Genomic DNA, 233180 nt, shown 5'->3' with positions numbered 1-233180 from the left:
ACTTCCTCACCAACACCCATCCTTTCCAAGCCACATCCCCAAAAGTATCCTGAAACACCTTAACCTAGAAAGCCTACAGAAATACTTAAAGGAAACCACACACAGAGACCTCTCATGCCCTAAGGCAGCAAAGTAAGGAACTAATCGAAAGGTGGCAAAGCCTTCTTGATATCTATTCGGGCCTTTGCTAGTAATATAAAAAAACCTGAGGTCTGTCCAAGAGTCCACATAATCTCTTATCATGCCCAGCAGCTGCTGCAGCAGAACTGTTTCAGGATATGGCATCCACTTAGTGATACCTCCTTTGGCCACTCACTCTCTCAGTCTGCAACAGTTTGGAAAATACTGTGTATGGAAATTATGTGAGCTCACCCATGGGATGGAGAGATATTTAAGGGGTAGAATGGCGATTTAGAAGTTGATTGTCTAAAGGCAAATCCAGAATAAAATTATTAAAGTAATGTATTGAACCTAGTCTCTTGCTGGAGACTTACTTGTGAATGAGTAATTTGTAACTTGTTTCACTGGACTTTAGTATAGCATTGAACATATGCTCAGGGGGTTTCTTCTTCTGAGAAATGGCAGTAACAAGGTTCACAATTTGCCTTGCTGAATCAGGCCAGGCAAGGTGGATCCTTTCAGTACAAATTCTTTGAAGTACAGAGGAGAAAATAAAGTCCCGCCATAATCTTCTGGCTGGAATTAGGATGCATTGCAGCCCTTCCTGATTCCCCAAGGTGCACTCAGGTCCTCAGAGAGGGAGAAAAAGGGACTGAGATGAGGAGAGTCTTGGTTCTGCTGTGCCTTTGATGGGAGGAAAGAGGCTCCTTACTTAAGCTGCTAAATTTACATGAAGACTACAGCTGATTTTAAAGAGATGTGGTGCAGGGCCCTACAGGGCTGGCCAGCTGAGCAAGGGTTAGTTTGTTTCTGTGCCACTAAAGGAGATACTGCATTGTTGCTCCATTAAACCAAGTGTTCCCCATTCTAGATGGACTTCTGTCCAGATGGACAGTGGTGCCTGTGCTATAGCCTTGAAAGCAGGGCAATGTCTAAGTAGCACAAACCAGTCCTATGATTTTTTTTTTTTTTTTTGCGTTCTCAAATGCAAAAAAACAGAAACAAAAACTATATATTTTTTATTCTCCTTTGCTCAATGCCAAACATCAAGGAATCAGACCACTTTAGGTCATTGGGAAAACAATCAGCAAACATTAAACACTCTCAGAATTAGTCTCCCCATAGCCTTTTCTCTTTCAATATGGGTGCAATGCCTCATAGGTCTGTTTGTCCCAATACTTGGGGGCAAAAGGTTATTCAAAGGAAGGTCTCCCTGCTGTAAGCTCTCAGTACTCACGAATTCACCAAGCATCAAGTAAACTCCTCTCTGCTCCGAGCTCCTTTAGATTAAGGATGACTTCGCATGATGAGTAGGAGATGTTTTATTTTTATCTTATTTTTGTATCGTGTCAATCCTGAATGCAAATTCACACTCCCAAACATATCTGAGGAGAAGCCAGAGGAAAAAAAAACATTATCTACATTATTCTACTGGTGATACACAGGACAGAAGCATCAAATGATGATTGACTGGAATGTGCCAGTAATAAAACGTCTAGAAATATACATCAGATGGGTAGCCACTAAAAGAAGTGGCATAAAGGGTGATACCTCTTTCACATTCATTCTGGATTCATATTATCATCAGTTTTATTCTGGTGATCATGCCTACAGTGGCATGCAATACCCTGAAAGTCATTGGGAGCACCAAATTCAATTAGAGAGACATTTTACAGCAGATTACATTTTTGTAGGCTGGAGTATTGTAAATTTTTATTCTACCATAAAACATTTTAAAATTAAGTAAACAGGGCTCAAGAGTCTCAAAGAGAGTTGTCTGCTGCATGTATTTAATTATGCAATGGTATAGCACATATTGAAATAACGGAAACAAAAGGCAAGGAAGCCTGCCTGCAACAATTACATGTAATATATAAGGGGATTAATACGGTTCAATTATTATGTCATTGACTTTGTACAAATTCATGGAAAACTGCCACAGTAAGTAGTGATTACTGCTAGTACAGTGCAACATTAAACAGTGGTCAAGGAAAAGAATTTTTTGACATGGAAGTAGTCTGCATAATGCAGGCCTTCACTGACAGGGTTTCATTCAGCAGCCTGTTCTTCATTATATGAAATAGGACGATATAATGAAATATAACAGAATTGGCTAACAATTTGTTAGTAGGTGCACAAGGACCAATAAATAAACAAATAAATAAAATAATAACAATAATAAAGACAAATTAATAGCAGAGCAGGTCAAATAATACATCGCCTTCTTAGTGCCATTAGTGGTTTGTCAGGCTGAACTGGTGGTCGTTTGCATTCTCATCAGATTGTAGATTAATGCATTTAAAGGAGATAGAGGAATATTGAATTAAATCCTAATTGGTGGGCTGCAATGCACCTGCTAAGTTTGCCCACGTGGATAAAAGAATGTTTTTCATATCATACTTCCCAGGCTGAGACCACAAGGAGACTATGCTAACAGACCCAAGATGAACTCATAGCAGGAAGGACAAAAATGTCATGCAGGGACTGACCGTCACTGAAAAATTGTCAAATCTGCAAAAAAGTGGTCCTGCCTTCAGTTCGGACCTAATGAAAGAGAGTGCTTGCTCCTGGCATCATGGTCACTGCAAATTTGGGCTGATGAGGCCCCATGAGGCCCAACTGTGCAAGTGTAAGTCTGTGATGAAGTCAAGGACCCTAGAAGAAGAAGGGTGTAAGGCCTCCTCACTACACCATGGCAATCTGTTGGAGCTGCATGAAAGAGACACTTCCATTTCCCAATGGATGTTTTGAACTTTTTATGCCTGCATCTGAGACGTGGGGCCCACAGCAGAGCCCATCTTAGTGCATATGTTTAAGCAGAAGCATGGAAAGGATCGAGCACAGAGGACTTGCTAGCAATGCCTCTTTGGAAGGCACTGTGGCATTTCCTGGAAGTCCAGGGTGAGCCACAGGCTGGGTGTAAGGATGCATCTGTTGCTCAGGCTGAGGCAGAAACTTCCACCCAGCAACAAGCAAGCCTTTTGCATCCTGAGAATATCACCTACCTTATCTGCAAGGCATGGCTTTTTCACATTCAACTTCCTTGTCTGCCTAGCAGTTTTTGTTGTTAGAGGATGGGCTCCAGGGCTGGCACATCTACAGTCAAATTGAAGTTCATGCTCCCACAGTACAGACACTCCCTTGATGCTGCTTCTTCCTGGAAATAATAATTTCACTTAACACGGTATAATTGCACATTATAAAATCACAGCTGGGCATCTAGTAGAGTAATGTGAGAACAATTTGCTAGTAACATGAGACTAATTCTTCCAGCTATCTCTTGTGTTAATGGCTGTAGGTCACAGTGGTATGGGTACTCAGTTACGGCTCCTTCAAAGGCCAGCATTATCCAACGAGAGCACTTGGGTTGATCAGGGCTTCCCGGAACAAGCTTTGCAAAGAGAGTCTCTTTTACAAGCAGTTCCCCTTGCTTGCCTTTGTAATATGGTGCCTGGAAGTGCTTTGAAGAGAGCAGAGAGGATGCAATTTCTCTCTTTCAAGGCTTTTTGACATTTCAGTTGTTCATTCGTTCATTTCTTTGTTACTGAGAACACATTTTTCATGTGGTACTGAAGGGCCTATCAAGTGGGGCACCAACAGGTAGACAATATTTTATAAACACGAAGCATCTGGGTGCAAGCTTTGTAAAGATCAACACTGGTCTGAAAATGATTACTGTACTTTGTAGTTACGAAAGGGAGGGAAAGGGAAGGGAAGGGAAGGGAAGGGAAGGGAAGGGAAGGCAAGGCAAGGCAAGGCAAGGCAAGGCAAGGCAAGGCAAGGCAAGGCAAGGCAAGGCAAGGCAAGGCAGGGAAAGGGAGGGAAAGGCAAGGAAAAGAAGCTGGTTAAAGAATATCTGATTTGCAGTTATCAAGATGCAAATGCCAATTTCAACCAGAGAGTTCCAAGTTTTAATTACAAGTCTTCTCCAGATCACTATTAAATCACAAAGTAGAAACCCTTTGATTGTAATAGGGATGGGATTAGATTTTTAACTCACTTTTGCAGCATTGTGTACTCACTTGTAGGGCCTCACTGCATTCTGCAAGTTAGGAGCCAGATTTTCCACAAACTGACATCATCATAATTTTTCAGTGCTCTTGCTGTTGTTCAATGCAGGCAGTCTGCTCTGCAATACCTACAGCAGTAACAGAACAAATTTCCTGAAAGATCAAACCTCCTCTGGTAAGCCTCCTCCTGTGCTATATGGTCCTAAGATCACAAATCTTAATTTAGCCCTCCAGAGTGCCTTTTCCCTGAGATGCATATGTGTGTACATATTTGTATAAGAATGTCTTTCTCTAGGAAGGTACAGCTTTCCAGCCAAGCACGGCTGAAATCAGAGAGGAAGAAGAATCTAATGTGTATGGCCCAAATCTGTCTGCTTAAGAGTGATGGAGGGCAGCAAGAGAAATCATTGAGGCAATATTTCTCTTTCCCCAGGCTTTTTGCACCAGGATGGCTCAATCAGGTGTGCTCTTACAATGCAGTATCATTTCCAAGAATCCAAGCAATAAAACGAGGGGAAATGGCCTCAAGTTGCACCAGGGAAGGTTCAGGTTGGATATTGGGAGAAATTTCTTTACTGAAAGGGCTGCACAGCACTGGAAAAGGCTGCCCAGGGAAGTGGCTATCCCAAGAGATATTAAAGAAATGTGTAGATTTTGAACTTTAAACAAACAACTAAAATAACATGTAAAGCAGCAGTAGCTTTCTTCAAGTTCCTTCCGTAGACTCCCTTTGTTTCATGGAGTAGTATGAACAGCAGGCCTCATAACTTTAGGACATTGCCTGGAAACCGCTTAGGCTTAACCTATAAATCAGTGATGATGTTCTCAATTCCTGTTTCATTCTCTAGAACACATGAACATGAGCTGGCTCTGGTGTGCCATGGTCACAAAATATAAGTAGAGGTAGTTACTACAAAAGATTTTTTCCAAACCCGCTCTGAATTTGTGTTATTTTCCAGCAAGAAACATAATTCAATTCCAGGAAAGAAACACATTGAAAGGCATAATAAAGTGCAAGAATGACAGCATTGGTATCTGATACAGACTGAAACAAATTTGAGGTTAACAAACGAAAGAATTAATGGAAATGGAATATGACTACGTTGGTTCTCCTATGTGCTTTATTTCCCTAGGGCTGAATTTGCATTCAAACTATGTTAGATATCTCCCTGAAAAGATTATAGCGTGGAGGACAAATAACTAATTTAATAGAAAATGAATCACACTGTGAGGTATGTCTTTAAAGATCTAGTTCTGACAAATCTGCTACAATCAGCTTTCTACTTAATTCTTAATATACAGTAGGAAGTTCATACTGGAATCAGGTATCTGACTTGATTTTACTGCACTCAGAAAACATAAAACAATTTACTGCAGACTCTTCTGAAATAAAAATCAACAGTAGAAGAAAATAAAGCTTACCATTTTAGCAATGAAATGAAGAAATAGCATGTATTTATTTCATCATGGGAATTAAATGCATGTGTGATATAGCTTGTAATCGTAGCTCATGGGCTATATGTCTGCTTTGGGAAAAATCATAAATGACCAGAAAGCTATACGCAAAAGCTGCAGCCTTGTTTTAGCAGTCAGGCAATCCCAACTAATGACAATTTTGACTCAGATTTTGGTTTTTATTTCCATTGTGTTGGTGTATGCATTTTAAAATAAACAAACATGATTTTTACTTTAAGAAAATTAATTGAAAATGCAGACCCTATCAGCTCTTGCTGCATTGTGCAACCATATAAATGTAACAATGAAATATGTACAAAAATGGCATTCAGGGTTGGGGAACAGGATGCTGCCTCAGGATTAATACAAGAGGACACTTGAGAAGGAATATATACCGCTGTAACTCTTCCAGAATAAGCAGGCTCCTTTCCCTTGCAAGATACCCCTTGACTAGCTATGAACATATAAAGACCCAAATCCACAAAACCGCATTTTCTAAGGCAGATCAGCCCTCTGATCCTGGATTACAAAGTACTATACTGTACTGTGCTGGCCCAGCCAAGGGCCTCACACGCTGTGTTTGGGTATCAGGTTGGCTTGGCCAGGACTTCTCTGCCACCAAGCATGCTGCGTCAAGAGTCTGCGGCTGCAGAAACTCGTACTCATTCACTGCAGCTGGTTCGTCTCATGCTCCCTTGCTGGGCAGCAAAGGCAGAAAAACACGTAGCACCAGCTCTTCTGACCTTTTAGTCTTCTTTCAGTGTCTTCTTTATCACTGCAAGCTGGTCTTTAGCAAGTGAAAGGAGAGCAAATCCATGTCCCACTGTACCTCTTGAGGACTCCTCCTTGATCAGTTTTCAGCAGAGCCCATTGTCACGGGGTAAACAGAGGGGATCAGCATCGCTCCGTCACAGCGCTGCAATGTGGGGGGACTTGCACAATACAAGTGGTAAACGATTTAATTTGTGGGGATTTTTTCTTCTCTTTTTGAGTTTTGAATTATCAGCATCTCTCACAGCTGAAGACACCAGCTACATCTATTACTACTCAGTATAGAGGTAGAGGTTTGTTTGTTTTCTTCCTGCAGAGAAAACACCACTTAACATCAGAACCTGCATAAACTGCATGAAAAATCCTACTTCCTTTGAACACATATCTGAGATAATATGATACGGTTGTCCAGAAATATGGATTCTGAAAATGCCAGAAATGCAGAAATTTGATGACAAAAAAAAAAAAGGAACATGTCTCTTTCACATTCTGTAGCACATTACACAAGCATTTCTTCAGACACATAGAATTCCACAAAAAAATCTCAACAAGAAATTCATTTGTGAGGATTTTGGCAGACAGGACAAGGCAAGTTTAGAAACCTTAGACAAAGCTCACCACCTAGGACAAGTGGATCACACTGTGTGCAGTGTGTCTGTGGGCAAATTGGCCTTCCTAATGCCAATGCACTGCCCTGAAAGTGTAATTGGGATGTGAGTGATGCAGTAAGCCTTGCACTGTTGCTGTGTGCAGGGACCAATTTCACTCATTGTACACAATTTGATCATAAGAGCATGGGGAAGGACTATTTTGTGCCTTAATAAGAATCTTCCAGTATATCTGATACAGTAAAATGTGCTTTTCTTTTTAATGGAAGGCAGTTCAAAGAAATGGCTTAGCAAACAGACAAGCCAGCTTGCTTGAAAAAAGGCATTCATTGTTCTTGAGGCAGCAAGAGATCACAGGCAAGCAAAACTGCAGTGACTTTCTGCACCCTCTCACTGATCTCTCAAACATAGTAGAGACCCTGAGACTTAAAAATAAATTCCCCTAGAAAAGGGTTTTGCTCTGTTTTTTTCACCTTAGAAGTCACAGCTGAACTAAAGGCTCTGGAACATGTCTCAATGTGCTAATTGAATTTAAACGTACTAAGAGAAGGGTACAGTGTCATGGAGAAATCTTCACTCCTGGACTTTCATCAGTGGATTTTTTTGTTTGTTTATTTTCCACGTTCCAGTACTCAGGATGTTGCCAAGTCTTGTTCCCTTTTTATAGGATCTGGCAATATGATACATTATATTCGTAAGCAGGCTCTTTGGCTATTACTGTATTTAATTCACTCACAAAACAGTGGAGAAAAAAAATAAATAAAAATGCTGGCTCAACTAGAGTCGAGAAATGAATTTTCTGACATCTTAGCAAATGCAGAAATTCAGGGCATGGGAAGGTGGAGAGGGTATGGGAAAGAAAATCTTTTGTGGACAGGAGCAGCAGTTACCAGAGCCCAGAACACCCCACTGCAATATATGGCTGGTATGGGGAAAATCTCCTCAGTTCAGGTGGTTTAAATCAGAGCAAGATCAAATGGCTTATTGATTTATTAACAGCACATAAATAACTGGCAATCTGTGACCTGTGCATTTAGGATCAATACCAGCAATAGGGGAGATCCATCACAATGCTAGACACTCACAAAATGGTAACAGACACTTACGAGCATCTCGCATCCTTCTGTGTGTATTCCCAAGAGCCTGCTCCCTGGGGCGCCCAGCCCTGCACACACTTTGGGCTGCTTCATTACTCATTTCTATTGGGCTCCTCTTTTTTTCTAAAGCCCCCCTGTAATTCCCAGGCTACTGTTAAATGTAGCTGATGGTTGTCTTCCTCAGCTACTCCATCAGTGTGGGGCAAAGACCCTCTAGGTCAGTTTTGGGGTATTTAAGTGAGGCGGTTTCTGCTCACTCTTTCATCCATTCAGCTGTGGTTATCCAGACCATCTGACCAAGAGGAGGGGTTGTGAAGACTGCCAGCATTCACCCCTTGGCCACTGGCTGCACTACATAAGTTTCAGCATCTTCATAATCAGTGTACACTCATTTTGTATGTATGATTGTTTTGTTGCTGTAACCCTTTTATACAGCATAACAGCTACCACAACCTATACCTGAGGGTTTAATGGTACTTGCAAAATTGCCATTAAGTCTAAACCCCATTCCATACCCCAGCCAAAATAAAATTGGGTGATCTTTTCTGTCCAATTTGAACAGTTCTCTCTCCTCGGTGGTTCATCTCTACTAAAACAGCATTTATCTGGGTGGCTTTTGTAACACTGCCCTCAAAAACTTTCTGTAAGATTGAGCATCTTAGCAGCAGCTGCTATCCAGAACATACGAGCAAGAGGAGAGACCACGTAGGCACCCTTATGTAACTGGTTTCACAAGACAAACGACTATATGATGAGGTGTTTTTTTGGCTTGAATTTCTGTGAATTCAACTGCTTTGACATGAAATGCTTTCAAATGCTCGTGAAACCTTGGCACCATTGAAGAGAAGATTGCTAGGAGGGTAGTTTGTGCATGGGGTTAAGAAATGCGGAGGGTACTGTCACAACAACGTGGACTTTGCAGCGTTCAGTGGTGTTTCCACTCAGACTTGAGATATTCAGCCCTCTGCACATACAAAAGTAAGATCCACAGCATTCATGTACATTCTGACATCAGGCCTCTCTTGTAAAGTCCTTGGAGACTCCTTGGCACTGTTCAGCTCCTCTTGGGAATGGGGCGCCTGTATTTGTAATGGAGCCCATTGCCAGGGTTGTGTTTCACTGGCCTCTTTTGTGGAGGCCTCACGTCAAAGCCTTGGAATAAACCTAATGAGAATTGCCCTCGCCTTTCCTCAGCCCAGCAGGATGGCTTCCTCTTTGCATGCTAGGAGGAGAAATAGCATCATCTGCAGTTAAAGCTGGATGAGGCAGGAGATAGAGGAGAGAGCCCAGGAGACAGAGGCATGGAGCCAGGCTGCCTGGGGAGGCCGCGCCATCCAAAGTACCTCCCGTGCAGCTCACAGGCACACAGGTGTTTCAGAAAGATGAAATGACAAAATTTAGGGAGAAGCACACCACCATTTAGCACTCAGAAAATAGTTTCAACTACACAGTCAAGTTTAGCTCGGCAACCAGAGGCACCTCAGGTTTCCATTTATGTCTGTCACAGGCTCCCTGAAACAAGCAAAACCCATTTACGACTAGACTCATAACTATCTCGGAGGCCAGATCATATGACTTTGTGTACTTGTTCCAGAATGCATTTTCTGTACATCAGAATGAGTAATAATCCTGACAGAGACAATTTATGCTTTAAATATATAACCTGATATAAATGCAGCTACAAACATGTTTATCATTTACACAAAAATAGGAGTTAAATAGGAGCTGTAATATAAAAAGAAATGAGTGCATGACACAAGTAATTACTTTTACAATTAGATTTTGAGTTTTCTAATATGTGCTATCACTTAACGATAGTGCAATTTTAAAATTACTTCAGTGAGAAGGGAAATGTATGCAGTTTATATATTAAAATTTTTTATCACTAGTCATTTCATTTTGTTAGTCAAAACATCTCATCTAGCTACACTGAGCATTGTATTTTAGTTAAAGCATTTAGACTGTGCTGAAATTTATTTTAAAACCCCTCCCAATATTCAGTGTTTACTTTTCAAAATATCTGTTGTCTTTCTAAGATTTCACGTCATGTTTATTGAACCAAATTGCACGCTTTTTTTTTTTTTAAGGATTTAGATGACTTAATACTTTTATAAATTTCATGTTTCAGTTTGAGAAAAATGAAGTATCTTACTACAAATGTTAGTGTAACCAAATAGTGGCTGTCAATACATTCACATTATAAAAAAAAGATTTTTTTTTTTTTCGGCCCTAATTCTCTCAAAGTTGCTTTTCTCTTAAAGTCAGTTTTCATATTAGACCTGTACCAAAATTATTGAATATAGCAGAAAAGCTGAGATTGGACACTTTTTCCTCACCTCATCTATGATACCCTATCAATCATGCAACAAAGCCAATGTAGTTGCATTCCTGCCCACCTGGAAGTGCTTATAGCATTATGAGTTAAATACTTTCAAAAGCTCCTGTAAAATGACATTTAGTGATTGCTTTTTCTGACTCTTTACAAAGTGTCATGCACTGATTGGCTTTCTCTTTTTTTTTTAAGGTAACAAAATGAAGTATTTGCCTGTAACCATCTCCTCTTTACCAGTATATCCAGATGCATCTCAGATCAAATGTTTAAAGGCCTAGTCTGAGTTACAGTAGCAATGACTAAAGTAATTTTGGCTCAACTGCATCCTTTCTAAAATATCAAATGTAATAATAGCATCTAAGCATATGTTGGCATTAAAATGAAATGAAAAGATAAAACAAAGCTTTCTCAGCAAAAGCTTTAACTAGACCTATAAAAGGAGTATCCTGACTTGGGCCCTAGACTGCTCATCACATTTTCTTAGATAACAGGATACGTAGTCTGGGTCACTGCGTTAATGTCGAATGATCTTTGGGCAGGGGTGACTAATGACTACATCTCAGCAAGGAAACACATCCTCATCTCAGCTGTATTTCTGTTATACATTGTTGTTGTTGTGCTAATGATTCCTTCCTCTTTGTTCTTTTTTTTTTTTTCAATTATTTTTATTTTTAGCAAACTTGATTCAGATAGAAGATATCTGATAGGCAATAGGAACCAGAGCACTCCATATTTATCTTTGCTCTCACTAATCCTTATTAAAGGATTATTTTTCTCCTACAGACTATCCAGAGGGACTGAGTGATCTTTGGAATTTGGGCTTTACCTTTAGTAAAAGGAAAAAATGCATGTAGGATCTTGCTTCTGCTCACATTAACATTTATAGATGCACTAATTCTCTTCACCTGAGTACAATTAAGAGCTTACGTATGCATTTGTAGAGTTGGGACCAAAATAATTATAGTTTACACAGGAGTGTAAGAGGAAAGTATTTCATTACCACAATTAATCCTTTAGAGCATTAGGAAATGGCCAATTTCTCAGTTAGAATAGACCAGATTACGTGTTACTAATCATAGGTAAATTTTATGTAATAGGAATAGAAAATATTTAATATCATAGGAATATATAATATTTAGCAGCTCCATAATTCATGGTTGTTTTTATCTCACTAATGTTTATTGCAAATGAAAGAGAGGGAATGAGAAAGTCTTTCCTTTCTTTGAGACACTTGGGTAACAATTTTACATTAGGTGGCACTAATTCCCTATTAACTGATATTAACGTAATATGCAAGAACACTGCAGTTTCACAGAGCTAATGTATAACTTTAGTGCTGTTACACTTGGCAAAGCATACAGTGCAGTAGTAACCGCAGGCCTGCCTGTACCTTATACAGGTTATAATAACCTTCAGATGTTCTTCAGCACCAAGTCAGATATCTCTGTTAACTGCCATAGTAAGGGATTGGTGCTAAATCGGATAAATTGCTATTCTTCAATGGGATAGATATTAGAGAACATTTGCTAAGGGTACCAAGTAGTTGTATTTGGTTACAAAGTCACTTTTTATTACACATCAGAAGACTTTTCTGTCAATGAAAAGATGTAAAACAATGTGCTCTACTTTAGAGAGTGATGTGGCACACACAAACGGCAATTCAGATCTAATTTCTCAGCATGGTTTATTACTGAGTTCACCGTTTCAGGGTCTGATTCCCTTTTTCATTGCATCACATGCCCTGCCAAGCCTAGGAACAGATCTTGGTGAACCATAGGTAGCTGTCTGATTTCACATAAGTCACATTGGGGTGGGAGGAAGGAAGAGGGAAATATTTCAAAGAAGTGGAATAAGCCATGGCTATCGATCCACAGCAACCCTATGTGGGCAGGGGCTGTACTGCATTGCTGAATGCTCGTGGGACCAGCTCCTGCACGGTGAACTGGCAAAGTGGTGTGATACCATGGCATGTTGCAGGCAGGCTTACAGAGAAAAGCCCAGCATGGGCTTAGTAGTGAGGACTCGGCAGAAAACCAGTGAGCCTGCTCACATGAAATGGAGCACAAACATTCTGGGTAGGTACTTCTATAGAGTAACTACAGTTTGTTGTCTGAGCTGGAGTTAAAAGCACCCCATTTCCATCAACTGATCCACATAATTAAAGAACCCCAGTTACACAGAATAGCGCTGGTGCTATAGAATTTAAATATACAGATACACCTGTATATGCATATGTGCATTACTGCTTCTCTGCGGGGCTTAGCACGCAGGAACGCCAGGAGAGTGAGCTTTCTCAATGCATTACCTAAGCATGTCGTCTGCCAAAAGTTCAGGGAAGTCAGACGGGCTAACCATTTTACAATTACATTTTCCATTAGCTGTATTGTACAATTCATCGCCTTATGGCTCCTAACTCGGCAGCGTTTTGTTACAGTGCATGGTGTTTGCTATTGATAACTGTCAGGTTAATTGCTCGGGAGAGTCAGAAGTCCTACTTGCCAGCACTAACGCGGGGAAATAATTGACATGGTGGTGGGGGGCACTTTTCAAAGGAAAGCCTTTTAATGGATTCATGAATCAGAAGTGAGAAATCTCGAGAAGGAGCAGCAAATGAACAATTGATAGAAATCAGAGAAAATGGCTTTTCTAGAAGGTAGAAGCACGTTTTGGAGAATGTGCAAAATTAATTAGAAGATAGGGGGAGAATTATCAGGGAAATAATGTGTGGAACACTCTTTTTAGCAAATTCCATGCCAATGTAGTCCTAAAGAAAAACACCCATAAAAAATAAAAATAAAATAAAATAAAAATAAAAAATTATTTCCACATTTTAAAATATCTGTCATTAATTTAACGTCAAACGAACCAGAAGAGGATTTGGCTACTGATTTTACTAAGCAACAAGCATCCCCAGCCAAGCCTCACTCCCTGCTGGAGGTGGCAGTAGGACCCGTTCCCCCAGTCCACCCACCCCAGTGTGTTACTGCCCAGCCAACATTCGCGGGTCGCTGGGGCCCATCTTTGCACCCACCAAAACTCCCCTTCCAGACCTACCACCCTGCAAACAGCCTGGGGAACCGGCTGGCAGGGAGCCAGCAGGCAGCACAGCAGAGATGCACGCAGGGCTTCCAAAAATCCAAATCAGCATTTGTCTGCAGTGTTTTTTGTTTGTTTCCCTGTTTATTTTTATTAATTTATTTATTTATTTTAAGAGGGTCAGCATTTTGGAAGGGTTGACCCCATTGCTTTCCACAGGATCAATCTTATTTCATGATTTCATAAGTTTCTCATCAATCACCTATGCTGTTTTAAATGATTTTTATTTTGCTGACAGGTAGGCATTCGACGAGCGATTAATACAGTGTATTATAAACTGTACTGGAGGGAATCACATTTACAGAGTTATAACATTTGTATATTTACAGCAATTTCCATCTCAAATATCTCCCAGCCAGAGAGAATTACCAAGTCTTATTTCCAAGAGTGGATCTTCCCCATGCTATATCTACTCCAATATTTGGATCTTCAGATAACTTCAAAAACAAACAAACAAAACCAACAAGAAACCAAGTGGTATCTGCTCGAGCAGCACTCACCTCAGAGGCAAGCTGCTCCTTGGAGGGAGGCAACCAGGGATGGCACTCGGTAGCCAGGGCATAGGCACCATCCCATGGGTGCTGCCAATGTGCCCGTCACCACTGCAAAGCTGTTGTGAACTTATGTTAATGCCTGGTTATCCCAACAGGATATTCTTTGTGCAAAACTAATGGGAGTGAGAACAAGATCCAAGACGAAAGACAGTTTATTTTATTTTATTTTATTTTATTTTATTTTATTTTATTTTATTTTATTTTATTTTATTTTATTTTATTTTATTTTATTATTTTATTTTATTTTATTTTATTTTATTTTATTTTATTTTATTATTTTATTATTTTATTTTATTTTATTTTATTTATTTTTTAATTTCTTGTTCTCTTCTTTAATATCATTAATAATATTAATTTCATAGTTATAATAGATCGTTGTAAATCCTTAGTTCAATAAAAGGGTATCCTGTTTCCACCATTGGTATTTTTTAGTGAATGGTTTATTTCCATGGAAGCAGATTATATAGCTAGTCTAAGGAAAGGAAAATGTAGAGAACATTGGAAGGAGGCTGGGAGAAGACCCGTTATTCACAGCTCCATGCAAATTGAAGATAAACATAAACCAGAAGTCTAGATCTGGATTTTAGGATCTCTTTAAATTCCAGAGCTTTCAAGTATACCTACAAATCTCTAGATAAACCATCCTAAACTGTCCCCAAAGTGTTCCAGAACATGATTTGAAATTTTGCAGCTTAAGACTGCCTTTGCTATGAATGCTTTGAGAACCACCTTCAACCGGCACTGAAGTGTTTTGCACAAACCTGTGGCAGGCCTCTATGCACAAGCACCCTGCCCTTCCCAATATAGGAGCTGCGAGAGCTCCCTGTGCTTTTTTTTAAATCAGGTTTCCCACTGCTGGGTATCCAGTAAAACCAGAATGTGAATTTTGTAACCCACTACAAAGTCAAGGAGATTGTCTTCTGCCCTTGTTTTCGATGGCTGCAAGTGATTTTTGAAAGCAACAGCAGTTTTGTGCACCACATTCAACAAAATGAAGTGAGAGTGGAGCTCCATCCCTGCTCTCTGTGGGCATAAAAGGATCCATGAGATGCATGAGAGGGCAGCAGGATAGGCAGATGAATGAGGAACACTGGAGGGTGCACGAAGAGCCTCTGAAATTAAATTGAAGTTTGACCAATGGCTTGAAGTGAAGACAGATATATTGCACATTAGTAACAGTATGCACATGGTGAAACTCCTGGGACAGTCTACCAAGAGTCCTCATGTCAAGACTGGACACTTGTCTAAAAGATAAAACTTTGACAAACACCAAGCAGGTTTTCATCAAACCAAGTATTTCTCCTTACAGAAGACTGAAATATTACAGGTCACGAAAGATGAGAATTAAGACAAATGCTTTCTTCACAAAACTTGTGATTTGTGAGTATATATATGTGAAGACCCAAAGATCCAAAGCCTTTATTATTATTATTATTATTATTATTATTATTATTATTATTATTATTATTATTATTATTATTTCTGATGGCATAGTAGTTTGGAGATTAGAACATTTTATTATGGAGGATCACCTAACATGCATGAGAAACTGTACTGTAACCAGTGAAAATATCCAGAATAACTGCACATCACCGTTGGGAATTAATGTATGTTGCATTTCAATATGTGAACCGTCCTGTGACACAGGAACCAGAATGGTAATAAATCTTTTTTTCTCTCTCGTGCCATACCTCCCCTAATACCCATTTCCATCAAGAGCTAGAGGAAATATCTTCAGCCCCATTTGTCTGGTTTAGATTTTCGCATAAAAGCTATTTTGGGGTCTTCTGTGAGGTTTCTTACAGAGAAAAACAAAAAATGATGGGGCTGGAAACAGTCCTTTAAGATGTTTTTTAAAAGCCTGTTAGATGGCTATCCCATCCAGACCTGCAGTTATCATGGCAGTATCAGAGCAGTGAGCCAAAAAATGAAAGGGTATGTTCCACACACTGGTAAAGGGATGGCAAGATTTGTGCTGCCCCAAAGATATGGATCCTCAGGTTCTTGGCTGATCCATGCAGATAGGACCAGACTGCAGCAAGAGTGCAAGAAATGCAGCTGAACTATGGGGTGCTCGGTACTGCTGAGCCAGACAAATGTCTCAGCAAACGAAGTATTACCAGAATCACTGTTCTGGGCACACCACTTTAAAAAGTGCTGGGTTCAGTTTCTGTAACTTCCTGTGATATTTAATCCACAAAAAAAAAAAAAAAAGAGGAACCAGGATTCAATGGAGCCTCTCTGTAGCAGCAACCTTAATAAATGCTCAGAGTAAAGCCTACAGTGTTAAAAAATGTTCTCAAATCAAGGGAAAAGCAACAATATTCTAGAGGTAACAATATTCTATTTACTTGGACTTCATTTTTACTGGAAAGCAGAAAAGCACACCATCATAATGATTAAGACACTAGCCCTCACCTCCCAAAACTCTCTGAGATACCTAATTCCCTGCTAGTGCACCTTTCTCTCACCATTTCAGCAGCATAAAAGGGCAGAGAAGTAGATGATAATGTACTAGCAGAATGACATTAAGGAAAATTAGGTTTTGTATAGTGGAAAAAGCAAGAATTAAACATGGCCAGTGACCAGTCATTTTGCACAAATGGCGGGTGTGATATTTGCAGTATGCTCTTTCAGAGAGGAGCAAAATCCCTTATACAGAAACATTCAGCATTGTTGTGTCCACACTTCTTTATTACTGTCTGCACGAACAAGTGTTGTAGGTTGGCTTGTTACACATTTATACCCTAAATCAGAAATTCTCAGGTTGCTGCTTACTAACGCTTGTACTGCCAAGCCTCCAAAGTGCTGGAAGAGCTGTCCTCAGCACATGAATGTTGGCCATGGTGGAATGACACTGAAAAATAACAGAGGAAGGAAGAGATGGAGTATGACTGTAGTCTCACATTCAGTCACTAATGGCAGCCATTAACAGCACTGCCGTGGATATAAAGTGCATTCAAAGAATTAATGTTTTACATATCCCCAGGAGTAAGTGGCTGCTAACGGTGCAAGGCAGCTGGAAAATCAGACTCCCTTCTACTTCTGAGCAGTTTCCCTACTCCGAGATAGAGCTGCTTAGACTCTGAACAGCAGCAAGGCCAACGGAAGTGTCCTGCTTCCTAGCCCATCTCACGGTCTCTATAAAGTTTTTGCAAACAGTGAGATATTGTCAGGAGCAGGGCTAGATAACTAGTGATGTTAAGAGGCTATGGATACTCCCATTCCAACTCTTTTACTGCTTAATTCTGCCAGCTGAGGGGAGAATAGGGCAAAGAAGGAAGTATTGCAAACATTAAATATAACATTAAACTTTAATCATTTCATTGGACCTAAATACACAGATACATAAGGACTCACATCAGACCCAAGTTTTGTGCTGTGTCTCTGTTGAAAGAAAGTTTGGATGTGAATGCTATTCCAGATATGGAAATGTATTTTATAGTCCAAGCTCCATTTAGTATCCAAACTCCATTTAGATTCTCAGCAGTGGTCACCTCACAGCAGCATCTGAGGTATCCATACAAGCAAACTTGAACAGACAGAAGTCCAAAAGCTTGGGTAAAAAGCTAGCAATGCTTGGGTAAAAAGCAGAGAAGCAACACACTCCCATGGTATATGTGTTAAAAATCTAAGTGGACAAAATAACTCATTCTCTAACTTCTCCTGCTGTGGACTTTTCCAGTGGGAAACAGCAGCCTTCAATATTGATTCACTGTTTGTGTTTGTGTTTGTGTTTGTGTTGACTGGAACATCGTTGAGAAGTACAACTTCACCTTATTACTGTTACCGTAAATGCAAGAACCCCCACCTTTTGCCTGAGTTAGTAGCACTGAATCAATATTCCTAAGGTACAGATCTCAGCAATAGGCTTGGTTACAACATTTTTTTATTATTTCTTCTTTTTAACCTTTCCAAGAGATGGAAATTACATCAGTGTAACATCCTGCATGAGTATGCCTTGCATCAAATCTTTCTGTTCTCTACCTTCATTAAATGTGCAAAGGTTTTTTGGGCTGTTTGAAATTTTTGTCCATGTTTCTGCTTGGTGCTGGTGACCTAAGTTACCGGTTCAACTTATTTTTTGGAGTAATAGCGAAGAAATGGCTGAGAGCTATGCCAGCTAAAAGCTGCGTTGCATCCCAGAACAAAATCTTTAGGGCTTGCAAACTCTCTTATCCCAGTGGTTTCCTGCCCTCCACACACTAGCTTTGCTGGTGACATGGAAAATCTCCAAACTGAAGGATGTTCTCCAAGTCTCTGGGTCTTCTGTGCTAAGGGCAATGCCCCCATAAATGATGCGCCTTTTATGTATTTGCAAATGCATAAAAAATGCAGGCATATTTATCTTAAAGTAGTGGTGAAGGACAAATGTAAGGATGTGTCATGAAGTACTGTTGTATCTGCAAGGAGAGAGATGATAGTCATCAGTTCCTAGAGCATCTAGGAGGGCTTTACAAATGTTATCCAGGGCAGAATTATCATGGTTCATATACAACTGTATCTGAGTGGACACATGTATGAGAGCAAGAAGTATTGAACACCATTTCAGGAAATCATGTGTATTAACAGAAAAGGGGCAAAAAAAGCTGTACAGTAATTAAAACTACAAAGGGAATGTAGGCAGAGAAAATTTAATTACTCAATCTGAAATGTGAGCAGGGCATCACTGCTTAATAGGCCTTTTTGGTGAGACATGCTGAGGGATATTTAAGTGTCAGGAGCCATGATCTCATTGGCACGTCATCCTCTGGCAGCCCAGAAGCCACAGGCAGAACAGTGGGGGCAAGATGCAGCACTGATTTGGGCCATGGAGGGGTGGGGAATGGCAGCATGGGCCCATAAACCATCCAAAACTACCATGTCCTACAAATGAGAGGGGTTTCTCTCACCGGCTCTCCTATCAAGCTGCTAACAAGGTAAAGCCTGATTTAGCTTGAAAATTGTGATGAGATCATAACTTGAGGAGATGTGACAGTAAGTATTATTTTAGACTACTTCACATAGCTTTGAGTCCTTGTTCAGCCTGTGCACATCATTGCCAGCACAACTCTGTTGCTGAAACAATGAAATAGCGTCCCTTTATAAGGTTTGCTTTTTTTACTTCATTACACCTTTGTGCCAGTTCCTGAGCTTTGGATATATATATATATATATATATATATATATATATATATATACACACTTAAGTAGAAGTGTAAGAAACCTTTAAACCACACAACAGACAAACAGCCTTGAAATATTTCCCCCAAACTCCTCAGTGAAACTGATAAGCACTCCCCCCTTCCACTTTTCTTCTCTCTGCTGAGCTGCTACCATTAAGATTTAATACGCCAGTAGGAATGCCACATAGGAAATTTCTCAATTTTGAAGGGAGGTAGAACAGCTAGATTTGTTCCCTCCAAATAAGCAGATGAAAAATGGAAGTTCAAATGAAATGGAAATCTGTTGGCTCCTTCTCATCAGGACTGCTGAGATGCTGTGCTCTCTTCCAGCGCCCTGAGCACCCACTTGTGGGAAGAGCAGGGATAAAAGCTGGTTTCCCTTCAGGACATGAGGGCCTTGGCTGGGTAATAGCTGCTAACATTCCTGCAGCTGAGCATCTCAAAAAGGGGCCGCTTTGAAAGAAAAAAGCACCTCCCCAAGGCTGAACCTGAAATAGGAGCACTATATCCTCCTGATATAGATGCACAATTTCCTGAAGCAGGGAGAGCCTGAAAAAAAAAAAAAAAAGCCGTAAAGCCCAAAACACACACACAAAGCCTCAGCTCATTTTCCATGAAGGACATGGGAACTTTCTTAGTGATATCATCAGGGAAGACTGCTAAGAAATGAGGTTAGGCTGACAGCCTGGTAAGGAGGGCTGGGGCAGCGTGAAAGACAAGAATCCTGAGGAAGGAAGGGTCTGCTCTGGAGTCCCAGGCAATGGACAGCATCTGCTTTAAAACAGTCCCCAGCCTCGATAAAATACAGCAATATCTTAAGCACAAACTCTTTACACTTGAAGCCATTATCTAGAACTTAAATGTTGACTTTTGTGTGCCTGAATTTCATCTCAAAGAAAGCACAGGTGGGCTTTCCCGGGAAAACACTGGCCAGACCCAGCATCACCTTCATGGCTCAGACATTTGCAGAAGAACACACGCTGAAGCAGAGGGAAGCAGCTGCGTGGGCTGGCAAATGGAAGGAAAAAGCAGAATAAAAAAGGCTTCATGACCGCAGAGCCAAATATAAGCAGGTCCTCTGCCCTGGTGGGGAGAGGGCTCGCCCCCCGTCCATCACCAAGGAGCGAGCAGCTTCGGGGCCAGTCACAGGGACTGGGGGGCCACGGGAGCCCTCTGCCTCCCACAACAACCTGGCTTCCCAGCCAGATGAAGGCTCCCAGGTGTTGCCAGGGAAATGTCATCTCTGGCATATGTACACGGGACAGTTTTGTGCGGTAAGCACAAACTTTTCTGACTTTTTCCCCAGAATGAGCTGAATGAATGTTTTCATGCAGATTTTCCGTCAGTCTGTGAGGTCAGCATGCCAGCTGCTAGCTGCCAGCGAAAGGCTGTCACTGTAGCTCTGCTGCTGACTTCGCAAATATATATTGTACACAGACCACATTTTTTCTCACTTCTATACAAGACCCCGTGAACAAAACAATTAATGAGGAAATAAGCTCAGAAGTATAACCCTTTCATATTCTTTACTTAAAACATAAATGGCATGTGTTGTTCCACCAGGCTTAAAGTTAGGAGTCTTTTATTCAGTATACCCAGTAATATCGATACCATGAGAAACACCTTTCATTTTCTCCCTATGTTATAGTTCACATACGTCTACAATCCAGTGGTAGATTATTGCTGGAGGAAATGGAGTGAGAAATGCCCTCTCGGTTCCTTTGATGTTATAAAACACATTTGGGAAGGAGCCTAAGGAAAAAAAAAAAAATATATATATTTCCTTCTGCAAAAATATTTGTTTGTTGGAAAATCTGTCAGGAAGATAGTGTATGCTAAGAAAATATTTACTTAATTGTTTATTCCAATAAAAAGTCTTGGTATGAAAAAATGCTAATTTGAAATTTGTTGTATGACCATTTTAGAAACTTAGGCACATTATTTGTGGCATTTGTTCATGAATGTAATGTAATAAGCTAGTAGCATATTAGGAAAAGAAAAATGCAAACATTTCTGAGATGTTTTTTTCTTGTCACTTTAAACTACTTTTGCTTTTCCATAAAGTATATTAAAAACAAAATCACAAGCTGGATTGCTTGAGGGAATGGGCTGTGAAAATAGATTGGAAAAACTCAGGTAGGTTATAACTTCGGTTTTTGCATATATGCCCAACATATGCTGGTGTTAAAAATGAGAGGATACGGATAACTGAAGAGAATTCTGCAGGCAAACAGAGCTAAGTGCCGAAAATCCAGGGTAAAACTGAAAAGTTTTAAATCCCAATCTTCACAAAGTTTAAATTCACTACTCTTGGGAATGTACCATTCAGTCTTCCATCTCCACTCCTTTTGTTTGGAATAAACCAAAGTGCTTTAATTAACGTGCGGCACTGTTTGCTGTTTTAGATTAAGAGATTTTAGGCAACCTTTAGGCAACCTTTAGTTCACCCTCCTCCTCAGCTCTGTGTGATATTGCTATTTGTCTGCATGGTGGAATTATCTAAACCCCAGCTGTGCACAAACTGCAGTCTTTTTGGATAAAACTAACCCAGAAGATACACGCCAATAGCATACATAATGCACTCCAACTGAAAATGGGCACTCAGGACATGCACATGCAACCAGAAGAGAGCCTGAAATGTGGCATCCTTGGTACCATTTTGCTCTACAAATGCATTCCTCTTGGTCCAGGCTTCTAGACAATGTAGCCATTGTACCCATTTTGGAAATATTCACCACAAACTGTAAGAATTGGTATCTGAGGGAAGCAAAATTCACAAAGAATTATTTCTGTAAAAAGAGAAATTTATTGCAAGTTTACTGGATAATCACCACCAATGTTGCAGCTGCTTCCAGACCATGGGACAAAAGTTATTCTGAAGGCAGAAGCAAGTACCACAGTCAGGGATACGTTGAGCTGTATCTACAAATGACCGGAGGACTGCAGTATAGGGAGTCAGCACCACATTGCCTCTGAACTAGGTTAACTCAGACGGCCGTAGTGGTGTGGATGTAGCATCACAAAATTGGGGGCAAATCTGCCAGAGATCCTGGGTATGCAGGGTAGCCAGACTGACACTTATGATATTGCCTCTTCACTTTTCTGTGTTTTTTCAGGTTAGTTAGTAACTGCTAACAGGGTATAATCTTACCAATTAAGTACTTTGCTGGCACCCCCAGATACGAGAGGACAGCAAAGACAGTTAAAAAAAAAGGCATGAGGACAGTACTGCCAGTAAAGAGAGGTATTAGGGGGATGATACAGAGGTTGTCTTCATCATGTTTTAACCTTTGCCATAAGAACATGTCAATTAGACCAATTTGCATACAAAAACTGCAAATTCAGTTTTACTTGCAAAGTCAACTAATTTTAAGTCTTCTAACTGACAGCCTTGGGACCAGCGCTCACCTGGCTTGCCAGCGATCTTTTATGCCTATACAAAGAGTGGAAAGGACTGCCTAAAGCAACAGCTGCTGTGATGCTGCTTCACCAAATAATGTGAACATTTTCTTGCCCAGTGTATCTGCAAGTGTGAAAGAGTTCCCTGCACCATATAGTCTAATGAGGAAGCACCAGGTTTTACATCAGTGGGCTGGAAAATATTTGCTGTGAAAACAGTCACCCTATTTTCCCCTTGCCTTGCAACTGAAGTGTACGTCTGTACACAGCCATTCAGGGCACAGCTGCAAAGAACGTTTTCCTGGTGCAGCTCTCCCTCCTTGGCACAGATTCTCTCTTTGCCTTGAATGGAAGAATAGGAGTGGGTAGGATATATTGCCCTCCCACTCATGGGTATAATCCAAGGGTATGGTCCAAAACCCATTCCCACTTAACAGTCAACTGCTGTTTGAGAACCAAAGCAGAATACACTGTTGAAGACTAAACTAGTTGGAAAGTGTTTAAATACAGTATACACTCTCATGAGCAGATAGGCTGTATGCCCCATGCCTCCCGCTCTGTGGGCCTCCTCCTGACTGCCCTCTGAACTGAGCATCATGGGAAATAAAGATTTTAGCCTTGGTCCTAGGAATTATGCCAATGAGCATAATGCAGAAATATGCAGTTCTGCTGATTTTCAAAAGTTTCCCATCACTACAGCATGAGTCCCATCATGGAGGCACAAAGTAGACTCACAGCCCTGCTACCAGAGGCAGACTCAGACCTAGAGGGGAAATGTGTTTGAAAAGTTTTTTTTTTTTTTTTTTTTTTGTTGTTGTTTGTTTGTTTTTTTACAGGAAAGCTAACTAAGCTGGAGCTGAAGTTGCAACTGCAATGACAGTAATGAACATTCATGATTCAACTGGCAAGAAATTCCAGTTGTAGTTTTAATAGCGTTTGAATGAGTGCTCTTTTTTCTCGAAGAAAAACGTATCTCTACCAGCCTCCTGTTTTTCCACTGATCTCTGACAGCAGAAAAACATTGCCCTGCCAAGTCACTTCCCTGGAATGAGATCTTTTATGTAACTAGGGTGACACTGTTGTGAAGTTAAAGAAAAAATGTAAATATAAAAACCACTGAGTGACCTGAATTTTTAATGAGCATTAAAAATTGTAAAAATACTAGTAGCAAACTGCTAACATATCTGCAGACAATGTCTTCCTCTGAAGTCAGTGGGAGTTTTGCATGCCTTGACTTCTTTCTGAGATGCTATGATTTCTTTACATTTAAAAGAAATTTCATATTCATATCATTTTAATAAAAAAGTTTCATTCCAAAAGCAATTTTATTTGCTACCATATTGAACTGTAATCAAAGATTTATGATCCTATTAAAAGATAATGTTGAGTTAATCCTTAATAATAAAACACTTCATAAAAGTTCAGTGTTACACACAAAGCTGTGAGCAGTTGACACATTCTGCAAAATATTTACTGTATTTTCTAAGTGTCAGCAAAGACTGCACTGTTACAACTCTCCGTCAAATCATAATCTATACAACTGTGGAAGCAACTGGCCAAACTCAAAAACTGTTTATGTTATGACCTATCTACCTATACTGATGTCTAAGAGACAAGTTTTTCCATCTTGATTTAGCAGGATTAGTATACAGATAATCCCACTTTATTTCCTACAGCTTAGTTTGGATGATAGTGGTAGAACTGGGGGCTAGATTCAGCCTGCAGCACAGCATCAGTAATTACCCCATTCTGACCAGTTATTTGTGGAATGAGTCATTATTCAAAGTAAACATGAGATAACCTCAATTCTTCTATGATACATAAACTAGGAAAAAAGTACCAGCTTGCAAAAATAAGATGTTGTGGTGGTTTTACTCAGCTGCACAGCTGAGCTTTGCCACAACCGCTCTCTTACTAGGGAGAGCAGTTTCCCTCTTACAGAGGGAAAGGGGGAAAGGGGGAGATAATATGATGAAAGGGGCTCAAGGGCTGAGATAAGGACAGGGAGATCACCCACCACTTATTGTCACAGGCAAAACAGACCCAGCATAGGGAGATTAATGAAATTTATTACCTATTACTAACAACCTAAAGCAGGCAGAAATTTAAAGCAAACTAAAAACACCTTTCCCCCCATCCACCATCTTCTACATCCTTCCCCCAAGTGGCGCAGGGGAATGGGGAATGGGGGCAGTGGTCAGTCCCTGACACTTCGTCTCCGCCACTCCCTTACGGTCACTCCCTGCCCCTGCTCCATGGGGTCCCTCCCACGGGATGCCGTCCTTCCCGAACTGAGCCTGCGGGGGCTGCCCACAGGCAGCAGCTCTTCCGGAACTGCTCCCACACGGCTCCGTACCACGGGGTCCATCCCCCAGGAGCAAACTGCTCCAGCACGGGTCCCCCACGGGCGGCAGCTCCCCCCCAGACCCCTGCTCCTGCGTGGGCTCCTCTCCACGGGCTGCAGCTCCGGCCCGGGGCCTGCTCCTGCGGGGGCTCTCCATGGGCCGCAGCCTCCTCCAGGCCACATCCACCTGCTCCACCGGGGGCTCCTCCACGGGCTGCAGCGTGGAGATCTGCTCCGTGTGGGACCCGTGGGCTGCAGGGGGACAGCCTGCTCCACCAGGGGCCTCTCCACAGGCCGCAGGGGAACTGCTGCTCCATGCCTGGAGCACCTCCTGCCCTCCTGCTGCACTGACCTTGGGGGCTGCAGGGCTGGTTCTCACTCCTAGCTGCTGTTGCGTAGCAGGTTTCTTTCCCCTTTCTTAAATCTGCTCGTACAGAGATACAAACGATATCGCTTATTGGCTTGGTCTGGCTAGCAGTGGGTCCCTCTGGAGCTGGCTAAATCTGGCCTTTATCTAACATGTGGCAGCTGCTGGGCTCTGCTCACAGAGGCCAGCCCTGCAGCCCCCCGCTACCAAAACCTTGCCACATAAACCCAATACAGATGTGTAAGTTTAAATAAGAGAATCAAGTCTATCACAAACTTTAACCCTGAACAGCAATATTAAGTTGGTTGTTCTTCTGTTATCATATTGTACACAGTTGAAATTGTGAGATATTCTGTGATTTAAGACAAATGAAATATATGATTGATTTTTTTTGAATGATCTTTCTACATATATATATATTATTTTTTTCTTAAGAAAAAACAAAATAGTTCTATGCTATGAATTCAAATATGCTTCATAAAGGAATTCAAAGTGTTTTTTCTTTTTCATTTTATTTTCTTTTCCCTCAGTTGGTGTAATGTTGGTTCATAACATCTTTAAAAGCTTGTCTTGAAATTCAGCGAAAATTTTGTGATCCAGGTAGGAGCCAAAATGTTTCACGTAAATAGTTGATACAAATACTGCAAATGATTTTCAGCTGTAACCAGTTATGCAAACCTGTTGTGACCGTTATTCCACCAACAATAAGCGCTGTCATTATGCCCTTAAGATACATAAAAGGAACTAGTCAGTGCATTTTGTTCAGCTCCAGAAAAATTGTCAATGAAAAACAGTGCTAAGTTGTCAAACTGGAAAAAAAGTTGTTGAACTTACGTAACAAGTTTGTTGAACATTTACTGCACTTTAAGACACATCATACAATTCATAAACCACTTCTGTTCCCTTTCATTTTTGCTTTAATAGCAGAATTCAGTGTGACTTTTCTGTCTGCACTACTCCCAGTTGCTGGTTTTAGGCAGATATGGAGAGCTTGTGCCGCTACCAATGACAGCCAAAACATTCACGAGTTGATGAGCCTTTGCACTGTTTTTCTCCCCTCTTTGCACAGCTGAAAAGCTAAAACCATCCCTGTATCCCTCCCTTTAGGATTTTGAGCTCCAAGTTTCAGGATTAGACAATGGCAAAAGAACTGCTGCGACCATGCCATCATCAGCACTTCCCTGCATGGGGCAGTGATGTTACAAGCAATATCAGAAGACTTTTCCAAGAAAATTTGTAGGGGGTTGTGTTACACGATTTGGATCATGCCCTCAGTTTCCACTGTATTTTATCCACACATGCACAGGCATAGCAAAATGTGCTACTTGTTTCATTTTCCCCTGAGACTCAGTCTGCAGCAGCATCAGCAATTTTGCCCTAAGGTAAGAGAAAGGAGTGATTACTCTGTTGCTGTGTTTTATCTCACACAGTAGGACATAGGGTCTGAGTGTCAGGTGAAAATGAATGGACATTGCTGGTGGTATACCATAAATGCAATATAAATAAGGCCTTGCCTACATATTCAAATGTGCTTTTTTTTTTTTTTTTCCCCCAACTTATATTTATTATTTGTTATCCCTTTGGAGCAACTGTGAAGTTAAAATGGTGTCTTAACAGCTGTTCAGAAGAAGCCACTTGAATAGTGAAGAATGTCACTGACAATCTCAACATATTATTTCCTTTACCCCATGGAATATGACTTCGAGAGAGATGAAACGCTACTTTGAAGCAGGAAAAGCTGCAGCAGTTGCTGTTTGTGTGAGGATTGTGCTCTGCTACCTGCTGTACCCAGCTGAAGCATTCCTGCAACAATGGAGCTCCCCCCCCATAGTCCTTCAACAGCAAGCAGAGATTCATGAAATAGGTGGTACAAGAAGTGAACAAGCACAGGCTTTGTGCAGATAAATCAACGTATAATTCAGTGTTGCAACAAGTATATGTCTTAAGGAAAAAATTGCAAATATTTTTATCTCTCTAGTTTTCTCAGTAACTGGATTTGTTTTCTTATCTGAAGCAATCTTTCAGCCATTTAACTTTTTCTTCCTCCTTAGCTTTGGAAAGCAGCATGTTTCTCCAGAGTTGTTCAAGCATTACTTTGATGATATTCTCAAGAACCACTTGGATAGGCAAACAAGTCCTTTCTAGCATTTTAGCTGAAGATATTGGTTCAGAGCAAAGTCCTTGCAGGACAGTTGGCAGTTTAATGAGTGTTAGACCTCCAAAAGCCTCTTAGAAGTGTCCTTCCCTCTGAAAATTTGATTGATTTATCAACTGGGTAAAAATTATCTCAGAATTCAGGTATATACTTGCATGGATGAAACAGCATCTAAAATACGACATCTTACTTACAACACTATACATAAGATTTGCATTTATAGCTATGTAAGAACTGATGTGGTGATTGACTAAATCTAGAACCGTGTCTTCAACAATGGCTTGTAACATGTCTTCAGAGGGAGATGCAAGAAATACTATCCATCTCAAACATTTTTTTTTCATTTTTATTTTCATTTTAATTATCAAATCAATTCTACAGGTATGTGACCAGAGCTTCACTCTTTATTACAAGATCTACCATAACATTAGAATATGATACACAACATATACTGAATATCAGACTATCCAATCAACTGCTTTTGTAGGAATATTTCAAAATCCTACTCAGTATTCTCTTTTATGTAATTTTCAAACCTAATACTTGCCACATTTTCCATACCCCATAAATTTTACAACATTGCTGGGTGTCACTTCCTGTACAGAAATTATTTGCCATGATGAAATGTTGACGATTCCTGTTTAGATCACTTTTTAACACAAAGTCTTGGTATTAAAATCTCATTAACCTTGACATGAATAGAATGTCTCAAAACTCTAGGCTTTCAAAAATTACACCTCTGCAAAATGAAAAAAACACCAGGTCACTCCTTTGCTACTAAAAAGCAAAATATGGTCTATACATACACTTATTGTAAACCCTAGCTGTGGATGCACTTTTATTTCAGTGTGCCTGCAGCAAGAGAGTCAGAAAAAAATCCACAATTGAAATATTAGTTTCCTAAACTAATTAAATAAAGTGGCTTTATAAATCACCCAGAACTACTGAACAAGTGATGTTTGAAATGCTCTCTTGAAATGTTTCAAGTCCTTAGAAGAGCTCATGCTCTTTAATAAGTGAGAGATTACCTACTGTAAGTAGAAACCACAGTTTTGCTTGTTCTGGTTGAGGGTAGAAAACGGCTGGCTCTACTTTCTCATTAGCAGGTAATTCAGTTATTCAGGTAAAAGATTCAGCAAAGGTTAAATGTTTAACCCCCAAATTAAAGTAATTTTTCTGAAAAAGTCTGTTTCTTTAAGAAGTTTCAATTTCTGCTTTTTCTTCCTTTATTTTTATTTATTTATTTATTTATTTAATTCTCTCTGTATTCTCAGCACCTAAAACACTTCAAGGCAAAACAAAAGGAAGAAACAGTGATACCTTCTGTTTTGATGGCTCAATTTGAATGGAAATTCCTTATGTCTATAATGAGATTATCAAAAATATTAGTAAAATCATAATAAATACAAAAATAAAGTAAACTACAGTAACTCTAATAGTAGATCTATTCATAATTATAAGCTTATGAATAGCATAGATAGTATTAGCTTATGGTCCTAGCTCTCTCCTGATATTGGATGTTACTTAATGCATGTTACTGGACTGTTAATGGACCTGGATTATGCACAAGCATTTAATAGAGAGACGATGTTGTCTGCCCTACAGAAATTGCAGTGCACAGATCTGTAAAAGGACAAGCAGCAGCTACAGACAAGAGAACAAAAGGTAACAAGACAGGATTCGGCAGCACAATGTACAATAGTCAATAGCCTGCCAGCTTGTTGATAGACAGGACCTGATAAGAGTTTGCTTTCCATGTTTGTTTGAGAAAAGGGGGGGGGGGGGGGAACCTTGTTTAATTCCAGCTGTGTTAACAGCTGCCCTACTGAAGCTGGTAATTTAACTCTACCATTTTCTAAAAGTACCTGTGTACCAGTATACTACATTATAAATCAAATAGCAGCATTTTCCAGAAAATATAGTCTTAGGCCCTTAATTTCCCAATATGTACTTACTTGAGTATTTCTGTGTACATGAATAGTTACAAACACTGGGATTACTCAGCTGAATAAAAATTCAGATACATATATATGTATGTATGTACATATCTGCAATTTAGCATCTTTGGTTGGATCAATTGCACTGAAATGAAATGATCAATCCTCTATTCTATCAGTAATTACAATCTTCTAGTTTATCAGACTTTTTTTTTGCATGCTTATAAATTGTGACCTTTTCTTATCCTTTAGCACCTTCAGAACAGGTGCAGATAGAAAAAAAAAATCACCTAAGTTTTATAGAGGCAGAGTTCATTTAAATAAAACTCAGTCAAGTCTTTTAAATCTTTCTGAAACAGGTGGTTAATTTATTAACACAGAGCACTAGGAACCTATGTTCAGATCTAAAAAGCTTGTCTGTCCGCGTATGTATGTAATAGGAAAAACCCTTATCTTCTAAATGTTGCCTGCCAGTTTTTTAAAGACAACTCTGAGTGGCAGATGGTTAGAATCATATTTATTTTGAACAGAAATAATTTTCCCTACCTATACAACATAATATTCTCAGGTTATGAGTAGGAAGCTTCTATTTGAATTAAGCAGTTTAAAGCTACGGGGAAAATACTGAAATGAAAGAATATGTAGGGGTTGTTTATTTGTTTTTAATTTGCAAAGTAGAGCAAGGTCTAACATAAATCTGATTTAGTACACTGCATACACTGACAAGCTTCACAGACCTGGTCAGAGACATCAAACTCACTCAAAGCATAAAGATTCTCAATCCCTCAGGCAGCTTAAAAATCTTATTATTGATCGTTTTTAGGAAAAACAAGTCAAGAAGCCTGCACTGACTTCTATCTAAAATGAATAATCATTTTACAACTAGTCCTGAAACAACAGATTTTAAAGTTGATTCAAAATGACATGTTATCATGTTTAATGTCCCTCTTCATTCTATTGATAAGGTGATAAATACATCACTGCTTCAGGATATTCTGAAAAGTCCTGGCCTAAACTCCAAAACAGCAGCAAGAGGGAAAGTCAGTGTGGAATGTTTCTTTTCCCATTGTGCTGGGGATAACTTCACTATCTTCTTGCCTAGTAAGTAAATCAAGGATCAGAGGCCAGGAAGCACCCCAAACACCTCTCCAAAACCTTGTGACACAAAAGTGTCATTCACATCGTCTGAGTCACGAGGGTATCATCAGTAAATAGTGGCTCATCTGCAGCTAGTGCTTCCAGCAGCACTGACAGAATGCCAGTGTCCTAAAATAAGAAAAGGTTTTGAATGCTCGGCTCAACATGCTGTAGAAATTTCTGATTTTCAGAAAATGCCAGGCAGAGGGTCCCTGTGAACCAAGCCCCTAATGCTCACACCCCAGAACAGTGGTGTCAGAAAGCCCCTGGGGAGTTGAGGCAGAGAGCCAAAGCCTAAATGAATTCGTTATGCCTAAGTAGATGATCCTTTTGTCCCACAGATGCTGGTTCCCTCAAGAACACCCCTTCTGGATGCATGAAATGTGCAGGGTAGCCTTTTATCTATTTTGACATTTCCACACAGCTCCACAAATAATCTTCTATCTGCACAGGATGAGTAGCAGAACAATTGGTGTGCTGTCAGCCAGGGTCAGATATTCACTGAGATAGATCCATTTGGATTCCTCCATCATTGCACAGAAATGTTTTCCCCCAGAAAGTCAAGAACCAATGCATTGCTCTCGGCTTTAGTTTCCCAATTATAGTATAAATTAAAATATGGTTATTAATATTTAATTAAAAGCAACCGTGCATCCGAAAGACAGGAAAAAAAAAAAAGTAAAAAGAAACCAAACAGAATTAGATAGGATGCAAGGTAGAATTTATAACGTACAAATAAGAAGTAAAATGAATTTCCCATAAGGAATTAGAAGTTTGAAAATAAGGTCTATAATTCTGGTTCAATAATGTTAAATGAAAATTATTATACTTGATGAAATTGACCATCATGTCAACCAGTTATTCCTAGATAATTATACTTTCTTCAGCAAGCCTCTTTCCCATTTTACCTTTAAGCTTTCAAACCTCCTGGCAGAGTTGAGCCATGCAGCTAAATTTATGTCCAGCTTGTGAGCTCCACGTAGGTGCCACCATGCTGCTGAGGTTACAGCACCTTGTCTGGGAGCCAGCAAGACCTGACTCACTCTTGCAGGTTTACTTCAGAAGGGGTTAAGCTGGAGGTGAAGAAAGCCTTCAGGGTTTTAGCTGTAAACTAAACACAGTGCATAACACTGTGCAATGTTAAAAACTGTATTTTCAAGGTGAACAGCCCCCCTTCATCATAACACAGGAAGGTGGAAGAAGTGTGTTGACCTGCATTGGCCAGGTTTGGAGAGAAAAAGGAAAGTTCAGTGCTAATTCCCACCATGCCTGGGAACAACAGAGGTCAGCACCGTCCTTTGGTGGCCATACAGTACGCATGGCTGCTAGCTTGCCTCTCTGATGTAGTATCGTTTCTAAATAAAATACATTCCCCACAGACTACTTCAGTATTTTATGCAAAAGCAAACTACATATAAAATAATAATGAATACAAAACGCCCTAAATATCTCAACAACCTCTAGTTGTTTTATTTTAATAAATATATTATGACTCTAAACCTTCCTGATTTTATTTATATTTAATGCAATTCTTCACTTCATTTTCATCAGACTTTATAATAGAACACAATTTTCATAAGACACAGAGACAGTTTGCCAACATAGAGGGGAAAACACAATAATAATAATAACAACAATAAAAATCTTTGTTTTCTGGAGCTTAAAGCCATTCAACTGAACTGAGCTAATCAGATTTACCTGTGCTTTAAATGTTCAGTGCTAGAAGACAAACTGTTTCTTACGACAGAGGTACTGGGCAAAATTAAAAGGCTGAGAGAATGAAGTGAGATACCCGAGAGGTGTTGCGGGGACAGCCCTGAGACAACATGAAAGTCTTTGAAGTGGGAGGGTGGGCAGTCTGGAGGAGTCCCAGCCTGGCAGAATCATCTCAAAGTTATCTCCCCTTTTCCTTCTCCCCCAGGCATGGGGCTCTGTATCCGTCTGTTTCTCTATTTCGTAGAGCTTGCTGCAGATGTTTCTTTTATACTTTTCTTTCTCCTTTTACCCATCCCAGCGGTCTCAGATCTTTGACAGTTTGTCTTTTGTACATATAACACTTGTGCCTGGTTTCCAGTTTCATACTTCAGAACAGCACAGCACCAGCTTGTACATTCAAAATATAGTGGCAGCCAGCAACTGTAATCAAATGAATATTTTTACTAGCAGTGTGGATTTGAAGAGAATACATTACAATTCAGCTCTAGAACATGTTTACTCTTTTTGAACTTAAGAATTGCTATGAGTTGAATCTATGAAACTGTTAAAAGCCCATTTAAAGAAAACATTGGCAAGGGGCCCAAGCCAAAGCCCAGGGATGTCAATGAGAGACATTTGCCTGGCTTCAGTGCACTGCATGGCTGGCTTTAGAGAAACAGAGGTTTTCTAGCTATATGAAAGCAATTCTGGGACAGTCGTTTGGTTTTCAATAAAATCAGTCTTGCAAGACTGGTAACTTAGCTCAAAGAAAGCTACCAGGTGAGTGTATGACCACCCACAGGTTGCTAGACAAAATAGAGGCCACATGGCAGGCTAATAATGAGCAAAACATAAAGCACACATCACAATTCATTAAAGACTCATTACTTAGGAAGGAAAAAACGAAAAAAAGAAAAGAAAAACAAACAGTAAAAAGACAATGTGTTAAAATAGTTTTTAGGGTATATTTTAAATATGACAACTATAGAAGATGCTTATATGGAAATATTGGAAAAAATATGCATTTTTAAACTTTGTTGAATTTGTGCAGCCACGAATTAAGAGACGAATGACAAAACAGGTCTGTCTTTATTGTTCCTCAGTTATTCCTGGTGACTTGCATGGTGCAAACTGATATGGGAAGTATTATAAATAAATTGGGGCTACTGGGTGTGTCTTTAAGGCTATTACATACTAATTCTTGCAAAGGTTGATGAATCTTGGTGGCTCACCCTATCAGCATAGCTATACTTCTGTTTGCTTTTTACAGTGGCACTAAATTAGAACACTCAGATATTATATTAATATTCTGGTTAAAAAAGGAGAAGTTTGTGGCAAACCTGGATGGAAAATCTTAACATCCTGAAGGCTTGTGACTCACTTATGCTGCAGATAACAGCACTTTTAACAAGCAGATTGTTAAGACAGCTGTGAAGAAATCACCTGGTGTGGATCAGTTGTGTCAATTGATTAATATGCTCATGAACTTTATAGACTTTGGTGGATAGTTTGATCTGCAGATTAGACTCATGTGCTCAGGGAGGTGAAATTACTTAACTTTGTTATACAAGTTAAGTTACAGGTTTCAGTCCATTCAGCCACTGCACTACACTGCACTCACTGCACTACACTGCACAGCTTTGTAGTAAGGCCTGTCTATGAATATCTGGTCACAAGTAATAATGGTACTAAATGTTATCACCTGTTTCTACTCATGTGAAAAGAACAAATGTAAAAGTTACTGTATTTCTGGTACTCTTTGCAATAGAGTTTACATTGCACATGCAGAAACAAAAAGAAAAAAAAAAAACAACCACCCCCCCAAAAACACGCCCCCCCCAAAAACCAAAACAAAACAAAACAAAAACACACACACACAGACACAAAAAAACAACACACAACACAACTACACAACAGACCTTTGCTGGTTATATTACAAGCTGAGGTATTTTTTATTTTTTCTCATTGCCTTCTGGTGAGAAGACTGTGATTAGAATGAAAAAGAACAACCCCAGTGCTTGTCCAAAAAGGCTGTGTTGCCTCAATGTTAGTTTTTCTGACATCTACTCAATGTTTCAAACTTATCAGACATGAAGGTGAAAGCCTTTTCATTACAGCACCTTATGAGCTTAGCAGGCAAATTTATTCTGCACCATCATACCTGACAAGTATTTGTCGACATATTTTTTTTGTTGTTGTTCCTGAGATAACAACATCCCAAAGGGACATTACTGTGAAACCTACAAATATTAGGACTGCTTAGTAATTAACGTTAGTATTACTTCACTTGTATGGTATACTTCACTGCGAAGGTATTTCATACGTTTTGGGCATGTATTTTCAAAGTGCCTTTCTAGGTTTTTCATCCATGGACTTTGGCAAGTGTTTTGCAGCCGGAATCCTACCTACAGCTCTTTTCACATGTGCACAGAAATGTCTGTTGGTTTGGGCTATAGGACCCTACAGTGGCACCAAAATTAAATTCTCACCCCTCAGGGGTGACCAGAATCATGGCTTGAAGAAAAAGCAGGCTGATAAATAGGCATTGAGAAAATACTTCATGGAAGGTATTTACAGAGGATGGGTTCTGTTTCATTTTCAAATGTTAAAATTACCCAGAATTTCCCACAATATTTCCTGTACCAACTTCCATGGGAGGATGTGCAGGGACAACACCACCCCCGTTGGCAGGTGGCACCATCTGCACCTTGGGGACCTCCGGAGGGGCTACGTGACAGTAGTGAGTGACAGTGGCTATCTTAAATGTTTTCCCTGAAGCACCCCAGGGTGGCTGTGGGGCCTGGCCATGCCCTGCAGTGGGGCTGTTGGAGCTGCCTGGAACCGGCTGTGTCCAGCATGGGGCAGCCCCGGCCTCGCCTCACGCAGCGGCTCTGCAGGTCGTGCTGCCAACACCTCTACACCTGCACCCTGTAAGCTCTGCATCTGGGGAAGAAACCCACAGCACCACTAGAGGCTGGAAAATGGCTGTACAGAAGAGGGGCTGGGGGTTCAGGTGGACACCAAGTTGACCATGAGCCAGCGAAGGCACCCTCAAGGCAAAGACGACCAACAGCCTCCTGGGCTGCACTGGGAGAAGTGATGGCAGCAGGCTGAGGGAGTTCATCCTTCTCTTCTGCTCCACGCTGCCTGCTGGCTCCAGTGCTCCCCAGTGCAGGAAAGACATGGGCATACTGGAGTGAGTCATGGTCCACCAACATAATAAAGGGACTGAAGCATCAGTCATACAGGGAAAGGCTGAGATAGCTGGGACTGTCCAGCCTGAAAAGGAGAAGGCTCAGGGCGGTCTCACACAGACAAACACCTGAGAGGGAGGAATGAGAAAGTCAGAGTCAGACCCTCCTCAGCAATGGCTAGTGAACAGACAAAAGGCAAGGGGCACAAACTGAAATACAGCAAATTCCATTTAAACAAAAACAAAAACAAAAACAAAACAAAACAACAACATCAAACAAAAACAAACAAAAAGAAACTTTCTTTACTGTGAGGATGGTCAAACACTGCCACAGGCTGCCCATAGAGACTGCGGAGTCTACATCCTTACAGCTATTCAAAGCCTTCTGGATATGGTCCTGGACAAGCAGTTCTAGGTGGCCCTACCTGAGCAGGGGTTTGGACCAGATGACCTCCAGAAGTCCCTCCTTGCTTCAACCATTCTGTGTTTCTGTAGTACAGAATGTCTCTAGAAGTCCTATTTTAGATTTTTTTTTCCTCAAGCATCCACAGAGAGTCTTTAAATGGTTTCTAGGTCATCATGCTTTTTCCTGCTAAATGAATGCAAGTCACCCATGCAGCAAAAGAGAAATGGGAAAGCTTTCCAGACCAGCAGTGAAGCTCCTATACAAAATCTGGCTGCATAACAACAGGCCAGGACAGAGATTCAGTAAAGCTAAAAATCACTCATAGTCACAACAATGCTGGTGTATGAACTGCCTGTGAGTGAAGTTATTCTGGAAACTTGAAGGTGATCATTATCACAAAAGGAAGGATGCTCACTTTGCCAGCTGGGTAAGTGAGGCAAAACTCCCTAATCATTTTGGAAACGAAGCCCACTGAGCTAATGAAGGGAATCAGAAAAGCCATTTAGTACCATACCAAGGGGTTAGGTTTCACAAGCCCAAGGGATGCTTTTGAGCCCTCTGTTTCTGTTACACATGAAAACATATAAACGAATATATAACAAAGTTGTAGAGCCACATGATGATTTGATAATGTCTTTTTAATGGTCTTTGCCGTCTGTATAAAATCAAATCTTCACAAGGCTTCAAGCAATCTATCACTTTCATGTAAACCAGTCTGCCACAGAAATGCTAGCACTTCTCTTTTAATTTGTATGTTTTTTTACCTCTCTGTCTAACATAGTCCTTCCTCAAAGACAGTCAGAAATGTAATAGGAAGAGCGAAAAAGGACTTGTGCCTTATAACTTCTATTAGCTGAGAAAGTTGTTTTACTCTTGGCTTTAATGTTCCTGAGTATCGCAGCCACCCCGCACTTGCTATGCTGATTTTTTTGCACCATGCTACAAACTGTATGCACATTACTTACATACGCAGTATTAATTTCCTCATCCCCAACATTTAGTCACCTCAGGGGAAAGAAAGTGGCAGCTGTGTTACACTGCACATAATGAAACTGCACATGCAGATTACAACAGAGATTCCAGTTTCAATATAAAGAGATTTCAATTTGCTTCTTTAGCACCTCTTGATGAGCTATAAGAACAACAGAAGACCTCTTCTCCTTCCCCTTGGCTGATTGCCCAAGAAATTTTGCTCACTCACAGCCCTGAAGACAGCTCTTGATTGTGTTTTGATGTTTTTGCCGACCTATTATTGTATTGACTGTATGGCAGCCAAAACATACATTTGTGTTCTCATTTTTCCCCTGCACTCCTTCCACTCAATCAAACAGGCACACACACTTCCACCGAACAGGAGAATGCTTTTAAGCCATGGTGGTGCTCCTGGGAACTGTGTCATAAGAAATCTCTGTTCTCTTTAAAAAAAAAAAAAAAAAAAAACAAGATTAAGTGACTGCTAAGACTTGCCATTTTTTTCCTTTTGCTTTGTTTTGCTTTTCCTCTCCCCACCCTCACAATATAACACCCATATTCACTTTGGCTTGGAAATGACTATTGTCAAAAATATTTCCTGTGTGGCAGCTCCTTCCATTCTATGAAATATTTAGTGGGAATGGTGTCTTCTGTGATGCGAAGTACTGGATTTTTAATTTGGAGTAGATTGCCAGGGATGATTTTTTTATAAGGTGCAACTGTCCATGTAAATTACCATCGGGTGACATTTCTTGCTGCAGACACGGAAGACCCAAATATGTCTCCAAAGCATTTCTCGACCTGTGGGGGGCATAAAAAATTAGACCTAGGCTTACTCTAGGTCCCTTACATAGCATTATAATACCCTAGGTCCTAATACAATCCCACACTCCCTTACATTTTTAGCACCACAAGGTTTCAGTTATGAAACTGGAGATCCTGAAAGCTGCTGTACATCAGCAGAATTACTTCCACTTTGTAAAGACAACTTCATTGTTTTGCCCTTACTTTAGCCAGTTTCCCTCTCCATATTTAGAATCATGTGCAGTATACCTCTGGCTAGATGAAAAATCCTCTCAGTGCTTGACTTTTTTTTTTTTCTTTTCTTTTCTTTTTTCTGGTGGTCATATTGCAGCACCAGAGAGTACCTCTGGTGACATCTCCATTTGGATGCAGGGTCTCTTCTGGAGGTGGGCTGAAGCTGCGGCATCTGTGCCAAACATTGGCATCTCAGTTCAATTTCAGCTCTGCTATTGTTTTGCAGGGTGACCTTTACCAAGAGAATTTAGTCCTTAGACTCCTCTGTTCCCTAACTGGACAACACAGAAAAATCCCGATCTCTCTGATTCACTATTTTAATAACGATGTTTTGAGGCAGGTGGAATACGCTGACAACCAGTCCCAGCTGGCAGGGTCTTTATTACTTTGGTACTGCCAACCTTCTTCGCAAAATCAGATTTTTCCTCTGACTTACATCAATATTGGAAGCAGAATTGGAAGTATTTATTCTATCCAAAACCATTACAATTCTGCAGTCTGTTCATCAGTAGGCATTTATCCATGGGTCATTACTAGAAAGACTGTTAGACACATCTGCATACATAATGCTTCTAATAGGCATTTACTCAGTGTTTCCTAATGGCTCTTTACTGAAATAGATAGATCTGATTGTACACTTTCATATGTTAGACATAGCTGGAGGCATGGAGCATTGAAGCAAGCACTGTTAAACAGTTCAGCGCTGACACCTAATACCACAGTACAAGCTGGTTGTCAGTATATAGGGACATGTTGTAACATTAGTTTTTTAAGATATTCCCATAGAAAATCAAGACTGGTATGGCTGGTGGAGAGCCACTGATACCACAGCATGAACCCTAATTTTATCTGCCTTTAAATGGTTCCTAATTGATGCTCATCATTTAAAGATAATGGCAAATATGGAGCTTCTCACTTCCTTTGGAACTAAAACATTAAAAAATAAAGAAAGAAAGAAACTGGTAACAAGTGTGGGACACTTGGGGAAAACGCACTTTGTGATAAATCTTGGGACAGATCCTTCTTTACCATGGACTTCCTTTTGCAGATCATCCAAGCCCAGAATGAGCATGCTCTGACATTTGTATAGACTTCCCTTCATAAGTGAAAGTTGTATTTTGTTAGTGAGTATCTTTAGTTAAAGCACTCAGTGATAAAATAAGCACATAGTTGTGTCTGCTGTACCTGCCAAGGTCAACATATTATTCATTCAGTTCCTGTAGGCTCCTTGAAACACCCAGCTACTTTCTTCTCAGCATTTTGTTAGTCCTTGCTATATACCTTGCTAGTTCTGTGGGACAAGGCCTTGGCATAGTGTCTAGCACAACCAAGTTTCTATGCAAGATAGGTGCTCTTCAGTGCTACTGCAGTGCAAACAGTAGCAACTCTCTACCTAGCAGAGAATTAAGCTTCCTAGATTTTCATTGACAACATATTTGAGCTTCTCATTCACAGTATTAAGGATCATTCTCTCGTAATCTGTGCTTCTATGTCAGTTGTTTTAAGGTCACTTCTGTTTGGTGAGCTTTGTCATCATCGATGCTGCTTTTGTTCAAACTCCAAAAACAGCAATCACACGACAAAGTCTACTTGTGTGGGGCTAGTCACTTCCTTTAGTGGATGGCTTTCTCCAGGTTGACTTCTTCTTGCTGTTACTTTTTAACATTGACTTTTTTTTAAGACTAGGCTCTTTTAAATCTTACAGCATAGACCTCAAAGTCAGGAGTGCGATGAACTCCATCCACAAATTTGTGGTCTAAAAAAGTGTGTGCTTTCAGAGGGGTTCTTATGAACATTTTAAAGAACTTTTTTTTTTTTTTTACACTTTATTATCAACTGGTCATAACAGGAAGCAATGCCTATAAATGCCTCTGAGTTATGGCTCTTGTCCATATTGTGTTTATTTAATCAAAAATAATAAAATCTATTAATATATATACATATATATATATATATATATATGTTAACAGTTTGGAGAAAAATGCCCAGGAAAGAAAGAAGCATGAACTTTTTGCTGCTTGGCAACTGCTAAGTACCTGAAGGCTAAAGCAATAAATTCTTTAGAGTATTCATCTGTTTATCCAGGAAGGTAAATAATTTGTTTTTATTAATTTTATCAGAAAACATGGATACACCAGATCTTTTCTCCTAACTTTTGAATTATACGCAACATGTGATATGACTTATGCCATGCCTAATCTTTTTGGAGCTGCTGAAATAGTCTCAAATTATACGGGCTGCAGTAAAATTTTGGGGCTGTTATCCTTCTACGTGTAAGCCCCGGGTGAGGTGCACAAAATCAACACTGTGTTAGGGAAAAAAAAAAAAAAAAAATTGTTAAAAATACAATCTTTTGGAAATCAGCATGTGTAAGAGTTAAGATTGCTTATGAGTCCCTGACTGTTTGAATTATGGTACAAATACTGAATGATGTAGTGCTATTTCCCTATAGACAATTTCATGACAGGCAGCTGGACTTTTAGCCCTACTGAGGTGGTGGTGGTTGGACAGAGCCCAGAAGCCCACAAATCAGGGGATAAAATATGCTAAATACAGCAGAAACTCCAGGTAATCCAGGTTCAAATCTGCAAACTGCTGCTGAGTGTTTTTCTCAGGGTCATCCGTCACAGTCAAATTTGCATGGCAAGGCAACAGGTAGCTTCCCAATGATAGAATGGCTTTAAATAAAAAACAAAGTAGACCAGATCTCTTCAAGAAAGTTTTTTTGTTGTTGTTTTGTTTTGTTTTTATTAATCAGTTTTAAAAGGTGCTAATGTATATGTGGCAGGTCTTATTTAGAGGATATTTTTGCCCCCATTTTATATATATACTTATATATAGAGAGAGGTCCTCATATTATGTAACCTAATTCAATGCACTTTATCAGTGCTGGCTTAAAGATTGGATTCAAGGTTCAACTAGATGATCTTAGGGTTTTTTTCAAACCTAAATGATTGTATGATTCTACTTGGAAGTCCCTCAAACAGCTCTACCTTGAGCAGATGCTCTGCATGGCAGATTTCCCCCACATGTGCTACAGTGTGGGAAAATCAAAAGCAACTTAAAGCTGTCAGATATAATAAGAATTAGATAGTAAGTAAAACAATCAACACTACTTTTATAAGACTAAAGACAACAATAACTTGTTGGTGAAAAGCTAAAGCAGCTGCACCCAGTTTGACTAGAGACAGAGACACTTTGTGTTTACAAAGCCTGATGTTACCACATTTAAAAATCCCGCTGATTAAACAATTTCTAAAAATTAGATTGATTTTCCACCAGAATTCAACAAGTTTAAAACATTACAATTGTCTACTTTTTAATAGAAGTATTTATTTGCTTATTATGATATTTTGTTATTATGAATAGCTCTTTTTTTTTTTCTTTCAATCCAATGAACTGTAATATTAGCAAACATAATGCTTAAGCAGTAATTACATTCATAATGCCAAGATGGAGGAACGTAAGTGTTCAAGCCATTGAGTTTTGTATTAAACCATACAATCTAGAATATCCTGAGCTGGAAAGGACCCAAAGGGCCCATAAGGGTCATCTAGGCCAACTCCTAGACAATAGTTATTTTCCAAGCTTTTGAGTTATTGAATAGAGGAACCCAAAATAAACCAAATAATAAAATACCATGTCCCTATTTCAACAGTTTTGACACTAATATTGGGAAGTCAATTTCTACCCAGTGCCATTTAGATACTTTAGCATAGGCTGATGGCATGATTGGACAGAAAACTCTATAGCTACAGAGAAAAATGTTTTTTTTAATGTTTAAGATTTGTGGTCCTGATTCAGAGCAGCACTTCCAGGAATGAATAAAGCACGAGTTTATGTCCCCTTCAGGGCTTGTCAGCATGTGTTCAAAGTTACTGCACTGGAGCCGAGGTGTACCTGTCACACACAGACCACACAGCACCATCAGGTCTGAGGCCAGTGTCACTTATAATGGGATCATGAGCCTGAAACACTGCAAAAAAGACTCCAAGAAAATTTGCATGGTTCACTGAGGTCCCTGTGCTTAAGCAGACTGATTTGAAATACTGTCAATGTAAATGCAGACCTAGTATTATTGCCTGAGAAATAGGTTCCTTGGCACTCATAAGATTTAAGAAATCAGGGAAAATATTAGCCCATAATTATATAGCTGACAACCTTTTATTTTAATTTGGGTTTTTACTCTCACAACTACAAACTTCTCCCTGCTACAGCACAACCACAATAGCTGGTATTATTTTGCAATACCCAGGTGACAAATAAAAAAGCAAACCTAATAATTTTCATGCAATTAGAGGAGACTACAATATTTAGGACAGTGAAATTATGTCCTTACCACAAAAAGAGTGCAGATATGATTCTTTTTTTTATGTCCTCAAGCTTGCTAGAAACAGACTTGAGATTCTAAAGTCGTATTTCAATGGAAAAGAAAAAAAAAAAAGGAAAAAAAAAGAATAAAGGAAAAAAGAAAAATAAAAGAGAACAAGAAGAGAAAAAATAGAAAAAAAAAACAAGCATACTTTCAATTGCAGCTACAAATCTTTGAGAAAAAACAGTTTGAATTTTTAAAAATTGAATTAAATATATTTTGATTACTAAACTGCAGATTGCTATACTCAAGTACTACAAACTATGTTTTCACCAAAATCAGAAAAAACTATGCTGTAAATAATTAAGCAGTGATGATAACATAAAAATATGAAATCTCATATCACTCCTATTGTACACATTGAAAGCATTTTCCAAAGAAACTTTCTAAGTAATTTTTTTATAGTACTATTTCAATATATATATTTTGAGAGAGAGAGAGAGAGATTTAGCATCAAATAATGAGTTTTATGATATACATAGAAAAATCTGTAGCAGTCCTTCTGGTTTGGAGCAGTTGTTGTGAGTACACTACAGAAATTGTAAAGACAGAAGGTATTTGATCAGCAGCCAACAAATAAAAACAGTCTCCTCTACATAAGACACAGTGTACAGAAGAAATTGATTTAATACCAAATAATGTTTTATTCTAAGAAAGCATACTTGTGGAACATTTATTTTCTGGAATAAGTCCGAACTTCAGGTTTTCCTCTGCAGGCCCAAAGGAACAAGATAAGATGTGAGCAGAACTGCATGCTAAACTGTAAACTTAGCCTTCCTCTCCCCCTCTTTTCAAGAAACAACCAAAACTTAAACCTTTTTTCACATTGACTGCAAGACTCTGTTCTTCTATATCTAGTCTAAAGCCTTTCATACTCTCAGAAACATGCTGAGAGCTAAAAAAGAGCTACTACTAGTAGCTTCCTCCTGTTTTCCTTTGGTCTTGTGAGTCATGATTGATCCTTAAAGCCATATAACAACTCACCTTTTGTTTGTCTGCTTGTTTGTTATGCAGACCTTAGGATGGCTTCAGTCACTGCTCATCATTTCTTCATTTACGGATGCCATACCAAATCAGACTCATAAGCTTGACAGAGAGTCAGCAACCCTACAGCAAAACTCTGCATTTTATCATTGATAATGCAAGTATTTCAGAGACAGGAGTATCACAGAGTAGCAGTGTAGTCACAGTAACAGAAAAATACTTGTACTTACTGGGATTAGACACCACGGTGTTCCTCTGGCATGTGACTGAATTAGTGGCAGTTCTGCCACTGAACTGGTTTTACAGAGAGACTTTACAATTTGTCCTACATTTTGTGCTTCTTTTGACTACCCATTTTCAGTAACATTGGGATTAAATTACTTGGCATTCATTAGTTTTCCTTCAGGCATCTCACACATTTAAAGTGACTCATATACTTAAACACTGTGTTATGCAAAGAGCATAATCAGTGCTTTCTTTTTTACACATAAAAGGGAGGCAATATTCCCAACTCCCACATTAATATAGCCCAGTATGGTTAATATCTCCTGCTAGAAATGCACTCTAATGTAAGTGTTTTTAAAATATAATGTTTAGTCAATAAATAAATAAATAGATAAATAATAATGAAAATGTCCCATTGTAAAGATTTTGGATCTTTTTTTCCTTTTTTTTTTTTTTTTTTTTTCTGTTCAGAGTCCTTAAATCTTTCCCAGACACAGAATGGCATTCCAGCAAAGCAAGAAACAATTCCTTTCCTTCTGAGAGTCCTCCTTTTTGCCATCTGTCTTCATCAGACTTCTCCTGGCCAGAAGCATTTCGAATAATTTATCTAATAAAGTCTCTTGGGGAAGCCCTCTCTTGGTGTATATTTGGCTTTGAAGCCAGTTTATTGGTGGCATATAGTGAGCCAAATTAGCAGATGATACCTGGAGGGAAATTCTGCTTGTTTCCACAAAGGTCAGTTCAGTAAAGATGGCAATATCTCCCATCAGGCACGTGACTTGGGTACTCAAAGGCACTGCAGTGACAACTTCACTGTTGCCATATGCTCTAGCCATCTGGATTGATCGTATGTGATGGATGTTGTAAAGCACTTTTTTCACTTAGGATTGCTAACTAGAACCGTGCATCTTTTGTAAAGAAATTGTCATTACTGGAAAATAATATTTAAAGTAGTAACATAAAACCATTTACAGTAAAAAGAGATATGAAAGACTTTGGGGGCGTGTCATTACAATCACCAATTTTTCAGCAGGCTTTTAAGCAGAAAAAAATAGAAGGCAGTTTAGTTTGGGGTTTGTCCTAGAGACTTTGGAGAATGTCAACTGATTTGCCTTACATATTTGCATAATTGTGTTTTATAGCTATAAAACACAGATTTTTTTAATTTTTTTTAAGGAAGTATTTTTAAAAGGATGTAATTTCTGCATTTTTTAAGAGCACCTGCTTCCTACACATGACAGCTGGATTTATGAGAGACTTCAGGTTTAATAAAGTAATTGAAGAGTTCTTTTAAATATAACTGCACCGTGCATAATCTAAGCTGTTTTTAAAATAAGCATTTGCATGTTTGACAGGTCATCAGTCTATGATTCTGATCCTGGTACTATGTATGCTGAGTTCCGTGGATCTCTCTTGAGTGTTTTTGACTCTGTTAAGATTGAATAGGGAATAGGACCCAAAAGTAAAGGTAAGAAATAACAATGCAAAGTATACAAATCTAATGACTTGAACGCAAATACTAATGGAACTGTGAGACTCATAAAATTCAAATCCTTCTTCCACATCATTTGAACAATTAATCAGTCCTCACAGAAAATTTAGAATATTTCCCGGTAGGCCAGTTTTAGTACTTTGGACTTCAAATTGTTGTGTTCACTAACATTTTCCTCTATTTTCTTCTCTTCTCCCTCCTCCCCACCCCCCCCCCCGAAGATTTACCCATCTGATTTCCTCTGTACTTTTAAGAGAGTGCCTTGATAATCTAACATGAAAAGGCTAGAAAAAAATTGTTGAACAGTAAAGCTAGAGTTTAGAACTTGGCACCATTAATTTAGCATTAGTGAAGCATGCATGTATCTCAAAGACGAAATAGAGTATGGTGGTCTGGATAAATCATACTCACCAAGTTAAAGTATCAATTAATCCACTTTGTGTTTGAAAATAACTAATACTACATGGAAATCTATTACATTCAGAGTATCTGAAATTGACATCTATAGGTTTATACTAAGTCACTTAAACCAAAAAATGAATACATGCATCAAAGGAGTTCATGATCAAGCTCAGTCACAACTATCACACAGGTGATTAGCATTTTCAAATTATTACTTAAAATTCTGATGCGTAGGGAATAATTATTCACTATCTTTTACAATGAAAGAACCAAGGAACATCAAGAGAAACTTGAAGGTGATAGGGTCAAAATAAACAAAACCAGTGTCTTCTTCATACTGTTACGCTTCTTTGTACAATTAAGCTGTTGAAGTCCTTATCAGAAGATATTCTGCATGCTTTACATTTCTAGAGGTTGAAAAGAAACTGAGCAAGTTGATAGAGAAAGAAAGAATCCATTGAAGGCTGCTGAATACGAAAGGATATCCCAGTGTTTTCAGAAGTACCTGAGTTACTAAGTATTGAAGCTTTGGAAAGTATTTCTAGGTTTCCAAGAAAGAGTACATTAACTGTTATCCTGTACTTCCACAGGAGTCTGCAATAACCACTGTTAGAGGAAAACCTTTAAACATACAGACACTCTTATGAGATGTCTGTCTCATAATATTTTGAAATAACTTGAAACATACTTTAAAGTGGTGTTACAAAAGCCAGTTTATGCACCATAGGCTCCTAGACTTAGGTTTACTAAACCTGAGATGATTTTTGTTAGATTCAAAGCTGCAAAGGCAAAGCCTGTTTTCACAGTGACCAGTCACTTATATAGGGCAGCAGCCAAACCATCAAGAATTGTGTTTATGTCAGAAAGAAGATCCTTGGGCTTATAAAATAATAAACTCTATAGCAGCCCAATTAGCCTCAGTACCACCAGGCAGTGACACTGTTCTTTCCAGGACTGCGATTTTAAGCACCTTTCCTTCTCAGATGATAGTCTTTCAAACACAAAATCATCCCCCCCATCCCTTCAAACTGTGTTGTGAAGAGCCAAGAGATGAATGGATGAATCCAGGAAATCTAAGAGAACACAAACTGTCAATAGCTGGAAGACAAAATTTAAACTACCTTTAAATTTTCAGATCATCAGAAACCGCTCTTAATTCACTGAATACTGCTTTGGAGGGATGCGAGAAGTAGGTTTAATATATGTTAAAGTCTTTGCTATTTCCGAATAAGCATCCGTTTGGAAGAACTGCTAATGCCAAAAATTGCAATCACTCTCTCCTGAAACAATATAAAATGGTCAAATAAGGTTCATTAAAACAGTTAAATATTTTTTTCTATACCAAATGCACAATTAAACCTCTGGAAAACAAAAGGTAAGCATTATATATTGGATTAATAACTTATTTGTTATCTAGAGAACTGAATATATATACAGGTTTTATTCTGAGAAATGAAACATTTTCTAAAGTAAGTAATCCCTTATAACTGTGTAATACTTGGCCCTCTATGAATATTTATTTTTAAAATGTATAATACAGTGTAATTTGTAAGTCTAGACAATCTGAACATTCTGGGCCTTGATTTAACAAACTGCTTTAAAATTAAGGATCTCCTTAAGCAAAAACGAATTTAAGTAGAGAGTGGGAAGAGGCAGGAACTGTAGCAGTACCTGATGTGGTGTGGAAGTCTGAATCACACAGCTCTTCTTCTGGCCTGCCTTCAGCCTTGGCTTTCATATTTGTTATGTATAGGGGCTTGATCAAGAAGCTAGCAGTAACTCAGATTTGTCAAGTCTGCTGCAAGTAACTAGCTTATTACCGCAATATCTTTGAGAGAAAAATTAATCAACACCCATGTTAGTAAACATTTTTATCTCTCATGGGCATCATTACAGTACTAAGACCCTGGTTTTACAAAGACGTGCTTTCCAAGTCACAGCTTCCCATGGTGGTGTGCTGCTTGCAAACAAAACCTTTGGTGCTATTAATGAATAGCTTCCTAGGTGGCAGCAGCAACACAACATCTGCTCATGTGCTAAGAAACATGCCTCCAGCTTTACATCTCTCTTTCTTCCAGGGCTTCAGTAGCAGTTTCAGCTTTTTGTATTATTTCTTTTTATAAGTGTTAAAAGATGCATTTTGGTTCAAGGGCCAAAGATGTCCATGAGAAAGGACATTTTGGCTGTAAATATCTCCATTCCTATTCCACAAAAGAACCGTGGAGAGCAGATGAACCACTATAAATTGTCTTCTGTATTTCTGCTTGCATGAGGTGGTTTCAAAACTCTTGTTTTAAAAACATAAATATATGTAGAATACTATTTGGCTTGAATGATCTGCTGTCAATCTTATAAGATGCTATGTGCAGAAATACTTCTAGGAACATGGCATTAGTTCTAATGTCACAACTGTGAAAATTACAGTGAAATATGTAAATATATATCAGCAAACAGTAACCTAATTTAGATGTAGTTGAAGCTGGAGGAAGAAACAAATTAAAACTAAAAACTATAAACCGACAACAGAAGAAAATAAGAAGAAATTGTATTTCTTCAATTTTGTACATCCAATTTTGACAACACTTTTCTACACTCCGTAGAGCTTTCACTTCAATTGCCAACAGATATCATCTGACAATGTGCATCTCATCTTTACAATTTAATCTCACAGAGAACTTTCATGTGGATACTGCATGCTTTTATCCCACTACATGTGCTTATCCAACTGCCACAATTCTTTAATTTGAGAAGCTATTCTGCTTAATTTATCTTCTCTGAAGACAGCTGTAATACAATCTTAATTTCAAAGCAGTTTTAAACACATTGTATTTCTCAGAATCACAATTAATGTTGAAATTTGATGGCCCAGGAATCAACAAAGAAAATATACTCAGCCATTACCAAACTAGCTGGTAAAATAAGTATATGCTTTTCCCTTCCAACATATATGCCACACCCACGTTATTTTTTCTCTGTGTATTACACCAACATAATTGAATATCACGAACCCTCTATATTCACAACCCTCATAAAGGCTCTTGATTCCTTAGAAGAGAAATGTTATGTAGTCTGTCTTAGGATTTAGCTAGCTGAGCTATGGAGTAAAGCAGAATTCAGAGCGTTAGGGCTGATTAGCTTCTGGCTGCTTCTCCTGGCGTCTTTGAAGAATCCACAGAAACCCACAGAAACCCAAAGACAAAGGGAGAAAGCAGGCTGTGCTGAAAAGGGGAAGCATGCTCAAAACACTGGAAAGTAAATCAAAATAGAACTTCAGAAATAAAAAGGAACACTTTTTTTATTATTCAAAAGTAGTCAATAAACAGCCCTATATATAGATATATTGATAAAAGGAAATAAATTTAAATGCTTGGTTACACAGTCCTAGGAGATGATGTCCATACATTTGTTCAGCTCTTCCATTTTCAAACACCTGAAACAAAGTTGCTATTGGATTTTATGACACACTGGACCATTCACAAACATCATAGAGTTTCCTCAAATCAGTTTGCATATTGCAGTTCTTTTGGCTAAAATATCATGTCAAGTATTCCAGACTTGCACTGTGAGGGAGTTGTACTTCATTGTTATTGCCATCAAAAGATGTGCTATAGAACTTTCCATTGTCTTCACTGACACAAAACAAGACTTCTAAGATGTCTCTCAAATCAACTCTATAGTAGGCAGCTGCATATGCACACAGGTATGATATTTATTAATTATGAAGTCAGCTCTGCTGGCCACAGATTTAAAAAAGCCTGCCAGTGAAAGGCAAATTCATTTTTTTGAGAGAAATCATGTTCAGCCTGCATAAGAAAAGCCTTTAATCCGATGCCCAATCATTTTGTTCATCTCTTTGTTTCATTTCAAATATGACTATATCAATCAAATATGATTGCTCTCCTGAACTGCTTCATGTTTGGGAGCCTCAGGAAAGCATCACATAATGTTGAATAGCTCTCCTCACTAATATGTCGCATTCTTCTTTAGTCTGATTTGCTGGAGCCATAAAAATTTTCATTGACTAAAATAGCCAGTTTATATAGATTGAGTAGCACCAGGGAACAGAAAAGCCTATTTCATGAAAAATAAATCTGATATGAACATAACAGGATCTCAATAGGTTTTATAAAGATTCATTTTAACCAGATGATTTAACAGAGTGAGTGGGAAACAGGTGGAGAAAGGGGAAAGAGATAAGAAAAAAGACGGGAAATAAAGTATTTAGCTGACTAAATGGTAACACGAAAGAAATTCAAGAAGCCTTGGAAAGCAGATCAGGACACATGGGCTTATTGAACACAAGAGATCGATCAGCAGGCATAACTTCCTTCCAAGAAGCCTTAGAACTGGTGAAAGTACTCACTTGCACACAGTCATACTCTTCAGGAACTGTTCCCAATGACGTATTGCTCATTGCTTGCTCATTTAATATATTTCCCTTGCTTTATAAGCCATGTTCAGCTACCAGCACTATATGTATATAATTACCTTGATAGTTTCTCTTCTTTCCCTCATCTGAAATGAAGCAAGATGATGGTCTAGTTGCACTAATTCATAATTGATTGTGATATACAGAAAATAAATAAAACCCAGGTTTTTGTCTGGAATGTATCCCTAGAGTCTATGCTTTTACAGACTCTGCCATAACTGCCATAGCATCGTGAGTCCTGTTGGCCTCTAGATCCTGACATCTTCACACTAAAACCAGCATTTTCCTATCATATTTGGTATCAGGAAGTGGCTTTTCCTGTCACCCCAAAGTAACACAGATTGTCAATAAGCCTATTATTGTCAATAAGTGTGTTTAATTGCCAAAATTCATTGGCAGAAGCAAATATATTCAGAGTAGTTCCCTTCAACCCCTTCCATTACTGTTTTATTCAAAAGGAAATACCTGAACTCTGAATACCAGTTGTGGTGCTTTTGATAAGGAGCTAGAAAAATGGTCAGTACACTGCTCTTCAAAGACACACACTTTCTGTTTTAAGGGTTGCTGCTTAATATAAATAAAATAAATTCTATTTTATTACTTTAAACAGAAGTAAAAATAAATTCTATTTTATTACTTTAAACAGAAGTATGTATATCATGAATTTTTAAAAAAATGAGCTCACTTTAGAAAGCTCTTTTCAGGTTACTTCACTAATTTATTATGGTCCTTAAGGAAAAAGAATGAATTCCTAATCCTGCAAATTCTGATATAGGCACCAGATTTTATGCCAATAATTAGTATCATCAGGATAGATGGAATTGCACATAAACAGATAATGAATTATTTGGATTTATTTTTTTCAGGACTAACAACAGAGAGAAATACAGATCTTCATATCTGAATTCTGAATTTGATGTGTAAAAAAATGAAGGTGACTACAGATCGAGACGAGTAGAGCTGAAACTGAATGGTACGGATTTTTTTATTTATCTTTGTTAACCAAAGTCCTAAACTTAGAATATTCTCCCTCTTTCTTCCTTTCCTTCACCCTTGTTGTTTTTCTTCCTCTCCTCTCCTTCCTCTCCTCTCCTCTCCTCTCCTCTCCTCTCCTCTCCTCTCCTCTCCTCTCCTCTCCTCTCCTCTCCTCTCCTCTCCTCTCCTCTCCTCTCCTCTCCTCTCCTCTCCTCTCCTCTCCTCTCCTCTCCTCTCCTCTCCTCTCCTCTCCTCTCCTCTCCTCTCCTCTCCTCTCTCCTCTCCTCTCCTCTCCTCTCCTCTCCTCTCCTCTCCTCTCCTCTCCTCTCCTCTCCTCTCCTCTCCTCTCCTCTCCTCTCCTCTCCTCTCCTCTCCTCTCCTCTCCTCTCCTCTCTCCTCATCTTTAATCTCTAAACAACGTTTCCTTCACCATACATGCATTTGCTGACATGTAAGCAAAAGCATGTGGGGGGTTGAATAAGAGTATTTTCTGTAAATTATACATATGACATCAATACTGAGGTTGCCTAAAAAGAAAAATCCCCTTTGTTATCTTTGAAGCAGGGCAAGAACGATTAATATGAACAAGACAATATAACTTAACAAAAGAGTCGCAGAGTGGAGAAGTAAAATATGTCATGCTTTCATATAACAGAAGTCCAAGATCACAGATAAGTTTGTACCATGTTGTCAATGTCATGGATTCTGAAGTTTTACAAAAATAATCCTGATTTATCTGAAATCTATTCTCTTAGAGGGGAAAAAAATACCATTTTCCCTGTTTGAAAGATAAACAGATCTAGAGAAAAATCAAGGGAGCTTAAGTTACTCATGCAAAGCCACAGAGGAAATTAATGTCAGAGTGAAACTAATATCTAGATGGTGCCAAAACACTATTTAAGCATGTACTCTTAGCTTAAAATTTCCATCTTCCAGAGAATGACAAGATATGCTATCCATTGTGAAATGCATCCAGCTCACAGACTTTCATTTAATGTTAGTTTGAAGTGTTAGCTGCAGTATTATGATAGCTCTTACAAAAACACTGCTGTGCACAAGGAATCCCAGATATGACATTTGATCAAAGCTGACTGTCACAATGAAGATCTGTTCATTTTTGCACAGTGGAAAGGCATTTGTAACAAGATTTTTGATGGCCACCTGGAGGTTTAACTAAATGATTTCTTTTGAGTCTTCTGTCATGATTTTCACCCTCAGTATCTCCATTACTTGGAGAAAAAGAAATATGTAAAATAGATTAGTAGAATGCCAGAGGATAAATGGAGAGCATCCTTAAGGAAAGAAAGGTTCTTGGAGAAACTTAGGTGCTCTAGTCTGCAAGAGGAGTCTGTTGATTAAAAAAAAAAAAATGTAGTTATATAAACATAACTCTACCTATAGATATTCACAAAATCTATGCATCTGACAGTGACTGATGTTATCTTTCAGAGAAAACAATGCATTGTTATTTGTGGTATTGACAGAAAGCCACAGAACATTTAAATATTTGCCATAGCTGCTGTAATTAACCCCAAACCCAAACTTCCATCAGCAACAGAATTAAAATATTTATTACTGCATAATGATACTTCCTGCTCATTTAGAGTAGTCTAAAGCTATCAGAACATTTTAGACCTATTCCTCATAGCTTTCAAGACTCCTTCCTTTAAAATATTCCATTAAGCTAAACCTGAGCTAGTAACTCAAGGCCCATAGACAACCCATTTACAGGCAGGTAATGAACATTCAAGCTCAAGTTTCAAGATAAGCCAGGAAAGAACATATTCAAATAAATGAAAGCTAGTGACTCTAGAGCAACCATTTTCAATATCCTGCTCTGCTGCAGTTATTTTGTGTTATCAGCATAGTTACCTTACTCCAGCTCTGCAAGGTATTTAGGCCCATCGAAATCACGATGGAACCAGCAGCAGTTAGGCAGCTTCATGTGTTAGTTCTCCTTATTGATACCATGAGAATAACAACACCTGTGCACCTGTGGATAAATAAATCTTGGAAAGTTCAGCTGGTCAGATATTAGAGCTACAGAAAGAAAACAAGGCCACGAAACAGATGATGCCATTATCAGCCACTTGGGCCGTTTCCAACAAAGTCCAGCAATATCAGTATGAACCATGGAGTACATAGCTTCTTGACAGCCAAGTGCCATTTGTTCAGTGTGACCTTGTCCATATCTTCATGGAGTGTAGAGGGGCTACAGTGGAACACCAGAGGGACACAGGTGAGGTGAGTAAGACTACTACAAAGTCAGGGATGTCACTGTTTAGAATTGCTCAGTAGCACAACCTCTTTCCTATCACATGGTTAGAGAGTCCAGTATAGGTGGACACTAAGTGAAAATAAATATTGTGACAGAATTTAAAGCACAAATTTTACTTGAGAACTGTGTTGTTGATAGCTGAAATTTTCCATCGTGATGATGACATGAATTATTCATGTCCCCAACAGTGAAAGAACATAGCTTTCATAGAGAATCTTTAGGGCATGTGGAAGAACAAACAGAATTTTCAACATCTATCAACCTCCCACAGTTATAAGATGCAGAAGGGAGAAGGGTGGTTTAATGGATGATTGTGTATTTTGATCAGCAAAGGAAAATGTATATTCACTTTCTTACAATATGTATATATTACTATACACCTCTAAAAATAATGTCAGTACTTAGAATATGTCATTTTCAAACAGGTTTGTGGAGTCACTGGTCTTCCTACTCTGAAGTTTGTGTTATGCAATGTTATTCTGCTCAGTTTGTACAGAATTCGTAAGCTGTGAAAAAACCTTCAGTGCAAAAAACATGTTAGCCAAGACCTTGAGTCCAAAATAAGCTATTGAACCTGTTTGGACTGATGGTCAATTCAGACATATCAATTATGCACTGGACCTTGTCAGCAGTAGTGAGAACGTGCACTACCTTTAATATAGGGCAAAAAGATGAGTTTGTGAATGCTGGTCTTACCATGTGCACCAGCTTGCCATTGAGTGTTGTTAGTATCACAGAGAAATTAAACACTGTAGAGAGAAATCAGTGATGGACAAGTGATACAAGCGCCTTACAGACATCTTTGTACTACACTATTCCAAAACTCACCAATCTTCCTCTCCACTGAAGAGGAATCGGTCTGTTCATCAGCATTACATCCAAAAAGGAATTTAGGATAACTAGAGGACATACATGAAACCAGGTCCTCATTATGCAGTGACATAAGATACGTTTTTATACAGCAATATTTCTCTCTTCTAGATAAATATTTAATAATTTCAACTCTCTGATTCATCTTTCTCCAGACATCTGGACCTAAGGGGAAAATGGTTCATATTCTCTTGTTCCCAGCTGGAAAGAGTAGACCAAAAGTGATCCTGCACCCCATGACTTGAAAAGGACAAAGTTTTGCTGGTTTTCAAAGAAAAACCAGTTTAGCTTGAAACTGTTGAGCTATGTTTGGAAAAGAAAGAGCACCAATCTGACCGTAGTAAGCGAAAACGACACATTTAAGGAAACATAGGGCATAGCAATTTTATTTATTTATTTGTTTGTTTATTTTACTTTTTCAAAAGCTACAGTAAGAGACAAATGCCTTAAGAAAAAAGTTCTATAAAAGTAAGACCTCTTTTCCCACATTAGAGTGCAAATTAAACTTTGCCCTGCAGTGGCACTTTTTAGAAAGGTGTAAGAAATGTCCAACCAAGTAGGCAGTGAACTGAACATTACCAAGGGATTTAAATATGTTTCACAAGTCCCATATGGTGAGAAAAGCTTTTCTGACAACACTTGTAAGAGCCAGATGCTGAAAGAAAGAAGTACAGATAGGATGTCTGATCCTGCAGTCCTCACATGGGGAAAACTCCCTTTGAAGTCCATAGGAATGTAAGCAAGGATTGCAATTTTTATCACTATTCTGACATCCTCTATCATACATCTAAGTTATAAGCAAATTTTCCATTTGAGAGGCTAATTCTCATCTCTCTCCCTCTTTATAGCACTTTCCCCTTCACTAGCTGTTTTTAGCCCAATTCAGCTGCCTATATGATGCAACCCCAGATCATTCAGCACCTGTCATTTCATTATAAAAGGGAAATCTATGCAGAGAGATGTGTTACAATTTAAAGGTACCATTTGTACTTCAGAAGGCAAAAGACTCAGATTCACGCTCATATGAGAAGTTGCTCTTGAAATCCTGTCAGTCTACACCCCAAAAGACATGATGGCAAACTGAATGCAGCACTCACAATTTTGATTTCAAGGGCTAAAAATTAATAGAAGACTTTTAATTTTCTATCTTTAAAAAGATTTAGAAAGATTTAAATAGATTTACTTTCTTAAAGTAGAAAGATTTCACTTTATCCAGAATACTGTGCACGGAAGTTTGCACAAAGCAAACTGCAAAAAAAAATGAGGAAAACAATGTCTTAGTTTTCCTATTGCTTCTGCCATTCCTCCCATTTCAGTTTCTGACTCTTGCCCCTTGAAGAAAATCCTCTCTCTATTCAGGATTTGCAGAGCTGAATTTTCCCAAATAACAGTTTTTTGTTTGTTTGTTTGTTTTTTTCCTTTTTTTCCTTTTTTCCCTCTGAAAACTGCTGCCATGGGAGGGGTTGCAGAAGGGGAAGAGGAAGAAGACAAAGGAGACAGTAATGGTTCAGGCACTGATTCTTTTCTTCTTTAAGTCAGTGATTAGAGATCTCATCCTGGATGCAGATGAGCTGAGCCCAGTTGACATGTCTGCCTAAGGGGATCTCAGCAGGTACCTGCCATGTGACATGAGAGGACTTGAACCAGGAGAACATATTTTTGTGCAGTGACTACTACAGTGGGAAGGTTCTGAGGATCCCTATCAGATCAGGTCCTCTGACAATACAGAAAAAGGAACATCAAGTTTACAGATCTTGACAGATTCAGAGATTAACTTGGTACTGAGTTTCCCAGCCTAATCAGGAGCTGTGGGATCATGGACTTTACTCTCACCTTATCTGGCCAGAAGTGGATTTTTTAGTCTTAGAAAATAACATTAAACTCTGAAAACTGCAGTCTATTGTCTTGGAGTAGGTGGTGGTAGCAAAGCAGGAATTTTTAACACGATGGACATGGAATTTTGGCTTTTGTGAATCTATGCTCTCATAAAGTAAAGGGTCTCAGGAAACATTAGATTCATTCTACTCTGATTAGCTTCTGTAATGAAGTCCAAGGTCCCCAACTTGATTATCTCTAGATATCAGGGTAGAGTTAATAGAGTATTTTTAATCCAAATGCTGATATAGTGTTGATTATGTTTAATCAATGAACAAATAAAAGAACACTCTTTATTGAATAAAATAATGCATATAGAAATATTTATGCTTATTTAAAAAGCCATTAATTTTCCACTGTCAATATTAAAAATAACACTGAAAAGAGAATGCATCCTTATGATTCCTTACAATTAACATTTTAAAGAACATTCCCAGAACTACAAGATCAGGATGGCTACATCCCATTTTCCTACAAAACTAGGATTGTGGAAGAGTGTTTTGCTTTTTGTTATTGTTGTTGGGGTTGGTACCATAACTATTACTATTGCTGTTGCTACTATTACTATTCCAATTACTTTTATGATTATAATATATTTATTTAGTTTAAGAGAGTCTTACTCTGGTAAAATAACTTCCCTTAATTTATCTATTTTTGTTTGAACAGTATCTACCTTTAAAATACTATAATCATGATAATAACCATCACTCTTCTATTGTTTATAGCTCTCCCCTTATACTAAGGGGAAAGATGCCAAATCAGAATTTTCTTTTTTCTTTTTTTTTTTCCTGAAAAAAAACCAGATTTTTCCAGGAAAGGAGAAAATGTATGTGGATCGAGTGAGTATCTGTTATTTTTTTGCTCATACTCAGAATTTCTTTCCCATTAAAATGCACTCTTTCCAGATTTATGGATGAAACAAAACACACAGCAATTGTATTCTGAGTTTCAAGTGCTTGATAAAATGGGAACTTTGGAGTGATACTTTATAAATTCTTTTTCTAGTATAGATGTAATTATTAGAAGTTCTGAAGATGTTGTTGAGCTAGTTTCAGTTCAAGCTGATTTGAAATGCCTCTCCAAATGACTAGGTTCTCTATTATATCAAAAACACACTAAAGAATATGAGGTAAATTTAGCAATTTTGCTAAAATGCCAATTAAACGTGTTAATTTTGCTAGGTTATTGGTCTACTATAGACTATAAATATGAATTAGAATCAGGCTGGTCAGTCTTACATGCAGATTCCTACTGAGGGGAAAAAAAAAAAAAAGAAAAAAAAAAGGATGTCCTTGCTCCTTGACAAACAGTTGGGATTGACTTCCTAATATTCACAATGGGCAAGAAAATAAATTAGCTAATATTGAATTCAACTTAAATGACGTTTCAGTGCAAGGTACAAACAGCATGAGGCCTCAATAAGTCAGAAATATTCAGAATTGATATAATTTTCTTTTTCAGTAAAAGTTATTTTTTTCTTTGATGGCTGTTGAGTTATCATAAGCTACAAAAATAATTCTAAGATCCATTTTCTAACACGTAGTCTTCTTGTTTGAAGATTGTTATGTTTGAGTGTAGGGAAAACTACTTTAAACTGAGAAAATAACCAAAATGTTTTGAACACATTAATACTGTGCTGATTATGGAAAGTTGAAAAATACTTCTCAAAATTTGACAAGAAACACAAGCTTTAAAGTGCTGAAAACTTTTCCTATCTGAGTTAGCCATTGTCTGTTCTGTAATTTCAGTGTTCTCTTAGAACAGCACCCTCAGCTCACCCTATACTGGGACAAAAATTATACAAGACCCTTGCTGAGTGTTTCCTGCAAGATAAATGAGTCAGGTAAGTACTACATTTGCTGTAAGTGGATGATTCTGTCCGGTTTCTCTCTTCAATAAAATTAACATGCCTTGTCCGTCACCACATTCTAGTTTAGCTAGGAGAATATTCAGTGTATGCTACATATTGTTCAATAAAAGCAAACAAAAAGTACAACCAAACAGAAGCCTTTTACCTTCAGGGCTCCCACATAACTTTTTAGTAAAATTACATAAAGCATAACCTTACAGGAAACAATGTATGCATTTTGCCAACTTTCTTCCAGAAAACATATGGTATTTGTAACATGTCACAGTTGGTGAAAGATTAAACTTTCTAGTAGTTCTTGTTAAGAGAAATGATCTGACACAGCCAGATGTTATGCTGATATTGGCTTAGAAAAGGAGATTCAGTTTTAGAGGAGATGGTTCTATTTTGGTTCATTAGGTAGAACTGATGGCCATTGGATCAGAAAAGACCTGGTCCACACAAATAGTATCTGCTAAGTAATTATTAATCTATCATTTATTAATTATTAATAATTAATTCTAAATTCATTTCTTCAGGTGGCAGAGAAAAATTTGTGCCAGTTTTGCTTTTATATCAGACTTTGGAGGTGCATGTGTGGGAAAGTCACATGCCAAGTCATAAGTTTGCCTTTGATTCTAGTCCTTGGTTATAAAAAAAGCTTTCTTTGGTTTCATCTCATTCATCAATCTCAAAAGTCACATTTCAAACAAAACAATGTTCAGGGTGCACATTCAGAATGCCTAGACACCAAATGAAGAACATTTTTGAATAAATCATTCCAGCAAATATTTGGAAGTTAAAATGTAAAAAATTCACCAAATAAGTCCTCATCCAATGTCTTCAGCAATAAAAAAGTGACTTAGATTTTAGCAAAACATTTTTCTTGTTTGTCCAACAAGTCATATTCCTAATTCATTACTGATCCAATAAGTCATTTTACAGTTTACACCTTGGCAGGATGCATGTGTTACCAGCAGATTGCTACAAGAGTACATAGAAACCTAAAAGAATTATTTTGTGTGTGTTTTTTTTTTCCTGTTTGGAAAATGAAATAGTAATGTGGAGGATGTGCTACAGACCACTGCGGCTTGTGTGAAACTCAAGGTACATGTTGCACTGCTGAGGCACGTGAGGACATGTGAAGGGGTTAAAGACTGTGGGGATAGTGTTAGAGGTCTAGGTAGGGCAGAAGAAACGAACGTCCATGCTATCTGTTGAATGTGGTCTCCTTTCTCAGGACTGTGTGGGCTTTGTTTAAAAAAAAAAAAAAAAGAAAGACCCCAAAGATCCCTCAGAATCCAAGGAGTGGACAAGATTTTTTGAGTCATGGAATAAGGATCCCAAAACAAAATGGAGAGACGTTATTTGAAATCAGTAAATATCCCTTAAATACACAAACCTAAAAAATAGCTTTCTTTCTTTCAGAGTTGGCAGGTCACTTTATCTGGATCACAGTGCTTCCTTACCCTCACCCTTGAGATATTGTGATACCATGCCAAGACTGGAGCACTGCAATGTCCCCAGTGTGACATAAAGGATACGTGAATTCAACAATATTTCCTTGATTAAAGAGGTTAGAAAACACTTGGTCAATGTTTTTGAAGCTTGTAAAAACAAAACAAAACAAAATATTTTCACTGTGTAGTTTCAAAAAACTGTAAAATTTAAACAGTGTTTTTGACTAATTTCATGTAAAAGAGGTGTTTGTGGCAGAGCTCCAGACATCTGATTCCAAGGTACAGTCCCTTTTGAACACAACATTATGTTTTATGACTAGTATTTATACTAAAATCAGGAGATTCGTTGCTTAGGGTTTGGTCAGATGAATCTTTTCTTACCAACTTCTTGACTTCCATGAAAATGTAAAAGGAGAAATAATGACTCATCCTTTGGAAGCATCTGTGTTGTGGTCTTTTCATTATGGTTGGAGTAAATAACTGCAAAAATAAAACAGTAGCAAGAAGGTCAGACAAAGTCAGCCATCAGATTTATCTTCACTAACTATATTAGTGATGGGATTTAAGACTTGAATCTTTTTTTATAAACACATGACTTACTTCAAGTAATAGAATATAGGTATGATTTTGAAGCTTGGTGGGAAATAAGAATGCCATATCACCAGTTTCTGGAACATGCTTTTAAGAACTCGGAATTTAATTGTTCTAGTTTTCACTGAGTGACTGAAATCTTGAAGAAAAAAATAATTGTTTTCCTTTCATAAAATAGTACCTGTGAGCTCTGTCAATTTTAGCGCACCTGTCTTGGTCTCTGGCAGCTGAAAACACTCCATATAAAGTCATCCTTTTGTTATCATTGCTTTTAAACTCAAGAAAAATCCTGTAGTATTTCTCCATTATCTGTCGAAGTATATCTTTTTTTTTTTTTTTTTTTAAATTGGAAGATTGTAATTGCATTTTCATTTATTCTACTTTTAAAAACTGTAAGATTTGTTTCAGATATCTATTATCAAAAAGCTAATTACATGTGCCATTTTTTACATTCAAAACTCTTTTTTTTCTACTATAGGTCTATTTTTATAAACTGTAAACTGTCTTCCTATAGCAATGATGTTTGTGAGAGATTAACTCTGGGGAAAATATATACTCAGTTGTGGCTGTCAACATCTTAGGTATTGGACACTGATATGTTACTTCTGATTTACAGAAGTAACAGAAGTAGCTAATTATGTAATAATAGGAACCTAAGAATCTCCTATTCTTCCCTTTTGTCTTTTGTTTAGGAATTCTATTCAAATAAAACCAAGTGGAGACTGATAGTATGCTTACTATGAAACTTCTCTGAGCAGCCGTAAGATAAAATGCATTTTAAATATATGTTAAGTAGGTACATAGGACCAATGAAAAAAAAGCAAAGGGAGCATTTGTTTTTTACATCACTAATGCAAGAGATTTTTTTTTTTTCATTAGTGAATGGTTATTCACTCTTCATATTTTATTCCTTACAGAAGGATAAGAAATGATGCAGAAAGTAATCTGGACATTCTTTTACTATCAGTACTGTTGATCTTGAGCAGACAGCAGTAATAGTGGTATTTATTTCTTAAATCATATTAGTATTCCAATGGCTTTACAGGTATTTCCTCTACAGAATGCACATTATTGGTAAATTACTTCTAAATAATGGTATACTTAATGTGTAGGTGTGCAATTATGTAGTAAAACAGACTTAAGTACATTGGTAGCCAGCGTAACCAAGAAGTACATTGACAAATAACCCTGTTAGCCTCCCAAGGATCAGCCTGGAGATTCTGATGAGAATTACACTGACTGTTTAGAGGCACGATACATCATTCTTTCAAGGGAGTGTTTCTCTACAACTCTTTTCTTTCTCCATAACCAATTGGCACATAAAATCTCGTGCAGACCTTCCATAGCACTCTGCGTGGAGACAATATACATCTGGAGAGAGAGACAGATGAAAGGCCAAGCCCTGTCCACATGCAATTTGTGCCTTCAGGTTAAGATTTTCCCTGGAAGAAAGGGGAATGTATTCCTTGCGAATGTGCACTTAATGCAGTTCATCATTAATGAATCATGGCTGAACATCACACATAGAATAGACTTGCTTTATAATTTTCTAATGACAAAATCTCTGAAACATGTAACAATGTATATAACTATAACAGCCATTTAGTTTTCATCTTGCTGAGTACGGATACACTCTTGTTTTTTATTTTTATTTTTTTTTAAATAAAAGTACATGTAGATAGTTCAAAATCAGTATCAAATAGTATCAAACATCTTCCTAATCTTATGACCTATATTTGCATTTCTGATACAGGGAGCTTGAACTAAATTGTCTAATAACATTGTAGTAATTTAATGCGGTACACTACAATATTAATAAAGTGCACATCATACTATTATAATGATTAACTTAAATTCCAATACAGTTGTGTCATTAAGGAGGGTGTACTACATTATGTAATTGGTTCTTCCTCTGTTACAAAAATTATCTTTTCAAATACACAGATTTATACTAAAAAGAAAGCTCCAATTTAATGAATGCATGAAGCAAAGTCTTTAACTTTCAAATATATTCTGTGAAGGGCTAATTTCTCAACAGTAATCTAAAACTGATGAAGAATCTGTTTCAACTTTGCTGTCAGAAGACAAGGGGAAGTCAGGGTTTATATTCTTGACACCGTTCTGATTTCAGAAAAGCAGAGAACGTTTATCCTGCTACATGAATACTGGTTGCATATATTAATAATGACTCCATAGGATGTTGCAATAAATGTTGATTTTATGTACTCAGGTATATTTCCAGTGCTTTCAAGAAGGGACTGTTGATAATAGCCTATTGCCTCTCACGTTTTTTTTATGTGCTTTTGTATTTATATGTTATATACATACATATACATACACAATCGCATAAACTTCTGCATGAAGACATGAGCTGTGGATTGGCATTCATCATTCGGTTTCCTTGAATTTGAAACAGGTGTAAGCAAGATTTCTGAGAACATAGAGAAGAGAGGACTTAACAGCACCACATACTATGATGTCTGAAAGCACCATAACTGCTGTACAGCAGTAACTATTCTCTCTACAGTATGTTGGGGTGGTTCTTAGTGAACACAGCAAGAAGTAACAATCCTGACAGAAAGGGGAAACACCGGTGTCCAGATTCGTGGAACAATGACTGCAGCATCAGCTAGGGCAGGTTGTTGTAGTAGCTCTGGCCATGCCCTGCTGTGTTTTGAGTACCTCCAAGAATGGATACCCCACTGTCTCTTTGGGCAAGCTGTTTCACTGTTTGACCACCTTTACAGAAAAAAAAAGAAGAAAAAAAAAAAGTTTTTTCCTTATGGTAATTTCATGATAGGCTTACAGCTTCATCAAACAAGGTAACTGCATGTCATTGAGTGAGCCTGAACCAGAACAAAAATATTTTAGATCCCTATTTAGGCATCTTCTGAGTAAGAAAGAAAACAGTATCCTCTTACAGGAACAAAAGAGGGACACAGATCACCTAGGTGCTTTCATTAGAAACAAAAATAGGAAGAAAACTATATTCCCTGCAAGCTGTATATACTCTATTGCAGACACCACATTAAGAAGTAGGGATCTATATCATTTGTTAGTCTGACTTGTGAGGCTAGAACTGGTTTATATTATGAATGAGAAATTAATATTTATATATAAATATTTAATTTTTATTTCAGACTAGCATTCTGGCTAGCATCTTAGTTGAATCAGGGTATGTATGTGCACACCCAAACAAATTTTAACTGACTTCAAATTGCAAGGAGATTCTAAGTCCACCTGCAATGTCAGTGTGGAAAGCAGTTCAAACTAATAAAAGCAGTTCAAACTCAAGCAAGAAAAGAATGTGAATTAGAAGAAAGTTACAGAACACAGGTATTTTTCATCTGCTCACTAAGTATAGAACTAAAACTCATTGGGAAAATGTGTAATAATATTAATATTAACAATAATAATAAATTAAATGCATTGTGTATCAGTTGATTGCTCACTTTGAAAGTAATGAATAAAACCAAGCCAGTACGGTTTGTAAAAGACAACTGTAACGATAGACCATACTTTTCAACTGTTGTGAGGATGGCTGGTTCATTTACTCTGTTTAAATTACTTAATTTCTGATGAAGCCTGCAGCTATTTAGGGTTAATAGACTTTCATCATTTCATTATGCTTCTGTGAACTGAAAAGTTTTCAATATAAGTAGGCTAAGAATTATTCACAGATGTTCTCAGCTGAGAATGACTTCCTCATCTCTTTCCTCACCATTTTTCCGCAACAAATAAAATGATAAGATATAGAACCGTGCCCTGCAGTTTTCAGCAGTTTTCTCATTGATCTTCTCACAGTCCAAGCAAAGGTTGTCTGCACAAGCCTATGGTCTCCCTTTTGGGATTCACTGGCCAATGAGAGACACTTTGGGCTTCTCATTAATGAAGTTTTGCTTTTCTTTAAAGCATGAAGTAGTTGCATACAAAATCTAAAAACCTACTCCTTTCCCTCAAAAGAAAGCAGAAGTGACTGAATATACCATTTATTTTCCCATGTTGAGAAAAAAAAAAAAAATCAACAAATGATTCTTGCATTTTAATCCAAATTGAACAAGATCCAACATTTTGTTCAATGTTGTTTTGCAGGTGGTGACATTGTAGGATTTGGTGTATTTATAGGTAGGATTATCCAGAACTTTTGAGATATGTGATGGTTTTCTTCAGAAACTATGAAGCCTTTTCAATATAACACATTTGTTAATGAACTATACTACTCACGGAAGTCAACTGTTTCTTCCTTATTCAGAATTACTTGTTTTATGTTTTTTATTCAGTGTGAAGTGGAATTTTTTCAGCATGTATGCAATGCTTAAATATCCATAATTTACATGCATTAGCCGAAAAAACTATATCAAAAAATAATGAAAATTATCAGGTGCCAATGCAGCCACTCTCTCACTACTGCTTCTTAGGAGGTCATGGGTAGAACATAAGACAAAAAACCTCCTGAGTGAAAATAAGGGCAGACAGATTTTTTACTAATTACTATGGGCAAAACATACTTGACTTGGGGAAGATGAATTTAATTTCTTGCCATTTCATTACAAAATAGAATAGTGAGAAAAAGAACAAAACTAAAACCATCTTCCCGTCACCATTTTTCTTACAGTGGAGAAAAATTAAACGATTTTGTGTATTGCAAAAGCAAACAAAAAAGTAAATAGAATGAAGCAGTATGAATCAAAAAAATATATATTATTTTTTTTCTTAGTAATCCCCTCTCAACTACTTGCTTTGCTCATGAGATCTGTACCCACATCATGCCTGGGAGCTGCCTGAGCACCAGGCTGCTGAGCAGGGCAGCCTGTGATGGCACCTCCTGCATCTCTTCTGTCAGGACTTGTCCACTCTGCACAGAATACTTAATTATGCACTGGAGCAGAGGCCAAAGCTCATGTGTTTCATTACTAAGAGAAGTGTCCTAAGTGCTAGGTTACAACAGCATTCTCACTTTCAATCTGTGTTGTTTAACAGTACTCTAAAACATTGTGCTCATAATGGAAAAAATGTCAGCTGAAGGAACTCCACGAGATGGAGTGTTTTCCCCAGCAAATGGCAGTCCTAAAATAGTTTAGAAGCTGTGCAGGAAACCAAGTTTGGTTTTCCGTAATCTTACATGAGTACATTTGCCAAAGCTACTGAGTGAGGTAAAAATAGCAGCAGGGTTTTAGAAGTCTAGTCCAATCTCATTTTTTTTTCTGACCACAATAATTTGGTAGGTTTTTGGCCAACCAGAAAAAAAGCACTGTGCATTTTAGTAAACAATGTATTACACTATTATTTTTACATCATCAATTTTTGTTCTGGGGCAATATTATAGTACCTTTGTGTAACTAACATGGTGTAAATATTAACCAACTGTTTTTACCAGTAATAATATGTTTTTCTAAAAAAATCTGGTAACGATACTTGATCTTGTAAACAATTTTATTTTTATTCTAGGGAAACAATAAAGGAATACTCCTTATCCTGAAGTCTAAATAATACTGCCTTCACAAAGTGGTGTTTGGAAGATGGTGAATTTTTTTTGCACTGGATCAAACTTTCTCAAAGATATGATCACTTCTGCCATACAATTATATCTGAATTTTAGCCTCAGGATGTAAGAGACAAGACTAAGAACTTAAACCTCAAGATCTTAAAAAATAAGTAAAAAGCCACTCAAAATTATTACTTTTATCTTTTCCCATGTGTCTGACTCATGTTTGCAGATTGGTACTACTGAGAAAACTTGAAGGACAAACGAAGCAAAGATAATGCCTAGTCTAGTTTGTACAACCAAAAAACTGTACAATTTCACTTAGTAACTCCTGCATTTAATTCCCATTCCAAAAGCCTGAAATTCCTGCCTTCTACATAAAATGAAAAATCCTGCATTTGTTTAGGCGTTTAGAAGAAAAAAGCAAGCAAAACCCACCCCTCCATGGCTATACAGGAGGGGTGAGGGTAACACAAACTCACCTGCAATAACTGCAACTTGAAATGTAAGTGAATGCAATTAGAAAATGTGTTTTCTCTTTGCACAGTTTTGGACTACTGCATTCAAATTACAAGTCTGTGATCTTGTTTTGGAATCTTTAATCTGACAGCACAGAGGACGCTGAATGAGAGGAGCATATTGAAGAGAAGGCTGTTCTGTTAAAGAGCTGAATTACACACACCTTCTACGAAACTTATCTGCATAAGTAGGAGGCAGATTTGATTGAGCATAACTGGAAAAAAACAAAAGACCTAAGCTGAACATCAGCATATATGCTAGTGTGGGCTAGCTATGGACAGATATGCATGAAGAGTTCAAATGGGCCTGAAAAAGTACTCATTAGAAACCTTATATGAGAAAAGTCTTATTAAAGATTTTTTGGTTACAGCTCATTGACCCTGAAGTAATTAGCATTAAATATCACTTAGGGAAATTGCTAATCTATGGTATCTGACATGGTAAAAGAATAAAAGAGGAACTCACTCTGACTCACATGGCTTTGAACTTTCCTTTCTAAATACCGTTTAGCTTTTCAATCTGACACTAAGTAACCCATGAGGTGAACTCTAGCCTAAGGGATAATAGAGTGAGGGACAGGGCTTCTGCCTTCTTAGCAAACAAGGCTACAAAAAAAAAAAAAAAAAAGTCACTGTGTAATTATTTCTTTCATTCTGGTCTGGCTGAATGGCACTGTTCTCCTACTTGGCTGTACCAGTTTTGGTTGGGCTAGGTGTAATTTTCTTTATAGTAGCCTGTATGGTGCTATGTTTTGGTTTTCTGACAAAAACAGCATTGATAAACACACTGATATTATAGCTGTTGCTGAACAGTGCTTGCACAGCATCAAGGCTTTCACCATTTCTCACTCTGTCCCTACCACAGTCCAGCAAGTAGCTTGGGGTGGACAAGGCATTGCAACCAGGACAGCAGACTCATCGTGAGGACTACCTCATAATATCCTTATCAACTTAAGTCATTCCTTCTGACAACTCAAAAGGCCAAGACCTGTGATATACACTAGCAAGTAGAGTAACAGAAGAAGCTGAGGAAGCAACCAGAAGAGGCCGACATTGATAAGCATGTGCTCTCTCTGTCACTGCATGTATTAAGGGGTTCATACTTCTCACACTAAGTGATTTGTGATTCATTATGTATGACAGCACAGACCTCTGCATTTCACCTATGAAAGTCGAGTTCTTGGATACGATAAATGGATGTCAAAGAGAATGTTTGTAACTTTGTATTTGTAACAGCTATATAGCAAAGATATGTATTTTGGTTGTAGAGGAAGAAGGCTGACTTTAAACTAGCTATCAACTGTTCATAGACCGCAGAGTTTAGTACCTGAGCAATTTTTGCCCCATGGGTTTGTTTTGCTTCTTCATAGTATATAAACAAACAAAACAAAACAACCAAAATCCAGCATAGCTCTTCTACTATACCATGTTCATGGATGGCAATTTCCTGGAGATCTAAGCTGCAGTGTATGTTTCTAAGATACTAAAAACTCACTGTTGCTGCTATTTAGGTATGGACATACTTCTGGCTGGTGACACTTTTGTCAATATTGCATAACCTGGGAAATACCATTTTATTCTAGAATCACGGAAGTTAAAAACTACTGGAGTGTCTTTCTTACTTACTATCACAAACAGGCTTCAACAGACTCCTTTAAAGCATGTCTTAGCTTCAACAGGAAACAAAACCAGCTTACTCTGCTTTGAGCCAGAGGGCTTGACAAAAGAAATGCATCTGGTCTATGAAACAGACAGTAACAGGAAAATAGGAAGTTCTTTAAAACACAGAAAAATTGTTTTCTACCAGAAAAGGCTCATGTGATCTACAACTGACTTGTATGGCTTTATATTCAGAGTACTTTGGGCAGGTTTTTTTTTTTTTTTTTTTTTAGTTTTCTCTTCAACACAATGCTGCATTCCCAGGGTCTTTACAGAGTGGCTCCTACCTAGCTCCTTTAGCTATCCCTGCCAAGTAAAGAAATCTGTGCTATACAGCCCTATCTCTCCCCATTGTAATCCCCACTTAATGGGAGAAATTTTCCCTGCTTCCTAGCTGGAATCTGTTCCTCAGTCAATGGCATATTTTTTTGAGCTCTATATTCAGATTTTTCTTGTTTAAAAAGTCCAGGAAGAAGAGATTTCTAATACTCTATGCTCTCTTTTTACAAGGGTTTGTGACTAGGCTTCTAAAAAATATCTATGAACACAACATAGACTTCTTGAAGTCATGAGCTCTTTTTTAACCTTAGCTATGGTACTTTTTTTTTTTTTTCCAAGTTGCCTACCTCATTTCAGTGGTTTCAGTGTAATCCAAGTTAACTCTTCAGAAGTCAAGGGAATCATCAAGCATAAAACTACATACATGAGTGGAATAAACCCCTCTGATTCACTGGTATAATTCTTTAGCTGTTTGACTGTACTTCCTTCAACTAACAACAGAGTAATAAAATTGTTCTTTGCTGTGAGATTCAATCTGTTAGAGCTTTTCTTTCTCAAATCCCATATAACATGAATAGATAGCTTTTTACTTTTCTGTGGTGCATTTCATCTCTTGCTCAGTGTGGATTTTTAGATGTTAGAACTTTGCACAGTCTGATGACAGTTTAGACATCGGACAAGTCAAAGCTTTCTGTCCATTCAGTACAATAGATCTCTGTTGCTGTCATGCTGGGTAGACATTTTCCTGAGATGGCTTTTTGTATGGGATATACTGATGTGTGTGTCTCTATTTATATGCTACTATTTGTAAGCTGTTCACCTCTCATGTTGACACTAAACATAATTTGTCATTATTATCACTTTCTTTTCAAACATTGGTTATTTTTTAGAAATTTTTTTTTTAGACTCCTTTCTGTTTTAGGCTACATTCTGCTAAAATACATCAAAATTGACTGGTAAATATAGTTAGGCCTGACACACTCATGCAATATTTTTCATGGAAGATTGTGGGCAGGAGGTAGGCTGATGGAATTCCTTTTTTGCACCAATGGAAGTCATATTGCTTGCCTACTGTGGTATGTACCACATTGCAAGCTATTTCCCACAGCTATGCTTTCTCTTTTATATCATTTATGCTTGGTTGATATGAATGTATAACATAGAAATGTCATCTTTGTACATTATAATGACACTGAATCTATAGATGCTTATCCTTAAATGAGGGTTTCTATGGATATTTTGAAGGGGGAATTCTACTTGGCCCAACTTGGCTCTTTCAACCAAAAGTCAGCTTTTTGAAATACTTCAGTGTGGCTTGACAAAGATCTGAAGATTATTCATTCCAGAGAAAAAAAATACACTTTCTAACCAGTTCATTTCTGTTCTGTTCAGTTCAGTTCAGTAAGGTATTCATTTCTCCTTATAATACTTTCTTGCCTTTAAAGCTTTATATGCATTTGTTTCATTTTTTGTGGCGTTTCCTGTACTGATGAGCTCAGTGTTTTGGGAAGAAGAATTCTGTCTCTCTACCCACACTGTCTATTTGTGACTTAATGAGTATAAGTTACTAGTTAAAAAAAAAAAAAAAAGGAAAAAAAAAGGAAGTCAAAGTGAGCAACTCATTTGGTTAAGACAAACCAGAGATGGACTGCTTTATAAATTCTATAAATACCTCTGTATATGAGAATATTGCAGCTGGGAGTATATAAATATATATGTATATATGTATATAGTTATATATACTCTCTGTGTGGAAAGCATAAATACCTTTGGGTCCAACTGTTATAAGCATCCTTTCCACTTAACTGTGAAATGCAGAGCGATGTCACAGGAATTGTAATGACTTTCACTACACATAAAATTCTTTATGAACATAAATGTCGGGCCTGATTCTTGGGCTAAAACTGTGCTCTTCTCCTGATATGACTTAAGGGGGATTTATTGATGGAGTTTACAGCAGAATAATGACTTAAACTTCATTCTCGAGGGAAAAAAAACATGTGACGGGGCCATTCCCTGCCCTTCTCTTCCCCTGCCTGTCCACATCAGGCTCTGTACCCTGATTACCACAAGAAGCTCTAAAACTTCTTGGTTTGAATCCTGGTTTACCTTTAGACTTGCTCCTCTGGCAGGGTCTAACTCATGTCTTTTTTTTTCTGCAAGATACCATATTCTCATTACTTAGCCAGGGTGTAGCTTTGCTTTTCAGAAATATATGGCTGAAAATGCACCTGCTAAAGCAATTGATGTAACATCAGACATGGAAGAAGAGTCTCAGTTCCTCTAACAGAGCTGATGCAGATTTGCGGAATAAGGTAAAAACAAACAAACAAACACATAAAAGCACTGTGGCTTTCCAGTGAATCCTTAGCTAAAATTAGTTTCAAATGGCAAGAAAAATAAAAAGAGGCTGCAGCTCCTTGACATTTTATGCCCTTAAAGGTAACGTTTTGATTAACAGCACAGTACAGGAAATCTGATTCACGCATTCAAAAAGATAACCCCAGATGGAAACACATGCTGTATACAAAACAAGAAGATGCATTGGCTCTGGATCTTTTTTTTTGCAAGTTACAGTATTACCTCTTCTTATCTGAAACCTCACTGCCTTCAATGCAGATTCACTTCTCACTGATTTGCAAGAACTCACTGTTAACCAACAAACTCTTAAGAAAGTTCCTCCCCATTACAAACTTCTGAAAGGCTTAATGATTTGAATAGCAATTATACTTAAACATGCTATATGAAAAATACTCCTATATTTGAATATACTATATTTGAAACATTTTGTGAACAATCTAAAATACTGAAAGTTCAAATTATGGTTTGGAGAGAGAAATGTTTGGATTTTTTTGTAGGTGTTGTATGAATCTCTTTTCAATACAGGCTATACTTTGGTTTTCTCAAGAAAAAAAGAAAAGGCAAAATTTGCTTCTAGTCTCATTACGAAAGTCAACTGATTTTCTCATTAGGAATGGCTGTAGCCATCACTGTGTAATTTTGTCTTGGTTGGGGAAAACCGAGATCAATCTGATGGGTTTTGCTATTATTTTATTTTATTTTTCTAATGAGACAAATGAAGTAGTGTAGATCTCCTCTGTTCTTGTGAAACTGTAGAAGCTATACTGCACATTTCAAAAAGACTTTCCAGCACTACATTTTTCTGCTCCAAAATTACCTAATGTTACATTTCTTGCCATTGTCAGGAGAAAAATGTGACCTTTCCATTCCCATTTTTATGCTTATCTTGAGGCTACACAATACTTACTCTTTTTTGGCCAGACATAAAATTTACAGACGGCCTTAATGAGATCTGTTTATATTTAAGAGAATCTGACTTGTTTCAACCATACATCTTAGAGTTCTGCAATTTGTTGACATGTAATTTGTCATGAGTTTGAGTGATGTCCTGGGAGAAATATGACGATTGAAATGTATAGGCTGTATCAGAATTTTGCCTCATGCTCTCTTTCTGTGAAAGTTCATTTCAGACGCACAGCACACTTGCTGTTGGCCATACATCCACCCACACACATGCACAAATGGAGGGGAGATGTTCCCTGCCATATCTTTGTGCCACCACAATGATGTGATGGGGAGCTTTCTGCTAATTCTGCACTGTTTGCCATTTAAATTATTGGGGCCCATCCGGTGCTACACAAACATGGGCGTCCTATCATCTAAAGAGATATATCTAATCATTTAATCACTATCACTAAACATTTAATCACTATCCATTATTCTCTTTTATTATCTATTATTGAAACAGCTACTTCATTCTGACAATTGTTGTTGGGCCTTTCTTACTGAAATCTAGAAAGAAACCTGTACCATCCCTCCCTCTCTCTCTCTTTCTCACACCACACCCCTCAGTGCATGACAGAAGCTGAATTCAAGGCTAAGTTTTTGGGAAAATAGCTGGCTTTTTTTCCTCCCTTCCGCACCCCTCATCAGAGTGAGAAATCTACAGATAGTATTCAAAGTTGCCTGAAGTTAATTTGCCCCGAAAATATTGTTATGCTGAAAGGCTTTATCCTGGACATAGCTGTACAAAACACTTGCTGATATGCACATGGACAATTATTCTCAATTCCTTCTGTCTTAATCCACTATTTCGAAATTTTCTGTTTTTCACTTCAGCAGTTTCTGTGCAATGCTTTAAAGCTGATTATTTACCAGCTAATCTTCTCTGTTCTGAATAAGAAAGCTTGGATTTGTTGTTGCAAAGAGTTTTATACATAACATAGCATTATGCTAATTAAGTTTTACTGCCTGGCCATCTAATAAACTTGAATTCCATGACACAGTTGTCACCTAAGTGCTTCATTAAAGTCCTCAATAGGCTTTACAAAAGTTAGGTGAGCGTTAAATGATCTGCTTTCAAAATATTTTTCCAAGTAATTTAGAAACTGATTTACATCACAACTATAGTACTGCATCTCAAGGAATCAACAATTTTGTGACACCCAAATGATATGATATTCAGGAAGATTTATGACAATGGCATCATTCCAATATGTCTCAATTAGGCAGCTAAAAACCATTGGTCACTTGGAACATTTAAATTTAAGTGATTTCATTAAACCTAGCATAAAAAGAGCTTGCCAAATTAATCTTTTTTTTGATGCCAAAATTGAATGTTTTAGGAATAATATTTTTAAATATAGATGATTATGCTTAAAATCATTAATCTCATGGTTCACTCATTTTAAAGACCATTAAATCATTCCAGTCTTGAATCTAATTTCAAACATGTAATTATTATTAAATGGACTTGAAGTGTATAATCCAATACATATGGGATGGTAATGTTGCTAACCTCCCCAGGGCTAAACTGAAAACAAATGGGTTTTCGCATTTGCTGCCAGTGAGAACAGTACTTCCTCCTAATAACTAAAAAGCAGAGCAGTTTCAGAAGGCTGTTACTACTTTTGTTAAGGTATTTCTGAAATTTACGATGAGCTTCTACAACAAATCTCTGTTACTCTACTACCATATTTCCCTATCAGTGTTAATTTAAAAAACACCTACTTTCACCCAATGATCTTAAGAACTTTAAAGGAAATGGCATAAGCTATACAACAGGGCACAAACAAACCAGCTTTCAAGAGATTATCTGTGCACATCCATGTTCACAAATCCACCCTATTATTTTTTATTCAGTTTCATCAAAAACTATCTTGTAGCTATATTATCAATCACACATTTTCAGATGAATCACTATGGTTTATTTTCACTTGCTAAGTGGTCTTTAATTTCTGTAAATGTAAGGGATGAGCATTTGACAACAAGAAGCTCTTCAGCCCTAAAACATTGCTAAGTTTAAGACTGAAGACCACCTCTGCTAAGTTTTCACTCATGTTTCTGTGTTGAGCTTTCTTGTTCAGTGATCATAATGTATGCATTTTGCATATGTATGTGTTTCCACCTTCCTGTCACTACTTCAAAGTATCTGTGATCACAGCTGTACATTAAATAAAAAATAGCTATCTTGTACCTACTGGTCTATTGATCAACACTTATAACTATTTGGCATTATTGATCATCACTGAGGTAGGATTTCCTAGCATAGATAAGCAAGCTTTTGTCGCTCTGCCACAGGCGCCATCCTTGAATGCCTGCTACAGCCCACACCATGCAATATGCAGGAAGATGCACAGCTGAAGTAGCCCCTGGGGTTGCCCTTTCTTTCATCCTATGCAATAAATTCCTTGAGTAGATATTTACTCTTGCCACTGTTATAGATCAGGGCTGCTTGCCAAATTATTCCTTCCTGCAAGCAAGAAAGCAAGGAAAAGAGGCAGGAAAGAGGTTGAACTAAGCAAGAAGAGAACTTAAACTTGTCCTGTTCTCAGTTACAGTAGCCAACCAGGCATATAAACAGGGATGAGGAGAGATAACAGACTGCCTATTTCAAGCACTTTCATTTATCTTCATCCTTCTTTCCAAGAGACCATAGACTGGTGAAGGGAATGGTTCTATGTCAAATTTCAGCTTCTAATCTGCTCTTGCAACTACCTTCATTATTGTAAAGACAGATGATACATAAACAATGTACCCATATACAATTTCCATAAGGCCAGAGGTCCCCAGTTCTTCCCATCTTCAAAAGTTCTTTCTGAAAAAGCTCTTAGTCTGTCCCTGCGTTTGAGTGCCACGCCATCCACCAGCTGTGCATCAAAAATGGGTCACTTTGTGCATCCTTCAGATTTCTATCCAGAAAAATTATAAGAAATGCAAAGAACTGAGTTATCAAAAGAGTTTCAGACAAACCTTTTGATAGTATTAGATTCCTCTCAATATTTCTCATATGCTTCTGCATAAAATGTTCAGGTTTAATTTTACATTTGAAATAGTACTGTTTGCTATAATCAAAGTAACAAGCTGTGATTTGTTTTTTCCTCCCATCCCCAAATCATTATAATATGCCTGGGATCTGAACATTTTCCTGTAATTACAAAGATCACAGACTACACACCATTGTAAGACAAATTGCTTCTGATCCTGACCTAATATGTAACTTAGACCTGTCTTCATTTTTGAATTGTTTCACATGGGTGTGAATTACCTCTCACTATATCAGTTACAGCCTTGAATTTAATATAACACTAACACCCAGGAACAATCCCCAGTATTTCGCTTACTGCTGATTGTAGATAATATGCTATTTTATTAGAAGGCATGGTATTTAAATTTTTCTGAAAAACAATTTATTGCTGTCAGAATTTAGATGAAAATAATTTCCTAATGTATTTTGTCTCCAGAAGCATAGCAGAGTTGGCTGATATTTAAAATTTAACTCTTTTTTTTTTTCTTTTCTATTTTTACAGCTTTCAAGTGGGATTTGAACAATGCCAAAGCATCATAAAACTTCTCTAGGAAAGTTATGACTGAAAGAAAGCATTTTGAAACAAACCTAATGGAGTGTGGTTTGCTGTTTAGTTTTGTACTTACTAATGAGAAAAAGAACTCAATTTCTGCTGTAAGCGGATAAGAGACAGCCTCTGCTGCCTCATCGCTTTCAGACAACAAACAGAACCCAGGGGATGCAGAGCTTAAGTAGGAGTCATATTGTAACCGTTCTAAGTGCTTGTGAAACCATTAGTATCAGTGCTTTAGTTGTACTGATTTTTTTGCTTTCACAGTTAAGAAGCCTGTGATGGGTAGAGTCTGAAACTTGCATAGGCTAAGTAGTTTAATTGCCTATTTTCTGTTTTCCAGCTAAAGTAAACTTGCATCTTTGTTAGCAAACAGAAATGGGCTACTACATGGCTACTATTACAAAATAGATTACCAAAAATATAAGCACTGTTAACTCTATAATTCAGATTTACTTATCACAACTACTGTCCTAACCTAGGAAAACCTGCTGTATCATACTGGGTTCCCTGTTGTTTTCATAATGGTTCTTTGTATGTTCATTCAGAAACACCTGTTCATGACATTATCCAATGAGGCTAGACCATTTTTTTGGTCTGAGCATTTCCAGTTTTCCAAAACTTTTGTCATTTTACTTTATACATTATAAACTTATTTAATCAGTCTTTCCCTGCTCCATATAATTATACCAGAGCATTCATCTTCTTACACATTTCACAAGGTTGCCTTGAAAATATTAACTTCAAGTTTACTTTTAGTGTAAAACTATTCCATCTGTTTCTTTTTTCTACAATATAATATCGTCTATTACTAGAAAGCTGTTACTTACTAACGTGAACTAAAGTTTAACTTTTTACTATTCAGTACTGTAAAACTGTTACATCTTTGTGATAGACTTAGAACAACCAAATTACTCATTCAATTGGTCCCAGTCTTCCAAGACAAGTCATTACTATCAGAAATATACAACAGGTGGATTTCTAACTCGTTATGATAAAGTTACGTCAAAACATTTAAACAAGCTTTGTCTCACAGCATTATAGCTCTCTACTGATGCAGATTTGTTATCTTTGTTAATTCTGTGAATCTGTTGCAATAAACACCTCCTTCTTTGCCTTGTGCACATCTTCAACTCTGCAGAGAAGGAACGTGTCAATAATCAATTTAAAACAGTTCATGGAATAAGAAGTTTTTCCCTACAGAAATGAAGAATTTGTCATTTGGAAAGCTGTATGCTCTTAAGAAAATCCACTCTTGATGAACACTGGTGGAAAAATGGCTTTCTGTAAGTTTGTTGTGATTGAATCACAGCCTCTATAAAGCACACTGGATATGAATTATTAATGCAATAAGCCAGAAGGCTTAAGAATAAAAGCTCACTGCTCCCCCTCTTGAAGAGAAAAGGTAGCGTGGGAAGGTTTCATTTACATACATTATTATTCAGTCCCAAGTGCATTTTTTTCACTCAGCATTTTGTTGTATTAAGAGTCTGTGTTCTGAGACTAGTAATACCATGTGATTCCTATGAACTTGCAGACAGGGGGAAAGGATTGGGGAAGGCATAGCCTAGGTAAAGCACTTGCCCTGAGCAAACTCCTAGGTAGGGAAATCAAAGCCAATAAGCAGATCATCTGATGTGCTGCTTGGAGGGGTCCTATTTTGCTCACAGATGCCAAATGCTCCACAAAGAAGACATTGCAGGACAAGATTAGTGGTGTCAGCTTTGAGTCTGAACCTGAGCATGGAGAAAGAGCAAACCCTGTCCTGAGAGGATCCGACGTTGACTGTGAATTTGAGAAAGGGGATTTAAGAAGGTGATGGTGAGAATCTCATGAATGAGATGCTATATTTTGGAAAGCCAATCAATTAGTAATTGGAGCAATACAGTATCAGCCACAACTCTGTCAAATTCTTTGAATTATATATTAATTCAAATGGAAATAAGACGCCCTTCCCCCCTTAACATAAAATTAGTTGCTGCTACGTGCTCCCAAGAATTATTGAGAGACTGAAAATGGTGAGGGAGAGGCTTATAAGCACAAGCAGAAGATTCAAAACTTGAATTTCTAAACTCTCAAAATTCAAAATGGAGCTGGAGTTGGATCTTTATCTTATACTATGTCTTTCTAGCTCTGTTTTTCTGTTTTTCAATGTAATCCTGCATACTGCCCTTAGCATCTAGAAAAGGTGCATGTTAACCTGCATTTATTCATGTTTTTATACACGTTACAGTTAGAAGACTTTACTATAGCTCATTTTTCCAGTTGTCAGCCAAATATTGGTAGACCTTAATTCCTCTTACTTCTTGCCTACAACATAACTCACAGCTAGGAAACGAGTTCTAGCTTTCAAATAGCAGCCGTGGCTTGCAAAATACTCTAGGCATGAGATAATCTGGACTCTAGTGTTTTCCTTATGGAAAGGAATACAGATTCTGGTTCTTTTCAAGAAGGGCAATTACAGGATGTCACTTGGTGCTGAACATTCACCCTTCCTGACTAGACGCTGCAGCAGCCCTGCCCCCTTTTGCAGCAAATCCTACTGCTATGACTGGCCAGTTAGTGAAGGCAGGTTTTATTTAGATTCCAATCCTGCACCTACAGTGACTTGAAGTGAAGTTATGTATCCCAGTTTTCACTTATTTTCAGTGTACTAGTTATGGGCGACTTCCGGCTGTCAATTTTTCTTCTTTGCCAAGTCATTCCTGGGTGCTCCCAAAATTGTGCTTTGTTTTGATTGTATATTTTGTTGGACTCAGAAATGACAGACATTCATTCCACGTGTAAATCTCCATTCTTTCCTAATGTTCAAATTCAAGCACGGCATTGTCAGCTCTTTAACAAAGATTACAGTGTTTTTTTTTCTTTTTAATGACTTTTTCGTTTCTTTTCTTCTTTCTTTTTTTTTTTTTTTAAGCCGACATTACTGTACATGAAATAGAACAGATGCATTTTAAAATTATCCATTTGTTTCCAACTGTTGTTTCTGTTTCCAGTAAGTAAATCTGAGTATTTTCAGAATTCATTATACTTCCCTACAGGTTCTGCAAATGTTAAAGCAGCATTATTTAATTATGTAAAGCAGCAGGAAAGCTTTTGTGTCTTGATATTCATAATAGCATAAGTCAATATTCATGCTAATACTAATTGAAAAATTAATACCATTTTATTATTGTTGTCAGAAATAATAACTGTAAAACCCTGAGTAAGTGGATAGATACAACCCAGCTTCCCCACTTTGTAAGATTATTTTCAGTGTTTTATACTGACACCAGCCATGGGTCAAAATCCACTATGCTAGGCAATCTGCATTTAAATATGAAAAAATGGGCTATAAGCTTACCTTTGGTCTACCATCTCAGGAAGAAAGTACAGTGGGCTCTTCTTCATATGCAGAACTCCACTTGTACTTTAACATACCTCTTCTTCTTTAGAGCTGCCTATTTAGCTCTTAGGATACATATCCTAACTGGCATTAAAATCCATAGACTGTATCAAAGATATTTCCTAGAGACTTAAGGTATTGTCCTTTCTGGTAATCAAGTTTCAAATGCAAACACTTCTATCATTCAGACTCTTGCCTGATGTGGATTTAGTTAAAGTGAATATAAATACACACATAAATCTGAGAACACCAAAGGAACATTGTGGATAGAATTTAGGCTCTTGAAGTTTCAGTTAACTAAGCTCTAACTCATTAAAATTAGTTTTAGCTATGTACGTTTAGAGAAGTAGTAAATAATTAATGGACATATCCACAGCCATCCCCATACTGATTTAAACACACGTGTGTTCTGTTTAATCCTCAAATTATAAAATGAAAGCTAGGGATTGGTTACTCTTCACAAGGGAGCTGAGGGCTTGCCTTCCTATTACCCTCATAGAATTTGACTGACTGGTGCAATGTTCCTAATTTTCATTATTAAAGCAGACTCAAGGTCAGCGAATGAGGTTAAAGTTATATCTTGGAAAAGGGTGTCAAATGGTGACATTTTGCTTTTTAATAAAGATTTCAATCTTTATCTCTCCATCTTTTTTTGTAATTCAGTATTACAAAAATTGAGTATTCATAAGGGCTATTAAAAAACATATATGAGAATAGAGCAGGTTTATTTCATATTCCTACAATCTTGTATTTACAACAAAGGATTATTCAGAACACAGTTTCTGCAAAAGAAAAATATATGAAACATATCATCATGTATATGCATGCACTTTTTATCTTTCCTTCCTTCAATTTCAGCTGCACATGTATAATGCTAAAATTGTTCAGTATCTTGGTGATTTTTAACTGCAGCATTACAGATATGCCCTTAATACATGAGAACATAAGAATATATGAACTCTTCTAACAGCAGCTATATGGCGGGTTATATTCTACGGAAAATGCATTCTGTGACCTGAGGAGGGACGGGGGGGAAACGACAGTATTTTAAAATTACGTGCTAAGTAAAAGAACATAGTAATTGGCCAAGTAACACCTACATATTATAGATAATACAGACTAAATTATATAAGGGATGAGTTATTCAGTGGGCATCATGAGATTTGGGACATCTTCCTTCTCTCAAGAGCCAATGGTGACGTGCTGTGTGCATTTGGACAGGTCTTTTCAATAGTAGTCTCTTTGTTTTGTTTCCCACTTCCTATTATCCTTTCTGTATAAAAGATATTATCCTGTTGGAATACCCCTTTGCATGTGGTAGAGCACTTAGTCCTAAGGTACTAAGTCTAAGTCTAAACTAGAAAGTATCGCTTTGGTAGTATGGTTTTGGGTTGGTCATGTTTTTTCTTCACAGTTATTGCACTGAAAATGAAAAACAAATAAAAAGAAAAATCCTCCAGAACACTAGAAATTAGTGTGGATGATTGCTAGGTGATATCACTTCCCCATTAAAGGTCACCCATGGTATAAGCAGGATGTTATAGGAAACAGCACAGTTAAGGAAGATGTCTTTCAGAAAAGACTGAAATCCAATGTTCCTAAAGGCATTAAATTTACAGTTATGGTTGGACAAAAGAGGACCAACCAGAGCCTAAAACTGAGTAATTCCTTTTGTCTGAATCCCTTTGTCATTGTCATCTGGATAAGCAGGTAACGGTTTCTGCAGTAAATGTGTTACATGGTGTCTTGAGTCATTAATCAGTTTGTGGCTACAGTGGAGCTGCCTTTCAGCATTATGTCCTATTTATAAACTAGGTTTGCAATAACAGTATGCAGGAACAATGCTAAGGAACAAAACTGCAACACATCCATTTTGAACCCCAGGCAGACCCCACTGTACACCCAGGCTGGTGTCCAGGCAGCCTATATTTCAGAGCATATCACACGGTTAATGCTTCCAGCAGACACTTCGTGCCCTCCACAGAAGCAGTGCGATTCAGCAGCTGGCAGGCATTCTGCAGAAGTCCTAGGGCCTGGTGGCTTCAAATGCAACCCAGGTAACCTTCTTCCCTTCTGCCTACATAACCTGCCTCACGCAGGTGTCTGTAAGGAGGACTCTGCCAGAAGAAATCCATGGAATCTCCTGTCTTTTACATGGGACAAAACCACTGAGGAGATGCTTGTCCAAAATTTGCAAGTTTGCAGAGGTCTCTAATAATGGACTTCTATATTACTATGGAGTTCTATGCTAAATAAACTTCACATTATTAAGAACTCAACTTTGGATACACTTGGCTAATTCCAGCTAAGTCCTAACAAATAAAAATTACTTATGTTCTATTAACTGAGATGGAAAGCTTACAATACATTTTAGTCCAAGGCAGCCAAGATTTAAATACTTAACTACTGAGGTTGCATAAGCTCCAGGAAGCTCTTATTCATTACGGTTATAAGGAAACTCACCCTCTGTAATTAACATACTTCAGCGAAGACTGTATTCTTCATCACCATGAATTGCGAGAGAACGTTGCATAAAAGCAAATGTCAGCTTTTTGTGACTCAGGACACATTAATATTTCCCCAGCCTTTTATATATCACCAATTTAAAACAGGAATTTTATCTTTCTTGATGTTACCTTAGATGGAAAATAAACTAAATGAGAAATCTACTCGGCTTTATTTATTGGTCTGTGAAAGTGTTAAATTTTCTTTCACTATATCCTTAGAAGACACAAAATGGCAAGACCTAAATTGGTTTATAATAATCAGAGATTTCACTTTTTATTCACTTCTGTCAATGAAATTAAGAAAAAAAAATGTATAATGGAGATTTTGTTAATCTCATTGCATATATTTGTTCTTTATGATGACTGAATTGCAATTCTGACACAAATTTCTCCTATAACGTGATTAATCCAACCCAAAATAATATTAATGATTAGAAACTGCATTTGGATCAGACACATGAACTGGACAGGCTCAGTTCAGCCAACTCTTGAACTTTAATAAAGCTCAGCTCAGCTTCCCTGTGCATCTGCACTACCAAAATCTTAGCTCCTTGGTTCACTGCTGCGCCCTGTCTCCTTGACCTTCCATGATGTATATAGGTTTACTCCTAGCTTCTCTTTTGGTGCTGAGCAAACAGTTCCTTCTAAAATGAAATTTAGATTATTTTTTTTTTCTGGGAATAGTTAAGAAGCTGTATGAGCAGTGTGGTTTTTAGTGGGAAAGCAAAAGAAAAAAAAAAATAGGCAGAGTTCTAATGCCAGAAACAACCCCACACATGGTCCTATGCCACATCGCTAGGCATGCAGTGCCTTTCCCAAACAGGCTATTAAGAAAAAGAATTGCTGTGTAAGACTGTGATACAGCCTTAACATTATTTCAGTCATTTTACATTGAAAAATGACAAAACAAAGTATTTTAGGATACCAGGGTATTGCAGAGGTCCCAGAAAGGCTTGGTCTGGGCACCCTGCAGGAGGAATGCAGCTGAAGTATTGGAAGGGACTAGCTGTGAGCAATGGGAACACAAGCCACTCTGTACTAACTGGCCTGGAGATGGGAGAAGAATGGGTAGGCATCAAGTATAAATGCAGCAACTTACTCATTTGCTCCACTGAGAAACCTTTTGATTGCCCACCGAGAAAATTTTGATTGGTAGCTGTTTTTCACATTTCCCAGAATAACAGGATGTTGCTCTGTATTATTCATTCTTAAATCAGGGACAACTTCTCTAAAGTAAGACAATGCACTAAAACAATCAAAAAAACTAAATAAAGTTCCAAAGGGAAAACTAATGCCTCACACACTTTTTTTCTTCAAGGGTACAATTAATATATAGTTGAAGCTTACAGGAGAGTTTAATGGACTGCAGTTTCCAGAAGGTGTTAATAGAGTGCTACGGAAGCATATTCTGGTATCAAAAAGAGACCTTAACTTCATAAGAAAAACAAGGTTGTATGCATTTCAAAAATGTTTTGAGCTTGTTTGAAAGAAGGCCCACATTGAACTAGGTTTCTGAGCTTCCAGAAGTAGTCAGAAAAAGAAATCAGGTCAAAGGACAGTAAAAGGTGAAAGAACATACCTGCGGTGAGGATTGAGCAGTGAATATAGATAAGCAAGAAATTCATCCAGGAACCAAAGATGAGGTAACATAAAATATGCTCTTTAAACTGAATTAGAGACCAAAATAGTCTCCCTCTAGACTTTATCGAGAGTCAATCACTTACTACTATGTGAGCCAAACTCCTACCTATCAGCTGTAAATTTGATTAAGTGAGAGTAAGCCTTCTTAACTTTTATGCCAAGGGAATTAAGAAGATCGGAGTAAAGCTAAAGAAGCTCTTGTCAAAGTCTATTACAATATATAAATTAAATAGGTCAAACCCCACTCTGACCTTCCTTCATTTCTGGCACATCTTGTCCACTAAGTTAATATTTCTTTGCATTAATTTTCTACATAGTATTTGAGCATACCAACTACTGGAACCAGAGAAAATTTGAGAGAGCTTGAGCCTGTGTACATCACATCACTTCTCACACTGGTCTCCATTTCATAGAGCCTGCAAGGTCACTGCTGAAGCAGACAGGTTGTCTCAGCTGTTGGCAAATTTCAGTTTTAGGTATTCTCCTTGACTCTTGCTTTTTCAACAAGTTAACATAAGATCTAGGAGGAACCTCAGTTAGAAGGGGTTAACTGCAAGAGTAGAAGGAACAAGCATAGGAAAAAAGAGTTTGAGTTGGACAGGATTGAGGAGAATCAAGACACTTGTGAAAACTGAAGCCTCAGGTAACATAGTGATGGATGCATGATGGGAAACTTTGGATATTTTTACAGGAGGCAACTACTTGATTAAGGAAAAAGCTGAGCATAGATGTTTGACAACTACTACTAGATTCAAAGGAAGGAGAAGGATATAGCAATAGTTTATTCATAGGTTTGTTTCCAAGAGTCAGATAGAACCAAACTACACTCATAAGGAAAACAGTATGAGCTACCTGACAGTATGTTATCAGAAACTTTGACAAAATTACCATTTTTTCTATTGTTATCTAATACCAGACCTCCATACCAAGTAGGAACTGACACAGTAGAGCCCAGAAGATTAGTGAGACAATGCACAGAAGTGAGGCATAGGGATAATGGTTTTAGATAGCAAAAGTCTATCTTCAGTTCTCCTCTCTACTGTGCTAGTGCTGTTTCACCTATGTGAAATCCAGCAAGCCGTTCTGCCAGGTTTTGTAAAAGCATTTCCCAGCTTCTGTGATCCTATCTGTTGTCAGCTTAAAACATTCAGTAGTCAAACAGATGATCTGTTGGCTAAACTATCACCATCTTGTTCTGAGAGAATTCAGAATAGGTTTTCCAGCAGCAAATGTAGCTTAAAAACATCATCTGTGTGTGTAACTCAACCTGGAAGCTCAGGCTGCTGGTACTGCTGAGAGAAGGAACATGTGGAGACTGTTACTGTGAATGGGGATGGATGAGCCTTTTACAGAAAGAACTCCTGCCTTCAACTCCATATACTAACAAAAAGCAGATTTCAGGTGTTACCACCCTTTCCCAGGTCAATTCCAAGCCCCAGCACAACCTGCTCCTCCTGCTTAGCATACCAGTAGATATACAATAATTTTTCCAGAGAAGGAGTCCTGTCACCATAGATGGGGTATTTGTGTAGGCAGGGATGTCTGCTTTTAGAGTGAACAAGAAGTAAGATCAGCCTATTGGAAGGTTACAGAATCCAGATCCAGGCACCACAGCTAACAAATGGGGACTGTTCTATCAGATGAAACTGGTTTCACCCATTTTCAAGAGGCTTCCAGCCAGTCTAGTTTCTCTGGGTGGCGTGGATGAATTGTGAATTATCACCTCATCTTCTGTAATTAACCATAGCAAACTTCTGCACTTTTTAACATTCATCCATTATTGCTTTCACTATGACACCTTGTAATGGACATACTAAATGGCAGGAAGCTGCTTCAGATTTCCCACTTCCACAAAGAGACAAGAAAATTAACAATCGGAAATGAAACGACTTATAATATGTATTTCTCATGAATCACTGACAAAATATCTTATGACCTCCTGTGAGATAAAAGGCAAGACAAAGGGGAAATTAGTAGATTTGTTAAAAAGGAGGACAGTTTTACAGTTTTGGCAGAGTATCATTCTTTTCTGTTTCAGAAGTACTTACAGAGAAAAAAAGTTTCCCTAGAAAAGAGATGGTGCAATTCACCGTAGCCTTTTATCCAGTGTAAAATGATTACCATGTTCATTTAAGGGCTCTGAGTACAAATATGGTCTTCAGAATGGTACTTCAGTATCAGATCTGAAAATTCTGTTGCACTAAGATAGATGCTAATTCTGACTTTCTCAAAATTATTTCCTTTTGCTTTTCCTTTGTATTTAGCTTTCCAGAGTAGCATTGTTTATTTATAGTAACAGCAACGGAATACAAAACCTAAAGAAGACAATTGCTTGTGTTGGAAACAGGATTTACCAAAGATTGGTCAGGGGATGGGGTGGGATGACCATTAAGTCACAACAGAAGGTATTTTTGTATTTCTTTTGTTAGAAATGAATTCAGCAAAAGCAGGGTCTGTTTATGGATGCCATTGATTATTCTATTATTACAGAATACTGCAACTGAAGACTTTTGTCTCATTTTGATTTCTGAAAATGCAAAGGTTATTAAACAGTAGAATATCTTATTATTCCCTCTGATATATTTTCTTTCTTACCTTTCTTCAGGTAAAGAAGTTCTGTGACTTTGGGTAAGAAAAAGAAACTGTGTGAAATGGCATTGACCGTAGACTGATATGGAGAGACAAAGATAACTGACTTGAATATGACTGGCTTTTTTTACACAGAAGTGGTGGTGATGATGATGGTGATGATGATGGTATGAAGAAGATTAAAAAATATGAATTTTTAAAACACATTAAAATTCTGGGGAAAAAAAAAAATAAGATGCCCTTTTCAAAAGCTGCATTATGAGTAAAAAACAAACAAACAAACAAACAAACAAAAACAGCTTAAAATCCCTCTTTAATCAATCAAATTTAAATTTAAAAGATGAAAATATTTTTGTTGGCTGCCTTATGTCACTTACACTGAAAAAAGCTGGTTGGAGATTTCTATTCAGTTGGCTCAAGATTTCTTTCTGCAATGAATCTGTAATGAATTGTTAAAAGCCTTAGGCTTCAGGAAATAAATCCATTTTCGAAGTAGCCAGAAAATACCAATGTGACACCTGTTCTATAACTATACCTTGGACTGACGTATGCAAGTCAAAAGAACTACCAAAGCAAGCCAGTGAACTGACGCAGTATGATAAATACTACTTTATCATTTTGCAAATGGGTAACACAAACACAGGAATGACATTTTGAGAAGCATAAATGATTATTTTGGCAGTAGATAATATGATTTTTTTTCTAATGTTAATTTTTGGTCAGTGTCTATTTAGGAAAGAGTTTTCACTGGAATTAGGAAACACATTACTTCTTTTTTGATCACCTGTTTTTCTCAGCATTGGTAGTGAATGTTTGTGAGTCAATATATGTCCCAGCTCTAAGCAGTCATTTCCACATAAATAGGAATTTGAGTAGGCAAGTTATCTGACAAAGATAAGTAATTTCTTCAACATGTCTGGGCACAAGCAGGTGGTTATCTTCAACTCATACGTACATCAAAGAAAATTATCCCTTAGCATCATGAGAAAACTATTTGAAAAGTGACTGTTTAAGATTAGTGTTTAAAAGCCAGCTAACTTAGGGTTTTTAAAGATAGAGGGTCCTAATATGTGAATGGGCAACAGGCACTTAAGTCTCACAAAACTGAATTTGAATTGAGGATGTGAATGGCAGCAGAACTGAGAACAAAACTAATGTGCATTGTTCACATCAGGAATTTAGCAAAGCTTGTTGTGTTATTAGCTTTGAACTGAAGACAGGTAATGGTAAATATGACCCATAAATCATAACATGTTAAAATAACAATTAAAAAACAATCAGCCCAGAAGGGAACTTGCCTAGTCCTTTCTTTACTGCTATTAACAAGGACTGCCATTGTTGCTATTCCACTCTCCAGCTTTTATGGGCAATTAGCTTAGTACAGATTACATCCATGTGGCTAACTTCACTTCTTCCCCAGATGACAGCACTACCTACTGGGAAAATCTTTGTATTAACCTTAGACCTTGTTCTGGGGTTTGTCTTCAGAAATCACAAAATTATGCCAACTAAGGGTCAATAATTAAGCAAAATGGGCAACCACCATGATATGTCTCTCTTTATTTACTAGTACTGATGTAGTCAACATGCCCAAAGCTGCATCAGGTGTAAGCTCTCAAAATCTTCAAGAACAGGTCCCACATGAAATTCTACAGGTCTTGTAATAATAAGCGAGGTACTATTTGCCTAATATTTGCCTTATCCCCATCTCCCAGAAAAATCTAGCTTCATTAATTTCCAAGTTGTGTTCTGTGTTAACCACGACAACCTTCTGCAAACACAACAGATTCACGTTAATAGCAGACTGTAAGACATGGTATAGTTTGTTCATCTCTTCCTACATCTTTCTGCTAGTAAATGATCAGCTCTGGTCACATCTGAATGGTCAATGACATCTCTCTGGCTGGTGAATAACTTTTCTAAAACAACACCTGTCTTGTGGTAGTTTGATAGAAGAGGTAGACAACAGCTTTTGAAAAGGCGGGAAAGGAGGACTGAAAGAAGGGATGCTTCCTGTGGGGGAAGACTAGAGATAACCAGTTCTCTGAGATGAGAGCATGGTTGGTGGAGGGCTAGGAGAAGCTCCAAGATGATAACTTGTCATCATCTGTAACAAAATATACAAAATATATTCTGTAATCTCCAAAAATCCACTGAGTTTAATCTTTCACATAGTGAAAGTCTGATGCAGACCTCATAGGTCTCTGCCATACCTTATTTTCCCACTTCGCTCTTGCACCTGCTATGACATTATCAGAACAGATTTTCATCTATTCTGGTTAGCAACCTTTGCTCAATCCTGTCTTGAGTTGCTCTGTGACAGCTCCCTTAAGTAACAGTCACAACACTTAGAGAAACCCAACAGAAACCTTACAGAAAAAAAAGTACTGACACCTGACATGCCACCAATGCCTTTCTAATGCAGCAACATGGCTTCTGCCAGAAGGAATGCCATCTGTGACTCACCCCATCTGCCAGGTTGCAAGTTTCATGGACAGCATTAGCTGTATTCAAGCTAGGGGAATGATAGTACTTTCCTCATACAGGTTTGGCTCTAGCTGCTTCCTGGCTCCATTCTGGACCATGAATGATGATGCCTCAGGAAGGAAACCCGGGCATGTGTTGTCATGAAAGACGTGGTGATGTGATGCAGTTGGGTTCCTGCTGAGCATCTCAAGGACAGCCATAGTGTTCTCCTGACACTCAGTCAACCAGCTGCTGCAACAACCACACAAATTCAGAGGTGGAATACTACACCAGCTTGTGAAAACAAACCTGTGCCTGGCTTCTACCTGCCTGTTTCACTGAGGAACTTTTAATGAGGCTGTACACAATCCTAATAATGCCTATTTGTCTCATCTGTACTGAGTTGCACTCTATTGCTAATTAGCTGCTGAGGTGGCCTCTGCCCAAATACTGTTAGAAATGGAGAGTCCCATGATTATCTGTGACTTCATAACTACTAGGGAAGAGAGAGACAAAACAATTGTGCTGCCATTTTTATTGTAGGGAAGGCAGCCTAATGAGACAGAGATGGGCACAAACAAGTAGGTAAAGAGCTCTGACTGCTGATGCATGACTTTCCCTGTCCACCAGGACTGAAGAGGATGACCTCAAATGGCTTTCTCTGATGACAAGAGATCTCCCTCACTTCCACCCCTGATGGCTCCACAGTTGCAAGCAGATCATAAAATCACCTGGAATGTTGCAGTGACAGCAGTTTCACTCAATTTTGTTATTTTGTTACCACAATGATGATTATGGCAAGTGCAAAAGGTAATACGGCTCCACAGCTCTTGGACAACAAAACAAGGGAACAACAAAAACAGAGCAAAACCTGAAACCTTTTAAAACACCAAATCTTTTAACGGATCCAAAACAAAAATGCTGATACCTCTAAATACAAGTTTTAACATAGGAGCTGAACTTTACCTCCCCTTGCTTCCTTGTGGTAGACAAAGTGTTTAGATTATTGTAACAGTCCAAAGGGCAAGGGCAATTTAGCCATGTTACTACCCTCTTCTTTGTTCAAACTTGACACCAATGTCTATTTTCAGTTTTGCTATTCTCTTTTGCAGCTGAACTCATGCTTGAGGGTGGAAACTTCCTTATAATCATTTATGAAAGTAGTGACAGATGTGATTTTCAGGATGTCTGCCCCATGCATTTTCGGTTTGTAGCATTATGAGACAAAATCAAGCGCAAAGCAAAATACAGCTGAAAATTAATTAGCCTTGTTCCCATTAAGTAACAATGCTCAAAGTTTAGCTCTGAATGTTTTATTTCCTGAAGAAACCACACACCAAATTATGTCCAGGGAAAAAAAAAAAAAAAAAGTCCAGGGATGCAGCAGAAAAAGAGTAATTAGAATATGATTATGCTTTCAAGTGTGATTTTAAGGGTGACACACACTAAGAAATAGCCAACTGTGGAAGGCATATAATGAACTCAGGCTTGTTTGACTTACCATCCAGGAACAGCAAACTTCCTTTATGCTAGTTTTAAGACTCCTTTCAACAATGTACTTTGTTCCTTCTGTTAAAGAGTACAAAACTTTGGTTTAAGGAGAGGGGCTGCATGATTGTAATTACAGTGTAATCAGTACCTGAGCTGTCTGTAAGGCTAGCTCAGTTAGATCTGTATAGGCTATATTCAAAGGACAGAACAGACATCCTCCAGGACAAACGAATCCTTTAAGTGACACCTAAATGAAGTCTGAGATGGAGTAAAGAAAAAGGAAATCATCATCCATGTAGAGATACTGAGAAAAAAGCAAAAGGTGTAGTCAGCCCTGCAGCTGTGTCAGACACATTCTGGCAGATGTATACATGAGTAAGACTGTTTACTGAGTGAGTTCTCAGCCTTGCATACATAAATACTGTGGACAAGAGAGTATGAATCTTTTTTCTTTGATATCAGAAGATGAAAGCGTTTTCACAGACACATTGGTTTGTCATATTGATATGATGGGACAGCTAGCTTGTGCATGAAGTTTTGTGCATAATGAGACTTAATAAGCTTAAAGAGCTACCCCTTCATTTCATTATTTGACCATATCTGCTGATTTCATTTTCCTGATGGCAGAAAGCTATGGATGTTAGAACTGCAGGAGGCTGGACTATTCCAGCGCTCTGATCTTTTCATCACATCATTACAACAGAATTGTGTGAAACATGGCTCACAGGGGAAAAGTATTGATAAAAGATTCACTCTGTCTGATTTCTTTCTTGCTATATTATTGAGTCATCATCCTTTAAGCTGCTCACTATTTATGATGTGCACAAAATACATAATTAATTGTCCAATTCAACACTACTAGCACTGTGGCCTCTGACAGACTTTCATTTATCTAAATGTGTTTTTCTTTCTTTGGATTTATGATCTTGCTTATGAAAATTAATTTGGCCAAATTCCCCCAGAGGTTCAAGGAGGCAAGCCACTCTTTCTTTTCCACGGAAACTATTGTTATTGGATCTAAGATTGTCTTTTTAACAAAGAATTAATTTACACACATTAGAAGCTAGCCAGTTCTAAAAATCAAGCAGCTGGAAAAATGCTCTGCTAAATATTCCAATGTATTTGTATGTTTCTCTGCATTTCAAATGAGGTCCAGATACCCATTGCCTAAACTTTGATGTGATTACCCTTCCCTTTCCTGCAGAAGAGATGTAGAAAAACATGATGATCCAGACAGGGTGGATGGATGCTATTGCTTTACTGGAAGCGGTATCTGCCTGCACAATAGAATGCTGTCTTACACTTTGAAAGAATATTTTATTTTTACACAGAGCACAGCACACACTAGAACAGGTTTCCCAGAGACAGAAAATATTATAAATGTGCAGAATGTACAGCTAATATATATATATATGTTGAAAGTATATCATGTGTGACACTGAGGACATAAATATTTCTATCAGTTAAGCAAATTGGCCTGAAATGATCTAAAAGACTTGCTATTTGGCTAAAAAAGCCTGCCAACAGAAAACAGGTTCTCCTAGCTTTAGAGAGGAAAATGCAAAACCAGAAATTATTGTTTATATTTGCCCGCGGAAGGTGAGGAAAAGGCACATGCAGATGGAACTGTGACGTTGCAAATGGTAAGAAGGTACAGGTTCAGGACTACAACATACAAAAATATAATTTCAGTGCTTTTAGAGACAAGCCAGATATATTTTTGGATTCAGAGAGAATTTCAAAATAACAGCAGACACTGTGGAGAAGAGTATGACACTACAAGTAATAGTAAATGGATATAGACAGATATTAAACACAGCTGCATTAATATCTCAAGTCCTTCAGTGCATCCCCTTTAATTAAATAATCATTTCAGGTGTTTTCTGACACTTTTATTTACTTCCCTTGAATAATTCAGTGATATGGATGAATAAATGTCAAAATTTAATTTCACAATTTCATACTTCTATTGTTCTAACAAATCCTCTACTGTCTAAAGTATTCAAATGATCATCTGCAAATCCTAGGTACTTAAAAATGTGGAAAAAAATAGAATCCATTTGCTGCAATGACCAAAGAGAAGAGTAAAAGTATCATAATAATTTGTTCTTGATGATTTTCCTGACAAAGAATGAAATGCAGATAGCTCTTAACACATGAAAATCAACAAAAGAATCCAGGTGTGAAGGACCTTTCTCAGTGCAGAAACATAAAAAGAATGGGATGTGTGCATCTAGGTACAGTATTCTGATTAAATCTAGCTGGTGAAAACGGTAGAGAGGTCAAAATTAGTTGCTAGCTAATAAGGCTATTTGGGTGGCAGAGAGATTCTACATCTGTAAAGGATGCTTGTTTTTTTTACATCTCTTGTTCTGTACTTGGTTTTCAGAAACTGCATGACTAACTGCAGGTACAGCAGGGAGTGTTTAATAAAAGGCAAGGAACCAATAAAAGAAGTGTGCAGATGATGGAGTATTATGTACTGATATACTCTGCTTGTAAGCTTGCAGCAGGATTACTGCTATCTGCTAAACCTTCATTTTAGTGAAATCCTACAGTCTTGACACAGCCACACCAAACTGACAATAGTCAAAATTAACCTTACACTAAACAAAGTGAAGTCTTCTCTTGTTACATTTTGGAGCCTGCAGTTAAATAAATAAGTAAATAAATAAATTATGCAAGTATCAAAAAGCATTAGTGAAAATAGAGTACTAACAGGTTATTTAAACTTTTACTGGAATAGTGACAGACAGAACTAAATTCTGCTCTTGATGAAGTTAATAACAAAATCAAGTGGGGACATGGAATGGGGACATTGGAATGGTTTCCTTAGTTTTCTGAGAGCTACTTATACCATCTGCTTATTAATTCATACCCTCAGGACTTATTGTCAGACTACAGCTGTGAGCAGCTTTAAAAGAGTGACATTTTATGGCAAAAAGTCAACCTAGTAGAGAATATGATTCTTGTTATTCCCTCCAAAATCTGAGCCCAAGATTCACTTGAACTCATCAGAACAGGTTATGGCCCTTTTCTTTTTAACAGAAAAATATAATACCGTATGTTATATATACCACTTCCCATGCTGTGTGTGATTCTAGCCTTATTCAACCTTGCTTGAAAAGTAGTTCAAGCCTATCTATAAAATGATAGTACCAGTGATATGTAGTTATAGCAGAGTATCATTCAGATTCAATCAGTCTCATTTTGTATCACAAAAGGGTGACAGTCAGAAAACAGGTTCCCAAGATGTTTTTATCTTTGTTTTCAATACACTGGCACTGCCAGTCAAAACACAGTAAAAGGGCACCAACATAGAGGCACAATGTCCTTACAAGGCTTTATTTGCATTCTGACACTATAATAATAATGATGAATTTAAGGAGGCTACAATCCATTTGTAATAGCCACTGTCATAGGACTGGAGAAATGAGGTAGGACTCAACCACCGTCCATATAAAACATTAGTCTGAAACATGGGGCACTTTGTTCCCATAATGACAGTGCTTGTCAGATAACGCTGATGAAGCTTTAACATTATTGTGCCCTGAATTACATTTCATCGTAGCTAGGGAGTTTAAGATGAACAAAGGTCTCGTCTTGTTTTTAAAGAAACATTCAGAATTGCTTGAAACACCAAACTTTTAGCAAGTGATTACTATACCAAAATCAGACTATGGTATCCGGTCAGACTAAGTCATTATGAACCTCCTAAAACAGCAGCTCCTGTGCTGGCTCAAGAATATGCTCTTCAGGTTTGGGTAGGTTCATTTGTACCCATTCTCTACCCTTTGCACCAACTGAATTCAGTGGTTAGAAAAGGTAACAGATAAAGCTGCAGATGAGAGCTTCTGTTTTATCTGTTTAGAGCAGAGCCAGAGAGCCAGTCACATCACTAATGCAATATCAAAATACGGTAAAACGTGGAAGGAATGATTTAATTGTATACAGTCTCTTCAAGATTTCTCCTGGAGTAGGGTTGTTTCAAATTTTGGGCTTCTCAGCAGTACGCTGCTTTAAACTGTTACAACAAATGCTACAACTGACTAGGAAAAATGAAGAGAAAAATAAATAAATGAACCATTAAAAACTAAACACTTTTATCTTCTGTGTTCTGTAACATGTAACATTTTGATGTCAAAGCAGTATATCTTGCCTTGTTTCACCACAACAGCACTGCAGACTATGTCATCAACTATTGAGATGGACATCACAGACCATAGTTTATTTTTATTCCTGTTCAAGCTAACAGTAAATTGAAGACTGTTAAGTAGATGCATGACAAGAAAGCAAGGTCTTGATTTTTGCACAGTGATAAGAATAAAGACCCAAGCAATGGCCATGCAGGTATCCAGAAGGTGTTCTTAAGGGCTACAAAGATGGTGAAGGGCCTAGAGGGGAAGATATATGAGGAACGGCTGAGGTCACTTGCCCTGTTCAGCCTGGAAAAGAGGAGACTGAGGGGAGACCTCATCACAGTCTGCAGCTTCTTCACGAGGGGGAGTGGAGGGGAAAGCGCCAATCTATTCTCCTTAGTCACCAGTGATAGGACCTGCAGGAATGGTGTCAAGCTGTGGCAGGGGAGGTTTAGGCTAGACATCAGGAAGAGGTTCTTCACTGAGAGGGTTGTCGCACACTGGAACAGGCTCCCCAGGGAAGTAGTCACTGCACCAAGCCTGTTGGAGTTTAAGAAGCACTTAGTCACGTGGTCTGAATTTTTGGGTAGACCGGTGTGGTGCCAGGAGCTGGACTCGATGATCCTTATGGGTCCCTTCCAACTCAGGATATTCTATGATTCTATGATTCTTGCAGTCACTAGTCAGAAAGAACTCATAGAAAGTCGAGAAAAAGCTTGTCAGTACCAAGAATTTGTGCCATATACTTCAGGGAATTAAGGTGTTCTAACATCTCAGAAAGGACCAAATACAAAGCTGATTGACATAAATAAAAAAAAAAAAAATCCTCCAAAAGACTCAGTATGTTTTGGGTCAGACTCCAAGGAAGAAAAGCTTTCTCTTCTTAGAATTTAAACTGAGACAGAACATGCCAAACCTGAACTCCTACCATGAGCTGGATCCTAAGGAAGCTTATTTTTTAATCACATCTTCAATACAGAAATAACTGCCTGAGAATAATTACCCATCTGCCTTGCTGGTACAAATGCAAATAATGAGTTCTGACTCTCATGTCCAACTGCTATGGAAATTGTAAACTTTTCAGAGTTCTAAGTCTCATTTGCATTATTCAGAAGTTTCTCAATATATTCATACATCCACATTTGAATGGGCCACAGCTATTTATTGAAATGATCAAATAAATATTTACTTTAAAATTCAGTCTTGCACTTGATTTATTGTATTCATTAAATGCTGTCTGCTTTACAGGCACAGCAACAAAATCAACACACGTCAGTATTATTTTTCTTTGTGTGTATGTGTTGACTCTGACCACTGCCAATTTATCTGAAGGTGAATAAGCTAATTCATACTGATATATGACCTTATTTATGTTTTTGATGTTGTCTACCTGCCTAGATAGAGGTGGATTTTATATCAATTCATTATATTCTGCCTAAAGTATGAAATAAAATCTCACAAGGCTGCTAAAACAGTGTTACATTAAATAGAAGAGTAAAAATTACTTAGTGTGGCTTAACCTTGACTGAACTGTATCTTACTGACTATACATGCATACTCTAAAATGCACTAAGGCCTCTACCAGGTGTAATTAGTTCTTAAATTAAAAATAAAAATAAAAATAAAAATAAAAATAAAAATAAAAATAAATAAAAATAAAAATAAAAATAAAAATAAAAATAAAAATAAAAATAAAAATAAAAATAAAAATAATAAAAATAAAAATAAAAATAAAAATAAAAATAAAAATAAAAATAAAAATAAAAATAAAAATAAAAATAAATTAAAGAAACTTACTGACATATACAGCTTACCTTACCTTTTTACAGCAACTTATACTCACTATTCTCAACCAATGTGTCTGTAAATTATTTTATCTGAGTCTTATGGTTAAAGGAGCATTCATTATATCACAGTAGATTTTAATACTGACAAGAAATCAGAAACTTTCTGTCCTCAAAACAGAAGTTCGAAAATCAAATTTATGGTGAACATTGAGAAATGTGTTTTCATGAGTAACTGAATTCATGCTGGTCTTGCACTGTTTTAAATGAGTGACAGATGACTAATAAAATTAAAATCATGGTAATGAATTATTTCCCTCATTGATTTCTACTTGCACATCTACACCTGGATATGCCTTTCATTTTCAGAAAACAAACATGCAGGCACAATTCAGGATTCCCTTAGTCTTAGAATATTTCCTTAGTCTAGAATTTTTCATCACTATTTTTAAATGCAAAACTTAGCTGCAAAGAAAATACACACCTAGACTGGAATCCCTTTATTTTCCATATGAATGGTTGCTCACCAAAGCTAAGGTACAGACCTCTGCTTTTGGCAAATTTTAGTCCATTCGATGTTCACTAATTAATTCCAGTCTGTATTCCTATTCCTTTAGCTTGCATGACAAATTGACTTTCTTTTTTGCTGAAAGCACCTGTGTTTTACTGTTTCTAACATACATGCTGCCTGTGTTTTATATGGCTATATGTTCATTAAGACAAGAGGAATTCCAAGGAATGGCTATATTACTTTCTGTGGCAACTGTCCAAATTTCATAAGAAATGAACCTGGAGGAAGTCAGAGCCACAGAACTTAGGAGACCCAAGAAGTTGGCTGCCCATATCAGAGTGCTAGGGGTTAGTGATAGCAAAAATGATGAGTAGAGCTTTGATACTGACAAGAGTAGGCTTAAAACTTAGAAATGCTGCACCCAGTCAAGATACAATGCTAGCTAAACTGAATAACTAATGTGCAGAAAAGAAACCTAAATAGTAGGCTGCTATGGAAAAAAAAAAAAAAAAAAAAAAAAAAGACCAAACAAAAATGCTGTCAGATTTCTCTTGCACCCTTAAATCAATTCTTGTCTTTACAGGAAAGAAAAATCTTTTAAGTTTAAAATACAAATGCTCTGTGGAGGACTAAGTTTAAATAAGATATTTAGTCTCTATGCTTATACTCTGAAATCTTTGGTGTTTATTGTATATAGCAGCTATGCTCCTCTGGTTCTAAAGAAATTCAGTTAAAGCTTATTGGCATCTTTAATCATATCAATGCTCATTTCTATCTATTTATATAGTAACTCTAAAAAAGTTTACAGAAAGAAAATGGTCTTTGATAGTGCAATAAAAAACAAATGAGGACACTGGAGATTTCCAAAGGATAAAAGCCTGTCACTAATTGATTGTAAACTGATGACAGAGTGCAAACTAGAAGATTTGTTTGAACCAGCTGTTTGTTGCTGTTCAACCCTCAAAAAAAAAAAAAAAAAAAAAAAGCCTCCTGAATATTTACCAGATTAGGATTGATGAAAGAATACTAAAGCTACACTACATCTTTTACCTCGCTGCTTGTAAAGAGAGCTGCCATTGAACCCATTGAATCAAGATTTGACTGCAGGCATGGGTGTACACATTAGGGAAGGGTAGAGTATGATCTCCAAAAACCATGCTTGGAAGCTCTTGGGAATTCACAACCTTCATAGGGCAAAGGTTTAGAAAGCAACTAATTTGTAATTCAAATTTTGGAACAAAACCTGTGTATTGGAAACACAATCTGAAGTGATCTTCCAAGGCTCACATTCAGGGAAGCATCAAAATCCTCTGAAGTGTTACAAATGGTATACTACTTTTAAGTCACTAAAACTGGCCGACAATTGCATAGGGAAAGACTGCATCTCAGTTTCATGCAAGCAAAGGTTTAGAGGGGTGAAATGGGACTGTTATCGCTTTCAATTTATGTTTAATGCGGAGAGATTTGGGGGATGTGGAAGACAGTCTCTGAAATAGAAAACAAAAGCAAACTGGGACATCATTTTTAGGAAGTCCCCTGATAGTCTCAATTCAAAAGTCAATTGCAATTAACAGAACACACAGTGTCAAACCTAGAAACAGTCATATGAAACTGAGGTTATAAGAAAACACTGGTAACTAAAGTAAACAAAAAAAAAACTCCAAAGCGCATAGTTTTGGAGCCTATACTTTCTTAACTCTCCCTTTTAATGCTGTTATGGGATGCTTTTATGCATAACTCTTCAGTAACAGATATACCAAGGGTAGAAAACTTTCATTTTTAAATCCTTGTTAACCTAATTTACCCTAAATTTATGCTATTGCTCAGAAAAGTAAGGACACATTTCCTTTTTCCTCAGGAAATCTCCCAACAGTAAATATATATATATATATATAAGTATATATATATATATATATATAAAATTATGATCCCGATAACCTGATGGGCTGAAATCCATTTGGCAAGACAAGGAGAACCCCATGTGTGCCCATGTGAAGAACTCAGAACCTTGTTCCCTTTCTGCTGTTCTTCTCCGCAGCTCATGTGCTTGCTCCTACACCTTAGTCTTTGCTGATTCATTAAAACCTCAAAAATGTTGAGACCAGATGTTATTCTATATAGGGCCACAAACAATTTCAATAAATGTTTCATGACAGATGCTGTGTCGTATTGGACAGTCTATTTATCTGCTATTTTAATTTTTAATAGCATAAGACAAATTGTCTGTAGGTCCAGTAATAGTTGGTGTTAAGCTTGAGAGAGAAACAAACATTTCTAAGGAGGCCAAAAATCTGAAAGTATTATTGTTTCCAATAAAAATCTGAAAAAAAAGCTTCTCTGGTGAAATCTTTTCCTTAAGACTGGCCATGAATGAGCGACTTCTGCAGTTTCTAAACCAAAGCCTATTCCTCCAGCTTCTGGAAAGTCTATATGCCTACTTCCCAGCAATTAAGAACAGGGATGGCCATCAGAGTAACTGCAGTTTTGAGAGAACTGCTGAAGTGCTTTACCTGACATGGATGAAAGGCAGAATCCAGCCACTGCAGCAGACTACAGCCAAATTTCAGGGACATTAGTCTACTAAGGGCACACAAATGTATGTTACAATTCAGAATTTAGTCAGTATAACCTACATGGATTTCACTTTGAATAGAAATGCATTTTCAAAGGTAATCTTAAAATGTTGTCTTGGGTATAGATTTGAATGTCAAACATAGCCTAAGCACATTATTCATTAGCAATCAGATATTCTATTGCCTCACTATCTTTTCTTTTTATTTAATTCTTTACCTAGCATAATGCATTACAGCATAAACTTTGAGATTTAACTGTCAGTGAGATTCTGCTGTCAGATTTCTATACATGACTTATTACCAGTTACTATTTATTCACATAGTGGTGTTCAAGGTAATTATACAAAGAAACAACTGTAAGTATGTGACATGTTAGTAAATGCAAGATTATAGAACTGAGTGTTTTAAAGTCGATACATATATTAAGAACATTTGTGATGCCAGACAGTATTTGCATAGTTAGCATGACGAGCTTATTTGCCACAAGGAAGACACACAGGCAGGGTGACATGCCATGCTGCATAGGTCTAGAATTTTTCATTCATTTGTTCAGCAAAGGGCCCTATTCTGCAAGTCCTGCAGCTGCTGAGTGACACATTGTTCTGTACCACTTCCCAGTAAACGGGGCACAGAAGGCACCCCGAGTAGCAGCTGAGTTTCAATTTATAACTTCGAGAGTACTGTTCAAGTAGAAATGCAGGGGCTAGCTTGTGAGCAAGAAAGTAAAGCTCTCCACTGTTCAGTTCTTCCAGATTTTTATCCTTAGCATTTTTTAACCTACATTTCCATTTTTCCTTATGACAAAATATGTCAAGAGGACCTTTGCAAAGGTTCTCTTCAGGGTGAATAAACAACAGCTCTATAACTAGAAGGTGGTAACTGGCCACCTTGACTCAGTGTCTCACAACACCTGAAAATACAGCTTTCAAATTAACTTGGTTTGTTCTCCATCTGGGATGTGTCCAGCAACCAGCAGATCACATAAATATGTTCTAGATATGTCAATTGCTCAGTCAGGGTAGAGATGTGCTCACAATAACTTCCCATTCTGGGAAGGGAAAATTGCCAAACTTGATCAAAAGCCCAAGTCATAGAAGAGCTGTAAGTATTCTCTTAGGATGGTTGTAATAATTATGTTAGAACAGTTAGACCTGCAGAAAAGTAAGCGAGTCTTGCTTCAAGGACTCTGCACTAGAGGTAACATGGAAAGTACCTACTGCACATCTTTGGTCAGTGAAAAAAAGGAGACTTGCAGGAATTTAAATACTAGCATTAAGAGAGTAGATGAAACAAATCAGAAACTTTAACAATGTCGTAAATGTCTTCTTGTATCATGCTTAAGTATATCCCATTTACATATTTTAATTGGCTGTGTAGTCTTTTTTTTCTTTCTCTTTCTCTTTCTCTTTCTCTTTCTCTTTCTCTTTCTCTTTCTCTTTCTCTTTCTCTTTCTCTTTCTCTTTCTCTTCTCTTTCTTTCTCTTTCTCTTTCTCTTTCTCTTTCTCTTTCTCTTTCTCTTTCTCTTTCTCTTTCTCTTTCTCTTTCTTTCTCTTTCTCTTTCTCTTTCTCTTTCTCTTTCTCTTTCTCTTTCTCTTTCTCTTTTTTCTCCTTCTCTTTCTTTTTCTCTTTCTTTTTCTTTTTCTTTTTCTTTTTCTTTTTCTCTTTCTTTTTCTTTCTTTTTCTTTTTCTTTTTCTTTTTCTTTTTCTTTTTCTTTTTCTTTTTCTTTTTCTTTTTCTTTTTCTTTTTCTTTTTCTTTTTCTTTTTCTTTTTCTTTTTCTTTTTCTTTTTCTTTTTCTTTTTCTTTTTCTTTTTCTTTTTCTTTTTTTTTTCTTTTTCTTTTTCTTTTTCTTTTTCTTTTTCTTTTTCTTTTTCTTTTTCTTTTTCTTTTTTTCCCATTAAACAGGATATTTCATTTTGACATTTATACACGGGAGCAGAAAGGATGTGACTAGTGAATCAAGAGAAGGGCAGAATCTTTTTTTGTTTGTTTTAGTGTTTGTTTTTTTTTTTTAATCTTAAATACCCCAAGTCTCATAGTTTACTTGCTGACTCTAAACTGATGTATAAAAAGCAGTATAATTGAAGTTAAGGGTTTGCATAATCCTTTTTCTAAAGATGTAAGATATGAACATGCTGCTTGCTTGTAATACCTGCTGTGATATGCAGTCTAGCGGTAGCCTGACCACAGGATGAACACAAGACGGAGTTATGTATCTATTTGTGCATGACAGCTGTGAAAAGAAGATTATGAACCTCCCCTTAGCCACCAGTTTTATGTAGTGGAAGCTTTAAATGATACAGAAAAGATAATACTAAAAAGAGATTTTTGTCACAAAGAAATAGTCCAACATCGTACCTTGTCTAATTTCTCATAAGTATGCATATTGCCTTGAAACTTTTCAAAGACTTGACATTTTTATGGTTTCATGTTCATTGACCAGATTAAGCCTAATCTCATTCCATTACATATTTAAAGTGGGATTTGTGGCTTTGGCTGCATGACTCCCATTGAAGTTAATGGGAGTCAGTAAGCCAAATCCTCACATACTATTTTGATAGTTTTCTCCTTGTGTGTTTTAATCTTCTAAATAAATGAATCTCAGACTAATAAATAATAAACAAAATCCACTTTGCTATTTGACTAATAAATTATGCTTCCAGTGACACCTGATGAGATTTCTAAAACCTTTGAAACAAGATCAGTAAAAAATAAAAATGCTAATTTTAAGATTGCATTGGCTCTCAAAGATTAATAAAGCAATTCCCCTGACTTACAAGTTCATTGCAGCTAGCTTAAATATGTGAATGGTAGTGCTGATCAGGAATCTTTTGCTATTTTTTTTTCTTTTTGCTAAGAAACAGCAACTTTTTTAAAATTTGTATTTTTCTTTCCTAAGAACATTTTAATTTTGACCAAAAATATCATTAAATATTCAGTATGCGATTTCTAAAGGAACAGGATAAAATTTGGAAACATCTATGCTCTTCACAAAACACAACAGCAGATGGCTTGGTGATTAGGTGATGGACAAAATTTCTGATCTGCTATGTAAAAAATAAGTCAAGCATCCTAATGAAACTAAAATGTCAGGAAAAAAAGACATGGTGATAATGGTGGTCTTTCATAGTTGTTTTGGTTGAAAAACTTCGTAAAATTAAGAATAAACAGATTGTGAGAACAAACTATTGTCACCCCCTTATCCCACTGACAATATTCCAAAGCAAACTAAAGGGTTTAGCAAACACCTCTGAGAGCAACAAAACGCTTCTTATCTTGTGTGTCAACTTGGCTTCATCCCTGGCCAAAATTCAGAAATTCTGTCCAGCCTTCTGCATATCATGCCACTGGAAGTTGAGTATTTCTCCTTCCTGACTTTGCAAATAAACACTCAATGACTACAGGAGTATGCATCAAGGGGGGAAGGAAGGGAGAGAGGAAAGCACTATGTTGTATATCCTAGAAAATCTTCTAATTGTCCAGCAACTCTGTTATCTCCCATTGTGACATGGCATGTAGTACCCTCAAGAGAGTAAGGTTTGTGGAAGAAATAGTGAAGAAAAATATTCAGTATTAGAGCTTCTCAAAATCAGACCTTTCAGTGGCACACAACAAATCAAATAGTAGCATCCTTACAAAGGAATGGCAAAAGTCCACTAGGAAATGGGACGAACATTATTTGTGAGGTTTATAGTAAAACCTCACAACATCTTTCAAGAAGCCCTAAATGAGTTCACCATGGAAATCAGTACAGTTTAATGAAGATGGCTAAGGGTTGGATTTGCTTATTCTATCATGTCAGTCACTTTGATAACTAGGAACCAGCTGGCATATTCTCCAGATCTAGAGTTGTACATCATCAGAAGTATACACTGAGAGACAATGGTACATACAATGGGCTACCTAAGGCAAATTGCACACGACAACTCTCTAGTGTTCTGGCATTTATTTTGGCATGAGGAGTGAAGGAACAGCTCACTACAGTATGTAAAAATGGCTGTCTTGGTTAATATATTTGATTTTGTCTGCATTATGCTAGTTTATTATAATTTTATGTATGTTACACATTTTCCATTCTTCTCAATACAGTGCCTAGGCCATTATGAATGATTTGTGTTGATTTGGTATTAATGCGTACTGTATGTGATCATTGTGCTGCCTCTGGGATTAAAGGTGTAAAGTGCTGCTTAACATTTTTTCAAACCTTTATCATTGCTGCTTCACTGTGCATAATCTTTACTGACCCCCACACTAATTTCATTTTAGAATCTGCCTGAAGGGAATAGCTAGAGGTGTGAAATAGCTGGAGAAGGATATACGACACATTATTATGAGGCAGCCATTTGAAACTTGTCAGCTTGGTCCTTGGTTTAAAAAATACAGCATCATGAGATAGCTGTATTTTGAACAGATGGACCTAGTTAGAGTATGAAACTGAGAGGCAACCCCAGACAGATATAATAAATATGATCCCTGTTCAGTCCTATGCATATTATTATTGTTTTCATTGCCATTTGTATTATATTACTGTGGTAGATAGCAGTCCCAGACATAAACTAGATCTTCATCACAAGAACCAGTCCCGAAGCATTCACAATCTATGAATGAAATGAAAAAAAAAAAAAAACATCACACCAGAAGGCTATAGACAGAAGAGTAAAGAGAAGCACGAATACAGTATTGATCACCCTGACCAAACAGTTGGTGGTTGATGTACCCACAGCCTGAGTGTGTACTCAATTCCTTCTGGACAACTAATACACTGATGTTAATCAATTGCTGCACAAAACCACATTAAAGGCCAAATCTCTTTTGTGGCCAAATATTTCTGAATGAATATGTTCAATTTCCACTGTCAATACTTGGAGATCTGCAGACCATCTAAATAAAAGAAGTTTGCCATGGACACTTTGCATAGGCATTTGTCTTTGCCGTGTGAAGAAGATGAATCCCACAAGATACAGCTGAAATAAAGATCTGCAAAATCCTGTTCAAGACCAGTGACTGTCAGCTCATGTCAGCACCTTGACTGAAAATCACAGTTCCATCTCCTTCCTTCTGTTCTTCCCTCCCTCCCTCTCTTCCAAGTTCTTTTCTTCCTTCCCTCCCCTCCCTTCCCCTCATTCCCTCTTACATTATTAAAGATTTATCATTTTTATAATTCTTAATAGTAACCTCCAAGAAACTACATGAAGGGCAAGACTGGATTAGCAGTAGTCTTGGCCATAAACAGTTATGTCATCGCAATTTTTCCATGATGCTTTGTTAACCTGGTAGCCAGAGAGTGGTTTATGGTGTGAGATGGCAATTTATTGGACGACGACAAGCAGCACAAATGGCAGATATTTTGTCTCTTTAGCATTGAAACATTTTTATGCCATTTTCCCACAGTGCACAGAGTCTACAGGGCATATGATCCACTTGAGGATAAAACACAAAAAGTGACTCTTCACCCGGAATGTAACAGTTTACCAGCCTCCAGATTCTCCAATCTTAACACCTAACACTGTTTGAAAGAATTGTAGCACAGTAGCTCAGAAACTTTATTTCTGCCTATTTTATAATAATTTCAACAGTTAAAACAGCAGCTTTTGGGATGCATCTCTTATGCCCCACTCAAAGCATCATTGTGAGCTATTCTTAACATTGGCTTTGAAAAGTTAAAAGAGAACTGTAACCCTTGTCCTCCAAAGGTGAACCCAACCATCACCCTTTACCCCACTTTTTGGAGCAGGGATGCAATTTGCCAATTACTGTATTCATCACTGTTGCATCCTGGTACAGAAGAGCAATTTGTATTTCTTTTTTTCACAGAAATAACATTTGACAAAACCTGAAAGTTAAGGAATAAAATCCTTAACTAGAAAAGATCCCTGAGGTCTTGTAGGAGGAAATAGAAAAACACATAACACAAGCACAAATATGGAACAGTAAAAAGGCAATCCAGAGAGGGACTGATTTATTTGATTAAGACCTCATGAAAACCAACACAGACAGTGAGCTGAATAATAAAGTATTCAGAAGGAAAGCACTTAAGCAAATTATTTCTATTAATGGCAATAGGGATGTGTTATGAGATACAAAGTCAGGAAAATCCTGGCATAGATAGGATGAAACAATTAGATGGCAAGAGATTTATTCTTGCCATTTAAAACACAATGGATAAGTTACTTCTAAACCCAAGTTATCTGTGCAGCCTCCATTCTTTTCTGAATGATAGATTATATATAAATCATGTTTTAGTGTACCCATCACTGCAGCATATGACTTAAATTGGAAGAAGGATCCCTTGCCACTGAGGAAGAAAAAGTAAAGAATCACTGAAAATTAACAAGGCTTCTACAGCTTGGGTGTGCAGCTGGTATAAAATGGATGCCTATTGATTTCACTAGAACTACACCAGGAGATGTGACCCCTTCTAGTCCAGAGCTTCAGAATAAGTTGCTTACAAAGAAATTGCCATTTTGCATGACCTAAGCTTGAGCTAAGCTTCTCTAATGCCCCAAAGGCCTGAACAGTAGAAAAGCATATAGTGTTCCTTCATCTGCCTCAGTTTGCACCAACTTTCTTCAGGCATCTCATCAATGCTCTCTGGAAAAACAAACAAACAAAAAAACACAACCAACCAAACCAAACCAAACCAAACAAAAAACAAACAAACAAAAACCTTGCCTATTACCTGAACTATAAAGTATTTCTTTCAAACACTGGGACAAAAGGAGTACTTGAAACCAATGATGCACACACTCAACCTGACGAGTGGAAAAGGCCTTTCATATTGAATTTAAAAGACATTTACAGAACTCCAATTGAACAGAAATGTTATTTTTTCACAAATCCCACTTCTGTTTCATAATTAAATACCCCTTTGTTTGTGTGCAGGAAATCACCATTCAGATGCGCCAGCCACAGATTAATACAAGTAATTAACCATGATAATAAGGTAATACTGAAGTAGCCACACACTTCTGTTACCTGAAAACCTATGAATGGGAGACTGTCCAGAATTTCACATATTGGATCAACAAGACTAAAATGAGCAAGCAACACAGGTAGTTTCTGATGGCTTGTAACAGTTCCAGTATAAACCTGGCTCATGTTTGCCATCACTCGATATGAAAGGGAAAAAAAATGTCAAACAGATCTTTCCAGAACAAAATCCTACAAATCTTGTAGGGGCACAGGCATGATTTATGCTTGTTATGTGGACTGGAGACTATGCAGATGCTGCCCAAAGACCATGTATCTACTACTCCACACTCCTGCATGTCACAGAGGTAAGTCTGAAGAGTCATACTTTCTGACTTCAGCAATAGGACAGCCTCACAAATAAGTTAAAAAATAGTGTTCAGTTCTGTATCTGGCATGAACTTGTGTTAGCGTAAGAAAGGGCCTTCTCATTTCCCAGTTTTTGCCTGAGCTGTATGGCACATAAGCTGCCCCAAGCCTTCACCCTCTGCTATGGCTGATGGCTTGACCTCAGACTTGCCTCAGCTGTCACAGGGCATCTGCTGTCAGCAGACCTACTCTGATCTTCTTCTTTACGTCCCATGTAGCCACTGGCATGGTCTGTCTTGTACCCTTGGCTCCTCTTCCTTTGGCTCGTGCCCTTGCTGCTCTGTCATAGCCAGCTCAGTCAAGGACCCTACCCCAGACAGAGACTCTAGGCCCATGGGTGGAAGGTGTGTGTGTGAGGCTGGTCAAGGCAGCCAGTGCTTATAGGTAGGTGTACTCCGTCCTGATGGTTTTTAACAATGACATTCTATCTGCTCTCTCTCCTGGCTTCTTCCTGGTACTATGCTTCTGCTGTTTTAGTTCCAGAGTAGGGAATACACGTCACTTATTAAGATCTCTAAGGAAATCCTATGTGCAAACCATTCTAATAATTTAGTACATCCATCATCTGGCTACATTTCAGCTCTTTCTTAACTTTACCTTGCAAACCCAAATAAACACAGTATTCAGAAAGGCAGAGACAAGACTGGAGTTCATGCAAAACAACCTTCTGTGCTGCTTCACATACTGCGAATTCAAAATGTCCTCAACAAGTGAACTCTCCAGAAATATTATTAGTTGAAAATCAAGATTTTTGTTGTTGTTGCTGTTTAAAGCTACATCCCTGTAATTTCTTTTGTTTTGTTTACTTTCAGCCATGCTGGAGAGGAAAGGAGTTTCATCCAGCTGGAGGTCTATGCAAAATACTAACCTACGTAAAATAGCAGAGATGTTCTTTTCAAAGCTGATGACTTGACATTAGAAAAATAACTGGTATCAGAGAAAGAATCAAAGTGAACATGATCACAGAAAATCATCATTTATATGTTGCGCTATTGAGTTGATTTTTTTTTTTTTTTTATTTAGCATGGAATGAGGTTCTGCTTAAATTTTGCACTGAAATCATGACCCAAACTCATAACACACTGATTTTCCTAAATGGGCAAGCACCCTGAAGCAAGACTTTGTTTTTCTGTACTTTCTTCTCATATCCCATCTGAATTTGCTTGTGACTGGTTCATACGTACTCCTTGTGACAACATTTTTCTTTCAAATTAAACAGCTATTCTTCCTTCTATTTACTTTACTTGGTGCATCTATAGAGGGAAAGCTTTCCTCCCTTTATTAGGTTATGCTAAACAAGACGTTCAGGTATTCTTCTAATGCAGAATTTCCCTTTCCTCAAACCTTGTCTTCCTTCTCTTTGCCAGTAACACCTTCTTATATAGTTTGCTGCAATTTATGCAGAGCTGTAGCAAATTCAATTTGCAATTTGCAATTAATAAGCATTAATAAAATTAATTCTGATTTCAGTTTGTCCCCCACCTTATTTCTATTAGTTTCAGTGAACCTTCAGTTAGTCAGAAATCTTCTAGGACTTTTTTTTTTTTTTAACTTATACTAGTCATCATTTCTTTCCAAAACATTCAAAAATTATTCTGGCACTAACAAAATTTCTTTACTGGGAATATGGAATACTTATGTGACTTGAACTTGGTTATTGTTATATTTTGATAGCTGAAGACAAACAGGGTCTAGCATCTCCAACTGGGATAGGAAAATGTTGTAGTACCATATATGCTCTTCGAAAACAGCAAATTTAGGGCTACCAATAAATACGTCGTTAATACTTAAGATTGAGGAAGGAAAATTCTTCTCAGTTACAGACACAGATCCTCAGGAATAAACATTCAGATCACACATTCCCACAGAACTCCTGTATGTTTCTAAGCACATTGTTCAAATATATATATATATATATATTGTCCTGGTTTCAGTTAGGACAGAGTTAATTTTCCTCCTAGTAGCTGGTAGGGTGCTATGTTTTGGATTAGGATGAGAAGAGCGCTGATAACATGCTGATGTTTTAATTGTTGCAGAGCAGTGTTTACACCAAGCCAACAACTTTTCAGCTTCTCGCTCTGTCCTGCCAGCGAGCAGGCTGGGGGTGCAGCAGGAGCTGGGAGGGGACAGACCCAGGACAGCTGACCCAAAGTGGCCTAAGGGGTATTCCATACCATCTGACGTCATGCTAAACAATATATAGGGGTGGCTAGCTGGGGTGGGGGGGCCGGCTGCTCGGGGATAGGCTGGGCATCGGTCAGCGGGTGGTGAGCAACTGCGTTGTGCATCACTTTTTTCATACACATTATTATTAGTAGTACTATTATTATTATTATTGTTATTATTATTTTCCTGTCTTAATAAACTGTCTTTATCTCAGCTCACAGGCTTCACTTTCCTGTTTCTCTCCCCCATCCCAGAGAGGGAGGGGGGAGGGTGAGCAAACGGCTGTGTGGTGTTTAGCTGCCGGCCAGGTTAAACCACAACATATATTTCACCCCAAATAAAGCTGCTTTTCTGACATCTTGTGCCTTTTTTTTAATCACAATTTAAGCCTTTAGAGATATCAATCTTCTTTCAGTAGGTATTATTGTAATAAGTATTAAGGAGCACATAAAAGGACAATAATGCCAAAAGGTCCAGTTGGGCATTTAATTTTGTCAGCAGGGAAAGATTTTGCTAGTTATCATAGCAGCAGGCTACAGGTACAAACCCTCTGTGACAATTCTCTTAGTTCTTTTTTATTATTATTATTATTTTAAAGAAAAAATAAACAGATTTATGGTTTTAAAAACTTAAAAAAATGTTTTTACTGACATAATTGTACTGGTCCAAGATCATACAAAGAGTTATGTAAAGAAAAATGTCCATTGTAGACCGGCTTTTGCAAATTTGAAATCCAGTCATGCAGATGTAGCAGAAAGACGGAAGTAAGGCATTGAAATAATGTCTCTTTCTTTATGCTGTCCCTTTGTAACAGTTATCCTCTTTACTTATTACCTAGATATTTCTAAATCCTGACATTTCACATGCATAGACATTGATTTGCTCTCATGAATCATGAGACAGGTTGCCTTCAAGCAGTTATGTTTCTTCTTTCTCAGACTAGTAATAGAATAGACACTTTTTCAGTTACTGCTACCTTTACCAGCAATCTTGCTAATGATATCCCAAGCATCAAAAATCAATAACATTAAATTATTAGAACTGACACTGTAGTTAAGAATAACAAGGTGGAAAACATCTAACCAGGAAGACTTATCATGAAGGTGATGTGATACTTAGCATAGCCAAGGAAAGAAATATACTTAAAGTCGTGGTGAATTAGAAAGAGAAATATGCTGTGTTGCTTCTCTGTATCAAGGTGCAATGTCTTATAATATACATGCTGCAAATACTTACATCTTCATCTATACATACGAGTGGCTTATTTTGTTGTTGTTGTTTTGTTTTTGTTTTTCCTCAAAACTTTTAGATTTTTTTACTTCATGTTAAAGAAAAATAAAAGAATGAAGAACGTGATCAAACCTAAGCTTACTGTTTATATTATTTACTCATCAAATTTCATTTTCAGGCATCTTAGGGGCAGGAAAGTTCACTTATCATCCAATTTGATCTTCTGTTTACAAGGAGCATGTGATTAAAGAATAATGTGTGCCTGACAAATGCATTTGCAGGAAAGGCACCCACCCCTGAAGAACTGATTTTCAGTACACATACATTTACTCCACCCAGAAGACGTTTTTACAACTTTTTTCCAGTACCATCTTCAACTGTCCAACAATCTTTGAAAAATATGTAGAAATTTGATTTGTGCTTCCAAACAGCATTTTGCCATTACTTGGCCTAGGGTTTTGCATGTTGTTACTGGATCCATGTGTCTTTGCAACTGGCCATGCTAAAAGTATTGGACATTTCATATGACTGAAACCATCTTACTGATATATACAGCTCTGTAAGACTCTGGCCTCATCACTACTAACACTTCATAAATCTGTGCAATGCACAAACTTGATTGATAGGGTTTTTGTATTTACTTTTAGATTGATGTTAGGGTTTAGTAAGTGGTAGGCCAATTATTTTCTCACGTAGCATTAGATTTTCCTCTCATTTCAATAAACCTTCTTCATTGTCAACTACTTTAGGATCAGCCAATTAGCCAGTTCTTTAGTAAAAAAATTCATTCCTTATGTCAGATCTAAGTATAGTAACTGTAGGAAGTTATTTTTCTCAGCCAGTTTAATAATCAAATCAACAAATAAAATCCTATTTATTTATCTCTCAAGAATTATTTTCATACCGCCATCCTTATGTCAAAATATGCTAGCAGGGAATATCGTCATTCACTGGCAATCAAAGGGAGGCTGCAGGTAGAGAAGCACTACAATCTGATCACCCTTACTTTACTGAGCTAGTGACAAATTAATGCATGTATCTGGAGGACAGCTAGCCATATAGCAAGAATATTTGCCAACCTATGAGCATGACTGCACAGTTTTAAAGTAAGCTACAGGCCTGGTGTTTTAGAGAAACATGTTGGGAAACCAGTGGAAAGAACTTTGTCAACACATTCAGTAGTGACTATCTGTATAAACAAATACACTTTAAAGCAGATCAATGAAAAGGCGACTGCTACTGCATGTAGTATTCACATCTCAAGTCATAACATTAATAAACTAAAACTTGAGAGTTAAAAGGGCATAATGGTTGGGCTTAATTAAACAATTAAACTCAGGACTCAACATGCATCTCATGATGTATTAGAAGCTTTGTTGCAGATATTTAAAGACTAGTAATTTGTGGGAGGATTCTCATGGAGATTTTATAGAACAGGTTTTACAGGGTCTTTGACACAATGGTATGGTGAAGTAGACCACACAGTGAATTAGTGAACAAAATCACATTCATTTGAACTAAACCACATCTTCAGTGTAGAGCTGTATATTTCTGTTATTTTTGACAAAGAAGCATATCTGACTATTTCATGATATTAATGATAGCTCTTAAAACAATTTCAAAGAAGATAGATGAGTACTCTGAAAACATATCAATTAAAGCTTCTGAAAAAAATTAAAACCAAGGACAATTTATTCTCCTCTGAGTCACTGAACTATGCCATTTTCTTCAGCAGAGTTAGACATGAATAAAATCAATGCACTGCAGAGGAAAGTCTGGTGGCGCCTATGTAGTTTGCTGGTGTAAAGTATCACAAACTTTCGTGTGTAATCTATAAATTCAACCTGTCAAACTACCACCTGCCACAGCCAATCATAATTTGGTTCTACATTCACATGTTTTCTAGGGTAAATCTTTAAATTTAAACTCCTGTGGATGACATCACGACTGCTTGAATATTAAATGCAACAAAAATAGACAGGGACAGCAGAGAATAGCAAATCAGTTTTGTTAGGAATCGCATGTATTTAAAATTTAATATCGTTTAGAAAAAGAGTAAACTATGTAAAGTAAACTGTGCAACTTTTGAAAAAAAAAATCTGTCTCTCTCTCCAACCTTTATGGATATCTTAGAAGGGATGTAGAGGAAGGAGCTGGAAGACACTGGGAAGTTAGAAAGGTAAGAAAGAACAAGCCTGGAAATCTGCACTTCTAAGCAACTCACCAGACACTGCCAAGAAGCCGGGTATGTAAGGTGATTAGAAATCTCAGAAGGCAAAGTCCTCAGCTCCATTTGGACAACATGGTGATTCTCATCATATTTTACATCATCCTATGTAATGTTTGGATTTTAATAGACTGGAAAATTTTAAGTTCCGCCCCCCCCCCCCCCCCCCTTTTTTTTTCCTTACATTTATATATTATTTGGTGGTATCTCTATAAACTGTAACTTAGATGTACTTTTTCAGTGTACTTTTTAAACAACTGGACATCACACTAATCTAAAAGCAAATAAGGTGGTTATGGTTTTGCACGGACTTTAAGGCATAAAGATCACATAATCAAAAAAATCACAGATCAGCCTTTCAAAGTTAAAATACTGTCTTTTACCATTAACTCCCTTATTAGACATCAAATAAGCAAAGTAAAAAATATGTTTAAAAACTTTTCCTTTTGAAAGATCCATTTGTAATTCATCTATATTGTTGAATAACTGTTTAAACAACTCTGAAAGTTACTAATGGTTCTCACATCTAGAGGATGACTGTCGCTTTTATTAATACTCTGTCAACTGCTTTTGTCAGTTTGTTATAGCAGTGTTGACTCAGAGAACATTCTTTAATCACATCATGGACATTGTATTCTTGAGCAACTTTATTTGTTGGTTTCCACTGGATCTTAAATAAAGAACTACCTATATTATACAAATATGTAATGAGATAAAAAATGCAGACTGCAGTCATTTGTTGTTAGCATGAATCCAGTTTAAATTAAGTGGCTACACTAACAGTGTTATAATGAAATTGTTCAGAATGGAATTATATCCTAGTGTATTGAAAAAGTGTTTGTCTCTCCCCGTTTCCTTGTGGCTCAAATTCCTGTATCTAAATATTTAATAGGGAAATTTATAGAGGTGGTCTGTAAAATCTAACAACCTTTTAAATCTTTTCAGCACGTACAAAGAAAGTTTTGGTGCAGATAGACAATAGCATTCCTCATTAGATGACACTAGTATGGGGTTTAATTTTTGTATTACACAAATATGCATATACAAGGATGTAAAGTTTTAGTACTGATATAGGGTTAATTACAGTGTGGTGTGGGCCCAGCCCAACTCTGTTGAAATGAAGTACAACACTGATTTTTATGATTCTTCTCAGACTAATATAATCAAAGCGTGAACTGAGAAAGGACCAGAGAGTGGGTTTGAGGGAAGGAAGAAAACAGTTTAGCAGATTTTCAGCGTCAGCAACATCTATTCACCTCTAGTTCACCCCTACTTTGCCATGACATATATGTTTTTAACTTTTCTGACATAAAATAATTAATACTACTCATATGGGTATAATATTGCATTAGTCTACTCATATTAGTATTGAATTAACTTTATGAGGCATTACATATCAGATAGAGAGTCTGAATTAAAATTCAGATTCTCCTGCAATAGCAGAAAACAGACTCCTCTAAAAATGGGCAACAATCTGGCTGTCAGTGGAATGCATGTGATAGACTCTCTTACACATGCACACTTGTGAGGACACTTTTCCACCTATTACCAACAAAGGGAATTTGCACTGCATTGCAAGGACTATTTGATTTTACTTCCATTTGGAAGAAATGATGTGGTAACTACAGAAGAATATACTTCTTTTAGATGATTATGAGTTATCTATTTCTACAGTATTAAATATATATATATATATATATATGGTGCTACCAATTATACTTAAATTGGAAGAAGAAAGCATGAAGAAACAGGGTGGAAGAAAAATCTCAAATTGTGAAGGTAGTGGGGTAGAAAGAAAAATGTCTGTGATGTAAAGCAGATATAAACACTACTGCTCCAGGTCAGCATTAGAAATAATCAGAGCATTTTACTACCCTTGTGTCTAAAACAAAGTAAAGGAGAAGGGAAAAAAAAAAGACCATATGTTCATAGATGACAAGAAATGTATAACAACATGTTTTACTTTATGCTTACTGATTGAGGATAAGTTTGAAATTAAAGGCCATCAAAACATGAAAACAGACTATACTTACACTGACTGTGAGTAGAAGACCTAATAATTATTGTTCAGTTACTATAAGGAGAAAGTAAGTCATAGGCTTACTATGCCAGAGGGCCAAACAGCTTTCTGTCTGTCTTAGTGTTCATAGGAAACAATCGGTCTGTTAGCTGCTGTGAAAGGGCAGCAGGAAATAATTACAAGGCTAGGGTTGGATTATAGGATAGGGTTGCTGCCACCAAAAGAGGGCATCCTCCTCTTCCAGTCCCCTTGCAACCTTCTTCCCTCTACTGCTCCCAGACATGAAGTTCTGCAGCCACACTCTCCCACTCCCTCCTGGGACACTATCTTCAGGAACGTTTGTCTGGGCACAAAGAGACTCTGAAAGCAGGATGTACACAACTTGAAAGCATAAAGCAATGATTTATTTGTAAACCCACAAAAGATAGCTAAGACATAAAAGAAAAAAAAAATTAATTATCCTCTCCCCTCAATAAAACAATGGAATGGTGTTTTGTGAGGCAGACATCATTCAAGAGGGGAAAAATGGACGTGTAATGCTCACTGGGAAAAATCTGTAATATTGCTAATTGCTGTCTCCTATCATAGCCACACTGCCAACCACACACACTTTTGTTTGTTTGTTTGTTTTGTTTTTATTTCCAGTAGGATTTTACACCTCTCTACATTGCTGTTTTTTCTTCCTGAATACCTGAGTTGTTCAATAATCGTAACTTTTACAGGTGAAGCCTCAGGGTAGTGAGGAAAGATTACAGAGAAAGTTACAGACTGTAGTCTCTGGTATTTGTTGGACATCTTAGAGGTTTGATTTACCTCACTGATAAGCTAAAAGAGATGTAGGGCTTTTTCCCTTCCCTTCCCTTCCCTTCCCTTCCCTTCCCTTCCCTTCCCTTCCCTTCCCTTCCCTTCCCCCTTCCCTTCCCTTCCCTTCCCTTCCCTTCCCTTCCCTTCCCTTCCCTTCCCTTCCCTTCCCTTCCCTTCCCTTCCCTTCCCTTCCCTTCCCTTCCCTTCCCTTCCCTTCCCTTCCCTTCCCTTCCCTTCCCTTCCCTTCCCTTCCCTCCCCTCCCCTCCCCTCCCCTCCCCTCCCCTCCCCTCCCCTCCCCTCCCCTCCCCTCCCCTCTCCTCTTTCTTCTTCTTTTTTTTTTTTTTTCCCCTGGGTTTGTTTTCTTGTCATATAATGGGTTAAGACAGTTTACAAGATGTCTCAGAAGTACTGTCAGAAGTGTTTTCCTGGTGCAAGGTTATTGGGGAGAAAGGGGAATAGGCAGTAGGAACTCCTTCTTGTGGTAGCAGTACACCATAAAGTCAGCTCACATGTCACAAAGCCAGATTTGCAATAAAGAATGTTCAAACTGATGGAGTCCTAACTCCCTTTATGCTTAGGGAACTGTGTGAAGGAAATTCAAAGACATTCAATTATCATGATAATCTGTGGGAGATTAGTAAAATTCCCGAAGACCAAGAAAGGCAAAAATACTACCTACTTTTAGGAAAGGGAATAAGGATAAACGGGAATTACAGACCAGTCTGTTTAACTTTAGTTCCTGCAAAAATACTGGGATATATCAGACAAGTGAATCATAAGAACCTTGAAGAAAACAAGGCTAATAACAGCTAACATGCATTTGTCAAGAATAAACAGTATTAAAACCATTTATTTTCTTTCTTTGAAAGAGTTCATAGAGAACTATTAGGACTTTCGTGTATCTTCTGATTAGTAAGGTTTTCCTCACTCAACATTCATACAATCTAAATACAATCCAGACAAAATCTACTGCAAGAGTGAAAACATGATTAGAAACGGCCCTTCAGTGTCCAAATTAAAGAACATTTTATGCAGTTATCTTCGCCCAGTATTAGTCAGTATTTTTATTAATGGCCCTACTGAGAGTATGTTTATTAAAGGCCTGCATAAACCAGCCAGTAAAAACCACAAATGTGTTAAATTCAGTAAATGAGGGAATGATTTTTAAAAACTGGAAAAATATCCTGCAAAACATCGAAATAAATAAGCATTAGGTTCTACACTTTAGCAGAAAAAATAAGCTGTACAAATTCAAAATGACTAATAACTGGTTAGGTAGCAGTTTTCCAAGAGAGATCTAGAGGTTTTAAAGGATCATAAACTGAACATGTGTCAAGAGTGTTAGCCATTATGAAAAAGTATACCAGGAGGTATAAACACAGCCTTCAAAATATGCAGCACAATCCTTTCCTCTCAACATTGGTAAGACCGCACTGTGTGAAAGATGTGGGCCAACTGGACACCAGAGGAGAGCAATGAAAAGGAGAAAATGTGATTCGGCAGAGATGTTTTGTCTAGTAAAGAGATGACAGTGCTGATACTGAACAGCTTTCAAGTAGTAAAAAGCTGCTGCAAAATTCTCCATGCCCATGGCAATAGGACAAATAGTAATGAGCTTAAGCTGCATTAAAAAAGATTCTGGTGAGACGATGATAAATTGTCTATCACTGGGACAATGAAGACCACTAGAATAAAATGCCTAGGGAGTCAGTGCAATCTCTAGCATTAGCAATTTTTTAAGAACACATTTAAATAGATAATTATCAGGAATTACACATGTTGGGCAAGGGAAGGCATTAGATGTCCTACAGATGCCCCTTCATCCCTGTCATTTGTGATTCTATCAAATTTCAAAGGACCATATTCCAAAGTAAGTATGGTTGTAAACATAATATTAGAGTACTGGTTGGTCTTAACTGTTCACTCCAAGACTGCAATACACTTTGATTTCTGATTAAGTAACCTTGACATTTCTGGGATCTAGTAGGTTGAAGTGGGGATTAACATCTGTGTGTAGTATATTTCATCTGTCAGTCAGTAAAAGGTACCATCAATTACTTCATCATAATGCAAATGGGAATGAAAGCACTGAGATTTTTCTTTAACTAAAAGGTGTTTGTTCAAGACATATCACTGCACCATGAAGACTGTGCCATGTGTTTATTCGGTGGAATGAATGTTCAGAAAAGTGTGTCAGGAGTAAAGAAAAAGAGAACTAGATAATTCATTAAAAGCTCTTTTGCTAAAACAAATCATTAATGAGATCTGTTAAGTGTTTCATGATTTCAGCCGCGAAAGTTACTATTGAAAAAAAAGTATTCCACACTGAGAAATATCCATGTGTCATTGACTGAGAGGTTGATAACTGCAACAAAAGCAGATGTTTCAATTTTTTATTTATTTATTTTTTATTTTTTGCTTTGTGTAGAAGAATTCTTTGAGGCTGAATCTGATGCTGTAAACTGTTATTTGTTAAATTTGGACTAAAGTAGTCATATCAGCTTTACAGTGCATTAAGTCCCTATCTTTCCAGCATAAAAGGGCCACAGCATCTAGGCAGGGTGGCCATTTGCCACCTCCAATGGAAGGAAGAAGTTGGATGGATAGTGAAGAGTCTGTGAAAAGGCACAGAGTCATAACGAACAGTCAGGCTGTAAATGTTGATGAGGACACATTTAAGACACTGTAAGAGTTTTGTTATGAACTACTGTCCTGGTTCCAGTTAGGACAGAGTTAAGTAGCTCATAGTAGCTGGTAGGGTGCTATGTTTTGGATTAGGATGAGAAGAGCGCTGATAACATGCTGATGTTTTAATTGTTGCAGAGCAGTGTTTACACCAGGCCAAGGACTTTTCGGCTTCTCGCTCTGTCCTGCCAGCGAGCAGGCTGGGGGTGCAGCAGGAGCTGGGAGGGGACAGACCCAGGACAGCTGACCCAAACTGGCCAAAGGGGTATTCCATACCATCTGACGTCATGCTAAACAATATATAGGGGTGGCTGGCCGGGGTGGGGGGGCCGGCTGCTCGGGGATAGGCTGGGCATCGGTCAGCGGGTGGTGAGCAATTGCATTGTGCATCACTTGTTTTCTTACACATTATTATTGTTAATACTATTACCATTATCACTATTATTATTATTATTGTTATTATTATTTTCCTGTCTTAATAAACTGTCTTTATCTCAACTCACAGGCTTCACTTTCCCGTTTCTCTCCCCCATCCCAGAGAGGGAGGGGGGAGGGTGAGCGAACGGCTGTGTGGTGTTTAGCTGCCAGCCGGGTTAAACCACAACAACTACCTTTGGTACACTGGGAAAAATATGTATTTATTCACAAATGCTAGGTATATAATATAATCATTTTCCTACTGGGCAACTGGGTATCCAGTTCTCTGAATTTAGCTATACAAATTACAGATTACTTATTATATCCTTTTAAAGCAGCAGACTGGGGGCCAGGCTTCTTGCTTCATTAAGTTTATATTTGGCAAATGAAAAAGGGAGAAGCAGTCAGAGAAAACTGTGAGAGTTTCCTGATCCACTGTCCAAGCCTTTAAACTGGCCCAGGACAAAGAAGGTGCCCTTCAGGTAACCACCCCGCAGCTCAGCACTGCTGGCAGAATGCCTGCTGCCTGCAGCCACTCTCGTTGATCCCTTCCATTCTCACAATAGAAGCTCAGGAAAATGGTGTATGATCTAATTGTGCTAGCTAGATCAATGTGGTAGTTAGATCTCCACCTTCTGGGAACTGGTCTACGTCTTCTTCCGACTTGCTATTGTCAGAGAAGAAGAAATTCAGTCTTGAAAACAGATTTCACCAATTGGGTGAAAATGCTAGGAAGAAATCTGCTGAAGAATCAAACAAGTGCAGTACCCTGGACAGATCCTGCTTTTCAAACTTTTTTGTCTGAAAGATTCTGGGAGATTCCCACAGTTTTGCAGTGCAAAACGGAACTTATCTTTGTTATTTAAACTCAACAGAGTCTTGTTAACTATATTCTACTTCTACAAATTCATGGTGTTAAAACTACCTATATACAAAGAAATACATGAGAATACTGCAAGTAGGCACACAAAGAAAATGACTAATTGGTAAAAAAGAAAATGTCACGATTTTTGACACACACTTCCAATTGATATTACCTAAAATGTCCTAAACTCTTATTTTTCTTTCTCTAATTAATCAAAAATTATCTCATTGTCAATAGATATTTCAGATATTAGAACACAGTATTTTAGTGTTTCACCAGTAATCGCTGCAGTTTAATTTACCATTTAGCATCATTAGAGAAGGCACAATGTCTCCTTGTAAACAAGTGTGCTTCTAAATTTAACCTTTTAACTATGCTTTGTGAAATGTTTCACACTGTGATTGTCTGCAAACTATTTACTGAAGTTGAAAATTTGAAGTTCCCTGTTTGACCTATTTGATAAGTCACCTAATCTGACTTTGTTTCTTTTGTGAGTTTCTGTTCTGAAAAGCTTAAATTTTTAGACAGAGGAAGAAGAGGAAAAATCACAATGCCTTTGATTTTTCAGTAAGAATGTGGTTCAGGGAAGAATTGTTTTGGATGAAGCACACCTAGGTTTCTTTGTGATATCAGAAACGTCTTCCTGGATTTGGGTATGCATATTGTTCCAAGATATAAAATATTTTGGCTAACAACTGCAAGTATCAGACTGACAATGTGTCACTCTGCTATTTTCCTAAAGTACCAAAGCTGCGGCGGAACCTTCAAGTTCAATACAAAATGAGAAAGTGAGATCTTTTCTCCTCTACCTTGCTCAATTACTTGAATTTTAAGGCTTGGAAAATTGCTTCAAAAACATGAGTAAAATAAGCTGTCTTGCATAAAGACACAATGGTTTTGTGCAATCAATTCCTAACTTTTATTCTGGGAGATACCAGTGCATATCCCCTCAACCATAAATACATATAAATGAAGGAGAAGATGATGAAGAAGATGACAACGAAGAAGTAAAAGAAAACGAAGAAGATGATGAAGAAGAAGACAAAGAAGACGATGAAGAAGAAGTAGACAACGAAGAAGATGATGAAGATGAGAAAAAAATAAAAGAGGAAAAAAAAAGAAAGGAAAAAAAAAAAGAACACCAAAGGATTTTTCTGAAATGTCAATGCAGTGTGTAAATAGAGCAGGAGAAAGAATACCCATTATTGTTATCATTTGAAATGATAAGGCACTGCAGGTCACGAAGTGCTGAGCAAATAGAGAATATTTTGAAATTGTATGATTAGACCAACATGGCTTTCTACCTTTTAACCCATTAGATTATCTTTGGAATAAAACTTGCAAAATAAACATTGAACATTCATATTAGAAGTAAACACGGACTAGTTTTTACATTCAATTATTCCCTAACATGTGTTCTTCCAATTGACATTTTATGAAGGACAAAATGTGGTTTTACATTCTTTCTGCACCAGGGTTCCCAGGGAGAGGCAAAACACTCAGGCTAAAATTATTCAGAAACGATATAGTTGCACACAGTTCAGAAAAAGGAAGAATCGGTGATGATTATTACCTTATATTTGCCTTGGTTGTGGAGGCTAACCATGGCCCTCAGAGATTTAAAAAAATATGTCAATCAAAAAACTTATAGGATAAATTCAGCCTGCAAATGAGGATACATTTTCTGACAGCAACAACAAAGAGTTTCTTTAATAGGGTGTTCAGTTTGAGATTACATGAGAACATAAGAAATATTTTATAGTTCTTTGATGCAATGAAAGAGAAGCTAGAGAACCAAAGCTAGAGAACCAAGGGAACCAAAACTAAAGATCTGTATTACCTCAGTCATATAATATACGACTGACCTGAATTTATGCTGATCTTGGATATTGTGTTGTGCATACATGTATCTTCCTCATTCACCACAAAAATAGAAATCCCAGATACTTAGCTTTTGCTCCTAATTGTTTATTGTCTTGTAACAAACACATGCCTCACTGCACTATACACTGTTGAGAAAATGCAAAAGAAAACTCTCTTCAACACAAACAGAAGAAAAATTAATAAGGTTCATAACACTGTAATAAACAGTGAGTTTTGTTGGCATTAAAACGTACCAAATATGATGTCTTTCTGAGAGAGATTCACGATAAAAGATCAAAGACAGAAAGAAGAAATACATATGAAACATAAGAAAATTAAATAAAAGAGTACCACTGATAAAGGAAAAGACAAACTGCTAACATACACAAATACTAAGAAAAAAAAAAAGTAAAATATAAGCTATAAACTATTACACTGTTACATATATATACTTTTTAGAAAAGAGACCAGTGAGACCAGAACTGTAGAAATTATATGTGTAAATACATATAGGGACAACAGAGCAACAGAACCCAGCCGACACATCTGTTTCCAAGAAGACAGCCTGCTGGGGGTTTGAGACTTTTTGGCTTATGGTATTGGTCATATGCTTATGGCATAATGCGTATGGCATTGAAACAGAACAAACTGCAGCTCACCCAATGTGTGAGACAATATTAAATGGGATGAATCAATGCTAAATGAGATTTAAAAGCCAAAAGAGACCTGTTGGTAACTGTCAGAAAAGAGATGTTTTAAGTACTGTAGGCTTCCAGTCTTTTAATTCCTGTGCTGAAACGTGACGCGTGACGTCTTTGGAACACCCAACTTGTACTACCTAGCATCTGATGCAACCTGAAGATGTACTTCTCTTTCCACCTCTCAAATTCATTCTTTAATATTTGCTATACTTCAGCTGACATGCTAATGACTCAAGTGGCCAAACTGACTTCTCATTAATCATCACATAGTAATATCAGAAGGTGAAACTTTGTTCAGTATAAACACTGCTATTATTGCTAAAGTACAGACAGATTTCAACATAACATAAAAGCACACAACTGTGAAAAGTATTCGGATTGTCTCACTTTAATGCTTCTGTAAACAAGTTACACTGATTCTTAATATGGGGGAAATGCATTGATTTTTGTAATTATGCTAGCATTAGATTAACCGAAAATAGTACCATCAAAAATGAAAAAGATAGCAGTTATATAACTTTTCCCCTTCCTTTCTTTAGAATAATATACAAATTTCTAGATAAATGTTTTTGAGAAGTAATATTGTCAACTCTAATTTAACCTAAATTTGAAATAATACTTTAAATCCTACTAAAGTAAAGGAATGTCATTAATAAGTAATACCCTTGATGTCAGTTCTTAAAGAAAAAGCTAATGATAAAAATTTGCTCCAGTAAAAACTAGGTTAGAATTAAGGATCAACCTTCCCTCTCACCAGGACTACACTGCTCTTGTGACTTAAGGCTCTTAAATTAGAGGATGTAGGAGAGCTGTCATTACTCATAGTTTCTATATTCTGCATGAGGTTTTGCAAATTTCAATTTTTGTCTCAATTTTCTCACTGTTCTATTTTTCCTTTGCATTATGTCATTGTAAAACTATTCCCCTATAACAGTACTTCTACTTGTGTAGCAGGATCTTCCTGCTTTTCTTCTCCTGCAGGCAGATATGCAAAATGCCTAGATGAAATGGACCAAAACTTGCTTAAAGCTAGGAGAGGCTATATATTGTAATAGAAAATTCACCCCTGTACTAGGAAAAAAAAAAAAAAAGAGTTTTATTTTTTAGTTGTTGTTTTGCTTGTTTGTTTTGTAGGCCTGAGAAATTTGAAAATTTGTTTGTTTGCTTGCCTGGGGGGAATACAAAGGTTCCTTCAATTTTTTTGACTGCAAGATAATGGACTCCAAAACAATTTATGAATTCTTTAAACTTGAAGCCATCTCCTGCTGAATTTCAAATCCAGCAAATATGCTTTAATGGGCCAATGAATTCAGTATTCATAAACTAGGAAAACAAACAAACAAAAAAATAAAAACAACACCAAAAAAAAATCAAGCTAAACCAAACCAAAACCATAATGCCCTGCACATTTTAATACAAAGTGTAAAAACACACGTCAGAACAACTAACCAAACCTAGTAACACAGTGCATTTTCTGTTACCTAGTCTCTACATCAAGATCAGTGTCATTTAAAAACATGAATATGTAGATTTAAATTCAAGCTGTGGTCTTGCAGCACAAATTAATTGAATCAGGTACTTAGTGCAGCTAATGCAGGAAGTCAGACTTAATAATCAGCATGCTCCCGCCTGCCCTTAAAATCTATAAAATGACAAATAAATACTTTAACAAGAGATCTACTACACATGATGTTCCCAGGAGAAAAATCTGGCCTTTGATTTTATGTATCTATCAATGCCTTAAAGAAATAAGTCTTTAATATATGGTTGTGGTCAAACTAAAGCAAATCTCAGGCGTATAGAATGCAAAGGTCAAATGACACTTAATAAAAATTCCAACACTGGAAAGTACAAAAATTAAGGTTGCTTTATAACTGGCTTTCTCCTGTCTGAAAGAACAGTTGGATTCTACACACTAAATCTGCGTATTAAATGGCTTTGCCTTAGGAGCTATGACAGACCACAAATTTTCCATTTCACTGGGCTGGACACCCCAGTAAAGTAAACTTATAAAGACCCAGAAGAGTTACATGTTCTGCAGTGACAGGGAATTTTATTTCCAACATACTAACTCAACAAAGTTGGCCACAAAATTCAAGAGTAAGTTTTTAAGGTCAAGATCAGTTAAACATACTGTAGCATTTAATTTAGGAATATGGGATGGTCTTGTCATACCTCTTTAAAGTGTAAAGATACAGGAATAGTATTAACTGCAGATTCTTTGCCTCACAAATAGGTGACCTCCCAAACTCATTTCTCTTGTCAAGACAGCACTCTTTGAATTGTCTTTCTGATGTTAAACTACACAGGACTTCTACACCTTCTATCTCAAGGGAATAGCAGAGTACTGTTTTCATTTATATGTAGAAGGTGAAAATAACCAAACAATTTTTTTTTTCTAAGCGTATTTTTAGAAAGAAGGAAGGGAGGCAGTAAGAGGGGCCAAGATCCCAAACACTCACAAATCCATCCACGCTTCATTCCTAGTATAAGCCTATTGGTTGAGGATTAATCTAAAGGAAAACTTCCACATCCTTTCATCCCTTCCCTCCACCTTGGGCAGGAAACTCAAAGAAAAAGGGCAAAATATTTTCACTTTCCTCATGGACCAAAGGGGAGACAGATGGAAAGGACTAAAAGACGAAAAGGGCTTAGAAGTTGTTTTTTTCCAATGAGAGGCAAGGCTGTGAAAGCAGAGAGATAAACGCAAAATGAAGGAAAGTATGTAGTTGAATTGGTGCAAAAAGCCAAGTCAACTAACTATGCCTGAGAAGAGTGGACACTTGAAGCATAAACAGGCAAGATTTCACCATTATAAAGCAAAGGCTACAGCGTGTAGAAAGACATAAAGCTTTGTATGTGCATCTCATGTATGCCTGACAGAATAAGCTGCTAAAGAGTCTCCTATCAGCTCATAGACTGTGTCCAGACCTCCATCATAGGCACTCTTCCAAGCGCTGAGATGATGCAGCTGTTGGCAAACCTGAAACCAGAATGGCTAAGGTATAAGGAGCAGCATGATGCAGAGCTAGTGAAAATGGCAAAATGGCAAGTATAGCAAAGGTTGAATCATGGAGAGGACGTCAAAGTTTTATTTTATTTTTATTTTTTTTGGTAGAAAAGTGACTAGTAGAGCAAGGAGACCTGCAAGGTGTGGCCAGAAGAAGTGGAAGCAGGTAATGGCAGCAGTTAGTGAAGAGAGGCTAACAGAAACAAGCCATAGTAACAGATCAGGTCAGTTTAAACTAGACCTTGGTACTCAGCAAGCCTTAAAAATCTTTGAACTGTAAATAAGTTATTGAAGCAATCTGATAAAAAATAGCTGGTCTCACCAAAGGAAAAGCTGTGAAATTGTTTTAATTAATCTTTAGAAATATTAATTGCTACTGCTTAGTTGCCTTGCATGATTTTCTTTCCTTCCTTAATAAAAATTTTGGTTTTAGTCATTTGACTCATGATTCCAAGTGGAGAAAATTAACTCACAGAGTGATAGAAAAGTTTAACATAATTTTCCCTGTGGTAATCGGTATTTTGGGTAAATCTTCTTAAACAAGCCCTGGTAGAAAGGTCAGAGCAGTAACAGGTATAAGAGGGAGAAAAGATGCCTGTATGTCATACTCCTTTCTGAATGCAGTAAACCTCTAATGACTAGGCAGGCAGTATGAAGAACCTGCTTACCTGCATACCAGCAACGGGAAGGAAAACGGAGCTTACAGAAATTGGTCACTTTCTTTTCAGTCAACTCATACAAGTTTCAAGACAATCAATATGCAGCATTACAGCATATGCCAAGTGAAGATGTTTATGGAAAAACCAAACCAAGCTAAACCACAAAACCTACCATAACTCTTTTCCTTACTGAAGTTTGGTTTTTGAATAGCTGAAATAAAGGACCTCTTTTTCATCGTGGTAATAGGACCATCTCTCTTTCAGGAACGTTTCAGAAGAGGGCAATTCACAAACTGCCCATTATATGACAGATTAGAAATTAACTACCCTCTCATGGCTTTAGCCAATAAAGGAGCAGAAGAAAGTATGTGATAGCTTTTCTGCGCTGCCAGCTCATGACAACGTGACAAACATGATAACTTCTTGAAAATGCCAGTCCCAGCTTTCTCTCTACCACTGATAACATTAAATGTTGGCTGATGTCAGTCTTAGTGGACAGCTGCCTGCTTGGAGAATAATAATACCATATAATCTGTGCTGATACACTGCACATATACACACATCTTGTTAGAAATATAATCACATAGTGTATTTCATGTTTAAAATAGTGTAAAGTAAATGTGATTATTAGAGTATGATTGCAGGTGATAACATTTTCTAAATGTTTTGTTAGACTGTATAGATAGATACATTACTCAAACGTTTCTGGAAAACCTTAAAGAGGAAAAGAGAAGAAAAAAATCATTATTTGAGGACAAATTCAAAGAGGAAAAGATGGGAGAGAGGAGCCAATTAGAGCTAATGTGGATTTAGAAAACTCATTTTGTGATTAGGAGAATGACCTGTAAGTTAAAAAAAAAAAAACAAACACCTGTAACCATGTGATCAGATGAAAGTTAATGTTTCTGAACTGAATTTTAATAGGAAATTGTATTTACTAAGTGCAAAGAAAAGTCCTTGTTTAAAAAAAAATGAACTTTTTACAGCTTTCCAGCCCTCTAATGTTGCCCTCATCTTTCCACATTCCCTCATCTTTACTGAAATACATAAGGTGCCTGCATCTACAGGGTAACCATTAGGAACACACTGACTCTGTGCAGTTAAGACATCCTATTTTATTGTTTGAGTACTTCTAATAAGTTTAGAAAAAAAAAAAAGCACTTAATAGATTGAACATACCAAGAGATATTTAATGACTATATAAGTAAAAGGACAGTCAAAACCAGTGACCCACCCTTTCTATCATCACTCCTAAAATGGGCAGCAGTTCCTAAAGTTTGTCATAATTTATGAAACAGAATGAAGCAGTTTGATTTCATATGTGACCTTAACCATGAAGTGCTGTTTGTTGGAGAGGTGTTTATGACATTAATTTGATATGGAATCAGGGATGGCAAATAACCAATGAACAGAAAGATGTCATTTTTCAGCATGAGCTGACCAACGTTTTGCATGACTGATCTTCCTTTCATCATATCAAGACTGAATCAGGTAAAATGTACCAGTCCCTTCAACGAAAGTAGTAGCATGTTCTCTACCTTAATCTAAGGAGTCTCAAAAAAGAAATGGATTTCATTGTGCTCAGTGGTGTCTTTCAAGCTGGACAAAAGCTAGCAGGCTTAGTTTGAAGAGTAAATGCTTCATTTGTGTACATTGATAGGATCATTACCAATAATATGCCTGTAGTTCCACAGACTACAGTATTAGGTGCTTGCTCATTATCTTAAAAAATACTATAATAAACATAAGGGTATAATTCCCTTTAATTAATTAGAAGAAGGTTTCATTTATTATATAATAACACACTGGCAAGCTTTCATGTAACATTTAATGCCCTGCAAAATATATGTTAAGCTACATATATGAGCTGAATAATACTATAACTGCATAACTTCAAATATATTTTATGCCTTCGAAAAGAAGTGGTAAAATATGCACGTTCTTTGATTATTTACAAAGATTATTTCATGTGCTTTGTGATGGAGTAACAAAGATTTTTTACTCACTTTATATGGCCTTGGTAAACTTAAAAAGTGGTACTTTTGAAGAAATGGGAAGAACTACATCTCTATGTCGCTACACAGAGGGCTCATAAACAGTGTGGGTGTCACTATAACATCTATAGCTACACTTGCTGCCTGTTTCGTCTATTCAGCCCAGTTCCACACTAGAGCTGAGGGATCCCTGAGGAGCATGGAAAGTCTGCTGGGAGATCCTTCTGTGATCTGCTATAGGCAACATATGGCTCTTGGATGCATGAAAAATACTATGTAGCTGGTAAGACCTGGAATATTTTCCTGCCTCACCTTATCAATTATTGGCATTTCAAAGCAAAGCTGCAGTGCTCCAACCAGAAAAGCAAGTATGCAATCAGAAGTAATTAAGACCTCAGGAGATTGTCTCTTTCCCATAGGAACCCCACTAGCCCCCCCTGGTAGGTAGCACAATTAATACAGGCTATACTTAACTGACACAGTCAATGGTGAAATCCATTTTCTTGCACCAGTGTGAAAATGACAAGTTCACAGGGATATACATCTTTCATTGCCTTTGGTGCATAATATGGGATTAATCGTGGAATTGATTAACTGGGGATGAAATGACAAAAAAGGGTACCATTACAATTTCAAGGCAAGATGTGTATTCTTTCTGATTCTTCCTCAGCCTTCATTTATGAATGACAGTTTAATTCTCAGATTCCATTTAAACTCATTATTAGAATGCAGTTATTTGTACAATGCATGCCATTCAAACTCGGATATATTTTCCCACAAAATACTGCCTGACACAAGACTGACCTGAATCTAGAGATCAAAATAAAGAGGGTCATTATTTTTTCTAACATTTTGCTGATAAGAATATTCAACCTGATTAAAGAAGTCTTTGAGCAAGCTAGCTAAAATTTCTTCCTCAGATGTTTGAAAAAAATGCAATTTCCTTTTACAGTGGTAATCTATTTAGTCCTCGATTAAACCAACTTCACTGAGATTTTCATTATGGAAAAATCATCATTTCATATTTCTGAATCAGTATATAAAGTGACCGACTTTAGGCATGCAAGCAAGGAGAGCATGATTATTGAGAACGGCTGAGATCAGCAAATTCTGAAAGGGGGCCACCTACTCTCTGCAGCTGTATATGGCTGAATTTGTTTTTGTTAAGGAGCTTAAATATTGACTTAGTTATATAAGCGCCTAAATTGGAAATGGTTGGTATACATAAAAATAAAAAACTCTGAAGTGAAACACCAAGCAATGGGTTAAATGTAAGCGTGTGCATTTTGAGGACAATCTGTTAAGATCCTAAATAAAGAAGAAGAAAACCTTCTTTACATTCATATTTAACTGCTCTAGGAAGCAACTGTTTTTTTCACATCCGTTTTACATGTGTCAAATTCCATTTGCATAGGACGTCATTGTGGCAAAATCCAGAAATCTGGTTAAACTATATAGCCAGCAGTATTTCTAACACATTAATTCTGCAGAGTTCTTAAATATTGCTCTCTTTGTAGAGCAGTATTTTACAGAATACATAAATAAATCAGCATACAACCATTTGTTTAATAACTGCTTTAGGATATTACTATAGAGTGCACAAATACCATGTAGCCTTACATTTTATTTCAGTAGTGGCCTAGATTTTCGTGATGATAAATTTCTTACTTTTTGTGATGAAATATTCATGTTGCCATACAATTTATAGAAAAAACTTCCCATGGATTCTGTTGACAGCCTTGCAATCTGGCTACATCTGGCATTTCAGAACTGTACAAACACAAAGTCCCACTTCAGGAAGTTAGACAGTGAGAGTAATCAACACGTAAAGGACACACAGGTATATTTTCCTTCTTTCACTTCCAAATGGCTCATTTATGGTTGACATCTCTGGCACTAATCCACGAGTATGTGACGTGGCAGTTTAGGGTATTGAATTCACCCCTTTTCTGTTCTATGTTGACGGATACTGCATCCAGCAATCATCTTATTTAATGTTGGTTGGTATCCTGCTAACACACCAGAGGCTGTGATTTCCAGTTCATATTTTGCTTTGCTCAGGTCAGGCAGTGGCTCTACATTTAAATGGAGTTTTTTGATAATCTGAGATACTAGATTTAAAGGGAAATGTGAAATCTTCTGATGCCACAGGGATAATAGGTGTGATTCTTCATCACTACTGTTAATTATCACAGTCTCTGAAGCGCCAGATTTCAAAATGTTTAGAGTAATATCCAGTTTCCCTATGGATTGTCACTGCACAGTGCAGAATTCCTGTGCTGTGCTTCATAGCAAAGGACAGAGAGGGTGGCACATACTGTCAAAATACTTTGTAAGTGCTCTAGGCATATGTTATATTTAAAGATGAGAATATATATATATTAAATGTCATTCCAAGAACAAAAATGGAGCAAGCGATAGCTTATATCAGAAAACGACTGCTTCAAGGGAATGACAGCCCCCTCTCTCCCCAACCCCCCCCCCCCCTCCCCCAGTGTCACTGGGATCTTCTGGGATCTTCCTTGCAATCATCAAGAGAGTATGTGTTGCCTTGGTTTATGTTGGATCATATTGAGGAAGATGTACAGGTCTTCTGATTTAGTATTATTTTCCCCCATTTTGAGATTCCCACAGGAGTCTACCCCTGCAGGGTGCTCAAGTAGCTCCTGGGCAGTAAATGCAACTGCTGGGACTTTATATGGGATCAACCTCTTGCTAATGGCTGAGCTGCGTGCCACTGGAAGAGAACCTGAATATCACTGGATGCTTCCTTTTGTGCCTACGTATGAGACACAAGAACAGACTGTGCAGTTTTTCTGTGCATTGCCCATACAAAATGGTTCAATGACTGATACAATGATACAGTGCAATCCAAAGCATACCAATAATACAGTTGCATTTCCAACAGTTATCACAGGCCTTGGAGCACCTCTTACAGTGACCACTTTCAGAAGTCAAGCTCTACTTAATTTTGCATACAACGGTTTTTGTGAAACTAGGGTCTCTTTCTATAAGCTAGGAAAGGAGCAGGCTGGAGAGATCTGCAGACAACGAAAAAAAAGAATGTGGGGAGACAGCAGTCTAAAGTTCTTTACCAGCTTAAACAGTGAGACTTACTTTGAAAGGCGATTTTCTTCATTGTATATAGCTTCTGTTGCCCCTTTCCTTATCTGGCTACAGAAGCTGCTCAGAAATGAAACAGAGAGTTGCACAGCAATCTTTCAAACAGTTCTCAAGCAAGACTACATGGAGTCCAGCTTCACAGAGGCATAAGTAGACACTTGGCTGGGGCAGCAGCATAATTCTACAGAAACTGAGGGATACTGTAAGATACAGAGGATTCAGGGAGGAATAGAGGGGCAGACACAAGAGCTGGAGAAGTGACTGCATCACATATCTGGCATGAGGTCAGCCATGTCCACGCTAAATTAAAACAAATTAGGAAGCATACTGAAGTCATGCTGAACAATGATCAACAACTGAAAAATTCTTTATGTATAAGAGTGTCCCACTGTATACAACTGCATTCACTCTTGCCAGATATTTTAAAAAACAATTCCCATTGGAAGCGGATGGTAAGAGAAAGATAATTGCATATGGCCTTAATTACATAGCACACATTAAAGATAAATGGCACTCTCATTTTCCAAAGAAAATAATCATAATTACTATACAGATTCAGAATCTTTAATTGCCTTTGAGTAATTATCCATTTCTCTTTCCACTATGTTCAATTTAATTTGTACAATAATTAGTAGAAATAAAATACAAAAGTAAAAATAGTCAGATTTTCTCTTTATTTAAAATTGGGAAGATAAATAATCCTAGATTTTAAAAGCTGTTTTCATCATCCTAGTTATTCATTTCCTGATCTTTATTAGTATTTACTGTCATCAATACAGAATCAACTTGCAAGTTCACATATTAACAAAGATAGCTATAACCATTTTAATGGCTTTATGAATTAGTAAGGTAATAAATATTAAATAAAGGTATTCTGCATCAGTGTGTTCCTCATTCATTTTTCTTCTGCTGACACAAGTTTAGTTTTTAATTATGATACTATGTTGTGACACACTGGTACCATCATTGGAAGAAATAATGAAGTTTTCATAACGGGGACTTCGCTATGGTGCTGCACTATTGAACAGTCTCCAAGAAGCAAGAAAGAAACTGCCACTTATGTCTGAGAGTGATGAAGCATATGGTTAACAAAGTGTAGACTAGCTACAGTTTTGTGTGGATTTTATTTTATTTATTTATTTTTTAATATGGAGCATATTTCACAAAATCAGTTTGAGCTTTATGTGTCTTTTCCTTTCTCCATAGACTAAACCTATTTCCTTTTGTGGAAAGTGACTTTAATGAACATCGTTTTCTACTGTCTTAAAGAGCAAATTTTATTCAGCAGCAGGGACAGAGCCAATAAAAGTGTATTTTTCTCTATCCTTTTGAGAGCATACTACAAAGACTTTTATATAGAATCAATTTGTTGTTTTCTTTTTTAGTTCTGGGGGTTCAAACAAGATTGAAAATTCTTTTCAGTTACATCCCTTGTTCATTTTGCACATTTTCTCAAATTATCATTGTCTGTTATCAATATACTTATTATATGCTTAGAGTCAATATGCCTCTATGTAGCAATAGATGCTTTAAAATCAGGCAGCTGCTGGATGTGGATCTGGTGACTCAGGCAACACAGGATTGAGACATTCTTGCTCATTACAGTAGAGCAGAAGGTAGGTGCAAGAGCAAGCTGCTCCCTATCTCCAGGCCCTTCACAGATATCTGTGAGGATAGAAGAGACACTTCTGTATATTTTGACCTTGTTAATGAAGTTTAAAAATTTCCAAAAAGTGAATGTAGTTTAGACACAGCTCTTCCTCAAAGATTAGTTAACCAGAGTTTGTGCAGTGTAGATTCTGTGCACGTGGAAACAGCAAGGATTTCTTTTGTAGGTCTGACATGTTAAGTGGGTCTAGTAGGAAGCACTGATGGCCAGCATCAGCCTTGCAGTAAGTCTCCACATACCTATAAAGATACAAATATAATCTTTTCTCAAATTCACCTCTTCTAGTAGTTTCGTATATTTGCCATATACATTTGATGATCTTTTAAGGAGGCAGAATATTATGATTACCACAAAATTGCTATGCTGAATCTTAAGCTATGTAAATGATTTGCATTCTGTCAGAATTTGGTGAAACTTTGTGTTAATAAAACCTTTACATAACTTTTCTTCTTACATAGGCTTTGCTTATTTGAACTAATCTGGATTAGGTTTACAATGGCTGAGCAAAACTGTTTATATTCTGAGTACAGATCAACAAGGCATAACACAGGTCTACTCTGAAATAACCCAAAAAACAAAAATGGTAAAAACAACAACAAAACAAAACAAAGAAAAACTAGTTATTTGATCTGAAACTGACAGCAGCCAGTTAGTTTCAGGGCCAAAGAAAGCATTTGCACGTTTTGCACACTTGCAAAACTGTCTGCAAAACAGGTCATGAATAAAACATAGAAATAAGTTACGGAACAATAGGAACGTATATAGTTAAACATAAATACAATACAAGTGAATATCATGCAGTCAGTTCCTCATCTCAGGAGGCACATCCATACATATTAGCAAAAGCTCAGTTTCAAAGCTGTATATTTCAGAAGTGAAGGTAATTAAATAAAGTCCCTTTACCTCACTATAGAGCTAATTTAAATGACCTAAGTCCGTAATTTCATTTCGTGAGAGAACTTTATTTATCCTCTAAGGCCTGTTAGTACTGACTTATCAAATTCTGTTGAACAGTCTAAGTATCTGGCAGGAAAATCCATCACAGTGTTTGTTTAGTTTTTTTTCATGTTCTGCAAAAGCATCCAGTGTTTATAAGATCTACTAGCATTGCTTAGAGTGGTAAATTGCAGAGATCATGAAATATGGAACCAAGACAGGCTTCTTACCCTACTTTTAAGACAGAGTATCTGAAAATATTTCTAGTGCAATTAAAGGGTTCGATTGTACCCCAAGGCACAGCCCCAAGCAAGAGCTAATGTTTAAACCATTCCACCTCTGTCCTTGAGATGTCTGTACACTGAAACTCCTGCCAGAAACCGTTTTTCCCCTCTTGCCACAGATTTGCAGCTGATAGTATATGAGATGGAAGTTAGGGTAAAATCAGAGAGGAAGTGAGAGCCTGCAGATGTTACTAATTACACAATCCTGTTGGACCTTTCTCCCAGTTTTCTATGTTTTCCTGATTTTGGATAGATAGAACCATCCTATTATGAACTGAGATTAGCACTCACAGTTTTGTTTCTTGAAAGCCTTTAACATCTGTGCTAAATGTGCAAGATCTGTCATTTGAACTACAGAAAATGTTCATTATCTATTAAAAGGACATTGCCCCATCACACAGTAGAGGATTTCTGATTTAAACAACCATTTACATTTTACGTCCTGTCCAGATAGCACTATGTACATACTAACTGCTAAACTACCACAATAAGGATGGTACAGATGTTTTCCACAAGGAAAGCAGAAATAAACAAGTATGTTTGAAAGAAATTCTTCAGTAAACATAGCCAGTAATCAATCATAAATGCAACCTTATGTAAACTTTGGAATAACAACATTCAGTAATCTAAACAGCAATCACCTTCAGCAGAATCCTGCTCACGCTGCTGTATTTATCTGGATCTCCTTTAAAAATATTTTACTCAACTAATATTTCTTATAGATCAAAAGACTGAAATACGAGTGAGCAAAAGAAGTGGTTGTGCTGACAAAACCAGTGTTCCTTGTCTGACTTTAATTCCAGCTAATTTACTGCTCAGATTTTGATTTTATCAAAATAATGTCATTTATCAAACATTTCTTCCTGCATTACACAAAAAGAGAAAGACAAAAAAGTGCCACAGCAGATGGTATTGTAATAGACCATTTACTTGTCTCTGCAAAGAGCACAATGGCCACAGAACCAAGTCCTAAGAAGCCATCAAAGATGCTCTTTCCATGGAAGAAATAAATAACCTTTCCTCCCTTATGTATGAAATTTCTCTTGATACATCACTCAATAAATTCATGAAACATTTCTACGTACTAATGACAACCCCGTGATATGCTAAACTTCTTAATTACTCCAAAGCAAGAGAAATTAAAGGAAGGCTAATGATCCGTGTCGTTAAAATGATCTTCTAAGGGAGATCATGCATTGCACTTCTGTTACGTCTCAAAATAAGAAGGACCACTATTGTGACTGCTGGAGGGAGAAGCGATGGCTGTTCTGCCCACGACTCCTGTCCAACAGCCCGACATGCTGTGCCATTGTGAGATCCCATCAGGCTTGCTCCTCAGAGAGGGGGAGTCTCTCAGGGAGAAAAGCAAGGCCTGAAAATACTCCATGCTAGACAAACTTCCCAGTAAAGCAGCACAGCTGCCTTGGGAGAAAAGTCATGGTTCAGGGAACCTGTGTTATCTATTACGAGTTCTTGATAAATTCCAGAAGTGTGAAGCCTGGAATTGGAGGAAAAATCTCATTTCCATATGCATGCATTCATTGCCTGCAACACGGTGCTCCAGTGTCTGCTTTCTTTTATGTATTTATGTAATAAAAATAGTATCTGCAAATGCCCATGAATATAGGCATGCTGTTTTTTGATGCAAAGCGTTACTTTAGCTTTTCAGATGAAAGTTAACAGATCTTAACCAAGTACAGCTTATTTTCCTCTGATTTACAAAGTAAGGTAGAAAAATGATTTAGCCCCCCTTGTTTAGTAAAATCACACAGTATAGTTGTAGAATGAATATAAGTAGCACAGAGATCAATGAGCAGAAATTGTCAGAGACCTTTTCAGAAAATTGCATGAATAAAAATGAAAGTCAAGGAACTGAATTCTGAATTTTTAGATATCTTATCAAGAAAGAAGTCACAGATGGCCTGTTGAAGAATCAGTTATGGATGTAAGGTCCGTGATCCAAAAGCTTTGTGCCAGTGAGATGAATATTAAAGGTGTGATAAATGATGATAATATTAGGACGGAGATATGTAGCCCAGGAGAAAAGATAAAGTGAAAATGGCCTGTAGGATGGAGCCTCATTCATTTGTCACAGCTGCTACAGAAGCCACAAAAATTGTCTGCTTATCCCCCTCCTCACCCCACCTACCTGCCCCAGCTGGATCCAGATACTTCTGTATTCTGGAGCTCTACCTCAAGGGGAAGTAACTTTAATATGTTGTTGGATAACAAACATCATCATTTTTAGTAGCCTGTATTTCACAGTGAAATTTAATCATGCCCACATGGGGAAGTGAAGAAATGCACTCCAACATATGTGCTCAGTTTTCCTGCATTTTAATATAGCTGAAACTGGAAAAGCTTTATATTCCACGTTATTGAACTTGCTTAAAATTCTCTTTTTTTGAAATGTGTTCTATTTGCCATCTGAGCTTCTGGTTGAGTCACAAAAGGAAAACAAAAGCTCACGCAGACTATATAGAGTATTGAGGGAGAAGATTACGACAGAGTCACCCCTTGCAAAACTCTATCTTCCCGTATTGATGGGACATGAATACATCTAATTTGCATTGTTGATGATAATAGAATAGCATCCATCCTACCACTAATCTGAGTAACCAAGTGCATGCTGTTGGGACATCTATGTCCTATCCCTCTCCTGGTGATTTCTTTCTGTAAAATTGGTGGGTTCCTGTAACACAGACTATTTGTCAAGCGTTACCAGAGAATGACAGCAACTTAGAAAAGATGCAATTTTCCATTACTGGTAATATATGGACGGAAACTGTGGAAGAAATCTGAAAGTGCTAACATTAGGAAAATATCTTTGGAAATAAGCAGAATTGACAAGGAGGAAACATATGAGTCACTTCTCCAAAATGGCAAAAAATTTCCTTTAAGAGGGCTATTCTATTCTTATTCATCCTGCTTCCTTTGTGCATTTGTAAACTTCTAAATAAAGACAGGTAATTTAAAAAAAAAATAATCAATTTCACCTCTGTTCCTATATAAATCACGTTCCATTGTGTTTCCATTGACTAGAACAGTTTCAGTTTTGCAAGTTGCACTTTACAAAAAGGTATAGTCCTTATTGCAAATCTTGATTGCAATTTTCTGCAAGTTTGCACTTTTAACTTTTAAACAGTATGACAGATAACAGAGGGTTGACATTTATAACTAGAACGTGGCCAAGAACAGTAACATTACCTTTGACATAAGGGAAAACGCTCGTTATTTTCTCCTGTTCATTAACACCAGTTACACACTGACTATTCTTTTCAGTGAAATGTCTTGGGGTCTTCTGGTACAAAACAAAACAAGTAGTGTCAAGTAATCAGGACATATTCCAGAAATAGACAGAAGACTTTCATTCAAATTCCCCTTTACAAGGTTAGCATGGGGTTACACTGGCTCAGTAAGTACCTACATAGTCTATGCAGTAGGAAAAGGATCCTTAGGTAAGAATGAGAACAACCCTCAACAGTCCAAATGTGAATGGAGGATAAAAAATGAGAGGCATGAGCAATCCCAGACATAGTAGTTCTTGTTTCTTTGATTATAAATTTATATGAACACAAGGTAACATTTCATAAATGTTGGTAATGTACTTAACGGAAGCTTCCAGTTAATTTCAGCATTTGCCATGTTGCTAAAGCATTTTTTCCATTTCTAAAATGCTTCATTTATATTCTACCTAAAACTTGAAACTTCTCTGTAAATTTTGCCTGGACTCATTATCAATTCTGAAATAAGTTTTTCAAGAAATAATTTATTTGCCTGCACAGCACTAGGTATATAGCTTTACTGGTGGTGATTGTCAATGGGGAACGGGGTGGGAATGGACAGAACTGGAAGATAACAGAAAATAGAACATTTTTTTAGGAGGCAAACTTCCTTATACAGTGAAACCTGAGTTGGATTTTTTTCTAACAATATTGTCTAAACACCATAACGCTTGTTTTAATCTTCTCTGTCAAAGATAAACATGGTTGTTTACACCTTATGAATATCAACAGACCATCATAAAATATTTCAAAGTCTGTGCAACTAATTTCTTTTCAACTAGAAACCTCATGTACTGTAAAACCTCAACATCTGCTGCCATTCAACATGGGGGCAACTATACATTATTTCTGCTACTGCTCAGTAAGAAGAAAAATATATAATTTCTGCAGTCTTGCAAGTGCTATTCCTTTCTGAGTCTTGTTTCTTCTACCACAGAAATCCCACCTGTTCTGCAACTGGAAATTCTCCAGTATTAAGAACTGAGAATATGTGACAGCATGGAACAGACACCTTCTGAAAATTACTTCTCTTTCATCGCTACAAGCCAGAAAAACTTTTAGTGAAAAGGTTTCTGAAGCCTCAAGTGAGTGCAACAGACAGTTAGCCCCTGGAGCTTGTAGGAGTCATGAAGGCTGATGGCTGCATTCAGCCACTGGCTCCACCTTCTCTTTTGTGCAAAGATTAACTGAATGACTCAGTTAGATTCAGTAGGAAGACTTACAATTCAGCAGATGCTGAGACAGTTAATAAAAATAGGAATAACAAATAATAGCAGATATGTGGGAAAGCACCGAGAGAGGTTTAGTCTGCCTGTACAACAAACAGCACCTATGTAGAGGGAGTGTAGGAAGTCTGAAATCACAGGCTGCAAGGGAGCAGGCAACATATTTTCCATTTAAAATATCTTGTTAACTCACAGCTGCCTTTGAAGAACTGATTCAGAGGACAAAATAAGAACAATTCATTTCAAAATGTATTACAAGTAATATGGAGGTAGGAGTTCTAGGCAGGAGTTCAGGCATAACCTTAAGCACACGTTTTTTCCCCCCCAGTTATATTATGAGACAAAATCTCAAAGTCACAGGGCTCTGCTAAGGTATGCATCCTGAATTCAATTTATAGGAACACAGTATGAGGCAAGCCCACAGAATGGACGATGTCAGATGTTAACCTGCTTGTAAATAAAATACAAAGCATCCAAACAGCTTCCCATATAGGAGTTTAACAATGTGATATAAACAGCTTCACTCCATGAGGATGAATCTTAAAACAAAAATATTCAATCAATACTTCTGCAGGATCTGATAAATTGTAGATGGTTTCTTGCATCGAATAATGCCAGCTGTATTAGAAAAAAAAATAAAGTTAAAAAACACCTTCAATGCATATTTGTGTTTTGATCTAATTTTAGTTTTGGAAGCTGATTTCATGTTATCTTGTGAAAAATGCTTTTAAAATTACATATGAGCCAATCTGTTCTTTTAAACCTTTTCATTATTGTATGATTATTTTCAGCTCCCTTAGGGAATGATTTATTATGAACTTGTGTAAAAGGGGTATAGAGTTTACCATCTCTGTTCTTACTCTTCTTCACCCCTCCCTTCTGCTCTCACTGAACACCTTCTTGTTCTTCTCAACTTCTAGCACTCATTGAAAAAAAATATACTTTCATTCCTGGAAGTAAGCCCTAAACAGCCTAGAAATCCTCTTGGCTAGCATGGGGGAAAATAGTATTTAACTACTCGTATGCAGAAGGACAAACTACGTTGCACAGATTGCAGCCATATGCCAATCGTGCAGCCACCATGATAGGAGATGTGAGGGCTCATCACCACACTGTTCAGGGATAGCTCCATTTAGATAGAGAACTTGCGCTCACACAGTGTAGCACTTCATCCAGGTGTCCTCTTGGCTCTCTATGGTGAACCCCTGTCACTAGTAATTATGATTTCTTTGTATTTCTTGAATTCATAGTAATGTGAGGGCTGTGTTGCTGCTCACTGGAACAGCACTTTTCCTTTCCAACGTGACACCAAGGATATGTGTTACACGCCATGGGGAACAAGCGTGGCACAGGAACTTTCTAGAAATAAACAGAACAGGTTTATCTGAGGGTACAAGGCCCCATGGGAGGGTGTTGGAGTGTTGTGCAGGCACAGGCTTCTACCCTGACATTGCTTTCCCACAGGGTCTGTCAGATGCTGTCTCTCATGCTAACCAGCTCCCAAAATTCAGTCTCAGAGGGACAAAAAGTATCAGTCCAAAAGAGATCTCTGAAAGAGAGATATACCTGAAGTATGGACAACCAAGGAACCTGGAGTAAAACAGGGAATTATGTTATTTGATAGCATGGATGCATAAACACTCTAAAATGTATTATCTTTTCAATTCTGAGTTTTTCTTGCAGATTTTTTGATATTTATAAAGCATATACATGTACTCTATAGCCTAGCTTGTTAAGAGAGCTGTGATATTTACTACCCCCTTGCTGAACATGTTAGAATGCTTTGCTTCCTTCCTTGTTCATTTCCAGAAAATCCTGTTAAACACCACTCATTGCTAAATAGTTTCTCTTAGCCCTGCCATTCTTCTCTGAGCTTCGTATGTGCATCTAACTTATGTCTTAGTCAGTGACACTGGCAGAGCTTCAGTATCTAAAAAATAACAGAGCTCAGCATTGGAACAACGGAGTCTCATGGAGCAGACCACTAAACTTCTATGTACTATCTTGTCCCAGCTGGGGTTCACAAGAACAAAGAAGTGTGCAAAGAAGCTTTATTCACACACTGCCTGTGGCATGCTGTAAAGGTACCATCCTTGTCAGTGGCTACCAAAAAGCCCCAAGAAGCACATTGGCCAGGCTTGGATGACAGGGCCATGCAGCACTCCACATCAGGAGTAGGGCTATTGCCCTTAATGGATTTATGGAACAGGAGTGCAGCTAGGACTTTATAAAATTGGTTATTGATTTAATTGTGCAGTCAGCATTAGTTTCCTCCATATAGTAGAGACAACATATATTTTCTGAGTAGGAAGTTCAGCCTTATAAACTTGCTTGTTTCTTCTATTTTGTATCTGTCATTTGGTCCTTTACATGTAGTAATATTCTCTTTAGATTAATCTCACAGTGTTGTCACCCCTGCTGTGGCCTGATTTATCTTTCCTAGATACTCTAAACATATTACACTCTTTAATATATAAGTGGAGCTGCATCAATGGCCATAAATCTTGATAAAGAAGGCTTGTTGCATATACTGGAAATTATCATGGTACAGAGCAAATAAGGGACTGGCTACAGGAATGGCTATATGAAATAACTTGATGAGTTATCAAGAAGAAGCTAGGCTGTAATTTTACAGCATGTCAGATACTCTGCTACAAGCAGTCTCAGTGTGTGTTCTTTCTCTGTTGTGTAGAAGGGCTTCCCTACCCTAATTTTTACTGAGCTACCTTGAATTTACCATGGGATAAGAGCACCCACAAAAAGTACTGTTGAGCATCTATGTGCTATAAGCTATAGATCAAAATAACTCACAATAATTTGTTCCAGCAGCAATACTCAAAATATTTTGTTTTGTTTCATCTGGGACAATGTGAAGACAATAAAATAAAGTAAAAAGACAATAAAATAAAAAGCTTCTGGAAAGTCAACAGTGCAATACTGCACTTATTTTTTCTTTGGGGTCATTTAAAAAAGTTTCACAGGGTAATCCCCCAGTATTGGCAAGCAGTTCTACATTTTTTCCTTCCACACACAAAGAAGCTGTCATCCCTTCTGTTTTACTACTACGTGCAATAGAAAATTAACTTTTTATAGAATGGAAAGTCACAGTAAAATGAATGTTCAAACATTACTCCCCATAACATCAAATACCTCTTGAAGATGAAATCTAGTATATTGCTGCATAGGAACATTTATTTACTATCACCTATTAAAAAATATTAAGTGACAATAATCCTTTTTAATGAAAAAAACATTTCATCCAGTAGGGGAAGAATCTCAAAAGCAATGATGCTGAAGGAGACCGTAGGGCTAGGGAATAGCGTGCAAATAATGAGGCAGAAAACAACAGATGTAGTGTTGTGCTGCTTAGATGTCAAGAAGAAAAAATACTCAATTTTCTGCAACTTTAGTATATTAAATATACCTAGTCATGTATACTTCTGGGAAAGAAAAAAGTGACTCCTCAGATACTTCTTGGGTATTTGCCAATTTCAATCAGATTTTTACTAAGAAAAACTTTTTCAGGTACAGATACTATGACTTATGACTTACTGAGTGGGGAAACTTCACAAGGAAAGCTTTCCTAGTGCTGTGTTCCATAATATAAAGAGTAGGCAGGACACTGACTTTGCTCTCTTCTGCAAAAATCTCAGAACAGAAAACTGGGGAGTGAGGTGGGGGGGGGGGGGGGGGGGGGGGGGGGGGGCGTGGAGGGGAAGAAATGATCCCTGTCCTACCTGAACTCATGCTAGCATAAAGATATTAAATACCTACAGATTAATGTATGAGTAATTAGAGGATTGCCAAGTACTTGGTATGGTCTTTCAGACAAAACATCACTATAACAACAAAGTTGAGAAGCAGGCAACTAAATCATGATTAACTTCAGATGGGAGAACACTTACACAGGTTAAATGTATTGGTGATCATGAACCATTTTCAGTAATATTAAACGCAAAGTCTCTCTTTCTTGATAAAACTACATTTTGAAGGACATCATGAATTCAAACATTTAATTAATATTCTTTTTCTTCAGTACTTTTACTGTGTTAGTAAACTTAAAATATTCTTCCATTACGTAAGAAAGGTTAAGCCAACAAGCAGCTTCTCTGCCAAGAAACCAACTTTGTTAACTAACTTCTACAGCTCTTCAAAGAAAGTGTCCATGAACAACACCTAGGCTTTCCATAAGGTACATGATTATTTCATGATTATTTCTACCAAACACCCTGATAAAAATGACTTGCAGCACAGAATGCAGTATGGATTGCAGTGCTGAGACCTGTAGTGACTGAAGACTTGCCTGGCAGTATCCAGCATTTGTGTTGATTTGAAGGTAGCACAGCCTGTGATTGAACTAGGTATTTTAGAGCTAGCCTGTGCAGCTCACCTAGAGGACTGCTACATGATCTACCAGATGCTACAGGTACGACTTACGATTTCTTATGATGTTGATGAGTGTAGTACACAATCAAAATAGAAATAATTGCCCATTAAGCTGCTTCCAGACTATTCTTCAGTTTTAGAACACACTTGTATGGATGCATTTCAAGAGAGATCAGGCCAGTGGATGCAACAGTACTGGCTGACTTTTTGTTCCTGAAAGAAAACTGAAGATAGAAATTTTTTCAAGTGCCATTTCAGAGTTGGGAATACAAATATTTTCTATTTTCTCACTGAACACTGCTGGCATAGTATCCTATTAAATATATATATATTTTATAATAGCATCTGCAGGGTCAACTTTGAGTTACCATGCATCAGACATTACACAAAAGAATAGGCTGCTTGAATATTTTATAGACTACATGAGTAATACAGACAGGAGATACAACTGTCACACAAAGGAATGGAGTGTCTGGACTATGGCAGGCCTTTAAATAGCAGGGCAGTGTGATCATTATGTCATACCTGGGGGAAGCAGCATTGCCAGATATATTTCAATTACGATTTAAAATTTTTTGTTTGTTTGTTTTTTTATTACACTGTAGAAATGAAGTTTCCAGAATTACCCAAGTGATTTCAGAATTCAGGTCCACTGAAAATCAGTGACATTTGTTTTCCCAAATCAATGAAGACAAGATTTTTAAAGTACAAGTACAATAAAACAAGTTCTTCCTATGGAGTCCTAGCATTTTAGACATACCATTTGTCCCTGCTGCAGGACTAAATCCAGAAACCCAGCCAAATCCCCTTCACTAAAACATCACGTTACCGTGCCTGCAGGAAACTGAAACAAACTGCATCTCAGTAACAAATACAGCCAGAAATATTCATAAATTGTTTTTAGGTCTCTGATTCCTCACATATCCCATATTGCAAATAATTATGAACAAATAGATTGAATAAAATCCTTTTAGTCATTGACAACTGTCAAGCAACAAGAAAGACAATAGTCTTAGAATGAATTAATAGAAAAAATAAATATTTAGCCATCATGTTGTACTTAGTAGTTATCAGAGCAGTATCACTATGATTAATTACCTAACCTCAACCCACCCTTTTTTCTTTTCTGATAAGAAAACTCAGAAACAGAGAGATTATATGATTTTAGCTAAGACAGAAAATGATAAACAGTCTCAGGTGCATGGCCAGTACCTATCCACAAGGACAAAGCCTCATTGTTCCTTTGTGAGAAGGCTTGAAATCCTGAAGAAAAAGCATGGTACCTTGCATACTTTTTGTACTACGAACTGCAGAAGACACTGCATAGAAATTACTGTCTTTTCCCCCTTGTACCTAAGCTTTAAATATTACATTATTTATTAAAATGATTTATTAAAATTTACTTTAAAACTTCAGAAGTATTTGTACATTCATCTTTTTTCCTAGGAAGATTTTTAACAAAAAATGTTGGCAAGATTGTAAGTACAGATAAAAGTGTATGAGTCATACTCCCATGACAGAAGAAATACTTTAAGTTACTTCTCTCGTATCTTCTTCTGAGTTTGCAGCTGTCTCAGAGCAACGAACGAACTAACTTATCACTAGCTATAGGAGAATCTGGAAATCATTCAAGTCTCCTGTGATGAGTAATGAAGGTTTAAAATAATAAATTAACATATAAAGTACTTCATTGTCTTTTACAAAACACAAAAGCCACAAACCTCCTTCCTTGGAGGAAACAATAGTGTCCTCCTTCCTCATCAGCCATAGGGCCCAGGGAAAGTGCCTAAGCACAAGAACAGAAGACAGCAGTGGAAGGTCAATCTGAGACCTTCTAGAAAGTGGAGGAGGTTTGGTAAACAGAAAATATATTAAAAACCACACTGCAATCCCCAACTTCAGTCTTCCCCATGCTTGAGGCAGTAGGATAAGAACAGAGACTGCTTTAACACATTCAAACAATGGATGAGTGGCTGAGAGACTACCCATCCCATGTGCAGCTACTGAAACACTTTCCAAGGGGAAATAAAAGGCTGTCAGCACAGAGAGAGAAGCTAGCAACTGCATAACACTGTGAAGCAGGTGTAAAATCAGTGGTTGTATATAGCCACGTTTCTGGAATTTGTATTAAATAATTTTATGGTCCAAACCTTGCTTTATTCAAACCTAAGTCAAAGGTATTAATAAGGCTAGGATAATGTATATCTCAGGTCAGATTTGAAGTAAGACTTCTTAAAAAAACAATCTTGTGTTCTTTGGATTTTGTGCAAGATGTTCGAAGAAAGAAAATCCAAGACTTGACAAAGACCTTACAAGCATTATTTCACTTTCAGTCCTCATTCATCCACACCATCAGTAAAGGACATACTCACTGATCTTTTATGTATTTTTAGTATGAAAGGTACACATAAGAGAGAAGCATGCAATTAGCTTCAGACAGCCAGGACCAAAGGCAGTTCCACTGGTTACTTGAGTGATTTTGAAAGTGATGTCTGCAAGCAGCCTTTAACAGCTTGGCTTCTATTGCTTCTTCACTTGACATATATTTCTTTCAGCAACTAAAGAAGATACTCTGGAAAGGGGAAAATTGATTCCACCGATCTGGCAATACAGGGAATCTGCCTTGTGTTTTTTAATTGTTCTGTCTGCTCTGACTGCATTTCTTGCTCTGTTTATGCACATTACAGTAGGCAAATGGCTTTATCAACCATTTTATACCACTTTATAGCAAACTTCAATATTGGAATAAAAATAAACAAAATAGTCCAGTCAATCTGGAGAAGCAAATTATGTTATTTAATCTATTTTCAAATGCCTATTTTGGGAACTTCTCTACATTTCTTCTATGTACAGGGAGGTAACAGCCTTCCCTAATGTAATATATTTACAATTTTTGATGGAATTATTTGCATAAGATTTGAAAAATGCACAAATACTATTGTCTGCTTAAAGTGGAGAAATGACATTAATCCAAATTTACCAATGGTGGCCTGAGGTTAAATAATATACTCCAAATCATACAGTAAATTGGTAAAATAGTCACTTTAGCAACAGTGATTCACAACACTTTTTTTTTTCTCCAATTTTATTTTAAGACAATTGAAAACTTGAAATCAAATGTTTGGTTCACAATGAAAACTACTTCATGGGGCTTAGGAAGATTATTGGTTTTGAATTTGATAAAAATAATTGGGCAATAATAATTTTGGATTTCCTGTTATTTAAATTGTTTACATTTGCTATTGATCAAAAAAAGAGTTATTTGCACACTTCTTCTATAAGCCTCTGAACACAATTCCAGTTCTGAGAGATAAACTTCTGCTATTCTGGTCTGTTTTGATGACTTTCTGTACTGCCAACCAAACTACCAGAAGGCTTCCGTTTCCACTAGCAGAAATATTGATCTCAAGATAGTTGTTTGAAATAACTTCATACCAAACTTCTCCAGAAGACCTTTTGATCTCTTTAAGATCTTACTTCTAGTTCCTTCACTATATTAAAGAGGGGAGCTGAAGGGTGTTACATATAGACAATATCTGTTGTGTGATTCCTCAGTACCTAGAGGTGTCTCACTAGACAGCAGGGATTTGTACACATGGGCTTTCAAAATAACTGTATCAGTCTCAGCAGCACACTGTGTTAAGTTAGCAACTAACTTTTAAATGCAAATACTTTTAAAAGCAAAACTTACAGATTCTTTTAGAGCTTGAAGTAAAGACCCCTGAAGTATATGGAAGAGAGAATTTATTGCAATGAATTTGAAGGAGACTTACAATTCACTAGAATATTTTTCAGAGAATAATCTTTGTTAATTTCTGAATCCTAGTCCTGTCTAAAAATCTGCCTCAACTTAAAAATACCATTAATTTCCTTCCATGATATTAAGACTTCATTGGCAGCTGAACCATGATACTTTTGAATTAGTAAGATCATGTGGCACTCATGGCTGAACTGGGAGTTGAAATTCCTCCAGTCATTCTCTTGCTCAGCCTGTTTCTGAAGTCGTGAAAGTTGTGTACTTGCTTCCCCTCTCTTCTTTACCAGCTGGAAAGCAGCCAAACAATGAGCATTAACTTATTTCTGGCTTCTTAAGAGCAACTAAGTCCCAGGTACAGCACAAGTCCTAAGGCTGCCCAGGCAGACCTGACCAACAGGGTAAATGCACCCTTACTGTAAGGCAATAATAGTAATAATAATAATAGAGTTAGGGTTACAGTAGGCCTAGAAATATTACCAGGTTTAATATCAATTTGTTTCAGTAAGTTTGTATATATTTTTTAGCGTAGCTTTTTGTGTCACTATTTCCATTTCAAAGCCTACTGCAAGCCATTATTTTTCCCCATTTCAGTAGTCCTGTTTCTGTATTCTGTATACTAATTCAAAGCTTAATTCTTTCTTCTGCTGTTGAGGATGGTCGTTCTGTGTTAGCCTGGTGTTAACATAATAAATTTGAGGAGTCTGGTGTGGCTTTCTTTTCACACTAGCTATTCTACAAAGAAGAACAAGGGACATAAAATATACGTATCAATAATGGACAAGAAATTTAATTATATGTACAGTATCTTTGGAAATCCAAGTTGCTTTTAGGTATTGTTGCATTCCTTTTTTACGTTATTCTGGAAAAACATCTAAAATAAGATGATGGCTATCTCACACTAGACTTGATCTCCTCTGCTTAAGGAGCTGGTAGTTAAGTTTTTCAGCAACTCTCATATCTGTATTAGGCATTTTGCTCTACCTAGGCTTGTGAATACTAAGACATATATATGTTATCCCTTTTCAAACATGCACAGATTTTACGGGGAAGAGAAGACGCTAACAATTTTTAATGGCTGGATATTCTGGATTTCTTTACTAGCTCCTGTATCACTCCAGCATTATAAACAGCAAATTATATACATTTTATATGTTATAAAAATATATAAATTACATATTGCAATTTCTATACACTAGATGCATGGAATGAGAGAAAAAGAGTGAGGCTTAGACTTTCAGCTGCACTGATTTGCTTTGAGTTCTGTTGCTTTTTGTTGGAGTTTAGAGACACACAAAGCTGTTGAACCACTCATAAGTCCTGTTAACCTGAATAATGGAGTGTTACGAATGCTTAATCCTCAGTAAAAGGAAGGCATTAGAACCTTAACTTTTAGAAGCAACCACTGATATTGAGGTATCTCAGTGCCTCAAAAGTAGGCAAGTCTTCAGACTCTCAGTCTTAAGATTCTTCTTTAATTCTGACCAAAAGCTAACGTAGCTTTGGTTGTCAACTTCTGACTGAAGTAAGCTTGCCTTTATGGTCTGTTCAGTTACACACCTTACACCTTACTTATTATTGTGCAATGCTGGCAACAGATGTCCAAAGTGGACCGGCAAAATTTGAGTCACCTAGCATTTTTAGGAATGTGAGCAAAATTATTTCTACAAGGTCACCGGAACACAAACAAATGAAATAAAACAGATCTAAACTCACTATCTAGTTCTGAACAGCTGTGTGTCATACGTGCATTCCCTAGCCACTCCAGATGATGTCTTGGTAGCTCATTCCTAATTATAAGTACATTCGCCAAACTTCAGAGCTCTGAAAAGGGATAGCCTCTAAAAATTATGGAAGTTGAAAGAACAGTGCCTTTGTTTTAAAAATACAGAGCTGTCCTCACAGAGAAAACCATTAGGTTACCTCTCCTGAAGGGAGGTAAATGCCAAATCTATAATATCAGGCAAATCAAAGCAATTAATATTAATTTAAAGTTATTTAATAATGTATTGTTTGGGTCCTTCTCTGGGTTGTCTCTGTGCAATGCATGGGACTGCATGGTGGCAGCTATTCAGCAGAGAGAGAGGCAGCACGGTTTCCCTGACAACAGAACTCCAGCTTGATGCATGAGATGTAATTAAAAGGGCCAGAACATCTCCCTTGCAAGCCAGGTCTCTTCTCATTATAATGCTTCACATCATAGATCACATGGGTGACCAGGCACCTGTGCTCTGTTTACTTTTTGCTTTCCCTAGCCATGCTGAAGAGCAGCAAGTAGAAATTGTGTTTCCCTAATTAGGGAGTTCGCTCACCTTTCAAATAGTGGCCAAGCTGCTGAGGCAGAATCTGTTGTTACAGAACTGCCTCTACACAGGGAAGGGGGAAAAAAACTAAAAGACAGAGAACAAGCTGTCATCAAATATTTTCTTAACTGGCCTGGCTTTGTGGAAACGTGGTCTTTGAAATATTTTCCTTGATTTTGGAAGCTGAAAAAATACATGACTTTTTCCATCTGCCTCATCGGCTTCTCTTCTTTGCGTGAAAAAGGTTAGGTGGTGTAAGTTCTGCAGAGCTGCAGCTAGTGCAGCTTGATCAGTAACACATCCCTTTCAAAGTCATAGCTAAAGAATTTGTCTGGGTCCTGACACCAAAGTTACTATCCACACAACATCACACCACAAAGATGGCAGAATCCGAGACACTTTTTTTATGCTTCATGGAATATTATACTGCTATTTCTTAATTGCACGGACTCTTGCATTCTCTTGCATTTGTTAAAATTACCAGAACATTATCTTGGTCTGTTACCAAAAATGACTTATTATTAAACATAAAGCTCTCGCTTCAATTTAACTCTCATTTTTTTTTTATTATTTTTAATTTTCCCCCCAGGGGAATTTTCGGACAGAGTCAACTATAGACTATCCAGATGTAAACCCCAGTGTGGGGTGGAAGGTGAATGCTAATATTGCAACCACATGACAAAATCTCTGGGAAGCTTTACCACAAAAGCAGCACACTGCAAGAATTAAGACGGGCTTCTCTGTGTACCTTGGGAAATACTGCAAACCATCCGTGCTCATGATATTTGAAGAAAGTAGTACTTAAAACATGATCCCTTTACACTTTATGGTTGAAGATGCAGTTAAAAGTCTCACCTTGCACTAGAAGTTGAGATTTTCGTTTGGATATTTGATATTTTGGCATTATTGGTCATCTGCCACTTTTCATAGCCTTATGCTGTTATTTCCTGTAAAAATTGCATAATTTATATGCATAAAAATGATATTTGAGTATTTCATATCTGTAATTCACGTTCCAAAAATAGTGGGAAGCCAATTATGTGCATGCATATGAAAGAACATTAAGAGAACAAAAAAGTTCAAAAAATTTAAATAATTATTTTTAAAATGTACTATTAGAACATTTTATTGTATTCTGTGTGCTCTAAACATGCAGCTAAAGCCCTTGAAATCCAAGTCACTTATAAATTTAAAAATAATGTGGCTATTTCTGACTAAGTTGTGTCCAGAAGAATTTTAAAGAATCTGGAAAGTATGTTTTTATCTCCTTTGTGGAAAAGGTATTTCCTCCTTTTTCCTCCAATTTCTCACAATCTATGAAGACCAACAATTTGCACTGACACTGGATTGCCTTTTGCTGAGTTGTATAATCAAATGAACTCTGAATTTTTCTGTCTGAGTGGCAGTAGTTGAAGTTTTTGAAGTTAGTCTTCCATTACCACTTATAAGTAAAGAAAAACACATCCAAAGTTCATCAAATTCACACAAATATGGTTAGTTTAGATTCCACTCTAAGATTTTTATCTTTTTTCAAAACTGCAAGCTCTCAGAATCAAGGAACAATTTTGCTGGAATGGTCCCTGTCTTTCATTTACTGGAGTTGGCATTGTAACTCATTTAAACAAAAATAATCTCATGACAATTACTTCCTCAAGATCCTAACAAACTTAAATAATTTTTTAGAACTCCTGTAAAAACATTTCATGATCAAATGCAAACATAATTTGGAAAAAGAATGAAAAAAGGGCTTCCATAATGCTAGTGACCCCTAGATTTTCAGAACTGGCCCACTAGGTTCTAATTATAAATATTTTAAATCCCTGCACATACTTGAATATTACACACAATTGTTCCAATCACTGCTGTTGTTTTTTTTTAATGGCTTTGTTGTGAAAATGCTTGAGGTCTTCTTGATATTGTCATTTAACACAGTATTCTACTTTTTAAAATATATATAGGAAAATAAACAAGTTACAACACTGGATGTATACAGTAGCTATACCGTTGATGTGTATATTTGTTTGGGTAGAGTTGTGATCTTCAAATTAGGCTCTAGATTTGCCAAATGCCAGGTCAGTAATCAGGAGCATAACTCCATAAACAAGATGCTATACTGAAGGAAATTATTTTTGTTAAATAAAAAATTGAAAGATACTAGAACTATTAGTGCTACAGGTAATGGACTAATTACTGTGAATGGAAAGCAGGAGAGAGTGGGTGTTTTCTCTGCCTGCTGCCTTCTAACTCTAGCAGAAGCAACAGCCTCTCTGCTGCTTCTCTGAAGATAGGAGAAAACTTGGTCTTTCAAAAGTGCCTCCCCAAACAGACTGGATGTCCTCTACCTAATAGCATAAGTATTTTGCAAACACTGCATGGATTAATATTCTTCAAAGAAAAGGTCACATGAATCCTTTCTAATGGGAAAAGCATTAAGTAACTTAGCTGCCCCAGTTGATAAACACCAACTCCCATAATATTCGTCAGCAGCGGTTTCACCTTAGTTATTAACAATACTAAAATATTCAGTGGTATTTATACTGTGCTTTGACCTAGTGCTAAGTAGGGATACTATGATTCCTTAACTGGAAGCTGCACACAGACTTTTACCCTTTTTAAGTCATCTTAGGCCTTAGAGGGTGAATGATGTGTACTGGATCCGTAAACATCATTTAATATCATGTTTTCAGCTTAGTGGAAAGCTGTCACTTTCAGTTTTTAAATAACGATTCCTGACGTTTCTACTTTAACACACTGTAGCTCCAAGTTACATTTGTCCTCGTTTCCTATTCATTACAAACTTTTTCCTTTATATTCACTTCCCAAAAATCAAAAGGACGTATTCTGTTCCCGATTTATCTCTGTCACTGTTAACACGAAAGTATGTAAGTAACCAAGGACAAAATCTGAGTATGTATGCAGTAAACCCCTTAAGTTACATCTTGGAAAAGCATCATCACAAAAAGTATCTACAGACCAGTCTGATCTATAAGTCTACAGACTGGTCTAAAAAGTACAGGTGATGGCAGAAACTAGAGTGAAGTCTCATTAGTAAGACTTCATTATCTTGACAATAGATTACCAACATTTATTAGTAGAATGAAACATTGTTATAGCTAAAATTATACCTTTCAGGATAAAGAAACACTGTGATGCAGTAACTTTAACTTTTCATTATGCCTGCTCATTTATTTGCTAATTCACAAAATTCTGTAAACCTCTGTAATTCTCCAAGTGGGTTGTGAGAATTAGTGAGAGTCTAATGTATTGTAGTGATAGCATTGTTCGCTGTGTAATAAAGAATACAGTAATTAAGTAGTACTTAAAATATACGGTCAAGCCCACCTATCAGCTCTCTTAATGAAACAGTCCTTTTAAATGAATAGTGTTTTTTTTTTCCATGCACCAAAACATCTTGCATTAGCTCAGTGTAAAAGCGCTCATTTAATATCACTAGTAATAATAGGATTTCCATTTTTAATGTCAAGAGAAAAACACTAGTTTCTTGCTCCACAGAGAACTTTATGTCCATTATTGCACATGGCACAAGCGGATTAGCAAATTTAAACAGACTTTTCAGCAACAGTTATTGACTTCAGTGTAGTTGGACAGTGTGGGTATGGTAAGAAGTATTATATATTTAGTTATATGCATAAAAGGATTTGAAAATCTTTAAGATACCAAAAGTCTTTAAGTTTTTAAGAGATTCTTTTTAGAATAACAGGGTCATACAAAAGTGAAAATTCCCTCTATGTACTGTACTTCAACTGCCATAAATAAGGTTTCTTGATGGTGACTCCTTACCCACAATAACGTGTCTATTTCTTCCCTGAGACTATCAAAGAAGGGATAGAGCATCACAGGGTTGATGATAAAACCAGTACAGCCAAAAGTGACTTACATGGATCAAGGAAAAAAGGCTTCCAAGATTTATGAAGTCTGTAGGTATACATGTCTCGAAAAACCTCAAGCACGCAAAGCTATTATCATGCAAACTTAGAAAATGCTTAAAGAAAAGTATGAATAGTAAGTGCTACATCAAGAATGTATATAAGAACAGGCAAAAATACTGTTGACACATACTCTGCTCTTAATCTTATTAAAATACCAAAAAAAAAAAAAAGTAAAAAATGGGTTTGAGAACTGAGGAGCAGCCAGTAGCCTTACCACAGTATCGCTTTGTACTCTTATTCTATGTAATTCTCAGTACTGGCTTCTCTGGACATTTGTGGTAATTTCTTACACTCAAACATCTTGGTACCCCCACTGTATAGCAGAAACCTGAGATGCTGAATGTCTGGTAAAAAAAATTTGGGTAGAGCTAGAAGCAATGATGATAAAAAGCTTAGCATGTGAATACTGTCTCACAAAACAAACTGGGCTATTTTATCAGTCCAAGAGTTCGCATGAAATTTGCTGGTACTAAATCTCTGATCCAATAGGTACTGTGTAGTACTCTCCAATTGTAGAATAATTTCTCCTTTCTGGTATGGGGAATTGTGTTGTATTCAAATCACTGGAGATGCAATCCATCTGGAGCTGCCTGTACCCAAGCCAGCTACCCACTCTGCCTTCACACAGGGACAGAAACAGAAATTTCTGGGGCAGCATTCATCTCGCTCTAAAGCAGACGCTGAAAACAGGGTGGATGACTCGCCCCACTGTTTCTTCTTTATGTGTCAGTACTATAAACAACTTAAGTGACCACATATACAAACATGTTACTTTCTCTTCTTGATCTTTCTGAGGGTTATCCTCTGAATGTGTAAAATGTTAATGGAACTACTGTCTCAACTACAGACAAACTTGCCTTCAAGGTTACCCTGAAATTATTTCTGCAGTCTAAAGCCCTCTGTATGCCAGCAACAATCATACCATTTGGGGCATTTTGCCACTTGCATTGTACTCCATTGCTTTATTCCTTGTGCTCCTTATATTATATATATAGTTCATATTATATAACTATATATATATAGTTATATATATATAGTTCATTATATATAGTCCATATTATATATATAGTTCTTTGATTAGTGATGGTCCTTGTGTTGTAACAGATGTAGACCACTGAACACCAAGTTATAGAGGTCAAATCAATGTTATGTAGCATAATGCCCTATTGTGACCATGTAAGGTTCAGTCCCTCACTTATACTTCCATGGTTGTTTATGTTTATGATGCAATCCTCAAATGAACAGGAAATCTATACCTCAAATAATATTACCTCTGGACAATCAAAAGAGAAAACTACATACAGATAGAGAGAGTTGCTGGCAATCATGTATGGAGAAACCATAATGGAGCCCTGTGGCTTCATCTCAGTTGGTCATGCTGCATTTCCTTCTGGCAATCAAAAACTTTATATTTTCAACACATTGAGAACACCATCCCTACATTATGTTTTTTAGACTTAGAACCTCTTTGTATCATCTAACAAATGTTGGTTTACAGATCTGTTTTTATATAATCCTCCACTGCCAATTTAAGGTTGTGAGCAGTATTTTTCTGTACTCTTCTTGTGGAGTCTGACTTTCCCAGAACTTTTTGTTTTGTTCTGATTTCTCATTTATTCCTGCACAATAATGGATTTAATTTAAATTTAACATTATTGGGTCAATATTACTTTCCCAGAGAGCTTTCCACTTGATCTTTTCAGCAGTCTTAGCAAAGCTGCATTTCTGCAAACTTCTGATGAAGTTTGGTGTTGTTTTTACAGTGCTATTATGTTCTCTATACATGAAATATTAAGCTTATGACAGGTTGCCAGTCTGGAGGCAACAGGCTGGTTTAAATGCCTCAGGGGTGTCATGCCAATCAATTCTCTTGTCTCTTTTTACCAGCCATAGAAATATGTATCAATGAAGGGTGAATAATTAAAGTGAGAGGAAGAATTATAAGGGACAAGAAAATGTCACAAGAGTGGGAATTCAATAGAAAAGAGTTAAGAGAAATCCAGTCTGCATAATCTAGTTCTCCAAACCACAGTAATTGCAGTGTGCCATTTATAAATTGCCACACATTTTTTCCTCACTTGCCTCATTTTGGAACTTCAAAATATCTAGTTTGATCTGAAGATATCAAAAGCTGATGTGAAGGGCTGCAGAAATGAAAACTATCCCTCCATGACAGTCCTGTAGTATTCAGGAATTATTTTGATTGCTGTTACTGAAATCACATCACAGCAGCCTTCCTAGTTCCTTCAGAAACATCAGACAGGAAAGGAGTAAACGTTCTCCAACTTCTTAGACTGAAGATTCTAAAGAACACAAATTTCAGGTATGTCAGAGGAGAGTATCCTCCACCAGTTAAGTTGCTTTAAACATACAGAATTCCTCACATCTCTAAGGAACATTGGAGAGGAAGGAAAAGACAAAGAAATATTGTCAGGCAGTTTTTGCTTTCAGAGAAGACCAAATTCTACCTACTCAGCAGGGTCCCTCTCTATTTGTTTTTTATGTATTTTTAGAACCACGTGGATCTACCTAGAGCATGAACCTGGAAAGGACAATTATCATCTCTCTGACAGTTAGCATCCTCAATCAACCTCAGCTTTATCTGCTATTCAATTTATCTAACCACTTCTTTCATCTGATCTCCTTTCTGTCTTTCCCTTCTTATCCTCTGAATTGCACAGTGAAAGGCTAAACAAATTCTGTAATGAGTTCCCCATATTTATCGCCATGTTCAGGTCTGTATTTCTACCACACTCTCAGGTAATCAGGAAAGCATAACAACCACTTCTTAGAACAGGTACTGGATTTTCTTATCTCATTTTGAACATAGAAACATCTGTGGCAAAGTTCACAGAGGCTCAGCCAGAGCCACTGTAGTGGTCACTTTAACATTACCATTAAGCACAACTCTTTCCATACTCACATATCCATATTCACATTCACATCCATATTCATATTCCAAATTAGATACTCACTTATATGTAGTTGCAAGGTAATTTTTTCTCCAAGAGTACAGCGAGTAAAGAATAAAGTCATGGACAACTCAAAATCATGACAAGGACAGATGACGATCAGATATTAAAAGCAGCTTAATAAGCAAAGTTGAAACAGCTTGCACTCTGAATAAATTCTATATAAGGTTTGTACACAGGTCCTATAGGGTTTTGTCCTAGCAATTGTCAAGTTAAGTAAATCCAGATTTGTGTGAAATACCGATTAAAATAATAAATTTGTTTATCCAGTTGACAGCCAGAATTCTTTTTTTTTTTTACTAGTATGAAAACAAAACCAGCTTGACATTATACATATACCTTAAGAAAAATTACATTTTTCATGTTTTTGTTGGTCACAAAGGTTTATGCTAAGGAGATATCTCCTAAGGTATTGCACTCTGGCACAATGCAAACCTAACTTTACTTATTCTTAAAAACAATAACATTTATTTCCAAGCAGTTCCTTAATTTCCAGCCATTTTTATGTCACCTCACTTGCTAAAAGGCTAACAGTGTTCTCAAATATTATTGCAAGAGCTCAGCTGCATACAGAAAACCTTAGCTATGTCCAGATGCTCATTTGTATGTCCAGTTTTAAACATAAGTTACTTGCAATAATTTCAGATAATAGATTATTTCATTCATGGCCAGATAGAAGCCAGTAATCTTCTGTAATGGATATTATTTCGCTATAGTCTGTTTATAAGCATTTATTTACAATTATGTAATTAGCACTGAAGTTACAATAACTTCTACAGAGTTGAATTTATCAATAACTGAAGTCTTGGAGCACTCAAAGGCAGTCAGTTGTGGAGTACAGTGCCGTTAAACAATCTCCCTCTTTTTTTTGTTGAAATTCAGCTCATATAAAAAACTTCAATACCTGGAAATTATATATCAGCAATTTTACTTTGAACCTTAATATATGGAGTATTTTTTTGCTTCAATTTCACCTACATTTGCAGCAGAGGCTCAGTGGCAAGATTTGTTAGATTAGTTAGCCAAACTTTTCATTGCAATCCCAAAAGGATAAGCAGTAGGATTCAAAACCTTGCTTGCCAGCACTCTAACTGCTAGAGAGCAGTTTCCTGAAGATCTAGTAATTATTTATAAATTGCATTTAGGTCCCAGATACTTTGTACTCCAAATTAACATACACAAAATATGCTCAAATTCTAAGTTAAAAGGAAAAAAAAAATAAGATTATAATAGCTACATGTAGATTTTCCTCAGTTTGCCCAAAAAGTTTTCTTCCTTTCCTTATCTCTTTCTTGGATGGGTAGTATGTAAAGTATTCAGTGTCATCTGAAGGGGTATCAACAGGCTTTCTACGAGGGTATCAAACACAGTGAGTATAAATTCATAATAGGAAATGAAGCATAAAGACTAAAATCCCATTACAAGCGCTGTCAGAGATTTTGTAAGCATTTAGAGATTAAACTCAAAATATTATAGACCAGCAGAATTACCATAACCATGGGACTGGACTGTAATCTGATGTAAAGGATCATTATTTTTCACTTACCAAGCTTCAGAGTACTTTGGAGATATGTGGTCAGAAGTGCTGTCCTGAGCAAACAATGCTTCTGGCTGTATTATTTGAAGACTCTGAATCCTGGTCACCCACACATTCTGATCTCCTTTGGATTTCTGAATTTGAAAAACAAAACAAAACAAAACAAAAACACATTTGGTTATAATTACCTTCAGGTTATCTATTTACTTTTGCCTTCTGAATTTCCTCATATCCCACTGTTCATAAATACCTATATCTATATGGATCTATCTTTTTAATCTCCCCAGATACAACTTAATACTAAACTGAGAGTTTAGTATTTCATTTTTGAATCGTTCTTTTCATTTTTTCCCCTTATAACTTAGAATATCTGTTAAACTTGTAATTAATTTTAATTAGCTACAGGCTATCAGTGCTAAAGATCTGTAATTTATACCTCTTCTTCATGCCTGTGGAAAAATAACTCTAAAATTGACCTATTTAAAAAAGGTTATAATCAAACTGCTTTGCTTAATAGTGAGCTTGTTCTGAAGGAATACTAAAGCTGAAGCAGAGGGTAAATGTATTTGGAAAGGGTAGTTTTATTCCCTCCACAGGAAAAAAAAAAAAAAAAAAAAAAGGAGGACACTGATGTGTTATCAAAGATGATATTCTTACATACTGAAAAATATCTGAGAGGATAACGGTGTGTAACTGGTTTATGATTTTACTATTGACTCTAAAATACACAGGAAAAATATAAAACCCTACCAGTGTAGCATAAAGTTAATCCCTGTAAGAAGGTAATGAAGCTGCTAATGTTTGACTAAGTATCATCCTTAGTTAACACACTGCTACGCAGACATAGAAGAACAAATGACTTAGCTCAGTGTCTCACACAAGTGAACATTTATTACAGTAGGGCAGCAAAGGCCAGTAAGAATATCAGTCAAATTACTCTGATGAGGGTTGTCGTTACACGAGACATAGCACAGCTGAAACCCAAAAAAATACTTCTAATTATAAGCAGAGGAGACACCTACACTTACAACAAAATCCCTACAAGAGGTTTTCTTCCTGCTTGACCTTAACTCCACTTAGCCACTTAAAGTGATTTTCCTTACTCACTTGATTATTCATCATCTTATGCCTAGGCTTGGCAGTTGAATCAATGTTTCCAATAAGTCGTCATACAAAACAAAAAAAAAAAAAGAAAAACAAGACACAAAAATACATACAGTGATTCTCTTTTGATTGCTATTTACTGCTATTGCACATTTTATAGAGATTACCTTGCGTACCTTGCAGTATTACAAGACAGCAGGGGGCCACATAATGTAAGACATCGGGAAAATGTCTGAACTCAAAATGGATCATAAAAGGTAGTCACAAGTACAGAAGACAGCAATAACATTTTTGAAGGTAAAAATGTGAAAGAATGATAGTGGCAAGGAAGTTAAAATTTTAATATTTACAATAACATAATTTGAAGTGCCTAGAAAAGCAAATATTCTTCAAAACCTTTAAAGTCTGGTAGTCCCATAAAATTAAATACTACAGCAAAAGAATCTTAGAAGACACTATTGTGGAATAGCGATTAGATTATTTGTTGCAAGTAAAAGTCTTTTAGACAACCTCCTGCAGTCGTTTAGAAGGGAATCTCATCCAACTATTTTTTTGCAAGTTAGATATTTTTTTTCCCAAATAAATATTTGTTCATGTCACAAGTTGGTCCAAAATGACCACCACTAATAATGAAGTATCTCCTGAAATATTTGAACATCATAAATGAGAAAGAGCGACTAACTGACAATTTTCTTAAGCTGCTAAGGAAACTCTTAAGTTTGATAGACTGCAATCACTACCATGAAATCAGTAAATGTAGACACAACTACCATTGTTTTCAAGAGTTTACATGTTCACAGAATCACAGAATCACAGAATCGTCTAGGTTGGAAGAGACCTCCAAGATCACCTAGTCCAACCTCAGCCCTAACACTAACAAGTCCTACACTAAACCATATCACTAAGGGCTACATCTAAACGTCTTTTAAAGACCTCCAGCGATGGCGACTCAACCACTGCCCTGGGCAGCCCATTCCAATGCCTAACAACCCTTTCGGTAAAGAAGTTCTTCCTAACATCCAACCTAAACCTCCCCTGGCACAACTTTAGCCCATTCCCCCTCGTCCTGTCACCAGGCATGTGGGAGAACAGACCAACCCCCACCTCTCTACAGCCTCCTTTAAGGTACCTATAGAGAGCGATGAGGTCGCCCCTGAGCCTCCTCTTCTCCAGGCTAAACAACCCCAGCTCCCTCAGCCGCTCCTCGTAAGACTTGTTCTCCAGACCCTTCACCAGCTTCGTTGCCCTTCTCTGGACTCTCTCAAGCACCTCCATGTCCTTCCTGTAGCGAGGGGCCCAAAACTGAACACAGTACTCGAGGTGCGGCCTCACCAGAGCTGAGTACAGGGGGACAATCACCTCCCTAGACCTGCTGGCCACACTGCTTCTTATGCAAGCCAGGATGCTGTTGGCCTTCTTGGCCACCTGAGCACACTGCTGGCTCATATTCAGCTGCCTATCAACCAGTACTGCCAGGTCCTTCTCCGCCAGGCAGCTTTCCAACCACTCTTCTCCCAGCCTGTAGCGCTGCTTAGGGTTGTTACACCCCAGGTGCAGGACCCGGCACTTGGCCTTGTTGAACTTCATACAGTTGACCTCAGCCCATCGGTCCAGCCTATCCAGATCCTCCTGCAGAGCCTTCCTTCCCTCGAGCAGATCGACACATGCACCTAACTTGTTGTCATCTGCAAACTTACTGAGGGTGCACTCAATCCCCTCATCCAGGTCATCGATAAAGATATTAAAGAGGACCGGCCCCAGCACTGAGCCCTGGGGGACTCCACTAGTGACCGGCCTCCAACTGGATTTGGCTCCATTCACCACAACTCTTTGGGCCCGGCCATCCAGCCAGTTTTTAACCCAACAAAGCGTATGCCAGTCCAAGCCACGAGCAGCCAGTTCCTTGAGGATGTTAGAACCCCTCACTGAGAAAACCCCACTCTGGAATAATAAAATCTCCTACAAAAAATATGCACCTCTCAAGAGTCATTTGTTAGTAAGTATGAGGACTCTAATGAAAAAATACATCTTCACTTGTTGAATCCTCCAACCTATCTCATAGAATCATAGAATTGTTTAGGTTGGAAAAGACCTATAAAATCATAGTCCATAATCCTATTCCAATTGTTAAATTAACCTAGCACTGCTAAACCTACCACTAAACCATGTCTCTAAGCACCACATCCACACATCTTTTAAACACCTCTAGGGATGGTCACTCAACTGCTTCCCTGGGTAGCCTGTTGCACAGCCTCACAACCCTTTCAGTGAAGACTTTTTTTTTTTTTTCTGAATATCCAACCTAAACCTCCCCCGGTGCAACCTGAGACCATTTCATCTTGTTCTATAGCTTGTTGCTTAGGAGAAGAGACCAACCATCACCTCTCTACAACCTCTTTAACAACAGTTTTTACAAAAATTTCAAGAACTGAACAGAATTAGCATACATTTCTCCATCATACTCAAATCTTACACGAGGTGATGTAAGCTCTACTTGATATTTGCTGTGGGACTGGTATCAGTACAAAGGATTTATCTGCTTTTCAGAATGTGGCTCCAATACAGTGATTTTCTTAGATGAAGTCAACCAAATATACACCTAATATTGGAAATACATTATCTTTTTACTTATTTTAGGGAAAAAAAAAAAAGGTAAGGATATGTTAAAAATTGATGCAACTTAAACACTGGCTACAAATAGAAAAAATCAAAACAAACCACAAAAACTCTATGTCCTTTCTTGGAATCTTGAGAAAATGCTGAATATACCCCCAAAAAATAATAAAAAAATAAAAAAATCTGAGCTATTACTGTACACTATGGTGGATAAGCCTCATGATAAATTGTCCAGAGTCATGGGGAAAAAATAATTGCTGTATGTTGGAACAACTTAAAAAACATATCATCTAAGAGATATGAGATATTGCAAGTAGTAATGAATAACAATGCATTTGAGAAGTGTGATGTATACAGAGATATAAAGGTTACAAAATTTGTTGGGTAACAGGTTTCTAAACAAAGAACTGAATAAGTTTTTGAAAAATCAGATATCAAAAGACTTGGAGTCATACAGAATACTACTGTTGGTGTTTTGATATAATCCTCATAAAAATGAAAGTGATTTAATGCTCTACTTGATAAACTTATACTCAAAAAAATAAGATAACAATGCTAAGTTATTAGAAAACTGAACAGCAATTATTTTCTGTGTTCAGTAGCCTGACAGTACATGTGCTATTTCTGCCTGTAACATCTGTAACTGACGAGCATCTGTATAGTTTATTCTGGAAAGCTGAAGAAAATATGAATCTGGCTATCTACTCCATTCTACTGCAGCTGCAAAATCAACACTTTAGACAATAAAAGAGAAGGTGTTTGATTTTAAAATTTTCTGGATTCCAAATATTTACTTTCTTCATAAGTATCATAAAAAAAAAAAGAAAGAAAGAAAGAAAAGACGGTGGTCATTTTATTTATTTTCCTCCAGTTGCAAATGTTGGTTATAGGTAACTATGTGCATTTTATAATAATAATTTTATAATAAAATTTAATAATATTCACCTCAAATGTTTTTAAAATATATCTATATGATATATTGACTGCATTTTCACTGGATAAGTATTAAATATACAATATGTTTTCACATGAATATTCAAAATACATGAATTTTAGCAATCAATTTTCATTACAAATGCTAAATTCTAACACCTCTATCTTTGCTGCTAGAGTTCTAAGTTATTGTTGCTCCTCTCAGAATATACCAGGATAATACTGTTTAATAATAATCCTATATATAGATGGGGGACATCAAAATGGAAACACAAAGAGACGTAAAATGCTCAGCAAGTCAAATTTGCAAATATAAACCAGATCTGAACCCGAGTACCTTCCAAATTCTGAACTTAGACTAGCACTCTAATGAACAAACAATGGAAAATATTTTAAGAGAAAGTTGATCTTATACTTCCATTTGTGGCTGAAAATCAATTCTGTGGTTATACAAAATCAAAAAGCACATGCAAGTTGTTTGATACATAATGTTTTCGACTTCTCAGTTTCAATAAAAAAATGCAACTGAGCTTCAAAATAAAAAAAAAAGTCTTCATACACTTCAGTAAGAAATACAATGACAGAGTAAGGTGAAACATTTAACACAGAGATGGGAAAATATAGCATTCATAGTAGCAAACAGGGACAGCAGAATATCTTTCCTAGAGATTAACATAATCTTCAGGAGTTAGAAAGCCAAAATATTGTGGAGGAAATGTGGTAGGTTAGTGAAATGTAAAAGAAAAACTAAAAAATCCCTGATAAAATAAAAGTGTAAAACCACTTTTATTTTAAAAAGACACTTGGCAATCTTTAGATCACTGAAGAGGAACAAATACTATTTTCAATTTCCATTGTACTGTATGTTTTCTATATATTTAATCTGATGAATGAAAGAAAACAAGTGTCAGAGGAATCTGATATGATGGCATTGCATCTGAGTCTGTAATTACAGATTCATGTCTAATGACTTTCCCTGTTCTCTGATATGGAAGAGAAAAAAAAAAAGACTGTTTATTATCATTCCTTGTACGAATCGGTATGACTCGACAAATCTCTTGAACTTCTACAAACATACTACATGCTTTAGGGAAAGCAAATTCCAAGTGGAAATATTTCACAAATGATCTATTTTTATTGTATGTATCGAGCATTGTGTATATCCCATCAACATTCAAAAAGGCTTGATAGCTGTGATTATATTTTCACAGTTGAGAGCGCAGTGTTTCAATACCAACAATTCACATCAACACAGAGTGAATACTCATATTTCCTAACATAGTCAAAGGTCACGTAGTAATTGTGCAAGAGAAAAAGACACAGAACTAGATAGATGGACAAATAAAATTCTCATGCTGCCACAACTACAAAATCAATCAATACAGGTCAGTTTGAATGATTCAGTGAGACAGTTGATAAAGTATCGAGAATTTTTACTCCTTATTAGGTATAAGAAGAAGAAAACTAATAAAATAACAAAAAATATGTAAATATTACCTGTGGATAAGAAAATTCCTTGCCAAAAGCCTTCCTTTCAAAAATTTATATATGAATGATTTGAATGATTCAATGTACTGCAATTAGATGAGAAGCACCAGCTAGTCTGTATTTTGACACATGAAGTGAAGGCACCTACTGGCTTGTAGAATATTAGAAAGTTCAGCTATTTATCTGTCAAAAGTAGCAATGAGGTCACAGTAGTGTTTTTCTCCCTACTCCTGTCTTTGACTTTGAAGTCACTATCACAGTAAAAAATAATGTAGACATCACATTTAACTACCATTTTTTTTCCTTTCCCAAGAAACAGGATAATTTTTGTTCAAAATAGACAGGGATTCATTTGACATTCACACTGCAGGACAATGGGCCACACATAGAAGTTCCAACACAGGGAAGTACAATAAGTTATTAGGGAAATAAATCACTGTGAGGGTATTCAAACACTGGAACAGATTGCCCAAAGATGTTATCAAATCTTTATAAATTGTACTATTCAAAACTTGATTAATCAAACAATCTGATTCATCCTCGAGTCTCTGACCCCAGATGACCCTCAGAGGTTTCTTCTAATCTATAGGAAAGAAGTGGGCACTGATGGGTTAGGGAAACAATGAAAAAGGTGACAGTGATTCTGTTTCTCTCTTGGAAGAAACTTTCAATTTCCAGGAACAGGTGGCTCAGAAATCTCTACTTCGTCTCTATTAGTTTTCCTCAAGAAGTGGACAATGCCAAGGAACTAAGAGGAGGGGAAGAGACATATTCACACAAAAACAAGTTTTCATATTCTCTTGTATTGTAAACTTTATATGCAAAGCCTGCTTTAGATTAAATGTTACGTGGGGAGCTAGTGAACAGAACAGGGCAGCACCAGGGGCACTACTGTTTTCTTGTCAACTGTGTTTTTACCATCCATTGTCCAGTAGATGAATTCTCTGAGGAAATAAAAGTAATACCCCTTGAGGCAGAAGAGCAAAAAGTCATCACCAGTCTCAAACAGACTAACCAAAGTTATTTAATTTATTGAGTGTACTGGTCCTTCTGTGTCTCCAAGCAGAAAAGTCATGTGCCAGGAATAAATATTAAAAATCACAGCCAGCTTCCAACACTGTCTTTTTAGTGTCTGAAAACAAAACTTCTTTCTTTAGAAGAACAGGCTCCTAGCACCTTACTAAATACACTTACTTTATCATGAAGAAACAAAATAGTATCAAGGTTGAGTGTATGTAGAGAAATTAAGGAAATGTACACATTATGGCCACAAATATGATTATCTCTGAGAAGATACTTACGTATTCAAATAATATTCTGAAACTAGTATTGATTTTAAACCTAAGTATAGCAGGACAAGTCATTTTGTCATGGCCCTTCAGGCTCATATATCTACATTGTTTCCAAAATTTAGTATTTACCTTGAAGTTCAATGAACACTATCAAAAATTACCTGCCAACATGCTCATAATGAAAAATGACTGACACTGGTGGTTATGATTCTAAGTTTTATAACAAATATTTGAAAGTGTGTGCACTCCTGCTAATATTCACACAACACTTAAAATTCAGTCACCTCTTCGGAAGTTGGCATAAGATACACCCTTTTTAATTATTGAAATTGTTTAAGGCATCTATTGAGGCATCAGAAGCATCAACATACATATTAGATCTATAAACATACAAGCTGCATCAACAAAGTACATGTAAACTTCTGTCCTGATTTGATTGTCTAAATAATTTTAATCTAAATTATGATATTACATATAGAGTGCAATCTAAGGAAATCACAGAAGTATCTAGGAAGCATTTCTTATTCAAAGGACAGGCTAAATTTACAAGGCTATTTTTTATAAATAGTTCTGCCTTAGTAATCACCTTCATTTGAAGTAATATTTAAGAAAGTGAGATTACTGTTTAGCTAGTTTTAGTCCAGAATCTGAAAATCTATCTGACTTGCTTGTTTGAGAGATAAAACTTTCTGAAATTTTAAAATCTGAAAAACTTCCAGAATTGACAAAGAAAAGAAATCAAGGAGTCTGAGGATAACTGGCAGTTCCTTTCATCTCGTCTCCACTGAGCAAAATCATTTAGGGGCCCTGATGGGAAGCACAGGGTGTTGACTGCTTTGAAAGTCTGTGTTTCAGGGCCCCCTCTTCTGTAGCAACAGTTCTAGCCCAAGATCCTAATCTTCAGGTGTAAAGCATGATTGACTGACTGACCAAAATGGGGATTATCTATAGAGGCAGTGGGGACAGAGGTGAAAACCAGAGCTTGGAGAGCCTTGTAAGCTCCTGTTTCATTCCTGGAAGGAAGTGACCATAGAATTCTCCTCAATACTGAAGAAGTTACCCAGGCCACAAGTCTTCTTCCACCAGTCTTCCTCAGGCCACAAGTAAACAGGCCACTTCAGACCTTCACCTTAGGCATAATTCAATAGTAAATGCTATTTTCCATCTTATTGCCACTTCTGAAATACGTGTGCAATAGGAATGCTATGACAACACTGACAATTTATTTCAATGTAATGGATGTATGATGTCATTGGTACTTCCTTCTTAATTCCAATTATTGACACTAACACTAGTTTCCACTCCTGTTATGCCACTTTGATATTTATTCTATCTCGGCATGGCTTATACTCTGCTCATTGCTGCAACCTGGCTGCACTGCATTACCTGGCAGGCCATGGCCTTGCCCTCCAAGTTTGGAACAAAGACTGATGTGTTCCAAGGGTCAAGATTTTATTCATTTGTTTTGTGTCTCTAAGGAGAAGGATTTATCCACTGAAATGTTGTTTTTGAGTATCAACCTGGGATTGTAGAACCCATCCTTACAGCTGCTTTCTGTTGCAAAATCTGCTCCTTCAATCTTTTACTGGCTAATAAAATTCTAAGGTACAGCAAATAAAAACAAAACAAGTCTGTCAACATGACACCGCATCACATTGTGAATCACATACAATTGCTCTGTCATGAGTTCAAAGGATTTGTTATATCACCTTGATATCGTATCATGTCTTGACTCTAACTCTCAATAACAGAGTGCGTTTCAGTGCTGTTTCTTTTATATCACGGTGTAAAATAGGTAAAATAAAGCCTTTATTCTTCCTAGTTCATCTGTTTGTTTTCCTGAATTAGCAATAAAACTACCATGAGTGGTAAATAACTTAGAATGAAATTTAAGGCACATTAATTTTTAATGATTTTCCCACACTTCATTTTAATTTGGCTATATGCATTGTTTGCCTTCTTAATTTTTCTGTTTAGTGAACTTATTCCCATATAAATCTATAATGCTTCTTTTATAGGGAAAAGATACTGAGCAAGTCCTTTCTTGCATGGAAATCGATCATTTATTTACAAGTTAAGTAGTAGATAGTGGAAGAAGATTAACACAGAATGCACCCTGTTACATGTAAATACGTGATTATTTTTGTCTTCTACAACCTCTCTTCTTGTTGAAGGTAATTACTTTTGGGTCTACTATATTAACCATAATTATCAACTAATGTGGAGGAACATGCATTTAATTTGTAATTAAGTGGTATTTGCTAAGTCAAACCTATCAGTAGCTAGTGTTTAAAGGAACAGGTCGTCTACTAAATCTGTGATTATAAATTTTAAGTTTCATCTAGTATTTCTGGTACAACACTGCACCAGTTTTCCAAACCTTTTCTCATAATAAATTCATGCCAGAGTAAGCAAGTTTACAGTGGCAGAGTGAAAAGTTTTGAGGGGAAAAAAAATAAATAAAATAAAATAAAGATGAAAATTTCTTAAATGTCCTTTTTCCTGTCTAGTGTAAGATAAAAAAAAAAAAATAAAAAAAAATCAAGACATCAACAGCGTTTATCTTGTCTATAACTTAAAAGAAAACTTCATTTCATTTCCGCCTATTCTTACAAAATTGCACCTGGCCCTCAGCTACAAGAACTCCTATTTTGACATATTGAAAGTATATTGGTAATGCTGGATCAGCTACACACTGAATGATACCTGAACAGTTCCTTTAGAGTTTTTGTTTGTTTGTTTGTTTGTTTTTGGCCAATGTTATTTTTCTTAACACATAAAAGTTTAATCCCTCAAAACAAAGCCCAGATCATTTATTCTGTTACCTTTTCTGTTCCTCTTCATAAATTATGAAGTGTAACAGACCATGAAAACAGAGAAATTGTTCAAAACAGTAGTTTGAGCTTGTAGCTGATATTTGTCAAGCACTTTGAGGCTCATGTACGTCTGATTTCCCCTCTCTTATTCACGACTTTCAGTGAAATAATTTTTTGAAGTGTGATCTTGACAAAATGTAGTACAAGCTTCCTCTTTTACTTTTCATTATTCGTGCTTTCATCATTTCTTCCTTAGTCTACATACATGATGCATTCCTTAAGACAAATCTTTCTGCACTTTCTGCACTGAGAGTATACTATCAGGCAACTTGTCATCTGTTACCTCTGCTTGGAATCAAGTTTCAGGCTTTAAGATTCTTCTTCAAAGATCCTTGTGCTCCTAGTTCAAGTGATTTGAAAAGCTACTTAAAGGTCAAGATTATGATTCAAATTGTTATGCTGTTCTCTGGTGCAAGGGAACTCCTTCAGGATGGCTAAACTCATCTGTGTGACAGTTTAGCTTTTTTTGGACTGGAAGGACAAGCTTCCTTATTTTCTACTTACCACTCAGGATTCTTTTGAATAACCCTGCTTTCTATATCAAATACTTTGAAATAAATTTTAAAAACCAGAGCTATTCCTAAGAGATCAAAAATCTCTTCCTCTGTTGTAGATCTTATAGGACAGGAAAAGAACATAAAGCCATCACAGATGTTAAACATGCTCTCCAGAACAATAACTCAAAGCAATATTGAACAGTGATTACTGTGTATGACCTTGTACCAAAGATAAAATTAAGTATGCTTGATAGGCCACTTACCTAGGTAGATATCCTGTTTTCTGTTGCTGATATTTAACCAAACTTGGATGTTTCCAATGGAATATAACTGGAAAATTACAAAGGTATGTGGGAAATGTAAAAAAGAAAGTCTGCACAATAGAGAACAGTAAAAAGGAGACACTTTTGAGAACTAAGAATAAAATATAATTCTGTTTCTATTAGGAAAATGCTCAGCTAATTCTAAAATGTTTGTATTTTACTACATATTACCTTGAACTTCACAATAAGATTCTGAACAGATATTTTATTTCTAAGTCTGCTAGAGTGAGAAAATTGCAGCTTCTATACTTTTTGATATTTTTTCCTAAAGGCGGAACATTTGTAAAAGCTGACCTTTTATTGAGAAAGGTGTTGATTTTGATGAACTAGCTTTTCTTCAACAGAAAAGTATCTCATCAAAAACAAACAAAGAAACAAACAAACAAACAACCTTAACCTGCTCAAAAATATAAGCTATCAAAGCCAGTATCTCTCCTGTATGAATACAGCACAGTTCTGTAACCAGGCAGAGAACGGCAGAACATGTTCCTCGCCAGCACTCCTATGTGGAAGTTCAGCACCACTGAACACTTTGGGATTATATCTAACCTGCAGATTGATTTGTCATGTTCTGCAGCAGCACCTTTGAGCTCAGAAGACTGAAAGGAAGGATAAAACATAATATTCACATAAATCTTGAAGGTTACTACCTTAAAATTTTTCCACTGTGTACTCAAAATTCTCTGAATGAAAACACTGAAGAACATGGCACTGAACTTTACTGATCCAATCTGCTCTGCATGGATAGTCACACAACACTCATTAAAACAAATTCTCTAAAGTATTCTTCAAGCATGCAATTCCCAGATTGGTTGTACACCAAAGAATTCAGCTAAGCTTAACTTTCTGATGTTTACCAAACTCAGACTTTAAAACCTTTAAGGACTTTTTATAAACAACTTTAAACCCTAAAAAAACATCCAGCCTAAGTTATTTCCAAAACCAGCTTTACTGTACAGTTTAGCAGAGCCTAAACTTGCCATTCACTTAGTGTCAGTACCACTTATTTCACTATGTCCATTAGCAATATTTTTAATCTGTGTTTTAAGCCAACATAAATTAATTGATTTCATGACCACCAAATGACGTACAATAGGTAAGGCCTGGCCAAAGTCCTATGCCCCATCTAGAAAAAGAAAGTGATACATGACTGAACCTCTTTAAAAGTCATACTAACCACTGTATGCTTTAGAATTAAGAATAGCTATATTAGTTAAAATGTGGAGTAGTTTCAGAAAGATCAGAAATCACTGATGCATTTTTGAGTGTCTCTGCACACAAATTGGTATCTTTCACCCATAGCTGCATATGTGTATGCATGTGTGTACAGATGTAATATATATGCATATACACACATGTATCAATGTGTGTGGCACTATCCTGCAGGATCTAATCAACTTCCCATTATTTCCGTTTTCATCTCCTTGTCCTCCAACCAACGTCACACTACTGTTATCACCACATCACACTGCCTAGTGATTTTATGACTCCTTTAGAGCCCCGAAATTTTCCTAGACAGCATATTTCTATTGCTTTTGTCTCCTCGAAAATGGCATAAGCTACATGATGTAAATAGAGAGCAAAGGTAAAATGCATTACTTCCAGAGCTATCATACTCACAGCAGAAAGCACTCTTGGTATAGAGTGAATGGTTTGGTTATTAACATCTAAAAATTAGGCTGGGTTATAAAAATATTTTTTCATAACACATTTAAAAAACAAATCTGTATTGAATCATATACTGATTGACATAACAATTTATAAATGGCTGCAAAGTAGCTATTATAAAATATTCCATCGAGTCACTTATTAATCTCTAAATAGTACAGCACAAAATGTGTTAATGATCTATTAAAGAAAAATTCGCAATGTAGTTCTACCAACAAACTCATGGAGTATTTAAACAGTTTCATAATGTAATGATGTAGGATGACAGCATGTTGTAAGTTACTGACGTGTATCAGGAAGGAGCAGAATTATGAGCCCCAGTATGATCTGATGTACTTTAGGAGATTTCAATTATGGATTCAGTCCTGCAGACACTTACAGTTTTGCTTACTGGTGTCTATACTGCTGCTGAAATCAAGAGATCCGAACAAGAGGTAGGCATCTACAGGATCACCATTTGAACCTCAAGCTTTCCAGGACAGGCTAGTATGTAAGTTGTAATTAAGCAGACTCATGAATTTTTCTCCAGCTTGGATGCTTAAATTTGGTTCCTACATCTATACAAATGACCTAATTTTTAACTATGCTGACTGCCTGCAATTCCCCAAAATTTATGCAATCAATCATCATTAAATTGCATGAAAATACTGATGAAACCAAAGCTGCATGCAGGCCTGTATTTCTGCCCATTGTTATTACTAAAGCAATACCATTTACTCTCAGAAACACTCCTGAAAAACTAAGAAACAAAATAGATTTTTAAAATGTTCAAAAGTTGAATACCAATGTTAACTTTGTTTTGGGTGGGAGACAATCCTTATGCTACTTGATTGCAGCGTATCACTGAATAATGAAATTAATCCTATATTCCAAATTAAAAATGGTGAAAATATACAGGGGCTTTGGAGGATTCTTGAAACAAGGTATTTTTGGTTTGTCCTGCTTGGACTGAGAGAGACATATGTGGAACAACAGGACAGACAGCAGCTCAGGTCTCTTAAAACCTACAATCACCTTCTCTCCCTGGCATCTTAAGAACACTAGATTTCCCTTCTTCAGTCAGCAATAGCAACTAGATAGTAGAAATGTGATCATGGAAATATCCAGGTAGTCAGTTTATGGACTATTAAGCTTTGATTACAATAGAGGCATACTCTGAAACTTGAAACATTCAAATGAGGTTCTGGCCAGTAAAAACATCCTCTAAAGGGTAAGGAATATAGGTACCTATAAAATAATTTCTATATTAAAGCAAATGGTGTTATTTCTTCATTTTCAATTTCTTCTCTATATATATTTGAAGAAATAGAAAATTGAAAGTGGACTTTTTCAGGTCCCTGGGAGAGCAGTTCTTCAGAACATGGCACAAATACATGCAGTGCATGCCGTTTTTGTGGTAAGACAACATGCATACTCATACTGTACAGGCCCGTTAAGAACCTATTTCCTTGATAATGTGGGAGGCTGCCGTCACTGAGGCGGCCTGAGCAAAACTAGGAGAATTAATCAGTGGTTTGAATGCTCTCTTTTCATACGTCTGAATACCAGCACATCTTGGTCCTTGTGGATATATTCTGAATGTAAAAACAAAGTTAATGACATTTATTTACACCTATGCTGACATTTTTCTGTATGCAGAGGAAAATCATCAACATATTTTCTTAAAGGTCAAAAGCCTTTGCATAATATATTTCACTGCATGGAATGGATATCCTCTGATGTAATTCAATTGCTGTGTTTACCATGTCTTACCCCTAAAAAAACCAAGTCTTTAACCTTTTTAGTATACTGAAATAGTTTTCTTTTTTATTTTCCATTTTTTATAGACAATAGAGGAATCATATTCTTTATTATCTCCACCATGTAGCGTATGTTTACTGCTCAGTTTGAGTGGACTGATTTTAATTTTCATTCCCCTACCCACTTTCTCCATCATAATTCATTCTACTGTGATGAATATTGGAAGTAATGTATATTTGTTTCTCACATGTTTTCAAACACATAAGTATTCTAGATTCTACCTGCAAATTTCCGTATACTTTCATATCCTTAGAAGTTAAAGCCAACACCATTTTTTCCATTCATATGGATGTAGGTAGCATTAAGGATTTTTTTAGTTCAAACAGTGTTTTCTTCAGGGACCTCACTTGCGTGCTTTTGTTTCTGAAAAAGCAGACTGCAGTGAAATATTCAGTAGTAAGAAGAACATTGGGGAAAAGACTTGACTGGGTATGAGTACAAGGCTGGCATTAGATATTTTTATTTTAATCAGTTATGCAGTGCAGGATGATATTTCCAAACCTGCTGTGATATCTGTTGTTCAATCAGAAAGTCTATCTTAATCATCTCTTGCATACAAAACAACAAGGACAAGCTTATTCTGGATGTCTCAGAAACAGAATTTAACTGAGATCAGAATTCAACAGAGGGAAAAGGAAAAATGTAGTAGAAATTACACCGTGTAAAAAAAAAAAAAAAAAAAAGCCTGTCACCCTCACCAATTTTACCTTAAATACAAAGGATCAGTGTAACTTTAAACTCCACATTTACTCTTTTGCATTATTAGCCTTCATCTTTAATTAGCTTCTTTTTTTAGTTCACTTTTTTTTTTTTTTTTACATTTTTTTAAAGTGTTTTATAAGATACACAGATAGAGTATTATTTGATAAGGAGTATATATTAAATAAAGCCCTTCAAAGCCCTTCATCTGAAGTGCACTGAAAAGCTTGTGACATAGACAGCCCTCCTTTCTTAAATGTAAATCTAATCAAGCTACATCTTTGCATTTTTGTGAAAGCAAAACAATGGTTAATTTATTCTGCCAATGACATAATTCTGGAGAGACCATACTCTAATGGAAACAGTAAGCACATCAACTCAGTTGCGACTGAAGGCTTTATTTAGGCCAAAAATGATGCAGAGCTTTCTCAAAACGTATGAGCTAACACCATCCACTTCTTCTATCACCCACTATCTATTGCTGCAAAGATAATTTCTGTGATTATTTTCAGTGACAAAGTTAAAGGTTTTTGAGGTTAAATAAAGCTTGTTCTTTTCACTAATCTGTACTTCTACTTGCACGTGTGGCAGTTACTGCAGTAATTATTTTGGTATTAAGTAACAGTGACAGCACCTGCATTAAACACGATACTGTTTGTAAGTAAGTGGCTAAGTTTCCAAGGTCCTGATGGTGGTTAAGCAAGTGGTGACATTTGGACAACATTTATTGTCTTGAATGAATAAATGAATGCAGTATATTAAGTGACTTCTTGTCTGATTTCTCATCTAACACAGTGTTCCTTGCTAAGGAACCACCTATGACTCACTTCCTCTGCCAGAGGTGGGGAGAAAAAAAAAAAAAAAAAAAGATGTAAAGTCATAATAAGGCAGTTTTGCTCCGGGATTGAGTTTACAAACTTTGTATAAACACATACTAATTCCCTTCAAACCTGAATCAGCAGAGAAAGAGCTAAGGATTTGAATTCCTACATGTCAATACAGAATTAATTGTACAGACAGAGTAGCAGAGATAATTTCTTCAGAGAACATGCAACTTTCTCCTCACAGACACTAATTACATAGAGCATGCTTCTGCAACTGAGAGAATATTAAGTTAGGGTTACAGGGAGGCACATGAAAGCACTACTATGTAACCACACTTTTTCAGGTAGAGATGAAAGGGGATCTTGGCCTGAGCCATCCTTCAGGCTTTTATTTTATTTCTCTGAACAGTGGTTTGGGCCAACTGAGACTTTTAAATATAAAGAAGGATCATAGAGAGGTGATACAGTCAAAATCTAGCTATGGGCTAAAAGCACACCTTACATATAAAGTCAAGTATTTACCATTTTTATGCCTGAAATGTTAATAGTTCAATCTGGTAGCATTAATTCACATCTAATTATTACAAAAACAGGGAAAAAAAAAGAATACTATTACAGAAAAAGTCTTAAGAATAGAGTTAAAATTGTTGTATGCACATGCCTAGTATCTATAACTATTTTCTTCAGACCTTCACTGCCTTCTCTGGATCCTAAAATCAATTGCTTTAACGTGTGGGGTGGGAGGTGTACCGTGACTCCTCAGCATCCTCAGTCCCACTGTCTGGGAGGAGTATGATGTCCACAATTTCTTCTTCCTCCTCCCTCTAGAATCTGCTTGGGGAAATTTCTGATTATTTATTTACACATTTTTTTCCTCCTTCGTCACAGGCCTGCAAGCAGACATTGCATCCAAATGTTTGATAAGGCATGCTTTACATATGTAGGATGCTGCTCTTTCTTTTCTGTACTGTCCTAAAACTGTCTGTACTCAGTTCCAGGTCTGTGTATCTTTAACTGACCATTAGTATCTTCACTGCCAGCCTGTTACCCTTTTTCCTGCCATCTCATGTCTGTACTCCTCTACACTGTATTCTATATCCCCACATTTAAGGACTTGGCTAAATGACCAGGAATGTATTTCTCCACACTACATCATTATGATAAAACCACAAACATTTCAGTCTAGACAGAATAACTACTTCTTGCTACTGCCTGTGTTAAAATCAAGGTTATACCACAAGGCAAAAGAAAATGTGAAGTCCTGCACCTTGGGAAGAAAAACCTCAGGGACCAGTACACACAGTGGGCTGACCAGCAAGAAAGCAGCTCTGCAGATGAGGACCTGGTGGTGCTGGTGGACACCAAGCTGACCACGAGCCAGCCATACATCCTCGCAGCAAAGGCAGCTGACAGCCTCCTGGGCTGCACCAGGAAGAGCGCTGCTAGCACCGAGGGAGGAGGTCCTTCCCCTCTGCTCAGCTCTGGTGAGATCGTATCTAGAGTGCTGTGCCAGGTCTAGCGCTCAGTGACCCATTACAGGAGACACATGGACACACTGGAGTGAGACAAGGCTCATAAAGATGATAAGGAGACTGGAGCATCTGTCATATGAGGAGAAGCTGGGAGAGCTGTGACTGTCCAGCCTAGAGAAGAAAAGCTCAGGGAGAACCTTAACAATGACTATGAATTTCTACTAAGAGGAGTAAATAAGTCAGAGCCAAACTCTTCTCAGAGGTATCCAGTGAATGGACAAGAGAAAGTGGAAAGAAAAACAAAATATAGGAAATTCCATTTAAGCATACAACTTTTTGTTTGTTTGTTTGTTTTCCCCCCAACACTGCCACAGGCTTCCCAGACAGGTTGAGGAGTCTCCATCCTTGGAGATATCCAGAACTTGACTGGACATGATCCTGGCTAACCTACCCTAGCTGACCCTGTTTGAGCAGAGGGTTGGACCAGATGATCTCCAGAGCTCCTTCCAACCTCCATGAGTCTGTAATTCTGTGAAAAGCAAACTAGGCATAGCCAACTGATTTTTAGGAAAATTACTATTACACCTAAGCAAGCTATAACAAAGCTCCAAGGCAATAAAAGACGAATTCAGGCAAAATAAGGTTGACAAACGCCAGTTTGGAGGGCCTGCAAATTCACTACTAAGCCTAAAGTCCATTATTAGTACAGGCAATTCTTATTTACTGGCCTACAGAGGTGTTCTTTTCCATTCATAAAAAAAAAATTAAAAAAATGCAGCTATAATAACTAATATACGAACCCCACCTCACAAATTTAATTTCCTGTATTTATCTTCACTGTACCCATAGGGATGCTATGGAGAATGACCTTTGCTTCTTTTTAATTAATTTTGTTTAGTGGCACATGTTTATGCTATAACTTATCCATTGATCAGGAATTATCTGTCTGCCTTGAATAAACCATCCTTGGAACATCAAGAGGAATATAAAAGATTTGTACGTTACCATATCGGTATTTCTGTGTTTATAGTTGCTATTTAGTATTCATGCACTCTTCTAGGGCTTTTTACCCCCTTACTCCAAATCAAAAACAAATCCATCTTTTAAGAACTGATGGGCTGATGGTCCTTCTGTGCTCTAGGGCAGTATTTTTACACCTATTTTACAGAAGAAACCTAACACTGAGATATGTTAAAAGGTAGAAGAAATACCTGTACTACAACAGAGTTGGAAGCAGAATTTGAACCAGCATTATCTCAGTAATACTGGTGCAAAAACACCCCATTTTTTCCTCTGTTACCTTCTGCATAACTTGTACACTACTACTACAAAGCAGAGAGAGAGACAGACATTATTGAGACCGACATGTATGGAGCAGACACTTGCCTACGACCATGGTAATAATCTTCAGAATGACTTTAACAGGGTTTGGCCAGCTGTAGGGGGCCTCCTTTGTCATTGTTTTTAAGCAAACCTCTTCTTTGCACTGCAGGAGGTCAGAGATCATTTACAGTAACTTAGCCAAAGCAAAGGTTACTAAAAAGCACATGTTAATGCAATCAAAGGGATCATCTGACCACACCATTAGGAAATTCTCCTGTATGGATATCATAATCCTCTGAGTATTACATTTTGATAAAGGTATGCCTGCTGTAAGATTTTTTTTTTTATACACTGTTTTACAATCAAAATAATGAATTATCTTAAAATCATTTAAAATTAAAGAAAATATTGACCCCATAGCTCTGAGTTTCACAGTCCTCAAGAATTTGAATTTTACTGTGGTTTGCATTTCATTTAATTCTGGAAGGTTAGCATTTCTTCCAGTGAATTTAAGCTCTGTTTCACTATACGTAAAAGTGTAATCCTACACTGTCTTTTAATGTCTACCATCTAAACAGGAAATGGTCTAATTAATTCTTCACTCCCAAGTACCCCTTAAATAGATTTTTAAAATCTTCATGTATCCCTAAGCAACTTTAAGTAAATAATCCTGAAGTGTGTGGAGCAAGTTAACTACAATTTCTGTCTGTGGTTAGAAGTAAAACAATGAAAAGATGTAATGATATTCACCAATTTGCTTTTTCTTCCCATCATTTCGAGGTAAGGTGATCCGAACTGGCAGATAATGAAAAGAACACTTGCAATTTATCATTGTTAATGGAACCAACATTCTAAACAGTTATTATTAAAATTTGTTGATCCTGCATCAACCTTAATTTCCCTTATTATTTTTTTCATTTTTCAGTTTAACCTACACATTTCCATTAGCTGTTGCACATACTATCCATCTAAAATTTGTCTTTTCTGTTTTTTTGTGTTTTTTTTTTACAGTACTTAGTTTACATATGTGATTAAAAAAAAGTAGAAGTCTATGAACGTGTGCCTGCCAAATCTGTTTGGAAAAAAAATGCTTGCATCTCTCTTATGACAATGAAATATATATATATATATATATATGTATAGTTTTGGATGAATACTGTACACATCTTATAAGGAGTGTATCACAGAAGCTCATGCCTTTTACTAAAACAGTATGACACCATGAGCATAACAGACTTCACGAAGTCTACATTCTTGACTTAAGGGTAGGAGTTGCTGGAGGTCATTTAATATTTTTCCAATGCAAACTTGTATCCTCTACAAGAGAACGTGACATATATAATATGTGCCCTATCTAAATATTCACAGTCACTTTCTAATTATTTTCAGGATCTTCTCTGGCATGACAGATCATGCTAATAGCTTCATTAACTCTGCTATGCAGTACCACTGTATAGATAATATTCATAGCCTAATATATTCAAGAAAAACTATACAACTTTCCAACTTCCCCAGAATAACTACTTTTCTCTTGCAGTACGTTACTGAGATTGGAAAACGGTTTCAAGCAAAGCTATCAGAACACTAGCATGAGCTGTACTGGTTCTCTGTAGTTTTTTTTTTTTTCTTTTAGAGATTGTGCTTGTGCACAGTACTGCTGTTTAATTAAAGATGACAGGTAATTATATCCCTGATAGAGTTCCTTCCTTTACAGATTACACAATAATGGAGCTTGGTCTCTGCTGGTAGTCATAAAGACTTCATTCAGTTCATTGTGGCTACAAAATATCTGATATTTGAAATAAAATTTTACCTAAATGTTCACTGTAACATGTAATAGATGGCACAAAGATAGCATATTGTTTTCTTCCAGGAATTTCTTCAGGAATTTCAAGTAAGTTCATTCATGTAGTGACAACTTTCTAAAGCTTCCATAGCTATGAACTTCCATAGCTATGGATTATCACACAGGTAACATAACTCAGAAGGAGGCACAGTTAATTCCCAAGTCTAAAAAAAGCTTTATCAACACTTGTAGAAGGTAACGGAAAGACTCCCTGTGATGAAAAACACTGGGTCTTGGATAACAGCCAAACTGGATTTGGAAAACATGAAAAAGGCTTGCCAGCAGCAAAAGAAAACAGAAATCCTCAACTCCAAATACTTCTTGCACCTTAAAAGTCACAGGGGATTCTTAATTTCCTCCAGACTCTCAGAGAAATTTATACTGCAAATAAATTCTAAGTATCTTCACTGAAATCTTAAAACATGCATTTCCATTTTCACAGTATATATATGAAAATATATATCTAAATTATATCTGGCCTAGAAAGAAAAGGGAAAAAATAACTCAAATCCTGATCAAATTGTAGAGGTGAGCACAAGGGGTTCTCTTTTAAGGACACTCAGGTGTCAATAATCACTTCAAATGAAGGTTTGGAACAACACACCTACTACAGCATAGGGTCAGTTCCTTCACTCAGTCTTCCTGAGTCATTAAACCTGCTAGCGATTTTATACTGGATTGAAGATAAATATGTGTTTCAGGACTACTTTCATTTTTATCCATCTTTGAGTATAGGGAAAAAAAACGATGATAATCATGGCACTCTACATCTCACAAAAACAGCTTTGCAAACACTGTGCAAATAATTCAATTAAAAAAATCATCAATTTCTTGGGAAAGTTATAAAAGTTATAAAATTATGTGATATTCTTTAATGCTAAACACAGAAAATTTGCTTGTTATGTTTATAAATTTAATATTTATCACAGAATAGCATTCCTTACTGAACTACTAGTATATTTTCCTTCTCCCTATCCAGGTTAGATTTGGGAATAAGATTTCAAGTTTGAAGAGTTTTCTTTTTCCCTAATTTGAATGGAGATTATTGTATCTACATTGGAGCTCCTTACCTGTTTATACAGATATTCCCTTAGGGAATGGGGTGGGCAAGTTTAGTATACATACAATCTTCCCAGTAGTACTTCTATGTGGGGAGATGGAGGGAGAAAGAAGAGATCTGCATTCAGCGGATGACAATAACTCCAGAAAAGCTTCTTTAACCTTTAAGCTGAACTCAAGAATACACAGAGAGTTCTTCTAAGAGAAGTTGTTAAGAATTTTTCTTTACAGGAGGCCAAAATGAGCATCAGAAGCTTGTATTTATTTGTAACTCCTCAGCTATGATAAACTAAGCGTTGGACCTTCTTATGTATCAACACTGTCTAAGAGTCAATCCAGTGTGGGGTACTGCTGTTCCATGTGGAATGGCCAGAAGTCTAACACATACTTCTGCTGTTTATAGCTGCAAAACACAGGACACGTAGGCAAGATAGTTGGTCAAAAATTGGAAACATCGTTTACAATAATCGGTTGATAAAACATCAACTTCTCTGAATACATCAGTGCCAGTCAACTTAGCTTGTACAGCAGACTGTCTGTCCTTCCCTCACCTCCACTTTTCCCTTATTACATGACCAAAATTAATTTACCTGGAATTGTTTTGTTTGTAGAATGATAATAAATGGTGTCCTATTTAAGGGCGGCAATCTATGTTTTGTGTTTTAATATCAGCACTGGGTGCCCATCAGTATTACAGTATTTTAGCCCAAATGATGAGTTGTTAAACATTCAATAAAGTTAGCAATTTAACAATATTAAAAAAAAAAAAAAAAGTAATGATAAACTACTTAATAATACTATGGAAAAAAGCAACACAAGACAAAGCCACCCTTTCCATGAAAAAACAGACAAGACTGACCTAAAATATTTATTTCATTTATTCTGGTTATATGCAGACACATTTTTAGAATCCAGTTGATATCTGAGCTGATCTTTGCTCTAAAGATGTTTTTGCCAGCTGCTGGCAAAAAGCTGTGTCAGACTTCCTCATCTAGTAAAGTTTACAAGACTTCGGCTTGACTCAGTTCATTTTCTGTGCAGTTTATGTATTCATGCATAGCATAATCAGACTGGCATTGTTGTGGCAACATCAAAGGGGAATCACCTTCTGGCCAAGCCTGTGAGATCTCTCTTCAGTTGTCTCCATCTGAAATCACTGAACCAAAATATGTTCTGGGAGAAACAGGCATAGCTTCACTAAATCAGTATGATAATCAAAGCTTTATAATTAGATCAATGTAAAGAATAGCAGCAAGCTCTGGCAAAAATCTGCAATGGACTTGAGCCCAGATATATCCAGAACCTAATTTGTCCTAGGAATTTTTCATACCTCTGAACAGCTGCACTGAACCAGCAATTCAAAGGTTCTATGGATCCTGGTGATCCTAGCCAAAGAGCATCAGCAGAGGCTGGAATATACGTAAAGGAACATATTTCAGTGTTTCTTGATACTTCAGCATTCTGTGTCTAATTGGACGAATCACAACAACCATGCAACCATTGTGGTTGCTCTGCCCACTCTGATGGGCAGATAAACTCCACCACAACTTCTTTTTCACTCCCCCTCCTCAAAGGAGGAGGGGAAGAAAATATGATAAAAAGGGCTCAAGGGTTGAGATAAGGACAGGGAGATCACCCACCAATTATCATCATGGGCAAAACAGACTAAGTGTAGGGAGATTAAAATAATTTATTGCCTATCACTAGCAGACTAGAACAGTGAGAAACTGCAAGCAAGCTACAAACACCTCCCCCCCCCCCAAGCATCCTCTTCTATGTTCTCCCCATGAGTAGCACAGGGGAATGTAGGCTGCGGACAGTCCCTGACACTTCATCTCCGCTGCTCTGCTCCTTCACGGTCACTCCCTGCCCCTGCTCCACGTGGGGTCCCTCCCACGGGATGCCGTCCTGCCCGAACTGAGCCTGCGGGGGCTGCCCACAGGCAGCAGCTCTTCCAGAACTGCTCCCACACGGCTCCGTACCACCACGGGGTCCATCCCCCAGGAGCAAACTGCTCCAGCACGGGTCCCCCACGGGCGGCAGCTCCCCCCAGACCCCTGCTCCTGCGTGGGCTCCTCTCCACGGGCTGCAGCTCCGGCCCGGGGCCTGCTCCTGCGGGGGCTCTCCATGGGCCGCAGCCTCCTCCAGGCCACATCCACCTGCTCCCCCGGGGGCAAATTTTATTTGCAGAGAGGTAGTAATTGCTCGAAATTCAGTCTGTTGAGACATATACTTAAGACGGCGCCCAATGTTTGCAGGTTGGAAAATACCGTATAGCTCAGCCACAGTTTCTGAATTTTAAGTTATTCTACAGAAATTCTGAAACCTTTACAGAGGATTGTAAGTTGTTTAGATTTCTGTTTCTTTTGAAGACTGGGAGAGGAGAATAGTGACAATATTAAGCATGTTGCTTTGGTTCCAATCTAATTCCACCAGGAAAGAGTCTGATTTCAGAGAAGCCTTCATCAGAAAAGGTAGGAAATTGTATACAGAGCTGTATATTCTGCTGTATATTCTGTATATACACTCCTGCTTTCCCTCACTTTCAGGAAAGATTCTTTGATTCTCAAAGGCATCTTCTTCAGAAGCAGAATCCCATCATGCCAGTATTTATGGAAATGTGTACTTTCATTGACAGACAGAAGTGTGTACAAGACAACAAACTTTCAGAATCGTGAAACAATCCACTGTCCTGTGCAAAGATCCGTGGCTGTTCCACCTGCTATAACCAAATATAAATTTGATACTGCAAATCTCACCTGTGCCATGGCAGAGTAAGTGCATTGGGAGCCTTGAAGAAGGCACTGCTTTTGAGGAGTCATTGATCTTGAACTGGCCACACCTGCCATACCGTGCCTCTTACTTGGAGCTGAGAAACCAGTATGTTATTACTATAATCTGTAATTTATAATGTATTTGGGAATGGTGAACTCTATGTGTACCACAGAGCATTGATTCTGACTGAGAAAGCACTGCAAATTAGGGCGTTTGTGCTCCACAATACATTTAATCTGAGTACATGCAGGCCTGTGCTGTACAAATCCCTCGGTAGCAGAATAACCTCAGCCAGCTCCTTGCAACTGAGGACCCTGCAGGCAGCTCCTGCCATGTACAAGGCCTTGCCTTTATCAAACAGTGCAGCAAGACATTCTCATGTGAACATCCTTTAGCAACAGAGTTGGTTTCTTGTAAGAAAATTATTTAATAGCTTGAATGAGCATAAGGGAGGAGCTTCTCTCCATGGACGGAGTTTGCACAGCGTGCCCCCTTGGGAGAGATCCAGCCAGGGTTCATCCAATGTTGTGCAAATGCAGGGTTTCTGAAATCTGAAGGGAAGTAAGATTGACTCTCATTCTGTCTTATTAAGACAGCTATTTTAAAACTATTTTTGTTGTTTTTTTCTTATTGAGATCCAGAAAGAATCCTGCACCATCTCTCTTCTCTTGCCCCCCTCCCAGATGCCCCCCAACAAGGAACAGTAAGTTCTTCTCCAATGTATATATACTGCTTAGCTCTCTATATACATATGTATATATTTGAGTTCTAGATATGGCTACATAAAAATACGATATCAAGACAAGTACTTGATTAATTTTTCTAGAATTTGCTTGAAGTATTTAATGAATTATAATGCTCTCTGGCATCTGTATCGGTAGCAAAATGCTGAAAGGGAGACTTTTATCAGAAAATTTCTGCAGGCTCAAAACAACACCCTAATCGATATAATCCAAAATCTCATTGCAAGTAAAACATTTCACTGTATAATATTACTTAAGTTTTATTTCAGCTATCAAGAGAATACTTATTACTAAGGAAACAAACACCAGCAAGTATTATGTTGATCACCTTATCTGACAGTTGTTGTAAGCATGTTGATTATTCAGCTCAAATTTCCTCAAAATAAAGAGTGTTATGTGCTCACTGGATTTTATATGCCCAACCAGTGAAAAGTACTCTATTAATAGAATTAAAAGTACTATGTCTATTGGGAATCTTGTTGATAGGAGCTGGAATTCTCAAATCACGTTACATTTTAGTTATTCATACCACAATGTGCCATTGTATCTAAAAGCAAGAGAGAAAGCCATTTTCCTGCTTTTCAGGTGTGAAATACCAATGCTTCTAATGTACTTCTACTCTAGTATCAGGAAGAGACAAGACAGAAAATCAGTCACCTTGCGTGCACACCAGAATAAGCCGAAGGTATATGATTTTGCTGTGGTACAGTAGAATTTGCTGCTTTCAAGGTTTGGCTTAAGAACTGTTGGTTGAAGGAAATTGAGACAAATGGGTTGCTCTGCCAATGCCATTAAGATAAAAGAAGGCTTGTATTAAACAGGAGTGTTCCACTTAAATCAGGCATCCAGCTAAAGTGGGTCATCTTAACCTACCCATCTCGCATAAAGGCCACCCTTATCCTTTCCTCGGAAGCCTGGCTGATTTGAGCTGTAGCAATTTCTGTACTACAAATGCTCGGAGTTGATTTGGGCCAGCTGCCCTGTAATCGAAGTTAAGAGGCATTAACTACTTCACTGCTGCTTCACTGACGTCTGACACTGTGCACAATTTGTCTCAAGTACGCCACCTCTTGTGACAAGATACAGTAGACCTGAAGTGCTACTGTTCCAGTGGAAATTGGCATAATTTGCCATTATACAGAAACAACAGTAAAAGCCATCAAAAGTAAGGGCTAATAAGCAGAAGAAAAAAAGCAACTGCATGTATTATTTTTCCCCTTTGAACAGAAAGTAGTGTTTGCAGCTGTTTTAAAGTGCTGTGTTACATACTGAGACATATCAAGATAAGCCTTTTAATTTAGGAAACGTAAGTGATGATACACAGGGTCACAGTGAGCAGCAGCAATTCAGTTCAGTGGGGTTTCTCACATGATTAGGAACTAATCAGCGGGCTCAGCTCTGATCCCTATTTCAAGTTTCAGCCAAAGGAATCAAGAGGTCAGGAGATCACTTTGGCATGAGATACTTGCATAGCTAGACGCTGCTCAGCATGACAGGTCACCTGCTGCGAGGAATACGCGTCCCCAGCAGAGTGGGCAATAGCAATGAGACACAGAGAGAGAAAAGGAAAAAGCAAGAATGTTTCTTCAGCAAACCTATGAGGGGCAGGATGAGAAACAAGACTGCTCACTTAGCTTGATAATGTGTTATTAAAATGACACAGAGTTTAAGTTTTTATGAAGGTCTCTACGTGTCCAATCAAAATACATTTTCAATGTGTAGTGTTGGCTCATTCCCTCCCACACCCCAACAAGCCCTATTTCTGCTGCCAACCCTGTGTATAATAATATCCCCAGAACATATCTGGAACATGAAGAAAGAGCCTCACACGCATATGCATCAGAAAACAGAGCATTCAAATATTTTTGCCTTCTGAAAAAAAATCTGTTTTCTTCTAAATTTTATCAGTGGTAAAGGAAACAGGATGCATGAAGACTGCCTGAGGAATTTAAAACTTCTAAGAAAAAGCTGCAAAGATATCAGCCAATGCATTAATCTCACAGAATTTTGTTCTTCTCAGTTATGTGTGTGTTTGCAGTTAGGTATCACAGATTGCCTATTAATAGATGTACAGTAAAGCCAGAGAATACAGTAGATTTTTCAAGATATGTGGTTATCCTTAACTACATGTCAGAGAGAAAAATCAATTCCCTTTTTGTATTAACCTTCCTTTCCTAAGCTTCCTTTTTGCTCTCTTTCCTACATAGTTAAAAAAGACTGAAGGAGTAACTGTTTATTTTAGTACCTTCAGTCATTTTATAATATACATCCAGTTCTTGCTAATAATCCCGTGAAAAAATATAATGATGGACAGAAACAAAAAAATGCATGCCAAAGCATTGCAATTTTCTCTCTTGAATTAAAACCCACAAGCACGTGTGGTCAGTGGTCACTGCAGCTTGAGCAAGCCTGCAGAAATGCCTCTTGCCTTGTGTGAGAAACAAGGGAGGGACATGCAGTAAGTGCCGTATAAATGTGTATACCCACTGCCATTTCTGAGTTGGGATTGTTTTCCGGACTTTAGCTCCCTTTAACACGTAGCAGGTAGTTCTGAGAGCAGTTGTTGAACTCAAGTTTCTGTGCCCTAAACAGACCTTGTCAGACAAAGCAATGTCTGCTGTCTCCCATATACATTGATGTTTGTTACAGAGCATCCACTGAGGTTTTTCAGCAGCATAATTTAACATTTTCAGGTTACTGATAACCTTATTAAGTTTTGCTAGCCAGCAGATTCAAAGCCTAAGCCTTTTCCAACAACTGGCACAAGATATCGGCACATTTATTTAAAGACATATATTGCATGTATTAAAAAGAAAAGTAGAAAAGATAAAAATACTGTCCCTCCTCTAGAGCAGATTGGTTGCAACAAGAATTTAAAATCTTGTTAAGAGGAATTTATGCACGCACAAAATACTCCTGTTATGTGCAGTTTAATTAATCACCTACATAAAACTCAAGGCCATCTGTTCAATACACAGGGAATGAAACAGGATAAGATGAGATAGCAGAGGACTATTACTGCAATAGCACTTAAGCTTAATACTTACTGTGACTGGCCATTGCAACACAAAGACACTGTTAGTACTGCTTGGCAGAACGCTGAGAAGAATATCCCCACACCTAACAAGAAGCCTCACAGAGAACATGCACATTTCTAGGGAAGCAAATTCCTGAAGCAATAGTAGTCTCTGATGCAACTATAACCAAACTATAGATCTATTTGACACACTGATAAAACTTTGAGTCCTAAATTTAGCTGTGATGGTGGTCAGCTAGCCACTGAACCCATGAGTACGTTCTGGGACTGTGCAATGGGTGGGTTCTGCCAGCAACTCTCACTTTAAGCCTTTATTTTCTTCCAGTTTGACAAATTCCTTACAGGCAAGCACAAAAGTGCAAAAATCTGTCATGGTAAATACAAAGTACAAAATGATATGAGGTCAGAGTCCTCACTCTCACCTGAAGTAGTAGATTACATGCATTTCATGGAGTGGTAATATTTGGATAATACAGCTGCAACCACTGCTGAATGTTACTGGTCCCAGCAGCATGCACAGGCTTATTATCTTAGATTTGTTTTTTCTGTTGTTGTTTGGTTGGTTTTTGAGCAACAGAGCTATACAAAACAGGAAGCAGTTGAGAATCCAGGCTTATTTTACCTTCTCCCAAACTAGTTAATTCATACCCTGAATAAAGCTTATCATAATAAATTATTCATCCACCAAAAATATGTTTAGAGACTTCTTACCTAATACACAGTTGCTTAAAAACAGTATTCAACCAAACTGCTATTCTCATTACATAATTCGATATTTCAAAGCACATATTATCCTTTTTTTTTTTTTTTAAATCTTCCACAAAAAAGACTGCTCTAACTGCCTTTGCTGGCAAAATTGTTACTCAGTGTAAATATTAATGTAATTGACATGTTGAATTGATACTTGAAACAGCTCACAGCTGGTAGCTTGCCTAATGATTTTATTATTGTTATTATTTTGCATATCACAAAATGCCTTCTCAGAATTTTTTTCTTTGAATGTACACTTTTGTTGTCAAAAAACTAACTGGAAGGGTTTGTTGTTGTTGTTGTTTGTTTGTTTTTGTTTGTTTGTTTGTTTTCAATTTTTCCATGATAATTAAAAACGTTGATTTACACATCTACAGCAGATTACACAGACACATGTCAGACTGTAATGCTGCTGAGCGCTTAAAAGCTATGATTCTCCCATCATTTGTACTGGGTCTGCACACCACAGATACCAGCTGTAAAAAAATTTACCCATCTCAGTCATGGCAAGCAACATGATGGACTTTTTACCAAAATAACCTCTGCACATGATACGCAGTCAGCCAACTTACTGCTGGTAGTGGGAAGTCAGATATCACCTGATGCATTTTTAGAAGAACACCAAACTGACAGGGTGCTCAGTGCAGATCAACACTTCTGTGCAGTGTGGGTGCAATATCTGTCACTTGGTATCAGGAGCTAGGCCTAATGCCAAATTCCCTATATCACTGAACCACAGCCTGGCTTCATTTTGACAAAGTGCTCCAAGACCAAATATCTCACACCTACTTCAGTTTTGAGGTAATGCCACAACTGCACAGAGTTTACTTTTATTCCTTCCTATTTTACTGTTTTGTTTGTGCTTGGTTGTTTTTTGTTTGTTTGTTTGTTTGTTTTTCCAAGTCCTTCCTTATATCTGACCTTTGTTCCTTTCTCTTTTCTAAATAAAGGGAACAAACTTGAGACTTACCAAACAAGCTTGCCAGTTTTCTTTTTCCTTATGACATTTCCATCTTGCAGCAAATTCATCCCAGTTTGCAGTAGTCCCAATTCTTTATTCATCTTTATTTTGTAAGATATTAATACCTTTTACCTGAGAACAAAATAGGATGAAGGTATGAAAATGGGGCAGTCATCTTCTATCTCATGTTTTAGAAACAGCAATCAGAACTTGTGGGATTTCTGTTATCCCTTCCCATTTCTTTTTTTTGCCTAAGCAACAGCTCAGGAAGAACAGAATATACTGGGTAAACTAGGTAAATGACCTCTGCAGTCTTACAGTTCTTCCATCAACCTACTTAGCCCAGATGCCTTCTAGGAAGACATTTTATAATCTGTACCATTAACGACATTTTAGATTATTGAAAGTGGGGAAAAAAATAATAGTTCTAGTACACTTATTGTTCCTTTTCTTTTGGGCAAACAGAACCAAAACTAGGCTACTAATGTTCAATACCTTTCCTACTTTCAGGAAGAAAAGAAAAATATTTGGGTTGCCAATGCTACAGTGAAATGCTCTTTTTTTTTTTTTTTTGAGAAATATATTTTACAATTAAATTTGAAGAAAATCAAACATTCTAAATACAACATTTCAAGCAAGGATTTTTCCAGAAGATATTTGCCATTTCACAAATAAAACAATATCTCTAAAGGCACGCAAACTAAATCTGGTGGGTGAGTCACATAAAGCTTGTAAAAGTGTGTTTTTAGTGGCTTATATTTAGGACCAAATTAAACCTGACAGTTTCTTTTAAATCAAATTACTAAGTTAGAGGTCATAGTATAAGTTGTGCTTCATCAAAAAATAGCCTTCTTTTCCTCTAGAAGTGTTCAAAATTAGGGAAAAAAGATTTTACTCTGCAGCTGAATAAAATAAATCTATCAACATACTTCTTCTACCTCTATCACTCCAATGTCACATGGAGTAGAGCACTTGACTGAGTTTGTCTCCCATGCTCATGTCCAAATAACTCTAAATATGTAGTTATTTATTTATTTTATTTATTTATTTTACTAGAACAGGGAGGAAAGTCCAAGTTGATGCAATGTGAAAATACAGCTACATGTATATTTACTTGCTGCTTTCTAGGAAGTAAAAAGACTTTTCACATGGGGCCAGATACTATGCATTTGTGAGCAAAGCTGTGTTCTACACACTCAGGGCCGGATGAAGTGATCTGAGGGCACAAGGGCAGGTGGTCCAAAGGCAGCCAGATTATCTCTTACTCTGTGGTCAGACACCCCCATGGGATCATAAAAGCCAGCTGAAGCCTTGTTTCTGGTCTGCCAGAACGATTCCTTGGCACATGTTGGGGCTGCAATGAAAGAGCAGCCTTGGGACCGGGCAGGTCATGATCCACTGAACCACAGGGGCATTGCTTCACAGAGAGCCCTCCTGCCTATTTGACTTCCCCTTGACTTTCCCTCATGCTGCACATGCCAGTGCTAAGGATCTTTCTCATGGTTGTGCTACGTGTCGTAATTTATGGTTTTGTTGTTGTTGTGTTGCTTCTTTTGGGGGGGGGGGAGGGGGAAGGAAAAAAGGAAGGAAGAAAGACATACTCAGGAAAAAAAGAGGATCAAAAAGTCCTACTAGATCCATACTGCTCTAGAAAGAAGGACAAGAAGCAAATTATTGACATCATAGCAGGAGGATTTCTCACAATCTTTTCCTAAGTAAACACCTGCATGAACTCATTGCTTAAAGCAAAATCAATTGAGTTGTGCTTATCTCTCAACACAGTTATCAATTAATGAGTTCTCTGTATTTATAAGCTTCATTATTAGAGTGATATTCTTCATTGTATTAACTTCTTGCCTAATAATTAAATGTTTGCGTGCGTCCCCAGGGCTATTAAAAAGATATCCACAAAAGTAATTATGAGGACATTCACAGTCCTTTTTACCTCAGAAGAGATAAGAGATTTTCAAGGAAGTGTCTTTTAGTTCACAGTTTCATTGCTCGTAGTCATTCAATTAAAAAATAAATAAAAAAATTACAGTTAAATGGGCATTCCAGTCCTGGAAGTTTCAAGATTTAAAAAAATAAAAAATAAATAAAATGGGAGAGAGCAAGGTTCCTAAAATGTCATGATTACAAAAATACTGAATAAGAGATTTTTATTTATTTATTTATTTTTATTTTTTTAAGCTAGGTGCCCTGATGACAGGAAGGCGAAACCAATGGTAAAACGTTGGAATGGGATGGAGAGAAGTTTTGGACCTCAGTGGTCGATCATGAACAAGAGCAGAGTAACTCTTACGGGGAGCTCCTTTAACCATGATCTGTATCAATACCTGATGCAGATGGATAATATTGATATTGTTCTAGAAAGTCTGCCTATTAAAATGTCGAGAGGCCTAATTTCAGCTTTGTGATATAAAATGGGATTTGAATTTTTCTGACTTTGGCATAACATTATCCTGAACTTGTTTATTGTCAGTCTGTTAGCAGTCTGTTTCCAAGACACTGCTGGAAGCTGGGATGCAGTAGGGGAGACCATCAACCATCCAGGATTATTGTTATGGTTGGGCTGGGGATTTTGTTTTTCCTCTCTACATGTTTAATACATTACTGACTCCATTAGCTCCAGAAGATATATTAGTTGCCATCAGTCAATATTAGTGTTTTTGTTATAGGCCTGCCCATCAGATCTGCAGAGCCCTGGGGACAAGGTCTCCCCTCCCAGTGCTTGGTCTTACAGGAATCCTGGGAGTGGTCACTTCTCTCACCGACTAGACCTTCTGCTATTTAGTTTCAGTAAAAGCAGTGCAAGTATCTTGGCAGTCCAGTGACAATACAGTAGCTGACAGGCTGAAGATAGCTTTTGGGAATGGGATTTGGACTTGCTCCTCTGTAAGACTGATTAATATGGGAAGTGAAGGAGAAAATGAATCCATTTTCAACAACTTCCATAGTTCTAACTCACCTGTCTGACACTGGAAACTGCAGTGTGTATTTTTGGCACTGGAAATCTCCTTTTGTCATAAATTGAGGGGAAGGTGGACAGCTCTGGAAGTGTGATCAATGACTTAACTAATCTTTGCTGTCCTACAAATCCCAAGGGATGTGTGATATCGGAAACAGATTTTACTGGCTACCTCTAGGAGACAAATCCTATTTAGCTTAGAAAACACCCAGGCAGCACATCGGCCAGAGGAGGGTTCACAAGCTGTAGTGATGAGTGAGTGGTTCCATTCAGTTGTCTCGTTACCCTTAACTGGTTCTGATGGTATCCGTGACTTTCCCGTTTCCTTTCCCTGTCATGTCAGTCATTTGGGGGCATATTATCTTCTCAGTCATTTTTAAGAAGCCATAGTTTACCTCCTTGAAATTAGCATTGAAGCCGACCCCCCAAAATGTGTACTGATTTTGAAAATACATCACTCTCAGTTTTGTCCCCCAAATTCTCTTAGCCAACATGTGTTTACACTGTATATTCTTACATTCTAGAGTCTTTTCCATAACAAAGTGAGTTATTTAGGACTCATAGTACAGTATATATAATGTGTTAAATCAAATATAATTTGAATCAAAATAGGGAAGTAGACACAAACCTTTTATTAACGGTCTAACCATCGGGATTATGATGTTCTCCCTCTCCACATCATCTATACCTGAAGGTCAACCTTCCAGTATGGAATGACCTTGTGGGATCTTATTTCATCTTCTTACTTCTTCCTACCAAATATTCTTATCAAAACATTTATCTGATTATTTCTCCTTTCATCTACTTTAAGTATAAATAACACACAAAACTTTTTTTTCTCCAAAATTATGAAACAACAAAAGTATGTTATTCCAAAGCAAATATATTCCCTGATTAAAAGCAAAGCAACTCCATCTGCTCCATCTATGTGTAGTTACAGCATTCACATAGAATATATGTAAGAAACCTGTCAACACTCAGAAAGAGTGGGAGGCATATGGTTTTATCACACAATTTCACTAAATTTCAAAACTAACCATACACAACTGAGTCTAATGCTGATAGTAAAGACAACATTATACTTTTATTGGGTATTCTTTTTCAGTATAGAAGCACCCACAACAGGAAGCACAGCTGAACAGCAGGAAATAAATTAAGATGAGTAGGCTATAAAGGTGCCGTATCTCACTGAAATATCAGATGCCCCAAAGGGCCAGAATATCAGACCTGTTTAAAGCTGTGCACACTTGTCAATAAGCTACTTCTGCAGCCATCACTTTCGAACTACATAGACCAGAGTCTACTCTTCTACTGCATCAATTCTATCTTAAAGAAAGTGTCCTTATAAACCCAGGAGGGGTCACACAGAACTCCTAAGCCAACCAATCCAGGAGGACAACAAATACTAGCTGGACAAGGGCAGTGGAAGGTACATCAAGCTGCTAAACACTGGTGATTTGGTAATTAGACAAAAAGGTGAAATTAAGCAGCAGGAATTCCCACACTGAGCTACTCTCTTTCATTAGGACTTGAAATGCCTTTAAAATAAGATTATCACCAGATTACCACAGTCTTTAAATTTCCGTTTCTTCTGAAAGAAAAGCCAAATGAGAATCAAGCAGTAGTCTACTTGGTAGCCCTTGAGCCAAGTATGCTTTTATACTTAATGCTGAAAAAAATATGTCTTGTTCTATGTACGGTAACACTGTATATCTGTCTGAATGTGAGTGTGAATGAGACAGATGCTAAAACTCCACCTTTTGTCACATGAGAAAAACACAAACAACGAGACATTTGCCTTGCTGTTGTTTGTTTTACATTACACACACAAGATATCTGCTGAAAAAATGTGAGGGAACCAAAGGAGATGATGCAACAGTAACCAATGCTTGGGTTATTACAGCAGAAATGAGTAATTCTTGAGTATGAAAATTCTCTCCTGTGTTTAGCTGCTGGTTGAATGGCTCCACGAACCCTGGTATTCTCTACATTTTTCTCGTGATTTTTTAGGATGGTGAATGTTTCAATTGATATAAACTTCTTGATCTCAAGTCATCCTTACAAAAATTAGGATTATAGCATCAGGTACTCTGATTTTCAGTAGTTCTCACTGCCTAAAGCCCTCTCTTCACTTATTTGTATAAATAGTTACAGATCATTACATTTTCACAGTATTTTCACAGTATAGTTTAATTATGGACATCCTTCATTCTGTAATTCTTGTGATTGGAGGTATCTTAAAATAGACTAACCGGCACATTAAACTACACTAACTTCCTTCACAGCAAGAAAGAAACTATGTTGTACATCACCAGCCTTCAAGGACAAATCTTCAAGGCTTCTCTCTGTCCTGCTTTGAGCTCACAACTTATCATTCATAATGAACCTTTTGCCATCAGGCACAACTGTCAACAGGTGACAAATCATTGTTTCGAGTGGCAGTTTTTCACTTTTTGTTGCTCCAATTCCCTTTCTGACATCCTCTTATAGGTTATATATTTTCTATAGAAACAAACACATTATGCTTTACCAGCCTTTCATTTCCCAAACTCACTCTCTAAATCACAAAATAAGGAATAGCAAAAATCCAAAGTTTAACTACCTTTTAACCATAGATAATAGTGTCTTCCAGATCAGAGAAATATAGTGGGCATATATTGTGCAGGCAGAAAACTAGCTAATTCAAGAGCTCAAAAAAAAAAAAAAAAGTGCACACATTTTGAAAGGCAAGGTGTTCTTTTCTTCAGGAGAAAGAAACTTCAAGAAGTCTGTGAGTTAGGATAGGAGAAGGGGAAATATGGTATTCCTTACAGAAAGGTCACTGAGATTGTCTACCAGAATGATCACAGATGATATCCCAGGAAATAATGCATGCTATTTCCTTAAATTTGTGTTATTTCTCTGTTTTTGAAACAATGCTATCAATCTTAGCATGGTTGTTGCATCCCTGGACGAATAAATTTTTTGGATTCTCTTGTAAGCCTTGGGCCTGCTGGTGCAGCTGCAGGAATGAAGAAGTGCACAGGTTGCAGCTGTGAACCACTGATCCGGGGCCTGACTCCACAAAGCCCAAATGTTTTAAAAAGGAAGGCTGAGCACAGTTGCTCAAGATCAGTATGTCAACCCCAAAGAATTCAAAAGGTAACTATGTCCAGGCCACATATCCAGCAAGTCCTTAGTACAAAACGACAAGGTGCACATGTGCTTGGCAGTGATACCAGTTGGTTCCTGATGCTTTTGTTAGCTTTATTAGACCATACAAATTATGCAATTGCTTACCTACAACTGGGTCTTCAAACATGGGTAACAAAAGTAGATAGGCTTCTTTTGCTACAATTTTTATGCACGTTTCTTGCTTTCCCCCCCAGTCCTCTCCTTTGATGCTTCCCAGGACCCCTCCAAGACAGTACTCTCCAGTCGCTTTGAATTCTTGTATCCTAGGACCTGCTATACTCCCAGTCTTCCCCATATTATACTGGAGAAATTCCCCACAGCACTGAACTGTACTAATACCAACTGGCCTCCACCCAGCCACTAACTACTATGAAACGTCATACCTTCTAACCCTCTACTTTTGTGGAGATAGTAATCTGTCAACAGTTTCAGCCTGTATTAGAAACATAGGAGTGGCAGACAGATGGACAAAGACAGCACATTCATATACCACTAATCTCCTTAGAAACCAAGCTAAAAATATTTATCTTAAATCTAGAATGAAATTCCTATTTAGGAGCAAATGGAAGTGCTGTAATAATTCTCAATCAATTCCTCCAATCACTTCATCCTACATGCTTTAATTTTCCTTAGTAATTTGTGAGGATACCTAGTACATGCAGAAAGTCTTTCAAATTCTCTTGGTTACTTTATTCTTAGACACCTACTTCGCAAACCCGTACAAAAGTTTTTGCTGCTACAGTGACCTGCAGACTGACAACACTTAGAAGGATCATTTAAAGACCTAACTCCTCCGTGTGAATTAGAAAGTTTAGAGGGATAAGCATAACGCAATAGGATGCTCTCCCATTTACCCAAGCCATGTCATTTCCAACCCTTTAGAAATACAAGGGTAGCTTCAAATGCCTTCCCAGAGAAGTAGAAACAGCATAGCAGTGCCACAAAACCTGAGAGGTGCACGTTTAGCAGTTCTATTGACCATTCATTCCTCTTCCCATGTGTAGCTGAACTGTGGGAAAACAGCAAGCATATAGCTAAAATGTGCGCTTTGTTCCCCAGAAAGGAACAAAGAAAAGCATACAAGGATTGGCTGAGTACATACCTTGTAATACCTTCCCTTTCTATTAAATCCTCATTATAAAAACAAAGCAACCTACCTGATCCATCCACTTCCCTCACAATTTCTGCCACTTCCTCTGGTCATACTACCAACACAATTTAAGGAAGCAAAACTAAAAGGTACCCAACATCATTGTGAGAGAAAGAGGACAAGAAATGCTGTTAGCCTGGCATGTGAATAAAGACCACATCTAGCACTACCTGTATCTACTGATGCAGAACAACCTGTCTGCATGGACAGTTGCAGTTGCACAGGTCTTAGACCACCATGAACAAATAAGTCCTGTGGTGCTACTTCCTTGTGCTTAGTTTTCAGGTACTGATACTTTAAGGAGGACTTTGTTGTTGTTGTAAAGATTAATAAGTCAATAAATATAGGTAAGCAATACTAAAACATCTTTCAACACGTTGGGCCCTTATGCTTCCTGAAAAGACTAAAAGGCCAAGAGTTTCAGTGGAATGAAATAATGACTTTTCCAAATTAAAAGATTTGCTGCTACTTTGCAATGGAGAGGAGCAAGAGAAGGACGGTGGAGTGAATCAGAAGATAATTCCACATATAATTTGCTAACTTATTCACATTCAATTTGCAGCCGTTAAGGCAATCCTTCCTCCCCAGGTACTCAAGAGATTACTCTTAATGCTTCCACTGGGATTCTCAAGAATGAATCCCTGCAGTTTCACAGGACTGCTATGCTTCGACTGTTTTGTCTGCTCCCTCTTCTGTGCACAAATGTAACACTCATTACAGCTAAAGGGGTCGCGTGGAAGCTGCCCAAGGAGAGAAATATCGCAGAACGCTGGTCATATAAAGTTAACTGTTTACTCTATGTTATGCAAAGTTTCATAATTTACAATTACTTTGTTGCTCAGAATTGTGAATTTCAGTAACACCTAAGAAATATCAGCTGTGACCACATGAAGTATTTGGTACTGAAAAAGGTGAGAAAAATGCAACTGGTTAGCAGGCCCAGCCACTGCTCTTCCAGTGCCACCACTGACACAGGAGCCGAGTCCATGGACTTCCTCAAAGCCAGCTACAGCCACAAGGGATGTGGTGACAGAATTGTCACATGCTTTGCGTGACCTCAGTCATTCCTCCACATCCCCAACATCACATCAGCCTTCATCACTGAATGACATGGAACTACCATACAGTTGTTGAGGGAAACATCACAGTGTTTATAATGGTCTTGCTGTTATATTTCTGGATCCAGAGGTTCCTGACACGAAGTTTAATGTTAGGTGAACAGAGGAAATGGCACAATGACTGCCCTGCATAGAGGGGCTGGCTCACACTTTGGTTCTCCAGATTCTCACACACAAACATACTTTATAGTTCAAATAGATAACTACCTGATTATTACAAAAGCAGCGGAAACACTATTATTATTATTATTTTGAAAAAAACGTCCAGATTGATCAAATAAAATGGTAGTAGAAGAAATATGCTTACTCACAAGTATGCTTTTCAAAGACAGGCTGAAGTACAAGCTGAGAGTTAGGGCACATATTCCTCTAGCCAGTGAAAAATGAAATTCGGGACTAATAAAAGAAAAGCAAATTACTCATTTCTCCCAACTCAAACTCAAAGCCTTTATTTTCCAGGAAAGACAAAGAGTGTACATGGTTCACAAATGAGTTAGTTGTATACACAGAAGTCCTTTTTTTTTTTTTATGGAAAGCACATTATAAAAAAAGATAGGAAAAAACTAGAAGTATAAAGCAGGACTTATTAGTGAAAGATCATCATTGGTCATTGTATGTTGTATTCATTTAGAAACTGCCTTGGGCTTGCTGAATTATATTATAAGGCTAACAAGGGGTGAAATATGTGAAAAACACAGGTGATTTTTATCCTTAGAAGCTGATTTTTTTTTTTTCTCCACAGCCCAGAAAACCAAATGTGCCATTAATATGGACTGAGTAGTTACAATGGTAGGCATTACCACCTATAAAAGAGCAGTGTGTACTTTACAAAAAAGTGGGTGAATAACAGTTTTCATCCTCCCTTGGCTTGACAGAATCAGAGCCAGACATCTTTTAGAGTATGTTGTAAAACATTATGAGTCCAGCTTTAGCCCTTTCTCTTTCTCATATACACACACGCACACAGAGGTCAAAAAGTTGAGGTGGCTTGAGTGGCAGTCAGTCAGGAGATATTACCTAGGGACATAACTATCAGTTATGGACACTAATCAAAAATAATTGATAGGCACATAGATTAAAAAAAATGTTTAAAAGTCACAGAATACTCTTTGATAGATCAGTAATACTGATGTAAATAAATTAGAGTAATTACTAATGTAACACTGGTGTAAATAATACTTGGGCAGGAATTTTATTTTCTGAGTTCCAGATTGACATTTACATCATATGGAGAGGTTTTGTTTGTTTTTATTATTGTTCTTCACGTCCCAGGGGGTGATATGAGAAATGCATCTTAGAAGACATGAATTGAATACTTGTGCTTGTTTGGCAGGAGTAGCTGATTACCAGATATTGAGCCTTTCACTTTTTGGTCACTGGTAAAAATTAAGCGCAGTCAAAAGTGAAGCAAGTCCCCGCCACCCATCAGTTTTTCAGTGATCTTTGTGAAGCAAAGTAGTGCCTTCAATTCTGTTTATAATAACCAAATCTCCATGGTTCAAAGGAAAACAAAGAAAAACAAACAAAAAACCCGAAGACATTATTATTGCCAGTTTTAAGAGAGAGTCTAGAGAAATTCCTGACCCTGCACATCAGAGTTGTGCCGCATTTCGAGAGCTGCCTTTCTATATACTTTCTCAGCTCTATGGATACAGAAACTACACGTGGCTACAGCTTAATCCACATGACAGCCTACAGTTTAAAAGAAAAGAAGAATGTTTCTAAGCTTAAGAGTAATGCACTTCAGTCATTTATCAGTAAAACCTAGCATTGTCAGAAAGTCATCATACCCAGGGAGAGGAGTTGCAGATATTCTGTGTAAAAAAACGGGGGGGGGGGGGGGGGGGGCATGACTTTCACCATCAATACAGTCTGAAGGGATTACAGAGAAATAAATGCCAAAATAAAATAGAAGTGACAGAACAGAAAGACTTCCCACCAGCAGTGTGCACAAAAAGGACTCCACACCATCTCTTCAAAGCGTATAAACCCAGACATTGCAGGCAGAGAGTTACGGTGCTGTTGGTAGCATGAGCCCAGGCAGAAAGTGCTCGGCGTTGGCTGCCACAAGGACAGACACAACCCCTTTCCCTGGCGTCCAGCACGAGCAGTGCAACGCTAGGCACCTGGCTGGTTACAAACTAGTAGCAAGCACTTATGATCCCCAGCAAAATCAAAAGGAGCTGCTCGGATCAGCAGGAGCTTCTGTAATCGATCAATCAATCTTTTCTTAGTGAATTGTGAATTTCACAGATATTGCAAAGCTACTCTGAGTTTGCGTAAGCAGCCCGAGATTTTCTCCTCTTTTTGTTTGTTTGTTATTGCACCTACTTTTTGAGAGAGTTTAAGTAGTTTATATGCTCTCTTGAGAGCGACATTGAGAAACCTGCAATGCAATTAAACATTAAATCTCGTCCACAACACAAAGCATATGGATCATGCTTTAATTTCAGCAAGCTCTAAATAAGACTTTGCTTCTGTGCTCATTTAAACCAAAAAGCAGACCAAATGCACTTCCCCAGCAGCACCCTGCATTGAACAAGAAATCTGCACCATCCAGTTGCTTATGCTGGCACCTGCTACTTGTTTAGCTGCCACTACTCAGAAACTCAAGCTCCTGGAAAGTTTGTGCACAAAATGCTTGGCATTGATCATTTTCTCCTCAATTTAGACTTCACCCTGGTATCCTCAAGCTGCACCATGTAGTGAAGTTCGTACTCCTCCACTTCTAAAATACCTTGACTTGAAATTTTCAACATGGAGGAATTCCCTAAAGGAATAATAAGGAACGGTGTTGTAGAAATTCTTTCCCATTTGGGAAAAATGACATACACATTTCTCAAGACATAAAAAGTATTTTTTACTCTGATCAAATGCATTTCAATTACATTAAAATGTTTTAACATACTACACTGTTGTATATATATATATTCCAAAGTAACTTTATAATATATTATTATGCAAGGAGATTAAATTATTCTACTGGATGCCTGAAATGTTTTGGAGTAGAATAAATTCCATCACTGCCTCTGCTCACCTTTTTTTTTTTTTTTTCCAGCACCTGTCAGACTGCAATTGTTTTGAAGCAGTTGTTTTGGAAAAGTATTTTCCAAAGGTTAGAAGAGATTCAGCTGTGATCCCATTTCATATTAACTGTGGCTGATGTAAGATATTTCTGAAGTTTCACAACATGTGAAGTGCCGCTGCATTTATTTGGGCATGCTAGTAGCAAAAAGTCTTGCACTGGGGAAACAAAATTTGAAGTGATCCTAAACAAATTATTAAACTTGTTCCTGCAGAATGAAAGATAATGTTTATAATTTTAAAAGCCAATCTACTCTACTTTTGAAAAAATACAAGCCTTCATCAATTAAGACGGTTGCACACAGACACATGGAACAAGGATGACAAAATGTTTGGTTAATCAACAGTATTTTTAGATTGCGCTGCATTGCTTGCCAAGACCAGGGGAACTGATTATTGAACAAAAATGATTACACTGATACGGACACTTTCATTCCTGTTTTGTTAGTGGCAAAGTATTATTATTATTATTATTATTTTTAAATCAACTCAACGTTTATGCCTTTTTATCAGCACATAGAGTCTAGCCTGGGCTAGTAGGTGCTTTACAGATTGCTCTTTTGTAGATGTGCAGGAATGCAATTTTGCAGAGGTAGTTTTATTAATTTCTAATATTAGTATTTTTCAGTTTCTGAAGACAGTGTGGAAGGAAAGCTGTAAAAGAGATAAGTTATTAGTGCTACTGTAGTATAAACATCATTTTAGAGAAAAAAAATAATAATCAAAAACTTCAAACATTTTGTTGCTGATAGGGGACCAAATTATGTTTCTGGCTACACCGCTGTAAACTTCAGAAGAAACTAGATTAGATGTAGTTTAGACATAGTTTAAGTAGGTGTCTGCCTCCATGAATAAGGCTAAGCATGGCAATACAGAGATTCAAGTAATATTCTTTTATTATTATTTTTCTGATCTTTCATGCTGGAAAAATACACTCACAAGATGCAGATCGAAACATTATATATATAGCCACTACTGTGAAAAGTAGTTTTATTTTGATATTAAAAGTTACGTTAACATTTTAAATTTCCAGTAAAATCTCTTTTGTGGATAGTAGTGCAATTATCCATGTTACAAAGATGACTTTTATAATTCTCTTATTTTTCCAAATGAAAATATGTAATAAATTTTGCATCGCGTGTAAAATAAAGAAATTTTGTCAAAGATTTTCAGCACAAGCAGGCAAATTTAACTTCAATACTAACTTCTAACTTTGGAAAAGGATTTCAACCTCAGCCTTAAGCATGGTTTAGCTTCATATAATATGCTACTTTCTATTACATAAGATGTCTTTAAAAAGTGAGCCCTTAGTCCTGAACAAAGCATAGGAGTATTTTAAGGATCTGGAGAGCCACAGCTGATCTGTGGGCAAACTGTGAGCAAGAGCTGTGATTCAGCTAAGGATCACAGTTCCTATCTGAAGGACTTCCCGAGGCAGTCAGCCCTGAGGGGGTGAAAAACAGGAGTAAGCTCTTCTGGATGAAGATGCAGAGAAAATAACAGCTCAAGTATGGTCTCAACCCCAGCAAATATCTTTCCTGCCCCTATGGAAGAAAGGAAGAAACTCTCTTAAAGGCAAATGGAAGACAGGAAAAATAATAATAGTGTTCTCACTTCTCACCAGAAAATAAATTCACATTTTTGGTGACTTTTTGGTGACTTCAAGAGGTACTAGAGGGACCTAATTTTAATGGGCATTTCCTTGGTTCTTAAAGGCTCCTGAGGCAGCTTTTGAGAGATCATTTTTTCAATATGAGCAGTTGTGTTAGTCAGTGCAGCACATCCATTTGTCCAAACACATCACTTTAACCAGTCAAAAAAAAAGACAGCCAATTAAGTAAGTAAAAGTCTGATCTATTCTGGAGATATTTAAATTTCATTTTCCATTCAGAAAATTATCATTTCATCATTGCTCAACTAGAAACCAATCCTTCTTCTCTTCTCTTAGCAATAGACAGCTGGGACAGGAGGAAGACTGGAGGCCAGGATCCTCCCTCCCCTTTACCTGCCATCTGAGCTCCAGTCAGTCACTTCACACCTCCCAGCTTCACTTTCAAAGACAAAATATTCAACCCACCCAACTCTGACCCTCGAGGTCAATCAGATCAAGGATCTAGCTCACCACACATGGCTGTTCCATCAGGTCTACAGCAATGCTAAGTGAAGAGTAAGGGAAACGCTATCTCACCCACCACGGAAGGCGAAGGCAGTCTCACCACCACCAGGGGACAAGTCCCAAGGTACGTGTAATACAGCTTCTGTGGGCTTAGCTGTAGGGACCAGGACTTGAGGTTAAGCTTCTGGGGGACTCTGTGTACGGACCCCGAGCACATCACCCCCACTGGGGCTTGGCTGTGGGGGCTCGGGGGCCCTGCGGCTCCCTGACACGCTTATGTGCTTGCACAAAGTGCAGTTGCAAACATGGCCAAAACCTGTCATCACTTTCATATTTAAATAACGTTTCCATGGGACATTCACATTTGAGGTGACTACAGGGAACTCAGAAAATTCAAAGGATTTTAGGCTCTCTCAACCTAATCAGTGTTCAGCTACTGGTTCACAACACTTTTAAACCATTTATTGCCAGCAGACAATATTACAAAAGACAATGGAATTGATAACTTACTGATTGCATTACTTTACTTCATCTTCACTCACAAATTCCTGTTTATTTTCATCTCATTTTCTCTAAAGCGATCTAAATTCTTTCCTATTCTCTCTGAAAGTAATTTCAATAAAGCACTGGTTCTCCAGTCACTGCTTCTGCACCACCACTTCTCCTTTCTGTGGCTGAATGATCACTGACCTTTTGAATGCAGCCATCAGCTCGTCAACTGAAGCACAGAAACAACACATTTTTTTTCTACCAGAACATGGGTAGTGCATATCATGTAGCTGTGAAGTTTCTTTGTAAATGTCTTTGAGTCTGCTACACACATCTTGTACGTGAATGCCAAGTATCCACAACTGCAATGACATTTTGGATAGAAAACATCCATGTTAGCAGACTCAGCAGGGCTCTGATCTGGATCACATGTACAGCATCAACCTACTCGCAGCTATTTTGGGTATGGCCATCTGCTGTCCATAGCGTGCAAACACGGGGAATTCTGCCCCTCTGAGGAAACATCTGTCCCAGAAATGAACAGCACACACTGAACCAGCTTGTGAAACTGAAGGAGAAGGCACAGCAGGCACCTGGTCTGCACAGAATACTGTCTCAGCTCTGAGTGCTGATATAAAGACAAGGGCTACAATCAATGCATTTCTTTATTTTTGTTTTTTAAGAATTAGTCCAACTTCCCAAATGCTAGTTGGTTGCAAAAATTAGTGCACACAGTGTGCAGAAGGGTGTCATCAAGCAAATGGTAAGACTCTAAGAATGATTAAAACAAAAGATGTAGATATCTACCAGTTACACCTCATAACAAGAGCTATTTCATACCAATAATCCTCGCAGTTTAAAGATGAGGAAAAGGATGGTGAAAGAAGTTCATATCCAGAAAAATGCATTCATGTGAACACACACTAATAAACAAGCAGAAATAGTAGTGAATTTAAACTAATGAATAAAATTTGGTGGCCTCTAACGTCAAGGCTTACAGATTTGCCCAGGGCAAATCACAATAAGCTTTCACAGCATGACTTCAGAGTGTATCTTAAATTGAACAGTAAGAGAAGTCCTTACTTCTTCTGGTAAGGATTCTGGTTGCTAGGATTATGTAGCACTTGTGTAGCCACTTCCCAGTACTGTACAAAGGAACCAGCTTGGGAGCACAAGCAAGGGAACACATCCCCATTTACCTGTCCAGTATTAAACAACAGCATACTAGTCACAAGACCACAGTTGATTTTACAGAGCTGCTCACAACAATTATAGCACCAAGAAATTTTAGGAATTGTTTAAATCGAAGACAATGAATTGGCTCAGAGAGCATCCATATGGAACTTCCCACCCAGAAGGGCCACACTGAAGAAAGCATGGCATTTATTCCAGTAGAAACCAAGATGAGCAGAATACTAAAGCATATATTCACTAAAGCATGCAGAAACAGGGCAGCAAGGAACCATTCTACTTAGCTGAGCATTACAGGGGAACAGTTTCTTGGAGAAAACAAGTTGTAATGACAGCACAGTTTGTGCATAAGGAATTCTGTAATCTTTTTAGTGGATGAATAATAGTTGTTTCAACTTACTCAGAACCCAGGGACTGAAACGGACGCCAGACTACTGACTGTATTAGATACTAGAAACTTCATTTCTTGCTCTGGATAGCTATTTAGCACTATGACAGAATAAGAAATAGGAAAGAAGTAAGAGAGTTTCACTGAAATGGACCAAATTGGAGCACACATCACTAATCCAAGTAATGAATGACATGGGCTCACTCTGCAAGGCTCCATTTGTTTAAAGAGATTCATCATAACCTGAGTGACTGACAAAGTTCCCTGTGAGCAGAAGAAGGGCATAAATATCTAAGCAGGTCTTAAGAATTCATAAATAAATTCAAGAAAATCAGTGACCTTTCTTCTTCCCACCAAAAACAAACAAAACAACAATAACAAAAAGACATAAGAAGAAGGCACCGACAATAAGATAGAGGATTAGATAGTCAGAAAATCTTTCCACATTATTTCTGCTCCTTCTCCCACAAAACCTTGACACATCCATCTTTCTTCATCCCTCTCCTTTGGCATAAAAGTTGTGATTGTGATCATCTGCCCACATATTTGGCAGGAGGGTTTGGGGAAAAGAAAGTGAGAAAACCTGACTTTAGCATATGTACAATGCCATAGAGTTGTTTTTAGAAGTAAGGTTCTGCACGTGGAAGGAGGAAGCAGAAGCTTAGCTGAGACACCAAAAGAAACTAAACATTTTGTGGATTTGAATTCAAACCAAAGCAAAAAAAAAAAAAAAAGCCTCGGAAAGAAGAAAAACTTGCAATGGAATATCAGAGAATCAAAAAATAACGTAAGCATGTAAGCAGATTTAAAGAACATATCAGCAGAAGACAAAAACAGGTCATCTTCAGAACCATTTGAGGTCTTACCCAGCATCCTCTGTGCATGTTAGCCCATGGAAACCCACCAGCCTTCCAGATCCCTCAGAGGCAGAGTCTGTCCTTGGTGATCAATGGTAATACCCCCAAGCATCCCAGCCCTCCCCATACATGCACACAGTTGCAATGTAACACCAGCCTCATCTTGCGAAATATCTGTGCTGAAGATGGAAGAGTCTTTTTGCAGGGCAGAGTCATACAGCTGGACTCCAGGGAATGTTCTGAGGATGCTCCATTACATGCGCTGTAATGCTGTACCCATTACACTCATTTTCTTCTTCTCATTCCTAAAGAAATAATTAGATGAACTATGAAGAATCACATCTCTGACTAAGTGCATCTAGTGCCTCCTCCAGATAAGCTTAAAATAAAATCCAAAGTGCAGTTTGTATAGAGAAAATTCCAGTCCCTTCTGAGGAGGCACTACAGAGACTCAGTTCCCAGGGACTGAGAGGATAAGCCTAGGTCTGCTTATCTAGAAAACACGCAGGGCTTCCCCTTTCTTAAGACTGCTACTCTCCCATGCACATCCGTTAGGTGCCTACTCTGCTTTCATGACCACGAAGATCCTGTTTGTCTCAGCCCTGCAAGTAGCTCGGGCAACTCTGTGCTGACAACAGTTGGAGGGTCAATCCCAAAGAGGAGACCTCTTCCTTTGCGCAGATTTCCAAGACTTTCCATACTTCAATGCAGAAACAGGAGCCAGGGAGAATCTTTTTCTCTTCCAATCCTTTGACCTGACACAAATCACCCCTCTAACCTTTGATAAACACGGCAGCAGCAACTTGACTGGCTCTTTTTCAGCCTAGCTGAGAGCTATTAAGGAATTGGCCACTTACTTTGCTTCCTCTGTTGAAGCTATCACATTTTTGCAAAAGAAGGCAAACGTTAACCAGCTTTCCAGTAGAGCAGGAGGTCAACTCTGCAGTTGGTGAATTAGTTTTTGTTTTGTTTTTCTCTCCAAAATGATCAAATAAATTAATGGGTAAGGGATAACTTGCTACTAACACTTATCTTGGAACCATCCATACCTTAAAGCCAGGTTAAGGTAAAACATCAATGCAGCTATCAGCATCCAAAAGAGAGAACTCAAATTACAAGTGTTACGTTATTATTAAATCTGAGACACTCTCTCTCTCTGTATCTGGCTCATTTGCTGATATGAGATGTTTTCCTGACATACACTTCCAGAGGGATTCTGTCTTCCTCTACAGTCTGTGGCTCAGGCTGTATTCACCAGGAGCAGCCCATTGCTGGGAGACATGTTAGCTTTTATAACTAAACTCCTCCTGGGAGTCCTCCAGGTATTGTAGATAGAATTAATCTCCCCTTCCTGCTTTCCCTGCTAAGAGTAACTTGCTTCTAATTTGTTAATGAGACATGCCTAGCACAACTCCAACTAAAGGACTGTAGAAATGAAAACATCACTTTGCCAGATAAGATACCATTTTCAATACATAATTTGCTAATTAACAAAGTAAAACTCCTTTGCCACCCATCTTAAGACTCCAGTGGATGAGTACGCAACATGCAGGACAATGAGTTGGAATAGCTAATCCCCATATACTTATTGTTGGTTGGTTGTTTTTCTCCTAGGGATTCCATTAAAGCCAACAAAAACAACTTTGGAGCTATCTTGTCAAAAATAAAAGTAAAAAAAGGCTCTTCAGAGCCATTCACAGCTGGACAGCTGCCTTAGGGAACATAGCACACAATCTCTGTCCAGGAAAGCATCTAAGATTTTCTTGATATCTAATTCCTTTAAAATAAGAACAGCCATGTAAAGCTTCCTTATAACACTCGTTAAGCCGGACAGTTCCAAAGACTTTCTGCAAATCTATTTATTTAAGAAAGGGAAAAGGAAAAACCCTATATTAACTCTCCAAACCTACTAAGGAAACAAAGCTAACCTTCTTAAATATTCAATGGCAATGACACTGACTCTCAAAACATATTCAAAGTAGCAGCTTAATTTCCTGAATCTAGCTATTATCATACCATACAAATTTTACTCCAGTTTTAAGAAAATGCATTTTTTCCTCTCTTTATTAATAGCATTATTATAAATTAAAAACGATGTTGTGGTCAGAGGTTAAAAATATTAGGTACTGATTTTGAAGCGGAAAGCAAGATTATTATTTTCAGCCAACTATAGGCTTTTTATGACTTAGCAAGTTAATTAAAAAGCAAACAATAAGAACCCTTCAGCTTTTTCTTTTCACCCTTTGGTTTATTAATACCTACTAAGCTTTTGAGGCCAGAAAACATATCTTATTAATTCTCCATGGAGAACTTGATATGACAGGCACTCCATCCACTGTGCTGTACACAATACCTCATACTGCTTCAGTAATGACAAATACAGTAGCAATAGGAAAAATAACCTAAAAAGCTGTATGCAGGACAGAACCAGGAAAATTCAGAAAAGTAAATAGGAGGATCATTTAAAAGTATGCCGTTAAGTACATTTATCATTGATACTTATGAAAGTTGCTAATTTTAAATAGAAAAATAAAGAAAACATGATGATTGATCATTCAATTACTGTTTGCACCAGATAGCTGCAAACAGCCCTTCTTTGTTAAAGGCATGAAAGAATATCAACCACATGGTTTTGACTTCAGATGCATCGTAGGCAAGGGAGTTACAAGGGAGTCTGGTTGACACATCTAGCCAGGACAATTTAACATGCAGAAGCACTGTTCTTGGCTAGAACAAAGTACAGATGGGCCTGGAAGTGGGAGATGTTTACTTGGAAATTGTACGTAAAGGGTATGCAAAATGATGTGGTGTGTCTGTTAGAATAATGAACCGTGACTCTGAAAAGTGTAAACAGTGCCGGAAGGCATCTACTTACAGATCAGAGCCTGGCACTGTAAGACACTGTTTGGCTAAAGAAATAAACTTAATAAAATAAAAGAGCTACACAGAGGGGGGAAAAAAATAATAATGATTTCAGAAGCATAATATTTTCTTTCCTCCATTGTAGCTATACGTAAATGTATCTACAGTCCTCCCGTTTAGGTGGAAGTGTCCCCTTAGTAGTTTTGTCAGCATCAGACTTTTAAATTCTGTTTAAGAATTTCACACTGTTGGGAAGTTAAGCGACTATGAATTGAGAAGCAATGAAAGAACATCTCTCATGCCAAAGACACTAGGTAAATAATAGAGATGATAGGATCTATTCTATGAAACGTGGTAGGAGTGTAATCTTCACACTCACTCACATGGGATATGGATCAGAAACATAAACCTAAATATTTTCTCATCATGTGATGTTCAGATCAGCTGCAATACAATTGCAAAGAAAAAATTGAAATGACTGTTGCAAGCACTGCTGGAAAAAATTATTTGCAAAGAGGGAATCTCAACTTTAAACTATTCATTGACCGTTCAACAGCTAGCATTTTCAAGGAAATCCTATGCACTTCCTAGTTATACCTTCACACCTGTTGAGTTCAGGCCAAATTAATTTCTTCTGTCTTGTAGAGTCCTCTTTAAAAGAAAAAAAGACACAGTGACATTTTATTGCTAGACTATCTTGAACTTACTACTAATCAGTACTAACAGCTTCACAATAAAAGGAAAAAAACTATTTTCTAGAAGGCTTATAAAAATGCATACATTCACCAGCTGTGCAGTGCTGACATTGAATTATCATCTCTGCACGACTTGTTTTACAGTAAAACAATAGAAAACTCTTCTAAATGTACTTTATCAGATAGTTGAATAGCAAAATTTTGTCTTAAGACAGCAGACAAAGTCTGTATTAACTGGACATGATTGGTGCAGTTCAGATCATTAGAAATTAGATTCTTGGCAGTTTTTCCATCTGTCATCCAGAACACTGAAAAAAAGTAGTATAACCACTGAAGGAGTGGGATTTGGGCCATATAGATAGTAAAAAATAAATAAGTAAATAAATAAAATTAAGAAAATAATCAGAAAATAAAAGTATTATTTCTAATATATTTCAGAACAATGTACTCATGACAAATTTTCATAAAGAAAAATCCTGACCTTTTCTGTAGCCTGCTCACATCCCTTCTTTTCCAGAACAGCGGGCACCACAGAAATGACTCCTGAAGAGGTGTAATTTAAAAAGGCCTGAGAGAAATCACAAAGGAGCCGACTGCTGCTTCTTTTCCACCTGCAGGCACAAGAGAAGCACTCCTGGAAGGGGGCTGAGAGCGTTTCTGTACATTATGGGCTTCTCTTGAGCATAGTTAGCAGTGGAAACTCTTCTCACTGGGTCATTATTCTTCCAGAATTGAAACAAAACATATCTGCTGTTCCCATTGCATCTGGGAGGCAACAACTCTACCTTGCTGTCACTTTCTATTCTTGCTGGGTCCTTCTGTTTAAAAATGGCTTCTCCTCACCCTCTTGACAGACCAGCATAGCTTTGACTCCAACAAATAGCAGAGGAAATTAAATGAGACACTTGTCTAACATGTGCAAGAATACAGTCATCTTCAGAATGATAAAAACAGGACAAAGTGGTTTCTCAAAAAAGTGTATTCACCAGAACTACAACAAGGGGTGGGGTAATACATGACCACCACGACAACAAAAAACATAGAAAACAAAACCTACAGGGAATAAATACCTGCCAGATAATTCTGACTTTCCCAAGCAACCAAATTTTGATGAGTCAGTATTTGCTTTGACTGTTCCCCCTTTCAGAATCATTATATATCACATTAAATCTACTTATAATTTTAGTCACAAATGTAATAAGGAAAAATAACCTCATCACCTTAATCAACGGCAGGTTATTTCCACAATCTAAAGCTAATCCAAAAGCAGACAGATGGCTCTAAGAAACGTTGCTTTTATCACACAACAGACAGATGTTTCTGAATTGTTTTTTGGTAATTGTCTGATAACCTTGCATGTCTTGTACACCTGCATGTGAGCTCTCTCCTAGTTTCTAGCTTTAACCATTGCCATTTAAGCCTTGAAAAAAAATGAAGCTGACAGTGTGAAGATGGCAATGCCTTCGCACCGTGGAAGTTTCAGCACAGCAGTGAGAAGGAAAAGCAGCTTCCACAAAGGGACCGTGCAACTGCCTGAAGTCAAGAAGGCTGTGCTGGAGCTTCAGGTAATACAAAGAAGATCAGACATCGTCACGGTTCCCAAGTCTGCAAATGCTCACTGGAAATACATCCCTAAAAAAGCTCTGAGCCTTTATTTATTTATATTTTTATTACCACTGTAGTACTAGTCCCAACTTGAGACTTTAAGTACAAATAGAAGATTAAAATTACAAAGTTAAAAATGCAGCAGACCCTTAGGAAAACAGACAGACACATATGCGTCTCTTGCAGAAATGTGAAAACTGGCAGTAGAAATACATTCAGATGCTGCAAATCCAGAAGCATAGCAAAAAATTATCCAAGTAGGAAAAACCATAGTGCATTGCTTCAAGGACCGAAATGTAACAATTTACTTCTAAAGATCATGCAGGCTTTGAAGATCATACTGATGAGATAAATTGGAAAGAAAAAATGATACGACGGCTTATTTATAAAAATGCTAGGAGATTCTGTGAACTACTAAATCACAGAAAAGAATATAGACTTCTTTAGATGAAGACTTCATTTAACTCTACAGTTCACTTAACTCTAGTCACATATGAGTTTTGGAAACATTCAGTATGACTATACATTATTTATTATGCATCATAATGTGCTTTTAAGTATTTGCTTAGCACACCTCCCATCATAGTCTTTATTCTCTGTATATATTCAATGTAATACTGTAAAACTATTTAATCTGCTGTACATATATATTTAGCAGTCATTTCTCATAAAGCTGTGAACTTTGAAATTTTGAAATTACAGTTGCTGTTCAAAAGTCGTCATTTAATAACTGAAGTCTCTCAGATACAAGAATTTTCCTGGTTATTTTACTGCACAGTGAAATCATACTGCCATTACAGTTGTTGGCAAATATTATATATATATCTTAGATTGTCCCAGCCAGATACCTTCACGATAAAACTCTGCCTTAAACTGAAATCAGTATATTCTTACAGAAGTATAAAATCAACTCTACTTTTCCCGGGTGAGAAAACAGGCAATCTCCGTTTTTTTTCAATATTTCAGCCAAGTCTCTGACAATGCAAACTGGCAGACATTCAACGTAGAGCCCTACTCTGAATTATGCCAACTGAGATTCTAGACTACTGACAACTATCATAGACTTAATTTATAGTGATGCTTTAACTTATTTTTTTTTCCTCAAAACAGCTCCAAATTAAAGAGGAGTTTCAATCACAATTGGAAAAGAATAGTGTAGCAATATGCTCCTTATTTAAACAGATGAAGTAATAGATGCTTAATAAAAACAGCAAATAGGTTTAAATTAAGATTTGCCATATCTTGGTAAAGAAAAGTACACATACATATACACATTCATTCTCTCCTCCAAATACATCTTCTCATGATGTTGAATGCTCTAAATCCAACTCAATATAAAAATTATCTCTGAACTCCCAAGCTCTATTTACCTTTGCAATTGTAGCATGCAGTGCGATGAACAGACACAGTTTGAAACCGTGGTTTTCCTTTCATTTAGCATCCATTTTAAGCTTTAAATACAGTCAAATGAAAATGGCTGTATCTCTAAAGGATTTTGAGAGCATATATAAAAATTAGTTAGATTTATAATGAAAAGTACTCAACCACCACTGTAATGATTTTGCTCAGGCGCACCAACAGCAGAACATGTGAGGGCCCCTGTCAGAGCAGCTGAGCTTTGCAACATCATGTACATGGGAGGATGTACAAAAAACTGTCACGGGGATCCTTCTGTGTCTATTGCTGTTCAATATTCTCAGCAGCAGCCCAGATAATGGAGTAGAAGCCAGGTTTATTAAACTTACAAATTACACCAAGTTGGGGAGGCCAGGATATAGCGTTTGCAGGAAAAGATCAGAATTCAAGATGGTTTTGAAGAACCGGAGATTTGTTTGGGGGAGGGGAAGAGGGAACTTCAGAAGCTCTGCTACATGCAACTGGAAAAATACTGAAGTTGAGTAACTGGTCAGATGGCAGTTATATGTTAAAAAGAAAAAAAAAGAGAAAACCAAGGAATTGGGGGCTGTAATGAACTGAATGCAAAAGATGGGGCTTTAATGCTACACTAGTTAAAATAAATATAAGTATAGCCTACAGGACACATGAAATAACTTTCTATTCATTATTTGTAAGGCCTCAGCCAAAATAGTCTTGTTCTGACAGCACATCAGGAAAGATATTGGGCAATGGTGAACAGCACAGACAGTGAAACACTCAAGCTGTAAGAGGGATTGATTTGGAGTTGTTTAACCTTAAGAAGAAAATACTGATGAGGAAGAGAATGCCTCTGACTGCACACCATCACCACCACCAAGAAGGAGCCAATTCCATGGTGGATAAGACAAGAATTTCTTGATATTAATTACAGCAATAAAGATTCAAGTTAGATATCAGAAATACTTCCTATGATAGCAAAGCACCAGACTATGTTGCCAGTGGAGAGTCTCAAGGTAAAGTCAGTAAGAAAACAAACTGGTCAAGAACAACATGGGTTTAGGTTATTCTGCCTTATGTCCAGGGAACAAATCAATGTTTCTTGACATGCCTGTCAGCAATATAATGCCATGATGATGCCTGAGTGCTGGAATACTCCAGTTCAATAACTGCTATATGCTGCTGCTGAACCCACAGCTCCTCAAGAGCAATTGTTGCCGCATGCCATCTCCCAGCAATAAGGTAATAGTAATTTGGGGAGGGAAAAAACACAGCAATTATTTCCTATGAGGAGCAGTTAACTGAATACTGGGGGAGTGCAGTAATTGCAGTGAAATCAGACATTTGAAGATTATACCAAGTAGCAAGAATAGTTCGTAAAACCCTTCTGTGGAGAGCCCTTTCTAGACCTGCCTGCAATAACAAGTCCAAGAGCATTTGCTTTGCTCAGCTACTGTTTCAGGCAGTGCATTTCTTTCCATTCTTAAAGAGTCAAAGGTCTCAATCTTCTTTAAGGTAAACAGTGGCAATTCAAATTCTCCATTAGCCATGGCAGCCTTACTCCACCTGCAAGTAACCCACTGTTGAGCTGCAGAGCATGCTCGGGACCACCAGAGTTCATCATCTTGAGCATGCTGCTCTTTTGCTCCCAGCTGAGGAAAGAGGGATGCTCACAGCAGTTCATAAGCCAGCAGCTACAGCTCTGCCAGGCCAAGCTGACCCAGCCTACAGCCAGACCAAGCATTTTTGCCCACAAAACCAGGGACACCCCTCTGAGCCAGGCCTCAGCATCCCCAGAGACCTCACAGCCATGATGGCAAGGAGCTGTCACAGCATGGCACAGAAGCACATCCACTACCAGGGAGCGCCGTCTCCATAAATAACCTAATGGAAAGTGGATACCTGTGAAATATGTCCCTTCCATGGACTTATCTCCAAAATCTTAACGCTCAATTCACAAGATTTACACGATTAGTACAATTAGGTATTTAATTTCTTTTGACAACCAATGAAAACCAATCCCTTAATTAACTGCTACACATTGGAAATTCTACCTCAGACAATCATATCCGTAGCTGTGCAAACATAAAAGTGTAATGTAGGATGAGGACCTACAATTTCTTGAACAAAATGGTTGTACACGCTACCTCTTTCCTTAATGCAGACATGTACATTTAAGTTAATTATGTACATTTATGTTAAGACAGTGATATGACAGAATATGGAATAGCATTTTTAATAACTAGACCAGACAAAAGTTCTAAAAGCAAGTTTTTTTTTCCTCATAAGAATATTTGTCCTTTATTTTTTCAAAATAATACCAGTCCCTGTATCATTGTCCTTCTTAATCAAATGTAGAAATTAAATCAAATGCACTGATGAGGAAAATATCATCAGAAATACACTTAAGATTATTGCATAATACGTTCTGATTAGAGCCCCAGCAACACTTCATAAATTGAGAAACATGATTATATTTTCAATTTGGGATGACTGATTTTTTTTTATTTTTATTTTTTTCATTTCAATAAATGAATTTCCTATCTAAAAATCAGAATGTAAATCAGAGCTGAACCACAGTCCTAGGACTGCAGTTTTATAGAAAGATATACATGTACAGTGCTAAATCTTCACATTGGTGTGTTTCCTATTCAAAAAATAAGTTGGTTTTTTTTTCTTGAAAAACCTGAGAAGAGTTTGACAATTCATGGATAGAGGAAAAAATGCAGATTATTAAGATAGTGGCAGACCGCTTTTAGGAATAAAGAACATCCTTGAAAATTACAGGATCTGCTGTTTTGCTCCACTCACTACGAAGAAAAATCTAATTTTTAAACACACAAAATAGTACAGTATAGTGCTTTACCTTATTTTGCATTTGATATCCTTCTGTAGCTCTATTTGCACCTTATTTTTGAACATCCGAAGAGATTATCTATGAACATTAGAAAAAACAGCTCCTATATTTGAAATATTTATTTTTACATTTTCCAGAAAATGTCAATCATAAAACAGTTTTCTTTATGTAAAAACTGTTCTACATTTACAAGGAAAAACAATGGAAATTAGAGATAGCTGTGTGCAGTATGTATAGAAATAAATATACTTCCACTGTGAACTATGGCTTATAAATCCATACCGTTATGACTTCCTTATTAATCAGTTATTCTAAATGCATTCTCCTAAGTGCATCATCATATCATTGTGATGTGATATAGATACAGAAAAAATATTAATTTTAATATAAACTATAAAATAATTAACCAGCTCTTAATTTTTACTATGTTTTGCCACAAGATTGACCTCTAGCATTTCATATGTAAGATGTCTTAGAAGAACCTCTACTATACTGTCTTGATCATTTGTCTTCCAGTGAAAATGTAAATACTTTAGCCATGATGTAAGTAAAACGACAGTTCTTGAATTGCAGAACGCTTGTCTTTTAATGCTGCAGCTGAAAGGACAATACTCTAGGTGAAAATGCTAGACAAAGCAGATCCTCTACAATGATGCAACCTACATTGATATGGGAAGAAAATATAGCCTGCTGCTTTTATGCTAGAAAAAAAAATAATTCTAAAGACATGACACAAACTTGCAAAAACACCATCATAATGAATCTCCACTAAAAAGAAGATCATAGAATATACTTGGGGAATGGAAACCTTCACTCTCCTAAACTCCCTCTCAGCACTCAGAGCACTGCATGCCAAGAGCTGGCGCACTAAGCAGACCCTCGTGCCTCCCACGTGCGTTGCACAGATTTATCCGGCTCAGCAGGCAGAGGATGCGGAGTTTTGGATTCCAAGTAACAGGCTCCAGGTAATAGCCATTTGTTTGTTATTGCACTTGTCCCTCACTTGTTCCTTTTCTGTTTTTTTAATTCCACGCCTTGCCTGGTGAAAACCTTTCTGGCCCTCTCTTCCTCCAAAAGGCTTAGCACCAGACACTGAGAGGGGACCAAGAGGGATGCACACTGCCTTATGGTGGCCTCATGTTTGGTTCCAGGATGTGGCTCTCAGCTGAATGGCCACACATTAGGCAAACAATGTGAAAGGAGTACACAAGTGGAAAGTTAAAATACTCTCTTTGCAGGAGGATTACCAGCTAACTCCAGCTAACATTCCAGCCATGTACCCACAGACTGATTTCAGTGCAACACGTTCTTCCCACAACTTTCACACTTCTCCACAACTCGCATGCACAGTGCCTTAACTGGCACTTCCTCACCTCGTTCTTCGCCCAAGATTTTTCTTTCAAAGCCAAATCAGTGGGTGCTCATGTACTTGACAGCTGGTCCACATGTCTGTTGTCACAGTAAGCCAAAACTGCCTTTTCAACAAATCTTTCCAAGTAAACAAATGAGAGCAACAATAAATCCTCTGGCATTGATATCTGTTGGATCCAATTGAATTATGATGAGAAAGACATGTCATCTTTCCCAAACAGGACATTATATTTACCTGTGCATCTCTTACATTCACAGGGTGAAACACCAAGCACAGTACCAGGATTCCTTTCTTTCTCCCAAGTGAGGATTTCTGTGTACAACACTAAGTATCAAACTTACATAAAACTCACACTACAAAAATATATACCAGCATGGCTGTTTCTCTAACTACTTCAGATACAGCTCCCCTAGACCAAATGATTTTAAATGGCTTCTGCATAAATTCGTAGGTACATCCTCATAAAGAGACAATAATGGAACTGGAAGAAATTACCTGCAATCAGGCTGAGATGAAATCAGGCCTCGTCTGTGACCCTGAAAAGAATGACTCGTGTGTCATTAAACATTATAATTCCATTCCAGGCTATGGTACCTTTCAAAGACTACAGCACCTTTGCAAGTCAAGGAATTAAAGTGTACAGATAAAAGCAAAAAGGACTTACTTGCTGCCACCTCAGTAAGAGTTTAAAAAAAAAGTCAGGAGAAAAATATTGTATGAGGAGGTGAAATTGTCCAATCCATTAAATAAGAAATTGGGCTTGAAGTGTTTTGAATGGTGAATCACATACTACATGCAGCTCTGATTGTTACATTCTTTTCCATCAAAGTGGCTGACCTCTGAAGGTGACCCTTAACATGACAAAGAAATCTATCGCTTCCACAGTGAAGGACTACACATGAAGTAGTAGTCAACTGAAGCTGCAAGGTGATCGCTACCCTTTGCAACTCAGCTGCTTATATAAACGTCTACATGTGGAAACAGAAGCAAAAACCACTTTTTGCACCTACTTTGTAAAAAGAAGAAAACAGCTTGGCTAGAAAATGAAGCTCCTAAGAAAAAATCTGCCATGAAATTCCCAGGTGTCAGATTTTAAGTGAGAAAGGTGTCACATGTAGCAATTATGATGGACTGAAACTGTCTGGGGAAGATGGCAAGGAAAGGGAGAAGAACTCATGCACCCACTGCCATGTGTGCCATAAGAGCCACTATCTGACATGCTCTGGGGGTGGCAACACACACCTTTGGGGGGGGGGGGGGGAGGGGAATGTCCTCTCCCTTCTCCCAGTTCTTGCTCTGAAATGCTGGGATGTGATCCAACAGAAGGGACACCTTCGAGATACGAGCATAACTAACACTGCCACCTATGATGAACAATTTTTTTTTTTTTGTAATGATTTTTATGCCAGACCATTAAACTCCTCAAACGACATGGTAGAGGGAGTCAGAGCCTGGAGAACAGGAGCAGAACTGGAGCTAGAGGGAACCAGAGCTGCACCTAAGCAGAAACAGGCTGCAGGATAAGAGGGGCTCCTGGAGAAGCCAGAAATGCAGCAGTAACTATGCGAACAATATTCTCTGGGCTATGTAAAGCAAGAGTTATGGGATGTTGCTGAAATTATTCCTGCTTACCTCTTGGCCTGCAGAAAAGCTGGAAGGAGGTAAGACACGCTTTCAAGGGAACACACACAGCGTGTGCTAAGTGCTCTATCCAGCAGCATATACATGCAATGCTACACATAGAAGTAGAGGGCACTGTACTCACACATGGCTGGCAAAAACATGTCTTTAGGCATACCTAATGGCAACAATTCCAGCTGAGGAAATAACGCAGATAAGGTTCCATGTCTCATTTTCTTGCTGGCTTTTGCTTTTGTAAAATATACTCTTCCCTCTCATTATGCTAGAAATACTACTTTATTTAAGCCATATTGTATATTCTTATCAGCAGATTGCCATAGTTTAGAAGCCTAGCTTACCCCTCTAATACCGTTTGAGTCAGGAAACTAAAGTTTTATGAGGCTGTCTCTAAAGAACAGCACAGTAATATTAGTCTGAATAATGAAAGAGTAGATTGCATTCTTTTTGTCCATTGAAGCTGTTTTATACACAATACAGATACTGCCAATACAATGTCTAACTGCAATGACTGAAACATAGCTAAGGATGTTTTCTGATGCTTGGATAGTATTTGTTTTCTTCATAATGCTCCCTGAAAGAAACTTCATAAATGACAGACTCTTCTGATTCCAATCAAAGGGGGAAAAATCCCTATATTAGCATAGGTATAATTTGGAAATCATTCTGTGTTTTCCCATGGTTCAGTGATAATACCATTTCATACATCCTGCATTTTAACTCCTTTCCAAATGTCATTACCTATTTACTGCCTAGGGCATCAGAATACATGGTTCAATGAAAACAAACAAAAAAAGGCCAGGGTAATAAGCTTCAAAAAGCAAGTATTTTTAACCTAGTATTACTAGAACTGGATCCAGATTTTCTGATAAAATAAGATATAAAGTTAAAAAAAATGAAAACAAACAAACAAAAAACAGCCTTAACACTTCATATACAAAATATCCCTTGACTCATGGGAAGACAAGATTTAGATTGTATTTGATTTCATCTAAGTTCTGAAAAAGAAATAACTCACCCCAAAACATTTTTGGCTATAGAACTGATCGGTAACATGAAGAGATTATAGGAATATCAGAGCCAAGTTTAAGCCATGCTTGAAAAGATGCTTGAAAAATGCTGTAAAGGATAGCTTTATAGTAGGTTAGCCATCACTAAGTAGACCAAGATAAAGCTGTGATTCTGTTTTTGATGTTCTGCAATAAAAGATAACACATAAAAGAAAATAAAGACTACTTTGTGGAGTGCAGCAGGAAGTAAGAGGCTGTAGGATGGCTAGAATATTCTGTCCTGGAGTGACTGAAATAAGAATAAAAGGAGTCCTACCTAATGAAAGAAAAAAAAAAAAGAAAAAATGGGTTTTCATACTAGAATAAACTGATGACATTAACTGATGCAACTGTGCAAAATCTCACAAAACAAGAGAGGCTTGGAAACAAAACTCAGAAAATCTTTGATTAGCTTCTCCATGTTCTTTCTAAACTATGACCCATTTAGTCTAAGAAGTTCAATCCAGACCATACTACCATTTTCAATCTACAATAAAATTTCAGTTTTACAAAAAGTTTTTTTTTTATTATTTTTTTTCCTTCTTTCTCTCTTCCTTGAAGGAGTTTTTTGGTTCCTTTAACCTGTTCAATTCTCATCAGTTTCATCTTCCTCATTTTTAGAATTCAAACAGAAGCAGTATTATCTACGCCTTCGTAAGGTGAAGGGGGAGGCTGACAAAGAGCAACTGCATGATGTAAAACCATGTAGATCTGCAGATTCTGCAAGAAAGAGAAGGGCAGCAAGAGAAGCCATCAGGACTGAGGCGGTCACAAAACCAGAAAAATATAGTATTTTTGTTGAAACGTTGATAGCCTTTATCCTAAAAGATCGGTTGAGACTTTTTTTTTTTTTAATTGAAAACTCCCTTTTCTTCAAGGAAAAAAAATAAGTAACGCGTCAACTACCAGCTAAAGTTAAGACCAACTCTGTGACCTACCCTATCAAATATGCCAGTGGCACACTGATGCTGGCATTTCTTAACTCGATTCTTGACTTAAATGCCCTTTTAACGTGCTCATTAGTGAAATTTTCTAATGGAAAAATGCAACAGCAAAAAAAAAGAAGCCCTCTCCCACACAAGTCACATGGAACCAACCCGAACACCTACACAGTTCATTAGCTGAATTAGCAATTTCAGATCCCAGAGCAGTTCTCTACCACTTCCACTAACTGAATAAATTGTTAACAGAAGTAGGTTACCTTTTTTTATACAACTGTGACAAAAGGCAGAACATAATTTATTCTATGGAAATAAAGTTTTTGCTACATAGAAAACCCCAGGAATCCAGCAGTCTAGAATAATTTGGTCATTTTTAAGAACTGTGGAGGAAAGTGTTGTAGCAAGATTACTTGTTTGCCTCTTCAAAACACTTTCTGCCGCCTCCAACTTTCACCCTTTAACTTCACTGCCTGCCATGGTCCTCTGCGTAGTTAGCGTTATCACTTGGTTTCATATCCTCTTTTGTCTCACTTTTCTTTTGCCATGCTCTCACCTCTTTTAATTCACCCCTTTTCTTTTCCTTGTCCTTCCCTTTCTGATCAGCAATGTCAGGATCTTTCAGATACCACTCCCATTCCCACATGTAAGTTATTATATGTGATCTGCAAGACTGATCTACTTTTAATCACATCTGCATCACCACCTGATTCACACATTATTTCTACAATATGCCTGGTACTGCTGTGTAGTTTTCCTTTTTGTTGTTAAGTTTGTAGCAGTTTCTAAAGTACGTTCTCATCTTTTTTTTTTTAAATGATCTAGTCCCCACATGACCTCCAATACCTTTAGAACAAACTAGATACTGTTAACAGCACCTTCTACTGTGCCTTTCCATACACTTCTGCATGTTAGCAGCTCCAGATTTCTTCCCCAGACTTCTTGCAGCTGTAGAGAGCTGGGTATCTGATGAACCATCACACTCATACCCTGTCATCTGCTGCAAAGGTAACCTTAGGCTGCTGCCCATTTCAAAAGACTGCCCCACACTGCGAGGCAACATCAAGTCATTCACTCTTTTGTGATAACAGTAATAAAAAAGTTGTAGCAAAGCACAGACAAAAACCACTAAACATTAACAAAACTATATTCATTTTGCATTCACCTCCTACCTGAGCTTGTGCCATGGCAATTGTTCAGCCCTTGTGGTCAGGCATCGACTTTTCCCTCTTAATAGCTTCAGGAAACTAAAGTATTTCTTGCATCTCTCAGTGCCCTCTTCAGGAACAGGTCACATCACATTTAGTGATTTCCTACCAACAGGCTCAGCAATACCTTTAAAGTTCAAGCCACAAATTGCTCTTCATTCAAATATTATAGTACAAAAACCTAAACTGTGAGGTAAGTAATTGTGCTAGGCGTTATACATGGTTGCACCTGTGCTTCCTGCCTTGGGTGCTGGGAACATAAAAAGACAATTAAGAGTGCTTTATGAAGATTTTCAAAACAGCAACTACACATCGTTTTTTAAAAGGACATCTATTAACTTATTCTAGCTGCTTTCAGTGAGAATTAAAATGTACCTAACTGTACCAGGCTCAGGGGCCCAGGCGGTGGCAGGGGCCTGCAGGGCCGCTGTGTGAGGAGAGGCCAGGGCTGTGCCGTGCCGGACACAGCTGTCTCCAGACAGCTCCAGTGGCACCCCACAGGGCTTGGCCAGGCCCCACAGCCACCCTGTGGGCGGCTCTGGCGAAGTGTGTTCAGTAAAGGAGACAAAACATGGGAGCACCGACTGAGGAAAAAAACTGAGAGAAATGCCCCTGTGAACACCACGGTCAGAGAAGGAGGTGCTGTAGGTGCTGGAGCAGAGGTTCCCCTGAAGCCTGTGGAAGAGCCCTGCTGGAGGGACAGGGCTGTCCTGAACTCAGGACAGCAGCCCGTGATGGAGCAGGGCATGAAGGACTTCAGCCTGTGGAGAGGACTCATGCTGGAGCAGTGAGCATGAGAAGAAAGAACATCAAAGAAGAACTGCTGTGGACTGACCATAACCCACCCATTTCCCATTCCCCTGCATTGGTTGTGATTTTAAATCCCCCCTTGTGAGTTAAAATTTAAAACATTATCGAGGTATTTCTATTTTACAATAAAGTTTCTTAGCCAATGGAATTAGGAAAAAAACCTCCCCCTATGCTACAATTGGGTGCTACTTCATCAGTCCCCATTTGATCAAGATCTCTTCCTGCAGGCACCGAAACCACATTTTAAAATCGATGTGGACTCTCTGTTCATACCAATATGCATTTGCTGTGTGGCCTAATGACAATATCAACATTTACCACTAACAACTATGGAAGAATCATCATCTTACTCAAGTTGTGTGAGGTACTTAAATGTCAGCTTTTTTTTTTTTCCCCTCTGCTAAAAATAAAGCACTTACCAGATGTATAAAAAGGTAAGCTCTCAGAAAGCACTTCAAATGCCTAAGTATCCATTATTTCTGTTCCCATACTTAATGGTGCAGATATAATTTGTCCCAATAAAAAACTTCCAGTATGTACAAAGCTGGTGCCATGACATCTAGATTTCAGGTACAGAGCAGCCTAAAGCTCATTAGCAGCAGATATTCTCTATGCAGGATATGAAGGGATTAAGCAATTCGAAAAAGCTTCTCTCTCAGACACATAGACAACTATGCAGCTATGAAAAAACTTAGCAAGCACAGGGAAAGTCCTGAAATCCTGCCACTCTCTACAGCCAAATGTAGAAACAGGGCTTCAGGAAAGAGAAAATTGCCCACTCAGTAGCCAGAGTCGAAATTATGGACGACTCTTTTTTTTTTATTATTATTTTCTGTAACCTGAAAAAAAGAAATTATTCACTATATAAATAATACCTACCAATAGAAGGCATTTGCCCAAGCACTAGAAGACTGAGACCTAACACCTTTCCCAGCCTTAAGGAGCCTAAGCCAACATTTCTAAGCCTCCTATGAGAACACTGATCATAAGGCAATGCACAAAGTTGAAAGAGCTTCCTACACTTCTCCCAGTGAAGCTATGACACATTGCTGAACACTACTGAAGATCTCCTTGCTCCCAGGGCTTTTTCTCTGCTTTGTATTTGAGAGTAAAACACAGCAAACCTCTCCTCTCCTTCTGCAGCTGCAGTTTCATACAAAACAATCACAACTGCACAGTAGTGTTTGTGCACATTCAACTCACTCTGAAGCTATCTTGCCCATTAGGACTTGTCAAGGACCCCTACAGAGGAGCACATAACTTCAGATTTCTGATTGGGCTTAAGTAGGATTTAGGTGCTGAGATGATCAGATGGAAGCAATTACAGCCATAAAAATGTGTAAGTGTAGCCATTTTGAAAACTCTCACATCAAACAGAGCTGCTAATGAACTGAGACTGATTCACAGTTCAGTGACAACTGATAGGAGGCTTTCAGGATGCAAAGATTCAATTAAGAGGTTTCTATTTTGTCAAATTGAACAACTAGATCTTAAGCTAAATCCATGAGTGTGACATGAAAAATCCTAGCTGCAGAGTCACATATTCCCTGATGGCCACATAACTCCTTCAAGTATTAAAAGTTATCAACAATGACAAGAACTTGACTGCCTACGTACACTCACAGCATTTCTACTACTGTTCCTTTTAGTGATTTACGATCAGAACCTACTGCAGTAATTTCAGTACTCCTCCTGGTCTTTCTGGAGTGAAATATGTATCCTCTGTGACAATGACAGTGTATCCAGTTAGTTTGATGCATTCTGTGTGCTTTCTCCAGAGAATAAAATGACATATTCTAAGCCGGACAACACAACACGGCTTAGATTAGAAAATCATAACTCTTCTTTGCATTATCGTTGGGTTTAAAAGGTTTATTTCATATGCAATGGGATATTTTTAAAAGTCCATTGGAAAAGGATTTTCTAAGGATTCCAAGTATTTTGACCTTAGTTGCATTTTGGTCCCATTCTTTTTCCATACTTCAGAAACAAGATGAGTGACCAACAAAATAGGGAAGCTAAAATCAGTCATATAGGACTCCCTATCGCTTTACCTCAAATCTATTGAAAATATGTACTTGCGTGCTCATCAGAAATATGACATTATTCTTCGACATGATCAGGATGAACAACTGTCCAACTGTAGAGCTGACTGAACTACCAGCAAGACAGAAAAAATATTTTATTCCTATTACTTAACAAAAGTTTTTCTAAGATTAAAATATTATTAAGAAAAATATGTCTACTGTTCTGAAAATAGCCTAGAGGCTTCATAAATTAAGAGGACACTGAGTGTAAAAGTCAGTAAAGGGTTTAAAAACAACCATAGCTTTCACCACAGTCACCACTTAATTTGAACCACCTGGAAAAGAAACTTTGCTTTTAACACATCTTCCTACACTTTGTTCAGCTGTATTCTGAAAATAAATTCTACTCCCTGATGCAAATTTCCCTTGCCCATTCAGCATTTCAAATCTACATAACAATCTATACACTAATGGACTCCTAATTTTCTAGGGTAGTCAACCACACAAAACACTAACGCAGGTCATTAAAAGAAGTGGAAAATCTAAACAAAGACATAACAATTAATTCAATACAAGCAATAGCTTTACCACAAACCTTTGAAAAAATATTTATAGCGCTGTTTTTCCAAGCTGGGTCTAATTTAAATAGCTAATTCTTCCATCAGCTTATTTTATGACTGTTACATCTTTAATGTTTTAAAGAAACAGTATCTAAAAACTGTCTGTCCAGCTTCCAACATTTTTGTTTTCTTTCTCTTATAATTTAGGCAGATTATTCAATCAGTTGTTTGGCTTTGCTTCATTCCTGGTTAGTGCTTCTGAAATTAATTCCCCATGGTGCTTTATTTATCCTCTGAGATTGAATTCATTACAATATTCCACGCTGCTAAGGGGTTGGGATAAAGAGACTTCATCTAAGCACCACACCAAACTTAACAGGAAAAATGAAACATTGCGTTATAGCATTTCAGTCCACTCTTTGTTCAAGTTTTTTATTAAATAGCAAATTTAGCAGTGACTTAGTGCTCTCTGTGCCTAGTTTTGCAGTGCAATTTATCTGCTCATCTATGGTATACATTAAAAGATATTTTTAGTGGCAATAGTTATTTGTGGAATCATGCATTCCAGAAGTATTTTATTTCATGTTAGACTTTATATTTTAAATATCATAACTTATTCATTCCTGCAGAGAACTAGTTTCACAGTAAAAGGAAATTTATTTAATTATCACTTATTTACCTGCACAGCATCAGAAACTCAGAGGACAATTGACTGGTTCCTCAACTGCTTATTTATTCAAATTTCATGGGGATACTTCTCTGGTAACCTGGGCACAGGGTGCTCATGTATGCTGATGGAGCAATCAGTGAAGAGACTAGGTGGGTCAGGTGATCTACTGCCATGATCTAAAACCCATTTATCAAAGAGCTGTGAATGATCTAAGTAAGTACTATTTAATGTACTATAGATATTTTTCACCTAAACGATAATGAAAATGCTGCCATATGAGTGACGCTAAGGGAGGCTTCACTGGTGTACATGCTACCACTGTAGCTTGTTTCCTAGAACTACTGCTAGGGTCACATTTGCAACAAACGTGTCTTTAATCTGAGAATTGTCAACAAAATTGGCCTCTAAATTTGTTTCATGACTTCTGCAAACTGCTATTATTGGCTTCTCTGTTAATTGAAGCTGCACTTTGTCTGGAGCCAATTAGTCCAGGAATAAATGTCTGTCTTTTCTTAGCCACACTAGCACAAAAAATATAGCATAAGAGTAGGAGCCTTGTTTATGACATCACCTATACAACACAAAAGGCATCAGTAGGACTATTTCTTTTAACTTTTTATATTGGAGGGCATAAAGGAACACAGTTACAATATTATGTGAATAAGATTGCTGTCATATCTAAGGCTCAGTGGAAAAATCACGGCTTGAAGCTACTACTAAAACTAAGCTACTACTACTAGAACAACGAATTATCCATAACGGCAGCAATATGTATAAAATTTAACTTGGAACAGAAAAAGTGGTTTTGATTAATTTTAAAAATTTAGAATACAGAAAACAAAAGTCAAGAGACTTCCATTTACCAACTAAAATACTGAAAACCTAAAGCATTCCCACTTTTTTATTTTTATTTTTTTAATACAAATGTGTCGATTTATCAGTCTTTACTGCTCTATAACATTCATGTTGTCCAAAAAATAGCACAGTATCTAGTAATCAAGGTTCTTTCTTTTTGATAAGCAATTCTAGATAACTCATAAAATGGGATCTCTAGCAAAAGAATTAAATATTTTCTTTTTTATTGCATTGCTTTGAGGTTGTCATGGTCTAGAAAACACCATTAAGGCAGACGTAAGACTTAGAGTCAAGGAATCTGAATTGCTTTGTTTTCACTCACACTAGCTCAACGTATGTCCTAGATATTTACAGAGCTAGAGATTATTTGTCACCAAACACATCATTGATTTAATCAATGCAGGACTTCCAATACAAGCAGATTACTCCACTGAATTTTAAATTTATATGATAAAGTATGTTTCCTCAAAAAATTTTCCAGAGTATTTACTTCTTCCTGAGGACACACTTTATTTAATCAAAGCAATATATATATGTGGTACCTTCCAATTACTTTGTACAGCATTCTTATTTATTATGCATGTTTTAACTGATTTTTTTGTTACCAATATCATCAAAAAAATAAAAAAATGGGGACAAAACCCTAAATATAAATATTAGATTTCTTTAAACAAGACTTTTTTTGGTACAAAATTAATTCTAGTGAAGTTATTGGGAATTAATACCCTTTTTTCCAGTTTGCCCAGATTGTCCAAGAATCTCTTAAAAATACAAGTTTCTCCTATGAATACACAGTATGCTTTTAATTACTTTGCCTGCTGCAAGAACTAATATATTTGAAGTGAATGAACTAGTGAAAATAATTATTTATAGATGATCCATCTTAGAGAAAACTGTATACACAATAGACTGCGGAAGGGAAATAAGATGTTGATCTTAAAGATATTTGTCTACATGTTGAATTATAAATAATGCACCTTTCCAATTATTTCAATATCCAAGGTGAGGAAAACTTACCTTGAATATAAAACATTTTCTGAATTATGCTCCGGATCTTTATACTGAAAAAATACGTGTTTATATTTAATAACTGTTCTAAACTCACTGGTAGTCAGCATACTTTGAAATTTGGCCAAGAAAACAAGAATTAAACTGTGAAAAGTGGTTTTGAGAAAATCATGTTCTGTAAATTTCTGGTAAGACTGTCTACCAGTTGCCACTAATTGGCAGCTCTACAAACGGGCAAAAGTTTGACTGTTCCCAAGAAATACCCATCTGAGCTTTGATTTAGGAAGCAAGTTTATACAGTTGGTATAACTGAGCTGGATCATAATTACAGAAAAACTGACATTAATGACACACTGTTGAATCTGACATGATTCAAACAAGGTTAAAAAACACGTTCACATTTCCTTCCCTCTGGTTACAAGCCTCACCTATACATCTTGAGGACAGATCTGAATTGCCTCATTCTTAATGGATACTTGGCTCTGTGTATATCTGTATAGAAAACAGCTTTCTCACCAAATGAAAATCTTTTGGATTTCAAAGGAAGTCAGGCTGACATGTCAAAATATGTCTCAGCCAACAAACCATTTAAAATTCATTGGAATATTGTTTCATTCTTAGCAGACGACATAAAATAAACAAAAAACTAGCCTATATCAGAGAAAATGAAATAAAGACAATCGAGAATCTTGAAAAAAAATACTGTTTTTCATTTAGAAAATGTTGCCACAAAAAAAAAAAACCACATATTTCTGTATGAAGCAATCTGCCAAAAGGCATTACCACAACAAACTTTCTTTTTGTCAGGAAGTGGACTTGCCAGTTTTGACAATAGAATTCATTTCTATTTTGTATTGTGAGGTCTGTACCTTGGTGAACTAGAAACTGCAAGCAAAAGCTGTTTTTGTTTTGTTTTTTCTTTTTATACTAACTAGTCTGTGGCCCTCATGGGATGAATTTCCAGGTCTCAGCTGAGTTCCCAGCAGGGTGAGAATCAGAAATACCACCACCAGTCAGAATTAGCAGGCAGGCTGGTTGACATGCTCTTGGGAGAAACACCTGAAAGTGAATGAGCCTTGTAACTAAGCAACATTTTATTTATAAAAAAAAAATTACTTATAAAAATCTTTATAAAGATTTTATTGTTAAATGGGTGTAGTTTGGCGAAGTTACTTTAACAGTAAGGGTGACAGCACTGTTGATTGCCTTTAAATGTGATTGTGTGATTCAGCAGATACCTCCTGGACTAAGTACAGACATATGTTGCAAAAAAAAAAATTAATTGAATTTTAAAAGTGTATAATTGAGTTATACAATTACACACTAACATCCAGGCTTTAAATCTATATTAAAAGTCTATTTAAATCAAAGACTTGGTCTTAACATATTATTGCAGGATTTCATCAAAAATATAGTCTCCTAACAGTACTAGGAAAAAGAATGGGCTGAAATGTAAAATAAGTATCTCCTCTTCTCTTCAGAGTCCTTTCACTCATCTCCTTTGTTAAAGTTCTCTCAGTGCCTGTTAATTAATTGCTGTGATTGAGGTCAAGTTTGAAGATGATATGAGGTTAATTTTAGACTCTCTCGAGTGCAGGCTAAGAAACTCATTACTGTTACTGACGCTCAAGTCTCAAGTTAGATAGGCCTATGGTATCTTAGCCTCTCAATGATATTGACCTTTCCATAAGGAAGTACTGCTGTGGCCTGTGTCATAAAGGTCTGTTCTTAGTACCTTTTTAATTTCTTTGGTTCTGCTGCCAGATTATAAATTACAAGTGGGAGCTCAGGGTTTCTAATTAGCCTGATGTTCTCCAAGGAGGGTAATGAATATAACGTAGTAACACATGTAACTTCAACCACCGCTGAAAGTGCTTTTCACAGAAAAACAATTAAAAAGAAAATGAAGAAAGAAAAATTGCTCTGTGCTTACTCCTTGCTCACTTCCAACTGGCTCACTAGAAATCACATTACTAGTCTGACTGTTGGCCTTTAAGTATCTTACAGATTATAAGGTAAATTTATACTTGGTAAATTTAATAAAAGATAAGTTTATACTTAAACTCTAATCCATGTTTACATTACAAATATTTCATAGCAAGTCTGAAATGATTACACATCTACTACATCTACTGGTTACAAAGTGACAAACAATAAGAACAAGCACTTCTGACTTTTTTTTTTTTTTTCACCAGAGTTAGAAAGCAAAGGAAAAATATGCAGGATGGTGGTCAATGATTAAAGGTTTTGGTTCTTTTGGAAATCATAGCCCATTCCTAAGCTATGCTTATTAAAATAAATACTTACCTGTATTTCCTCTAGAAGAATGAGCTGAAATATAGGCACCTCCCACTAGACCAGGTTGCCCAGGGCCTTGTCCAAACTCGTCTTGAACACCTCTAGGGATGGCGCATCCACAGCTTCTCTGGACAGCCTGTGCCAGTGCCTCACCATCCTCAGAGTAAAAAATTTCTACCTTACATCTAATCTAAACCTGCACTCTTTAGGGTTAAAGCCATTACTCCTTGTCCTATCGCTACACTCCCTGACAGTCCCTCTCCAGCTTTCCTGTAGGCCCCCCTTAGGCACAGGAAGGGCACTATAAGGTCCAGCTCTCTCAGACTGCCTTCATAGGGGAGGTGCTCCAGCTCTAAAACACTACCAAAAACCAATTCTAAAAGAAAATAAAGTTGCAGCAATGCAAATGGCAGATTATGCTCTGTTCATGATTGATATTTCCACATAGTGCATTTGTGGGTCAAGTCCTCTGTGGCTTGTATAAAGACAGTGTCTCTATCAATAGGTATTTTCAGTTAGCAATAACTAATGGTCCTTAAAAATGTACGAGACATTCCCTCTTTAACCTGGATTTTGTTTCCCTCTGAGTGTCAGAATTGAAGGTTATAGATGCAGGCCCTCTGTATTTTCCAGTGAAGTCATTTGAAATAGAAGTTTAATCCCATGAAATTCTTGTAGGCAGGCTCAGCAAAATAGCAAAGAGCACGTGCTCAACAAGGAACATGTTTTATTCTCACTGAAAAGACTTTGACATAAGCAGCATATCTGAAGATAAGAAAATCCTTGAATACTTTGTTAAATAGGAGTCCATTTTCCTCAATGAATGCAAATTCCAGCCATAAACAGCACAAGAAAATAATTCAGATTTTCCATTCTGAGATAATGAGATTCTAAAACACAGGGTTATACACAGAGAATGATTTATGATCTGGTCAGAATATAAACATTCAAGAGAAAAACTAAGCCTGATTCCAGAAAGACTGAAGGGTGGATGTGAAATATAAAATATCCCAAGCTCTTCTAGGTTTTCTTTGTTTGTTTCAAAATGAATTTAATTCACAACCTCCTGGTTTCTATAATTTATCTTGAAGCTACTTTGAAAACTAAGTAAATTAATGGTTTTGGCAGTGCTTTTACATTCCCATTTCTTCTTTTCTCCCATATGGTAGTTTGGTCTGACAAGCTTGTCTTAAGGTTGTGAGTGTCAGGACCAGATCTGTCTTTGAGTTTGCTGGCTTTTAAAATTGCTACCTTTTCTGATATGCCAGGACATTCAGTTAGAAGCCACTGTAATGATCATTTTCTTGAGCATTAGTGGTTTGATATCACTAGATGATTAAAAAATAGTGGAATGGTATGAAAAGCTGTTCACAGAAATTCTTTTGGAACACTTGACTGAAAAATGTTTTAAGAAAATAAAAGCTTTCATGCACGTACTGTATACATACAACTATATAACATAACCAACAAAAGCACCAATGAATAAATAAGTTTAGCCCAAGTTTGAATACCTTGTCATTACTAAGCTTATGCTACAACTTCATAGATAGGTTTCTTTTAAATATTCATGTTGGCTACAAACAAGAAATTTGAATGTTTATAAAATATCAAAAGAAAACTGAGTGATATTTAAGATCTCAATCACTGTTCACCTTCTTGGTGATCTTGGAGGTCCTTTTCAGGTCTTCACCTAATGATCTTAGAGGTCTTTTTCAACCTAAATGATTCTGTGATACTTAACTTTTGATTTAGAAATGCCACTATGTATTAGAGGATCTCTTAATTTTCCTTTTCAAATACGCACATTTAAAGAGAAAAAGTAAAGAGAAAACTTTTTTAAAAGAAGGAAAGAATGCAGGCCATCCTAAAATGGGACAACTTGCTCCAGCATCACTAAGGTTTTTATTTGCTGTATGAATAAATGGGAACCTGGATGCCTGTGACTGTTCCTGGAGAAAGATTTTTGAAACAGCCTTTCTGCGCCTTACTACTTAGGATTTGTTTCTAAAGGCATGAATTTGTTTGTTGTTGAGAATAAAAGATTTTTTTTTTTTAACGAGGTTGCCTTAAACTGGCTTCAAACATGTGTCTTTGTATTTAAATCAATATATTTTTCCTAATATTTATCTGCCTTAATGAGGACTCACATTAGAGGGGATCCAAACTGAACTACCTTAGTGAGAGGGAAATTGACTGGCTTAGCAACATCTACAATACATCAATAGAAAAAAAAAAAATCTAATACTATTAATACTAGGGAAAGCAAAAAGAAATTAAACTTGATTCTTTCAAGTCTGCCTTGCATCAGCAAAGCATCCACAGGATAACAAGGCTTTTTTTAATAACTTGTTATTAAGTATTCAAACACAGAGAAATTATTTATAATTAATGTAGTACTGGTAGCCACCCTAATGGAGTTTAATGGAGTTCCATTATCTTCTCATTTGTTTCAGCTGTTGACATAGTAGGTACATATACTACAGTGAAGACTGCAAGAGGTATTTACCACTAGAAAACCAAAACATGGAAAGATTCAGTATTTACAAACCAAAGTAATTTAAAGTCACTCTGCCTCCAACATAAACTACTTACCTCCCAGCAAGCAGATCTGGAGCAAGCTGTCAATCTGAGATGCAACAAAAGACAAAGATTTTCTCTAACTTGATCTCAGCTGAATTGACAGACACCCACATCAGTGCTCCCTCACTCCCCAACCTGTCCACTTATTAATGCCATATAGGGAATGGGGCTTTCACTATTGCAGTCAAAACAAGATGCTTAATAGTTTTATTTCTATTGTGTGGCAGGCAGACAATATTTCTTTCAGAGTTAATCCACCAGGACATTGCTTCCTTACTCCCAACACCGTTTTTCTTCTCTGCCCACGCAAACCCTGCTCTGCTGGCTGTATTTACATTTGTAATGTGGCTTGGAACAGCTGTGTGGTTTTGAAGTCAATTCCTTCATTGTCCTTGCTAACCACATGTTGCTTCAGTTTATCAGGTGGTTTTGGAGTGTAAACTGGTAAACACTGGGTGCACTCTGATTCCAGAGAAACAAACAAAACTTACTCTAATGTGAATTCCCTGAATTGCACAAGACTGAGCACAAACCACTCCAATCTGCTGACCTTCATCTACTGCATTTAATTAATTGTTAACATGGACACAGACATACAGCATTGAATTGCTATCAGAAGTCTTTCAAAGGAATCATAACAATTACTTTCTATGCATAATCTCAGCAGAGCTACGGAGATACAAGTTATACTATACAGAAAAAGTAAAAGTACCATTTGGTTTTCCTGCCCTGAAACATTAAGGTATACGTGTAGACAAGGTTTTGTTAATGCATGTTCAGGGCCCCATTACAAAACCTTTATTCACAAAAGCAATCCTTATCCCTTCCCTATAAGCATCAGGGAGGTCACAAGATTCTTTTTTAAGAAGGATTTCTTATATAAATTAAATGACTTGATCTTACTATAGCTAGCATTTATAAAGCTTACTTTTTTTTTTTAACTACTTTTAAAAATGTTAATTAGCTTCACTATACAAAGTCACTAGAGAATGAAAAATTCTCATAGAAGCACTTCTACAGTAAGACCAACCAATTTGGATCCCACTGGCTACCATTTCAGAAGTGATTACACTGCAGCTTTACTGCAAATGGATACTTTGCAACAACAAAGCTGAACATTTGCACTTTTTTTGAAGTGCAATTGTGAAAACAGAACTGAAGAGATATTTTGCATATCTCGCTCAGAGCCTTTTTTTTGGTTAAATTTTATTTATTTTTGGTTTACCATTTTGAGAGGCAGGTAGAAGTAAAGGAGACAATGTAACACGCTGAAGGATGGGAACGATGGAAGAGGAAGTTCAATTCTGCAGGCCAACATTTGTGAAAGCCCTGGCCTACATGCATGTCCTTATGGCTGCTATACTGCCCCTGAAGGGTAATGCAGCAACAGCATTTATGCCACTGCCCTGCTGTCTGACTTCATGTCCAGCTAGCGCTGCATAAATAAGCAAATTTCTGTCATCTAGCAAACATACTCCAGCTATCTCAAGGAAGCCTTAGACTGTCTAAATTAACAAATGAGTACTTCTTAGGCTAGCGTTTTAAATGTGCCGTTGCAGGCACATTTTGCAGGTACCTCTTAGCTCCAGCCATGCCTCCTGTGCAAACCGGAGAACACTTTACCAACTCTAATGGTGATGGCAACAGCCTCTTCCATATGAACCTGCTTCCCATCTCTAATAACAAGGTAGAAGAAGGCAGTGCTCATTTATTCCTTATTCTCCTTTCCGACTCCTCCTCTTCCTAAGAAAGTTTTATAAAAAACTCTTCCTAAAAGCAAAATGTTGCCTTCAGCAGCATTTTTGTATGTTAAACACAAACAAAACTGCCCCTTTCAGGATTCACATCCAAAATCCTACCTGTATAAAGCCATGGTTTTGCAGAATACAAAGCTAGATCCTATTACCTGAATGATTCACTATTAAGATGGTTTCTAAAAGAAATCATATGTATCCAGGCTGTAATTCTGCAGCTGAGTCACACTACTAGACAGCATCCCTTTGGCTAGAGCATCACCTGCCATCCTGGAAATATTCCCATGCAGAACAAGCAGTAAGATGACAATCCTAAGTATGGCTTTGACGTTTTCTTCATTTTTTACCCTGAATATCATGGTCTCCAATAGTAACACAGGCCACCTTGCTTATGTTTCAGTGGAAGAAGTCAGAAAGCTTACTGTATGATTAATTTTTCTTGTAACATGAGCAGATTCCCCGTCAATGTCTTTACCTGTGATCATTTCCCTCTTGCTGATAGCTTCCAAGATTTAACTGATGCTGCTACCAAAATGTGTCATCAAGCCCTCAACCTGCTCTCTACCATAAGGGTCAATGAAAAAGGTTGCAAACCAGAAAAACTGTCCTGCCACATATCGCCTAGGATGGGTCTCTCTGCTCAAGAGCAACTGCTACACTAAAGAAGTTTGAAAGGTGGAGTTGGAGGATCTGAATCTTACAAGGCATGAGTAGAAAAGGCTCTTTTGTAACACATTAAAATTACTTGATTAGATTACTTGATTTTTTTTTGTGTGAACTATTTTACAAATTGCCTTAAATATACTCATGATTGGCAATATATCTACACAAGAATGAATCATTTATTTAGAGAAGACAACATTAAACCAAAAAAATACTACAGCTATAAAAGTCTATATCTCAACTCTGAAAACCTAAAAATGTATTTTTAAAATATCCGTAATTTGGTAGAAACTCCAAAGAATCATGCTACATCATCATTAAGGTCTAAACGGGAATGTGAGTCGCAGAGAATTGCAGCAAAACCAGCAGAGGTTTCAGAATAAGAATAGCAATAATATACAATGTCCGCAGTCCAATCACGCAGAAGCACAGTGTGAGGAGAACCCTGCCCTATGATACTTCCAACAGTCAGTGATCAGGGTCTAAGAAGAATAAACCTGCTTGGAACAGGTTGCCCAGAGGGGTTGCGGAATCTCTGTGCTTTGAGATGCTCAGAAGCTCTCTGGACATGGTCTTAGGACACCTGCTGTATGTGAGCCTGCTGGAGTTGGACAAGATGACCTCCAGAGTTCCCTTCCAACCTCAACCATTCTGCGATTCTGTGGAATATGTAGGAGGTGGAGGCCTTAGTTTTAACATTTACACATATGCAGATTACATACTATTACGTTGTGTCAGATTATATCCATTGACTTTTCCAATCTGCTTGATAAACTTCATCTTGTTAGTTTGATGGATTTTTAGAGAAACCCAAGAAGGGAAGAAAAAAAAAAAAGATGAAAAATAATTAACCTCAACTATAGCAGAAAACATGGGTAATTCTGAGTGTTATTTTCTACCACTACAGCAATCTTTCTGATTTCTAGATCCTGCAGTAGATCTAACTGTACCAGTTTCAGAGTGTTGCAGAATGGCTGCCATACTATGTTTTTATACTGATAAAGGTATCCAAAAGGAGAGGACTCAATAAAAACTGTGAGAAAAACATTTTCCTAAAATTATGGTATTTGGGAAATGTAGAAAATGTGATCATTAATCAGCAAGATGTCTAATGAATGTGTATATTCTTTTGAAAGTTTTATTATAAATAAATTAATTATCCAGAAATATCGTCTTTGAGGTTAGTGTAAATTGGAAGACAAAGATGCTTTTAATTATGCTGTATTAGATGTTATGTTGTACAATGCTTCCTTGGAATCATATTGTTAAGTTTTGGTCACCTTCTCTATTACATTTCTTCTAAGATAAAAAGGGTTCACTGATGGATGACAAAAACGATTAGAGGCATGAGAAAACTTCCCTCATACAAAATTAGCATGTTAAGATTGAGATGTTTATAGATGAGACAAATAAGAGAAGACACAATAGAACTTTACAGAGTAACAAATGTTATAAAAAAAGACAAATGGAGTGGAGATGCTCATATCTGTCACATTTCATAATAGAGGAAGAATGGTGCTCAAAGGCACCAAATGCAACAAATTGAACAGATGAAGGGTAACTTTTCCCCCACCTTGTACAACATAGCAGACTAAGGATTAAAAATACATATAATTTCATTAAGGAGTTTTAAATATAAGATTTAAAGTTGAAAATGAAAAAGATGAACCTTCTGAAACAATAACTGAAAAAATTATTCTTCAAATGATTTGAAAATTTGGCTTCCATTTTCATTTAGCAAAAAGCAGATTAACTGAACTCATTTCTGAATAAAAAATTAAACATTTCACCTAGAAGGAATTTAAATTTTTCCATGAAAAAAAAATGTTTGCTCAGATTTATCTCCTAGACAAAATTTAACTTAAACTGTTACATCATAAAACATATGAAATCTGATGGAACTAAGTAATAGTTAAAAACTAGTTCTGTCAACATTTTTTTCTTCTAACAAGAAGAAAAAAACTATTTCCACTATGCATTACTGTGATCAAAATGAGAAACATAAATAAGAATTAGATATTTTTGTGGTTAGTTCTAAAACCAGCGGCTTTAGGTAAGAAAAAAACGAGCCTTCTTTAATCTTACTTAGCTTTGTCTAGTAATCAGATTAATTAGAATATGTAACTAATAGTGGTAGTTCTTATTTTAACTTATACACATCTGAATGTTGTGCTATTGTTATTTGTTTTCCAGAGAATTAGAATTTGTTTTGTAGTAAGAAAAAGGACACAGGACAGAGCACAGTGTATTAGCTAGTGAGAAGAAAGGTAAGATATCTAAGGGTTGTTAAAATTCAACCTCAGTCACTAACTTGATTTAAGTATGTGAAAGTAGGTTAACTATAAAAATGAGAAAGTAACCTTCAAGAGAGAAAATGCAAAATGAGCTATAGCTTTTTTTTTTTTTTTACTTCTTGAGAATCCTCTGTGAAGAATGCAGATTTACAAGAAAAAACATCTTTCTTTTCATTAATAGAAAAACTAAACTTACTTAAAATTGACTAAGTGAAATGACTCATTTTTTCAATATGAACAATTTACCAAGTTCATTAAAGATTATTCTGAAATGGTCAAAACCAACAGAATTGTTTTATTTAGCATAAAAGGGAAAACATTAACTTGGCTAATAAATAATTTTTACCAACTGTTCCAGCTGACAACCAAACACAGAAGCAAGCACTAAGCACCCAAGACTCCAATTTTCTTCCACTACAAATTTCTAATGCTCTCTAGCCCCTTTTTAATGTTGTCATTAACAGCATGTTATGCCTTTAACTGA

General features: G+C 37.2%; 1 long non-coding RNA gene across 1 annotated transcript; it reads right to left on the bottom strand.

The window, feature by feature from the left end:
• Positions 1-53738: 53738 nt before the first annotated feature.
• LOC106037309 (uncharacterized) lies at positions 53739-185262 on the bottom strand. The gene is made up of 4 exons (XR_001207940.3): positions 185054-185262; positions 166028-166094; positions 154968-155092; positions 53739-59539 (listed from the first exon to the last, which is right to left on the bottom strand). It is a non-coding gene; the product is annotated as an uncharacterized lncRNA (long non-coding RNA).
• Positions 185263-233180: the final 47918 nt, after the last annotated feature.

The sequence above is a fragment of the Anser cygnoides genome, chromosome 1, assembly GCF_040182565.1.
Source record: "Anser cygnoides isolate HZ-2024a breed goose chromosome 1, Taihu_goose_T2T_genome, whole genome shotgun sequence".
Classification (NCBI taxonomy): domain Eukaryota; kingdom Metazoa; phylum Chordata; class Aves; order Anseriformes; family Anatidae; genus Anser; species Anser cygnoides.
Note: the sequence above shows the minus strand (reverse complement) of the source record. Positions and strands in the feature narration are given on the sequence as shown.